Source organism: Perognathus longimembris, chromosome 7 (assembly GCF_023159225.1).
Source record: "Perognathus longimembris pacificus isolate PPM17 chromosome 7, ASM2315922v1, whole genome shotgun sequence".
Taxonomy (NCBI): Eukaryota; Metazoa; Chordata; class Mammalia; order Rodentia; family Heteromyidae; genus Perognathus; species Perognathus longimembris.
In genome coordinates, this window is record NC_063167.1 from 67,358,917 (window position 1) to 67,619,690 (window position 260,774).

Consider the following 260,774-nt stretch of genomic DNA (forward strand, 5'->3'; position numbering starts at 1 on the left):
ACGTGAGCCACAGCGCCGCTTCTGGCCGTTTTTTCTGTATATGTGGTGCTGGGGAATCGAACCTAGGGCCTCGTGTATCCGAGGCAGGCACTCTTGCCACTAGGCTATATCCCCAGCCCCAAAATTATTTTTAATCCTCTAGAAAGCTGAGGTCCAGAGAAATAGATGAGCTCAAGGTCATACAGTCATTTAAAGACAGGGCTGGAAGCAGAACACAAGTCCTTTGGCTGTAAGTTTAATGCTTTTCCACACCATTGCTTCAGAGTTAATGTGTGGGAGAAGACCCTTCGAAGATTCCATGCTATAATTACAGACATAGTCTTCTGTAAATGTCAGTACAACTTGAAGTCAACCCTTGGAAAACAACTGACTATACTCAAGTATACATTATACTTTGGAAGTCACTAGTCCTTTGATAGAACCACCTATGGACTATTAATTCTGTCAGAAAAACATAAACAAGGATCAAGTTTTTTTAAGTCTTCTCTTCACAAAGAAGACTAGGACAATATTTCAAAGGGCATCTTTCCTTTTGATTCTTACTACACTGTGATGGTGGTAGGTCGTCTGGATCCTTGACCCAGAGAAAAGAAACAGACACAAAGAAGCTGAATGACTCGTCCAAGTTCACACAGCAAGTCAGTGGCAGAAATATTCAGTCCAGGATTTAGACATGGTGTGCTGGCAATATTCTTCTACATCATGCTCCATTACGCGGAAGCTTGCTTTTATTTTTAAAGCCTGGATTTCAAGGGTGGTGATTAGCAGGAAACACTCCACTCAGAACCCACCCTGAAGAATCAGGCCTTCCAGAAGCAAACCGTACTATTTCTCCCTCGTCCCCTATTTTCCTAACTAGTATCAAGCTCAGGATTAACTGTACAGAACCCCTTTTAAAAGATCAGTAAGTATTCCCAAGAACGGCTGAACATATTACAGTCACAGAATTGGAACAGAAATTAAAGCAGGCACTTAATGATAACTCATGACTGACAAGAAGTCAGCATGTGGATACACTGAGGACTTGTTTTGTTTTGTTTTTGTCATTTCCCTGTTAGAATACGAGTAGGGACAGTGTACACAGAGGCATTATACCTAGATCATTTGGGGCCTCTTTTTATTTGGGTTTCCAGAGTGGGAGGGTTGTAGATTGAAATCGAACTAACCCTAGATCTGAGGTTATTAACAGATTCTAGTTTTTCTGGCTCCAATTACTAGGTAACCATAAGACAGAGAGGGATCCCAAAGCTGCTTAGTTTAAGGCAATATTGGCTTCCCTGATCTAGTAGTTGATATGGTAACTATGATTACAAAACTTAAGAAACCTTTATTTTCCCTCTGATTTCTTAATGATTTCTCATTATTTGCAATTCTCATTATTGATAGTGGCTGAAGAAAAACTATCATGACTGCTAACACTTGGGAGCCCAAATAGCATCATAAAGAGCATCACTGAAGCCAAGAAAAAGTGGCTAGCAGAAAAATGAAACAAGCTTTTTAAAGGGGTTCCTTACAAGTCTTGTTTTCTATTCAGGATGTTCTATGTTTTCTCATCAAATGTGGGAGCAACATTTCTTAGCAGGTTACTTCAACTACACTGGCTAATGTCATTCTAACCAGTGTAGAGCACTGACCCACGTCCTGGGGTACTCCTTGGACCAATGAACTATTTTACAAACCGGGAGGTGGGAGGGATGGTATATTTTTTATAATCAGACATTCCAATGTGTTTTCCTTAGAGGCCTCTCCCATTAATGTTATCATGTAAAACATCGTGTTCTTTTCTATTTTCGTATAGTAAGTGGGCTTTACTTACCAACATCATAATGGCAAAGAAGAAATATACTGTACAAAACTACAGGAAGATAAACATGTGAAGACTTTTTATGGGGGAAAAAACTTAGTTTCTTGTCGTCTTCTTTTGAAACCGTAGTGCATATGTTAAGACATGTATATCATTTACAGTACTGAGTCGTGTGCCACTGCTGTACCTGATGTATCCAATCTGGATTAAACAATGTGCCACAAACCCTAAAATGACTATGGTTTTTCTTTATGCCAATTCTCCTTCTCTTCCATATACCAGAACACTTTTTACCTAGAGAAGGCTCAGAAAGGTGTGACAGCCTCACCTAACCTCAAAGCAGTGACTCTATGATTTCCTGAGAGTTCTTACCTGCTTTGTGCAGTTACAGTCACAAACCACAAATGTTTAACATGTAAATCACTGGATTAAATTTGCCAAAAGCTCTCTTTTAAAAAGTTCAACATTTGTGTGTGTGTGTGTGTGTGTGTGTGTGTGCGTGCACGCGTGCGCACCTCTGTATATGTTGGTACATGAGCTTGAACTCGGGGTGTAGGCACTGCCCATAAGTTTTTTCACTCAAGGCTAGCCCTCTACCACTTGTGCCAAACCTCCACTTCTGGCTCTTTTGGTGGTTAACTGAAGGTTAACCAAAGCCAGGGCAGGCTTTGAACTGTGATCCTCAGATCTCAGCCTCTTGAGTAGTTAGGATTGTTGGCATAAGCCATTAGCAACTGGCTCAACCTTGTATTATTGCAAGAAAAATCTTTTATTTACCAATACTGCTCCATCTAAACCAAGGTCTCAAAAAGGACACTCAAATGCTGTGCAGGGCAGAGTAGAAAGCTTGTAACTGGGTGAGAGGATGAGACTTAGGTTCTACCACTTATATGACTTCACATCAGTCACTTTCCCCTTCCTGGTTTTTCTTTATACGAGTACGGGAACTGGATTTAGATACCTTGAAGATCTACTCTAACCATTAACAACACTAATTTAGGTGGTAAGATAAGTAGGCATTTTCATGTCTCAATATGAGCAAAGATGCGAATGTTTTGATCTCTCCACCACCAGTCAATGGAAATGGTTAATAGAAATAGAACATTAAGGAAAATGCCCTAAGCTCCTAGAAGTTGGCTGAGGTTTATTTTATAAACATTGATGCCCACATCCTTAAGCAGCCACTAGGTGTCACCACAGATCCATAACTCAACTGAACCCTAGCTGAGCACTGGGCAATTCCTTTTTCATTAAAAAGCACTAAATGAACAGCAATGCTTACACTATATGCTGTAAACTAATCGTAAAACTCATGGAGAAGGGGAGGAGAAAAATGGGGAGGAGGGAATGTGGGAGAAAAATGAGGGAGGAGGTAACAAGTTGCATTAAAAGATGTTCTCACTGCCTTATGTATGAAACTGTAACCCCTCTGTATATCACTTTGACAATAAATAACTTAAAAAAAAAAAAAAAGCACTAAATGAAAAACCCAGGTGCTGGTGGCTCATGCCTGTAGTCCTAAGCAGAAATTCACAAGGCCCCTTCCTTGGCTGGGCCAAGAGGTATGCACCTGTCAGCATAACTACATCAGAAGCAGAGATAAGAGGCCAGTCTAGGTAGAAATGTTCACAAAATACCATCTTAATGGAAGAAGCTAAGCATGGTGGTACACAGCTGTCATTCACGCTACAATGGGAAAGCTAAAATAGGCAGGAACATGGTCCAGGAGTGCTCCCAGGTACAAAGTGACTCTATCTCAAGAGTAACAAGCACAAAAGAAAGCCTGCAGATGTGAATCAGCCCTTACCCAGCAAGTTCAGGGCCGAGTTCAATCTCCAATTTCAAGGAGAGAAAAAACAAAACTAAATGGCATATATGTGCTTGTTCAGAGGCACAAAATATTTAGTAATACCATCAAAACAAGAAAATAACTTGTAATGATTTCACTGGCTATCAAAAATATAATTCTATATTTGAAGTTTAACATACTTTTAAATTTAGGGAGAAAAAAATAGTTAAAGTACTCCCTTATTTCATACATACTTGCCTACAAAAACTATAACTCATGTTCAATTATCTTTAGTATTCAAGAGCCAAAATTACTTATAAACCATATTTTTAAAAGCTCAGTAAATTTAGAAAATACCTTTTAATTACTTAAAAGGATAATTTGTATTCTAAGAATAACCCAAAGATGTGGATTTCTCAAGAATCTGTTAATAATGAAGGCCTAATTCAAGTTAAACATGAAGAAAGTATACTGATTGAACAGTACTTGAAAATTTAGGCATTTAACCAATTTATAATCAGCTCTCACCCAAATAATTTGGGTTTATAAAAGCATTCTATATTCATAAATTTGATCCTTTTTACTAATTACCAAGTATTTTCTCTGGCCAGGCATAGCAGTGAATACCTATAGTCCCAGCACTCAGGAAGCCAGTTTGAGACTAGCCTGGGACAGACAGTAAAACCCTGTTTCAAAAGCAAAAGCTGGTACAGGGGCTCCAGCCTGTAACCTAGCTAATGAAGAGGCAGAGATTCAGAAAAATCTCACTTTTGAGACCAGCCTGGGCAAAGAATTTATTGAGATTCCCTCATTTCAAATCAATAGGCCAGGGTGGAGGACCACAGTTAGGATCACTGTGGTCTGAAGCTAGCCCCAGACAAAAACACAGACCCTATCTGAAAAATAACTAAAGCAAAAAGGGTTAGAGATATGTAGCTCAAGTGATAGATCATCTACCTAGAAAGCCTGAGGCCTTCAGTTTAAACCCCAGCACATACATAGGAAAGTATTTTCTCTTCAATAGAACACTGTAACAGAACTAGAAAGAACCCAAAAATCTAGTCCAGGGCATTTTTACAACAAAACTGGACCCTGAGAGGTCAAATGACTGGTGTAAGATTTAAAAATAAATAAGAACCTAACTACAAGTTTAGGTTTTCATGACATAACGAAGATCTCAAATGAAACAACCCTGTGATTCCTAACAGACTATGTGAACATGCACCAAGATTGACAATTCCAAACAGAAAAGTTTTCCACTTCAAGACAGGTCATGTACAAGTAAGTGACAGATGCTTTCTACTTCCAGATGGGTTGGGAGAGGCATTAGTGGAAACTTAACTTGGACTCCAGCTTGTCAGCCAAGGGCTCTACCACTTGAACCATGCCCCAAGTTGTTCTGCTTTTAATTTTTCAGATTAAAATCTCACATTTGCTTAGGCCTGCTTTGAACTACCTCCCGAGTAAGGGGAATTACAGGCATGAATCCCTGTACCTAGCCCTGTAGCTACCTCTTATTTAAGGTTACAGCTGAAACTTTCCTGGTAAATAACTATGAAGATCAAAGTAACTGCATTTTATTTATACCATATGCTCACCTCTAACTTATTTTTCTACAGAAAAAAAAGCAAACACAAAATAAGACAAATCTAAAGAAAGAAGCCAATTAATTTCTAGACTAATGGGTAACTTCATCTGTAATTAAGATGTTGCAGTTTCCTAATTAAAATCTCCTAGCAAGGACAAACTGTAAACTTTGCAGTATTGTAGGGGAAAGGGCAAAGAGGTAAGTTCAATTACATACCAATGACAGGTTCTTAAATGTGTAATTAAAATCCCAACTTAATGACATACCAGACCCAATTATGAATTTGTTGTCTACAGTTGTTACTTCATTCTAACTTAGCAATTCATGCCCAGTACTGATACAATACATAGACAATTCAAAATGAGAGAAATCGAAGTATAAACATTGCATGCTAGTGGGGTCCAAGTAGCTTATGCCTGTAATCTTAGCTACTCAGGAGGCTGAGATCTGAGGATTGCGGTTCAAAGACAGCCCAGGCAGGAAAGGCCATGAGACTCTTCTAATTAGCCACCAGAAAACTGGAAGTGGCATGTGATTCAAAGTGGTAGAATGCTAGCCTTGGGCAAAAGAGTTCAGGGACAATGCCCAGGCCCTGAGTTCAAGCCCCACGACTGACGCCCCCCGCCCCCCCCAGAAAGAAGAGAATTGTACACTAGAGATGTTCAGTAAATGACAATAGTTGTTTGCTGACAAAGAGTGTTGTCCATGGAGAAAGTGTTTATATTGTCTAGACAAGTATACAGAAAAGTTTTCCTTTTATAAAGTGAATAAGGAGTTCTCTTACACAAAACCTAGTTTACAGAAAGCTCTGGGATCTAAAGCTTAGTGATAAAAAGGATTGGCAGAGGAAAAAAAAATTTTCAAATACATCTTTCTAAATCATGATTTATAAGTGCACTATCTCACAAAAAGGATGGCTCTTTTTTTTTTTTTTTTGGCCAGTCCTAGGCTGTGAACTCAGGGCCTGAGCACTGTCCCTGGCTTCTTTTTTGCTCAAGGCTAGCACTCTGCCACTTGAGCCACAGCGCCACTTCTGGCCATTTTCTGTATATGTGGTGCTGAGGAATCGAACCCAGGGCCTCATGTATACGAGGCAAGCACTTTTGCCACTAGGCCATATTCCCAGCCCCATGATGGCTCTTTCTTGATCATAACATTAAAGGTTAAAAACTGAAGAAAACTTTCTAGAACACACATTAGGATATACTGTGTGAAGAGTGAGCAGAATGAAATCTAGCTTCCAAAAATACTGCCTATTATCTGCTAGAACTCCACCTGCTTACCAACAGAGGGTCAACTCATTCCACAGGTGGACTTCAGAGGGTCTACGAACTCTTTCAAATTCCAAGCACAGTTATGTGTTTATAGAATGAGAAATTCTCTGGAGTCAACCTATAACCTTCACCACAATCATAAAAAAGAATCCAAGAACCAAGCTGGAGGCATGACTAAAGTAGAGTACTTGCTTGCAAAGTCCAAACTCCAGCAGCACCAGGAAAAAAGAAAATCCAAGAACCAAATAAAGAGCTGTTCCTCTAGTGAGCATGACCTATACCTATTTAATACACAGTAAGAACATGTGATGAGTGAAAATCACAAAAATAAAAACATTTAAAATGTGAACAATAAATGTGACCATATTCGGCTACATTTGTTGTATATATATTATACACACATATGTATGTATATATATACATACACACACATATATATTTTTTTTTTGGAAGCAGTAAGATCAAATCAAGTCCCTCTGGGAAAATCTAAAGCTATCTTTAAATATTCCTCACTAGCTAAACCTAAAAGATCTACCATGATACAAACCTCTACAAGAATGTACCAATATGGAAAAAAAACAGCCCCAACCCTTTTGTAAAGAATTCTACAGTGTGCATCAACATTACTTTCAAATCTTAGCTGTTTTATTTAAGTAAGCAGTGGTATATATGTCATCTTTTTAAATGTTTCTTTTGGGAACAGCTTCCAGAAAATGCACCTTTGGGACCTTTTGTTGTTTGTCCCCAAAACTGTCTGAGAATTTGATGAAGTTTCTTTCAAAAGAGAGGTAACATGCCTGGAGTAAGTCAAAATAATCTGAAAAATAGATGTTTCCCAGTGGAAAGCCTTGAGTCTTTTCAAGTTCCTCAAATATGCCACTATATGCTACTCTGCTCCAGATGAAGAATAGATATCCAACTATCAACTGTGTGTTCCTCTCACCAAGTAAATCCTAGAATCACTGGTTACCATGCATCATTTCTTGCAGATAAACAGTATTCATATGATAAGCAGCCATCCAACTGGGATGTCTCTGGGCATTCCAATAGTATGACTGAGATGCAGCAGCATAATATTCTTGCCATGCCCTGTAGTAAGCTCTCCAGTACTCCTCATAATCCTGGTAGGTATCAGAAAAACTTGGATGTGTTTCTCTATGACAGTCATACCAACCATCTTCCTGGGGTTCTGTCTGTAATCGATAGGAAGAACGCCTGGGTAAGTTTCTCCGGCTTTGCTTAGATCTCTGGTTAGACCCTTCTTTATGCCTTGCCTTTATCTGGATTTCAGGTAACTCTCCTGGAGTAGGAGTGTCATTGCCGTTCAAAGGTTGTTCCAAAGAGGTATTGCCATCCACAGGAGTAGATTCAGAGTCTTTCAACTGAGTATCAGAAGAGCCTTCTAAGTAGGACTTGTTTCCTTTGCTCTGGGAAGATGTCCTGGAGCTGTAGGAATCACTGTCACTCTCTGAGTCTCCAGATTGGCTACTACTTGCCAACATCTGTACTCTATCTTCAGAAACTCTATTTCTCACAAAACCATTTTGAGGATTCACAGTCTGATCCCCAGGGCCTGTGTAGTGCCTGATAATTTCCACAGGTTTCTCCAACCCCTCTTTAATATAGTGCTCATAATCTTCTACCAGTTCTGCAAAAGTCAAAGTACAAGGCTGTTGGATCTTAAAGGATGACAAACAAGGAATTTTGGGGAGTGACCCAGGTAAAGCTTCTTTGTCCTGATGCTGACTACTGGTGGAGTTTTCAATAGGAGTCTGAACAGAATTCTTCATTTGTTCTTCTAATTGTATGCCATGCCCTGGTTCTTTTGGTGACACTGCCTTTTCTATGATTCCACACTCTGAGTGGCTTTTCACAGGAAGTTTCTGTTTGGTATTTTTTGATTTGACTGATAGTGTAGATATAGAAGTATGCCTAGAGGAAGTCATGTGGTTACCATGAGCTTTTGGAGTTTGAAAGGTCCTCTCTACTCTTTGAGTTTGCTTTTTGGGTGATTGATTTGGTACACTTGCTAAACCATACGTATGCATAGCAGCTTTCACCTCCACATCCCAATCCAAACATTCTTCCATCAGACCAGGAGGAATGGGATCTACATAAAAGGAAGAACAAGGATTAAAATTCTCAAGCTACTTTTCACCTGTCACATATCTTCTACCTTTCCTCAAGAAGCTTACTATAAGAGTGAAATACAAGTCCATGCAGGAACTCTCAACTTTTCTGCCTCCTCTCCAGCCCCTCAACAAGGTATTCAAAAATCAACTGTGGGGCTAGGAACGTGGCTTAGCGGTAGAGTGCTTGCCTAGCATGCATGAAGCCCTGGGTTCAATTCCTCAGCACTACATAAAACAGAAAAAGCCGGAAGTGGTGCTGTGGCTCAAGTGGTAGAGTGCGAGCTTTGAGCAAAAAAAAGCCAGGGACAGTGCTCAGGCCCTGAGTTCAAGCCCAAGGACTGGCCAAAAAAAAAAAAAATTTATATGTGCCCCCCTGAATATATCAACTTGAAAATGTTACAACTCTGCATCCAACTAAATTTGCCACTTTATATTCTCACACACACAAAAACAATCAATGCCCAGTGGAGAGAAAACCTCTACAGGTGGGGGGGGGGGGGGGGAACCAAGGCTATACAAGACTATGAAACGACCTATAAGTACCAATGAATATTCTAATTTTTGTGTGAGAGCCAGTACTGGGTCTTGAACTCAGGACCTGAGCACTACTGCTTAGCTATTTTGTTCAAAGCTGACACTCTACCACTTGAGCCACAGTTATATTTCCAGCTTTTTGGTGGTTAATTGAAAGTAAGAGTCTCATGGACTTTCCTGCTGGACTAGCTTCAGTCCCCTGACCAGTTGGGATTATAGGCATGAGCCACGAGAACCTAGTTTTCTTTTCTTTCCTTTCTTCCTCTCTTTCCTTTCTCATTCTCTTTTTTTCTTTTTAAATTTGCTCTCTAAATGTCCTCTTCCAATCAGATATGACTATTTCTTCTGGAGATGCAACCTTTCCAAAGTACAAATGCTTTTCATCTTAGGAAGACAAGATATACGGAGCCACAGGTTTATAAGCTCTTGCTTGTTGTTGCTGTTTTGGTTCCATGGGTGTTTAACCACTGAAATGTGATTCCTACACCTCTCATATAAGCCAACTCTCCTCCTAGTGCTGCCCCTAAAATTCACCTAACAGGCTGCTGTTAAAACAAGTTATATTACAGGTTATAACACCATTACTATCATCCTCTCATGATTTCAGGGCTCTGTTAACATTACATAAAGATCCAAATATAGCATTGTCCAATATCCAAAAGCAAATCTTATTTTTATCACTAGATGCTACATACCGAATCCTTAACCCTTTTCTACCAATGTCTAACTTATTCCTCATATCAGATCACCAACTGACATGTAGAAAGAAATGAGAGTTCTAGAACTGACACAGAACCTAAACACCATCTACTCTGAAGCATCCTGCAAATCAGGACATTAAGTTTATGGAAACTTTTTTTTTTTTGCCAGTCCTGGACCTTGGACTCCGGGCCTGAGCACTGTCCCTGGCTTCAAGGCTAACACTCTGCCACTTGAGCCACAGCGCCACCTCTGGCCGTTTTTTTTTATATATGTGGTGCTGGGGAATCGAACCCAGGGCTTCATGTATACGAGTCAGGCACTCTTGCCACTAGGCCATATTCCCAGCCCCATGGAAACTTTTTTTAAAATTGTAAAAAATCATAAAATTACCAAGCCAGAACTGACTAGAATCCACCACACTCCCAAATTTGTGCTTAGTAACACTTGTAATGTTTGTAAAAACAAGAGAAATTAAATAAAAAATTGGTAAGAAATATTCAGATTATTCAATAACTACATACCCATATTCTACAAAATCATGTACATACTATGTATAATATATACATTTCTCAATGTACACATATTATTCCAAGTATATATATATATATATACACACATATCTCACATATATATCAAGTCCAGAGTTTTTAGGATTTATTTTGGTTTTTAAGAGGTCATTAAGTTTAAAATATGCACTCTTTCCAAGAAGGCACTTTAAAAACAGCATTACAAATGAGTCATTAAAATCAAAAGAAAAACACTTCAGTCAAATTTTCCACAGTTGTGCTCAAATTAAAAATGCTTTCCCATAGTGACAAAGATATGGCAAGAATTACCTTCACAGCAACTTAAAAGAGGTAAAATATCCTCCCTTATATCAAAGAAAGAAAATCAAACTGCAATGCCATTAATTTTTTAAATGCAGTTAATATGTAGTAATAGGATATTTTCTATGTTTTACATGCCAGTAGCTTGCAATCTGTCCTATGACTTATCAGCTCTGACACCTTTCATTAGCCTATTTATGCCTACAAATGACATAGATAACAATGGTACATATCTCAGAGAACTGCCACGAGAATTAAATCAGTTAATATATATTATATATATAATAACTAACATATCATAAGCACGATATGTTCAGTTATTTTTATTTTGCCCATCACTCCAATTGTTATGTAGCAAAAATGTACCTGGTAAAGGAAGAAGGTTGATATTACATTTCTGGGCAATTTTCATCATCATATTTTCTTCCTCTCCCCGGCAACAGTAGGTCACTGTCAGTCCCAATGTACCTAACACAGAGGGAATACCAAATAGTAAATCATTTTCACTTAAGTTACATTCCAAATCTACCTTTCATCACATAGATCATTCCCTGTAATGAAAATAATCAAAACAAAAAAAAAACAACTTCTATTACCAAAACGACCAGCTCTACCAATCCGATGCATGTATGTCTCCCAGTCCAATGGTACATCCAGATTGACAACCAGATTCACCTTCTCAGCATCAATGCCACGGGAAGTCTTGAATTGAGGAAGATACTAATTACTTGTTTGCATTAATGATAGCAAGGCTACCAAAGCTCAGTGGATACTTCTCATATAACCAAGAGCCAAATTAAGAACAGGAGAATATTTAGGAGCAGACACAAAGAAAAGTCATTATTAATAACTGATTTAATGTATTAACAACATTCATAAGATTCCTCCCAGATTTGAAAAGATAATTATCTTTTTCAGTATTCTTATAAGGTACACCCTAGATGAAATCTATACATCAATAATACTGCATGTATCAAGATAGTCACCCATATCGTATAGGAAAATTACCAAATCTGTAGAAATGAGGACTCTGCAGTGAAACTGCTTCAGCTTTGCCATGGCATCAAGACGCTGATTCTGATTCATGTTGCCTAAAAAGACCCAAGAAGAAAACCATAAAAACAACTAGCTAATACATATTTATCAGGTCCACAAAAAGCAGGAATGATAAGTACCAGTCTTAACACTTTAAATACACCAGGCACAGTTAATTCTATCCTGTGCAAATCTGGGATCTAAAGTAAGAACTTTCAAAACATAGAATGCAGGCAATTTAAAGTTTAAAATTAATAAAGTTTTAAATGGTAACCAGATTATGCCTGAAGATTTTAACATATCAAGCACAGCAAACAATTCTTAACTGTTTATAAACTTGGTGTTGAAATGTGATCCAATCAAAATACTTGCCCAGTAAAGTCTCCCCAGTTATCTCATACTAAACTAAACAAGCTCAAGCTAAAAGGTTAAAAACAAGATGAGACGCAAAAAAAAATAAAAAAGATTTCACTGATCAAGTCTTGTATGCCCATTAGGCCAGCTGTAATAAATTTTGCGGCAAAGATTGAGTCACTTTTTTTTTCTACATGAACATAAAATAGTCAAATTCAAAGGCTAAAAGCATAACTCAGTGACAGAGCATTTGGCTAGCATGCACAAGGCATTGAGTTTTAATTCCAGCACCACAAGAACCAATTAAGTTAGCAATTGTCAGCTTGATTTTGTTTGAGGATTTCATTTTTTGTGGCACTTCTGAGACTTGAACTCTGGGCCTGGGCAATACTGTACCTTAGCCTCTTGGCTCAAGGCTAGTGTTCTACCACTTGAGCCACAACTCCATTTCCAGCTTTTTTCCTGGTTAACTGGTGATAAAAGCCCCAAGGATTTTTCCTACTCAGGATGATTTCAAACAGATCTTCAAATTTAAATCTAAGCCTCCTGTATAGCTAAAATTACAGGCATAAGCCACCAGTGCCTTGCTGGTTTGGGTTTTTGAAAACAAAGTTTTGTTATGTAGTTCAGGTGAGCTCAAACAAAGGCTTTCCTGTCTCAGCTTACAGAGTGCTGAGATTACATTGTGTGTGCTACCATACCCAGCTTAATTCTCAGCATTTTAACAAAGAGTACATCAAGAAACAAAGTATCTCAAGACAAAATTTGTTTTATAGAATTCCTTGTAGATAAAACTCAAAGAGATTCTAATAAAAACTTAAGTCTTTTTGGCTATTAATTATTCTTTTCAAAAAAAAAAAACAATTTAAAAGAACAGAATATAGACATACCAAATTCCAATGAAACTTCAGCCCAAAATTTCCTTTACTCTGAAAACTCAAGGCATCCTCACATTCACAACACAATGTATGTAGTGATCTTTCTTCCTCATAACTCAAGAGGTCTTAAATCAGTGTATTAAACAAATATTAAAGCAATAAACTTGCCTGATATGCATTCAGCAGGAAAGCCTTTAGAAGAAAGAATATCAGCCAAATGTTGAGCTCTAAAAAAATAAGAAAGGTTTACCACTTATTAGTATTGCTTATCTTATTTCAAAAGTTCCCCAGATGACCTTATCAAGTTTTATTACCTGCTGTGCAAATTAGAAAAGACTAAAGCTTGATTAAATGGAATTCTGCTGAACAGTTCCTGTAAATGAAGAGCCTTTTCTTCAAAAATTTTATGGGCTAAAGGGTATGAACTGACAACTTTGTAATACTGCTTCAGACCTACAAACAAATAGGCATCAGTTAAAACAAATATATGTTAATACTCTAACAGCAACTAAAAACAGCAATAGTTAAAAAGGCAAGTAAAAATTCCAGAATGCCAAGAACAAACCAACAGTATAAGTACTCAAAATCTGTACCAACCTATGAGACTTGGATTATTGGAATTCAATCTTACAAAAGTAGGATCTCTCATATATCTTGTCAAAGCATTAGCCAAAAACTCAGGGTAAGTAGCTGATACCGCCAACATCTGTTTACTGGCAGGTAAGGAAGAAAAAATCCAACTGCAAAACAGAAAAAAAAAAGTACCAATAACTCAGATAGTAATCACTAACTGGAATAGGGAAAGACATATGCATTTGAACACTGGTTTTATAGTCAAGTTATTTTTCTTACTTTATTTGTTCCTGGAAGCTGCCTTCTTCTAAAAGCTTATCAGCTTCATCAAGAATAAAGAGACGAATACTGCCTGGATTCAAATAGTCAAGTTCTATGAGCTGTTTAATTCTGCCTAAATTCCAAGAAAAGACAAACAAAAAACACTGAAATATTTATGACAGCAAATCTGTACAAATCTTAAACAATGTTTTACTCTATTCACAAGTTGCATTGCTGAATTTCCTGAGTCAATTTTCATGTCTTTGTACACTAAATTATGAAATCTGAAATTCTTAAGCTCATGACTTGTTCATTCAGTTTTCATCATCCCCCATCAAAAGTTTTTGAGTGTTAAGAAACTGAATGGAGGCTGGGAATGTGGCATAGCGGCAGAGTGCTTGTCTAGCATGCATGAAGCCCTGGGTTCAATTCCTCAGCATCATATAAACAGAAAAAGCTGGAAGTGTTGTTGTGACTCAAGTGGTAGAGTGTGCTAGCCTTGAGCAAAAGGAAGCCAGGGACAGTGCTCAGGCCCTGAGTTCAAGCCCCAAGACTGGCAAAAAAATAAATAAAAAATAAGGAAATTGAATGATAGATTCTGATTCAGAAAAATCTCAAGCCATGGCTTAGGCGGCTTCCTAAAAGTTGTATCATTTCTGCTGTTCTCAATCTCAATGCCTTTCCATGCGTTTTCTTAAATATCCTCATGGATAAAGATTAATAAATTCTGTTGTAATCCAGTTATATATGTCATTGTTCTACTGTTCTTTTTTTCTGCTACACTGAGGATTGAAGTTAGGGCTAGACAACTGATCTATACCACTTGAATCATATCCCCATCTCTTTTCTACCCCCATCTGTGCTTTTGCTCAGGCTAGCCTCACACTTTAGTCCTCTTATCTTCCCTCCTACCTCCCAAGCAGCTGGAACCAAAGGCATGTGCCACCACCTCTGACTACTGTCCTTCATTTTTACTCAGAATAATTATCACTGTCATCAAAAATTCCTCCATCCCCATTGTCATATTGAAAGTGTTGTTATCCAGGCACCTGTGGCTCATGCCTGTAATCCTAGCTATTAGGAAGCTGTAAGCCAGAGATGGTGGCTCAAAGCTAGTCCAAGTAGAAAAGTCCAGGATTGTTTATCTCCAGAGAACCAGCAAAAAGACATACTGAAGGAGTGAGTGGTAGAGTGCTAGCCCAGCAAACAAGCCAAGCCAAGTACAATGCCTTGAGTTCAAATCCCAATACCTGCAAAAAAATGGTATTCTGTTTCTTAAAAGTTAGTTCCCAAGAGGTACTGATATCTTACCAGGAGAGCCAACAGCAATATGACACTTTTTAAGTCTAGCTTTGTCTTGTGATAATGGAGTCCCTCCAATAAAGACATGACACTCTAAACCTTCCATTTTTATTCCAATGGATGTGATAACAGAATGTATCTGTACAGCAATTTCTCTTGTAGGAGCCAAAATCAAAATCTATATAAATAGAAAATATACAGTTAACAAGCTAAAGGAATGGCACATTCACACAGATATAAATCACAATTAATTTAAATGATATACTATTTTTCATTTAAACAATCATTTAAAATGTCAAGGTTTTTTTTTAATCATTTAAAATGTTATGGTTGTTGTTTTTGTCGGTCGTGGAGCTTGAACTCAGGGCCTGAGTGCTTTTTGCTAAAGGAAAACATTCTACTACTTTAAGCCACAGTGCCACTTCTGGCTTTCTGCTGGTTAACTGGAGATAAGAGTCTCAGAGGGGCTGGGAATATGGCCTAGTGGCAAGAGTCCTTGCCTCATATACATGAAAGTCCTAGGTTCGATTCCTTAGCACCACATATATAGAAAAGGCCAGAAGTGGCACTGTGGCTCAAGTGGTAGAGTGCTAGCCTTGAGCAAAAAGAAGCCAGGGACAGTGCTTAGGCCCTGAGTCCAAGCCCCAGGACTGGCCAAAAAAAAAAAAAAAAAAAGAGTCTCAGAATTTCCTGCCTGGGCCAGCTAAAATGTCAAGTTTTTATTGCCAGAGAAAATATCTGATTGTGTACGGCAACATACAAGCTGCTAGAGGTCAACAGTTAATAACACAAAGTTCTTATCTTCTGGGCACTTCCATTCCGGGGCTTATAAGATAAACAATAAACATATATGGAATAAAAAGTATGAAGAGGGCTGAGAATATAGCCTAGTGGTAGAGTGCTTGCCTCACATACATGAAGTCCTGGGTTCGATTCCCCAGCACCACATATATAGAAAAAGGCAGAAGTGGCACTGTGGCTTAAGTGCTAGAATGCTAGCCTTGAGCAAAAAGAAACCAAGGACAGTGCTCTGGCCCTGAGTCCCAAGCCGCAGGACTGGTTAAAAAAAAAAAAAAAAGCCAAAAGTATGAAGAAAATCTAGTAGGTAATGAAGTGACAAAGGGATCATTTTAAACAGAGTAATCAAGAAAGCACCTCTAAGGAAGGAAGTAACATTTGAGGAGACCTAAATAAATGTACAGCATGGCTAGCTGTGTGAACACCTGGGGAATTGCTTCAGGAAAAGAAAACAAAAAATGCAGAGGCCTTAAGACAGTAGTTTTTTGGTGAACAGCAAAGGCCTATTTAATTAGACAGATTTTATGAGCAAAATAAAGAAGGCTGAGGACTAACTCTTACGGGCTATATTACAAAAGGCCTTAAAAACCATGTGCAAACTTTATAATTGCTAGAAGAGAAAATAAAACTACAGGTTCTCGGGCTGGGATGTAGCTCGCCTAGCAAGTGCAACGTCCTGAGTTCAATTCCCAGTACCAAAAAAAAAGAAAAAAAAAGGCAAAACTACAGGTTCTCAACCATAAGAACACCCTGCTTTAAAAAAGTCAGATTGAGAGAGAGAGAGAGAGAGAGAGAGAGAGAGAGAGAGAGAGAGAGAAAATGCACGCCAGGTGCCAGTGGCTCATGTCTGTAATCCTAGCTACACAGGAGGCTCAGATCTGAGATCAAGGTTTGAAGCCAGTCCTGGCAGGAAAGTCCGTGCAACTCATATCTCCAATTAACCACCAGAAAACCGGAAGTGACATAGTGGCTCAAAGTGGTAGAGTGCTAGCCTTGAGAGCAAAAGCTCGAGGACAGTGACCAGGCCCTGAGTTCAAGCCCCATGACTGACTTTTTTTTTTTTAAACCAAGATTGACAAAACATCTCTGAGTAACTGAGATTTTGTTTTCTAGTACTTCCTCTTATTCTTATGAATTTTCCCAATTTTTAAAGGTTAGATAAAATACACATACACAAAGAAAAATGGGTATAACTCCAATATTACAAAGACCTTAAAAACATGAATTTATTTAAGGAACTCTTTTAGAGCATTTGACCTACTGCCAAAATTATCACAAGCCAAAAATCTCAAATATATACTAATCTATGAGGAGCCTGTCATCTGCAAGATTTCTTATGAACTTATCACTTGAGGTTTGTTAAATATAAAGACTGAAAAGATTTTCTAGATATGGGTATCCAAGATTAAAAGCCACATTCAAGATGCATCATAAGAAATACATGACTTATACTGGGCACCAGGGGCTCACTGAGATCGAAGGATTGTGTTTAGAAGCCCAACTAGGGCAGAAAATTCCCCATAAGACTTTCATCTCCAACTAACCACTCAAAAACCAAAGTAGCACTGTGGCTCAAGTGGGAGAGAAAGAGAGGAAAAGAAAGAATGAGAGAAAAAAAAGACAATCAGACACGAATGAGAACGTCAAATAAAGTCTTCCATAACTACTAAACTCCAGAATTAAAACTATGAGTCATATCTAATTTATCCTTCAAGCTCCACTATTTGTTACAATGATTTATGCAGTACTATTTCAATAAATCTTTGTTATAGAAATAATCCCCAAACTCAAATCTCCTACTAATTTAGAAATAATCTAAGACAACCTAGGAAATAAGAGATCAATATGATGCATTCACAGACCTTTAAGAAACCACCTGCTGGGGCTGGCAATACAGCCTAGTGGCAAGAGTGCTTGCCTCCTATACATGAAACCCTGGGTTCAATTCCCCAGCACCACATATATAGAAAATGGCCAGAAGTGGCGCTGTGGCTCAAGTGGCAGAGTGCTAGCCTTGAGCAAAAAGAAGCCAGGGGGCTGGGGATATAGCCTAGTGGCAAGAGTGCCTGCCTCGGATACACGAGGCCCTAGGTTCGATTCCCCAGCACCACATATACAGAAAACGGCCAGAAGCGGCGCTGTGGCTCAAGTGGCAGAGTGCTAGCCTTGAGCGGGAAGAAGCCAGGGACAGTGCTCAGGCCCTGAGTCCAAGGCCCAGGACTGGCCAAAAAAAAAAAAAAAAAAAAAAAAAGAAGCCAGGTACAGTGCTCAGGCCTACGACTGGCAAAAAAAAACACCAAACACACACACACACACACACACACACACAAACCTGCAATTAGTTTATCTTCCACATCAAAACACATTACCATGAATCAAGACAAATACTAAGTCTGACTGAACTCTAGTCAGTGCATAAAAGAATCCTTAAAAATGGATACTGATGAGGCTGAATACTATCAAAATAGATTACTTGCACCTATGAAAATGGGATAATTTTTTGGTGGGAAGGAGGACAAGGAGGAGTGACTGAGGGAATGAGACTGGAATATAGTATAGAATGTGTGTGGAAGTGTAACAATGAAATAAAATACCCAAACAATGAAATCTCCCTTACATAATTAGATGTTACTAATTAGATTGCTAGTAATCCCTCCCCTAATATATAACTATACATATATAACTAATATAAACGAAATGATTTTTTAGAGAGTAATGGTTTTTACAAACTGCATAAACGGTAGATGCATATCTAAGATTCAGTAATAGAAAATTCCAAGCTTAAAACACTAATAATAGGGGCTGGGGATATAGCCTAGTGGCAAGAGTGCCTGCCTCAGATACACGAGGCCCTAGGTTCGATTCCTCAGCACCACATATACAGAAAAAACGGCCAGAAGCGGCGCTGTGGCTCAAGTGGCAGAGTGCTAGCCTTGAGCGGGAAGAAGCCAGGGACAGTGCTCAGGCCCTGAGTCCAAGGCCCAGGACTGGCAAAAAAAAAAAAAAAAAAAAAAAACACTAATAATAAAGTCCTTGGGTCACTCTTCATACTACCAACGGTCCAAGACGTTAATGTCTACTTTCATCATTTTATTTTTATTAGTGCATTACTTTTCTAATTTTCATACAATTTTGCTGCATTCAGAAAATTCACTTCCATCTGAAGAGCTATGGCGAAGTCCACATAACACCTTTTCCCCAAGGATCCTCTGCGCACTCACCTGAGTACTGTAATTTTCAAGAATAAGAGAGTCTAAAGCAATGGTGGAGAATACACAGGTTTTCCCAGTGCCAGACTTAGCTTGAACAATTAAATCTGAAGAAGAAGAAAAAAAAAATACATCACTGGCCAATACTTGTAAACAGACAACTACCAAAGTAGTTGGCACATTCAAGGCAGACTCTCAAACACACAAAAAGCTATACTGAGAAGGGTATTTGGCCTCTGGATCTCGGTCGCTGATCTCCAACTTGTCAGTGCTAGGAAGGATCTTATCGATCTTTAAATCCACAGTGTCCGGGCCCAGCCCGCAAACTTGGCGCACACGGTGGCTGTCTTGGGCCATTCCGCGGCCACCCCTCCCCCGGTCCCCTTCTCCACGGCCTGCCAGACTCAGCGGGGACCCCAGCCACACCGAACCCGCTATCTCAGCCTCTCTGGGGGTTCGCCTCACCGAGGCCGCCCTCCCAGCCATTCCCAGCTCCTCCGGGAGCCCCGGCCTCACCGAGCCCGCAACGCCCCAGCGGGATGGCCTTGAGCTGCACCGGCGACGGCCTCTCGAAGCCCGCCGCCCGCAGCCCCTCCAGCACCGGCCGCGACAACAGCAGCGACTCGAAGTCTGCCGGCTCTGCCAGCAGCACGTCCCCCGTGCGGGTCCGCGGCCCGCCGATGTCGTGAGCGGTCCTCAGGCTCCGCACTGACCCGAGGGTCGGCTCGGGGGTCTCGGCTACACGCTCCGCAGCCATCGCGGTCTCCACGGTCGCTGAGGCCGCGGGAGCTTCAAACGCCGCCGCCATGGTAGCCGTGCCGTCAGATCTCGCGATACTTGGGGCGAGGCGGGCCTGCTGGGAGCGAGAAGAGGAAAAACTTTATTGGCAGTCTTCCCAAAAAGGCACCGACACGCCGAGCCTAGGAGTGGAGGGAAGGGGCGGAAGTCGGAGGTAGGGACTCGGAGGTAGCACACTGACACAAAAGCTTGATCTGAAAGGGACAGGATGGGAATACCGGTGTGCCAACGCCCGCGGCCTGCAGAGGGCGCCGCGTGCGCGCGGTGGGCGCAGCCCGCCTCCCCGACCTCCCGGGCCGGTATTGCCTCCAGGCTCCCCGCGCCGCCGCGCCCGCCCGTCGCGCGCTCTCTGTGACGCGGTCCGCACGTCGCTCGCGGCTCCTTACGCCGGGCTCTGCAGCTGCCTGGCCGCACAAACCCTGTGCCGCACCCTCGGTGGGCGTGGAGCGGGCCCCCAAAGCGGGGACCCCGCTGCGAGCTCAGCCGCCCGCGCAGGCCGGGGCGCTCGGAGCGCTGGTGGATGCAGGTGGAAGCCTACCGAGGACCGGACTGCAGCTCCCGAGGCAGCCTCCTCCTCCTCCCTCCACACTGGCTGCCGCGTGCTTCCTGCCTGCTCCCCTCCCGCCCTGCATCTCCGAAACGGACCATCTTAGGCAAAGATGCCTTTCTTGACATTTGAAACCTAACCTGCTTGCTCCCTGACCTTCCGATCACCCTCTGGCCCCTTGTTCTTTTTCTTATTATTTATGTATTTATTTTTTTTGGGGGGGGGGGGATCTGTGGAGCATGAACTCAGGGCCTGGGCGCTGTCCCTGAGCTCTTGAGCCAGAGTTCCACTAATTGGAGATTAGAGTCTCATAGACTTTCCTGTCTGAGCTGGCTTTGAACCGTGATTGTAGATCTCAGTCTCCTGAATAGCTGGGATTACAAGCGTAAACCACCAGCGACCGGCTACTGATTTACTTACTTATTTAGAAATAAGATTTTACTATGTAGCCCAGGCTGGCCTCTCAACTTGCAATCTCCCTGCCTTGCCTCTCAAATGCTGGGATTACAGATGTGCAACCACACCCTGCCTCTTCATTTTTCTTCAAGATACTTAGGACTACCTATTATTACAGGTGTTTGTTGTCTGTGTCCATTGCTCACTGAGGACAGGGTCTTACTCCCAGTCACGCTCTGTGTCCTTGGGGACAGATAGGGAGAGGGGAACACATTCTGACACAATAAATTATCAGTATTTGATGAATGAGCCCCTATCACGAAGTCTTGATAGAAATTCCAAATTAAAGACATTCAACCCCAAATTTGTCCTTAAATTATAACTGACATTTTGTTTCCCACCCCCACACATACTAATTGCCTGCATTCCAGCTAGTGGAAAGGAGCCTTTGCATAGTAATCCCATTGGAAGGAGACGCTATAAAGATAAATACCGTTTGCTTAGAAATCTATAAGATATTGAGAAAAATGTCCACTGTTCTTATGAAGAAAGAGAATCTAATGGGAAATAAACAACACTAAAGGTCCTCCCTGAGTTCCTCTTAGTACCCAAACTTTCATCTACCAAAGTCCACAAGTCACAAATCTGGAACTTATCTGCCTTTCCCTTTCTAGCAATTTATTGGGCAAATAATTTTGCCTACAAATGCTTCATCTATTCCTTTTCAGTCTCTACACCATCCGCTCTATTTTAGGCCCTGTGGTGATCTTCCTGCCAAGAGTTTCTTCTCTGTTCTGACTATGTACCCCACTGATGCTGGCATTTTTCTCCCTGTGGTCATGGGAATTGAACCTGGAGCTTTGTTCCTGTTAAGCACATGCTCTGCCACTGAGCCACATCCCCAGCCAGAGTTTTTGTGCAGACACTGGGCCTTGAACTCAGGGCATCATGCTCTCCTGCTCAAAGCTGTCATTCTACCACTTGAGCCACACATCCACTTCTGGCTTTCTGCTGGTTCATAGGAGGTAAGAGTTTTTCAGATTTGTTTGTTTGAGCTGGCTTTGAACCACAATCCTCAGATCTCAGCCTCCTTAATAGCTAGAGTTACAAGTAGGAGCCACCAGTTCTCTGCTGAGAGTGACTTCTAAAGTGGATGCCTTGGTTTACTAGGGTCAGGCTCCAGATTCTGCACTTTTTGATGCCTTTTTTGATTCTTCACCCCTGTCTCCCACTTCACACTGCATGACCCATCCTCTAGCCCAGGATCAGGAATTTAGTAGACTTAACCAACACTCCATAGCATCAGTGGTCCTCCACACACACAGTGGTTCCATTAAGCTCATTGTCAAAGAGACTGACTCTCATCCCAAGAGACCACATTTTTTAAAAAAGAAAAAGAACATTTACAGCTGTATATCCTATTAAAGCATTTTGTTGCTTATGATGTTGTACAGATACAAATATTGCAGTAATGTATAGTATTAATCAAGCTAAAACAGATCAATAGAAAGTTTCCTCAGGAGTTAAAAATTGTGGGCTGGGAATATGGCCTAGTGGCAAGAGTGCTTGCCTCCTACACATGAAGCTCTCTGTTCGATTCCCCAGCACCATATATATGGAAAACGGCCAGAAGGGGCGCTGTGGCTCAGGTGGCAGAGTGCTAGCCTTGAGCGGGAAGACGCCCAGGGGGTGCTCAGGCCCTGAGTCCAAGGCCCAGGACTGGCAAAAAAAAAAAAAAAAAGTTAAAAATTGTAACAATTTATTGATCATAAATTTTAGTGCTGTAAAGATAAAACACAAAAGCAAAAGATCATCTTATAGCTAGGTAAAATGGGAGAGATACACATGTATCAGCTGACAGGATTACATCTCCCTGGCCTCCCTCAGTCTCTTCTCCATCATAAAAGCCTACCAACCTCCTCTTGCCAGACCAAAGTGGACCAAAGTCCTTTATATCCATAACCTGAAACACCCCAGTAGCTTTGTTTATATTGCTCTGTCTACCTGGACAGAAGAGGGAAATATTTCTGTGAACTGAAGAAATAGACGATTTGTACTCACAATGGATGCTAGAATTCACAATAGTCCTGTTATTTTCCAGTGGAAACTTCTAAGCCCAGAGGAAAGGATGCAATGTAAATGAAGGCCTGGTGTCAGGTGGCACACTGGATATGTGAGAACCAGTCGGGGAATGTAGAAAGAAGGGAAGCAAGCTAAGATTTTGGAGCCACTTTTTCTCATTTGACCCTTGAAGCAACAAAAGCTAGGTAATGCTATTTGCATTCAATCTACAAACATATTCATTTTTCCCTAAAAATCTCAATACTTACTATAAACTGGCCAAGTGCTGGAGATACTAAAATAGAACAAAATAAACAGAGGCTCTCACTTCAAGGTGAAAGATGAACAGGAACAGGTGGTCTCCTTCTATGTAGAGCACAATGTGTTATAAATGCCCTGAAGTAAGAGCTAATGCAGGTGTTGGGAGCCAAGAAAGACTTGGGTACCAAGATTAAGTATGATTGTAAACAAGACTTCAAGACAGAAGCTTACTTCTCCAGGATAGAAGCTAATCTTGCACTTTGGAGACGTATAGAAGTAGGGCTGACATAATACCTCCGGCCTCAAAAGTTCCCAGGCATCCAAGCTTCTGTCTTGCAAATCAAATAGGTGCTCAAACTCTAGCCATTGTGAATTTATCCCAGCTGGCAGGAAGGACAAGTAAAAGTAGAAAGTAAAAAAGATAGAACTAATTATACTAGAAATTAAAAAAAAATGTTCTCACGGCCTAGTGCTTGTGGTTTATATCTGTAATCCTAACTACTCAGGAGAATACAGTATCTGAGAATACAGTTCCAAGCCAGCCTAGGCAAAAAAATCTTTAAGACTTATCTGTGGTTAACCAGCAAAAAGCCAGAAGTGGAGGTGTGGCTCAAGAGATAAAGTGCTAGCCTTGAGAGAAAATGCCAGGCAAGAGCACGAGGCCCTAAGTTCAAGTCCTAGTAACAGCACACACACAAAATGTTCCTAGCCTAGCACTAGTGTCTCACACCTGTAATCCTAGCTACTGAGGAGGCTGAGATCTGAGGATCACAATTCGAAGCCAGCCTGAGCAACAGCAGAATCCATGATACTCTTATCTCCAATAAACAACCCACAAAAAGCCAGAAGTAGAGTTCTGGCTCAAATAGTAATGCTCTAGCCTAGAGTAAAAGAAGGTCAGGACAGCAACTAGGCCCTGAGTTCAAGCCCCTGGATAGGCAGAAAAGGAAAAAAACACAACAAAAAAAACTGTCCCCAAAGCTTCCACATTCCTACATGATATTTTGTTGATCAGAACTCAATCATACGTTCTTACCTATTTGCAAGAAAATCTGGTAAGTATACTTATTTTTAAACAATCATATGCCCAAATGAGCACTGGTCAAAAAGGAACTCTATTACTATAGACCAAGAGGGAACAGACATTAAAGACAACTAAAAGTCTGCCCAAGTTCCCAGAGTTAAGAGCTAAGATAAGATTTAAAAAATAAATAGAAGTCATTGGCCTTTACACAGGGAAGGAGAAAACAAGAGTGTGGAAAGCAGGAATCATTGTACATTCTAAAGGAGCTTAGGGTGCAAATGGGGAATGAGCTTAGAGGAAGCAGGAGAGATGAGTTGAAGGCTAGACTCAAGTTTGTATTTTATTCTAAGAGCCTCTGTGTCATGCTGAAGGAGTTCCTGCCCTCAGGTAATTCTGCAAAGCAAGAATAAGGAGTCTGCTCAGAGTTGCTAAGCTCATAAAGTGAGTTGGACCTTGGATCTGCCTAACAGCCTAGCCTCTTTTATCCCCTTATCCTAAAAGAGTTGGCAACCCAGCTGGGGAAATGATCAGGCATGAGATATGCAAGTAGCACAAGCTGGTATAAAATTATATGCAGTCCTAAAATTCTTCAGGGCCTTCATTGCTCAAAGTGTGGCTGTCATGTGGGAGAGAGTGAGAACAACTGAGAAATTGAGGGAAATAGCTTTCTTCTCTACATCCCTTCCATTCTTCACTCTAGATCAAAATGGTTTGCTTAAAGTGTGCATGGAGTTCTGAGAGTAAATTCCATGTACACGATCATTCTCGACCCACTGCCTGGAGTCCAGCACTCTGGCCAAGGTGGCAGTACCCAGTGAGAAAACCCAAGTCTCAGAGAGAGAAGGGCGCTGATGCTCTGAGCTTTTTCTGCAGGACTGAACAAGGAGCACCTCAGGCAGTGGGGGTGTCAGGAGTCAGCAGGCAGACAAGGCTCAGAAAACTATTCTTAGTGAAGGAACAGTTTGTGTAGAGGCGTGGAAGCATAAAAATCCATAACAGCTTAAAGAAGGTAAGTTCTGTGGGAACGGGGGCCAGCATGGCAGCAGTTACCAGGAAATGAGGCTGCAGGGATATATTGGCTCCACATGATGGTATGCCTTGTTTGCCACCAGAAGGACTAGCAAATGAGTGTGTTATGCTCTTCCAAAGAGGATGGTGTTATGTAACAGTGAAGAGAAACACAGTTGGGATTGGAGAGTGGAGCCTGATTCATGGCAAAGCTGAGGAGTTCAGATCTTAACTTGCAAATCTGGGCTAGTCACTAAGTCTGGGATCTGATTTACAGCAGGTAATGACAAGTTCCACTTTACATACTGCCTTTTTGTTTGTTTATTTGATGGGTTGGGCGTGTGGGGGGGTGTATACTGATAATGGAGCTTGAACTCAGGGCCTAGGCACTTTCCCTTAGTTCTTCCACTTACAGCTGGTGCTCTACCTCTTGAGCTACAGCTCCACTTCCAGCCTTTTGGTAGTTAATTACAGATAAGAGTCTCATGAACTTTGCTGGCTGGGCTGACTTCAAACCATGATCCTCAGATATCAGCCTCCTGAGTAACTGGGATTATAGGTTTGAGCCACCAATGCCCAGTTTATACACTGTTCTTACACCTGACAGCTCCTGGGTCTTGCTGAGTGCTAGCCCTACCCACATGCTGCTTACCCAGCAAGCCCTAGCTGAAGTCATGCTTCCTAGATCCTTTCCCAGATTTATAAAATCTGACTAGGTTCTGGCAGCTCACATCTGTAATGTTTGCTACTCAGGAGGCTGAAATCTGAGGATATTGGTTTAAAGACAGCCTAGGCAGAAAACTCTGAGACTCTTATCTGCAATTAACCACCAAAAAGCCAGAAATGGAGGTGTGATTCAAGTGGCAGAGCACCAACTTTGATAAAAAAAAAAAAAGCCAAGCAAGAGTGTGAAGCCTTTAGTGAGAGCCCCAGTACTGGCACATGCATACATGCATGCACGCATACACACACACGCATGCACACACACAATCTGCTCTTTGAGCTGAGAATTGTTTCAGGAACCTGCTCAATACTAGATGGCACTTCTCAACATGAAGACTACTACCTTTACATGTGCCCCTGGGGCATGGCAAAGGTTTCTTCAGTGCCTTTAAAGATGGGTATTAGGAGAGGGTAAGATGTTTCAGAAACCCAAGCCCTTGAATTCTATGCAGCCACCTCTGACTATGGTGATTTTCCTATCTGCTTTAGGGAGCAGAATCCCACACAATCTCCTACCCTCCTACATCAGATTTCCCTGTGCCCAAGGTCTAAGTTGATTGATTACCCCATTTAATACCATGCCTCAATCTTTAGGGAGGAAGGCTGCACATTTGCTCTTCTCCTTGTGAGAAAGAGGCCTGATTCATTCTTATCCAAGCAGCATAATAAATAACCTGCCCTTTTTGGCAGGGAGTTTATTAGAGACTGATGGGACATTTAACAATAACTGAGGGCCTATGATTTATTAGGTAGGAAGGCTCATGGTGGCTCTGAAGACAGGGAATGTGGAATTTAATTGATAAAGCGGCCTGTCAGCTGTGATGAGATACACTCAATAGAATATGCATTTAGAGGATTCTCTTTGGAACTGTCAGGATGGGTTTCAGCTAATCAGATTCGCCTTCTGTGAATGGTGGGGTCTGCTGGCTATCTGGGTGAGTTGACAAATGGCAGTGGGGAGACTTTAGAAGGGGCCCAGCGAGGGGTACACCTGTCAGTTGCCAGGCCATGGAAGAATATGACACACATGGACAAAAAGAAAGGATTTCAACATGGTAACTGCCTACTCATCATCAAAAAGTATCTGTCATTTTTCTCCAAACTGTTCAAGAGACAAAAGGTGCTGAGCACCCATTTCCCAGAAAGGGGGAGGGAGAATCAGTGAGTTAGGTGGCAAAAAAACAAAAAAGGACATTTTGCTGGAATTTTATACTTTCTACACTAGAGAACTCTCCTGCAGCCATACACACACACACACACACACACACACACACACACACACACACACACACACACACACCCTTATCAATTACAGAGCCACTGACAGGTGAATGTATGCTTACCTTGTATTCTTGTCTCTCAGGTCCAAAGACTTCCATCCCCCACCCCCAATCCAGGCTATGAATATAGAAAGAAATGTTTGTGATTTGGGACATATGTAGAGCATGTAGCTACTTCACCTACTTCTCCACCCCAGTTCCCCACAAGAAAGAAGAGTAGTCTTAATCTCTGAAGGCCATCAACGAACAGCTCTCTGCAAGACAGAGCTTTGTCCTCAGGGAGCCTTGAGCTTTGGGAAGGCTGCTCTGCTCACGTTTTCTTCTGCCCCCACCCTTTGGGCTGTGGCTCTGCCTTAAACAAGGCCATGTAAGGCTTGGAGAGGGGCTTTCTGGGGCTGAGCCTGTTTTCTTCTTTTGATCCTCCCCCATCTATTCTTAGGTCCCAGGAGATTGGTCTGCCTCCTTGTTCCCTCCAGGGAGAGAAAGGGAGGGGAGGACAGGGAAGAAGTAATTGTCGCTGTCTAATCTGAGCCACTGTGGTGACACTGAGGGACCTCAGAACGAGATGGCTACAGCAAATGCTCCTGCAACCTTGTTAAATCAAACTGACAGGCCCAGAGCAGAGGAGGGAGGGCAGTGAGATCACTGTTTGGGGTGGGTGTTTAGAGGAGCAAGGGTAGTATGAGATGATCAGATGGAAGCAGAGTACCAGCCTGCCCTTTGCCTTATTTGCTGACTATAGATAGGCAGTGGGATTTATGAATGTGAGATGCTTAAGGACTCTGAGCACATGGCAGTAGAAACTGACACAGAGGCAGACTGCCACCTCCTAGGAGGTTTAGCAAATCCCCCTGGCAGTCGGGCATTAAATTTAGAAGATTGCTCTTGACATTTCAAAGGGCCTTTACATACTTTCACTTCAAGACAAGCATGCATCCTGGGCTTATTTGTCCTGTTCTGCAACTACAGAAACTGAGGCAGAAGAGATTACAGGCAGGCCCCATTTAAAGTCCATCTAAGAACCTAGGTCTCTTGCCTTCCAGTCTTGGCACATCTTGCCATCATCCTTATGCCATATGGTAGAATTTCCTAAAATTTAGTCTCTGAAGTGCCATCTCTTTTTTCACCCACTAGAAAGGAAGCCACACAGCTTGCGTCATGGACCATCAAAAAAAAAAAAAGTCAATTTCCAACTGGCTTGCTATAATCCTACCTACAGAACACACGCACAAGCCTACCTACAAGACCACAGAACTGTTCTAACATCCTCACCCACATGTTCAAGCCCTTTCGAGTCATTTACACTCTACCTAATTGCCATTCAGAGGAGGGGGGGCGCGGGGGCTATTGTTAGCAACACCAGCAAACAGCAGTAGCAGCAGGATGACACCAATACCCTGCTGGCTTCCTCACCTGTCACCCAGTTCCTCACCTGCCAAAACTAATTTTCCACTCACCAGTGGGTGAGAGCTCATTTCAGAGTGTCTGAGCCACACACCCTCGCATGTAGCACATATGGACCCTCAGCACGATCATGAATAGAGCAGCGCCTCATCCAGAAGGCCCTTGTTGTCACCTCAGGTGCATTGGGTGATGTGTTTATTGACACAACAATCCCTTTCCTATCTCTTCTTCAGTAGGGAGGACAGTGGGATGAGGATTCTGATGAAGTAGTCTCCAAACGAGTCCCCAGAACAAGGTGGGGATCTTATCATACTCTACCTTCTCTTGGACACATTCTAATTTATTTTAGTTTTGTTTAATTTGTTTTAGTTTCATGAGGCTTGAACTTGGCACCTGAGGGCTATCCCTGAGTTCTTTGGCTCAAGGCTAGTATTCTACCACTTTGAGCCACAGCTCCACTTCCAGTTTTCTGGTGATTAATTGAGGTAAGAGTCTCAAAGACGTTCCTGCCCAGGCTGGTTTTGAACTACAACTACGATTCTCAGATCTCAGCCTCCTGAGTAGCTAGGATTACAGGTGTGAGCCACCAGTGCCCGGCATGGGCACATTCTTTATACCTGAGCTGCAAACCAGTTGATGATCAGGACTCCTGGACTAAGGGAGTAAGGGACAGGGAAGGAGACCAGAGCAGACTTGCCACCACTAACAGACACCAAGAAGGAAGCTGAGCAAAAGATCTGGCCCAGATGGTAAAATTATAGGGGGTACCAGGAGTACCCCCTATAATCACCCCCAGAGAGATCACACATGTGATATACCAGGCTGGCCTGTGCTTGTGATCTGAAAAAGATAAAAAGCAGACACATAAGTTGGAGGTACTTAGAGAAACAAGTATGCTTCTAAACTTGTCGTAGATCTGCCATAGCCAAGGCCACGATCTCCAGCATATCTGAAAACATCAAACAGGTCTCCCTTAGGCAAGGATTTGATTCTACCATTAGCCACCTGATGACCTAGCTCACATCATTAACACCTCTATGCTGCTTTCTTAGCCTGCAAAATTACTGGTTACTCAGGGAATATATTGTTGTAAAAAAAAAATATATATATATACTGTTGTAAAATATATATAATTATATACTATCTATATAATAATGTATATACATTTATATAATAGTTTATAAATAAATAATAAGTAAATTTATATATTATGTAATAATTTATTATACATACGTGTGTGTGTGTGTGTGTGTGTGTGTGTGTGTGTGTGTATGAAAGCTGTATGCCAGTGGCTGAGGCCTGTAATTCTAGCTACTCAGGAGACTCAGATCTGAAGACCACAGTTAAAGCCATCCTGGGAAAGATAGTCCATGAAACTCTTACCTTCAGTAAACCAGCAAAGCACCAGAAGTGAAGGTGTGGCTCAAGTGGTACAGCAACCAGTCTTAAGGGGAAAAGTAGTAGAACAAAAAAAATTCTTTCAACTGAGATCAAAAAGAAGAAAACAGATCTGAAAAAAATTAAATTATTGTTCAGAGCCGCAGATAAGGAATGGAATGGCTGAGATGGCGTGAGTTCTGGAACCAGATCCAGGTCCTCTTGATGGCTGCAGCACACCACTGGAGTGCTGGAGTAGTACTGTAGTGACCTGGATCAAGTCACCATCTCCTCATCTCCCCTCGCTCATCTACAGAACAAGACATGAGTGCCTGACACAAGGAAGAGCTTCCATATATTCCAGGTCAGGTGTTTCTCTGCTCTGTATGGGATATTCAAACCCATATATGCACTTTCATTCTTTCCTTCCTTATCCAGCAGGTCCTTCCCCCCCCCACCCCCACTGCTTTTTAATTCTATGGTTCTAAGTCAGAGAGATTAAAATGCAAGTTATTTCCAAAACCCTCCCAGCAGAGACACAAAAGACCATGTGGAGGCTTCATTATTCACTCCCCATTGCCTCTGTCACTTTGTATGGATGATGATTCATGGGGAATAATCACAGCAAAGAAAACCTGCCCAATATTGGAGGAAAAGGGGGGCTTAGGAAAACCCATGCTCCTTTGCATGCTCAGCTTCCATTCTTTGATGTGCATCTTCATTTGTTAAGTTCTGACGTTGGTTCTTGGCCTCACTGCCTTTCCTGTCTGGGAACTTGATGCTTTTCCTCAGAACCAACAACTGCTGAGGATATTTACTGCTAACCACCCCCACACCCCCGGGAGAGTATTGCATCCACCCTGCAATCCTGAAATCCTGAGAGGTGCTAGTTCCATTCAGGCCTCCAAACAGAGAAATACATCTCCATGATGTATTTTTAGTTATATATGTTAATCTTAAAAATATTATATTTCACATGTTTTCTCTCATGCTGAAGCTAGATCTAAAATACCCTGGGATATGATAAATTATATAGGTCTCAAGGCATTCACACACAGTGAGACCAAAGGAGGATACTCTTAGGAGGAACACAAAGGTGCAATGTCTATGTGCCTCTGATCATACAAAATAGTATTTATCAAAATGAACTCCAGGAAATAGAAGCAAGGGTTTTTTACTTTATTGTTTTGTTTTCTTTTATTTTTGCCTTATTTGTTCATTTATCTGTCTTTGGGAGGGTAAAAGGGGGCACACAAATTGAGGGCCATAGCTGAACAAATACAGCAGAGGTACATTATGTTGAGCAGTAGACATTATGTTGTCAAAATGACTATACAACTTGTGGGTGGAATGAAAGGAAAAAAACTAAGGGAGAACAAGGGAAAGGGTGACATTGTCTAAAAATAAATGTATTCATTACTTGACATATAACTATCCCCTCATAATAACAATAAGAAAAAATTGGGGGGCTGGGAATATGGCCTAGTGGCAAGAGTGCTTGCCTCACATACATGAAGCCCTGGGTTTGATTCCTAGCACCACGTATATAGAAAACGGCCAGAAGTGGCACTGTGGCTCAAGTGGCAGAGTGCTAGCCTTGAGCAAAAAGAAGCTAGGAACAGTGCTCAGGCCCTGAGTCCAAGCCCCAGGACTGGCCAAAAGAACAAATTTTAAGTTATCTTTTATTACTTGTATTAAGAAACATCTCTCTTTCTTTCTTGGACACTCTACCACTTGAACCACACCTCTATTTCTAGGTTTTTGCTGGTTAATTGGAGATTAGAGTCGCAGAACTTTCCTGACTGGGCTGGCTTTGTACAGTGATCCTCAGATCTCAGTCTTTTGAGTAGATAGAAGTACAGGCATGACTCACCAGCACCTGACTTACAAAGGAGTTTTAATTCAACATGTCAATTTAAAGTACAATGCATCTTGACCAATGTCACCCCTTCCAACATTCTTCCCCATCTTTCTCCAATTCACCCATCCTCTGGTTCCATTTTCACACATGTATGTTGAATGTTAGACTATATTTGCCCACTCTCCATTCATCTTTCCCCTCTTAGCTTCAGCTTACTGTTTCAGCTTATTGGTATTCATTTTGTTAAACTTGTGTAAGTTAGTTATACAAAGGATAAAAGCACCATCGTATTCAGACTGACATCCTATTGGCAATTGTGCTGTTCTCTTGTCCCACAAGATACCAGAAGAGGCTTAGGAGCTAGCTTGGTTGAAAGTAAGTACATGGCGAGCTGACCCTGAGCGGGGACCTCTACTTCTCCTCACTGCCTGGTTTCAGGAGGAGAAGCATGTAGCCTTTCCTCTCATGTTGCTAGCAAGTTGTACTCTGGTAGGCTGTCAGTCTCTCAGTAGTCAGGGCCAGTAGTGTAGTAAAATGAGCTTTTGCTCTGAGATACAGATGTAGTAAGATGACAGGAAGTCCAGTGCTGGGCCTCTAGAGAGTTAGGCATTGCAGAATGCCCCCAGGAAGTTTTTTAACATAAGTCAGTACAATTTGCATCTCCTGATAGTAGTTTGCACAAATACTATCTATATTTCTCTTAGCTGTACCCTGACATATTTCAAGTATTTTATGTATGCATTTGGGCATATATGTATATATCTAATGGTAGTGGGATTTGAATTCAGGGCTTTATGCTTATTAGGCAGGTGCCCTAATATTTGAGTCCTCTGCCAACCTCTTTTATTTTTGAGATAGGGTCTCTATGCCTGGGCTGGCTTGCATTGTAATCCTCTTTTTGTGCTTTCCTGTGTCACTAGGATGCTGGGCACATGTCACCATACTCAGTCACTAGTTGAGATGGAGTCTGTGAACTTTTGCCAGGATTGGTCTCAAACTGTTATCTCCACCCCTGACCTCTACCTTCCAAATAGCTGAGATTATGGATTTGAACCACCACACTTGTCTTCTCAAGCATTCTTCATAATTGAAAAATGTTTGCTTTTCCAACAAACATTGACAAAGTAGAAATGTATTTGCTCCACAAGTAATGATGACACCATTTTTTAGGCACCATAAGCATCAAGACCATGGCTGCAAACATTTCCCTATAAAGGTGAGTATCAGCCCAGTGAGTTAATGTTCATTATTTAACTAATCTATCAATATTCCCACTGGACTGTTTAGATGAGATATCCACTCACATGCATTCACTAAAAAATACTATTCTGCTGTTTCTTCCTCCAACACCCTCTTCTGTCCCTCTCCATAAAGTGTTAGCCCCTGCATGGCTAACAGCCTCATCTTGGTGACTCTGGGAAGAAGATAAGGCTGTGAGAGTGGTAACGTGTGTCAGCACAGTGGGTGGAAGTGATGGCAGCTCTGTGGATGTGCACCTGCACCACCTTCAGAGGCACTTGTTCATTTCAATGACAGGTACCTCAGGGCACATCCCCCCTGCCTTCTACACAGCACAGTAGTGCAAAGAGTGCCAGAAACACTCCTGGAAAGCAGGCTACTCTAGTTCATCTCCACATAGAGCAACTTCCGCGGGCCTCAGATACTCTGTCTACAAATTGGGACAAAGACACCTTTTGTTTAAAGATACCCAAAGCTTGTTGGGGCTTTATGACTACAGCCTCTTTATCCACTTCTAAGGAATTAGAAAGAAAATGAAGGCCAGGTGCTGGTGACTTATGCCTGTAATCCTAGCTACTCAAGAGGCTAGATCTGGTGCTTATGGTTCGAAGTCAGTCCCTGCAGGAAAGTGTGTAAGACTTTTATCTGCAATAAATAAACTACTCAGAAAAAGCCAGAGTAGTGCTGTAGCTCAAGAGGTAGAGCACCAGCCTTGAGCAAAAGGAAACTCAGGGATAGTGCCCAAGCCCTGAGCTCAAGCCTAAGGACTATTGCATGTGCGTGCGTGCACACATACATGCACACACATACACACACACACACACACACACACACAGAGAGAGAGAGAGAAAGGAAAGAAAGAAAATGAAAACACATAGGAAGAAATAAAGAAAAGAAAGATAATTAAAACACACAGCCAGGTGAAGGTGGCTCATACATATAATTAGCTACTCAGAAAGCTGAGATCTGAGGATCACAGCTCAAAGCAAGCCCAAGTAGAAAAGCCTGTGATGTCCAGTTAACCAGCAAAAAAACTAAAAGTGGAAGGATGACTCAAGTGTTTGCGTGAATAAGCTAAGGGAGAGAACTCTGGCCCTGAGTTCAAGTCCCAACACACATACACACACACACACACACACACACACACACACACACACACAATAAATAAGTAAACAAGACCATCTATTAGATCTGAATGGCTTCTCCAACATAGGGCTCACATCCACTCTGCTGCCCACCTGGCTAGTGTTGGGATGATAAAGGGCAGAGAAGCCCATCCCTTGCCTCAGATGGGCAGAGGAAGACATCATGAAAGCCAGGAGTTAGACTTTTCTAGTGAGGTCTCAGTGCAGTTCCTCTCTCCTGCCTGCCCCATTTGTCCAAACACTACACAATGTTTGGAACACCTCTAGGCAGCTTGTCAGACAAATCTTCTCCCTGGAGAGGTGCAGTTGCAGTTCTGCAGGGCTTTCTGAACACATTCCAACAGTACATGTTTATCTCAAGGGTCAGCCTTTCCTGTTGATGCTCAGGAGACATGGGGGAGGGGCAAGAGGATGGAGATAATGGTCTCTGGCAGGCACCAGAGGTGAGGAATGAGGGCAATGGGAACCTGGGCCCCACCCTTGGGTGGGTGCTAATTATTACGCTGAATTTTCTGTAATGTGTGGAGCCATGCATCTTCCAGCAATTCTGTCACTAGAGAAGATGAAAAGTTGGATTCCCACCTCACCTATAGAATCAAAAGCCAAGAGAATGTCAGAGTTTCCACTGTTTAGTGCAAGAGCTGATCTCTGTCTGGGCACAATTGGATCTGCCTCTTTGAGCTGATCCAGAGGTGCCAAGACCTTTAGGCTCTGGCAGTGGGAAAAAGAGGGCCACTCTTCTGACTAGACTGGGTGCAAGTAGTGTTTGACAATCGTGGACATGCCTCAAGGAGCAACACCTCCTTTTTTGGAAAAAGTACCCACCGTGCACGTGTCCCCACTAGCTGAAGGTGAAGGATCAGGTGTCTTCAGCTCTGGATGGCTTTGAGAAATGTGTTTGCAGCCACTCTCAAGGTCCCTGGTTTCTTTATAACTTACTGTCAAGTGAGATAATCTCATTCCCCTGAAGGCTGAGTTTCGGGGGACGGGAGGCTGAGCCATATGATTCCTCTTCAGCAAAAATGAATCATGTCATCCACCCCCCCCCATCTTCAGGCCAGGAATATTTACCCATGTTTATATAACCATGGTAACAGATTTTATTCTCTATCACTTAAACCCTTAGAAGAAGAAGAAATAGCAAACGGCAGCTCTTTGTCTACTCTTGTCTCCTTCCCTGCTCCAAAAAGACATACAGCCTCAGAAACAAAAGAGACACATGTATGCACATGCTACATGTGCACACTCCTGCCTGCGTGCTCTCTCTCTCTCTCTCTCTCTCTCTCTCTCTCTCTCTCACACACACACACACACACACACACACACACACACAGAGGAAGACATTGGCTTTCTCTGGGTTTGTAATGCCCACTATTGTAGCAGCATGGCAGGACTTCTTCTGTACTAGTTACTTTTATATTGCTGTGACTGAATACTTAACCAAAACAACTTAAGGGGGGAGTTATTTTGGCTTATGGTTTCAAAGGATTCTGTCCATGGTCACTTGGCTCTGTGCTTGTGGACCCAATATGAGGACAGAAAATCATGGCAGCAAGAGAATATGGCAGAGAAGTTTCTTCACCTCATTTTAGACAGGAAGCAGAGATGACAGGTAGGACCAGAAAAAATATGCCCCAAGGTGAAACCCATAGTGACTTACTGTCTCCATCTCAACTCTATATCTTACCTTTTACCATCTCCTACTAATGCAGTCATATTATGAGTCTATCAAGGGATCAATCTGTTCATTAGGTTTGGGCTGGAAATGCCCTCAAATGCAATGTAGAGGTGTGCTTCATTACTCTCCTAGGAATTTCCCAATCTGATCAAATTGATGTCTACAGATTGGAAACCATACAGTAATATAGGCCCCTCTGACTTGTCTAGGATTCCCCTACTGAACACTGAAATTATGATTGTCAATTTCCTTTCTTGCTATCTTCTCTACGTTAAAAGTGGATGGAGGGACTGGGAATGTGGCTCAAGTGGTTCAGCACCTGCCTACCAAAGAGAAGAACCAGAGTTCAAATCTCAGTACTGCAGGATAAAAAAGTAGATGGAATGTGAGCTGCTGTTGCTAACAATGTATTCTTCATTTGTAAGATGATGAATGTTTTCATGTCATGACTACTTCACAGATGGTCACCAGATAGTTTTTTTAGCTGGGCATAGTGGTGCATGCCTGTACAGTGCTGGGGAAGCTGAGGTAGAGGTTCACAAGTTCAAAGCCAATTTGAACTATATAATGAGGCACTGGCCTGTTATAACAGAATAACAGAGGGGAGAGAAGGAGAGAGGAGAGAGGAATAAGAAGAAAGGGAGGAGAAGGAGAAACAAAGAGGGGGGAGAAAGAGGAGGAGAAAGAGAAGGAGGACATTTTGGAAGAAGTATGAAGTATAGACTTACATATATATGCAAGAGAAAATGAGGCCCAGTGAAAGGAAAGAACGGAGTCAGGCATGGTACTGTATGGCTATAATCTCCAGTTAAGTGGGAGGCAGAGATGAGAGGATCAACATCAGAAGCCACCAAGAGCAAAACTGAGATCCTACCTGAAAGACCCTGCCAAAATAAGCTAAAAGAGCTTGGCTTTGTGGCTCAAGTGGTAGAGTCTTCTTAACACACTTCAGCCGGGAATTCAAACCCAATACTGTAAAGAAGAAGAAGAGGAGGAGGAATAGAAGGAGGAGGAGGAGGAATACATTTGTGCAAGGTACAGAAGAGAAGACTAATCACCCAGTGCTAGGCTCTTGCTTGTTTTCTCTTAAGAATTTTTTCTTTTGCTTGTTTTCTCTTAAGAATTTTTTCTTTCTGGGGCTTGGACTCAGGTCCTGAGCACTGTCCCTGGCTTCTTTTTGCTCAAGACTAGCACTCTACCTCTTGAGCCACAGCGCCACTTCCGGCTTTTTCTGTTGTACTGAGGAACAGAACCCAGGGCTTTGTGCATGCTAGGCAAGCACACCTCCGCGAAGCCACATTCCCAGCTCTTCTCTTGAGAATTTTAATGATAGCCAGCCAGCCCATGATGTTTCAAGAATGGAGGAAATCAGAGCTTAAACTTGACTTCTGTGGCTCATGCCTGTAAGCCTAGCTCCTCAGGGAGCTGAGACCCTAGGACAGTGGTTCTAGAGGCCAGCTGAGGCAGAAGAGCCCACTAGACTCCATCTCCAAAATAACAAGCAACAAAGTCAGGCCGGGGTGCTGGGGATATGGCCTAGTGGCAAGAGTGCTTGCCTTGTATGCATGAGGCCCTGGGTTCGATTCCCCAGCACCACATATACAGAAAACGGCCAGAAGTGACACTGTGGCTCAAGTGGCAGAGTGCTAGGCTTGAGCAAAAAGAAGCCAGGGACAGTGCTCAGGCCCTGAGTTCAAGGCCCAGGACTGGCCACTAAAAAAAAGAAAGAAAAAGTCAGGCTGGATGCTTACTCTACTTGAGAAAGCAGAGGAGGAAACAGAGAAGGAAAAGGAAGAGGAGGAGGAAGAAGAGAATGGGAGAATGGGAAGAAATGGAGAAGGAGTGGGGAGAGTTAGACAAAGGGAGACCCTGAGTTCAAAACTTGACTGAAAAGTCTATTTCAAGTACAAGCCCCACAAATGTTTGCTCGGAGTCCCTTACAGCGTCTGCTGTGCTGGAGGCTAGAGAGCTGAGGGAGCAAAGAGCCAGTCCCGGTTGGGGGGCCCTGTTGTGTTTCTCTCTGTGTGGGGTCCCTTGGTGAACTGTGCGCCAATGACCAGGTCCTGCTTTCTGTCCACGGGGCTGGAAACCTCTGTCCTTGAGTGGCTTCCACTCTTGAATGCTCTGAAGGTCCCACGGAAATGGACCTTTTGTGAAGTATTCCCTCAGGATCACCAGGCAGCCAGAGACGGAAGCTGCTGGGATCTGCGGGGTAGGCTCATGTCCTGCACACGGAAACTTGAGTTTCGCTTTCCGAGAGGGCCCTGGACACGCGCGCAGACTCGCGGCTCTAGTCTCCTGCGGGGCCCCACGGATGGACACAGCACCCTGAGCAACAACCCAGAAAGGAGAGGGACGAGCGCGGGCTCGGAGACGCCGGCTTCGCGCTGGGCTGTGCCCGCCCTCCTCTCCTCCCCACCCCCACCCCACCCCTTTTTTAGAAGTTCTGGGAGCTAACCCAGAGCCTATGAGCTCAAGGCTCATCGTGTTCTCTCTGGGCTGCGCCCCTTGCCTCCTTAGGCCTCGGTCCCACGCACAGTTCTAAAATCCTGTCTGAGGGCAAACTTTCGCTCGTTAATTACCTTGAAACAAAACATAGCTAAATGCCCTAATTACTCTCGGACCTGGCCACGTCGCCCTTGGCAGGCCAGGTGGCGTGCGGTCCCGGCACGGGGAAGAACTGTAGTCTGGGCGGCTGGGGAGCTAGGCAAGGACCTGCGTCCCCCCTCCTCACCCGCGAGGGTCAGGTCGGAGCCCCCCAGATGCCTGGCCAGTACCCTTGGAGGAGAATCCCAGCATCCTCGAGTCCTCCCTTCCTCAGTTACAAAACGTAGCTCTGGGGAGCCTTGTGCCCTGCTACCCACTCCCTAACCATCATGGAAAACAGCCCCCACCCATCCCATTAACTCCTTTCAGGTTTTCATCAAAAATAATTTTCTGATATGGTCCAAGTACTCTATTTGCATATAGGACGTTTTAAGAAAGGGAGATGTAGTAAGGGAGAGTGCTAGAGGGGATGAGGTTGATCTGGACATATTCTACCCACCTATGTAAATGTCAAAATGAAACCCCTCTTTTTCCTCCCCTCCTCTCCCCTCCTCTCCCCTCCTCTCCCTCTTTCTCCCTCTTCCTCCCTCCCTCCCTTCCCACCCCTGTACTGGGGCTTGGACTCAAGGCCTGGTGTTCTCTCTTAGCTTTTTCGCTTAAGGCTGGCACGCTTAACATTTGAGCCACACCACCACCTTTCGATGGTTTGTTTTTGTTGTTTTTGGCAATATGATTTTTTTTTTCGGGTTTGTCTGCCTGGGCTGGCTTTGAACCGCCGTCCTCAGATCTCAGCCTCCTAAGTAGCAAGGATTACAGGAGTGAATCATCGGCGCTGGGCACTGAAACCTCTCTTGTACAACTAATGTATGCTAGTAAAAATTGTTTTAAAAACATTTTCTGAAATCACGCTGGTCATTTATACCTGTCTGTCCCATCTCCCTTCTCCCCCCATGGTAAGTTCTTGAGAGCAGAGACCTTGCTTGTCATATTGTACTGACACTTGCCAGGCGCTCAGCAGACCCTCCATGGTTTGCTATTAAATAAGTGAACTGACGGATCCCTGCTACCCCCTGCACTAGGAGTCACACTCTGAGACCGTTCGGAAAGAAAAGGGCTTCTGGGAGGAGGAGGGTCTCTGATCAGAATTTGAGGAATAATTTGTGTCTGGAACTTATACCTGAGACCTCTCCTCAGTCCTCACCCAGAAAACTACGCTTGCCTTTAAAACCAAATAGGTCACTTGGTTTTATTGAGTGTGTTGGCACAACTTTATGGTCATGATGCTCTTCGCTGACCAGGACCAGGGACCCCCACCCTACCCCAGCCGCCAGTCTCCCAGTGGCATTTGACTGCCGCAAACTCCGGTTGCCAGCGCCCCCCACCCCCACCCCAGGGTTTCTGAGCCCCGACCCCCGGGCCGCTCTTCTCATTGGCTGAAGACATCTCCCCTGACTTCTTATTGGAGGTTGCACTTTTTTCTCCGCCCCCCGCACGGACCGCGCGTCGCAGCAGCCTGGACCGCGGCTCTAAGTCCCGCGGTGGCGCAAAGGCAGAACAAGCGCGCTCCGGGAGCAGCTAAAACCCCGCCGGGCACGCATTTTTCAGTGAAGTCGGTGATCCCGCCTGGGGAGCCTCTGGTAGAGCGGAGCCTTGCAAATGGGCGCATGAAGAAAGAAAGACAGCAGAGAAATGGACTGCTATCTGCGACGCCTCAAACAAGAGCTGGTAAGAGCCGAGCTAGCGCGGGGAGCCCGGGAGGGCTACTGAGCCCCGACAGGTATCTGATCTCAACTCTGGGCTCCACGGAGCCTAGACGAGCACTGGGCACAGAAAGATCGGGAAAGGGTGGAGAGGACGCGTACGGACAGGCGAAGACAGGGCCTGCGCTCAGAGGAAGGGGCCATGCGGAAACTTCGGGTAAAGATGTGTGATGAGAGCGGGACAAGTGACAGGCCGGCGGATTTACCAAGCCGACTAAACGTGACCGAGCAACTGGGAGAGAAAAGAAAGCGACTCCAGAAAGGCAGGCGCGCTGTCAAATAGGGCCCAGACACCAGGATACCCTAGGCGCGGCAATGACAGGCCAGTGGACGCCTGTCCCGGGGCACTGTGCTTGCGCTGGGCTTCTGGAGCGCGCGGGCAAATGGAGCCCGGAGGGTGCGCGGGCCAGATCCCTGCCTGGGGCCGGAGGTCACTGGGGACCGCTCCCTGGAGAGGAGCTGGCTCCGCCCCTGGCCCCCAGCTCTCCCGGCTTGGCAGAGCTGGCGCGGCTGCGGGGGCAGGCTTGGCCGGCTGTCTGCCTGGGCTTGTCTGCCAGCAGGGAGGGGGCTGGCAGCTGTAATGACGGGGGAGGCGGGGTGCCGCCAGGCAGATCGCGAGAGGGAGTTGCGGAGGTCCAACCAGATGTCAGGTCTGGGCTTGGGGAAGAGCACGCAGGGAGCGGGAGCGTGCGGAGGCCCGGGGTGCTGGCAGGGTGGGGGGGCGGGGGGGGGGGGGAAGAAGTAGCTTAGTCTGGCGAGGTGGGAGAGTGAATCACCGAAGTGAAATGGCAGAGTAGTGACTGCTAAAGCTATATTAGGTTGGCCAGGTTGATTGATTTCCTACTTCATCCGCCCCCAACCCCACCCTCATTTTCTACCTTTAGTATTCCTTCAACCACAATAATTCAGCCCGATTTCAGATATAGGTACCCTACGTCTCTGCTCTGTTTCCCTTGCTTCCCGCTTTTAGCTGTCTCTTTTAGTTTGTCTTTCCTGGAGACGGCCTCTTCCATTTTTCTTTGCTCTCCTCTTCTTCTCAGAGCTAGTGGCATTCAAGCACACAACACCAGACCTGGATCCAGAAAGTTTCAGCTGATGACTCTCCAGATTCCATGACAGCCTCCCCCACTTCTGTCTGCAGAGGTTACACTCTTACTGCTTGGGAGGGAACTCCCAGTGTGTTAGGGACCACCTTGGGGGGACAGGAGAAGGGCCTGGTGGAAGAGAACCGGCCTGGAGAGGCAGGTGTTCTCCTAGACACTTCTAGAACAAATCATCCTGACACTCTTCCTTATTGTCCAACTCCATGGTTTACCTGCCCAGGTTTGGGATCACATCTTTTGCCCTTCCTCCTAGAGCCCTGTCAGTATTGACATGTCAAAGTTACTGGCCCAGGTAACTTTCCTATACTCATTTTTCACGTGCTTCTCATGCCAATTTATTGTGGTGGCCTCAGCCCCCACAAATAACTCTCATTTTTTCCATTCATGTGTCCAAAGGTCAGAATCATCACAAAAAATGTCTGAGGTCCAAGGCCCATGCTGAGAAAGAAATCTAATAGAATCCTCCTCTTTGTGCTTGGAATAGGGGACCGCACCACCCACATCAGGATCTGCCTTAATGGAGGGTTTGTGGGTGTTCCTGGCATGGGCTCGAATTTTAAAAATTCTACTGATTTGCATTTTTTACAGCACCTTAGGTGGGAGGTGGTGAGGGGAGGAAGACAGGCTGTGGATGCCAGGAGAATTAAAAAGGCAAATAGGAATCTGCACCAAGCTGATCTCTAGATCTTGATTTGTACCCTCTCCTGCCAAAAGGTCTTGAGGAAGGGGAGAGGCTGAAGTCACCCAACTCCCCATCAGCTTTCATTTGGCCCTTTGTCGGAGCAGCTTGAGCCTTTGACTCTCTTGGAGAGGAAGCCAAATGCTTGGCCTCAGGCCCAGAATGGCACTCAGATGGAAGAGCTCAGCACCCTCGCTCATGGTGCTCCACCCCCTCCCCAATGCCAGCTCACTCAGAGAGGAGACAGAGCAGAGTGACAGAGTTATCTGAGTCTCTCTCCTTCCTTGACACCTCAGCCCAGTGCTTACATAGTAGGACCATATCTCAGCACCTTAGTATCCAATGAAAGTAAAGGGGACCATGCCTGAGTTAGTCCATGGTCAGTGCTTTGGCTGTCTTTTTTTCTTTTTAAGAATATATGTGTTGAAACTGGGCACTGGTGGCTCTTGCCTGTACTCTTAGCTACTCAGGAGGCTAAGACGTGAGGATCCCAGTGGGTAGCAAACCCAAGAAGGAAAGTTTCTGAAACTCATCTCCAATTAACCACCAAAAAGCCAGAAGTGGAGGAGTTGGTCAAATGATAGAGCACCAGCCTTGAGCAAAAAAGCTAAGGGACAATATCTAGGCCTTGAGTTTGTTCACCAGTACTGGCGTGCATGCATGCGTGTGCACAAACACGCACAGACGTTAGGGGCTAAGTTTCAGAGTAGCTTGACTATGGCTGAATAAAGGAGTACTGACATGTTTATACCTAGGGCTTCAAAAAGATGGGAAATACATGCGGTTGGTTTAAGTCAGAGCTGGGGGACGGCATGGGGGGTGGGGCTGTCATCTCTGACAGGATCCTAAGTATCAGGAGGATTGTATAGTGACTTGTTCTGACCTAAGTTGGTTCATGCCCAGGAATGGTCTCATGTAACACTGGTCAAGTTCTACATTCGTTTATTTCATTAAATCCCCTTCAAGAAGCATCCATCCTTCAGACACTCTAAGACAGACTTGCTGCAAAAGGCAACAAATATTAACGGGTTGTGAAAATATCTTTCTTCAGGGTGTTCTGTACTTTCCTCCTTCATCCTGGCTCTAGGGTTGACCCAGAAAATTGAGAAAAGAAGAGTCTGTTTCTGGAAATCAAAAGTAGCAAGAGTTTTCCAACTTCCTGATGCAGAAAATTTGCATTGTAACAGGGAGCACTGGGGGCAGGCTGAGAGTCCAGGGACCCTGGCTCAATTAAGCTGATGGCTGGAGTGCTGGCCTTGTCTCCCCGCCTGCAGGAGTCAGGTTTCCTGGGTACAAAGTAGCTAGAGAAGGAGCAGCAGCTGACACACTTCTTCATTAAGATGAGGGAATAGGGCTACATCAACTCAGCAGGGAGCGCACATCTTTCCCATCCAGCCACCAAAGTGAGGTCCTGCTTGAACACAGGCCTTGGGAACAGCTGTTCCTAACACACCTCTCCCTTGTGGGCTTCCAACCAATGGGGGGTAGCCACAGACACACTGGAGGAGCAGATGTAAGATGTTCACAAGGCATTCATTATGAGTTCAGGACAATGTAGAACAAATAGAATGCATAAAAGCTGAGTGATCAGGGCTCATGAAGTTCAGCAAGGAAGGCTTCCTGGAAGGGGGCGGGGAGGTTGGAGAAGACTGCCTTCTGGAAAATCCATCCTGGCTGAGCCATGGAGAAGCAACTTCCTTTAGGTCCTGCTAAGGCAGCCTACTGTCCCCAGAAGGTAGTTCTTCAGTTTCTAGTAGCTACAAAATTCAGAAAGACCTGGCACTCGGGCAAAGAATAGGGCCTAAATGCAAAGTGAGAAGTAAATAAGTTACAGTAGGAACAGCTTTCAATTTTTAGGAAATAGCTGAACATTTCTTGAGGCAGGAGAAAAAGGCTTTTTCTCCAGAGGATTTCCTTATGAATCTCCATTCATGTTTAAAATCAGGGAAGTAGGGTTTGGGGCCAGGACTAGGGTCAGTTAGAAAAATGTGGTGGCTCATGCCTATAATCCCATCTGAGGATCATGCTTCAAGCAGAAATGTTCATGAAGTTCTTATCTCCAATTAGCCAGCAAAAACCTGAAAGTGAAGGTGTAGCTCGGTGGTAGAGCACCAGCCTTGAATGAAAAGACCAAGTGGCAAGCATGAGGCCCTGAGTTCAAATCCTTGTACTAGCATACACACACAGAAAAACAAGTGTGGATTTAGGAACAAGCAAAAGGGAGCTCAAATTTCTGCTCAGTGTAACCTTGTTACAACTTAACATGTGCCATCGTTTTCCTATGTATAAAAATTGGTTTTAAAAACACCTGTTTCATACAGCTAGTAAATGGCAACCTAAGTGAAGTGTTTCCCTGTCCTGGGGCTTAAACTCAGAGCCGGGGCATTGTCCCTGAGCTTTTGTGCTCAAGGCTAGCACTCTATTACTTGAGCCACAACTCTACTCCAGCTTTTACTTTTTTTGTAGTTAATTGTAGATGAATCTCAAAGACTTTCTTTCTTGGAACCATGATCCTCATATCTCAGCCTCCTGAGTAACAAGTAACTAATTACTGGCAATGAGCCACCAGCTTTGGTAAATTCTTGATGTTAGATTGATCAGACTTGTTTGAGTAAGTCATTCATTCCCAGAACATGTTTACAGAGTTCATTCTGTGCTTAAGACACTAAGCAGACAATGGAGTTGTAGATACAAATAAAAACAACCAAATTCTGTCTTCAGGAAACCTTTAATTTAATAAAAAATTTACATGTCGATATTAGCATTAATGTGCAAGACATGCCATTCATTTGTCTAATCAACACTAAGAAATTGTACTTTCACAGTTCCATTAAAAAATGAGGGATTACTTTTTTTTTCCCATTCCTGGGGCTTGAAATCAGGGCCTGTGCACTGTCCCTGGCTTCTCTTTGCTCAAGGCTAGCACTCTACCACTTGAGCCACCATGCCACTTCTGGCTTTTTCTGTATATGTGATGCTGAGGAATCGAACCCAGGGCTTCATGTATACAAGGCAAGCATTCTTGCCACTAGGCCATATTCCCAGCCCTATTTTTTTATTTTTATTTTTTTTGCTGGTTCTGGGGCTTAAACTCAGGGCCTGGGCTCTGTCCCTAAGCCTGAGTGCTCAAAGCTAGAACTCTACCACTTGAACCACAGCACCACTTCCAGCTTTTTCTGTTTATGTAATACTGAGGAACCAAACCTAGGGCTTCATGCATGCTAGCAAGCACTCTACCACTAAGCCACATTCCCAGTCCCATGAAGGGTTAATTGAAGTCACAAAGCTAATTATGGGTCAGGGTTGGGTTCAAACGAAGCTAGTTGGAACAACAGCTTCTGGTTCTAATCAATGCAGAATATATCTAGAAACCTCTAGAATAGAGATAGAGGATACATGCTGGATAAGAAGCATCGTTTCAGTGCTTTGAGAAGGGATAGGTAGACCAACAGAAAGGGCCAGGAAAGCTTCCTGTCATGAAAGAGTTGGCCTGTGGGCAAGACCTTGAGGGATAAAAAGGGACATGCATAGGAGAAGGACAGCATTGCACACAGATACTGAAACACAGCAGAAGGCACAGAGTTCAGAAGTAGGGCGATGTCTGAAAACCATCTTGAGTTTGGCTACAATCTAAGAAGAAGGCTGTGGAGAATTGCTGTGGAGAAAATCCTCAGTGTCTTGAATGTTGCACTAAATTTTGATCCTTTCTCGGTACACTGGAGAGTGGCACCATTGGAAATACTCTGCATTAAAGGGCGAACAAGTGTAGCAGTGGCACTCACTGGACACTATGTTGAAAATGAACTAGACAACTTATGGGTGGGGACAGGAGGGGAAAACTGGGAGAGAGTGAGGAAAGGAGTGACACTATTCAAAAAGAAATGTACTCAATGCCTAACTTATGTAACTGTAACCCCTCTGTTCATCACCTTTAAGATAACCACATAGGGTCTGGGGATATAGCCTAGTGGCAAGAGTGCCTGCCTCGGATACACGAGGCCCTAGGTTCGATTCCCCAGCACCACATATACAGAAAACGGCCAGAAGCGGCGCTGTGGCTCAAGTGGCAGAGTGCTAGCCTTGAGCGGGAAGAAGCCAGGGACAGTGCTCAGGCCCCGAGTCCAAGGCCCAGGACTGGCCAGAAAAAAAAAACAAACAAACAAACAAAAAAAAGATAACCACATAGATATAATGTGTATTTAAAAAATAATACTCTGCAACCTAGCAAGTGATATAGAGTAGATGTGGAGGGAGGGAGGAAACTGAGGCAGAAGCATGAATTAGAAGGTGATTTGAAGAATCCAAGCTGTGACAAATGACAAAGTGCTCACTCACCTAACAATTCATCAGCTCGGAGTTCAAATCTCAGTATTGCAAAACAAGCTGGGCACTGGTGGCTCAGCACCCACCCTCCCCCCTAGGGAAGAAAAGAGATTCCTTTTTTTTTTTTTTTTTTTTTTTTTGCCAGTCCTGGGCCTTGGACTCAGGGCCTGAGCACTGTCCCTGGCTTCTTCCCGCTCAAGGCTAGCACTCTGCCACTTGAGCCACAGCGCCACTTCTGGCAGTTTTCTGTATATGTGGTGCTGGGGAATTGAACCCAGGGCTTCATGTATGTGAGGCAAGCACTCTTGCCACTAGGCCATATCCCCAGCCTAGAAAAGAGATTCCTATCTCCAATTAACCTGCAAAAAGCCAGAACTAAAGGTTTGGCTCAAGTCGTAGAGCACCAGGTTTGGGCTTAGCAAAAATGCTAATTGAATACATTAAGTCCTGAATTCAAAGCCCAGTACAGGTGCACACTGACATCACACATGCACACACACACACACATACACGCACGCATGCATACACACACATCTATCTATATTGATATCGATATTGATATAATTGATATCTATATCTATTTATCTACATTGATATCAATACCAGCAAAACACAAATATGAAGTGTCAATCAGAAAAAACAAAAGGAAGTAACTTTTTGAGATCCCTTGGTTCCCAGAAGAGGCAGAGCAGTGAGCCCCTGGGAGGAAGTAACTCTGGGCCCTTCTCTCCATCTGTCTGCCTCTTGCCTGAGCTTGTGGCCCCCAGTAGATGGTTCAGTTGGGAAAGTAGGCTCACATCGCTCACTTCCTCCTTTCTTTATCCTCCTCCCTCCTGCAGCTCTTGGCCCTGTTTCCATGTTACCTTCCTGTTGAAAGTTCCAGCCAAGAGCCAAAAAGGTCCCTATTCACTCAACTGGAGAATGGGCCACTTGGCAAATGTGAGGCTTTTCCCATTTCCGGCCTTGAGCGCCTGCTCCTAGCTTCCCCAAGGGCTGAAAGAAACTGTGTGGGGATCCTGTGAGTAATGGGGGTGGGGTGGGGAAATGAGGCAGGGCACACTGCCAAGACCATGGGCAAAGCTGAGTTTGTGTCAAAGGATTCCGGCTGCGCTGGGAGAGGGCGTGAGATGGATAGATGGAGGGCACAGCTGCAGGATCAGTCAGGGGCCCAGGGCAGGGCTTGGGAAGGGAGCCGAGGATGCTGGCATCCTTTTCCATCCTCACTCCTCCCACACCACAAAGGGTCCGGCAAGTGCCAGAGAGGAGTGCTGACCCCAGACCACTCCCTCCAGAACTTGGGGTGATGAGATCTGTTTCCCAAGGGCTTCTTTTCCTTCTGCCCCAGGCAGGGAGTTCCTTTTTCATAGTAGTAGTCTTTGCAAGAAAGACACTTGAATCAGGTCTCAGAGGCCCTCAGGCAATGTTTTCCTGCCTTCCTCCCCATCTGTTGGTAATTGCCCTTTGTACTTCCTGCTGACCTGTCTGGTTTCATCTCACAATGCTCCTTGAGGCTGAGTGGTCAAGGATTGTGATAGCATGGAAAGCTATTGGTCCAGAGGAAAGGGCCAACCTCGGAAGTTCTCCCACTCAGAAGGCTCAGGACCATAAGCCACAGAGTAGTGATTCCTTTGGGGGTCATCAAGATAGCATGCACACTTATGGATACCATCTGCTGATGGTGAGTCCTACACTTTCATACAAGTTCCTTTATAAAACACATTTATTTGCACAGATGGTAGATTTAAATAAAATATTAAATACAAGTGTAAACTGGGCACTGGTGGCTCATGCCTATAATCCTAGCTATTCAGGAGGCTGAGATCTGAGGATCACAGTTGGGAGCCAACCTGGGCAGGAAAGTCTATGAAACTCTTATCCCCAATAAACTACTCAGAAAAATTCAGAAGTGGCACTGTGGCTCAAGTGGTAGAGTGCTAGCCTTGAGCACACAGAGGCCCAGGAACAGTGCCCAGCTCTGAGTTCAAGCCCCAAGACTAGCCAAAAAAATATTTAATATATATATGTGTGTCTCTGTGTGTGTGTGTGTGTGTGTGTGTGTATCACATGTAGATAGATATAGGGAACATAATAACAGAATTATGAGAAGAATGTTTGGGCAGCACTGAGGGAGAAGATGATTCAAGAAGAAGAAGAAGATGATCTTAGATCTGAGAGCACCTCTAGCTTCCTAACTAATCCAGCAAGGCTCCTGCACTTGCCTAGCCAGCCTTCCAGAGCAGAGGCTGGGCCCTGCAATGCAGAGGACCTGGACTGTGCTGCACACGGTAGGAGGGGCTTGCATTTCACCAAAGTTGATGGATTAGTCCAATGGCAAATAGCTGAGTTCATCATCTGGGACTGCTTCTAGACTACAGTGTGGAGGCTTCCTTCCCCCAACCAGGAGGGCACTGGCAGCCATGAGTTGGTGCAAATCACACTGGAGAGATTAAAGTGCTCTGGATGAAACTGTGTCTCCAAAGGTACTGGAGCGGGATATGACAGGGAAGTGAGGCAGCAAGAAGGAGGTGAGAAGACCTTTCAGGGCCTTTCTCAAAAAAAAAATTCCTACAGCCTTCACTGGGATATGCTCATCGTTTGATGCTGGATAGCTCTGTGTGTGTCTGTACACACACACACACACACACACACACACACACACACACACACACACAGAGTCTCTAAATTAGGGGTAGAGAGATGGTTGTTAGATCCATTTCCATTTCCACTTGATTGAATGTAGACCAGTCAGACCCTGTTATGACTTCCCTGACTACTCCTGAGAACAAGTTAGATAAGGGAGAACAAAAGGCTCTGAAAAACTAGAGGCCAGAGAAGGACTCAGCAGCCTCCAGCCTGGAGATTTGGGCTCAGTCTTCAGGAGATTCAGTGACTGAGCTCCTCATTTCAGTCTATGTCTTCTTATCTTCCACCACTGCTTCCTCTGCTCCCTTTTTGGTCCTAAGACAAGCCCAGGGATCTGAGAGGGTTCCACGCTCCGAGTGAAGCAGCAGTTGACCTCTGGCTTTTTCTCTGTGGGTGACATCATCCCCTTGGGGTTGGTGGGAAAAGCTGTCCTGCTGGCTCCCCTCATAGTCAAGAGTCAGTGGATGCTCCAATTCCCACTGCCTCTGGCCATCTGGATTTCCCAACTCAGATCCCTTCTTCTATCTTTATCCTTTTCACAACTGCTTTTTCCTTCAGTGCCAGCCCCCTGTCCAGGCTGGGCTCACTAAGGCCCTTGTAAGAGTGGACGAAAGGATGAAGAAGTTGCTCCTTCCACTCCTATCCTTCCCCTAAGTGCGGGGTCCCCTTGGCTAGACCAGATAATGATGCTTGGGATACTATCATTCCTATGTATTAAGTTTCCCTGAAGAAGAAATGTCCTCAAATTACCTAGAAAGTTTCAACAATGTTTCTGGCAACTTCTGGCTCATTGGCTCATGGTGTTCTTGGTGCCACATAAATACACTTTAACTCATGCAAGCTGCACAACAACTGTATGAGGCTGGAAATACAATTTCCATTTTCAAGAGTGGAGAAGTTGAGTCGAATGTGGTGGCCTGTAATCCCAGCACTTAGGAGGCTAAAGCTGGAAGATATTGGGTTTGAGGACAGCCTGGGCTACATAGAAAGATCCTGTCTCAGAGATGGAATTTGAACTCTGTTTGTTTTGTCTCTAGAACCCAAATTCTTAACCAGTACCAAATAGTATTATTAATATGTGTACAATTTCAACCCATGTTTGCTTAAACGGAGCCTCTGTTTTGTAGATAGCCCTGAACTCATGCATACCCACACATCCATTCTCACTGGAAAACTGTACAAAATGTCAGCATTGTATCTTAGGGATTTTTCCACACTGGAAGAGACTGAATGGGGTCATTTTATTCCTCCCACTGCCTCTGACCTAGACCACGTTTCACTTTCTGGAAGGAAGTCTGCCAGGTCAGATTCCTTGCCCCTCAGTGTTATGAATTATGAAGCCTTGGGAAATGGCTCTGACCATCCTGCTGTAGCAAGTGACTAAGGTCACCAGCAGTGCGCAATGTTGAGCCAAAGGGGCAATGGTATTCATATATATAGCTTTTGGTTACATCGTAAGGGCAAGGTGCTAGCAAGGGTCTGGGGTGATGTAATAATTGTAGATGATCTCACTCTCTGTCCTCAAGTAGTAGATGCTCAGTTAACATTTCATGTGGGTTTGTGAGCACTTAAACTAATGGATGACATGGGCCAAGTGCATAAGTATCAGGACTTCAGGATGCACATTTTAAGGAATGGAGACAGGCCCTATGAGGAGTATGGCAGGCAAGTGGGAAGACCAGGGATCTGCTGGGGACTGAACACCTGTCGTGGGTTTTGACTGCAAGACCAAGTTCTTTGGATTTGAGTCTCTAACAATAAAGAGCTACTGAGTGAGGAGATAGGGTGGAGGTATGTGTTGGGATGATTGGCCACAGCACTCACATGCTGATGGCCACAGGCCTTCTCTGAGCTTCTGTAGCTGGGGAAGGAAGGAAGATGCAAACTTCTGCAGAACAGGACTCCCACGTAGCACAGGATTAACTCAGGCAGAGCAGAGATGATTGAATTGAGAAGCTGAAAATGACTCCTCGGAGGTTCCAGGCCCAGGAGCAGGAAAGAGAGCTGGAGAATGCACAGGAATAGGGAAATCAGAGGAAGAAGCCAGGAAGGAACTGGGATTCACAGCTGCTGCTGAGCGCCCCTGAAAGGAAGAGGTCAGGAAGACAGAAACAAAGAGGACAGGGCAAGAGCTCTACCAGCTGCCCCATGGGCTCTGTGTCTCTCAGCCCCAGTAAAGGCCTCCTTGCCCTCAGAGGCAGCCTGTTCCCTCCTGTCCTTTGGTGCTTCTAGCTCATTGAGATTCTGGCTCAGATTCTCCGCTTCTCGCCAGAGCCAGGGTTGACAAGAGATTTGATCCAGAGGCCTGAGAGGGTCAGCTGCTAACCCACTTCTCCCTCGCAGTGCCTCTCTGTCCCCTCCCACACCAGTTCCCCCACGGGCTGGGCTTAGCTCTGGGCATTAAGACAAGCCTGGGAGGTAAGATGATCCCCCTGGTCTCTGAGGGGCTTAAGAAACAGATGGTCTCCGCACAGGAGGCTTGCCGTGAGTAACTTGATCAGGAGCTGGGAAGGGAGCTGGCAGCACCAAGGCAGCTTGGGCCCAGGAACTGGGGAACCTTGTGAATGTTATCAGACAGAAACTCTCCTCCCCAGTCTCCAAATGGGGCCCTCACCCAAGCCAGTCTCTCAGACCCCTCCAGATGGCACCTGAGACTTGGGCCTCAGACACTCCCACAAAGGAGTAGAGAGGACTGGCTCCAACATCCCCATTCTGACATGGCCAGGGCAACAGAGCCAGTTGGGCTGAGAGGGCAGGAAGAACACTGGAGCCAATTCTGAGGGCAGCTGAGGGAGACAGGTGTTTGGGAAGAACAGACGGGCTAGGAAGGGCCAGGGAAGGGCTCATAGCAAATACGAGTTGCCTGGTCTCCTTTTGGCTTCCTGGTCGATATAAAGAGGAATTAGAGACTCAGACCTACTCTTTCTCTTTAATAACCCCTTCAGCTCTTCTCCAGTGCCCTGTAGAGGGAAGTGTAGACTTCCAATCCAGCCCCACCATCTAGCCAGCTGCAGACAGTGTTTGCTGCTTAGGACTATAGCATTTAGAATGACACAGTCACAGATGGAGCCCCAGCGATATGAGCTGTGTTCACCTCCATGACAATTTATCATTTGTTAAAGTGAGAATACTAACAACCTCCCCATGTTTATATAATGACACGATACACATAGAATTTCTAGTTACATATTAAACGCACTGTTTGCGATTGCCACCAGCATCTCCATATCCATCAGAGAGGGAGGACACAGACACAGAAAAGGACAGGGATGGCTGCCACAACTTTATGGATTCTCAAACTGATCTCTGTTCTGCCTTTTATTCTCTAATCTTGGGCAATTTATATACCTTGGATTCCTTCTCTGTCAACTGGAGACACTAATAGTCATTACCTCATAAGGAGAGGTTAAATGTAGGTTAATGTATGTATATATAAATTATTTTTGCACATACACAGAGATATGCCTCAACTTAATGATGTTTGGACTTCACCATGGTATGAAATATATCCATAAAGCCGAGTGCTGGTGGCTCGTGCCTGTAATCCTAGCTACTTGGGAGGCTGAAATCTGAAGAACAAAACTTGAAGTCAGCCTAGGCAGATGAATCCCAGACTCTTATCTCCAATTAGCCAGCAAAAAGATGGAAGTGGAGGTATGGCTCAAGTGGTTGAGCACCAGCCATGAGCAAAAACGTCTGGCAAGAGCCTAAGGCTCTGAGTTCAAGCCCCAGTACTGGCAGCCCCCCTCTCACCCACCCTCACCAAAATGCCATAAAACCATTCTGTTTATTGAATTATTATACCCCTAAGTTAAATCTCCCAGTCATTTTGCATATACATCTATCCTAAAAGACGAATTAAGGCCCTAACACTAGACGTAAGATATAATATACAGTCATCCTTAAATTTAACTATAAAACTTGACAACCTATACATGATGTTTTCCAGGAAGCAGTCATCTCTTTATTGTTCTACTCTCTTCATCGATTAAATGCCCATGCATTTATCAATACTGAAAATTGGTTTAAAAAAGGAAACATGGTCCCCAGTTTCAGTATCCCTTTTGTATGCCACTGTATATAGATACACACTCTACATTCAAGCTAGTTGAAGTCCCTTGATTTCGTGATGATATGCCAACCCTTCCTCCTGGACACTAAGCAGTTATCAGCACAAGCCCCATCGTTTAGACCACAGAATGGAGCACTTGTACAGTACTTCATTCGTGTTATAGAGAACTCAGTCATGCCTATGATTGAAAATGATTGATGGCCCCTCTGTACATAACCTTGACAATAAAATTAATTTTAAAAAAGAAGAAAAAAACAATGTTTTTCACATTCAGTACAATACTCAACACATGAGATACAATGAACACTTTCTTACAAAATAGACTTTGTGTTAGATGATTTTGCCCAACTATATAGTGTGTTCAGAGCACATTTAAGGGAAAGTAGACAAAGTTGTGATGAATGGGTTTGGGAAGTTGAGCTGCTCCACAAGTGGAAGAGTGGAAGCTTTGAGTAAAAAAGCCAAGTGAGAGCACAAGACTCTGAGCTCAAGTTCTGCTACCAGCACCAAAAATAAATAGAAGTTATGTTTAGCCTGGTCACAACCCCATCATAAATGGAGGAGCATCTATATAACTAAGGCCATGCCTTGCTCAGTTTGCTGTCATGTTATTTCCTTTGCTGAGCCTGAATCTAAGCAGAACGGAGTTGTAGAGAAATGGGTTAGTGGCAGGCAAGGGATGACCAGGGCATGTGTGTTTGGAGGGTTGTGGGGCTTAGGTCTAAGGCTGTGAGGGGCAGGACTTCCTGCCACCCCTGTGCTCACTGGCCCTGTGCCTCCTCTGCCCTTGCAGATGTCCATGAAGGAGGTGGGTGATGGCTTGCAGGACCAGATGAACTGCATGATGGGTGCACTTCAAGAACTGAAGCTCCTGCAGGTGCAGACGGCATTGGAACAGCTGGAGATCTCTGGAGGAGGTTCTGTCCCCAGCTGCCCTGAAAGTCCACAGACACAGCCTGGGCACCCTTGCTGGGAGGGTGGCAGCCACCCTGCCAGGCACACAGCCTGTTCCTCCTCCAGCAATCCTTCTTTTGGCAGCAGCACCACGTTTCCATGCCATAGGAGTGACTGTGAGAGTGATCTCGGCCCCCTGCCCAGGACACAGCTGCCTGAGCACCAAAGCTGTGCTCAGCAGGGGTCAGAGAAAGTGGAACCCGATGACTGGACCTCCACATTGATGTCTCGGGGCAGGAATCGGCAGCCTCTGGTATTAGGGGACAATGTCTTTGCGGACCTGGTGGGCAACTGGCTAGACTTGCCAGAAGTGGAGAAAGGTGGGGAGAAAGCCGAGACTGGGGGGGCAGGTGAGCCTAAAGCAGCAAAAGGCCAGTCCAGGGAGCTGGGCCGCAAGTTTGCCCTGACAGCAAACATCTTTAGGAAGTTCTTGCGTAGTGTGAGGCCTGATCGAGACCGGCTGCTCAAGGAGAAGCCAGGCTGGGTGACACCCATGATCTCTGAGCCCCGAGCTGGACGCTCCCAGAAGGTCAAGAAGCGGAACCACTCCAAGGGTTCTGGACGGTTCCCCTTCCCAAGCACTGGGGAGCCCAGACAAGGGGAAACCCCTTCAAGTAGCTCCAAGGCCATGGAACTCTCACAAGCCGGCTTTGACATTAACACAGCTGTTTGGGTCTAAATTCTGATGTTGGCTGGGAGGTGGGAGGGTAGGTGGTATGGCCTTCAGAGCCCGAGTCCATGTTCCTTTCTCCTAGAAAGGAGGGAGAAGTCAGAGTTCAGGCAGGGCTGACCAGAACACACAAGACTGGTGAGCGGAGGAGGTAAGAGCCCCTGGAGGAAGGATGTGTGCGAGAGGACACAACTGTGTGTGTGTGTGTGTGTGTATGTGTCAGCAAATGCCTCTGACATTCCTCTGTTGCCCTCAAAGACCTCAGTGAACATACGGTGTGGAAAAGGGCACTGGGAACTCAGAGAGCGCTCCAATAACAGCTAGCCTCCTCTAATGGACCCATCTTATCCTTGGCAAGATCAAGACTAGAGGCTCCAGGATTGAAGCCCCACCCTTCTGGGTGGGTGGAGCAATAGGAGGAAATCCCTTCCATAGCCTTTCCTCTGGTCCTGAAGATTCCAGACCTTTCCTGGATCCTGGAAAATGGGCTGGTCTAGGAGGACCATGAGGAAGCCCTGAGTCGTCCCAAAAGTATAGGGGAGGGGCGATGCACAGTGATGTGCACCTCTAAATGCCTCTTCACATTCATACTGGCTTGGGAAGGGGTACAGTGGGCATGATCTAGTTCTCAGCCTGGACTTGCTGACTGCCCAAGCACACACCTTGGCAGGAAGTGGGACAGGCCCTACAGACTGCTGGATAGTCAGCGCACTCCATCCTCCAGAAGCTCTGAAAGCACCGTATCCAAACACCCTGACTCCAGCACTTCACTCTCCAAGGCCATTAGGTGTGTGTGTGTGTGTGTGTGTGTGTGTGTGTGTGTGTGTGTGTGAGTGTCCTGGGGCTTGGACTCAGGGCCTGAGCCCTGTCCCTGGTTTCTTTTTGCTTAAGGCTAGCACTGTACCACTTGAGCCACAGCCACTTAATGGCTTTTCTATATATGTGGTGCTGAGGAATCAAACCCAGGGCTTCATGTATAAGAAGCGAGCACTTTACCACTAGGCCATATTCCCAGCTCCAGGGCATTAGATTTAAACTTCCCAGGGAGGCAAGGGCCAGTGCAGAAGAAATACACCTTCATTAAAAATAATAATAATAATAATAATAATCCTGAACTGGGCTTTGGTGGCTCACTCCTGCAATCCTAGTTTTTTGGGGAGGCTGCGAACTAAGGATTGAGGTTCGAAGTCAGCCGAGGCAGGAAGTCCATGAGACTCTTACCTTCAATTAACCACCAAAAAGCCAGAAGTGGAGCGGTGGCTCCAGTGTTAGAGAGCTAGCCCTGAGCGAAAAAACTCAGGCACAGCGCCTGAGCCCTGAGTTCAAGCCCCTCAAAAAAAGAGAGTAGCCTGGTTCGGCTGCCCCTTGGCTCTGGGCTGGCCCGCGGTTGGTAGGGGAGCGAGGGGCGGCCCAGGAACCGCGCCCGGCACGTGGCTACAGCAAGAGGCTCAGAAGCGCGCGGGCCCCGGCTGCCTGGGCCCCGGGGAGGCTCCACCGCCTGCCAGCCTCGGGAGGGAACGCCTGCTGGCCAGGAAAGGACAATGTGGGTCCCTGTTCAGAACAAGCCCGCCCTGGAAGGCACCCTCCCTTCCCGCTCCCGCCTCGGGAGGACAGCCGCTCTGCCTGATGGGGTGTGACAGCTGCAATTAGAGGCAAGACGCCTTCCCGCCCCCCGGGGCATTAGGAGCAAATTGGAGAAGAAAAATAACAAGACAGGCTCTCCTGCCTGCAAGCCTGGATCCCCCCCTACCCCTGGGGGTGCAGGAGGAGGGGGAGGGGGCTTCGAGCTCTGGTTGGGGGTGGGGATGAGACCTTCTTAGGCAGTCAACCAAGGGATAGCTAGTTGGGGAGGGGGACGGAGAAGGGGGTTTAGCTTCATTCTATGCTTGGCAAAGCATGACTGAGGTCCTTCTTTTAAACTAAGAATGAGCCTAGAAGAAAAATTTTTTTTCCAGACACATCAATGGACGCTCTTAGGGGTTCAAGGGTCAAGCAAAATGCACAGATCATACATGTAGCATGCACACTGTTTCCTGAGAGGAGGGACCAGCGTGTGGGCAAATCACCCAAAGAGATAGCAGCAGGGTTTGGAATGATTCTATAGGAAATCAAGTCACCTCCTCACCATTCACCTAACAGCTCGTCTGTTTTGTGGACTGGTAGATCAAGTGAACTCCCCCCAGGGCCAAGCATTGTGGCAGGCACTAAGTAAGAGCAGCAGAGTGGAAAAGGACCTAGCTGTTAGTTAACTTTACGAGCTGCAGTGGAAAAGAACTAAGCAGATTCTTGGTCATCATCTGCCCACAAGAGTCCCAAAAGTGAAGATTCATCTTAACTTGGGCCAGAATAAAACAACTAGAAAGTGATATCTGCTGCCAACATAAGTCACAGGTACCGGGCTCCTTCAAGCTTTGGTTTCTTATTTCCTTTGTACTATATCCTAGAAGCTGTCGCTGCTACTCTTACTTTACATAGATCAGGCCAGAGGAGTTAAGCAACTCGTCTGTGGTCACACAGTACTGGACTGAGATGGATACAAGTGCTATCAATTTCTAATTTTGTATTTCTCACATTCTCTGGCAAGTTACATTTGTACCACAGTCACCTGAAGAACAAAACCTGTTCTGCTCATTTAACACACACCTGCATGGATACAGTGAAATGCTGAATGTTCAGTGAAGGAACTTTTGCCTACACTCAAGGTTGGCATTCTACTACTTGAGCCATAGCTCCACTCTGCTCAGATCTTGAAGGGGTTTATGTAATATCTTACCAATTACACTCGACTGATCCAAGATTATGATAATTCATTTCTCCTCCTATAATATTTACTTTCCTGCCCCCTTCTGAGCTCTGGACAAGGACGGAGGCTCTTTGTTTGGCTGATCAGAGTGAAGATGAATGGGATTTCCAGCTACCTAAGCATACAGGGCACCGGAAACCATGTATGTTGGGGAGGGGAGGGAATGAAAGTGAGCAGAGAGAAACTGACAGCTTAATTCTGCTTCTGGGGCTTATTTTATGGTTAATTAGGACATGCAAATGAGTTGGAAGCTAATTTTCTATATTCCCTTGCATGCAGGCCCACCCTACACCTGGCCCACTTCCCTGGCAGGTACAGGGGACTCCTAATTGGCCCAGGCACCCGCGCAGGGTTCCACCTGCCTCTGTGGCCCCAAAGATAGTCTGTGGATGCTCCCAGCCCTAGTTGGACCTTTCAGAATGCCAGACAAGCATAACTGGTGGTGCCTGCCTAGTCTCTCTTCTTCCTTTCAAGTCTTTTCGATCTAGGGTCTCTTTTTCCTTTCTACACTCAGCCCCTCAAGGTATACGTTGAGCACAAACTTGTCCTGAGGATGGTAACCTGGTTTAGCTGTGCTCTGCCTTCAACCTGCTCCCAAAAGCCCGAGGTGAAGGACTCCTGTCTTTCCTGTCACATAGGGTCTGGATAAAAGTCGGAGCCCAGCTTTACTTCCCCTCTCAAGAGGTACAAGCACTGGATGTGGAGTCAAATGATAGACTTTGCTACTGTGTAAGCCTACAAATGTGGCTTGACCTCTCTGAGTCTTGTTTTCTCAACTCTGAAGGGATACTGCAGGGTGGCTGTGAGGTCAAGGACACAGTGTACCCAATGGCCAGACATACTGCCCAGAACACAGGACAGCGGCACACACTAACACTCACCTCCAGCTGGCCCTGGGCACACTGAGAAAACCAACCAACCAGATGAATAAATGCTTTTTCTAAGCCTTGAGTCTCCTCTTCTGTGAAATCGAATGAGCCAAGTCCTGGAGGGTTTGAAAAGAATCCTCCTTCAATCTGCTTTCGGCTTCTTGCCTTGGGTGTTGGAGTCCTGGGCTGGCCACATCTCCCCCCACCCCCACCCCAGGCAGCAGAGCTCAGTGACTGTCCTCCTTTGTGAGACCTGCTCTTGGGACTGGGCCCAGAACTCAGACTGGCACTGCCTGGGGAGGGCCGATGGTCTAGAAAAGCCTCAGGCCACAGCCTCACACTGCTACCACTCCCTTAGGACCACTGCCCAGACTGTTCCTCGTTTTCCCCTTCCTCTGCCAATACATAAACAAGAGTATGGGGAAGCCCTTCCCAAGTCCCCTCTAAATTTGACAAGACCTGCTTCCTGTCTCTCCATTTGCCTCTGTCCAGTTAGTCCTGACAAATCCCCCCATCTGCCACCTGAGAGCCAACACCACCCAACATGGATATGCACACCACCTTATGACAAAGTCAGTGCTGCCAGCGGCCTGCTAGAAAGTCCTCATACTTTCTTGTCCCCCACTGGAGTCCTCTTTCTCCCCTTCAGCTCTGCCAGGACTTCCCACAAGCACCTCTATTCTCCTAACAAGAGGCCTCTGATGGCAACCCAGGAAACAATCTAAGGGCAGACCCTGACGATCACTTCATGCTTTCCTTTTTCCTGCAACTTAGTCAAGCCTGGATAGAGGGGGCAGGGCCACTAACTGCTGGATGCTACCCACTTCACTCTCCCATCACCTCTGTGCTCTGTACCTCTGCTATTTGTGTCCCATCTGTCCTAACCACCAGCCAACTAAATGCCCCTACCACGGGCCAAGCCTGCTGGTTCAGGCACCCCATCAGAGGCTGCTGGTGGGTGATTGGTGCTGGTTTGCAAGGAATCTGAGTTCATTCGAGGAAAGAATTGGGGTTTTGCTTGCTTGTCCTTCCCCCCACCTGCCCACCTGCTGCTGGAACCCTCTTTCCTGCCTTCCTCCTGTTCAGCTCTATTCCTCACCTACTCCTGACAGGAGGCAGTAGCCTACAGCTGCCAGGAAATATGGCTCAGGTTTGCAAGGACACAAAGCACAAAGGGATGAAGGATCTGTCAGCTCCTGTGACTTCATCCTCAACTCTTCCTGTCTGCTTCAGTGCTGCACAAGTAGATCCCCCACTGACCTGCTGTGGCCTTGTTTCTGGACACTTCTTACCCTCTTGATCCCAAAAGGAGTTGGGTTATGAAAGCACCAAGCTTGTGTTTGTCATGGTCTGGTGCTATTTCCTGAGTAATGCAGTTCCCTACTCCCTCAGACTGGCTGTAGAAACCCTTCACAACAGCTTGTGAAGACCTCCCTAGAGGCCTGATCTCTGGCCACACTTCATTCAGTTCAAGCTGCTCTGGACCTCACTTCTCTTCCCTTTCTAGACAGGGAGCAAATGAGCTTTCTTGCTTTTGTGTGTCTAGCATGACACTGAGCACAGGGTCCCCAATGTGCACACCACACCTCTGGGTGAGTGCTGAGCTGACCCATCTCTTGCTTCTGCTTTAGGGGAGATCAGCAGGCAAAGCCCCTTAACTGCATTGTAAGGCCAACTTTCCACCCCACTCGGCCCATTTCCTAGGAAGTGAGCTTGAGGCCACAGCCACTTTTCAGAACACGGAGCACCTGTACCCCCATCCCCTCTCCACTTGGGAATGTGGTCCCCAGACCCTGGCTTGCTTCTTGGGTTTCCTAGGCCAACTCTATGTGAATGCAGGCTGTCTGCAGAGCCTCAGTCCTCTCTCCTGTCAGTTCCAACTTCATTGTCATGAGACATTGGGCTGCTCTGGCTCTTCAGGTGACTACAGCCCCTGCCTACCCCACTTATTCCTAGTGCCACCCCAGAGCTTATTGCCTTTACGCCAGCCCCCAGACTTTCTTCTTTTCCTGCTTGGTCTGTTCCACCAGGCTTCCTGACCTGGCTTGTCTTCATGTCCTTTTTCCCCATCTGGTCCCACATGAACCCTACTCTAGGATTTTTTTTCTAACTAGATCTGCTGACAGCCCCACCTCTGCCGGGGACACTGAGTCTGCCAGCTTCTCCTCTCCCATTGTGACTGTGGCTAGGGGTGGAGGAGGGCAGGGTAATGGGGGAAGGAAGTTAAGAGTTGGGTGTTGAGTACTTTTTCTACCTCCAGCCCCACTTCTGGCCTCACTCCAGGCATTGTCTCCCTGTCAGGCACAGAGTGGCCCGTGTGACAGGCGTGGCAGCATGTGGATGTGGACATTTGTGTAAAAGCACTGAAACCTCTGTGTAAGCTCAGCTCCAGGAATGGAGGTGCCCCTCCCAGATCATCTCCATGTACAACTCCCACACTCATGACTGGCCTAAGGAGTCTGTTTGCCATCATAGGGCACTGGGATAAGATTGGAGCAGCTGGTGGAGTTCCTAGCCTGAGGATCCAAGTTAACTCCTAGCCCAGGATGTAAGCAGCAAACGTCACACCAGAGGTTCCAAGAGTCTACAGAAGTCCTGATGTGAACTTCTGGAACCCTGATGGGCAAGGATATGGGACCAAATATCATTAAATGTCCCCCCAAGTGCTGGTAGCTCATGCTTGTAATCTTAGCTACTCAGGAGGCTGAAGTCTGAGGATTGCAGTTCAAAGCCAGCCCAGGCAGGAAGGTCTGTGAGACTCTTATCTCCAATTAACCACCAGAAAACCAGAAGTGGCACTGTGGCTCAAGGGGTAGAGGGCTAGCCTTGAACTGAAGAGCTCAGGGACAGTGCCCAGGCCCAGAGTTCAAGCCCCATGGCTGACCAAAAAATATTTTTCCCCCCAATTAAGTGCATCTCTGTCCCAAGGAAGACAGGTAGGGCCCATCCTTCTCTGTTCTCTATTCTCATTATCCCTAAGTCCTATTTTCCATACTGGAAAGAGTGCCTGGCTCCTTCAAATTCTCAGCCATCCTGGAGGGGAAGCCCCATCTGTGATGGCTGGGTCAGGATGGACAAAGGGTGTGTGAGGAGCCTGGCTTCTACTCTTCTTGATCACAACAGATGATGGGTCTTGATGGGAAAGTTGGTACTACCAGAGAGACATGGGTTAAGGACCAGTCCTCTCACTAAGCATGTGGACTATGACGCAGATCCCCATTATCTCTCAGAAAGCGTGGAGGGCTGCTGTCTCATTTGTGAAGAATAGGTGGCAACTTGGAAGGAGCAGGGATGGAAACTATTTATCTCATATTCATTAAGGGGAGCAGAACCATGTCAGACAAAGCCAGAGTAAGAACAAGAAAAGGAGGTTCCTCTCTAAACCCCTTCAACAACTCTGAGTGCCAGTGTTAGTGTTGGTGTCTTTGTAAACTGACCACTAGTCTAAGGCTGGTCTTGAGTAGGTGCTTCAGTGATGATCCTTGTTAGAGAAAGGAGGGTGGTTGTGGTGACAGGAAGAGTGGGAAGACTATTAGAGAGATTGAGAGAAGTCAGCTCTGAAATTCCCCTGGTCTGCCCTCACCAAGCTCTACCTAGACTGACTTCTCGTGTAAAGGCCACCATGCTACTTCCTCTACATTGCCTAATCCCAACTGAAACTATATAATCGTGTTCAGGTCTGTTTTCTTCTCTCTCTCTGAGCTGAGGACTGAACTTGCCTGGCAAGTGCTCTTCCACTGAGCAAAATCCCCAGTCTTCCCCTCTGCCCCACGCCCCTTATTTTTTAACACCTGAAATCTGCCTATAACATTTTATCCTAGCTAGCCCAGGGAAAAAAATCTCATTTCTTAAAGCACTGGATCAAAAAGCATTTCAAACCTTCTGGAACAGGAAGAAAGCGTCTCTCCTGTCTGAATCAGTTTCTTTTTATGCTGGTACTGGGACTTGAACTCAGGGACATGTACTCTTCTTGCTTGGCTTTTTTGTTCAAAGCTGGTGCTTTACCACTTGAACTATGCCTCCAGCCCTGCTTTTTGCTTGTCAACTTGAGATGTCTTTTCTACCCGTTGACTTGGAACTGAGTTCTTCCAGGTCTTAGCATCCTGAGTAGCGAGGATGGCAAAAGTGATCCACCAGCGCCCAGCTTCACATTTTTGGCTGAAAACTTCACAGGATTTTATTAGTCCTTTGTGAATGGTCACTTTGCTATGTCTGTAGACTGTCTTCCCTCATGCTCCAGACCGCTCCAGGGTTAGATTCTTTACTTTCAAAGATTCCATTCATTGACTACTCAGTTCTGCTTCCCAAATGATCATCCCCATTAACACACACAGCGTTCATGCATCTTTACATGTAGGTGGCAACTGATGTGTAATCTTTCTTCCTTTTCTAGACCTGATATCTAGACCCTGATACTCCATAAGGGTCACCAGTAACTTCCATGTTTTCCTTTCCTAATTCCCCTTCATCTTCCAACAGTCTTTACACGTAACACTCTTGTGCAGCCTCACATCGTGCTTCAGTGTTAAATGTACATCTCCTACTCAGACCTTTTCCCCTGAACTTCCTACTGGAATTCTCTAGAATTAGACATACTTCTTAACTGAACTCCTGACTTGGACCTCACTCTCCTTCCAACTTTCTTCTGTCACAGTCTTTATAGTCTTCCTATCTATAGCTTGATTACTGGCCCTCTGTTGGAGTCAACCACGATCACTTTATATCACATTCTTGTCAAAATGTACCTAAAATATAAACACACCACTACCATCATTTCCCACTGACAGACTTGTAATGGTTCTGCTTCCGGGTCTGCTCCTTTCCAGGCAACTGAAGTGGATGATACACCTCATTCAGTAAGATCATGTTAGACTTTTTTTTTTTTTTGCTGAAATTCCTCCCATGGACTTCCCTGAGCAGATGCTGAAGGAATTGTCTCTCTAGTGAACTTCTGTCATCTGTCTATTCTTCCCCTGCTCACTCTGCTCTGGCCACACAGATCTCTTTGCTAGTCTTCTAATACTCCAGACACATATCCACTTAAGGCATTCACTGACCTTTCCAATGCATGGAAGGCCCTTCCTTGCCCCAGGCAAGTACCTAGGCATACACTTCCAGTACTCCAAATAACCATCTGAAAGACATAATCTTTCAAACCCACTCTTACCTCATTCCCTTTCCCTGGCACTCTGCTCCTTTGCACTGCAAAATCTCTCTTATAACATTCATCATTACAAATGTGCAGGGACATGAGTGTCATCTGCCACTTTTTTTTTTTTTTTTTTTGCCAGTCCTGGGCCTTGGACTCAGGGCCTGAGCACTGTCCCTGGCTTCCTTTTTGCTCAAGGCTAGCACTCTGCCACTTGAGCCACAGCACCACTTCTGGCCGTTTTCTGTATATGTGGTGCTGGGGAATCGAACCCAGGGCCTCATGTATACGAGGCAAGCTCTCTCGCCACTAGGCCATATCCCCAGCATCATCTGCCATTTTCTAAGATTAAAAGTACAGGGGAAAGATTTTGGTCTGTATTGCTCAGTGTCTCTTTCCTACCATACAGACCAGCATCCGATACACAGTAAACTAATAAACATACTGATAGTCTCATAGGATTGTGTTTTTTTTTTTTTTTTTTGGCTAGTCCTGGGCCTTGGACTCAGGGCCTGAGCACTGTCCCTGGCTTCTTTTTGCTCAAGGCTAGCACTCTGCCACTTGTGCCACAGCGCCACTTCTGGCCATTTTCTGTATATGTGGTGCTGGGGAATCGAACCCAGGGATTCATGTATACGAGGCAAGCACTCTAGCCACTAGGCCATATCCCCAGCCCCGGATTGTGTTGTTTTTGTAGGTCCTACAATATTTATTACAAGAACTTAGACACAGTTAACCTTTAAAAAATAGAGTCACACTACTATTCAAAATGGAAAGGTTTACTGAAGGGTTTTTATTTTTCTCAAAAGAAACAGCCAATCTCTTGCTTCTTAAAAGAATGAGCAGGAAATGTATAACATACCTTGGTCCAGAACTAGAGAGGACAGTTCTTAACAAACCCAAAGAATGTGTGTTCCCATCTCCCATATCCGTTTAAAGCTGTTAATGTCTGCAGCAAAATTCATGTCCTCCCAAGAAAACAGAACTAGGCACCCAATTTAAAGTCTCTATCTGTTCTCAACAAGATTATTTATGCAAGTCAGGGCACTAAGCAAGCTGCACACTCAACAACTCCAAGGTGAAACTGTAGTCAAGAGAAATTTACAATCAATGTATTATCTGTACTACATTTTTAGACAATATAAATGTTAATAGCAGGGTGGTTAGACTGCCTCAAAGCTCACATTCATTTCCTACTCTGCAAGACTGGCCTTTTCCAGCTCCTGGAAAAACACTGAATAACTCTGCCCTTTTAAGTTTGTAGATGATGTGTGTGTGTGTGTGTGTGTGTGTGAGAGAGAGAGAGAGAGAGAGAGAGAGAGAGAGAGAGAGAGGGGAAGAGAGGGGGAGAGAGAGAGAGAGAGAGAGAGAGAGCGAGCACAGTATTGGGGCCTGAACTCAAGGCCTTGTACATTTCAATTAGTATTTTCGTACAGCCAGCACTTTACCATTTGAATCCTATCTCCACTTCTGGCTTTTTGTTGGTTAATTGGGTGAAAAGATCTCTTGGATTTATATGCCTAGGCTGGCTTTGAACCACAACCTTCAGATCTCAGCCTTCTGAGTAGCTAGAATTACAGGTATAAATTTCAGGCAACTCTCCAGCTAAGTGGGAATACTTTTTAAAACATGCATTTAGCACATTAGATACATGACCCAAACAAAAGTCTTCAAACTTGTATTAAATGTACATAAGACCATGTTGGTTGAACTCACGATCTCACACTTAATAGGCAGACACTCTACCACTAGAGCCATTCTGCAGCCTCTCAAGATCAGGTTTTATGTCTTTTTGTTTTGTTGATCACGGGGCTTGAACTCAGGACCTGGGCTCTGTCCTTGAGTACTTCTGCTCAAAGATAGTGCTCTTACAACTTTGAACCACAGCTCCACTTCTGGTTTTCTGGTGGTTAACTGAAGATATGATTCTTAGGGACTTCTCTGCCCTGACTGGTTCTGAACCCAATCCTTAGACCTCAGCCTCTTGAGTAGCATGAAGCACCAGCACCTGGCTTAATTTAAAAATTTTTTAACATTATCTTATGAGGACTGCTCAGAAATACCAGGGTAGCCCTTAATCTTAATTGTTTTGTTCCTTCCCCATAGTCCATAAAATAAAAGCATGTAAACTGACAAAGGTAAGTGTACCTATCAGGATAAAGAGGTAAAGTATTAGCCGGGTGCTGGTGGCCCACATCTGTAATCCTAGCTATTAAGAAGGCTGAGATCTGAGGATCACAGTTCAAAGACAGCTGGGGCTCTCCAATTAACCCCTAGAAAACCAGAAGTGGCACTGTGGCTCAAAGTGAGCAAAAGAGCCCAGGCCCTGAATTCAAGCTCCACACACACACACACAAAAGAAAATGAGGTGAAGTATTTGAAATTAGATATAAAAAATTCAAGAATGTATTACTGCTATTCATATGTAGAAAAAGGCCACTCCGGGGCTGGGAATATGGTCTAGTGGCAAGAGCGCTTGCCTCCTACACATGAAGCTCTCGGTTTGATTCCCCAGCACCACATATATGGAAAACGGGTAGAAGGGGCGCTGTGGTTCAGGTGGCAGAGTGCTAGCCTTGAGCGGGAAGAAACCAGGGAAGGTGCTCAGGCCCTGAGTCCAAGGCCCAGGACTGGCGAAAAAAAAAGAAAAAGGCACTCCAAAATCATGTCACTTGCATTAAGGAAATTGGTAACAAATATAAAGGTCAGTCTCTTTCCTAAGTATTAACTTTCCCAAGTGCATTGTAACTTCAGAGAAAGTGGGCTGTTTCACTGAGTAAAGTATAGCCATTGATGATGGCAGATCAAGGTACCAAAGAGAGATGAGTTCAGAGTTGGAGGTAGAAAGGAGGAAGACACTAACTTCTGTATTTCTCTATTCTCAAGAAAATTAGTAAGGAAACTGTTCACGTGGTCAGAGTTCACTCAGTAAGTTAGAGTTAACCATACCCTTGATGAATTTTACTTGTACATCTTTCCTGATCATTAGATAGTAAACTAGTGCATATAGAAGAGATAGGCTTGAATACTTAGAATGCAATGCTTGTAGAAGCATTAATTGATACTGAAGTGCCCCCTGCTGGAGGAAAAGATTATAGCTAGAGTTCATGTATTTCATGTTAATTCTACAATGGACTGAAAAAAAAAAAAAAACCTTTCAATTGTGGCATCAAAATTTCTTTAAATGATATGCCACTCATACAGCCATAAATATTAATAGAGCATTAGTCCCTAGATGTTTATCATGTGATTCATATAATATCCTAAAGACTTGGTTTTTTGGCGATAAGAATACATCCTGTTTTCAGGAACCCTTTCTACACTGGGTAAGGAGTTTACACCAGGACAATTTAAGAACAAAATTTCTGGAGGAGGCAACAAGTTTGATAAGAAATGTACTCATTGCCTTACATATAAAACTTTAACCCCTCTGTACATCACTTTGATAACAATAATTTTAGAAAAGGAACAAACCTTTTCTCTTTCACATTCTAAGAGGATACCTTTCTGGCTTATTCAGCAACCACATTTCCTTGATAGCAATGAGTAGCTCTGATTTCAGATGGTCCTGATGTGTGCCCAAAAGGCCTTTTTCTCTTGGTAGTTCCAGCATTAACCCAAGTAGATGGTGAAAGATGTAGCAAAGAGACCCAATAAAAATCATCTTTCTCCACAATATTCTAAAATAAAAGACACTGAGTTTATGCTTCCTCTCAAGGAGGCTGAAACTATAAGTTAGTCTATTTAATGCTCCAAGTAACTCCATAACCTAGGCATATAGTAGTATTTAGAAATTCCATTAGTTTGTGAGATCTTTGTCTATGTTGTTCTAAGTCTAAAGAAATGTTTAAGATGTAAACATAACTTCAGAGGACCTTAAAATAAAGTACTCATTTTAGATGGGCATAGTGGCATATGCCTGTAGTCATATCTACTTGAGAGGCTGGTCAGGAGGCTTGCTTGAACTAAGAAGCTTGGAGTCAGCATGGGCATATAGCCAGATCCCACTAAAACACAAACAACAACAAACCTTTTTGACCTAAACAATTTGGCCCTGGTATTTTAAGCACTTTTGAAATTTATTGTATTTCTTGCCCCTCAATCACAGACATCCATAACTGACTGGGTCAGGAAAAAGGAAATGTTAGGTAACTAAGTTTATTAGAAACTGAAGAGAATACAATTTCCAATTTTTTGAACAATAGTTTTAACATCTTTTTTTTTTTAATTCAAGCTGCTCAGAGCTTACATTTGAATGCTGACATTAACTTATGGGCTGACCACACTCCTGAAAATTCAGCAATGAACACATCTTCACACCTAGTTGCAACCTGACAGTAGCTAGATCCCTGAGCAATGACTTAGACTTTCTAGGACTGGTCTCCTTGATATTCGGGGACAAGGCACGGGTTTCCTAAGCCTGCTTGTTTCCTTCTCCAGCACTAAACTGGTTAACAAGCTGTTTGCTCTACCCCTCTCTTTAGGGAGAACACATTATCACTCAGGGTCCATGTCCTAATTATGCTCTATCTCTTGTAAAAATGCATATAACTGGGAGGAAAATGCAAAGCACCACTATATAGCCAGCTAAAATTCTAATTTAACATTTTTTCATATTAATATACTACTTCATATATGGTTGAAGCAAAAGTAACTAACACATTCCTTTTGTATATTTTAACTTTCACTCACTTCTCTCAAGTTCTGAGATCTAGTTATAAAGCAAGTTTGGAAAATTTCACACCATACTTCATTGGTGGAGTCATACCCAACAAGTTAACATGGCAAGAGGATTCCCTTAATGAAATTACAAGCTGTGGAAGATTTAAAAATAGTAAAAGTTAAACCCTGATACAATATTAAACTTATCTCTTTTACATATAAAAATAATACATAGTGGGGTATTTCACTCAATAAGATACAATCTTTAAGATCAGAGAGAATATACAAAACTATTCCATGTTGTCTGATGTTCTTTACTGTCGAGTAGGAATAGATATTTCTAGAACAGAAAGTGCAAGGTCTGTTCTTCAGAGAGAGATCACCACCTAATGTAGTTTAAAGTCAAATGTTCTGCAGATTCTAGGCAGAAGAGGGGCTACTGTTGAATTTTAAACAATGTGGTCATTATAAAATAAATGCTTTAAATCTATAAACAATGACAAAAACACACAAAGCAAATGAAAATGTACTAAAATTTAATCATCCATAAAAGCTGTAATTTAATCTGACATAAAACACAAGAAGCAATATTAGAGTTGGTTTAGTATATTATATATTTTAGCTTTGAAAGCCATAGAAATCAGTTATCCCAGTTTTTTTCCCTATAAAAGACCCATTTTTTCCAAAGCATTACACACAAACAATTTTAATTAGAATATAATGACAGATGATACTTCATAATTTTTAAATATAAAATGAAGTCAATGACTTGAAAAAGTTATTTGCTGCAATGAGTTTGAGGGGAAATTTTATAATCTATACCATTACAGATACAAAGTATAATGGTTCAACTTTTTAGTGCTTGACAGGGAGGAATCATGATAAAAAGGTCAATATGAAATCATTTGATTATAGTAGCAATATCTAACATTTGAAATGCATCCATGCTCTTTTGTATAATTGTATTAGAGTCAAGTATACTTATTTTCACATCTGTTATAACTGCTATTGCAAAGGAGAAATACTATTGTCTTATTTTCCAAGAGATTTATACACAGAGCGATTTTTTTTTTCTCCAGGGAACTTGTGCAAACCATATAAGATCTAAATTCTTCACATAATATATAAAACAGGAGAAGCCTCTTCGGATTTAGTTTTTTGAAGTCTGGAATGCTGGCACTTTCCAATTAGGCAACAGTTCTTCATTCCTGTAATCTAGAACATTAACAGATTTAGTTATACTTACAAACATATCTCTTGATGTTGATGCTAGTAAACAAGCAGATATTCAATAACATGCAAACACTGATATCCACTGATCATTAATACAGAATTAAATTATATTAAATACCTATGTAAAAGGGCTATTTGAAATTTCCTTTAAATGGTTTAAAAATGATTAAATGTAAGAGACTGTGTTCATAGACAAGAATGGTATTACTGATCAACTTTAGCTTATCATCAGTTTTACTGTTCTTCTGTTTGCAAGTATCACTGTTTGAAAAGTGGTATTTTGTTTCTATCACAGTGCATCATCATCATCATCATCATCATCATCATCATCATCATTATATTATTATTAAGCTGTACAGAGGGGTTACACTTCCATAAGTCAGGTTATGTTTCTTGGGCAATGTCACCTGTTTGTGATCCCCCATTCCCTAGCCTCAAGTCACATAGTTCAGTTTTTACATAATATACCCTGAATAAAATGACTACATTTGCTCACTCTTCTTCCCTCCGTTCCTGTGACCCGCTTTTTCTACCCTCCAAAAAATGTTTTCACTTTCAGCATTCATTTTTATAAAAAGCACATTAGGTCTTCACGGGGGTTGCATCTTTGGATTCCACCTCAAGTGTACCCTCCTTTAGTCTGTCGGTTTGTGTGTAAATGCACTGAACCCTGTGTACATTATAATGCATAGTTGTATTTTAGATCTAGCTTTGACAAATGAGAGAATATATGCACTGTTTGTGCCACCTTATTTTTAAAGTTTCCTCTCCACTAAGGAAATGACACTTACTACTGTATAGGTGTCATTTCATAGGGAATTCTTGATTGGATCATTGTGATTGTGTATGTTAGGATTACTAGTTCTAATACAGGCTAAGGCAAGAGATGATACAGATAGAGCTCATATTCATGGACAGAAAAATCTCAGCAAGTTATTGCTCAGCAGAAGCAACTTACGTTAAAGGATAAATGTATTTCAGAGGTTTTAAAAATGGGACATAAGAAATTAACATGTTTTATTACAAATTTTCCTTAGAGGCTACAGAAGACAAATGGTGCTCAAGATTCATGACCTCTTACTAATCTGCTTTTAGTTGCATGTTACTATGTTGCCCAGGCTGGCCTTAAATTCTTGGGGCTTGGGTATTCCTCCTGCTTTAGCCTCTCCAGTAGCTGGAAAAACAGACATGTAATGTAATACCTAGACTCAGTTCTTTTAAAAGTATGGGAATAAACATGGCATTTCAGGTCTACAACACAATAAAATGTACTGCAAAGCATTCTGACTGGTAAGTCATCTATTATTTGGCATTATCAAACATTCAGAGATCTCAGGTGACTATATTATAGTTGAATTAAATATCAGAGTCTATAAATTGGTGCAACCAGGATAATCTAGAGCTAGGCTAAGATCCCTCTCCTCTAAGATAAAACTCATGTGTGGCTGTTTGTTGTTGTGTTTTTTTTTTTGTTTTTGTTTTTGTTTTGCCAGTCCTGGGCCTTGGTCTCAGGGCCTGAGCACTGTCCCTGGCTTCTTTTTGCTCAAGGCTAGCACTCTGCCACTTGAGCCACAGCGCCACTTCTGGCCATTTTCTGTATATGTGGTGCTGGGGAATTGAACCCAGGGCTTCATGTATATGAGGCAAGCACTCTTTGCCACTAGGCCATATCCCCAGCCCTGTTGTTGTGTTTTTTTAACATTAAAATAGGTTAGGAGATGTCATCTTTTCCTTTAAATATAAGTGAAAAGTATGTTTTCTGAGAATAAGAAATTAAGTCTAAGGTGGGCTTAAGGTAATGGTGTCAAGCCAGCAGAGTAAATAAAATATTTAAAAATTAGAGTCCTCATTTTTCCCTCTATTTGTACCATTCCCTAAACAAACACTAGCAATCATAACACTAATCATTTTTGAGGAACTGATGATTACAGTTATTGAGTCAAAAGCCTAAAAAACAACCAACCAATTAGCTAGAAGCTGTCTTTTCTAACTACAAGACAATTGTCATGTCTTTTCTCTGTTCTGCCTATTCCTCATTTACTTTCACTTAGAAAGGAGGCTACAATAATTCAAATGTTTTAAGACATATTTTTACTTATTCATATCTCCAAAAAAGTATACATCAATTAATCCAGAGTTTGGGAAGAGGCAACTGACCAAACAGATCTAAGTGACTGACAATACTTACTTATCGTGATCAGTTCTCAATTGAGTTATTTTCTTTTAACTCTATTAAGTTTAGTGATAGCTATATACTCAAATTACATCATAAATCCACTTCATGAAAATATTATTTTAAGGTATTATTTATAGTTAGCAAGGAAAAACTTCAGGAGATTCAAACACATAATTAAAGAAAGTAAAGAATGATACCTACAAGGCCTTGTTTCTGACTTGATAAGTTTAAACGCTATCACTAATTTCTCTCCAGTGGGTTCACTTAATAAATCTTAAATGGTACTTGAAGTTAACTAGAGATGAAACATTTATTAAGAGGTCATCAACCTATACCAAGGTACCAAAAATATAATAATGTGCAAATGTAAGTTAAAAAAAGAGATTCAAAGTAGAAAAGACTGATAGTACAAATTTGGGGGATATGAACTCAAACTGTTGGTGTGTGTGGACAATGCTAAAAAGTCTTTTGGAGTGATTGTACCAGTGAGCTGGCCTACACATGTAGCCAAGAGAAATGTATATATGTAAATACAAAGACATGTACAGAATTATATATATATATTGATTTCCCAAAAGAAAGAATATAAATGTCCTTTAATAGTCTCAATAGTGTTACAAAATGATTGGTTGTCAGAATAAAAATGAACTTGTCACATGCAATACTCAATTTGAGTGAAAGAAGCCATAAAATACACTACAGGGATTTGCGTATGTTAAGTTCAAAGAGGAGAGAACTAATTCATGGTATTAGAACATTTAGGGGAGAAATGACCACTACTGATGAGTGCTCACTTTGAGATAATGGATCAAATGTGCACTTACACTTTTTTTCTTTAAAAGGAAGTTCTGTTTTAATTTAGCATTTAGCAATAATCATCTAGGAAGGAGCTCTAATTTATTGTAGCATCCTCTATTTCTTTTGTGGTACTAGGTACTAAACTCAAGGGCCTGCACATGCTAGGTAAGTGCTGTACCAATGACCTACTCCTTTACTCGCTGGCCCTATTTTTTGAATACTCTTTATGTCATAAGTGCTAACACTTTGTGGTATGCAGATCAGATATGGTCCTCATCCTTACAGAGCTTAGAATCCCATGAAGAAGAGGTAAATAATGAAAACAGATGAATGTATCCCTAACAGAGTATTTCTATACAAGTAACAGAAATACCCACAATAAATAAAATGAAGAATAGGAAAAATGAAAAAAAAAAAAAAGATGATGAAAAGGCATTTGTTTGGCCTTTAGTATCTTACCTGGCTCAGAGCTGCTGCTAACTTCAGGTCTAGAGCAGCAGACATGATTTCTTTTTAGGCTTCTTCTTTTCCACTGGTGTTTTCCTATTTATCTGTCTGACCAGGTCATAAAATATCTAAGTAAAAAGAAGAAAAAACACTTATTTAACAAATATCTGAGACCTTGTTTCACAAAACAATTTTGGTTCTATTAAATATTATTATGCTTTGAGGTTTGTGTTTTGCTGCTTTGTTTTGAAGTCAGGTTTTGTAGAAGCCCCTGCTAACTCACAGGGTAAATAAAGCAGGGGTTAACTGACTTATAAAGAAAGAATATGCATGCCTTTAGATATATAAGGTAGACTGAAAACAGAATTGGTAGTGAAAAATGAGGTAGCGAGGGTAGGATGTAGCTCAGTGGCAAAGTGTTTGCCTCATGAATGCAACGTCTTGGGTTTAATTCCCAGTACCAAAAGAGAACAGAAAAAGAAAAAAAAGAGGTAGTGAAAACTTACAAATTAGAGAAAAGTTACAAAAAGTTACAATAGCGCCAGAACTTCTGTATAGTCTTCCTAGACCCACCAATCAGTAATATTTTGCCACATTTACTATTTTGCTCTTATCGTACACATTTATTTTTAGAACTGCTTGAGAGTGGCATATATATATATATATATATATATATATATATATATATATATATATATATATCTCACAGGTTGCTTAATAGTCCAGTGTGTATTTCCAAGAGCCAGGATATTCTCTTATGTGACCTCAGTACAGTTATCTCACTCAAGATATTTAATCACCGATATATTACTTTGTATTATCTACAGTGTAAATTCAGTTTTGCGAACTAACCCCAAACTATGCTAAAAAGTTTGCCTTCCAGGGACAGAACTATCCAGAATCACAATGCACTTTTTTTTTTTTTTTTTTGCCATTCCCGGAGCTTGAACTCAGGGCCTGAGCACTGTCCCTGTTTTTTTTTTGCTCAAGGCTAGCACTCTACTAGTTGAGACACAGTGCCACTTCTGGTCTTTTCTATATATGTGGTGCTGAGGAATCAAACCCAGGGCTTCACATGTATATTAGGCAAGCACTCTACCACTAGGCCATATTCCCAGCCCCTGCATTTTCTTTTTAAAGACTGGTCTTTTTAAAGTAGGCAACAGTTTCTCAGATTATGTCTTTAGGACATTTCCATTTCTGAGAAATAAAGTCTAGCAGAGTTACAGATGTTCCCTTAATTTGAGTTTGTTTCATGTTTAGGGTTCTATGTTTATACATGAAAAAGTATAAAAGAAATAGCATGTCCTTTTAAGTGTCACACAGAGAAAGGCATACGCTATTTTCTCCTTTTTGATTACAATAATTTTGCTTTAAGTAAAATTACTTGTCAATTGAGACAAGTAATATGCTAATAAATCTTGTGGATTCACTTTTGGATGAAAACTACCAAGAACCAAAAACAAAACCACAACTGTACTTGTATCACAAACATGTTTTCTTTTTGTTTGTTTTTGTGTGAGTACTAAGGCTTGAAATGAGGGCCTGAATATTATATTATCTCTTAGTTTTTTTGATCAAGGTTGGCACTCTACCACTTGAGCCACAGCTCTACTTTTGGCTTTTTCGCTAGTTAACTGGAGGTAAGAATCTTAGACTTTTCTGCCCAAGTTGGTTCAAACCATGATCCTCAGATCTCAGCCAGGATTACAGGGGTAAGCCACTAGCCCCTGGCCCCAAAACAGGTTATTTTAATTCTGATGTATTTGTACAGTTTAATACTTCCAAGTATGCCGAAGGGCTAAAATATGAACTAGATAAGATGAATTTGGTTCACTGCTATAAATGAACTCACTCATTCACTAATGATCTAGATTAGAACAATTATTATACAAGTTCTTTATTGCTACTCATGTGGAATAAACAGTACTTTGCAAAGCTGAATTTTTTAAAAGGTGAGTACTATAGGGGCATATTGGCAAATTTTAAATATATACAAATCAAGTCACCTTTCCTAATTTTATTTTTCTGTCATTACTTTGCTATGCTGAGAACTGAACTCAGGATCTCATGTATGTTGGGCAAAGTGAATCAACCAGTGAGCTACACCTTTAGTCCAATTTTCCTGATTTTAATAGTTGTGCTTTTCTTGGGGGGTGTCTTTGTTTCAAGGATACACCTAAATATTAAGGAATAAAGGGATGTGGTTTTTGCAAATATATGGCAAAGTATTAATAACTGATGATTGTGGTTAAAGAGCTAAACAGAAATTATTTATTGTTCTTTTGAATAAATTTAAAACACTACTGGCTTACATTTCTTTGAGACAGTAAATAAATTATACTTAAGATGGTGGTAATTTCTTTATTTTTTAGTGGCCTGAAGAGTTCAAGACTAAATTGTTATAAAGAAAAAAAGAGAACTGATTTATCCTAAAAAGCTCCAAGTAACTCACTCATGATGCCCAATCCTTTCATTCTCATCTTCTTGAAACTACTTAACTCTCTCATCTCATTTCTAAAAGTAACCTGAAAACATAAAATTTAACAAAATGGTAGCTGTTTTAATAACTCAGAAGTTCAAGTTGTGTCACAACTCTGAGCCTTCAAGAACTTAGTTCTGGAGGATCAATGTGTGAGCTACAACATGAAAAATAATAAAAAGGTAAACAGGAGACTTCACTCATCAAGCACATACATACTAATGATTTCAGTTTCTTCATGCCACTTTCCAGTTTTGTGGCACATGTTATACAGGAGGTAACTGATTTTTGTAGCATTCTAAATTATTTCTTTGGAAAACATTGCCTACCTCACAGCAGCAGATGGTTCACTGATGAGGGCAAGTTCGAACTATAATATTTGGTTAGAAATGCTGAAAGTCCCCAGCCTAGGTTCTTCCTCATCTCTCTGAACTATAGAAAAATCTAAAGGGAACACAGAATAGAGTTTCTCAATCCCTCTCCCATTCCTAATTCGGGATGTCTTGATTCCAATTATTATTCCAGCCTCAGTAAAGAACAATTAATTATTGAGTAAGATGGATGTGATTCTTGTACAGCTATATGCTACTTGTAAAACATAGCAAATCATGTATAAGAATTAAAGAAAAAATATAATCAGAGAATTAGAGGACTCTGGACAAGTAGTGTGTCCTTGTCTATTTTCCAATTTGAGGCTGAAAGGTGAATCCAAAGTTGAGAACATAAGACTGAAAGAATTTTCCCACTATCTTTGAGCATTTGCAAAGCACATAAACATTTACAAGCAAGCCAGTTTAAGCTCTCTGAGCAATTGCTATCAAACAAACAATGTAGCTAGATTATTAGGCCATAGGATTTAAAACAACTATAACAGCAGCAAAACAAACAAACAAAAAACCCTTCAAATTACACTCAAGAACTGTTAGCATGAAATAAACGTTTCTCAAAAAAGTAAGAACCATTTGGTGTAAACCAACTGCACAATTCTTGGGGGAGAAGGGAAGGGGGAGGGGGGAGGAAATGAGAGAGGAGGTAACAAGTAGAATAAGAAATGTACTCACTGCCTTTCATATGAATCTGTATCACACTTTGACAATTAAAAAAAAGAAAAAAAGTAAGGAGTGTGTGTGTGTGTGTGTGGGCTTGAACTCGGGGCCTCATGTTCCTACTCAGCTTTTTTACTCATGGATGGTGCTCTACCACTTAAGCCATGCCTCCACTTCTGGCTTTCTGCTAACTAATTGGAGATAAGAGTCTCTTGGATTTGTCTGCCCCATCTGGCTCTGAAACGCATTTCTCAGAGCCCAGCCTTCTGAGTACCTAGGATTAAAAGTGTGAGCCACTGGCATCTGGCTCCAAAAAAGTTAAAGTTCTTAAAATGGCCAATGCCATTTCATGTTGTTATAACCCTCTTACCAAAGGTGGACAGTAACAAGACTGCTGCTAAGAAGTCATCTGCTACACTGGAAACTGCAACCCACAGGAGGTTTCATAGGTTCCCATAAACATGTAATGATAAAGACAAGGAACAGTTCCTCTCCACTGAGCTCTGTCTCAAGTTATAACTTGCTGACCAAATGAACTTGGTGGCAAGGACAGAAACAGTACAGAGCTAGATCCCTAAGGCCAATCATCCTACAGAAAGTGATTGAGCACCACTGTTCTATTAGTCAAGTGCATCCACTAATTAAAAACCTACTAACATAATAGTCACATTTTTCAAAATAACCTTTGGGAAAGGAATTCTTCAATAGAAAAAGTTAAAAGTGGATGAATATGTTTCCTTTCATTTACTTGAAACCGAAATAGGAAATAACTGTTGCAGAAGATGTCAGCAGGACTAGTTCCTCCAATGAGATGTAAACTGAGGAGAGGGAATAATGTCTAGCGGAATGTTACCAGGGCACCTAAAAAGGGGCCAGATGCAGAAGGTACTCAATAAATATTTACTAAATAAATGTAATTTATGGATTTCTTGTTTTTATGTACTTGCTAAAAATGACTTCATCTAAAAAAACCAAAGTTTTGGCATTATTTTCTGCCAGATGTTTAAACTAGTTTACACATTTTAAGGGAGAGATAGAAGATTAATACTTTATAAGTACGTATCAGTCAAGATAAGGTGACTTATAGAATCAGAGGTCAGAGAGAAACCCCAAGCAAAACGACAGGCCTCTGAACACCTAATGTACTTACTCTAAATCTGTGACCTAAATTCCAGGTACTTGTCACAATACAAATGGCAAGCACATAGAAAAGGAAAAGGGGGAGAAAAGCTCACTCTGTTGTTGTTATTATTGTTGTTTTAAAGGCTTCTGATAAAGTTTATAAAAGCCAAGAAATCTCAGGTTTTTGTTGGATTGGGTGGGGCAATTAGGAATTGTACTAAGTTTTTAAGGATCAGTAAACTACTGACCTTTTACATATAGATATGAGACTTATGTAAGCTCTTCAGTCAGGTTCTCAAGACAGAGGAGTGCTTGATTTAGAGCTAAAGAAAAAACAAACCCTGCATACCTGGCTTATCAACCTTAAGGGACTGAGTTTTAACTAAACTTTCCAGCATGCAACAGCAAAAGTGAGACATGACTGAGAATACCGAATTCTGTGATGTTCAAGAAGATACTAACTTCCTCTTACACAACAAAGGTTTATTTTAATAGCAATTTTGATTTTTGTATTTTTGTACTTGATTTTACAACCTATTTATATACATCTGAATAACTGTTACAAGTGTTTTCTTAAAAATTCTGCTGTTAATTCAAAGGAAACCAAAATTGTGTCCCCAGCAGTTGTAGGTTACCTCATTAACATTGATCTTTGACTTTGCAGAAGATTCTAAAAAGGCACAGTTACACCACTGTCTTGCTAAATTTTGGCCCTGTTCTTTGCCAACTACTCGTTCATCTTCCAGATCACATTTATTGCCAACCAAAATCATTGGGACCTGTGGGAAGAAGAGGAAAAAAAACACATAAAATGAACTATAATATACTCAATTACTTAGCCTCATCTTAATAAAGAGAATTACTATTACCAACTGAAATGTATTAGTCACACTATAAGCTTTACCAACACTTAGAAAACAAGGAATGTCTGGGTGTGGAGTTAGAGAAAATATGAAAAAAAAACCCAATATGAAAGAGATCCTACCAGATTCATACGCCGAGTTAGTTTAAGAACATAATCCTAAATTTCTCAGATGGACTACTACAAATAGCCAGTAGATTCCAAGTAGAAAGATCTGAAAGAAAAGGAATCTCCTACAATGTAAAGAAGAATGTACTCAGGAGGACTTCTCACAGGTGTAATAAACACCTCAAGGAACAAGACCAACATAGTATTAGCTCTACTTCTACAGGTGACATCTAAATTTTAAAATTATTTAGGTGAGGGCTGGGAATATGGCTTAGTGGTAGAGTGCTTGCCTCGCATGCATGAAGCCCTGGGTTCGATTCCTCAGCACCACATAAACAGAAAAAGCTCAAGTAGCACTGCGGCTCAAGTGGTAGAGTGCCAGCTTAGAGCAAAAAGAAGCCAGAGACAGTGTTCAGGTCCTGAGTCCAGTCCCCAGGACTGGCAAAAAATAAAATAAAACAAAATTATTTAGGTGAGATAGTAAAAGAAGATTAAAAATAAAAATGAAGCCACAGAACAGCTATATTTTTTCCTTTTCGTCCATATAACAAGTGCTTGGCTGTATCTTGGCTATATACTCCTGACTTCCTATAAAACAGGTAGCTAAGAAACTGTGTTTGGAGAACAAAGTATTTTGTTTGGGAGATGATGGACAATATAAAAAAAAAAGAATTTAAGAGATGGCAGACATTCTACAACAATGTTTTCCATTTATTTGCTTATTTGTTTGTTTGTTCAGTGCTTATCCTAGGGCTTGAACTCAGGGCCTGGGCACTGTCTATTGAGCGTTTCTGCTCAATGCCAGTGTTCTACCATTTAGACCACAGCTCCGTTTCCAGCTTTTGGTGGTTAACTGGAAATAAGAGTCTCATGTACTTTCCTGCCTAGGCTGGTTTTAAACTGTGATCCTTAGATTTCAGCTCCTGAGTAACTCAGATTATAGGCTGGCATCACTAGCACCAGCCTAACTTTTTCCTTTATTACACGGGGTAGAGGGATTAGCATTATCAGGGCTCAGTGATCAGAGTATAATTGCCTAAACAAACAGAATTCTCTTGGAAAAATTAGTCATGAGAAAGAAGAAAACTATTCATTAGGTTATGGGTAGTCTTGAGTCATATGGTACAAATTCTTCCTATATATAATGCTATTAAGGTTAAACTCAGAAACAGATAGTCATGCTCCCCTTAATAATTAGAGAGAACATACAAAAACAGGTAAGTGAAACTGAAAATTTACATACTAATTTATACAACTGAAAAGCCTCAAAGGTAGTATAACATATACATTTTATTTCTACAAAGGTGAGGAAAAAATACAGATCATTACTAAATGCAATTATCAAATAAGATTTCTAAGGCTGTCATGCATCTGTAATCCCTTCACTTGGGAGGTAGTGGCAAGAGAATGGAGAGGCTGATGCCAACCTGGGCTACAAAGCAATATCCTGTTTCACAAAAGCAAACCAAGATAAGTGTCAGTGGCTCATGCCTGTAATCCTAGCTACTCAAGAGGCTGAGATCTGAGGATTTTGATTAGATGCCAGCCCAGTCGCGGAGATGCTTATCTCTAATTAAGCAGCACAGAGCTGAAGTGGAGGTATGACTCAAGTGCTAGAACTCTAGTCTTGAATGAAACACAGCTCCCCTGCCCTAAGTGTAAGTTCCAATACTGGAACCACAACAAAAAATGGCAAGACTTCTAAAGCAAAAAAACAAAACAAGGGCTGGGGATATAGCCTAGTGGCAAGAGTGCCTGCCTCGGATACACGAGGCCCTAGGTTCGATTCCCCAGCACCACATATACAGAAAACGGCCAGAAGCGGCGCTGTGGCTCAAGTGGCAGAGTGTTAGCCTTGAGCGGGAAGAAGCCAGGGAAGGTGCTCGGGCCCTGAGTCCAAGGCCCAGGATGGCCAAAAAAAAAAAAAAAACAAAAAAAAAAACCTAATCCAGTTAATAAAAATCTTTAACATAATGGAAAGGAAAAAAAAAACTGCATGTAAGTGAATGCTAAACCAATAGAATTTTAAAAATAACAGTGTAACATCATGGTTCCTAAATTCTTTGAATACTGTCTCCAGTGTAACATAGCTTAACTAGAGTCCTACTTCTGCAAATAAAGATTCTTGTTCTTTGTCTGCCATATTTTTTACCCACAATGAGTAGTACTCTGTGTCTTCATTTTCTAAACATCTCAGCATATAATTTGTAAGTTAATTTTGAAAGTTAAAATACATTTGTCACATAAGTTCTTTTGGGAATCTAGGAGATACCTTCTTCCATATCCTCTATCGATAGAAAAGCAGACCTTTTTTAAAATTGGGCCACAGAGAGAGGGCATTATGTCTTGGAGAGAGGAAGAAATACTTACATCTTCTGTGTCTTTAACTCGTAAAATCTGTTCCCTTAAGTCCTGTAAGTCATTAAATGTGGACTGAGCTGTAATAGAATATACTAGTGCAAACCCTTGGCCATTCTTCATATACAAATCTCTCATTGCTGTAAATTGCTCCTATAATAAAAAAAGAGGCAATTATAAATATATACATTTTGAATGTATACTGGAATAATTTTCAACAGAATAATCACAAGTGAGGTTCTATACCTTTTTTTAAACATACAATCAGAAAAATGTAAGACATTAATAAAGGTAATTTTTAGAAACTTTCAAGTGAATGTTCATGTTTACATTTGGGTGACTAGAAACCGTGATAACAAACTAGAATTAGAAGGAATACAGACATATCTCAATTTACTTTTGCATATTGATCTCAATGTAACTGTTTTTTTTATGTACAGATCCTAATTGCTTTCTTGGATGATTTATAACTTAAGTGCTGCCACACAGAAACTTTTTGACTCATCCAGCATAGACAGTCTCAAATATCTCTCCTGGAAAATTTAACTATCCTGACTATTATTATTATATGTTGAGGATCAAATTCACCCCTTATACATGCTAGGTAAAGATTTTGCAACAGAGCTTCACTCTCAGGCATACTACAATACTCTTTATAAGAGTTCGTTCATGTATTTTTATCCTCTCATTTCAAACCTTTGGATAAGATATGAGAATTAAACAACTATCATCTCCTCCAATTAGATTCACTAATTGTTAACATTTAGTCACTGTGCTATATATAGTCATACTGCATTAAAATGACTTCTGTTTTGATTTTAAACCCAACTCTTACTTGATGACAATGATAATGTAACTATTGTTAAAACATATAGACATTAATATGCAATAAATTGAATGTTATATGTAGTATTAACAAGGCACATATAGTAAAATATTAAAAACACATGTGTCTTGGTTCTTTTTAATTACACATATTCAATCTTCTCATCTTTGGAAGCATTAAGTATAAAATTTAAGACCAAAAAGCTTAGTGAGGCATTTTTCTTTTTTGGTTTGTTCACTTTCACCTTCACTACCTGTATTTTGTCTGCTACACTTGAAATGTTTCTAATTCTTTCTCCCTGGTCGAGGGACTCAACTTGTATTCCAAGAACAGCTATGCTACCCTTTAACCATCTTCCTAACCTCAAATTCTGGCCTTTGGTGTGCCTAGAACTATAGATGAACTTTCTATGATGCTACCAGGGCATTGTCTGGGAAAAATGTAAAAACGTGTTTCTCTGGATTTTTCATATATAAGCTGCTGGAAATTCTAGGTCTACTACTCTTACTACATTCTCTTGATATCATGGTCTCAGCTACTTATTATCAGAGTAAATACCTATAGCCAATCTGAGTTTGAAAAATCTAATCTAAGAACAGCTATGTCTCCCTTGCCCCGTGGTTGGTATTATCTCCTACTGAGAATCCCAACGTTATTTTCTAAGGACATTCTGCCAGATTCAGTCACTTGGAGATTATTCACAGAGGGGACTCTACTATCCAGATACTGTTGCAGCACTAATGATATGCTGGTAAACGTGAGAAGCTAAAGTTTCTAGATTTGTACAAGACCGACAAAAATAAAAGCATAATGTATGTCAGGTGATAATAAATGTTACAGAGAAAACTAAAGCGGAAGAGGACGGCAAGTTTCTTTTGAGGGCAGAAATTAATATTTTTTAAAGAGGAATGTAGTAAGAAAGGTGAGAAGGTAAGCTCTGTGGGTATGTGGAGGAAAAGTATTGCAGGCAAATGGGAATAGGAAATGCTTGACCCTGTGAGGAAACATCTATAGGAGGCTGGACTCACTGAATCAGTTAACTACTGAGTGAATTAGGCCCAAAGAGAGAAATACTTATCTTAAAATTCTGAATTTAAAATAACTTTTGTCTTAGGCTCCTTCAGTACATTACTTAACTCAATACAAGGAGAAGAAAACCAAAATACAGATTCTGAAGGAAAACTGAGTATACAATTGAATCATGACACATGGGCATTAATTACTCATTTAGAACATTTAAATATGCCTGGTAAATTTAAGAAGCCCTACATGAAAGTAATTTTTAAAACAATATTGGTAAGTATTACAAAGAATTATTCAAATGATCAAACCTGCTTACAAGTTAAAACCTATTAAAAAATGAGACAAAATATCTTACTGTCCCTGCTGTATCCAGGATTTCCAGCATGCACTGTTGGCAATCTACTTCAACTTGCTGAGGGGGTAAAAAAACAAAACAAGAAATTAACACCAACATGGCATTGTTTTCCTTCCTTGTCTTCACCCAAAACAACCATGAAAATTTCTTCAGCTGAAAGCTTGCTGTGTTAATGAAGATTAAACTTGATACTTCAATAAATAACAAGGGTCTTCAAGTACATTTTCCTAAATATTACAGAAGCCAGGAGGGATAATGTTGAATGTAGATATTCTCCTATTTATTCTTATTAGAAGAGAAATTATCGTATTTTAGAATTTAAGAAAAACTGAAAACAGATATGGTTCTAACAAAAGAAAATACAGTATGATACATTATCCCATCTTATTTGTGAGTTCATTACACACAGTTCTGACTAAGTGTAGTAAAATTATTTTTTTCTAATCAAAAGTTTTTCAGGGACAGCACCCAGGCCCTGAGTTCAAGGCCCACAACTGAAAAAAAAAATCCTTAAGAAAAAAGTTCTTCAAAATGAAAAATCTTAAATTCTGAGGCACTCATTACACAGCTCAATTGATGTGGAGAAGCTCTTCATCACATCAATTGAGTTTAAATCACTGTGTGATCTGTGGTCTCTCTGCCCTTAATTTTGAGAAAATCTGCTTCCTCTAAAGCAAATAATGAGTTAGAGATGTGGCTCCAGTGGCAGAGCACTTTGCAGTTCAAAATCTAATACCTACAACAAAAAGAAGAGCAATGTGTTTAGCAGAAATTGGAGAAAGATGTATTAAGCAACCACAGTGCAGTTCTAAATTCTATGCATCTTAAACATGTGTGGTATTTATTAGAGGTCTCTTTGGAACCATGTACCCATGTACACCAAGAGTTTACTGTATTTCTATTAGTTATACAGAAAACAAAGTTCAAAGTATTAAGTGGCTTAAAGTGCATACAAAAATTTTTAGGGAAAAGAAATTTTGCCCATTTATTATATATTGGAAGTTTTACTAATTCAAAAATTTTAGTAAAATATTTTCTAAAATTATTACATCTGGTAAACACAGAAACATTAAAGTAAGTAACACTATACTTCCACATTCCTCAAGACTTTAGAAAAACTGTGTAAAAGGTGAACTTGAATACAATGAATTCCATTTTCCCACTGTTTTATAAAAGAAGAGAAGGCTGGCGTAAAGAATATTAATTATCAACTATGTGGGAAACTTAATAAAGAAGAAATGAAGAAAAGTTGGTCCTTCGACGTTCTATAAAAAGATCTTGCTTTGTGTCTAAAGATTTGATTATTAATTTATTATGAAGAAATTTCAGTAAAATAACACTGTCTTCTAAAAGTAAATGTTTTAACCTTCAAATTGTTACAACTCTGCCTTCCTGTCAGAGAGAGGCTGATAAGCACCTGGTGGTGTTATGAACTCATCAAACCACCAGATGTGGGGCAAGTAATGCAATCTGCAAAACTGTCATTGAGGATGTTCAGGAAATAATGAACTAGATCTGTAGTTTCACATGTATCTAGAGCACAACTATATTTCCATTTTGAATAGCAAACCTGCTCTGGTTGATTTAGGTACTGGAGTTTGAACTTACGACTTTAAAATAGTCAAGGGCTCTACCACTTGAGCCATGCCTCCAGCTCATATCTTTTTTTTTTTTGGCCAGTCCTGGGCCTTGGACTCAGGGCCTGAGCACTGTCCCTGGCTTCTTCCCGCTCAAGGCTAGCACTCTGCTATCTGAGCCACAGGGCCCCTTCTGGCCGTTTTTCCATATATGTGGTGCTGGGGAATCGAACCGAGAGCTTCATGTGTAGGAGACAAGCACTCTTGCCACTAGGCCATATTCCCAGCTCCAGCTCATATCTTGAACTTAATGAAAGTTACACTTCTGAAGATAATTCTAGAGGCAGATTATTTAACAATGTAATCCCTTCCTATCAGTTGAAAGGTAGACCTTTTTTTGTTGGGGGAAGTAGTGGGAAAATGTTGACTGCTAGTCTTTTATAGTGCCCTACTTTCCAAATGTACTTGTTTGTTTGGGGTTTTTTTTTTTTTTTTTGGCCAGTCCTGGGCTTTGGACTCAGGGCCTGAGCACTGTCCCTGGCTTTTTTTTTTTTTTTTTTTTTTGCCAGTCCTGGGCCTTGGACTCAGGGCCTGAGCACTGTCCCTGGCTTCCTTTTGCTCAAGGCTAGAACTCTGCCACTTAAGCCACAGCGACACTTCTGGCCATTTTCTATATATGTGGTGCTGGGGAATTGAACCCAGGGCTTCATGTATATGAGGCAAGCACTCTTGCCACTAGGCCATATTCCCAGCCCCCTGGCTTGTTTTTGCTCAAGGCTAGCATTCTGCCACTTGAGCCACAGCGCCACTTCTGGCCATTTTCTGTATATGTGGTGCTGGGGAATTGAAGCTAGGACCTCCTGTATATGAGGCGAGCACTCTTGCCACTAGGCCATATCTCCAGCCCTCCAAATGTACTTGTAAAGCAAAATAATGAAGAAACATCTAGTCTAGGTTCACTGCAAAACTGATGGGAAGGTCCCAGGACTGACAAGAAAAAAAAATTAATATATACTTTTAAAAATGTACCCATTAAAGAACAAATAATCAATAGAACACAGAGCTCTATATACCTAAGCAGTGGCCTGTGAAACTTCTAAAATTAGATACAAAACCTAGTGGTAGGGTACTTGCCTTGTATATATGAAGCCCTGGGTTCAATTCCTCAGCACCACATATATAGAAAAAGGCAGAAGTGGTGCTGTGGCTCAAGTGGTAGAGTGCTAGCCTTGAGCAAAAAGAAGCCAGAGATAGTGCTCAGGCCCTGAGTTTAAGCCCCAGGACTGCCCTCCCCCCCCCCAATAGATACATACATACATATATATGTATTTTAAATTTATTTATATATATGGCTGGCATATATATAAAACCATAAATAAACAAACATATATACATACATACAGTTGAGCCTGTCCCCTGTCCCTGAACTTCTTTGGCTAAAGGCTAGCCTTTTACCACTTGAGCCACAGCTTCACTTCCAGCTTTTTTGGTAGCTGACTGGAGATAAGAGTGTCATGGATGTTATTGCCTGGGCTGGCTTTGAACTGCAATCCTCAGATCTCAGCATCCTAAGTAGATAGGATTATAGGCATGAGCCACTGGCGCCTGGTTTTCTTAAAATATTTTTAAGAGGGGTTGGGAATGTGGCTTAATGGCAGAGTGCTTGCCTCACATGCATGAAGCCCTGGGTTTGATTCCTTAGTACCATATACATAGAAAAGGTCAGAAGTGGTGCTGTGGTTCAAGTGGTAAAGTGCTAGCCTTGAGCAAAAGAAGTTCAGGGGCAGTGCCCAGGTCCTGAGTTCAAGCCTCAGGACTGGCAAAAAAAAAAAAAAAAGAAAATTTAAGAAGTAATTCTATGCATTAAGTTTTAAAGCTGTAGAGCTGTGGACCAAGTAGTGAGCACTAGCCTTGAGCAGAATTACTCAGGAGCAGTGCCCACACCTCTGAGTTGAAGCCCCAGGTTACACACACACACACACACACACACACACACACACACACACACACACACACGATTTAAGGATTCATCATAGTTTATATTTTACCTTTCTATAGGAATCTTCTATCGTCGGGTCATATTTTTCAACGAAAATTCCCTGAACAAATTGAACTGTCTGGGAGGAAAATAAACAAAATGAAAGAGAGAAAGAGAGATAAGTTAAAGATTTGAAAAAAAAAACCAAACCTTGAATCTTGTCTAACCTCACAAAGTTGTAAAGATTATATAAACAGAAATTACATTAAACTTCTGGTAAACACTACACTGTTAAATAATAATTATTATTATTTTAGCTCTCTATTTATAGTAACTTTATCCTGGCTACCAAAAGAAGAAATAAAGAGGGACTGCAAGTGCAGCTCATATTGTAGAATGCCAGCCAATGAACAACAACAAAAAAAAAGGTTTGAAGTTTTCCATAAGTTTCATGTATTTAGTCCACTATAATCCAAAAATATTAAATGGAAAATTCTAGAAATAATTCCTAAGTTTTACACTTCATTCCATTCTGAGTACCATGATAAAATCTCATGCCAGCGAGCTCTTTTATTTAAAAAATTATTTATTTTCAAAGTAATGTACAGAAGGGTTACAGTTTCATATGTAAAGCAGTGAGTACATTTCTTATCAAACTTGTTACCTCCTCCTTCATTTTTCTCCCATCTGGCTCTTTTCCACACAAGACATGAATCATCCTTTTTGTCCAGTGTATCCTTGCTGTATACACTATCCCTAGCTATTAGTCATTTTGTAGCAACTGTTGAAGCATTACAGTGCTTGTGTTCAAGTAATCCTTACTTAGTAACACCAAAGCTTAAGGGTTATGTGACACTGAAAATTGCTTTTTAAAAAAATAAAAATAAAAAGGTGAAAATTCTTGACACAATGAAAGGAAAAATAATCATATACTTTAGTGAGTCACTATGTTTAATCCTTTATTATGCCCTTAAAAATGAACTCAGGCCCATTAACCTCTATGTTTCTTTCCTCTCTCATATTTAATTTCTAAGAAGTCAAGTAGATATATTCTGTGTATTTAAGCACAGTGTAAGCGTTCTTCTATGATGAGTTCCTGTGTGTGTGCATAACCTGGGGCTTTAACTCAGGCACTGATCCTGAGTAATTCTGCTCACTACTTGGTCCACAGCTTCATGTCTGGCTTTTTGTTGGTTAACTGCAGACAAGAGTCTCATACAGACTTTCCTGTCCAGGCTGGCCTCAAGCTGCAATCCAAATATGTAGTGTTATTCTAGTAGTATACCTTAAGTTCTACGTTCGTATGAAAAGATCAGAGCAGTACCAGAAACTTGTCATTAGAAATTAACACAGACACAGATTGTGATTTACCACTTGTAAAAGCCTCTGGAGCCAAGCATCCTCACCTCAAGCGGAGGAGTTCCAGTGTCTTGAGCTCTGAAACTCATTATTTGAAAACAGAAACCCACCCTCCCAATCTAGACATCAATTCAGCCATCACTCTGTCTTAAAAAAGTGACAAGAAGCCACAAAGTGAAAGTATACGGAGAATCCAAATCCCTGCAAATCCCAGACCTAGTAGATGCTTAAGTCCCAATGAAAGACCATAAAATTTATGAATAAACAAGGCTCCAGTAAAAACCAGTAATGCCACAATGGCAGACTTACATAAGAGTGAAGAGAAAGAAAAAACATAATCAAAAGCTTAGGTAAGAGAACAGAGGAAGTTGAAAACAGGGTATCAGAGAGTGAGGATAAAGCAGAGAAACATAGTAAAAAGGACTTACAAAATCTCTTGGATGCTACCAGGTCATATCCATAAATTATGGGGATAGACAAGGCAGAAGAAATAAAAACTAAAGGCATCAAAACCTACTCAACAAAATAATAGCATAAAACTTCCCCAAACTCCAGTGTTATCAGTTTGATAGCAGCTTACAGAACTCCATAATCAAAGAAACACCCCGAGACACATTATAGTAAAAACACTGAATATGCAGAATAAAGAATATTGAAAGCTACAAGAAAGAGGAGATAAATAACTTACAATGGAAAGCTCATTAGAACAGAGGATTGTTCAAAAGTCTGGTATTTTTAATACCTTCAACAGTGCTCTTTTTACTCTGAACTGCTTTTTCTGTTTGGAGTCTTTTATGCTTCCGTATGAATTTTTAAATTAATTTCTGTAATTCTGTTTATAATGATACTGGAATTTTGATGGTAATGTATTAAATCTGTACATTGCTTTTGGCAGTAGGCCCATGGAACAGTATTTATTCATAGAAAGAACCAAGATTAAAACACAATTCTACAGCCAGCTAGTTTTTGACAAAAGAACAAAAAATACACAAAGGGAAAAAAGAGCCTCTTCAATAAATGGTGCTAGGAAAACAGTATTCACCTATATGAGACTGAAACTGAACTTCTAAACTTATGACCCTACTATACCGTTATTGGGCATATAGCTGAAGGACAGTAAATCAAAATAGTACTAGAAAGTCACCAAGTATTTATGCTAACTGCAGCACTGTCCAAATGGCCAAATCAGCTGAGGTACCTATAGCTGCTGAATGGATGAAGAAAATGTGGTGAACATACAGTACAGTCACAAAAAAAATGAAAATAATATCATTTACATAAAAATGGATGTAAAGGAGGACATGATATTGTATATGCAATGAAGGAGCAAGACACGTCAAGCATAGGAAAATGAAAATAAAAGGGCTGAGAATATGGCCTAGTGGTAAAGTGCTTGCCTCGTATACATGAAGCCCTGGGTTCGATTCCTCAGCACCACATATATATAGAAAAAAGTTGGAAGTAGCGCTGTGGCTCAAGTGGCAGAGTGCTAGCCTTGAGCGGGAAGAAGCCAGGGACAGTGCTCAGGCCCTGAGTCCAAGGCCCAGGACTGGCCAAAAAAAAAAAAAAAAAAAAAAAAAACCAAACAAACAAGAAAATGAAAATAAAAAACAAACATTGTACACTTTGACTAATATGTGGAAGCTAGATGTAAAAGATACATATATACACACATATACATACACATATATATACTCTTAGAAATGTATATGCATACACTCATAATTATGTATTACAAATATAAAAACATATAACATGAATTTAACTAAGGGATTATTAAGAAGAAGGAAAAAGTGTGAATAACTTGGTGCTACACTGCAAGTATCTAGGAAAACAACATTAAGAACTTCAAGGAAAGCTGTTGATTAATTGGAAGATGGGCTGTGGGGTAAAATAGGCTCTGTTGGGAGACTGGAGTGAATTGGGGTAAAAGCAGTATGAAAGAAGTTTGTTTGAGTAGAGTAGAAATAAAGTTTGCAACTACAAAATTAGAACAATGTAACTTCATGAAATGGTTTTGGGAACAGGGAAGGGAGAGTGACAGAGGGATGAGAGTGAGTGGAACACATGGTAAAGAAGTTCAAAAATGTAACAATGAAATATTTCCCTATACAACTAATGCAAGCCAGCTTTTTTGAGCTCAGAGCTTGGGTTCTGTCTTCCAGCTTTTGTACTGAAGGCTAGTGTTCTACCACTGGAGACACATCTCTACTTCCAGCTTTTTGGTGGTTGCTTGGAGCTAAGAGTCTCATGGTCTTTCCTGCCTAGGCTGGCTTCCAACTTTGATTCTCAGACTTCAGCCTCCTGAGTAGTTTAGGATTACGGGTGTGAGCCATCCACTGCCTGGCAGTAGGCTAGTTTTTTAAAAAGTGAAAGAAAGTTTTATGTATTTGAAAAATAGATACTCTCAAACATTGTATATTTGTGATGTAATTATTATGAAATTAAGTCCTATCAATATATTGGTAGCACCTAAAATAATATCGTAAGTCTCTCCTTTAAGTTCTGACCTTGAAGATCCATGTGTTTACTTGATGTATTTACTTCACTATCTCACAAAGTTCGATGTAATTATTCCTTCTTTGCAGGTCCTCATATATCTTCTTTACTGTCAGAGCCCTACTTCCAGAAACAGTAATCTAGGTCATTAGCTTCCAATCCTCCCACTTTCCCCGTCACTCTTCTAAATTACACAAAATGGTCAAAGTGCACTCACTAAAACATATTCATTTTTCCCACTTCCACCCCACTGAACTCTACCCTCAATGTGCTTTTATTGTTATCAGAAATAGCTTTCATGTTCTGATATGGTTGTCATGATGTGGTGCTTACTACTTTGTTCTTTCACTTCCTTCTAATCCTCACTCAGCTTGCTTTGTCTCAGCTATCCTAATCTTTCTTTTCTCTCCGTTGTTCAAAGCTTAGGTCCACTTATCACAGGCTCTCTTTTAACAGTCTGTATTTTTCTTTCAGAGCACCTCACATTTATAACTAAGCAGTTCTTTGATTGTATGTGTCCTACATGCTATCATGTGAATGCCATGAGAGACTGTGACTACTTTTATTTTGTGACACCGGAATCTGGCATAATAGAAGTTTCAAAATTATTTAATAAATCAGCCCCATAAATATAAAAAGTAACTTTCATTCCAGGCAAATTTGTGGTGCAGGAAGGGGGAAAGTGCACTAGAATCTTTAATAACCACTTGCCCCATGAGAATGTGAAATTCCTTAAAAATGAGAACAACCATGCTCCTCTTTGAAATATGAATACTGATGTTTGATAAGGGGCTAATATTCAATAAATAAAGGAATAAGTATATCACAGATATAAAAGTATCGATGTTTACTGAATGACTTAAGTGTCTATATATCAGATATTACATTTACAAAAAAGTGACACATTTTCTTTTCAGTGACAGAAACATGGAAGCAGACAAAAATCAAAATTCTACATATTATATGCTAATGAGTTAGTGGCTAACTTACCAGAGCAGACTTCCCCACGCCTCCTGAGCCGAGGACCACTAGCTTGTACTCACGCATGGTGTGGTTTGTTTAAATTCTGACACTCTGAAAAAAAATTAAAAATAAAATAAAGAATTAACTAGCATACTAGGAACAGTAAAAGAATATACCACTATTACAACAAATATGGGATTTTGTTTTGCTTTTCTTTTTTTCCTCGATACTACCAAAGGAACTAGAGACCATATTGTAAAAATCATGTGTATTTTCACATAGACTTGTAAGACTATTGCCAGACATCCAAACTGGTTGAAGAGCTCTGCGAATCCTTAGCCTGTCCAAGTTACTTCTGAGAGTATTTGATTAACAGACAGGCTGATTTACTCAATTCTTTGAAAAGTCTTAATTTAAACTATTATTATCTTGAACTATTATTATCTTGAACTCATGAGCTTTAATATAAAATACATTGTATTATATTTGCTTATTGTTTTACCTAAACAGTATTATCTAGTAATTCTACACAATTTTGTCCATCACTTTAGCTGAACCATGCAAAACAGTTCACTCTGGAAATTATTAATCATGAACAGGAGACAAATTGCTAACCAGTATTTGCAGGTATTAGTAATATACTTTAAGGTGGGCATGGTACAGCAAATCTATGATTCCATCTACTCAGGAGGCAGAGATTAAGAGGACAGTAGTTTGAAGAGGGACTAGAAGAAAAATGTCAGTAAGATCCAATCTCAATTAACAAACTGGTGTGATGTTTTATGCCTTGTATACCAGCTACGTAGGAGGCATGGGTAAGAAAACTGTGGTCCAATGCTGGACCTGGCAAAAATGGTAGACTACTTGTCTAAATGATACAAGGTCCTGAATATAAACCACCCATGTGTACACACAAGTCTACCCACACACATACACCAACACAAACAATAATATACTAACCAAGTACTAGTTGATCACACCTGTAAGCTCAACTACTGGGTAGGCAGATTAGGAGGATTGTGGTTTGAGGTCAGCCTATCACAACTAAAAGCTGGGCATGGTAGCATGCACCTGTCATCACAGCTAGATGGGAAATATAAATAAAAGGATCACAGTCTAGCTACCAGGCATAAACGTGATTTCCCATCCCAAAAATAACTAAAGCAAAACAGGGCTAGGATTGTAATTCAAGTATATAGTACCTGCCTAGCAAGTACTAAAGTATTAAAGAAAAAAATAGAAGAAAAAACAAGAATATGTTCTATAAGGTCAAATTTTTACAGAGAACAACAAAAGGAATATAAACTTTATTTTTTATCTCCATGTCACAAGGATGGAGAACATTTTTACTGCAAAGAGCCACTTGCATGTTTAAACATCATTTGTGACCACACAAAATTATCAGTACAGGCAGCTGATAAGGACATGAAAAGCATGTATGTCTATGCCATCACGTACCAAATGATTTTGTGCACCTCTACAGCCCTCAGGCTAAGTGTTCCTCATCTCTGTAAGGTAAAAAGCCAGTAAATAAAACAATAAGTTACTGGATTTTTTTTTCTTGTGCTGGTCCTGGGGCTTGAACTCAAGGCATGGGCACTGTCCTTGTGCTCTTTTGCTCAAGGCTAACACTCTACCACCTGAGAAACAGCTTTACTTCTGGCTTCTTGATAATTAATTGGAGATAAGAGTCTTATGGACTTTCCTGCCTGGGCTGGCTTTCTAACTACAATCCTCAGATCTCAGCATCCTGAAAAACTAGGATTACCAGCATGGGCCATCAGCCTGTGGCTAATTAGTGTTGTTTGAAGCCAACAAGATTTGAGAGGGCTAAAAGCAATTCTGTCTTTTCAACAAATTTAGCACTTCAGTTCTTATGTTTGTTCATAACAGCAAAAACCTAGCAACAATCCAAGTATCCAAGAATGGATAAATGATGATATATCCAGATAATGGAATACTATTCAGTAATACAAAGGAATGAAGAGAACATGAATGAATCTCGAAAAACATGCTTGATAAAATGAGCCAGACATGAGCAAATATCTTTAAAGGAAGTACAAAACAAAGCTACCATGTCAGAAGGCCAGTGTAGGTGGTTTAGAGATGATGACTACAAAGATGCACAAGAGTACTTTCTAGATGAAGGAAATAATCTTTACCTTGTTTTTAGAAGTAACTGCATAGGCATATCGATGTATTAAAATTTACAAAAGTGGGGCTGGGAATATGGCCTAGTGGCAAGAGTGCTTGCCTTGTATACATGAAGCCCTAGGTTTGATTCTTCAGCACCACACATATAAAAAAGACCAGAGTGGCGCTATGAATCAAGTGGCAGAGTGCTAGCCATGAGTAAAAGGAAGCCAGAGACAGTGCTCAGGCCCTGAGTTCAAGGCCCAGAACTGGCAAAAAAAACAAAACAAAACAACAAAACAAAAAGGGCTGGGAATATGGCCTAGTGGCAAGAGTGCTTGCCTTGTATACATGAAGCCCTAGGTTCGATTCCTCAGCACCACATATACAGAAAAGGCCAGAAGTGGCGCTGTGGCTCAAGTGGCAGAGTACTGGCCTTGAGCAAAAAGAAGCCAGGGACAGTGTACAAGCCCCAGGACTGGCAAAAATAAACAAAAACAAAAAACAAAAAAACAAACGAAAGTGCACGTTTAAAAAATGTGTGCTGGGGGCTGGGGATATAGCCTAGTGGCAAGAGTGCCTGCCTCGGATACACGAGGCCCTAGGTTCGATTCCCCAGCACCACATATACAGAAAACGGCCAGAAGCGGCGCTGTGGCTCAAGTGGCGGAGTGCTAGCCTTGAGCGGGAAGAAGCCAGGGACAGTGCTCAGGCCCTGAGTCCAAAAAAAAAATGTGTGCTGGGCTGGGAATGTGGCTTAGTGGTAGAGTGCTTGTCTAGCATGCATGAAGCCCTGGGTTCGATTCCTCAGCATCAAATAAACAGAAAAGGCCAGAAGAAGTGCTGTGGCATGTAGAATGCTAGCCTTGAGCAAAAGAAGCTCAGGTACAGTGATCAGGCCCTGAATCCAAGCCCCAGGACTGGAAAAACAAACAAAATATGAGTAATTAATTACATGTACACTATTAACATATTGTTTAACAAAATTGGTTTAAGACTATTCAGTGGGGAATTTTTTTTTTTTTTTTGGCCAGTCCTAGGCTGTGAACTCAGCACTGTCCCTGGCTTCTTTTTTGCTCAAGGCTAGCACTCTGCCACTTGAGCCACAGCGTCACTTCTGGCCATTTTCTGTATATGTGGTGCTGAGGAATCGAACCCAGAGCCTCATGTATATGAGGCAAGCACTCTTGCCACTAGGCCATATTCCCAGCCCCGTGTGGGGAATTTTTGACAGTATCAGTATGTACACAGCAGACATGGATAATTATTCTAATCTAAATCAAACATTTATGAAGTATCTTCTAGGTCTGGAGTTAGAAAAATAGAAGTAAAAATAAAAATTAAAAAAATATATGCTTCCTATCTTCATGAAATTTAGGGAGGAAAACAAAATAATAAAGTATGATATGAATACAGTTAGTACATAGACATAGTTTAGGGAGGGATGAAAGGACAGAGGAGATCCCATTATAGTCTTTCAATTCTGAGAAAATGGCTTAATAAAGTAAAAGCATTATACGCACACAAGTGTGCGTGCATACACACATACACAGGACACAACTTGGGTTAGTGTGGTTGGAACACAGGGTTTATAAAAAAGCTATGGAAGATAGAGCTGGGTGCTGAGACTGACTAATGCTTGTAAAGGCATCTGCCACATTAGTTCACATTTTATTCAGTAAGCAAAGGGGAGAGAGTTCAGTTTTGAAAAATTACTACGGTTATTCTTACATTTTGGAAAGATAATTGGTAACAGTACATAAAATAGAGGGAAGGAGAGACCAAATAGGACACTTCTTAGAAGCCACTGCAATAGTTCAGGTGGGAGATGACATGACTCTACTGTAGCTCTATGGTAAAGAATAGGTAGTGTTTTTCTCAAGGCAAGATTGGCAGGACCCTGTAACTATCCAGAAGTTACTAGAAAGACAAACAGTAAAGGATAATATCTAATTATCTAGTTTGAGCAAACAAATTGCACATAGATCTCCTATTAAAGCAGGGAATACAAGAGAAGGTTTAGAAAGAGAGACTATACTTTCTTGGAGAAATTAAGTCTGCAATTTCTTTCAAAAAAGCACCTACTAGAAACAAAGTCTGGAAGGGCAATAGAAACAAATGAACTATACATATATGCTCACAAGTCACGGTTATGAAAGATGGTCATTATTAAAACCATAGTAGATACTTTAAAAAAGCAAAAAAAGTGGGGTGGAACAAGAGGTGTTGGACACTAGACATCTGATTGCCTACCATATCTGCATTAGTGGTTTTCTCATTTACATAAAAATATTGACAGCTGAATACAGTATGCATACATTTTATGTAGGAAGATCATCCTACTCTTTTTTTTTTTTGCTGTGATGACTCTTTTTTTTTTCCTCAAATTTTTATTATCAAACTGATGTACAGAGAGGTTACAGTATCATACGTTGGGCATTGGATACATTTCTTGTACTGTTTGTTGCCTTGTCCCTCTCATCCTACTCTTAATCTTCTTTCTAGGTCTCTTAAGTCTGGGGACTGCTGTTGCTATAACAGTATGTAAATTCACCATCTCTGTAGTTAAAAAATGTGTAACTTCTAAAACGTAATTCTAAGATACCAAAATTCATTTATATCCCCTAATATCTCCACAGTTTTTCTAGGGTAGCAAGAAATTAGGGAAAGAACTTAGAGATGATCAAATTATTTGGGATAGTCTTCAACAACAAAATATTTGGCCTCTGTTCCTTAACGAAAGTGGCAAGATATTTAAGCTTCAAGGCCATTTTAAAATTCCATAAACAAAATTTCCTTTATACCTAACAAATATCATGGGTTATCACATAAGCATGTTTGTCAATATAATAAAAGCTGCAATATAATAAAAACACACATATAAACTCTGAATAAGAATAACTGGAATTAATATTTTCTTTCTAAAGGGAGTTCTAATTCATTAGTGTCAAAGTTAGAAAACCACTACAGTCTTCCAAGCAAATCCTATGCCTTTTTATGGAAATCTCTTATGCCCTGTACTCCCAAAACAGCACCAGGAAACTTTTTACTCTGGTTAAAATTTCCTGACAAATACAGAGGACAGGAATAAACATTACACTATGTTTAAGCTTTAAGTCAATCTTGAATCCTTAACATTCTGGTCCAAGATTTAATAATCTTTCATCCTTCCTTTGGCAAAACGACTTCTAAAGTAGCTTGACTGTCTATTTGAAGCAAATAACACAAAATACATAAACTAAAGACTTGCAAAACAAACATTTTTCGGGCAGAATTGAACTTAAAATACAAATTCATTAAAATAAAATTAAGTTGTGTTAAGAAACTGTGGAACAAATCTTTCAATTAAGGACTATCAAAGGTACTTTCTTACCAACATTGTTTGTTATCTTTAAAAACATTTACAGATATCATGAATATTTCAAAAGTGGTAAGTGGGGCTAGCAGATTTTGGTGGAAGAGCATTTGTTATCTTTAAGCATTTACAGATATCATGAATATTTCAAAAGTGGCAAGTGGAGCCCCAGAGTTTGTTGGTAGAGCACAAAGCCTAAAGCCCTGGATTGGATTCCTAGTACTGCAAAAGAAAACAGAAGAACACAAAACTCTGACATGTTTGCCACAGCATGGTAGGAATACAGCATTCTAAATTACTGTAGGATTTAACTTTCTAAAAGAAACCACCCCTTCATGGTGTATCATAATGAAAAACAACTTTTTCCCCCCTTTTGTGGTACTATGTTTTAATTCACGGCATGCACTATCCCAGTTAAGCTCATGGTCCCAGCTCTCAAATTTTTGGATAAAGTAAAATCATATCAATATTATTTCATTAAAAAACATTTTGGGGGGAATGCACGGAGAAAGGAAAGGTGAGAAAATGCTGTCATTTATATTCAATGTACATTATATAAAAATAGAATTATAACTTGAGGGTAGGAATGAGAAGGAGAGAATGATCAAAGGAGTGACACTGATTAAGATTCATTGTAATTATAACCTGACTTATGGAACTGTAACCTCTCTGTTCAAACTGCTTAATAAAAACAGTATTTTGAGATATAGGGCTGGAAGTGGCTCTGTGGCTCAAGTGGTAGAATGCTAGCGTTGAGCTGTAGAGCCCAGGGACAGTGCCTAGGCCCAGAGTTCAAGCCCCACGACTGACAAAAAGGGGGGGGTGGGAGGGCTGGGGCTGGGAATGTGACTTAGTAATAGAGTGCTTGCCTGGCATGCCTGAGGTCCTGGATTCAATTCCTCAATACCACATAATCAAAAAATAAATAAAATTAAATTTTTATAAAAGAACTTTAAAAAAGCAGAGATATTAGTTGCTTATAGGGCTTTAAAAATTCTCATTGTACACAGGCTAAAAACAACATCCCCACCTTCATACTCTTAATAGTCCCAATCTTCTAGACTGAACAAAGGCTATATACAAAGAAACTGATGAGACATAATGCAGAGATTGCTTGGTTCCACCCTCTAGTCCCCACATGAACACCAAAACCCACAGATGCTCATCTCTTTTAGAAATAGCATAGAGTTTAAATAAAAACTGTACATTCTCCCATATACTTTCATCTCTACATGATTGACTAACATTTACATTACCCAACAGGTATTATACCTAATACAATGTAAGTGTTACGGGACTAGGAATATGGCCTAATGGCAAGAGTGCTTGCCTCGTATACAATGTAAATGTTACGTGAAGTTAATTAACAGTTATATAAATAGTTGTTACACTGTATATATACTTCATTGTCTAGGGAATTATGACAAGAATAAAGTTTATACATGTTCAGTATAGATTAATTTTCTTTTCTGAATATTTTCAATCCACACAGTTCTTTGAATCTATGGGACATAAAATCTGAGGATATAGAAAGTAAACTGATTTGCATAGCAGTCCATATGTCCTAAAAGCCTAAAATATTTACTGCCTGGCCTCTGAAAGTTTATCAAAGACAGTATTAATTTATCACCAGGAAGACTGGGCAAGAAAAGGCAAAGAATGTTAGAAAAAAACACAAGAAAGGGAAGAAATGAGCTTTAATGATTATTGCTTACTTACTACATGCAAAATACTGTTTTGAGTACTTTTATGTGTATTGACATTTTTAATTCTCACAACATTCTAATGAACTAGGACTTTTATCTTTGTTTTTATAGATGAATCAGAAATTAAAATGGACTAAGCTAAACAAAGATGAAGCACTGACTATCCATGAAAGTGAATTTTATAAATTAGTCTTCACACGTTAAAACCTGGCACTGTGAGCCCAAAAGCACTTTCTACTCATTTCCACAATGAAAGATGATAAGTTCCTATAAGTAGAAGACAATAGAGATTCTCAAAAAGAGGTGACAATCACAGATCTGAGGAAAACAATTTGTCAGATGCAGTAAATTCAACAAGCAGAAGGACAAAATTTTACGAGAGCCAGTAGAAGATTATAAAATAAATAAGATCTACTTAAAAGTCTCTTGAGATTGTCATGTGTAAGATATGCTGCAGACATAAAATGCAACCATCAAAATGAAAGTTCAGTAGACTGCAAACAGAGAAAAAAATTGTAGATGAAGAACCTTGAACCCAGAGGTCATAAAATGACAGGAAGACAATGCTATGACTTACATGTGTCCTCCAAATATTAAATTTGAGAAATTTAATTCTCAAAGTCATATGTGAATGCCATTTGAGAGATGAGAGCTTGAGGAGGGTGACCCAGTCATGAGGGCTATGTAATACACAAATTGAAGAATTTCTGGGTTATATACCACAGGAGTGACTGTTATAAAGTGAGCTCTTTCTGACTCCCTTGTCTTTCCATGTGATAACCTCTGTTGTTATAAAGCCTTCACAAGGAAACTGAGCAGATGCCGGTACCACGTTCCTGAATTTTCCACCCTCTAGAAATGTAAGCAAATATAAACTTCTCTTTGAGTCACCCAGTTTCAGCTATTTTGTTACAGCAATAACAGAAAAGACTAAAACAACAAAGGAAAACCCCCCAAAGTTCCACCAAATACCTAATGAAGTTTAGAAAGAGAACAGAGGAAACAAGAACAGAGGCAAACTAAGAAAGTTTGGAATCTTCAGATGCAAAGCATGAATAATGAATCTCAGAAATTCACACCTGAATATATTGTAGTAAGAATTTCAAACCAAAACAACTATAAACATAAGAACACAAAATCATGGCAAGCAAATCAATTCATAAAAATTATAGTTAACAACTAAATTGTATAGTATAAGGAAAAATCTAGAGGGAAAAAGACCTAATTATTTCAATATGCTGAATTGGGAAAAGGGAAAGGAATATTAGTCTTTTTATTGGGAAATGGATGATACTGAATCTTTCTCTTTCCTGTTTGTCTGTTTGTTTGTTTTTAAGGTGGGGATTTTGTCTTTTTTTTTTTTTTTTGCTGGTATTAAGTTATGAACTCAGAACCATGTACATGCCCAGCTTCCTTGCTTGGCCAAGCTTGAGCCAAGCTTATTGGTGGTTATTTTGGAGATGGTAGCTTTCTTCCCTGACTAAACCTTGTTCCCGTGGGTTTCAGCCTCCTGAGTAGCCAGGATTACAGGCCTGCAAGGCACTTGGCTTGAATATTTCTTTCTACACAGGAGGGGGAAATCTAAGTGTAAACATGTAATAAATGTAATGCCAGAGGCTGGGAATGTGGCTTAGCAGTAGAGTGCTTGCCTAGCATGCATAAAGCTGTGGGTTTAATTCCTCAGTACCAAATAAACAGAAAAGGCTGTAAGTGGCGCTGTGGCTCAAGAGGTAGAGTGGTAGCCTTGCGCAAAAAGAAGCAAGGAACAGTGCTCAGGCCCTTAGTCCAAGCCCCAGGACTGTCAATAAACAAATAAAAATGTAATGTCAACAAACTATATTAATAAAAGGTAAAAAACACCTGGAAAAATAGACAAAGTTAGCCATAGCTGGAAGCTGAAAAATATATAATATGGAAGAGCGGTAAACATAACAGAAGCAAGGCAAAAGAGATCAGTAGTCACAAAATAATAATAATAATAATATCCTCCTAAATCCTAATTTTGGAAACCACAAATGGTAAAAGATGATTTTATGAAAGGTCAATGTTGACAAATATAGTACCTAGAAAACAACACACTTATATGCCATATGAAAATCTTAGACAAATAGGTAAGATTTTGTTTTTTGGATTTTTTCTTTTTTGCTTTAAATATAGAAGTTAATGTAAAATCTCTGAAACACAAAAGAAACTTTCATTTGTAGTATTCCACTCTAAAAACCACATGCAGATACGGTCATGTAGCCCTCTGAACTCTACTTCCACAGAACAGTTCATTCACTGCTGGGTGTCCTAGTAATCAGAAAGTTCTTTTTACACTGCTCTGTGTCTTTGTAGAGGTCACTTGCTGGATTTCAGTTATGCCCACTATTGTAAACTGAATAAAGACAATTCCTCTTCCATTCAATATTCCTTCAAATGAAATTTTACATAGTTATTATTCTGTTCTCCTTTGATAAAGTTTCATTCAGTCTAGCTTAGTCTCTTTAAAGTAGTGTGTGCTTGGGGTGAAGATTAAGCTAAATGGTAGAGCACTTGCATAGAATGTACAAGATTCTGAGTCACTAGCACAACAAAACAACTATTTCATGCTTGATTAGTACTATTAGGAGTATTACTAAAACAGCTTTTAACTGTATCTCCTTAATCTACAATTATTCTAGATTTTCAGTTGCTTCTTTGGGTAGCTCTCTCTGTATTTCTAAATAAGATTTATGCTGGTATCTCTCTATCTTGTGATTATATTGTGATTATAGAAGATGACAATCTTAACTCTGCAAAAACATAGTGAAGTATGTACAAATACATAGTAGTTATGTTAATTCTGGAATGCCAACCTAATGTTCCACTAAAATTTGTCAATCTCCTTCCATTCCTCCCTACTTCTTCCTCCAATTTTTTTTTTTTTTTTACTAGAAGTTACTATATAGCATATAGCTATCAACCCAGGACTTTCCTCTGTATTAGTCTAGAATGGTAGACTTCCAAGTACCTACATATAAATTGCTACAAGTTGAGCATTCTTTATCCAAAACACTTAAGGCTAGAAATACATTAAGACTTTGGATTTTGTTTTGCTTTTAATTTTGAAGTATTTACATACACTTGACTGGTAAAGCATCTCTGATCTAAAATCTGAGCTCCTAAATGCTCAAAAACTCAAAATTATGGGCTGGGAATATGGCCTAGTGGTAGAGTGCTTGCCTCACATACTTCATGAAGCCCTGGGTTCAATTCCTCAGCACCACATATATAGAAAAAGCCAGAAGTGGTGGTGTGGCTCAAGAGGTAGACTGCTAGCTTGAGCAAAAGAAGCCAGGGACAGTGATAAGGCCCTGAGTCCAAGCCCCAGGCCTGGCAAACAAACAAAAAATAAAAACCCCAAACCTCAAAATTAAAATATGCCAAAAGTTTTGGGTTTTAGAATACTCTGGATTTTGACATTGGGGATATTTAATGATATTACTATTTGCTACCATTCTTCCAGAAAATAAAGATGTTGTGAGCACATCTATATCTCCCACAAGCATAATATTTAAAAGAAGTTCAGGGCCAGGCCCTGAGTTCAAGCCCCAGGACTGGCAAAAAACAAAAACAAACAAACAAAAAAAACACAAAAAACAATGGGCTAGGAATGTGGCCTAGTGGTAGAGTGCTTGCCTCAAGATACATTAAGCCCTGGGTTCAATTCCTCAGTACTACATATATAGGAAAAGCCAGAAGCGATGCAGTGGCTCAAGTGGTAGAGTGCTAGCCTTGAGCAAAAGAAGCTCGGGGACAGTGCCCAGGCCTTGAGTTCAAGCCCCAGGAATGGCAAAAAAAACCCAAAAACAAGTTTTTTGGAACTAGAGGCATGGCTCAAGTGGTAAATTGGCAGGTGTGAGCAGAAGAGCCACATGCTCTTACATACAGAGGAAAGGAACACAAATACATATATATGTAACATAGAAATACACTCAATTGTTTTAAATAAACGTATCATTCTTATTCCCAAATAAATCTTTCATCTCTCAAAACTTTTTCAAACTTTATCAAAATCTCTTATAAATCCTTTTCCTAAAAAGGAAAATGTTCGGACAAGATTGACAAGTGGTCTTAAAAGGTTATACTATTAGAAGAATAGATATAATAATCTACTTCCCTGAACAAAATGTTAGTACATATTTATTTTAATAATTAACTATGGGATTAAAGTGCTGCTCAAGTAGAATACTTTTGTAGCAAGAACAAACTAAATTCAAACTCTACTAGTGCCAAAATAATAATAAACAACTTTAAAGTACATTGTTGTATCTCCTTTTTTATGATATGTAATATATTTTTTCTTCAGGTCAATTTTGTCAGGATTTTTAGTTTGTTAATCTTTTTTTCTAAGAAACTATCTGCTTTGTTAATATCTCACTGTTGGCTTCTTTTCTATTTCTCTGCTTTCTGTTTTTATGCTGATTTTCTCCCTTTCTTTAGTTTATTCTGCTTCTTTATTTTCTGGAAATTCCCTTAACAGATGCCCAATACATGGTGAAAATTCCCAGCTGTTATTTGTCTGAAATGTCTTGTTACATTACCTTACACTTCCTTCATTCTTGCGAGATACTCTTGTACCCTTAGTTTCTCTCTTTTTGGTTTCTATTTTCCTTTCAGTAAGTCAGCTACTATTAATATAATGGCAGTTTCTTGTCTTCTTCCTCTGGCTGTTTCTGAGACAGAACTGTCTGAAAATTTAACTGCGAAATGTTTATTGGCTTAGATTTCTATTTATCTTGCTAAGGATTTGACTTTTGGGAGGGAGGGGGTTGCTGGTCCTGGGGCTTGAACTCAGGGCTTGGGCACTGTCCCAGAGCTTCTTTTGCTCAAGGCTAGCACTCTATCACTTGAGCCACAGTGCCACATCAGGCTTTTTCTGTGACTGACTGGAGGTAAGAGTCTCAAGGACTTTCTTCTCTGGGCTTCGAACCACAGTCCTCAGATCTCAGCTTCCTGAATAGCTAGGATTACAAACATAAGCCACCATTCCCATCAGCCACTGGCATCCAGCAACATATGGCTTCTTAAATTTAAATCCTTTTGCAAGCAGTTTGGGGACATTTTTTATTGTAATCGTCTCAAATATGACTTTTCTTCACATCTTGAATTCTGGCTAGACAATAGTAAATCTTCTCATATAATTTAGGGTGTAGACTGAACTGTTACAATGAGATCATAAAATTATTTAAACAAATTCAAGGCCTTTTCTCCCTCACAATATTGGAAGGGATAGTTCAAGGTTTGTTTGGCAGTTTAGTATTCTGGGAGCCAAGTTTTCCCATCCTTTTCTCTGTTATCCTTAAAATACTGCCTTCCATATAGCCAAAAATAGCACACCAACTGTGCTACATGCCAGTCAGTCCATAGGAAGTAAGACAGAGGAAGGAAAGGACATGAAAGGACATACTCCTGCCTAGTTAGGCACAATCTAGAAGTTACGGTTTCCACTTGCATCTTGAATTGCTAAAACCTTGCCGCATATACCTCACTATGGAGAAGGCAGTGAAATAGAAGTTTTATCTGCACAGTATAGGCATTTACCTAACACATCCCTTCATTATTACAGGGAGAAAGTTTGTCAGGGAAAACTGGCTGCTTCTGCCACAATTTTCAAATATTCTTCTCATATATTTTTCCATTTCTGTATTTTTGGTTAATCTATCTTTCTAGTATTACTTACTGCTAACCTATTCACTGACCTTCAAATTATATATATGTACGTATGTGTGTGTATTTCATTTTAGTTCTCTCTCTCTCTCTCTCTCCCTCCCTCCCCTCCCCTCTTTCTTCCTCTTTCTCATATATCTTGGCCACAAATTTCCTTTTTACATTTCCAGTGCAGCTGAGATGACAGTTACGCACCACTGTAACCTGCTTTGTATTTTTTTAAGAAGAGGGTCTATGGCACTTTTTGCAAGTGATCTAGCCAAGTAACTACAATTACAAGTGAAAGCCAAGGTGCCTGGCTCCTTATTTCTTCCTGAACGGTGTATTTTTTTTTTTAATTGTGATATGCATTTGCTTCTGTCAAGCCTAGGGCTACTACTGGGCATTATTAATTTAGGCTGCATTCTTAAAGTAAAATGTCTTGGAGTTAGGTTACAAAGAATAATTTAGAGATGCAAATCTCACATAAAGGCTGAGTTCTGACTAAAGTGTTAGAACAACACCTGTCCCCCAAACCTCTACTATCACTTAAATCCAGTGCCAAAATTTGAGACAGACCATTTTCTTTGTAGTTTGGGGGGAGTGGTAGCACAGAGATACTTAAGGATCGATCTCCTAATAGGCTGACCTTAAGCTCTCTCCTATCCTTTTTGTCTGCCAAGACAGTGAAACCTTAAGCTCATCATTTACCATGTTCAGAAAATGGTCTGAGACAAAAAGAGGCTCTGCATTCTACCTGGCCCTAGCTTTGACTTACTTCTTGCCTTGAGAAGATCTCATAGATAGCTATTCTGGGAATGAGGGTATAGCTCAGTGGTATTATGTTTGCCTAGCTTGAGCAATGGCTCTGAGATCAACCCCTAGCACTAGAGACAAACAATAAAACAAAATGCCTCTCTTTCATCTCTACTTAGTCAATGCCTGTTCTTGTCCTCATATTTCAGTATAAGTATTATTCCCAAAAGTCATACTTTCCTGATCCCTTTGAGTCAAAAACTTCCTATATTCGCATTGTACAGGTACAGGTGTTTTTCCTTACTAATGCTTGTCACTGTTGCAAATGAATACTTTTTATTTGTGTGATTTTTAACTACCAACATTAAACTATCTAATTAGACACAAGAGCTTTCTACAAGATTCTACATTTTCAGAACAACTTACAACTAGGAAAACATTTCCCTCATTAATATCCAAATTCCTTATTAAGAAAATGTAGTTGGGGGGGCTGGGGATATGGCCTAGTGGCAAGAGTGCTTGCCTTGTATACATGAGGCCCTGGGTTCGATTCCCCAGCACCACATATACAGAAAACGGCCAGAAGTGGCGCTGTGGCTCAAGTGGCAGAGTGCTAGCCTTGAGCAAAAAGAAGCCAGGGACAGTGCTCAGGCCCTGAGTCCAAGGCCCATGACTGGCCAAAAAAAAGTAGTTGGGATGAAATATTAATTATTAAATATTAATTAAATATAACATTATCAAATACTAATTAAATAATATAACATCATTTAAGTAAGAAGCTAATACTCTGTGCCAGTTGCTGTGGCTCAAGCTTGTAATCCTAGATACTCAGTAGACTGTGTTCTGAGCATTGCAGTTTTGAAGCCGGCCTGGGCAGCAAAGTCCATGAGACTCTTATCTCCAATACTACAAAGGAAAAACAAACACAAACACAAAAACCATAAATACAGCGGTGGCTTAAGTGGTAGAGTGCCAGCTTTGAGCAAAAAAAGCTCAGGGACAGAACCTAAACCTGAGTTCAAGCTCCCGGACTGGCACAAACATAAATAAATGAATAAATAGAAGCTAAAGCTTTTTCCTTACAACTCCTTAGAGTGAGAGAATCAATATTGTAGCTAATTTTAAAATGTTGTGCTAAGCCAGAAAGACAAGTCCATGGCAGCTATGGTAGTTACAGTTCTGTGCTTTTCATGTTAGCTACCTAGTGCTACTTAATGTATGTTACCAAAAATAAATATATCTACCCTAGACTAGATGTAGGTTTTTTGTATATTTCCTAATACCGATACATGTCATTTATGTAAAAAAAAAAAAGTACTGAATTTTAAGAAAAACAAAACAAACAAAAGTGCACCTGGAAATAAAGTCAGATGGAAAAATTCATTTTTAAACTTCCTGTTTTGTCAATTTTCCTGATAAAATATGGCTATCACTGAAAACAGTCCCTTTCCCACATCTTATTACCTCTTTCTGGAGCAGTCTAAATAATATAGGAATTTGGTTTCACACCTGAGGCCATTAGACACTTGGCATAGCCTTTTTTTTTTGCCAGTACTGGGGCTTGAATTCATGGCCTGAGCACTGTCCCCAACTTCTTTTTGCTCAAGGCACTCTTCCACTTGAGCCACAGCACCACTTCTGGCTTTTTCTATACATGTGGTGCTATGGAATTGAACCCAGGGCCTCATGTATATGAGGCAAGCAGTCTACCACTAGGCCATATTCCCAGCCCCACTTGGCATAGCCTTTTCCACCTTAGTTTTGCTCTAATTTACAGTGTTCGTTTCTGATTGTATCCTGGTTCCCTCCCAGAGGAGCTACCAGTTCTCATGAATAGCACTTGGGTTTTCTTTACTCTCCAGCTGACTAAATTTTTTCTGTATCAGTTAATTTTTATAACTGATAGAATAAAGGCAGTTTTCTTTAAAAGAAAAGTTACATTAGAAAATTACAGTTAAAGGTGGGTACTAGTGGCTCACACCTATAATCCTAGCTACTGAGGAGGCTGAGATCTGAAGATCATGGCAGTGTCTCAAGTGGTAGAGTACCAGCCTTGACTGAAAAAGCTGAGTTCAGCCCCTGAGTTTAAGCCTTAGTATTGAAAGGAAGGGAGGGAGGGAGGAAACCACAATTGAGTCTCTGTTTAAAAGTTGCTTGCTTTAAAACTATCAGCTTGGCCACCAGATTTAAGTTTGAAGCTCTTAGATGTTTATAAATGGCTATCTTGATGAAAGATCACAGTTCCAAACATTTTCTGTGTGGGTGTGTGCATGCATACACACACACAGGTCCTGAGACTTGAATTCAGGGTCTGGGTGCTGTCCCTGAGCTTTTTTGTTCAAGGCTAGCACTGTACTACTTGAGACACAGCTCTATATCCTATCTATCTATCTATCTATCTATCTATCTATCTATCTATCTATCTATCTATCTATCTATCTATTTATTTTAGTTAAATGGAGAAGTCTCATGGGCTTTCTTTCCCAGGCTGGCTTTGAACCACAATTCGCAGATCTCGGCCTCCTGAGTAGCTGGGATTACGGGTATAAATCATGAATGCCCACACAAATATTCTTTTTATATGGCCACCAACTCTAGTGGACTAAGTTACTTGCTATATGCTGACTCCTGAATCTCCCTGTCATACCCAATCCTTTTCCCTCCAGTTTAGGCTCCATAATGAAGCTAGAAAATCTTTATAAAACAAAAAATTTAAAGCTGGGCACCAGTGGCTGTAATCCTACCAATTCAGGAGGCTGAGATCTGAGGATTGCGGTTTGAAGCTAGCCTGGCAGAAAAGTCCCATGAATTTTTTTTTTATCTCTAATAACCACTAAAAAAAACAGAAGTGGATCTGTGGCTCAAAGTGGTAGAGCACTAGCCTTGTGTAAAAGAGCTCAAGGACAGCACTCAGGCACTGAGTCTAAACTGTACAACTGACCCCCCTGACCCCCCAAATGACACTAGTAATCTCCCTATTCCTATAGTCATTTAAGTTTTTTGTTGCTCTTAAGGATAAATACTAAAATATTAACAAATACTAAATATTAACAAAGATAAACACTAAAATACTACAAAGAAGTTTGTGTAGTCTGATCCTTAAATCTCACTCTAGCCTCATCCGACTAGGTATTGCCTTTTTCTCAATGCTCCAGACAAACTGGTTTGTTTGTTTGTTTTCATTGTTTTCCAGTGTGGTCTATGCTTTCTCTTGCTAAAGAGACAAATTAGCTGGAAAAGGATTTTAGAGAGGGTTTGAGGATGTAGCTCACTGGTAGAACTACTGGCTAGCATACTCAAATCCCTTAATCTTAGCATTGAAAAATTACACCAAAACCCAAGTGTTTTGGAGAACAATCACGTAGGAGAAAGGAATAGAGAATTCATGTGGCCCGTGGTTTACATTTTTTAATAGTGATATTTGAACAAAGACTTAGAAACAATAGAGTAAAAGAGAAATCTGAGGACAGATGGAAAAGCCTTTAGATACTTGGTGACTTTCTGAACACAAGATGACACTGTAATCTGAGCAATGAAGGGGTGATTAGTAGGAGGTAAGGTAAGACATGGAACAAGGCACTAAACTTAACCTTTAAGGTCAAGGTAAGTACTGGCTTTTATTTAGTATAATAGGATGCCCCTGATGATTTTGAACAGAGGATGACAAGCTTCTACTGAAAAATTTAAAACTCTGGCTATGACAGAAGAGCTCAAGAGCAGAGGCAGGAAGGAAAATTTGGAGACAACTGCAATAACCAAAGGCAACATGGACCAGAGCAGCTGCAGCGGAGGTGGTAAGAATTAGTTAGCTGCCACATAAATTTCTATGATAGGGTCAAAAGGAGAGAGGAGCTAAAGATGGGGAAGCAATACTATGGAACAACAACAAAAAAGGTTAAATACCAAACCACGTACTCAAGAAGTTCAGAGAACATTAATAAATACTAAAACAGCACATATACCTAGCCACACATTTAAACTACAGAAAATGAAAGACATAAAGAAAATGTTGAAAAAAGCCACAGGAAAAGAGGAACAAGGATAAGAATTAGGGCTGGGGATATGGCCTAGTGGCAAGAGTGCTTGCCTCGTATACATAAGGCCCTGGGTTCAATTCCCCAGCCCCACATATACAGAAAATGGCCAGAAGTGGCGCTGTGGCTCAAGAGGCAGATTGCTAGCCTTGAGCAAAAAGAAGCCAGGGACAGTGCTCAGGCCCTGAGTCCAAGCCCCAGGACTGGCAAAAAAAAAAAAAAAAAAAAAGGATGAAAGCAAGTAAGCCAGAATGTGAAATGAAATGTTTTAACTGTTAAAACGCCTGCCAAACTATAACTCTTTTTCCAGGTCAATTTTCCTGCAAATGGAAGGAGAAACCCATACTGATTTAACAAAAACTGAAGGAATTTTTCTGCCTTGCAAGAATATGTGAAGATAAGTTCTTCAGAAAGAAAAATGGGTGCCAGGGGCTCATGCCTGTAATCCTAGCTACTTGGGAGGTGGAGATCTGAGGATTGAGGTTCAAAGCCAGCTGAGGCAAGAAAAAATAGATGAGCCTATTTTATAGTTGGAGATTCAACACTCTGTCAATAAATCACAGATGCAGCATGCAGAAAAATCAATAAGGATATAGTTGAACCAAATATCACCAATCAATTCGATCTGATTGACCTTTACAGAATATTTCACACAGCAATAAAAAAGAAAGACATTATTTTTAAAAGCACATGGAAAGGGTAAACAAATGCATCAGTGGTACTCACTCATCAGATACTATGTTGAAAATGAACTATAAAACTTGTGGGTGGGGATGGAAGGGAAAAACTGGGAGAGAAAGAGGGAAGGGGTGATATTGTTGAAATATACTCATTACTTGACTTATATAACTGTAACCCCTCTATACATTACCTTTATAGTAACAATTTTTAAAAAGCACTTGGAACATTTACCAACATAGGTAATATTCTATATTATAAAATAAGCCTCAATAAATTTAAAAGAATTTAAATCACTGAAAATGTTTTCTGACTAAGAATTTAACTTAGAATCAGTAACAGGTATAAAAATTTCCGAATACTTGGAAAATAAAAGTTTTAATAATCCATGGTTTAAAGTTTGTTTTGGAACAAAATCTAAATGAATACACACTATACCAAGATCTTTAGAACAGAGAACATAGAAATAAATTCTAACATGCTGAAACAATATTTGAAGAGGACCAATACCACTCAATCTGAAAAGGAGAATCTTTCTAAATAAATGGTGCTGGGAAATTAAATATCCAAATGCAAAAGAATGAGGTTGGGCCCTCACCACATAGCATATATAAAAATTGACTCAAAATGGATCAAAGACAAGCAAAACTATAGAATGATATTAAATAAGGGATGGGGGAATGCTCTATGACATTAGCTACCAAAAATCTTTTGGTATGATACTAAAATTGTAAGAAAAAAGCTGGATAGCATCCAATTTTAAAACTTCTATATATCAAAGAACATATCAGCACAGTGGAATTGAAATTCATGGAATGAGAGGTATGTGCAAATTATCTGATAAAAATTAGTAGCAAGAATATAGAAACTCCTACAATTCAAAACTAAAAACCAACCCAATTAAAAAATAGGCAGAGGGACAAAATAGTCAGACTATTCCATGTATGTACATGGAGTACATTTTCACATAGGTGAAAATGGAGTAGACATGTGTGGGCATGGCATAAATGGGGGTATAATGATGGAAAGGATGACACTGATCAAGATGTATTGTACAGACACATTAAACTGAAACTCTTTTGTATTACTATTTGAGGATAATAAAATATTTTTAAAAAGAAAAAACATAGGCAGAGGATATGAATGACATTTCTCAAAAAAAAAAAGAGGAGGGGAAAGAAGAAGGAAGGAGGAGGAGGAAGAAGGAAAAAAAAGAGGAAGAGGAGGACAAAGAAGAGGAGACAGTGGCCACCAATAAGCTGTTCAGGAAAAGATGTTTGGCATCACTAGAAAGGAGAGTTTGGATTTAAACTCTAATAATGAGATACTACCTCATATACATCAATCAGTGTGGCTATTGTAAAAACAATGAACAGAAAATAACTAAGATTAATGAAGATCTAAAAAAGCTGGAAGTCCGGTGCAATGTTGGTAGGAATATAAAAATAGTGTAGCTACTTTGGAAAACAGAATGATTTCTGAAAAAATTACAGATCAGAAAGGAAAGGAACTGAAAGCAGCGATTCCAACAATATTTGTATACCCATGTTTAACAACCTCCTTCACAACAGGGTAAAGGTGAGAGCAACTCAGATGTCCAGCCATCAATGAGAGGATAATTAAAAATGTATCTGGCCGTGGTCACACACATCTATAATCCCAGCACTCAGAAGGCTAAAGCAAGAAGATTTCAAGTTGAAGGCCAGCTTGGGCTACACAGACAGTTCAAGGCCACCCTGGCTACATAGTGAGACTCTGCCTTCAGGAGAAAAAATGGGGAGGAAAAAGAAAGAAACCGTGATATATGGTATCTCCAATATGGGCAAATCTTGAAGACATACTGAATGAAACAGGCCAGTCACAAAAGGTCACATATATGATGATTTCACCTAGTTAAGGTATCTAGAGTAGTCAAATTCATAGGAACACAAAGTAGAATGATGGTTGCTAAGAAATGGGAAGGGGAGAGAACTTCTTAGATGTACGGGAGGGGATATACTGGCCCATGGGGCAATCATTTGGTCTGGCCCTGCCAAAGCAACTATGGCTGAGACTCAAAATTCAGTAAAACTAGCTTTTTTCATACTAACCTTTCTCTTAAGATAATAATAATAATAATGATGATGATGTAACTTTTGAGGGACAAGCAGGGATGCTCATTACAAGATAGACAGGAGACACGACTACAGAACAGGACAGTCGTACATTTCTTGCCAGCAGTCTGCAGTCCGTCTGTCTGTATTGTGGTGACTCAGAGGACGGTCAGTACCATGCAGGCTGTGAGTGTGCACACCAAAGAAGTGTGAACATACTATGGCTAAACTACAGGGATGTGGTGATAATGAGATGTAATGAGATAATCTTCACATAAGAAGGTTAATGAAGGTACAGTACACAGAAAAGACCTCAAAAATTGATTATATAAATGTTGGACATCTGTAAAATTCAAGATGAATTATCAAACTTCAATCAAAGCAAAATAATTGAGTTGCTGGCAACACAGACAGTTATTAAAACTTACATGGTACGCTGGTATGTAGCTCAGATGCAAAATGCTTACCTAGAAAGTGCAACGTCCTGGGTTGGATCCCCAGTACCAAAAAGACAAGAAAAAACAAAAGCCTTTATATGGTGTAACATCTTACAAATGGCGACTACAAAGAAAAGAAGTTGATGCAGTGTTGATCTAAGAGAAATGGACAAAAGGTGAAGGCTTGAGAGAATTTGTTTTAAGAATGAAAAGACTTGCATTACCATATGAAAAGTAGCCTTACTAGAGATGGAGCTCCAGCCAGGTTGACTTGAAGTAAGGGTTAAATGCATTTATCAACAAAGAATTGAATTGCTGGGGACTGATGTTCACACCTGTGATGGTGTGATGAGACCTGGAAGTAGATAAGACAGGGAGGACTGAGGTCGGAAGCCAGCCAGGACAGAAAAGTACTGCACGGCTCCATCTCTAACCAGCAAAACGGTATGCTGGAAGCACGGCTTAGAAAAAGGCTTGAGTGATAGAATGGCAGCTATGAGAAAGTGGACCAAGAGTGCAAGGCACTGAGTTCAGGTCAAAACCTAGTAACAGAAATAAAAAGTCCTGTATCATTTGTCTTGATCCAAGTGATTTAATTATATGTCCCTGAATGGCACACCAAGAAAGTCTCTGCATAGTCCTTGTGGATCAAAAATGTGGAATCAATAGTAGCATCAATTTTGTTAACAACTGTTAGTTTAGGGTATTAGTAAATGATTTTGATTCCATATGGTAATCTTATTACTGTGACGAGTGGTGGCTAAGACTTGGTAATATGTTCATGAGATTTTATGAACTGTGAGATAAAGCCAAGCAGTTAGTTCATGGGGATGAAGGGAAAAAAGCATATTAAAAAAAAAAAAAACACCTCACTGTGGCTGTATGATTTATGCAGATGTTATCAAGTTCCTCTGAGAACTGAACTTCAAGCAAGACCCCAATTGGCTTCTCAGCTCCCTGCTTTCAAAGGTGAAAGCTCTGAAGCTAAATTAAGGCTGTGGAAGATACAACTGGAAAAGAATAGCATGGGATATTTCCCTATTCTGGAAAAATAAAAGCCTTCTATGATTCTTGAATGAACTGAGGCATTTAATGAAAGATTCAAGGGCAGGACAAGTAAACAAACGGAACGCAATATCTTTGCTACAGTATTCAAATGTGGACCATACAATATGCCTGATAACCTATAACATGAAATCAGGTTAGACATAATTTTATTATTAATGCTGCAATAAATCCCCATTCATATATATTTAAATGTTTTCTTGAGCCAGGCAGCCCAGCACAGTCTGGAACTCTGGTCCTCCTGCCTCAGCCTCCAGAGTGATGTGTTCAGTTTCCACCCCCCCCCCCCCACACACACAGTTTTATTCCTTTAGGTTACATTCTCAGATGGAACATACTCTTCATGCAGAGTAATAGCTTTTACCAATTCACTGTCCCATCAGGAATATATGAGCCCCATTTTACCATCTCCCTAATAGCACAGAACTTCACCATCTATAGACTAGTATCTCCAATTAACCACCAAAGAGCCAAAGTGGACAGGTAGCTCTGGTCTTGAGTGAAAAAGCTAAAGCAAAACCATGAAGCCCTGAATTCAAGTCTCAGTACTAGGGGGGAGAAAGGAGTGCTATCCAACTTAATTTTCTCTAATTAACAAGATTAAAGCAATTATAAAATATCTATCCATTTCAAGTATTGTTTTTATGCGTTATTTCCTCATTTATCTTTGGAAAAAATGGTTTTCCTATGAACTATAGTCTATTCTGGCTCCTAATCACTCTAATGTGCTCTTTTTTCATCTTTAAAATAAGACATAAATGATCAAATAAGATAATACTCATGAAGGAACTTTATAAAGAGTGAAGTTTAAAAAACAATTTAAGGGATTTTATTTTCAATAACAATAAACAGATTGTAGGATTTAAATGCATTGAAATGACATGCATTAAAATTCCTCAAAACATATGCTACTAAGATCTTTTATACAGGCTGAGTACCTTTTATCCAAAATACTTGAAATCAAAATGTGTTAGATTTCAAGTTGTTCTTTTTTTTTTTTCCAATCCTGAAATATTAGGTGCAATGAGTTATCTTAGGGGTGACTCTAGTCTAAATAAAACTCACTTATGTACAAAATTTATAAACAGAATAAAGATATTTTTACACAATATTCTTAGTGCTCCTGTATTTTGGCTGTGACTTGTTACATAAGGCCAAGTGATTCCATGTGTGGTGTCACTCAGTATTCAATGTTTCCAAACTTTGAAACACTTGAACTTTTAAGATTAGAAATGTTCACCCTGTAGTCAACCTGTTAAAAGTACCACAATAGACAGCCATACTAATAGCTCATAATAAAAAAAAATTAGAAAGAAAAACAATTCTTGCCTCAGGATAAAATGATGTATCATTTATTCCATGAAAGCAGTAATACTAAAGTAGTCAAGTCAGTTAATATGCCAGTTTAGTTCTGTTTTCTCCCTCTTGCATCTTGCCACATCTCTTTTTGGCTTACAGGACCTGAAATGTTGTAGCCACATCATTTATCTATACAAATCTTTCATACCCTTTCCAAGCTCTAATTTCAAAGTAGAATCTATCAACTCATGCTGAAATATAGTCTTCTTTATCTAAGCTCTTATTACTTCCTTTTTACTATTGAATCTCTGGTTACATTTTCTTTTTGAAGAATGAATTCACATACCATAAAATTTACCATTTTAAAGTATACTATTCACAAATGCAGCAATGGTACTCACTGGACATTATGTTGAAAATGAACTATACAACTTGTGGGTGGGGAGTGGATGGGGAGTAGATGGGGAGTGGGTGGGAAGTGGGAGGGAAAAATTAGGAAAGAGCAAGGAAAAGGGTGACACTGTCCAAAAAGAAATGTACACTTTACCTGACATCACCTTTATAATAACAAAAAAATTTAAAAATAAAGTATACTAGTCAGTGATGTTTAAAATTTTATTAACAGGGCTGGGTATAACACAGTATTATTCTGACTACTTAGAAGTGGAAGAGTGATTATAGCCCTAGGCCAACCAGGACTGAGAAATAAGCTGAGAGCAAGGGTTCACACCTATAATCCTAGCTACATGGGAGGTAGAAATTTGGGAGGACCTAGATTTAAAGACAGCTGGGACAGAAAGTTTGTAGTGATACACACCTGTCATCACACCTACAGTAGAAGCATATATGTGAGGATTATGGTCCAGGAAAGCCCAGACAAAAAGTGAGACCTTATCTCAAAAATAACAAGAGCAAAATGGTCCAGAGGCATGGCTCAAGTGGAGGACCTGCCTAATAAGCATGAAGTCGAGTTCAAGCCCCAGTACCATTAAAAAAAAAAAGTAAATACATAAACAAAAGCAAAAAGGTCTTGGACCATGGCTCAAGTAATCTAGTACTTGACTAACAAGAGCAAAATGCTGAATTCAAACCCCAATACTGCCAAAAATATAAAAATAGGAGCTGGGAATATGGCCTAGTGGTAAACTGCTTGCTTCTCATACAAGAAGTCTTGGGTTCAATTCTTCAAGATCACATACATAAAAAAAAAAAGCCAGAAGTGGTGCTGTGGCTCAAGTGGTAGAGTGCTAGCTTTGAGCAAAAAGAAACCAGGGACAATGCTCAGGCCCCGAGTTCCAGCCCCAGAACCAGCAAATAAATAAATAAATTTTAAAAACCAAATTATATTTACAACTATCGCTACTTCATAATTGCAATGCTATTTTTAAAATAATCCTAAAAAGGGCTGGGGATATGGCCTAGTGGCAAGAGTGCTTGCCTTGTATACATGAGGCCCTGGGTTCAATTCCCCAGCACCACATATACAGAAAACGGCCAGAAGTGGCGCTGTGGCTCAAGTGGCAGAGTGCTAGCCTTGAGCAAGAAGAAGCCAGGGACAGTGCTCAGGCCCTGAGTCCGAGGCCCAGGACTGGCCAAAAAAAAAAAAATAATAATAATAATCCTAAAAAGAAATGTCTTTATTCTAGCAGATACTCCACATTTCCTCTCCCAGTTGTCCCTGGCAAACTAAACTGCTTTGTGTTTTTATAGATTTGGCTATAAATCTATCTCTAGATTAACATGGACATATCAGGGAAACATACAGTTTATATGGCCTTTCATGTGTCTGGCTTCTCTTATTTAGTATAATGTTTTCAAGGTTTATCCACACTGTAATTTTATGTTAATACGTCATTCCTACCTATGGCCAGATAATAACACCACATTTTGCTCACCGTTTCATCAGCTACTGATGGGTTGTTTCTCTTTTTTTCTTTTTCGGCAGTAGTTAAGTTTGAACTCAGGGACTCATACTTTCTAGACTTTTGCTTTTACCAATGGGCCACATCTCCATCTCTTTATTGTTATAAACATTTCAACACAAGTTTTTTTGTGTGAACATGTTTCCAATTCTCTTGGTAGTTCACATAAGGAAGAAAGTGTTGGGTTATATGGCAACTTTACCTAACTTTCTAAGAAACCGCCACACTGTTTTCCAAAGACAGCTGTACCACTTAACATTCTCACTAGCAATGAATGCATACATGTTATATCTTTTCACTGCCAACATTTGTTGCTTTTTACTATCAACCCCCCCCCCCAGAGTCATTCTAGTGTGTGTGTAAAGTTGTATGTCACTGTGGTTGTGATTTGCAGTTATCTAACTTCTTATTTTATGTGACATATATTTCTTATAACAACCTTCTGTCCAAGACAGGTGGCAAAGATTTTATGCTTTGTAAACTACATAAAAATCTAAGCAACATATTATTCATTGCTCTTTAACCCTACAAGAACTATATGGTACTGTCACCTTTGGGGCCATCCAAAACAAGTCTTAGGGCTATTTGGTGACCTGCTCTCTACTGTTTCATAATTAGCCTTGCCTTTTCTATCAGTATCAAACTTTGTTGGAAATAAGGAAAAGACTTCCTTGTATTCCTTTTTACATAGGGCTGATAAATGTAAGCCCAGGTTCTAAACTTACCTGAACTGAATTTCTTACAAAGAATGCTCTTAAAATATGTGTATGTCCCTGCCAGCACTGTATAATGTAATGAATACTGTTTCTTAAATGATTTCCTTTCCACCCTCCCCACCCCTCTTTTCTCTCGCACTAAGGTTTAAACTCAGAGGATTGATCTTACTTACTAGGCTAGAACTCTTTTAAAGGATTTCTAAAAGTATAAAATCACTTTTGTTTTTGGAATTGGGCAGCTTAGCTGGGTGTGGTAGTGCACACCTGTAATTTCAACCCTTGGGAGGGTGAAGAAGGAAAATTAAATTAGAAGTCAGTTGGGGTTACACAGTGATACTGTATCTCAAAAAAAAAAAATCCCCTAGGGGAGGAAAGATGGCTTGTAGCTTGTCTAAGAATAATGTAAGAACCAGAGAATCATATTTCACTAAATCAAAATTATATTTAGAATCACTTAACTTTCTAGCATCAGATGTAATTTAAGAACCTTTTTCCAAATCAAGTATTTCTAAAGCCCAACGCTGCAATAAATAAGATGAAAATTATAGCAAGGCACTGCAACAGAATTTGTCATATGTTCCTCTTACTTGGTAAATAAACAGAAAGGTGGGAACACAAAAGGGTTTTAGAGTAAAACTACTCTATGAAGCCCCTCTATGTCCCAGCAATCCCATTCCTGGGCACTTACCCAAATGACCACAAACAAGGCCATACTAAAGCTACCAGCACAACCATTTTCACTGCAGCATTATTCACAGCTAAGATATGGAACCAACCCAGATGCCCCTCAGTAGATGAATGGATCAATAAGATGAAGTTTACACGCACAATGGAGTTCTATGTTTCCATTAGAAAAAAATGGTATTTCCCCGTAAATGGGGAAATGGAAAAGACTGGGGAAAAAACAAACTGTATTAAGCAAAATAAGCCAAGCCCAAAGAAAAGTAGGTTGCATGGTTTCCCTCATTTATAATAACTAGGATATGTCTATGATATTCTAACAGGGGATCTCAACAGCCAATTGCTGAGTGCATAGGGCCATATATAATGAAGCATATCAACATGAATTCCAAGAATTGGAAACAAGAGGTTCTTATTATGTCCTGTGTACATTCTCTCTCTCTCTCTCTCTCTCTCTCTCTCTCTCTCTTCTGTTTTAGTTTTCTGTACCCTTTGTCTTGTACATTTATCCAAACTATGGAAGGGAAAGGGAATCAGAGAAACAGCAAGACAAAGGATGAACTAACATAACAATGATACCCACTTGACACTATGTTAGAAATGAACTATACCACTTGGGGAAGTGGGGAGTAGGAATAAGTGAAAGAAAATGAGGGTGAGGGTAAACAGTGCTTAAAAAGAAATGTACTCATTACCTTACTTATGCAATATAACCTCTCTGTTCATCAGCCTTACAGCAAAAAAAACAACTACTCTATGATATGATTATGTGCAAGTTACATATTTATTCAAACCCATAAATGGTACCAAGAACAAATCTTAATGTAGACCGTAACTCAGTGATGGTATACCACTGTAACAAATGGACCACTTTCATGGGAAAGTGCTAGTTAGTATATAGGTCATCTCTATCTTCTACACATTTTGCTACAAACATAAATCTGCTCTAAGAAAATTAAACTAGTTAACAACACACACACACACACACACACAGACTCACACACATTTCTAGAAAATCTGAAAGAGCCAAAAATTTAGCAGTTTGACTTTTACCTTCTGGAAAATACAAGTCAAGTATAAAGCAGAAATTAATTCTACTCAGCTCTCTGACATAGCAAAATGAAAACTCATGTAAGAGACCATAGACCTTAACTAGCTATTTATCTCTAAGGAAATTACTGAACTTCTTCAAAGTATTCTCAACTTTAAGAGTAGGAGTGATGACATTTGTCTTACCATTTTTACAGAACTATGAAGATCAAGTGAGACAAAGCTTGTAAAAAGCACTCTACAAATACTGTTGTTACTCATATATACTGTTAAAATTCTAAACCCAAACCAAGTTTTTTCAATTAAAATAAGTATAAACAAAAGAGTACTACTCTGAGTCTTCAAAGTTAAAATAAGTGTTTTTCATAATAGTCCTAATAGCCTCAATGAAAGTTTAGTGGTTCTTTTAAAGTCTTTCTAATAAAGAAATGAAAATCAGCAAAAGTGATGTCTTGTTCTGAGTGTCATAAAGGTTAACAAAGTGCATAAAAGCACTCAATCCTTCTCCAATTTTTTAGGAATCTAAAGCACTATTCATTTTTTTCACTTTTAGCTTATTCTCTGTGTAAGAAATAATGCATTAAAGACTCTTTGTAAACATTAAGCTATCAACTGAATTTTTTATGGGAACCAGTCAATAACTTTGAAAATGAAATCAGAATCAGTGATACTTATAATCATCAATAGCAGGAGAGAGGGATATATAATATTGAATAATAAGTACTTGACTACAGTATTTGTATAGACTATCAAAATGTAGGGAGTAATTTATCATTCATATCATTGCCTTAAAAAATGATACATTAAACTGGGGTACCACATGATATATTCTCTATGTAGTATTCAAATCAGGGTAAACATACTTCTCAAAACACTTATCTCTTTATCGTGAGAACGTCCTTTCTTCTAGCTTTAATAATACATAAAACATATATACATAGTATATTACTGATAGTTACCTTACTGTGCAATAGAACACCAGAACTTCTTATTTCTAACTATAACTTTATACCCACTGATCAACCTTACCCTATCTTTCTCTTACTTTCCACAGTAACCATCACTTTCTACTCTCAACTTTTGTAAGATCAACTTGGTTATATTCCATGTATAAATGTGACTAGTTTATTTCATTTAATATAATCATCTCCAGTTCTATCAGTTGGAAATTATAGGATATATTCGTTTTTATGGCTTCTATTATGCTTTATAGCTAAAGAAGGTAAAGCCAAGAAAAAGGATCTTACCAAAGAAATGGTAATTTGTGGAGCTAAAGATCAGAACCCAGTAACAAGACTCTGGTGCTTGTACTCTTAAACTCTATGCTATCTTTCCTATATAATGACTAAATTGTGTATTTATTGGATCTTGCTTTCTTCAGTAAGAGCAAGAACAAGAACCAAGGGGGGAAAAGTCAGATGTCTGTTTCTATCTTTTCATATCCAACTTGTATGGAAAGGGTTACCTCATTCTACATATACATACTTTAATAACCACTTCTAATATTTTATAGTTTAAAATTAAACTGTTTTAGGAGGTTTCTTTCCTTTCAATGATTGAACTCATTTAATAAAGCCCAACCATTCTAAGTCTGCAATCACTGTGGTTGAAAATTAAAACTCTTAAATTGTCAAAAATAAATACTTCCACAATAAGTGATAAAAATTTTAAGCAAACACAATCCCTACAAATATAAACCATATCAGTTAAGTGACGATTTTGCAATGCATGCCTGAAAATATAATTATAGAAGAATTAATACAGATAATTAATTCTGAAATATATGTTATTCTCACTAAAGAGCAGGATTCCTAGCACAACACCTATTAGAAAGACCACTATTATCTACAACAGCTAAGTACATTCACATTGATAAGGAAAAACTTCTCAGCATCTACACTTATCATCACCCTTGGGCATATACACAAGTATCAGAACAAAAGCACAATGAAAATATGCGGTTTGAAAGATACTACATACAAATAAATGGTGAAATGACTAGCACTTAATGCTGTGCTTGAATCTTAATGCCTTTAGACTAACATAATTCCTAAGATAACTCAAAAATTAGTCAATACAATCTTCTTGTTATTTTTACTATAATTTTATTGTTACTATGAAGGTGTTATACAGATGGGTTACCATTTCATACATCAGGTAATAAGTACAATTCTTTTTGAACAATGTCACCTCTTTCTTCTCTTTGCCCCAGTTTCTCCTGTCCCTACCCACAAGCTGCATAGTTTGTGGGGTGCCTGGCCCCACATAGTTCATTTCCAGACACTGTATACTGAATACCATAATTGCAAAACTTCCCTTCCTTCCCTTCTGTTCCCTTTGGCTCCCTAAAAAGACAAAAATTTTAAAAAAAGAAAAGTGTAAACACTACCACTACCAAAAACCCACATTTCTATTTCCTGGAATTTGTTTTGATAAACAGTATTTTACGTGGTCAGATGAGTTCTCCCTTTGGGTTCCTCCCCTAAGAGTATCTTCCTTTAGACTGACTGTATATGAATTTCTAGAGTCCTGTAAAAGTTATCATGTCCAGTTGTATTTTAGATCTAGTTTCCACATACAAGAAAAAAAAAAAAACCCAAGCCATTTGTCTCTCTAAGCTTGGCTTACCTCATTTAACATGATTTGTTCTAGGTCCAGACACTTCCCTGCAAATGACATTCTAATAGGTGAGTTAAATTCTATTGTAAAGTACTACTTTTTTTATATATACACTCATCTGCTGTAGGGCATTTGGGCTGTTCGCATAACTTGGTTATTGTGAATAGTGTAGAACTGAACATGGATGTATAAGTGTCTTTACAGTATCCTGGCTTGTGATGTTCTGGGTAAATGCACAAGAATGGTAGGGCTGGGTCATAAGGAAGTTCTATGTTTAGAACTCAAACCACCAGAGTGGTTGCACTAGTTTACATTCCCACCAACAGTGCAACAGGATTTTTCCCCTACCCCCCATTCCTGCCAGCATTTGTTGTAACAACAACACATTCTAGATGTTGGCCAATTTATCTGGGGGTGAGATGGCATCTCAACGTTGTTTTGATTTTCATTTCCTTTATGGCCAGGGATGTTGAGTATTTCAACTTTTGACTATTACATTGCTGCTGCCTAAATTCCTTAATAGTAATTCATTGCCCTTTCCCTATCTTAGTTTTTTGATCCAAAAAATTAAAATTTTCAAAGCTGTCTACAAAGGTTCAATTCCAATTTCACATGGGTCTGGCCCTGACCTATGTCTTTATCAGCTGTCTCTCAATGTGGGCATCTATGACTGGGTATTTGCTATTTTTGCATGTCATTCTCTTTTGATAACTGAGGTAATCTTCACTCTGTTAGGCAACAATCCTTGTATGCAGTTTTGGTGGAAAGGTTAATCAACATGTTCCATTCTCACACAAAGTGAGTCAACGAGACTCAAGTTCGGCCAATCAAGCTGATTCTGAGGAAGGTGAATCTTAAGCAAAGAGGACTTTGACACACTAATGACACTTTGTTCCATATTGCTACGAAGGCACCATCTCTGCAAACTGTTCCAGTTCTTCTCAGGGTTTCCTGAGATCTAGCTTCTTGTTTTTTAATATTGATTCTGTAGATACCTGACTCCATGACTAATGTAAGCATTACTATCTACACAGTTGCTGAGGACCAGCAACAGTGAACAAGAAAACTTAGTGGTACTGAGTGTTTCTGTTGACTGCTTCCAAATAACCCTAATATAATTATATATGCCACTGTTTGAGGAGGACAAAGTACAAACTTTTGCTGTTTCACTTTTGCTATGCTAATAAGCAGTTTAAATATAAAGCTGTGATTATATGTTTTAACTTTTAGGGCCCAAGTGAAGGTGGCATATGCCTATAATTCTAGCTACTCAGAAAGCAGGAAGACACAGTTAAATGCTCATCAAATATTTAGCAAGACTCCACATTAACAAAACAAGCCAGCTATGATGGTGTACCCTATAATCTCAGTTATATAGGGCACAGGTAGGAAGAACATAGGCCAAAACTAACTCCAGGCATAAAGCACAAGTCCTATAAAAAATAATAATAAAGTGAAAAAAGACAAAGGTATGGCTCAAGTGGTAAGTGTGCTTGCTTCCATGAGGCCCTGAGTTCAAATCACCTAAATTTAAAAAGGAATTTTAAAATTCTAAATCTCATGTAAAAAGTATATTTTCCTACTGTACCAAGTACAAATACCAAGAAAAAAATATTTTTAAAAGATAAAGTGTCTAAAACAATTGTCAGAATGTGAAGGCTTTTTTTTTTTTTTTGCACTAGTCCTGGGCCTTGAACTCAGGGCCTGAGCACTGTCCCTGGCTTCCTTTTGCTCAAGGCTAACACTCTGCCACTTGAGCCACAGTGCCACTCTGGCCGTTTTCTATATATGTGGTGCTGGGAAAATCAAACCCAGGGCTTCATGTATATGAGGCAAGCACTCTTGCCACTAGGCCATATTTCCAGCCCAATGTGAAGGTTTTTTAATTCAAATATCAGCAAACTTTACTCATAGACCAAGTCCAGTTTCACTTATTTTTGTGGTGCATATGAACTAAGAATGGTTTTATATTCTTACATTTTTTCCTTAAGTTTAGAATTGCGGCTGGGAATATGGCCTAGTGGTAAAGTGCTCGCCTCGTATACATGAAGCCCTGGGCTTGAGTCCTCAGCACCACATATACAGAAAAAAGCTGGAAGTAGCGCTGTGGCTCAAGTGGGAGTGCTAGCCTTGAGGAAAAAGAATCCAGGGACAGTGCTCAGGCCTTGAGTTCAAGCCCCAAGACTGGAAAAAAAAAGTTTAAAATTACAATGACATGTAAAAAAATACACAAGTTCTTATTTCTGTGTTCATAAGTAGTAAAAGCAGTGAAACTCATTTGGTCTATGGGTACTCTTTCACTCTCTAACAGCAGAGCTGGGCACAACTGTTCCTTGGTTGTTCCCAGTGACTGGCTACAAGGAGCAACTGTGCCCAACTCAAGTCCCTTACATAAAATGGCACAGTAGCCACATAAAATCTATATATTATATTTTAAGTAATCCCTATATTACTTGTATTATTCAAAATACTGAAAAAGCTTTGAAAATGACTGTTATACTTTCTTGCTTAGAAAATAACAAGAAAAATGTCTGTACATGTTCAAAAAATATAATTTTTTTCCTATTTTTTTTTAATCTGCAGAATCTGTAGAATCCACAGATACAACATGAAGATCATGGTGAGCCAATGTATTTGCAATAGCAACCATATGGTCCTAAACACTCGAAATGTTTAGAAAGAGGCTTAAAAAAAACAAAAGGAATAAAGTCAGGAGTGGTGGCATAAGTCTCTAATCCAGCATATGGTAGGCCAAGACAGGAAGATCATAAATTCAAGGCTAGACACGACATACACCAACTCCAAAAGCATTTTTGTAGCTATTATTTTTCTTACTTACCCTGTATGAAATATTGTTCAAATACTTTACAGACGTGATATTTCCAGTTCTCAAAATGTTTCTATGAGTTGAAACCACTGTTTGTCTAAATTCAGTAGAAGTAAATAACAGAGCCAGGATTACAATCCAGGGCTCTCCTATCTGTGCAACTAACCACACTACAATACTGTTTTATCAGTTATCTTCTTGTCTGCTTAAGCTGCAGTGCCCAAATGATGCAGTTTTTCCTTAACATATAGTCATGATCACTTTATCTTCTGAGAAATTAGTCACTGGGCTTTCATTGTCATGCAAGCATCATACAGTACACTGAAAGCCTACTCTGTACACTGGCTATATGGCATATATGTGTATATAAATTTATACATTAATGTATATACACATATATTCACATATACATGTATATGCATGTATATATATATATGTTTTATAGTAAAATGTATTGCTCCTGAGGCTATAATGAACAATATAACACAAGATTAAACCAGGTACATAATGACTCAATGAAAAGCTGCGGTTAACATGAGATATATGAGGCTGCTGCCATATAAAATAGCAAATTATTTTAAAATAAACATAGTTTTTAAGGTAGAAAAAGGCAAGGGCAAATACAGGGGAAACTCAACAAAATGTCTTTGAAGATGCAATTTTATTTACTAGTATGTCAGTATAGAATATTTCTATAGAACATTTCTTCACATCTTACCTTTAAGATCACAGTGAAACAGATACATAAAACAGAAATAATCATTTATTATCAGTTAACATTTTCATATTATTACACTTTTTTTTTTTTGCCAGTCCTAGGCCTTGGACTCAGGGCCTGAGCACTGTCCCTGGCTGCTTTTTGCTCAAGGCTAGCACTCTGCCATTTGAGCCACAGCACCACTTCTGGCCATTTTCTATATATGTGGTGCTGGGGAATCAAACCCAGGGCTTCATGTCAAGCACTCTTGCCACTAAGGCCATATTCCCAGCCCTATACTTTTATAAGACTGCAATGTAGATTAAAGTTTGTTTAAAACAGCATCACTACAAAAATGAATTAGGAGTTGAGCTACAATATTATGAGGCAAGATCATCACTTGAAGATAGGAATTTTTCATCTCTATTGTATTCTAATGAGACCAATGTTGAATATGTGAACCATCACTGAACAAAAACATCATTATACAGTGCATACGATACAAACTATTGTTACAAACTATTGCTGAGCCAATAGAGTAAACCCTTGATACAGTTACAAGATCACCATGAAGGAAAAGCTATGCATGCTCAGAGTTCAGTACTATAAAGCAAACACTTGATTCATTTTTCCTGTAAAGCTTACCAACTTTCACCCAAAAAGATACGCAGCCTTTCAACAAATCTAAAATTTTCACTTTGCCATTTCAACTGCATTTACTTTTATCTTGCCTTTTGGACATTCTTTGTTTTTAGGGAATCTGATTTTTCACAAAATCAAGGGCAGAGAAACATTCAGCAGATGTCATGACAATTTAAATACAAGTGATACAAGGATGACTAAGATGTGTGAAACACACACACACTGAATTCAAGGTGTTCTGTTTTTGAAAAAATTTTTAACTTATTTTCACTGAGCACGGTCAAAATCACATTAATAAATTTGCAAATAAAGTGGGCTTACTGTACTGAAAATAAATGAGAAAGTTTGTGGCAGAGATTTTGAAGAAATTACAAAGACCAACCTTTGACTACCTACATCTATACATTTGCCTTTGAAAATCTGGCAAAGATGGTACCTTGGATTCAACCTTTGCCCTTCCCTAGACCATATATGAACTTAGAAGCTCAATAAAGCATGTTAGCTAAGAAGATACTCTGAGCTTGCAAGTCCCATAGCAGCACAAGAAAGAAAGTAACTATATGCATATAGCCTGGTTTGGTGGTGCATGCCGGTAATCTCAGCACTAATAGTCTGAGGCAAGGAGACAGTTAACTCAAGGCTAGCCTAAGCTATATAAGGAGACCCTGTCTCAAAAAATCAAAGGCTGGGGATGTAGCTCAGTGCTAGAACACTTGCCTGTATGCACAAGAACCTAAATCCCAGCACCATGAGAGGGAGTAAGAGAAAATGTAGTGAGGGGGAGCCTAACAGAACTTTTCTTTGAAAAAGGAGTTTTATTTACTAGGATACCATAATAGAATATTTGTAATCTTCATGTCTCATCTCTGTATTTGATGACTTTATATTTTATAGGAAATTCCTGTAAGAATATATAGCAAGCTGATAATTATTTTTGTATTATTTGTACTTTTTTCTTCATTTGCCTATTTTGCATTATCTGTATTTATTCCTTTTACAACATATTACCTAATTAAAAATAAACTCTCCAAAAATTATGACTAAAGAAACTTCCAAAGATTGCATCATAATACTTTGTATAGGAAAATTACCATAAAAAGGTTATGATAAAAGGAAATTAAAAAGGAGTGTGGCTCAAGTGATAGTGCACTTGCCTAGCAAATATAAGACCTTGAGTTTAAACCGTAGAAAAGGGAGGAGTAGGGGAGGGAGAAGAAGAAGAAGTGAGGAGAGATGGAGGGAGGGTGAAGGGAAAATTTAGAAAGGGTTAAATTACTTAATACTTTCTTAAAAGGCAGCTTACTTTTAGTCAGAGCCCCAAATAGGAAAATCTACCAACTTCTATATGCAGTGAAATGTACTGCTAACAAACCCACTCAAGAATCCTTACCACCAAATGGCAAGTACTAATTCAAAGTCCTACTGGTACTAATTTATTGTAAAAATTGGTTAAGAAGAAATTACGGTAAATAATGGGACATAAGAAAATGAAAAGTTTCAAGTTTTAAGCTTAATTTGAGGTTTTTACATGCCTTCAGTACTGAAATACAAAGTGGACAATTAGCATAGTAAGGGCCATATCTAATCTACCACACAGGGTTACCTAAAGGTTTAACTATAAAGTTAACTGTAATATATTAATTCTCAGGCATGAGCTGTTGTTTGTGACTGGAACTCTAAGGTAAAAAGACCAGTTTCATGAACATATTCAAAAAGCACCAACATAATTTTTTTTGCACCATAGAATAAGACTTTTAACTTACTTAAATGGTAAACCTCAAGAGATAAAATAAAAAAATTGAGACATATATTTTTAGTAAACATGCTGATGAAAAAAATTCCACTAACTGAATGGAATGAATGGTGGGCATGGAATTGCAACTACTCTGGAGGCTGAGGCAGGAGGATCAAAAATTGCAAAAACAAAACAACAACAACAAATAAAACCCCAAACCCAAAACTATGAGGGTTTTTCTACAGGTCTTTTTTTTTTTTTTAGGGAAAAGTAGAATATAGGGGTTTAAATTCAGAGCTTTGCACTTGAACCAATCTCCTAAGCCCTTTTGCTTTAGTTATTTTTGTGATAGGGCTTTTTGAGCAGGTTGGCCTAGAACAATGATTCTTCTATCTATACCTTCCATACAAGCAGGATTTCATGAACAAATCATCATGTCCATGCTGCTTGTTTAGACAAATCTGACCCTCCTGGATCTCTACCTTCTGAATTGCTAGGATTATAGGTATGAGCCACCACATCCTACTGGCTTAACTTTGACATATCCCAATCAAGATTATCCTGTCTGTAATAACTCTAGCCTAACTGATGTGTGACAACAATTTGATTCCAAGAAAGTCATCTTAAAAACAATCTTGTAAAAAAATAGAAAAACAATCTTTTCTGAGTTGCCAGGATACTAAATATTATTTACCACAATTATCCTTCATCTAAATGGCAAATATTCCAAAACACTGAGATCATTTGAAAACCTCACTTAATTTCCTTTTTTTTTTCCTTTTTGAGACAGGTTCTTAAAACTCACAATTCTCCTGCTTTGCCCCTCAAATGCTGGGATTACAGTGGAATAGTTGATGTGCTCCAATGAGCACGGCTGAAAAATCTACCTTGAAAGTATTCTCTTTAAAAAAAAATTCAGCTGGGTGCTAGTGGAAGCTAGAATTTCAGGATCACTGTTCAAAGCCAGTCTAGGCAGAAAAGTTCTTGAGACTCTTATCTCCAATTAACCACTAAAAAGCTACGTGGAGCTGTAGCTCAAGTGGTAGAGCACTGGTCTGGAACAAAAAAACTTAGGATAGCCCCAAGGTTCTGAGTTCAATCTCTAAGACTAGCATATGTGTGCACATGCATGCACACACACACAGTTCATGTGTAGCAGTTACTTACTGTATTATAATTGATATTTAAAGATTTTAATAATAGCATGTGTGGCTAAATTTATAACTAAAACAGTCTGCTTCACTAAAAATTTAGTGCTTTTTAAAACTAAAACAATTTACTTACTTAGCAATACTTACTGGTATCTCATAAAGAAACATGTTTGAGTCCAGCAAAAGCACTAGATTACAAACTATAAAAAAGTAAATGTGGATTTGCCAAAGCATTATCTAACAATTAATTCTGTTATATTTTGAAATTTATTAGCTTCTAAGTTTCAGGAATATACACAAATAAAGATATTACATCAGTAAAAACAACCCCATAAAAATAATCAAAAGCTGGGTGCAAGTGGCTCAAACCTGTAATCCTAGCTACTCAAGAAGCTAAGATCTGCAGACAGTGGTTCAAAGCCAGCTCTGACAGGGAAAATCTGTGATACTTATTTCCAATTAACTACCAAAAAGCAGAAGTGAAGCTGTAGCTCAAAATGGCAGAGAACTAGTGTTGAGCACAAAAGCTCAGGGACAGTTCCCAGATCCTGAGTGCAAGCTCTAAAACTGTCATGCATGCGTGCGTGAGCGCGCGCACACGCACACACGCACACACACACACACACACACACACACACACCCGTAGTATGAGGCACCTAAAATTAAGTACATTAACAGCCAGACACTGGTTTCTCATGCCTGTAATCCTAGCTGCTCAGGAGCTGCTCAGATCTGAGTATTGAGGTTTGTAACTCAGCCTGGAGAGAAGTGGAGGAGTCTCTTGAGCGAGGAGAGCACAAGGCTTTCAATCCCCAGTACAGGCACACAAAAAAGAAAGTTTATTAACTGATATGTTAAAAAAAAAAAAGTAAAACTTTTCCATTTAAAAAAAGTTCCATAACAGTGAAAATAAGTCTAAAATACTTTAACCAATAAAGCAAAGTTTCAAAGGTACATGAGACAGGGGGCTGGGGATATGGCCTAGTGGCAAGAGTGCTTGCCTGAAAGGTACATGAGACAAATATACTGTGGTTCCAGATATTTCTCATCTTGTTGGCTCCCTATGCTTTATTTAGAGGTGCTCAAGCACAGGGCACAAGCTCAGATAAGTTTTAGAGTTCTGAAATACTGCCAGGCACTAAAGTTCTCAAATACACCTATTATTGTAGTTTAGTTGAAACACACTGTATTTGTATATATGTGTGTGTTTGTGTGTGGGTATATGTGTGTTTGTGTTTATCTCTCTATATATATTCTTGCCTTTTAAAAATAACTTAAGCTAGGTGCTGGTAGCTCAAACCTGTAATCTTAGCTACTACTTAGGAGACTGAGATCTGAGGATTGTAGTTTGAAGCCAGCACAGGCAGGAAAAGTCTACGAGACTCCTTTATCTCCAGTTAACCACCAAAAAGCTGGAAGTAGAGCTGTGATTCACGTGGTAAAGCACTAGCCCTCAGCAAAAAAGCTCAGGGATAGAGCCTAGGCTGAAATCAGGACACACACACACACACACACACACACACACACACACACACACACACGGGCACCAGTTGGTCATGCTTATAATCCTAGGTACTAAAGAGACAAAGACCTGGAGGATCTCAGATGAAAGCCAGCCAGGACAGAAATGTACAGGAGACTCCAATTAATCAGCAAAATCCCAGAGTGAAGGCATGATTCAAGTGGTAGAGTACCAGCCAGAAGACAAGAAAGTTGAGTGAAAGCACAAGGTCCTGAATTCAAAAACTGGTATTGGCAAGAAAATAATTGAAAAGAATACAACCAGGAAAAGACTGGATATTTATTTAAATGGTATTTGTTAGGAAAAGGACAACTTCTTATATTCTAAGTTATACAGATTGAAAATGTTCAGAAAAAATAAATCTACTTTTTAGAATTTATTCAGAGGATATCATTAAGGATGCAAGAAAATTTTCAATTATGATGGTATGCACAGCATAATTTTTGTGTGATAAAATTAAAAAAAACTGGAATATGGGGAATCTTTTAAATAAATGATGGCAAATTTACTTCACAGAATAAAAATGTATCTGTATTATTTACCCATTAAATGATACTGTTAAGGGGAACATGAAATATTATGTGTTTGATTTTAATTTTTGTGAAAAAGGCACATATACACCTGTTTTTTTTTTTTTCCAAGAAAGCCATGCATCAAAATGGTAACTTTTAGAAAGTGAATAAAATCAAAGACAGAAGCCCCTGCTCTTCCTCTCCCTGTAAGCAGCCTGAGGGGACTTGTGGAAATGGCTTGCTACTCTCTTGACCTAGAAAACCCCACAAAATCATTCAAGTCAAGAGGTCCAAATCTTCGCATTAACTTTAAGAACACCACAGAAACAATCCAGGCCATCAAAGGTATGCATATCTGAAATCTACCAAGTATCTGAAAGATGTCCCTTTAAAGAAGCAATGTGTGCCATTCCGGCATTACAATGGTGGAGTTGGTGGATGTGCCCAGACCAAAATGGGGCTGGACACGGGGTTAGTGGCCCAAAAAGAGTGCTGAATTTCTGCTGCACATGCTTAACAATGCAGAGACTAATGCTGACCTGAAGGGTTTAGACTAGACTTTCTGGTCAGGTGAACAAAGCACCCAAGATGTACCAAGGAATTTACAGAACACATGCCTGGATTAACCCATACATGAGCTCACCCTGCCACAGTGAGATGATCTTTACTGAAAAGGAGCAAGTTGTTCCTAAACCAAAAGAGGAGGTTGCACAAAAGAAAAGGTATCCCCGAAGAAATTGAAGAAACAAAAACTTATGGCTGGGAAATAAATTTAGCATAAAATAAATGCAAATAAAGAAAAGTTGGTTATCACTTTTTTCTTTCTTTCTTTTTTTTTGGTTGTTGCTGGTCATAGGGCTTGAACTCTGGGCCTGGGCGCTGTTCCCAAGCCCTTCAGCTTAAAGCTAGCACTCTATAACTTGAGCCACAGGGCCACTTCTGGTTTTCTGGAGATAAGAGTCTCATTGACTTTCCTGCCCGGGCAGGCTTTGAACCTTCATCCTCAGATCTCAGCCTCCTGAGTAGCTAGGACTACAGCTATGAGCCACTAGCGCCTGGCTCATTATCTTTTTTTTTTTTTTTAATTCAAGAACATTTCTCTTTTAGCTTATTATCCTAGAGGTGAAAATTAGTTCTTGAGGGGCAAAAGAAAAGAAAGGAAGAGGAGGGAGAAAACATGGAAAGGAGGAAGTCAAGGGAAGAGAGAGAAAGAAAGAAAACAGAAAGCTCTCTTTTTTTTTTTTTTTAGCATATAAAGTACCAAATCAATATACAAGGGCGTAGGCCACGTGGCTACTGTATATGTTCTTGGTACATTGTGTATTGTATGTATGTCTACCTGACCTAGGAAAGGGAAAGAAAAACAGGGTGTAAGATATCACAAGAAATGTACACACTGCCCTACTATGTAACTGTACCCTTTTTGCACAACACCTTGTCAAAATTTTTTTGTTTAATTAATAAATAAATTACAAAAAAAAGTTTAAAAAAATCAATACACAAGAACTGTCCAGGCCAGGTACCAAGGGCTCATCCCTATAATCCTAGGTACTCAGGAGGCTCCTGAGATCTGAGAATTCTGGTTGAGGCAGACAAATCTGCAAGACTCTTTTCTTGAACTAACCAGCAAAAAGCCAGAAGTAGAGCTGTGGCTCAAGTGGTAAAGCGCCAGCTATGTGCAGAAAAATGAGAGACCTTGAGTTCAAGGTCTGGAGTTCAAGCCATGGTACCAGCACAAAAATTGTTCAGATTGTGTTTCATTGTTACTTTCTGTTATTTTCTCTTCTTCCTTCATTTACTCTTTTCTGCTTCCCTGCCTCCTTCCCTCCCTCTTCCTTCCTGTCACTAGGCAAAATGCGCCTCATTGAGCTACAGACCCAGCCTTCTTTTCTCCACAATGAATTTGTTATTACTTAGTTTGCTTATGTAATCTATGCACACCTATTTTAAAAGGCAAAAATCAGCAAACAAAAACTTGACATCATTAATTTTCATTATTAAATATAAAATATTTCCTTTATACAACTCTGAAAACAAAATGCAAATCACTTAACCACTTTTCTTTAATGAACTATGATCCTATTTTCACAATCTTTTCTTGACAAAAGATATTATGAAGAACACAAAAGAAAAATGCAACGTTCATGTTTCCACTAAAGACAATTTATTTCATAGTCATCATTGTAGAAAAGCAAGAATTTACCCAAACCTGCGAAAGCTAGCATTAACCAATGGCTTTCTTTGGGCATCATTATACAAAAAGATAAAAGAGGTTGGGAATGTTGCTTAGTGGTAGAAAGCTTGCCTTACATGCATGAAGCTCTGGGTTCAATTCCATAGTACCACATACGTACAAAAACCCAGAAGTGGTGCTGTGGCTCAAGTGGTAAGAGTACTAGCCTTGAGCAAAAGAAGCTCAGGGACAGTGCCTAGGCTCTGAGTACAAACCCAAAGGACTAGTTGTTTTGGTTTGTTTTTTTTTTAAAGTCACTGTTGGGAAATAAAATCTGGGATGCCATTACTTAATACTCTAGTTAATAAACTTGGTTGATACATCAACCTGAAAAAAATACAAGACTAAGCCAGGTGCTGGTGGCTCATACCTATAATCCTAGCTACCCAAGAGGCTGAGATCTGAGGATCATGGTTCAAAACCAGCCCATGCAAACAAGTTCATGAGACTCTAATCTCCAATTAACTACCAAAAAAGTCAAAGTGAGCCTGTGATTCAAGTAGTAGAGCACTAGCCTTGAGCAGAAATGCTCAGGAACTGTGGTAGGCCTTGAGTTCAAGCCGTGGGACTGGCACCACCCCATCTAGGAAAAAAAAAAGGATAAAAAAGTCTGCCTATTTTAGAAATTTCCCATGTAAAATAATTTTGTCCTAAAATGTGAAGATACAGATGCCGATGATTTATTTTACATATTAAGTAATAAATCAATTTATGTGTACACCTAACTGCCTCACTCAAGTAATGAAAAATACACAATATCAATCGTAAAGGGGATATAAAGCATAAGATATTTTCCCAATCTTTACAGCTCTTTCCTCCAGTGTTCAAGAGGCATCATTGCCACCTTTCTGGTAATAATAATAGCAGCAATAAAACTTAAGTGTTGGGCTGGAGATATAGCCTAGTGGCAAGAGTGCCTGCCTCGGATACACGAGAGGCCCTAGGTTCGATTCCCCAGCACCACATATACAGAAAACGTCCAGAAGCGGCGCTGTGGCTCAAGTGGCAGAGTGCTAGCCTTGAGCGGGAAGAAGCCAGGGACAGTAGGCCCTGAGTCCAAGGCCCAGGACTGGCCAAAAAAAAAAAAAAAAAACTTAAGTGTTTTTTATTTGCCAAGTATACTTATTTACTTTTTAAACATGCCTAAGAAATAGGTACTATTGATTTTTCTTCATTTTACAAATGAGGTAAAAAAGAAATCAAGAGGTTAAAAAATAGTTGTACTACATGCAAAATTTTTTCCAAATACTTTTTTCTAGTGATCACAAATACAGTATCAAATGACCAAACATTAAAAGTGATATAGCATACCACTTACATGAGTAAAGGTAAACTCTATAATGGAATAGTTATCTATAAAACAATAAGTATAACCAAGGCAAACTGCAGATTAGAAAGGTTTCCAAGGCATGATAACAATATATAACTTTTCCCATTTCATTCCCCACATTCGTAAATTGGAAACTCAATTTTGCTTAAGTTTTAGTTTTAACATAAATAAATGCATTTCAGAAATTCTATTTAGGAGATGTAAAAAGCCTTTCACTCATTTTATCTAAGAATTTTCATCCTTAAGGTCCTATTAAATTTAATTTCATATTTAATACCTAATTCACTTGAGAACTTTTCTTTTCTTTTGCCAGTCCTGGGCCTTGCTTTTTTGCTCAAGGCTAGCACTCTGCCACTTGAGCCACAGCGCCACTTCTGGCCGTTTTCTATATATGTGGTGCTGGGGAATTGAACCCAGGGATTCATGTATAAGAGGTAAGCTCTCTTGCCACTAGGCCATATCCCCAACCCCAGAACTTTTATTTTCTAAAATACATGAACAATAAGGTATAAGGTTCACAAAATAAAAGGTCTTTAAAAGAGGGGAAAATATGTCAAGTGTGACAGTGCGTATCTGTAATCTCAACAGTGGGGAGTAAAGGGGACTCTGATGCAGAAAGATCTAGAATCTAAAGCCAATTTGAGCTACATAGCAAGACCTTATCTGAAAGGAAAGAAGCAAGGGAGGGAAGAATAAGAGGAGAAAGGAAGGAGAGATTGAAGGAAAAAGGGAAGGAATTTGCCTGTATGTAGTCTAGTAAATTATACTTGCTAAAACTAAACACGGGTAATCTGTCTTTCCCCCTTTAACAGCAGAATACTTGCATGATTGATTTTCTACAATACACTTTGGCCTATAAAAGAAATACACACACACACACACACACACACACACACAGCCAGTCCTGGTGCTTGAACTCAGGGACTGGGCACTGTCCCTGAGCTTCTTTGTGCTCAAAACTAGCACTCTGCCACTTGAGCCACATTGACACTTCTGGCTTTTTCTAAGTAGTTTATTGTAGGTAAAAGTCTTATGGACTTTGCTGCCTGGGCTGGCTTCGAATCATGATTCTCAGATCTCAGCCCCCAGTAGCTAGGATTCTAGATGTGAGTCATTGGCTCTGGGCTTAAGAAAATAATTTTTACTGTGAAAATTAACCATATTTTGGGAGAGGGGGTATGATTTTTTTTTATAAAAACTCTTTATGGGTATTAGATTTTTAATTATTTTTTTCTGACTAAGTAGACACTTTTCTTGTACTGTCAAAATTTTTCACATCAATACATAAGAGACATTAAACGTCTGGTTAAAGAAGTATTATGGTTAAAAGAGATCAAAACTGAGAATTCACTGTAAATCTCAAATTCAGCCTGACACATGTGAACTTAAGTAGAGTCAGCTAAGAAAACCTCAAAGCAATGATTCTTTATAGCCATTTTCTAAGACCTACTATTATATCCACATATAAGCAGATGGTACTGAGTGGTGACATGATCCAAGCTTATTCTATTGATGACAGTAGTCCGGTTCTAAATAAAGCATACTGAGAATAATAAGATGACTACACTGTCTAAAACCTTCCTTACTTGTAGCTTCAATTAAAGACTTTGGGTGATTCTGAATTATAATGCTGTCATATTCCGATGCAAAAATTTTATCTGAGTGAGATACCAGTCAGAAATTACTAAAAATTTATTTATAATTCAAAGGGATGTTTTACAGCTCAAGTTTGCCCTAAGTGAAACTCAGTATTCAATAGACACAGGAACAACAACAACTTCTTCTTCTTCTTCTTCTTCTTCTTCTCCTTCTTCTTCTTCTTCTTCTTCTTTTTTTTTTTTTTTTTTTTTTTTTGCCAGTCCTGGGGCTTGAACTAAGGGCCTGAGCACAGCCCTTGGCTTCTTTTTGCTCAAAGCTAGCACTCTACCACTTAAGCCACAGCGTCACTTCCAGCTTTTTCTGTTTCTCTGGTGCTGAGGAATCGAACCCAGGGCTTCATGCTTGCTAGGCAAGCACTCTACCAATTAGCCACATTCCCAGCCCCAAGACACAGGAACTTTTTGAAACAGAGAGTATTCTTGTTTGAGTTACTGAAGCCCCAGACTTCCCATGTGAATGTAATATAGCCTAATATGTGGAAATCTAAATATGCAAATAAAAGCAATTCTTATTATTACAAGTTTCATCTTCCCAAATCACTAGCTAGAGGTTTATGTTAATCTGTTTTCATATAATTAAATTTATGAAAGTCTTACATTAAAAAAGATAAACATTTATATGGCAAACTGACACTTTTACTTCAAATACAAACCACTTTTCTGAATCACAAAAATTTATCAGATGGTTATGTCATTATTAAACTGATCTCATAATTACAATGCAAAAGCAGCGTACAACAGGAGAGCAGTCTAGAGCTGTATACAGAAATCTAGCAAGGAAAAAAAGTTTGACAATATCAAGAACGAAAATACCCTACAAAGTTATTTTTACAGACCTGTAAAATTATAACTTTAGCCTCAGACAACTCAAAATGCAATTTAAAATATGTTCCATTTTCACAAAACAACCCTCTTCATTCTATCTAGGTTTATTATACTTCCAACTCAAACCAACGAGACAGATTACACACTTTAAGAAACAGTGATCATTATACTGCTTCAAATAGTGATAGACACATCATATTCATATTATCTCTGAAAATTTTAGTAAGCTACAGTATCTCATCCAAAGTATTCTACCTCCTTCTACATTAATGCAACCTCTTTTAGCTTTCATTTCTCCTGTTTTTGAAAATAGATCTTATTCAACCTAGTCTAGTATCCTATGATAAATTCTGTATCACAGTCCCTTACCTTTCTCAACCGTATTCTAACACAATTTGTTTTAATTACTAGACAGGTATCTACTCATATATTCATTTAAAATATAACTATTCAATTATATTTAATTTTAAAAAATAGGTTAAATAACTGTAAATTTAAATTTACTAAGGGCATAAAAATGGGGTTTAGAGATCTCATACTACTATTCTCCCTGGTTAAACATGATTTCATATGGTAAGAGATTTGTTATACACATATTTTAAAACCCTAATAATCAGTTCATATTTCCAAACAAACTACACAATTTGATATACTAAGAGAAAACAGAAAGGACATGTAACTCCACTACACACATACAACATGGTAATGGTGAGACAACTACTGTCAGCTGAGGAACTGTTATTCTATCACCTCAATTCAGAATACCAAAATAAATTTTAAATAATTAGAAAGTTACAATTTCTAGGTGTCTTTTATTTCCTTCTTTTTACATTTTTAGTGTAATTTATCAATAATTTAGTAGAGAAAAAAGCTGGAGCCACTTATTTATGAAGAAACTTTCTAGACTCATCTAAGAAGAAAATGGCGTAATGTATGGAAGAAGAAATTATTGCAACAGTAGTGGTTTCCTGTCATTCAGTCAGTTATTCACCCATTCATTCATGTTTTATGTAAGAAGGACAGAAATGTTTATTGATTTTCCAACTTGCACTGCAGCTAACCCTTCTGTAAGTTGGGCATCAGCATGGTTCTCTATATAACCAGAGAAATATGAATTTTCATAAAAGAAACAATTACTAAGTTTCACTACTGTAAAAAGAGGGCAATACCAATATACTTCATAGATTTACTGTGCACTTAAAATGGGATGCCAAAGGTCTACTCTCCCCCTCTCTCCTAGGTTCCTCTAGAGACCATTACACTTATCAGTGGTTTCTAACCTGTATGAAAAAATCCTTTATTCTCGGGCTGGGGATATAGCCTAGTGGCAAGAGTGCCTGCCTCGGATACACGAGGCCCTAGGTTCGATTCCCCAGCACCACATATACAGAAAAAACGGCCAGAAGCGGCGCTGTGGCTCAAGAGGCAGAGTGCTAGCCTTGAGCGGGAAGAAGCCAGGGACAGTGCTCAGGCCCTGAGTCCAAGGCCCAGGACTGGCCAAAAAAAAAAAAATCCTTTATTCTCCAAGGATTCTGTATCTTCAAAGAGCTTTTCCTACAAATTACATTGATATTTTATTAGACAGATGAGTAAAGAAAGGCGAATTAGAACTCTGAAACTCAGGTCTTCTACCATTTCACACCCTCACCCTTTCAGTGCTAGGGATAGAATACAGGGCCTTTAACATCCTACACAAGCACTCTACCACCAAGCTATATCCCCCCTAGGTTCTTAAGCAGGACACAATATTTTTCATTACCAACCTGCAAATCATCACAATGTTTACTAATGTGTAACCCAAAGCCTTGAGTCTACATAATCTTTGGTTGAAAAAAAATCTTGTCTAAATCTTGAGAACATATATACAAGTTTACTACACATTTTGCAATACTAAAAATAATTCATTCTTATCTCCACAGACCCTGGGAAAAAATAAATAATAAGTAACTGTCTAAACACACTAAGCCTTTTATATGTATGTCTAACTAAACTTCCAGTTACCCTATAGATTTGTTTTCAGCCATTATCAGTTATACCACCTTCAAACTTAGAAGTTATACATTTATTCACAAAGAAATGCTATCCACCTTTTTATATTTATCACAACAAAATCACACCCATTTCCCAAGGATCTCAGTAATTAATTTTTCCCCATACCAATCTAATTTACCAGTATATTTCCAGTCTTTTTGTTATTCCTCAAATATATGACTATCTGCTTCCCACTTCAGGGCCTTTCTTCCAAATGGGCCCTTTGCCTGGTTCACTCTTCTTGCACACTACATGTGTAGCATTTTGTCATTCAGATTCTACATTAAACATCACCATCTCAAGGAGCTTTCCCTCAAACCTCAATCCAAACTTTTCAATCCTTCTCTCTAACTTCACATTGCTCTACTTTCTGACATTTACTGCTTTGAACATTGAGATTACAGTAGTAATGAAGTACCACTTAGTTGACCAAACTTGGATTTTTGCAATTTCACATGACCAAAAGAGAACACTTTTCAAGAGTCACATACATATACAACTCCTAACACTGCACTACATTTTCTCATGGTATTTTTTTAATTGTAAGATTACCTTTGAAAGGTGGAGATCTGAGCAAAAACAGTGAGCTGGGATGTATCTCAGTGATAAAGTACTTGCCTAGCAGTCATCAAGCCCTGAGTTTTGATTCTCAATATGGGAGAAAAAACAACAACAATGTAATAATAAAGACATAATTTCTAAATTTAGACAATATATCAAACTAAAAGGAATTATACAATTTGTTGCTTTTAAAAATGCAAACGTCAATATACCCAAGGCCTAATGTATGAAACTGTAACCTCTCTGTACATCACTTTGAAAATAAATAAGAAAAAAAATGCAAATGTCTGGGAAGGATCCCAGCCTTCTTTTCTTGAATGGACAATACCAAGTAGACATTCACCATTCATGTGAATTTACTTATCAGTAAAAAAGAAATATTATCATCGCTTCCAGGTCAATTCACTTATATATTTAGTCAGCCATTGTAAAGTATACTAAAACCTAGAATTAGGTATTAGAATGAGTTAAAATGGCACTTGCCAACTCATATACACTTTTTTAAAACTGGGAAAATTAAATGAGGAGGGGAGAAAAGGAATAACTAAAAGCAACAGTAAAGAATATATACTCAGTTCCTAATTTTTGCTCAGTTCCTATTTTTTACTACAAATTTCAATATGCTTCTTAACTTTCTGAAGTGCTTAACAAAGTCACTGTTCATTTAACTGATGTGTTCAGTCCACCAGCACTTGTGAATGTGGCAAAAACAACTTGCCAAAAATACTTACTATGTGCCCAATATTCCTACATACGGTTTTTAATCCTCTCAACAATCTTGTGAATCATTATTCTTCCTTTAAAGATAAGAAAGCCAAGGTTTAGACCAGGTGCAGAGGCTACTCAGGAGGCAGGTATCAGAAGGATTGCCATTTAAGGTGACGCTGGCCCTGATGACAAGTTAGAAAGACTCCACTCCACTTCAACGAAACAGCCAAGTGCCTGTTATCCCAGCTAGACAGGAAGTCACAGGTAGGAGGATCAGGTTCAGGGCTGACCCCAGGCAAAAAGTGAGAGATTCTATCTGAAGAATAAACTAAAAGGCTGGACATGTCATTCAAGTAACACCAACTATCCCATCATCTCAAGGCCATTGAGCTCAAACACCAGTACCACCACCCAAAAAAGGGGAGGGGGTAGATAGGTCAAAGTTTAGAAATATCAAAATACATAGTAGTCTATAAGTTATCTCAAAGCATGCACTTAGTAAGTAGTCAAGGAAAGATTTGCCTATTTCCAAAGTCATCTCTAAATACTGTTTTATAAAATTAGTACCATGTGACTACTGCCTCTCATGTACCTGAAATAATTTTGTCATCCATAATACACTATAAAAAAAGCTTTCTCATGTTTGCTATTTTAATGAGAGAACATCAAAATCCTATTTCTCTCTGAAAAAGAATGTTCAATTTCAATTTTAGAGATTGCTTTTCATTAATGAGGAAACTAATTCCACATATAATTTTTAAAATCCATTCCAGCCAACCTCTTAGAAGATAACTACAAATCACTACTTATATACTATAATGGCTTTAAAAATTATTAATGAGGGTTTTGTGATGATCACCCATGAATATAACAGATATTTATCAAATTGACAAAGACTGTAAAAACTGACCTATTCAATGGCATGAAGGTGCAGTGAGACACACACTCTTATACAGGATAACCACCCCTCTGATCCAGTTATCCCACTTCGGGAAATCTATCCTAAAGGGGAAAGAAAAAACAGATGCAATCATATACAAATGGATAAAAAAAAAGTTCATCTCAGTATTACTTAAAATAGTAATACCATAAAGAATCAACCTTAAAGCCTCATACTAGGAGACCAATATCCAGATGCGGGGCTGGGGGGGGGGATAGTGTAAGTTACAGTCCTAATTTTTGTAAAAATTTAAAAACATTATACATTCAAAAATAGAGCTGGAGGGGCTGGAAATATGGCCTAATGGTAAAGTGTTTGCCTCGTATACATGAAGCCCTGGGTTCGATTTCTCAGCACCACAGAGACAGAAAAAGGCAGAAGTGGCACTGTGGCTCAAGTGGCAGAGTGCTAGCCTTGAGCAAAAAGAAAACAGGGACAATGCTCAGGTCCTGAGTTCAAGCCTCAGGACTGGCAAAAAAAAAACAAAACCAAACAAAAATTAGAGCTGGAAATGTATATACTTCAACAGCAACAGTAACTTTCTCTGTATAACAGAATCAAGGGTGATAGTCAACTCCTTCTGTATACTAATGTTCCTTTCAAAATTTGCCACAGTGTAACATGGCTTTCTTTAAACAGAAAAAAAAACACTGAAAATGATCCTGATCCTAACAAAGGCATGACTTAGAATAGGAACTACATTTCCCAGGACAAAGAAAATATCATACTTGCTTTGTTTCCAACTTCTATTATGTTCATGTTTACTTTTAGATTGTATAAAGGATATCATACAAATCGCAATAGTATTTATAAAACAGTACAAGGCCTACTGTCTAAAAGTCAACCAATATACTAAAAGAAAGCATCACAGTTAAATGGGTTATTTTATTGTGTTTGTCTACTGAGAGTAAGAAACATTCAACAAATCCTAACTCAAAACATACAAAAAGGAAAGACCAGAAAAACTACTCTCATTTTACAAACTAAATATACTATTATTGCCTTATAAGCACATCACAGTTAAGTGAGGGAGAGGGGTAAGGAGAGCTTGAAATAAAGCTGGCAAACTACTAACTGATACATATTATATATTCACATATTTCTGCCCTAGTACATGGGTAACTTTAGTTATACAAGATGGTTTTAATCAGTGTTGAAGAAAATATTAACAAGCTGTTCTACAAAAAATATCTTCCAACATTAAACATAAACTAAAATCGACAAAAAAATAACTTCCCTACTCGATGTGTGCAAGTGTGTACAAAAGCTACTTACATATACCTTTGACTAACGTAAACCAGCAGCAGAGTAATTATTCTTTATTTTATTTTATTGTGAATCCACAACCTTACACATGCTAAACATAGACTTTACCACTGAGGTATTCCCAACCTACGATTCTTATTTTGCTATATTTTAAACAACTGGAGAACTGATTTTTCTCTAGCACTAAAAAGTTAGGGGAAAAAAAGTCCAGGAAGCACAGCTATGGCTCACAAAAAATAGCTCAAGGACAGGGTCCAGGTCTTGAGTTCAAGCCCCAGGACCTACATAAACCAGAAAATAGGTCCATACAAATAGTGGTTTACAAACAAGAGAAAATCTCAAAGTCATTTTACTTAGAAAATGGAGATTATTCTAGTTTCTACCATAAAAATACATTTATTTATAAATACGTTCAGCATTATCAAACACAAAATAAACCACTGGACTACTATAAATTCATCAAAGTAGAACTACACATTGATATCTTTTTAGCCATCAAAGAGCCTAATTTTGGATCAAACATGTATTCAATAATTTAATCTGAAATCCCCTAATAAAATTTTACAACATTTTCACATTAAAAAGTATCAGTATATCAACAGATTTGGGCTAACATGTAAACTACATAAGATTCAAAGGTTAGTGTTAAATTTCAATGCTTTAAGAATTAACTTACTGGTTGCTTTTTAAATGTTTTATAATATAGTAACTTGTCTAGAACAGAATGGTTGTATTTATAAACCAAGTTTAAAATATCACTAAAAACACAGTGAATGAATTTACTCTCTGGGTTACATATTTGACAGATCTGAAATGTTCAGCTTGTCGTAAGACTTTCCACTACTACTTATACTATTACAATCTTTATTTGGGAGTAGTACAAATGGAATTTGGATGTAGTTCTCTTTAAAATTTTTTATAGCTAAACTACAACCTATCATGAACAACAACAAAACAAGGTTTTACCCCAGAATAAGGGTATATAGATAGCAGAGCTTTGCAAAAACTGTTTCATTATATATATATTTATATATAATAAAATATGCTTAATTTAAATATATTCTGAAACTAAACACAGGATTACATATGTAATTTCAGATTTAGTTAATTTTACCATCCCACACTTGGATGATTCAATCATCTCCAGCAATTTGTGAACTAAATAAGCAAAAGACACGAGACTGGGAATATTAGAGAGGGGCATAATGAAAAATTTTCAGACTCAGCTACCATAAATTTACATAACCTAAATAAATGCTTTTAAGAAAGTAATTTTCTTGTCCAATAAATTCAGTTTATTTCATAAAAAATTAATCATCCATGTGTATGCCATATACTTTAAAAATTATATTAAAAGGACTATTTTTATTTATTTATTTTTTTGACCAGTCCTGGGCCTGAGCACCTTCCCTGGCTTCTTCCCGCTCAAGGCTAGCACTCTGCCACCTGAGCCACAGCGCCCCTTCTGGCCGTTTTCCATATATGTAGTGCTAGGGAATCGAACTGAGAGCTTCATGTGTAGGAGGCAAGCACTCTTGCCACTAGGCCATATTCCCAGCCCAAAAGGACTATTTTTAGACATTATAAAAAGCATACAGTTTTAAACACTATCTTAATAATCACACACAATTTTTTAAAACAGTGTGTGTGTACACAGGTACACACATGTGCATGTTTATACCTTCTCTGAAAAGCCTATTTTCAAGAGGAAATGAGAGCATGGCACAGTTCTCTAGTGAACTGCTTTGTTGATCAGAACATCATGATAATGAACAAAGCTAAGCTTATAGGTTCAATACTTATCTGGGTCATTTCACTTTGAAACAAACTGCTCTCTTAAAACGGTCCTCTCAAATAACAAAGAATTCAAAACGTGACATTCTATGTAAGAAGGCCAAAAAAAAAAAATCTACTACTTGTAATCACCCCCCACACAAAAATGGATGATCACCTGTCTCAGGAACATATAAAAGCTTAAATATTGTTGTTCAGTGCTAATATCATGACATGAATTTGATATTAAGTTATATAGCAATTATATGACATCAGAATAAACCTATAATACTTGGAAATATGCCATAACTCTTTACAAATGGTTAGTTTAATTTGAAAAATAAACATTAGGAGGAAGTAAGTTTATCTTCACTTTTTTAGGATATCACAGTATTAAGATATAAAATTCCTTATTCGTGTTATTTTTATTGAATATATAAAATAAGAGATTTTTGAAATGAAGAGCTGAGAAATAATCTGAGGTGGGTTTCTAACAAATGTCAGATGCTTTCTGGTAACTCAAGTTAGTTCAACTCCCTTTACAGGCATCAAATCATGCTCAGGCCAAAATCAAGCTATCTAGATTTCAGAACCAGGAATACCAAGTAAAGCCTTTAAGTGGTTTAATTTCTCTCAAAACTACTATCATCCATTTCTATAAACTAAGAAAAATTGCAGAGATGTTAAGCTGACTCTACATAACAAAGCCAAGTCTTTTTAATTAAAAAATTGCAAGGGGTGAGATTGTCCAAAAAATGAACTTTTACCCATCTTATGTAACTGTGACCCCTCTGTATATCACCTGTATAATAACAATTTAAAAATTAAAAAATCTAAAAATTAGACTTAACAAAGTATTCATCACCTAATTCATTGCAAAGAACAAAACATGAGAAAAAACCTGTAAGATTCTAAACAAAATCTGTAAGACTCTTTAAACATCAGATAAGATACAAAGATTATTAGAAATCCCTTTGCAAGAAAAAAGTAATTTACCAATACAAAAAGCTGGATGCCTATCTGGAATGCCTATTTTATATAGAGATCATCAACAACACATTAATAAAGTTGCTGAGTAAAAGGAAAACAGTAGCAATAACTGGAGTGGTTATATTACAAATTAGAACCCAATGTAAAAACTTCCTGATAGCAGAGACTCTAATTCATCTGTGTAGCCCAAAAATCAGCACTCTGTGGCTCCGTGCTTAAATGTTGAATGCAGGCGAGTTAAATTCAACTGAACCTAGACGCTCTCATTCTTATGTCTAAAACTACTGGGGTGTGTGTATGTACATGCACACACATGCATGTGAATGCACACCAGTACCATTTGCATTCAGGGCGTAGATGCTTTTTTCAGTACTTTACTGCTCTACCACTTGAGCCACAGTTCCACTTCCAGCCTTTTTCTACTTAGAGATTAAGAGATTCTCAGACTTGTCTGCACTGGCTGGCTTCAAAAAGGGATCTGTGCATCTCAGCCTCTTGAGTAGCTGGGAATACAGGCATCCACTCCCAGCTAAAACTATTAAGTGTTAATAATAAACAAAGAAAATGAAACTGCCCTGAAACTTATGCTCAACAACTGTGAGTGAAAAAACTAGGACACCAACTTTTAAGGCAATTTTGACACATAGCAGACTAATATATTCACATACTTTAATCCTCTTAGAAATAAATCCCAAGAAACTGTGTCAAAAGAAATGCTACCTACACAAAAGTCAATTTCATTGTTATTTTCATGGGGAGGGAAACAGGAACTACCTGTATGTGCAAGAGCAGGAAGATGAGCTATTTTACAATCACTTTAAAAAGTTAAAAATGAAGACACTGGGAGGAACACTGGGAGGAAATAAAAAGATTTATCTTCTGGATTCTAGTCCTCTCCCTAGGCCCCAACTCAAGTTATTTCCAGAGCAGTCAGAATGATGTTCACAAACTTAAGTCAGAACAGGTCTGTCTTTTATTAAAAACAACAACAACAACAACAACAACAACAAAAACCACAACACACCTCTCCAACAGTTTCCATATCATTCAAAGCAAAATCCAAAGTGCCTACTATGGCCTATGAGGTCTTACAGTTGTCCTAGCTACTTCTCTCATCTCATCTCAAGCCACCTCACTTTCCATCCTGCTTACATTGTCTTCCAGTCACACTGGCCAGACTAGCCATTCTCAAAAGGCCCACATACACACAAGGGTCTTTGCACTCCCCCCAGAGAACACACATCCCTTACTTCTTTCAGGTTTCAGATCCAGTCTTCTCTACCCAATGTTCTTGCCTTACCCCTAACATTTTGTTACTCTTCTACATAGCTCTAACCCTGCTATTTATTTAGTTATGGCTTTTCCCTCCAGGCTAGGATATAAGTTCTGTAACAGTAAGGACTTTTATCTACATATCAGTCATTCAATAAAGTACTGAAGAGAATACTGAATACTGATGTAATTATTAACTACAAGAAAAACTATACATATGAACAAAGTTGTAGGGAAATAGAATCGTTTGTGAACATTTGATGATCATATTGCCAAAAAGTAGTTTATGCAAATAAGAAACATGTCACTCAAGACTATGATATTATGCTGCCAAAAAAGACTAGAACAAAATTACTTCCTTTGAAGGCTGGGAATATGGCCTAGTGGTAAAGTGCTCACCACGTATACATGAATCCCTGGGTTTGATTTTTCAGCACCACATATACAGAAAAAGCTGGAGGTGGTGCTGGGGCTCAAGTGGTGGAGTGCTAGCCTTGAGCAAAAAGAGGCCAGGGACAGTGCTCAGGCCCTGAGTTCAAAGCCCAGGAAAGGCACAAAAAAAAATTACTTCTTTAGAATCCATGGTACCCTGGTTTAAAAATGACTGGTCATATTAACTTTTCTCCAAAAAAATGTCACTAACACTCACTCAAAAGCCTTATTCCCAAAGATACAAAATCGGGGCTGGGAATATGGCCTAGTGGTAAAGTGCTAGTCTCATATACATGAAGCCTTGGTTCAATTTCTCAGCACCACATATACAGAAAAAAGCTAGAAGTGGCACTGTGGCTCAAGTCGCAGAGCACTAGCCTTGAGCAAAAAGAAGCCTGGGACAGTGCTCAGGCCCTGAGTTCAAGCCCTAGGACTGGCAAAAGACCAAAAAAAACCCCAAAGATCCAAAATTTAGTCTATTAAAGTCCAAATGCTTTCATTGCTGAAGCAACACAAAGTGAACAAAGACTTGAGCAGCTTTTAAAGTAAACTGAAATGACATTAATTCCATTTCACTTGCAAACCAATGTCTATGATTGGTTTCAGAGCTTTGAAACTGTAAAGTTTTGTGCAAAAACACGAGTTACTTATTTTATTTTTGCTGAAGAAACAAGCCATATACTTCATCATTTTCCCAGATATGCCAATGGCCTAGAAAAGATTAAAAATGACCATTTTTATATACTGGAATTGAAATTAAGTATTTTATATATTTTTATATTTTGAAATATTTCTCAAAATGACAACACTCCTTCATAATCACTAATTCGCGCAACAAATATCAAGCATGTATTATCCTCCATACTTTACACCTAACCATATTTGAAGTAGAACTTAAATTAAAATGGTAAGAAAGCAAGATTAAAGTCAAAGTCATACTAAAAAAGAATACTAACCAAGAGAAATACAACTTCAAAACTGAAAGTGTTATAGAAAAACAGTAAAAGAAAGGAAAGGAGTCTGGGGCCTAATATAGTGCTTTATTGTGTCAAAGTATTGCAGAAATCAATTACATCAAAAGAACAGGAAAACTAACCGAAGGCATGCCCACCCCCAGACATTCTGACAGGAAACCCAAAGAAAGTTTCCAAATCCTGTTTCCAGCAGCACCTCTTGAGAGACTGCCCTTTTACACGCTTTTGAAGGTAAGCTCCCCAAGAACTGACACTTCCTTCTTACTGTGGTGAGAAAAAATAAATAAAAATGCAGAAAGAATCACCTGCCACCTAGGCAGCAGAACACAGTAACGCTGTGGCCCATTAACCTCCTGTCCCGTTATTCCACTCCTCACACACTCCTCCCTTGAAAGAAATGACACAAAGATTTTTCCCCTTCAAAAGGGAATACACTGCTCCTCAAAACTAGTTCTTTTTTTCCCCCAAGAGGTCAAAGGTCCCTTAAACTTTTGATTTTTCAGTTTACGTGGTTGGTTAGACTCCTCCTCCCTCCTCTTCTCACAGCAGTAAATTACACAATTCTGCAGAAGACACTGTCCTTAACTTCCTGCTTGGGGGGGAGGGGGGGCCACAATCCCACCAATGCGACACTCCTATCAAAATCCCTAATGGGACGGAAACAAGAGTCACACCGCGACCTCTTTCCTAACAAAATTTAGGTAAGAGGCAGACATGGGGGGGGGGGGGTAAAAAAGCAACGCTGAAAAATCGAACACATGGCTAGCTACAGAAGACAAGGGGCAAAGAGGGCGGGAAAGGGGCTGGAGGTGGCGTGCGCCGTGGGGATGTCAGCTCTCCCCGCGGGAAGGGATAAAGGCGGGCGAGGAGGTTCCTGACCCCTGGACAGAAGTGCACACAGACAGGGCAAAGCTTCCAGCCACCCGCACGCGCACGGAGAGCAGAACATTCACCCCAACACCACAAGCCCCTCCCTCGCGTGCCCCCCAAAGGGCAAGCTGGGTTTGCGGGAAGCGCTGACCCAGGCGGGGGCCGCTCCAAAAAGACAGCGAGGTCTAATCGGCCTCAGTGGCCGCCGGGGTCGGGGCCGGGACGCCGCGTCCGAAGACCGGGCGAGGGAGCCGGGCTGCACCGTGACACCGCGGAGAGTTGGAGGGTGGGGGGGACACAATGTCCTCTTTCTCTCCCACACCCGGCCCGGCCCCTCCCGGCCGACTCCCGCAGGCCCGGCCACGGCAGACCGGCTCGGTCCCGCGGACGTGGTTGGCTCCCGCGCTGACGACGCGGCCGGGCCTCCCGAGCTCCGGCCCCTCCCGCCCGGCGGGCCCCTGGGCCGCCGCCCCGGACACCGTGGAAAGCAAACGCGGAGGAGGAAGGGGGAGCCAGAGGACTGACCGGCGACACGAGCCGCCTCAGCCCCGACTCGGCCGACCCGAGCCCCCCGCTCACTCCGGGCCCGGCTGGGGCTCCCCGCCCCTCACTCACCCCCCCGGTCCAGCGCCTCCTCCACCACCTCCTCCTCCTCCTCCTCCTCCTCCTCCTCCTCCTCCTCCTCCCTCCTCACAGCCGTGGCTCCGGCTCAGGATCCGGCTCTGCGCGGCGACGGCGGCAGCGGCGGCAGCCTCGGGAGCGGCGGCGGCGGCGCCTCGGGAACGCGCACGCACGCCAGCACGCAGGCCCCGCCCCCGGATCCGCCCCGCCCCTCCGAGTTTGCGTCAGCGGAATTTCGGCCCCACCCCTCGCTGGCGTTCTGGAGTTGGCTTAAAGGAGCCGCTGGCGAAGGTGTGGGAGTTGCTGAGAACTACTACTGGGCTGCGAGCGTGGAAACTTCGGCTTGGGGGCGGGGACGGGAGGGAAGGCGGGGGAGAAGGGGAGAAGGGGTTAGGGTAAAACCAAAAATGAAATGAGGAGGGTCAGAGGTCCTGGGAGTATAGAATTTGGAAGAAGCTGAACCCTTTGACTAGTATTAATTGAGCACCCAAGGAGGTGCTCTGCACTGTTCTGGGCACAGAGGATGTATAAATAACACAGACAAGTACAGGGCCCTGGGAGCTTGCGTTCTCATGGAGAGGGAGAGGGAACAGAGACAATAAACAAAAGTGGTAGACAGCGGTAAGTGGTGTGAGAAAAACAAAGTAACTTTATGACTGCCCAGATACTGCCTCTCAAAAAGTAGACTCTTAGCCGGGCACCTGTGGCTAACGCCTGTAATTCTAGCTTAGCTACTCAGGGGCCTGATATCTGAGGACAAGGTTAGAAGCCACCAAGTGCCAATCTTGGGTGAAAAATGGTAAGGGACAGCATTCACGCCCTGAGTTCAAACCCCAGTACTGGTGCTTGCGCGCGCACTCCCCCACCCCCAAATTGTGCACATGCACACATGATATGAAGGAATTAGCTTAGCAAATTCTTTCCAGACTGAGAGAAAATCAGCCATGTATCCATAGGTGGGTTCCATGTTGCAGACAAGCAAAAGGCAGAGTGGAATCAATGGGGCCAGACAGAGGACAGACAGGTGGGTATGGTACCAGACCCTGTAGTCTACAGGCCATTATAAGAACAACAGGAAGTCCTAAGAGGAGAGTGAGCCCAGAAATGACTATCTGAATCACATTTTTACGTTAGCCTTGCTGTGTGTGTGAAATGCACACTAAGAATGCAGCAACTAACACCCACAGAGAAACTAGTTATTATGAGGCTGTTCATGTTAGCTTGGACAAGGATGGCAGCAAAAGGCAAAAATGAAAAAAATATTTTATTTTGTTTTATACCTTAGTTTTAGTTATATATTAACTGGATATATATGTATATATATGGAGAGAGACAGAGACAGAGAGACAGAGAGAGTAACTGGAATGGATTTGAACCTGGGTGACACTGTGTGGGAAAACAAGAGGTCTTTTGGTGATTCCTAGTTTCAGGCTTAATGACCATGTTAATGGTTGTGCTGTTTGTGAATTGGAGTAGAGGAAATCAAGAATTGTTTCATATTTGTCACCTTTAAAACAATTTGCCTAGCCAGGGTGCCAGTGGCTCATGCCTGTAATCGTAGCTACTCAGAAGGCCAAGATCTGAGGATTGTAGTTCAAAGCTAGCCCAGGCAGGAAAGTCAGTGAGAGTTAACCACCAAGAAGCTGAAAAGAGAGCTGTGACTCAAGAGATAGAGCACAAGCCTTAAGCTTAAGAGCTAAGGGATGCACCTAGGTCCTGAGTTCAAGCTCCAGTACTATCACACACTAAATTCATACATACATACATACATACATACATACATACATATCATAAAACAATTTGTCTGTTTTGCACTCAAGTGGAGATATTGAGTTGGATGTGTCAATATGGAAAAATAATGGGATTCACATAAATGCCTTTAAGCCAGGGCTGTGCACAAAATCCCTTAGGGAGGAGGAGTAGCTTAGAGAATAAGGAGAAAAAACAAGAAGAATAGGAGAGGTACAATTTTGGAAGATAAAACAATTGTTTCAGGAAAGAGAAAATGATCTGCCTTGCCTTATCAAACAACTACCAAAATAATTAAGATAAGAGTATTAAAGGGTTTTGTTTTTGTTTTCCAGTGCTAGGGATTGAACCCCCCCCCCCAAATCAGGGGGTAGTATTTTAAAATTAAGTCACATCTTCAGCAGAGGGTTGTGAGTAAAAACATGGAATTTGACCTGCTGAAGGTTGCTTGTAACTTCGATTAATAACCTTTCAGTAGAGCCTTGGGGAAGAAAATTTGGTTAGGGCATGTTAAAAGAATGAGAGGTGAAAAGAAAAACCTCTTGAAGAGCTTAGTTGAGAATAGCAACTGAGCAGTATGAGGATTGTGGAAGGGTATTTTAAGATGGAGATACTTCCTCATATTAGTATACTAGAATAATATCTAGAGAGGTAAAGTTGACCATGCAAAGAGGAGACACCTGGAGAAAGATTGTGTGTAGGTGAGAAGCAATGGGACATAGCACAGTGGTGACAGGGTTGTACTTGAATAAGAACAAGGACAATGCATTCACAGACACAGAGGCACAGTACATGAGCATAGATGGAGCCAGATCAGGTGGTACATTTAGTGGTGGCAGAGCAGAAAGGGCAAGTCAGAGCTGTAATCCAGATTTTGTTTTGTCCACCAGGCTTGTGGGATCACTTCAGCCTGGGAGAAGGAAGACTTTTCTAATTGTTCTACTTGAGGGCCGATGATACCGTTTAGCAGTCTTACACACACACACACACACACACACACACACACACACACACACACACACACTGAATACATTTTCTCAGTTTTCTCTAGGTGCTGACTAGTGCCCAAAGGATTGGTGAAGGAAAATCTAACCTGTACTTTCTTTACTCCCACTCTTGAATTTAGAGTCACACTACCCAGCATTGTATGAATCTCACTGGGCCTCATTCTTATGCTTGGGGCTTAGAGGCTAGTTGGATCTGATCAGGGCAGGATTTGGCTGATGAAATTCGATGGAGGGGGAAAGGCACTGCGCAAGGGAAAGGTTATAGTGGTAGACCTTGGAGTGAATCTAAGCTGGGAAAAATGAAAGATTGGGTGGAGACATGGCCCCTGGGGGAAGGAATAGTTCCAGAGGAAGCAATCAAGTACGTGTGGATGGGGGACTTTCCAAGGATCAAGCATGAGGAAGTGAGGCCAACAAGGAAGAGGAAGTATGACAGATGTGACAAAAAAAAAAAAGGCTAAGGGTTAGGCCCCTGTTTTCCTGACAGTATCAGAGCCATTGGTCTGGAAGAAGCTGAGGAGTGGACCACCTATTCCTTATCTTCAGGATGCTGCACAGACTGAACACAGTAAAAACTGAGCACAGGAGGGAATAAGCCAATTAGGTAGTGCCTCAACTCCTCACAAGCTCTGGACTACACAAAGCTTGGGTGGCCGCATAAAGTGCTTTACAAAGCACTGGTCACATTGCTTTCCTCACGTCGTGGGCATACAATCATTTGTGGAAACAATTATTCTTGCCTGATATTTGAAATAGCCAAAAGGTATCTTTCTTCCTAAATCCAGATCCTACTTCTCCCGACTTCCTCCTAGCTGCTGTTTCATGGCATCTGCTTTGTCAGTCACCAAGCCATCACCAAACCTGTGTCCTTTAATCCTTTTTCCTCATCCCTCTGCCCAGTTAACTCATGAAGTGTACCAATATGCATTGTCCAATAAAATATTCTTCTATGACAGCATTATCCTCTATCTGTACAGTCCTCATAGGGCTACTGAACACTTGCAACTGAGGGATTAAATTTTACATTTTATTTAATTTCGATTTTAAACAGGTAACAGGCTAGTGGCTGCCTTATTTAGCTTAGCATAGGTGTAGTTACTTCCTACCCAAAAGCTCACTCATCCTCTGATTTAACTTCATTGCCACTATGTTAGGTCAAATATTAATAATCCCTAGACATTTATTCTTTGTTTGTCTGTGTTATACCAGGACTGGGCCTTAAACTCAAGGTCTTGCTCTCACTTGGCTTTTTTCTCTCAAGCCTAGCACTCTACCACCTCCACTTCTGGCTTTTTGCTGGTTAATTGGAGATTCAAATCTCATGGACTTTCCTGCTCAGACTGGCTTCAAACCAGCATCCTCAGAGCTCAGCCTTCTGGGTAGTTAGGATTACTGGTGTGAGCCATCAGTGCCCAGCAAGTTACTTTCCTTTTAAATCCATCGTATGCCATAACCACTCCCCTACACAGTGGTTAAATCATGACTCTGTCCTATCAATACTTTTCCACCAGATTAAGTACCATCTACTCAGTCTGACACTTGCCCCCAATTTTGTATTCCCAGCCTTACTTCTCACTGCATCCTTACATGTATACCCAACTACATGTTGTAATTCCTGCCAAACTGTCCCAATTCTGTCTCTCTGCCTATCACAAATGCTGTCCACTGCCTACCCCCACCAACACAACCATCTGCTGAATTCCTTGAAGGCCTGTCTCTCAAGGACAGCTTCTTACCTGGAGAATTTTCTCCTCCTCTGAAATCCCACACTTTGATGCTACCTCACCAATGACTCTTACAAGCTACCTTGTATATTTTACATAGACCTTTTCATTCTACATTCTTCATTTCTTTTTCCTTAAAAAAAGTATTGTACTAGTACTGGGGTTTGAAATCAGAGCCTAGATGCTGTCACTTAGCTTTTCCACTCATGGCTGACCAACTACCACTTGAACTACACCTCTACTTCTGGCCTTTTGGTGGTTAACTGAAGATGAGTAGCACAGAATTTTCTGTCCAAAGCTGGTTTTGAACCATGATCTGTAGATCTAAGCCTCGGATGTGAGCCACTAGCACCCATCTTCTTTTCATTCTTCTTGCAAAATACCACTTTTTGCAGATTACTGCATTCTCATCACGTTAATTCCCCCTGCAGTGTTGGTCTTGCAGCACCTCAATTAGCCATTGAATGGGTCCTATGCTTTTATGAAATTTGAGAATTTAGAACTTGTCTAATGCTGATAATAATATTACTACCTCTCAAGGAGAATATTGTTATGCTCCCTGGATGAAATTGTTTCTTTTGTAGAATGACTGGCTGGGGACCTTTTTAAAATGCCTCCCACACTTAGGATACTTTAAACAATTCAGCTATAGCCTGTAACCCTCAAGAGTGCAGTGATGTTCAGACCTGGCAGGGTCAGGAGAGCTACTTTCAGGACCAATTTAGGGAAAGGTCTTTAAGAAGCATTCAGATTGTGACACTAATCAACAGAAAAAGAGCCTACCACTTTAGAAAATGTATTTTTAGGGCTCGGACTCTTAAAATCTTGTAACCTGTGAGTAAATTGCATAGGCTATGCCCTTTAAAGCCTAATGTGTTTTGTCTTGTTTTAGTGGGTTTTATGAAATTGAAAATTATTTACCTATTTTTTTTTCCTTAGTGCTGGTGGTCAAATACAAGGTTGCATGCACACCAGCCACCTGCTGGACTAGTAGAGTCACACCCTTACCCCCAGAGATAACCTTTTCAATGAAATACTTACCTCATACATATAACACCTTATGATCATTTAAATAGCAGACTTGAACTGAAGCTTAACACTTGCCAAGAACTCATGCAGTAGGCTGAGGGTGTACATAGGAAAAATACAGCTTGTCTTCTAGGGTGTAAAAGTATGATTGGTATTGATTAGTCATGTTATAGTTTTTAAAATTATTCCACAATAACTAGTTTAATCCTATCAATAAACAGTATTAAATTAGGTACTATCAGCCTCATTTTGCAGAGAAGCACAGAGCTAGAAATTGGAAAGGCACCTGACTCTGAGCATCAACACATTGGTTGTAGGGTCTGTATATAGAAATACACACCTGTAGTCTCAGCTAATCAGGAGAGGGAAATAGGAAGATCATAGTCTTGTTGTTGTTGTTGGTTGTAGGGCTTGAACTCCGGGCTTGGGCACTGTCCTTGAGCTTCTTTGTGCTCAAGACTAGTGTTCTACCACTTTAAGCCACAACGACACTTCCTTAATGTGATTTTTTAAAGAATTGCTTCTTCATGGAAGCCTTATCTATTGATCCTGTGATGTATAGGTATTGTTTTGTAGTAATAAGGTATACGGTGCTTGGAGTGAGATGATACACGTTAAAGTATAGGTTCTGCTTACCAGCTGTGTGACCTTGGGCAAATTGCTTAATTTCTTGCAGTCCCAGTTTTCTTATCTGTAATATGTACGTAAAAAAAAAAAAAGTAGGGCTGGAGGTGTGGCTCAAATGGTGCTGTTTACCTAGCAAGATCAAGACCCTAAGTTCAAGCCTCAGTAGTACAAATAAACAAATAAATAAAGTATGATTAGAAACTAAGATAGCTAGTGAATGTATTCATTAAAAACTGGTACATTATGACAAAAATGTTATTTTAATGTTATGGTTAACATTATTCTAGGATAATAAAAATACAAGATATTTGACAAAATTTTACGAGGAAAACACTCTTGCCACTAGGCCATATTCCCAGCCCTTGACAAAATTTTAAACCTTTCACTACAGAGATAATTGTAGAAATACCTAGGCTTGTATATAGACAGTTAGACAAAGAAGGTCAGCTACTCTCAGGGAACTTTGTATTTGTTTTCCAGTACATTCTGCAATCTGAAGAACAATGCATTTAGCTTCAAGGTAGCCATTAGAGACAGTTTCTGAACAGGGAATGGTGGTGGTTCACACCTATAATACCAACACTCAGGAGGTTGAGGCAGGAGGATTGTGAGTTCAAGATCTGCCTGGGACCCTATCTTTAAAAACCCCACAAAGAACAAAAAACAGAGAAAGAGCCACTGACAGAGAGACAGAAGGGAAGGAAGAATGAAGAAAAAAAGGGAAGAAGGGAAGGAAAAAGGGAGGAAGAAGGGAAGAAAGGAGGAGAGGTGAGAGGAAGGAACTCTATTTCTCATATGAGGTTATGGGTGGTAAAAGAAAGCAAGCAGGCAAGTGCTTGGTGTACATTGCATGAGAGCTACATAGAGTGAAGAAAACACACAGTCAAGATTAACTTGTTGAGCTGGAAATGTAGCTCAGTGGTGGAATACATGCTTACTATGAGCAAGGCCCTAAGTCCAATTTTTTAAAAAAGAAATGAAAACAAAGGCATAATGCCTATGTAGTTCTGATAATATAAAATAATATTTATCAAAATGAACTCCAGGAAATGGAAACAAGAAAGTTTTACTCTTTGCTGTTGTTTTTGTTTTCTTTCTGTCTTGTTTGTTCCTTTATCTATCTTTGGAAAGGCAGAGGTGGGAAGCACAGAAATGGAAGGACAAAGCATGAACAAATGTAGCAGTGGAACTCACTAGACACTATGTGGAAAATGGTTAGGGACAGGAAGAACAACTGGGAGAGACTGAGGGAAGGGGTAACATTTTCCCAAAAGCAATGTACTTTTAGCTGGGCACTGGGGCTCACACCTATAATCCTAGATACTCAGGAGGCTGAGATCTGAGGATTATGGTTCGAAGCCTGCGGGGCAGGAAAGTCTGTGAGATACTTATACCTCAAATTAAATCACAGAAAAAGCCAGAAAGTGGAGCTGTGGCTCAAGTGGTAGAGTGTTAGCATTGAGCAAAAGGAGCTCAGGAACAGTGCCCAGGCCCAGAGTTCAAATCTCACTACCAGCAAAAAAAGAAAAGAAAGAAAGAAAAATGTACTCTTTACATGACATATAACTGTAACCCCTCTGTATATCATCTTTATAATAACAATAAAATACTTTTGGATAAAAAGGAAGTTATTTGGCAATACATATGTCACCAATTTATATATTTTATACAACTGACTTTATACATAAGGTCTCTTTTTGCTAAGCTCTAGCCTGCTCATTCTTTCCCACTAGCTCCTATGAACCCTGTTATCGGGAAGGAAGCAGCTACTAACTCAGGAATCAAAGACTCTTGCAGTAAAGAAATTTAATGATGATAGGTGCCAGCAGGCTGGACACAGCTGGACACAGAAGAGAAAGCCCAAAGGTGGGCACCAATGGCTCATACCTGTAATCCTAGCTACTCTGAAGATCTGATGAGCATAGTTCGAATTAATCCTACAGGAAAGCTGGCAAGACTCTTATTTCCATTTAACCATCAAAAAGCTGGAAGTGGATCTGTGACTCAAGTGGCAGAGTGCTACCTTTCAGCCCCAAAAGCTAAGGGACAGTAAGTGCTCAGGCCTTGAGTTCAAGACCCAGTACCAACATCAACAAAAAGGAGGAAGTGAGAAGAGACCAACTTAGGCACGGTTCAAGGGTGTCAAGAGTAAGCCAAGTCTTTCTTACTGGGCAAAACAAGCTTGCTGTGTCAGGAGAAGGTGATCACTAGGACACATGGAGGATTTTATAGAGGTGCACTGACATTTTTCCTGTAGCAAAACTCAAGTGTAAGCAAACTTAAGCTACATCAATATATGGACATCTGAATTTACAGAGTACAACATACTGTATTTAGGGTTGCTTGATTTAGCAAATAAAAATACAGGATGCCTAGATAAATTTTAATTTCAAATAAAAGACAAATGCATTTTTCCACAAATACATTTCAAGTAATATTGACTTAGAATTTATTTATCTGAAATTCAAATGTAACTAACTACATATCCTGTATTTCACCTGAAAAACTTAAAAGTGGTTAAATACATAAGCATAAATTCTAAAAAGGGCAATTTTGCTGGAGTGCCAGTAGCTCAGGCCTGTAATCCTAGCTACTCAGGAGGCTGAGATCTAAGGAGTGCTGTTTGAAGGCAGCCTAGGCAAGAAAAATTTGTGAGCCTCTTATCTTCAATTCATCACCAAAAAGCCAGAACTGGAGCTGTGGCTCAAATGATGAAGTGCCTGCCGTGAGAGATAAAGCTAAGAAATAGTGCCCTAGATGCCAAGTTCAATTCCCATTACTGGCACACAAAAATAAATGAAAATAAAAATATAAATAGAAGTTCAACTTGCTCCTGCTATTTATCAGCTGTGTGACTTTGGCAAATTGCTTTACCTGTTGAACCTCAATTTTCTTTATTATTGTTATTATTACTATTATTATTTACTTTATTGTTATTATAAAGGTGTTGTACAGAGCAATTACAATTACATGAATCAGGTAATTTAATAATATAAAATTTAGATAACATTTACCCTGTTTTTTTGTTTTTGTTTATTTTTGCCAGACTTGAGGCTTAAATTCAGGGCCTGGGTACTGTCCTTGAGCTCCTTTTGCTGAAGGCTAACACTCTACCACTGGAGCCACAGTGCCACTTCTGGCATTTTCCAGTGATTTAACTGGAGATAAGCATCTCAGAGACTTTTCTACCTGGGCTGCTTTCCAACTGTGATCCTCAGATCTCAACCTCCTGAGTAGCCAGGATAACAGGCCTGAGACACCAGCACCCAGCCTACCTTGTTGTTAAATTAAATAATACTCATAATCCTAGATTCAGATATCAGTTTGTTTTTTGTTTTGTTTTGTTTGTCAGTCCTGGGCCTTGGACTCAGGGCCTGAGCACTGTCCCTGGCTTCTTTTTGCTCAAGGCTAGCACTCTGCCACTTGAGCCACAGTGCCACTTCTGGCTTTTTCCTTTTTATGTGGTGGTTGGGAATCGAACCCAGGGCTTCATGTATACGAGACAAGCACTCTTGCCACTAGGCCATATTCCCAGCCCAGATATCAGTTTGAAGCCAGCCTAAGCAAATAAGTCAGAGTGGTAAAGTTGATAGTCGCCTGAGGCCCTGAGTTCAAATTCCTATTTTTCAAGGGCAAAAAATAGATGATAACTGATACATAGTAAGTGCCAAAAATTACCTTTTTTAAAAATAGAAAATACAAATGGCTATTCACTAACCAAATTACTCTTTAAAAACTGACATGATGTGTTTTTTTAAAGCTCTAAGTAGAGTTTTATTTTTTCTTTCATTTCTATGGTACTTACGATTTGGTTTGCAATAAACTGAAGTAGCATCACTTTTAGATTCACTGTCTTTGGCCAAAAGGAATAACAACTAACATTTTACTATTAGCAAATTTCCTAACATTCTTCATTTGATATGTAACAACTGAACCTACTGTGTATGTGTGTGTTTGTGTGTGTGTGTGAGAGAGAGAGACAGAGAGAGACAGAGAGAGAGACAGAGATGAGACGGAGATACAGAGAGAGACAGAGAGACAGAGACAGAGAGAGATTCAGTACTGGGCCTTGAACTTGGGGCCTGGGAGCACCATCCTTTAGCTTTTTACCCAAGGCTGGTGTTCTACCACGTGAGCTACAGCTCCACTTCTGGAGCTTTGTTGGCTAATTGGATGGACATAAGGGTCTTGTGGTTGTGTCTATATGCAGGTTGGTTTCTAACTGTGATTCTCAGGTCTCAGCCTCTTGAGGAGCTAGGATTAAAGGCATGAGCTACATGTACCCAGCTTTGAATCTACTTTTGAAAGTGTCCGCAGCTTCAAGTTTGCAATGAGAACTTTGTATAAATGTTCATAAAGGATCTTTGAGGGCTGGGAATATGGCAAGAGTGGCAAGAGTGCTTGACTTGTATACATGAAGACCTGGGTTCGATTCCCTAGCACCACGTATATAGAAAACGCCAGAAATGCCAGAAGTGGCATTGTGGCTCAAGTGTCAGAGTGCTAGCCTTGAGCCAAAAGAATCCAGGGACAGTGCTCAGGTCCTGAGTCCAAGGCCCAGGACTGGCCAAAAAAAAAAGGATCTTTGAGTATTTATTGGGTAAAATCAATAACCAGGGGGCTGGGAATATGGCTTAGTGGTAGAGTGCTCGCCTTGCATGCATGAAGCCCTGGGTTCAATTCCTCAGCACCACATAAAAAGGAAAAAGCCAGAAGTGGCGCTCTGGCTCAAGTGGCAGAATGCTAGCCTTGAGCAAAAAGAAGCCAGGGACAGTGCTCAGGCTCTGAGTCCAAGCCTCAGGACTAGCAAAACAAACAAACAAACAAAAGAACAGAAATAAATAAATAATTTTAAAAAATCAATAACCAGTGACAGCTCCTGAAAGAGTTCGTTAAAGTAATATTTGGTATTCTAGGATTTCTGTGCGACATATTATTCTTAAAAACACATATAATTCTGATTCTTGTATATAAAGTGGTATTAGCACAAAGTTAAACACAGATAAGAAAAAAGGATATAGTTAGTTACTAGCTGAGACTAGATCTGAGGATCAAGGTTTGAAGTGAACTCTGTGTAGAAAGGTTCATGACTCTTTTATCTCCAATTACCCAGCAAAAAGCTGGAAGTAGAGTAGGGCTCAAAGGGTAGAGCTCTAGCTTTGAGCAAAAAAAGCCAAGCAAGTTTGGGACAGGCTTGAACGCAGCCTTCTGAGTAGCTAGGATAATGAGTGTGAATGCAGGCACCTAGCTGTACACTGTTGGTTAAAACCACACGCCACTCTACAGTAAACGATGAATGTAGGATGGGCCTGTTTTAGGCTTGATCCTTAATTAGTATCTCCTTTCTAGGCTCCATCCGAATAATCAAAGGATTAAAGACATCTCACTTTCTTCCATCTCATCAATTATGACCTAAGAACACTGTGTGTTCATACTGAATTTAAGTAGTTATTAAAACAATCACGGTTATTCTTCCCCCCCGCTTTTTTTAAACAACATATTTAAGATTAAACATAAGTGGAATTGCAAAAAAAAAAAAAAAAGCCAAGCAAGAGTACAAAGCCAAAACAAAACAAAAACCCACAATGAAAATGTTCAAGGTCCTGAGTTCAAGCACCAATATTTGCATGCAAGCGTGCGCACACATACACAGAAATTGTGGGCTTAAAATCCAAAACATCTGGTTCTCTCAGTACAAGTCCCCTAATATTTCTAAGTATTTGTTTCCTCATGTATAAGTACAGAATATCTTAAAGAGCAAGAATTAAGTTAAATGACAAACTATGAGGAACAAAACAGTACAGAGTAATCATTCAATAAATGTCCCCTACAATGTATCTGTTGATTAATTAGAAAGAACACCATAAGCCAGAGACCTTTATGCAAGATTGCAGAATGAGGCTAGAGCTGAGGTAGAATTTCTTGCTCTGTACTTATCTGTTTCTAGATGAGAACCAGTATGTTCCAAACAGTGATACAACCTAAGGGGAATGCAAGGGCAGACTCCATTCATCTCCCATCATCTTCAGTGCTCTGTGTGTGTGTGTGTGTGTGTGTGTGTGTGTGTGTGTTGTGGTGTGGGCAGTAGTGGGGTAGAGTTAAGCCCCTCAGCCAAAGAGTTGTGAATTTACCTTATTAAGTCAGCTACCAAAAAATGACCAATTTGAGTTCAAAAAGTGGAAAATACACTTCCAGTACATTTATAATATCAATTTTGAGCCAAGGGAGTATATTGCAAATTCAAACCAGATTCAGAAATTATGACCTCAGTCTTTCTAGTGTTTGATTGATTAAGTTGTTGTAGATTAAATAGAGGTAGAGTAGATTAGCGGGGAATAAGAGAAAAACTGAACTTGTGAAAATATTTAAAGTCAGAGAATCACATTCCCTGCATCAAAGTTAGCAACAAGCATTTGTGCTGACAATGAGACTCCAGCAAAGGAGTGTTACTTTCCAAGGAGGTATGGGGGAGGGGCTGTGGGAGGGTTTTACCAAGGGGATTACCAAGAGAGTTTGCCATTTGGAACTGTAAATTCATAAGGAATGCATTGTTTTTCAGGGCAGTACGAGGATGATAGTACACCAGGGAAATAATAGCTAGGGATAGAATGAGCAGGAGGAGGGTGGGTGTGGTGATGCCTGCCTATAATATCAGCTGCTTTGGAGATGGGTTTGGGGAGGATCAAAGTTCAAGGCCATCTGAGGCTAAATAAATAAATACATTTTGAAAAATGTAAGAGACTCAAACAGCAAGCTGGTTGTGGGGTCTACCTATCTGTTATCCTAGCTCTGTAGGAAGCATAGATAGGAGAAAGGAAGTCTGAGGCCAGCCCTAGGCAAGCCTACAAGACCATCTGAAAAACAACTAAAAGCAAAAAGGGTTGTAGGTGTGGTTGAAGTAGTAGAGTGCCTGTCTAGGAAGTGAAAGACCCTAAATTCAAACCTCAGAACTGAGTCTGGTGCTGGTGGCTCATGTCTATAATCCTAGCTACTCAAGAGGCTGAGATTAGAGGAATGTAGTTTGAAGCCAACCTACGCGGATAAACCTAAGAAATTCTAATCTCCAATTAACCAGCAAAAAGCTAGAAGTAGAAGTGTGCATCAAGTGGTAGAATGTCAGTCTTGAGCAGAAGAACTAAGGAAGAATATAAGACCCTGAATTCAAGTCCCAGTACTAGCACAAATACAGCAAACAAAACCTAGTTCTGAGCCAAAACAACATCTGTAAGACTAATTTGAAAGCTAATGAATCAACATGTATACATGGAATATCAGCTCTGTGTTGAATAGCTTAACATTGTAGGGTCCACCCCAGGGAGGGCTCCATGCAAATGCTCCCCACCTATTTAAGTCTGTGCCCCAGTACCTGAGTTACCTAGGTAACTGGCACACCTGGAAGCAGTTACCTCTTCCTTCTCTGAGGTCACATCCAACCCGCATGGCTATATCTCCCACCTTTTCCTATATAATCTGGCTTGACACAGTCCCCACTCTCTTTCCTTTTCTCTCTTACTCTCTCTTGCTCTTTCTCTCTTTTTCCCTTCTTCCTTCCCCTCTCACTACCCATGCCTACATCTTGTGTGGGCTGGCAATTTGCTTCCTCCCACCTCCCCACCCCAGTAAACTCCTTTCTGCCTGAACCACGTGGTGGGTTTCCTTTCCGGCCAACCTTACAAATATGTTCAGAGACTGCTATAATATATAAAGGACAGTTCTAGCACTCTGGAGAAAAGAAACATAGAATTGGGGTAACAATAGCAGAAAAAAGATAGAAAAAAGACTCTAAAACCAAAGCCTAAGAATTTTATTTTATTTTTTTGCAAGGGGGCAGGTAGTAGGACTTAAACTCAGAATCTGCCATTTCATTCAGAGGCTGGCAGTGTATGACACGAATGATATCTCCAGCCCATTAGGAAATCTTGAGTGACGGGGCTGGGATGTAGCTTAGTGGCAAAGTGCTTACCTAGCAAGTACAATGTCCTGAGTTAGATCCCTAGTACCAAAAAAAAATCATAAGAAATCTCGAGTGACTAATATTTAGTATATTGGAGTTCTAAAACAGAGAAATACAGTTTGCTACCAACAAGGAGGGCTCTTGACAAATAAATAATAATGAATGAGGTGTCAGTTATGTAAGGGATGTGATTATAGGTCTTGTTTGGGCTTTAAACATGTTCAAGGGCAGAGGGGAAGTATGTCTCAAGTCTTTCCCTTGCCTCCTACACCCAGGATGTATGGTGTGAAGGAAAGAATGCCAGGCACAGGCTCTCTTGACAGACATCTGAACCAGAGTGTGATCTTCCTGTGGTCTGGAGGAATTCTCAGTGCCCCTGTGTGCCCTCTGAACTGTAATCACCAAAACAGACAGATGATTATAATTTCAGCCTATGCAAGTATCTCACTAATGGTCATTTGTTGAGTTTAATGAGTTCCAGACCAATTTATGATCTTCAGTCAGCTCATGTTTGTCAGGGAAAGAATGAGTGTGATAGGGCAGATCAGCTCCACAAACCGCATCACTGAGATATTGATAAGAAAATGAATTCAAGTGAATTCTGTGGGTAGGGTCAGACCTTGAAGTTATCTAATGCCATGAAGCACAAAAATATAAGGTGTTTCTGCCAGGCACTGGTGGCTCATGCCTATAATTCTAGCTACTTAAGAAGCTGAGATCTGAGGATTATAGTTTGAAGCCAATAAGAAAAGTCTGTGAAACTTACCTCTAACCACCAAAAAGCCAGAAGTGGAGCAATGGCTCAAGTAGTAGAGCATCATTTTGGGGAGGAAAAGTTAAGGGACAGTGCCCAAGCCCTGAGTTCAAGCCCCAGTACAGATACACACACACACACACACACACACACACACACACACCCCTACACACATCAAGTTAGTTATTGGATGTCTTGATGAGCTGAAGGACAGTGTAATAGTTGCCGTGCAAACTATACTCAGGTATCCTTTTATTCTCTCTTCAAATTTCACAGCTTCCTCTACTCTGCCTAAAAAGGAAAACTCACATCTTGGAGTTGTTACAATAAAACTATTGGCAGCCCTTAAAGTGAGAACAGAGCCTTGCCTTAATTTATTACACATCAGGGCAATAATAACAACACCACCACTGGCAGCCTTATAATCTCCACTGTGTTCCAGTGGGAGTGTGGTGGAGGGAGTAGAGAGGGCCCACAGATTCCCCATGTGGGGCTAAGTGCTGCCAGGCACACTTTTGGCTCAAAACCACAAGATGAGCTGGTATGACTGGGTGGTGCAGTGCCAAGATATGATACAGAATGGTTGACATGTCATCTTTCAACAGAAAACATTGGCAGCCATTTATCAGCTCTGTGAGAGGAGGTGCTTATTGCCAGGAAAATAAGCACCCCTATCTATCATAAAGAGTCCCTCTATTTGGAAGAGGATGAGAACTTTGCTTTAGAATCATAGAGCTGACAGAGTCCTTAAAAAGACCTTACTTAAAAAAAAAAATCTAGGGGCAGCTGGGTGCTGGTAGCTCACATTTGTAATCCTAGCTACTCAGTATGCTGAGATTTGATGATCAAGGTTTGAAGCCAGCCCCGTCTGTGAGACTGTTATCTCCAATAAACACTACTCAGAAAAAGCCGGAAGTGATGCTGTTGCTCAAGCGGTGGAACGCTAGCCTTGAGTACAAAGAAGCTCTAGGACAGTGCCCAAGCCTCAGGATTGGGAAAAAACAAATCTGGAAGCATGCTGGGCACTGGTGACTCATGCCTGTCATTCTAGCTACTCAGGAGGTAAGATCTGAGAACCAAGGCTCAAAGTTAGCCTGAGTAGAAAAGTCTGTCAGACTCTTATTGGCAACTAATCAGTAAAATGTGAGTGGAGATTTGGCTCAAGGGGTAAAATGCCAACCTTGAGTGAAAAAGCTAAAGGGTAGCACCCAGGCCTTGAGTTCAAGCCCCAGTACTGGCACACAGAAAAAAATAACTAAGAAGGTAAATAAATAGAATGTAAGAACGTTAAAAAGTTAAATCTATCCAGAAACAGAGCCAAGGAATCCAGATGTAAGGAATATCTAACAAAAGTCATAAAGAAGTGATCCTTCAGGTCAATGGTCTCTTTCAGTGGCCTCATTTCTGGGCTACTTCTCTGTTTCTGCATCATGGATTCTGAGTCTTGGGGTGTCTGATCAGCTTGGGCTGCTTCCAGGGAAACTGTTGTCAAGCCCTCAGCATTCAACGTGCCCATAGCGATGACAGTGACATCTTCACAGAGGGCAGCGTCCTTCAGAGGCCCCCTCCTGCTGCTCCACTTGCTCTGGAAGCCTTTCATTAGAGTTTCTAAATTTTAAGATAATGGGAACTTAATGGGGATTATTTTGATTTCCTCTCACCAGCAGACACTTCTGTGTCTAAAACCTGCTGCACCAGCTGCGTGGCCTAAACCAACGGTATCCTGAGCAAGCAGAAGCATGGCTCTGCAATCTGTCATCTTGATCTCAGAAGGCATGGGCATTGCTGTGGCCCAGTTTTCTTGGCTCTGAAGCCAAAAGTTCGACCTGTAATGTATTTGGACATCTGGTAATTTTGGTTGTCATGTTGGATCCTCCTTTTTTCACCCAATATGTGTTGAGTTTGTTTATTTCTGCATTGGCAAACATTTTGCATTGTAGTTTGGAGGGTAAGATTAGCAACTGAAGATTTCTTTTGTGTGCATGCTGGTAGTGTAGCTTGAACTCAGGGCCTCGAGCTCTTGTTTGTTTTTGGCTCAAGGCTAGCAGTCTACTGCTTGAGCCACATCTCCACTTCCAGCTTTTTGGTAGTTACTTGGAAATAAGAATGTCACTAATTTGTCTGCTCATGTTGGCTTTGAATCTCAATCTTAGCCTCCTGAGCAGCTAGTATTATTGGTATAGGTGTGAGCTACTAGCACCTGGCTACGATTGGGGAATTTAGTATGTGAGTGTGTGTGTGTGTGTGTGTGTGTGTGTGTGTGTATTGGTGCTGGGGCTTGAATTCAGGGCCTAGGTACTGTCACTTAGCTTTTTCACTGAAGGATAGTGCTCTACCACTTGAGCCACAGATCCACTTCTGGCTTTTTAGTGGTTAATTGGAGATAAGAGTCTCATGGACTGGCTTCAAACCTTGATACTAAGATCACATCCTCTTGAGCAGCTGGATTAAAGGCTTAAGCCATCAACACCAACACCTGGCTTGGAGTTGGGAGTTTTTAACTTGTCAAAATGATTGGCAAAACACAACCCTGTGAAAACCAACAGCCATGCTAGATAAATGACTCCCAACAGCTCATGGGATAGCCTGTGTTTGTGTTTCCCCTTCTTTTGTTGGCTGTGAGCTATGAGGACTACTTAGGCAGATCTTTAAATCATCCAATCTGGTGGCCACTGAATGCTCTTCAGCAAGAAACCATGTCAGTTGTTTGTCTTGTGTTTAATGGAGATTTATCACTATTAACTTGAACTTGTGGCGTGCTTGTGGATACTTCAAAACACATTGCCCATCAGATTCAATGCAGGGCTGTTGTGCCAAGTTGCAAGACCACCCCCAAGAAGACCACCGAGATTCAGAAACTCCGAAATGCAAAAGCAAGGCAAGGCTTTATTTAACGAGCTGCCAACTCGGGCCTCGTCCTACCCACCGACCCAGCGGAGGTTAGGAGGGAGCCCCGAGCTGTGATTACACAGGGCTTATAAAGGCAAAGAACAAGGTTACAACCATCAGCTGTGCAAGCAAGATTAGAACACAGGTACAAATCTGATTGGCTCGGGGTTCGATTCTAAAATGGGGTTCACGTGGTGGGGCCTGACTTCAAGGTCTGGCACCTCATTTCCCCCTTTTTCTTTTTGGTACCTTGGGAGCCAATCATGGCTCCATTCTGTCCATTTCAATGGCTTGCATGTCTAGGGGATGATATAGAGGTAAGGCATGGGCCAGTAGGGCCCAATGTAGTAATCAAAGGGCCTGTCACCATTTCTTACAAGAATATTCTCTGTACCTCTGTTCTGCATGTCTCTAGTTTATCCTGCCTCATCTTCCCAAAAACAACTCTGGTCCCTTGATTTTAAAGGGGGGCTGATGGGTGAAGATCATCCATCTTCTGTAATTTCTTCAGGCTGACTCAGGGGCGTTGACCTTACCTAGCCAGGAACCTATAACCTTAGTCTACTTTACCAAGGGACTGCAGGATTCACCTCACTTTGGAGTGAGCTGCCAAAATAACATCAACACTAGCCAGGGTAGTAAGGAAAGAAGGCAAAAAGAAAATTATAACAATATTCAGTCTAACTTTCTTTTCTTGAGGCGAAGGCGAAGCGGCCCAGCTGGGTGCTTGGAGACCTCCCATGTTCCATCACGGTAGTTGTCATCCAGGGCAAAGGGGTCAGCTGGCCTGGCGTGGAAGCAATGAACCCAAGTGGCGATGCCGTCCAGGGTCCCCTCCACCGTGGTTAATCTGTTGATTGGGGGCATTGGCAAGCTGACAGGCTTTTAACAGATCTCAATAAGGACACAACACAATCTCAGGTCTACAAGCTTTCTTTCCTAAACAGATGTATCAACTTAAAATTCTTACTGCCAGTCAGGGCTTTGAGTAAATGCGGGGGGTGAGATTTTAATCTATCCTCTTTTAACAAACTTACCCTTACCAACCACTATCACAGATGACTGGCAAGTTCCTGCCCAGTAGACAGACATGGGCATTGGAAAGGCATGCTTATGAACTATTCTTCTAGGACTTCCCGGCTTTAACTTTAGAAAGGCCAACAGTAGTGACTCTAGGATCTGACACCATCTCTGCCATCCAAGCAGTGGCTTACTGCCTCTGGATGCTCCATCACTTTTGTCCCAGGAGGAGTGACTTTCGACTTGGACTCAGGGCCTGAGTGCTGTCCCTCAGCTCTCCAGCTCAAGACTAGCACCGTACCACTTTTGAGCTCCACACTACTCCGTTCCCAGCACTCTGCTGGCTGATTAGAGACAAGTCTCTCACAGGGACCTTTCTTTGCCTGGGCTGGCTTCGAACCGCAGATTCAGATCAATGAGTCTTATAAGGGGCCACTTTACTCCAATTATAAGCAACAAGGTGGTCCACACAGAAGTAGTTTTTAAGCATGCTCTCTTACCTGGAACTTATTAAGGGTCAGTATTAGATCTTGACAAACTTGTAGGAATCACCTGTGCTTTTCTGTGGGCCTGCTGGAAACTGTTACAAAAAACCTACAAAGAAGCTGGAATGGCAATTAAACATTTTGGTAGCCATAATTCTCCTTTTCTCACTTTGCAATAATTATTTAGGACAATTTTACTTCCAAATTTCTTATCTAGAAATGTATTCTTGATTTCCAAAGCCTTTTTAACACTAACACTTTAGCTTTTATCTGCATCGGAAAAACTGAAGCTCACAGGCAATCTGAAACCAGGTGCCGCCCTTTGCTTACGGGCTGGCTTGTTTCAAAAGAGCCTTTTTTTTTTTTTCTTCAGTCCCAGTTACTGCATGGCATGAAGACCTTTGAATTTAAACTTAGTTTTGCATCATACTGCAGTCTTGAACATGTTCACACTCACACATGCACACACACATTTTCAAAAGATCTTAAAGCACGCCGAATAAGCATCGGCCGTACATTTTAAGACAAAAACCTTTAACAAATGATTTTAGCATTCTCCAGCCTCATTTTCCAGGGCTTGATAGTTTTAGTAAAACATTTTTAGTCTTAGTAAAACATTTTAGCGCACCAAACAATTTTCTGCTTAAGAAGGCTGGGTGGGGGTCCCCCTAGAGTTCTTTCTGTGGACACTCACACTCTGATTGTGAACCATCGCCTGTACATCTTTCCAATGAGCTATGCAGGTTTGACACAAAAGAGACTGTTAGACTTACAAACAACACAGAGATGACAACGCAGCATGGTGAGGTCACTCCCTGCCACCTGTGGGTAGCTTGTGCTGGCCCTACATCCACCCCGTCGGCGGCTGCGGGTCAGGACTTGGACTTGGGGCTGATGCGTCTGTGTCCTGGGCTGTCGGCAACGGCGAGTTGACTGGGCAGGACCCTCCGGAGCGGAGGGCACAGCTGAAACATTTTCCTCAGAGTCCTCCTCTTGTAGAGTTAACTGGGGTGGGGAGTATGGAGCGGGAAACATTTCCTCCTCTGTGCTTCCTCCCTATGTCAAAGCTCCCTCAATTTCCTCAAAGGTGGACCATTCTGACTTGCACAGGGTGATCCACTTTTCCTTCTTAAGGGCCACACCTTGGTTCTGAGCTATCTCCTTCTCCCTCCAGTGAGCTAGGATCAAGTCTAGGGGGCTCGATGGAGGTCCTCAAGATAATACAAAAGGAGGAAAACACACAGGCCTAAGAAAAGCTACGAGTTGGAGATCTCCCAAGCTGGCCCACAACCTCCTACAAGGGTGCAGAAGGAATGGACCCGAGTTGGCCCACAACCTCCTGCAAGAAGGAGTGGACCCGAGTTGGCCCACAACCTCCTGCAAGGGTGCAGAAGGAGTGGACCCGAGTTACGAGTTGGAGATCTCCCAAGTTGGCCCACAACCTCCTGCCAGGGTATGGGAGGAGTGGACCCAAGTTGGCCCACAACCTCCTGCCAGATAAGCAGAAGGAGCAGACCCAAGTACAAGGTGGGCGGGTTGAGTCTCGTTTAGGAGGTCCTCCTGGTCAGTTCCGGCCAGAAACCAAACTGACTCGCGCCCTACAAGCAAAAGCAAAACAGACAAATTACAGGACAAGACAAATGAACAGTGCTGTTTTCTTACCTTCGGAGTCTGGGATCTCGGGGTCTCTGGGGCTATCCCGGACGAAACCCCAAATGTTGTGCCAAGTTGCAAGACCACCCCCAAGAAGACCACCGAGATTCAGAAACTCCGAAATGCAAAAGCAAGGCAAGGCTTTATTTAACGAGCTGCCAACTCGGGCCTCGTCCTACCCACCGACCCAGCGGAGGTTAGGAGGGAGCCCCGAGCTGTGATTACACAGGGCTTATAAAGGCAAAGAACAAGGTTACAACCATCAGCTGTGCAAGCAAGATTAGAACACAGGTACAAATCTGATTGGCTCGGGGTTCGATTCTAAAATGGGGTTCACGTGGTGGGGCCTGACTTCAAGGTCTGGCACCTCAGGGCCTAAGACTTCCTTAATTCAATAACTGTTTTGAGGACAAAATTATAAGACAATGAATTTTTCTCTCCAACTATTTGGTAGAATAGTTGTCAATAGACTGGCACCAAAGAAAGAATAAGGAAAAGGATACCAAAGCATTCCAAAGAAATAAAAAACTACAAGTGTCATAAATGGCTTTATTGAATTATTTATTATTTTATTTTTATATTATTTTTGTTTGTTTGGTTTTCTTTTTTTCTTCTTTCTTCTTTCTGTCTGTCTTTCTGTGTTCCTTCCTTCCTTCCTTCCTTTTTTCTTCCTTCCTTCCTTTTTTGCCAGTCCAGGGGCTTGAACTCAGGGCCTAGGCACCGTCTTTGAGCTTCTTTTGCTCAAGCTAGCACTCTGCCACTTGAGCCACAGTGCCACTTCTGGCTTTTTCTGTTTATGTGGAACTGAGAAATGGAACCCCGGGCTTCATGGATGCTAGCATTAAGCTACATTCCCAGCCCTATATTATTATTATTTTTTTATTGGAGAGGACATTGACTATTTTTGCAAGTGTGTGTGGTTGTTTTTTTTTTTTAAGAGTACACTCCTAACTACGGCCTTTGGGAATTAGTTTTGAGTAGCCTCAGGTATAATAGGAACTTCTCAGGAAAAAAGAATTTGGATGGAAGCCTGGCAGTGAGGGACAACACTGAGAAGGTGTGAATGAGGCAGAGGCTGTAACTTGACAAGAAACAGGCACCCAACTTCAAAGCAGGCAGTGTGACTGACAGCTTGAGTGAGGATTAGCAGACAGGGTGCAGGGACTTGGCTCCTCAGACCTCCTGATGTTCACAGATAGGGCAGCTTCAACACAGGTCCTTTGCTGCCTTCAGCAGTTTGTAGATGCTGACGGTGACAGCACTGGCATTGGCAGAGTCACCCTGCAGACCTGGGCCCCTCCTAGACTTCCCACTTCTTTCTGTACTCACTGCTTCTCATCAGAGCAGCCCTAGCTGCTCCAGCCCACTTCATATCTTTTATCAGCAGAGGATGGAGATGGCAGATTGCAAATGATTGTTGCAAATTTTTCTATGGGTACTCTTAAGTTTGATCAGACAGGCAAAGAATAAGTGGCCCAGGAGCAAAAAGATACCTACATTTCTAAAATGATTCTAAATGAATTTTACTTAGAGACAAAGACAACTTTCAGAGTTCAAGTTAAACAGGATCTCATGAAAATACAATCCTGCAGATTATTTATTTATTGGTGTGTGTGTGTGTGTGTGTGTGTGTGTGTGTGTGTGTGTGAGAAGAGGTGGGAAACCAGGCTTTAGTGGTTCACATATGTAATCCTAGCTACTTAAATGGCTGAGATCTGAGGATCATGGTTCTAAGCCAGCCTAGGTAGAAAGTCTGTGAGACTCATCTCCAATTAACCACCAATTAATGCCAAAAGTGGAGGTTTGGTGTAAGTGGTAGGACACCAGCCTTGAGCAGAAAAGCTGAAAGACAGCACCTAGGACCTGAGTTCAAGTCCCAGTAAAGTCTACATCACAATCCTGATCTTAAATCATAATTCTGAGTATTTCAATGGAGAGTAGTGGAGTTTGCATTCTAATATGTCAGTTTGTCCCCCAAAGTTGAAAAGGAACAGGAAAAAGTACTTTATGAATGAAAAAAGTAAAATAACTATGCCCCAACATTTTCTGCTTGGACAAGAATGAAAGGTCCATTTACAAGCTTAAAGGAATATTCTGTTAATATTAAGTATCCCTCCAAAACCTCCTATCAATTGTCTAAGCTCTACTTCATTTGGGCACCTTTGTTTCCTCTTACAGTACATAATAAATAGTAATTAATTTCCATAGCATTGCAAACTTGGTCAAGTCACTCAAACATTGTGATGACAGGTTGTTCAGTAAGTTGCAATTTATCTTTGCTATCATTATGCTTCCCATATGCTGGGAAACTGAGGCATAGGACAGGGGTGAGATGTTGACTTTAAGGATCTTGCCCAAATTAGTGGTGTTTCAGAAAGCAAATGTTGATCATTGCTGTCATCTCTAGGAAGTGGCTTTTTGGTTCAGTAACGGTACTTTCCAGTGTCAGCACTTGTGAATGTCAGCAGCTCAGACTCTCTTCCCAAGGGCCCCACGTCCTCAGCCTCTGCTGTATCTGGGGAATCTCTCTGATTGTAAGAACATGAAGTCAGTGGGGAAGTAGGACAAAGTCTCAGTGAGTTTGAAGGTTGGATGCTTTAACAGAAATGTAGGAGGGAAGTATAAAGCTCTGTGACTGAAGTAGTATAATGAAAGATGATTGGACAGAAGACAGCTTTGTCTTCATTTGTCAGGACCTAATAGGGTCCTGGCAAAGCTTACATGCCAAGCTCCCTCAGAAAGGAGACATCAAAGTGCCTTGACTAAACTGGATACCACCTACCCTTCATGTATCCTGCTCTGGTATGTTGGCCACATTCTCCACTTTAGAAGGGGACTGTATTGGGTAGATTTTCTTGTGTCTATTTCTTTTCTATCTTCCATAGAGATAACAGTACGATGTCTCCTACATTTACATAGTAGAGAAATAATTCATAACTACTTGGACTTGGATCGTGTATGTGTGTGTGTGTGTGTGTGTGTGTGTGTGTGTGTGTGTGTGTATGTATGTATTAGAGTTTGAACACAGGGCCTTGTACTCTTGTTGAGCACTTTTTCTTTGCTCAAAGCTTGGGCTCTATTACTTGAGCCATAGCTCTACTTCTACCTTTTTAGTGGTTAAATGGAGATAAGAGTCCTGAGGATTTTTCTACCTCGGTTGGCTTTGAATCATCCATGAGATCTACTTAGATCTCAGTCTGGTGAGTAGCTAGGATTACAAGTGTGAGCCATTGGTGCCCAACTTGGATCATTTTTTAAGTAGGAGAGGATAGGCAATATTCACTAGGTAGAAAAGTTTGGACCAGTAGGTAGCTTCATGCCTCCCTTCCTCTTCATGAACTCTTTTCTTAATATAGTAGGAGGAAAATGAACTGACATACCATTATCCCTTCCTCCTCTCCCTCAATCTAGTCCAACTTAGTATCTCAGCAGGAAAGTGGAGAAGAGGAAAAGGGACTTGACATTTACTAAGCACCAACTAAACTTCCTTAAACAATTGTACTTCATATAAACAATTGCATTGAGTCCTCCAAAACAAGACCCTACTGTTCTGGTGTTACTATCTTCATTTTTAAAAGATAATGCTATTGGGGTTTGGAATATGGCCTAGTGGTAAAGTGCTCACCTCGTATACATGAAGCCCTGGGTTTGATTTCTCAGCACCACATATATAGAAAAAGCCAGAAGTGGCACTATGGCTTAAGTGGTAGAGTGCTAGCCTTGAGCAAAAAGAAGCCAGGGACAGTGCTCAGGCCCTGAGTTCAGGCCCCAGGACTTGCAATAAAACAAAACAAAACAAAAAGATAATGCTATTAGTATCATACAGCTAGGATGATGTAAAGTCAAGATTCAAAATGCAAGGCTTCCTGACTCCAAAGTCTATTTCTTTTCCTGTTACTTTGTTAAAGTGCCTGTTCTGAATGATGAAGGACTTAATCCTGAATTAATCTTCTTAGGAGAAACAAGACAGCAGTTTGGTACTGTCTTCTTTATTAGTATTTATCAGAGCATCCTAACAATAGATAGAAAGGGCCTAAATGATGAATGGTTGTTTCAAAACTCTGGTTGGCTGAAGGATCTGCTTATTTAAATGAACAAATTTCTTTGCAGGGTGTGGAACATGGATCCTGGCAAAAGATGAGGCACTATGGAGGGAGATATGCTATGACTTGTTTGCTGAAAATTCAGTGCAAGCTTCTCCTTACTCATTTGTCAAAAAATGTAGAGTGTCCCAAGCCACAGTGACCTTGAAAAATATACTCTTCTTATTATAAAAAGAATAATACTAGTTAAATTTATTAAGAGTTTACTATGTGCCTAGCTCTCTCCTCTGCCTGCTCTTTTTCCTCTTCTTCCTCCTCCTCCAGGAACTCACAATCCTTTTGCCTCTTCCCAGAAGTTGGGATAATAGGTGTGTGCCATCATGCCTGACTTAAAGGTTTTTCAGATCTATTTTTATGTTTTTGGAATATAATAACTTTTTTCCCCAGATTCTTCCATTTTCATGCTTCTATTTTTCTAAACGGTACCTTGTTGCTACCTGGCTTCAAGGAGATTGTCCAGGTATAGGAGAGGATGGTTTTATACTTGAAAAGCAAGCTTTTCTCATATTCTATTTCTAGGAGAATGGCAACCATTTGCAACATTGAACACAGACATGTTAACTTGCAATGTAAGTCTACCTACTTTAACTCCTCACTCCAGCTTTCTTTCTCTCTTCCCCTCCTGAGTCTTCACTGTCTTGCTCTCATGTTGGGAATGAGGGCTGTCTGTGGATGAGAGTTTCCTTTTGCATGGGGCACCCTCTAGTGTGGTCACTGTCCTGAGTACCCATAGGCACTAGAGAGGCTGAAGCTCCATCCCTTGGAAGTGGAGGCTTCACTGTCACGTGATCCTCACCCGGGAGGGGCAGGTGGTTTATAGCATTGAGCAGTGTGGCTAGGGTTGATGATCATGTTCTTATATTGCCTAAAAATAAGTATGTGGACCTCACTTGAGGGAGGACCAAGCCGTTAAAAAAAAAAACAAAGAAAAAACAAAACACCTCAGGATTCCACCCTCTGCTGTTCTGGAGAGGGAGGGTGAAAGACTGTGGCAGGCTCAGGTGGCTGAAACTCACATCTGTGCAGCCTTCCTGTGGAAACTAGGCTTGCAGTATTACTCATTTCACTCAGATGGGTAAAAGAAAATGCAATTTCTTTTTTTTTTTTTCTCGAAATCACTGTGCTACCTCTTAGGTCCCTGTAATCCCTCATCTGCTGAGTAGCAAGAGAGAAAAATTAATTTTAGTACCATAGGTTTAAAAATAGTCTGATTTAGCTGTAATCCTAGCCAATCAGGAGACTGAGGTCTGAGGATCGTGGTTCAAAGCCAGCCCAGGCAGTAAAGTCCACAAGACTCTTATCTCCAATTAACCACCAGAAAACTGGAAGTGGAACTATGGCTCAAAGTGGTAGAACTCTAGTCTTGAACAAAAGAGCTCAAGGACAGAGCCAAGGCCCCGAGTTCAAGCCCCAAGACTGCAAAAAATAAAAAATAAGGTCTGATTCAACTATTTAAGCAGTTTTCCTTTCTCCCCTCCCTTTCTCTCTCCATTCTTCCCTCCCCCTCCCTCTCTTCTCTCCTCTCCCTTCCTCTTTCTTTCTTTCTTTCTTTCTTTCTTTCTTTCTTTCTTTCTTTCTTTCTTTCTTTCTTTCTTTCTTTCTTTCTTTCTTTCTTTCTGATAAAATCTTGTCATATAGCCCTGGCTGGCCTAGAACTGGTGATCCTTCTGCCTCAGCCTCCAAAGTGCCAAGGTTACAGGTATGAACCATCATTCCCAACTATAAAGAATTTCTTTAGACTTACTTCTGTGTCTTTGGGATAAGTTGAAGTCTTGCAATTTTTTTCCATTCTTCTGCTTGATTCTCCCCAAATGGCACCCATTGTTCTGAGACCAAGTCAACTGGCCATGTCATCCATGGCTCTGCCCTTTTAAACATGGTGGTATGGGGTCATCAACATGTCTGCCTTCAAGAGGACTGGGGCAAGAGCTTTCTGACCTTGATTTTTCTCTAATTTATTTCATCTTGTGGCAGAAACTTGAAAGGAGGAGGCCAGGAGCGAATAAAGGATTCTCTTAATGGCACTTAACTGTCCTCTACTTCTGTTCCTAGCAGCAAGTGGAAGAGAGGTTTCTTCTTCAACATTCTCTTGAAACTAATGGGAAACTCTAAAAGCAGAAGCTTGGCTCTTGAGCTTGAGCAAAGTGTGGACTATCTGGTTTATATTCAGTGCCAGTCTCCTCTATCAACATCTTTGTGCTGGAGAGAACACACATACATACATAAGGCTATTCTTGCCAAGCAAGTGCTCTGCCACTTAAGCCATTTCCCTTTTCCTTTGGAACTTAGTTCATTTTTCAGATGAAGTCTTGTGTGCTTTTACCCAGGCTGACCTTGGATCATGATCCCAGGCTCCTGAGTAGCTGGAACTACAGCTAGGTTGCTACCTATACCTGGCTTGTTTTTGCAAAAGGTTTTCACTGACTTTGGCCCAGGCCAGCCTTAAATTGGGATACCTCCTCTTTGTTTCCCTCAGAAACAGCACTGATAAAATGAAGTGTTAAGCTTCCAGGTATGGCTCCAGGGACTTGAACTAGAAAATGAGGGATTAGAGAAATTGAAATACAGTATATATTGCATGTTGTCTTGATATACTATTGAGACAGGATTGGGATGGTTGTCTCAACATGCTCCTCAAGGAGAAAACTAGGAGTGTGGTATGTAAAGACATGGGCTCTGCTATTTCCTCCTGACCTGGACAATTTTACTTTTATGCAAAGTCAGTTTCCTTATTCGTAGAATGGGATAATAGTAGTATCTACCTGATGGGAGTAGTTACAAAGCTTAAATCTCTGTCTATCTCAAACTAAGTCCTCAACAAATGTTAGCCATTTAGATTCCAAAATTAAATATAATTGCATTCTAAGCCTTAGAAACTTCTTAAGTATGCATCAGGAGAAATCATGAGTTTTCAAAATAACCTTTTAGCTGGGCAGGCACTGGTGGCTCATATCTATAATTGTAGCTACTCAAAAGGCAGAGATCTAAGGATTGCAGTTCAAAGCCAATATGGACAAGAAAGTCCTTGAGATTCTTTAATTACCAAAAAGCCAGAAGTGGGGCTGTGTCTCAAGTGGTAGAATGCTAGCCTTGCATGAAAAAGCTAAGCGACAGCTCCCAGACCCTGAATTCAAATCCCAGGAAACCCCTCCAACTGTTATATACTGTTAAGCAAGTTGTATGTCCATTGTGAGTCTTGATATGAAAAATGGGTGCCAGTGGCTCATGCCTGTAATCTTAGCTACTCGGGAGGCTAAGATTTAAGTATCTTGGTTAAAAGCCAGTACAGACTGCCGGGCTTGGGTCGCCTCCCCTGGCACGGGGGGTCAGGCTCTACTCTATTCTAATCGCTCCCTTTCTCACCCTGTCCCCTGGTCACCCGACCCACAGGTAAGGCCAGAGTGGAGTGGGGGGCTCAGGAAAGACCTCAGGTGCACGCGGCCGTACGAGATCGCTTTACCTCCCTCCTTACCCTTGAAGAAAGCCAGGCGTACACGGATCTCGGAGACGCTTCAAGAGCAAATCTGATTTAATAAGGGAGTGGCTAGCAGTTGATATAGTAGGGGGTGACGAGAAAAGGGGTGATCGACCAAAGAGCTGGCGATAGGCTGGCGAGCTTGTCATAGGACCCCCTCATGAGCTAACATCACTTGGATAGCACCACCCCAGGGGTAAAAGCCCACGAGAATGGGGAGCACATGGGCTGGCGAGAAAGTTGGGGGGCTGGTCGCAAAGCCAGTTCTTCTAGTTCTGGACCCAAAGAATTGTGGCCTGCTTCCGCATTCCCCCAGGGCTGGGGGGAAGGGCGGCATCTCAGGAGCACTCTCATCTGCCCTTCCCCCTCAAGGCCAAAGCTGAACCCCAACAACAGACATTGAAATTCTTATTGCTATCAAAAGGCCAGAAGTGGAGGCATGGGTCAAATGCTACAGTATCAGCTTTGAGAGGAAAAAAAAAAGGTGAGCAAGAGCTTGAAGCCCAGAGTTCAAGTCTCAACACTGGCATTAAAAAAATGAGAATAGTCTGGGAATGTGGCTTAGTAGTAGAGTGCTTGCCAAGCATGCATGAAACCCTGAGTTCATTTCCTCAGCACCACATAAACAGAAAAAGCCAGAAGTGGCACTGTGGCTCAAGTGGTAGAGCACTAGCCTTGAGCAAAAGAAGCTCAGGAACAGTGCCCAGGCCCCAAGTTCAAGCCCCAGGACTGGCAAACAAACAAACAAAGCAAGGATAAAATATCATAGGATAGATGTGAGACCTAAAAGAAATAAGTATGAGAAACATTTAGCAAAGAGTGACACCTAACAGAGGCTCACTGCCTTTCTCCTTATGTCAATAACTGCTGTCTTTTTATTATTTGCTGTTATTAGGCAGGGATTTAAGCTTTTATCATTGCCACGTTGGCTTAGCACACAGAAGCAGCTCAACGAAGACACTTTCAACCATGGACTTCTCTCTTATCAAGTGTTGCTGGTCAGAGGACAGTTCCTGACCCTCCATCAACAATTTCAGATGTCCCAGGCTTTACATTTCTTTTTTACCATTATCTTTATTTAAATTACATTGTGGACTATCAGAAGAGGCATTTGTGTTTGCTTCATTCACATTGCTCAACCCACTCTAGGAGAAAAATGTGTTTGCATAAATACTAGCAGATGAATTTTTTTAATATCATTTTTTTTCTTTCCTGGCACTCTGTGAGGGAAATGAGCAAATATAAACAGAAGAGTATCACTCTAGAAATATAGCAGATGGGTGTCTGCTGGGGATCTGGACTTGACTGGAGTTTATACATTTGGGAGATGTAGGATTAAGACAAAATCCACTTGTAATGTTCTTGCTTTTATTTTTCATGATATTAATTGCTTAAGACTATGCTTAATGCACACTTTCAGCTCAAATTTTCCTTTTGGGAAACACTGTAGGAAGAATTGTCTGACTAAGCCTAGCATAAATCCAGTTTGATTGGGAATTCAAGAAGTGAGAAAAAGAAAGTTGATTTGCAGTCCATGCAACACTGGTGGAGAAAAAGCATGCTCTTCATTTCTCCATTAGATTGCTTCCTATATAAGACCAAGCATTAATAGTGGATGTTAAAATATATTATACAGGCTGCCTGGCTTGTCTTGATTCGGGCCATTTCCATTTAGACATACATTTTGAGAAATACATTTGTGTGTAGGGAATTGTTTATGAGTCATCCTTAACTCCAGGCCACACCTTGGGCTCAGTACATTATTTTCATTCATTCCTCATTCAACAATCCTATTAACTATCTATACTACAGACTGAATGTATAGCCTTCACCTACCCCTCCCACTTCCCTCCAAATTTATTTGTTGACACCTAATTCACAACAATATGGTGTTTGGAGGTGGAGCCTTCAGGCCATGAAACTGGAGCGCATATGATGACTAAGACTATGAATTTTATGACAGCCCCCATACACACAGGCCATTGCTGGCTCTCACCTGTAATCCTACCTACTCAGGGGGTAAGATCTGAAGATTGATGTTTGAAGCCAATCTAAGCAGTAAAGTCCGAGGAGCTCCTCTCCAACTAACCAAACAAAAGCTGGAAGTGGAGATATGGCTCAAGTAGAAGAGTGCCGGCCTTGAGTAGTAAAAGTCAAGCCAGGGGCTATGAGTTTAAGCCCCAGTACCAGTAAAACAACAACAACAAAAATTAATATGTGAAAGTTGAAGCTATAGGCTGTGGTTATTTGGGAGAAGGGGTCTCCTTTTATTTTTACTATAAATATGTATTGTTTAGATAGTTTTAAGACAGCATTTTGAAATGAAGATTTCTCTAGCTAAGAGTATAGACTTCTCCAAGATGATTTTCATGAATTATTTCCAAATAGGATTTTTTAATTATTCAACAGTCACCTCAGCTGCATAAAAGTTAAGATATGCACACTTTGACAATAAATAAGTATTATTCAGTAAATAAAGAAGATACGCAGAGGTAGCACTTTTAGGGTGATTTAATGGTGACTAGGTTTGCCTTGATCAGTTTTGGATCTGGCCTTTCTTCACAGGAGCTATAGCTGTTTTCTTTCTGTCAAAGCCATGCTAGAATTATGTCTTCCCACTTCCTCTGAGAAATAGCTTTGCTCTTTCCAAGTCATGGCATCTGGTTTTATACTTATGCGGGATAGGGGTGGGAAAGCTGTAGGAGATAAACCATAGGCTGACACCAGCCCCCACGGCTGGAACAAACCAAGCGGAACAAGGCTGAAAGCTTAAAAATCCACATCAACCAACTTTGGTTGCCTCTGTTTCTAAGCTCTCAACTTCCTGGTTTTGACCTAAAAGAGAACCAGACCGCTTGTGATCAAATCCTGTCAACCTCATGAGCCTAGAGAGTCTATCTTCAGGGACATGTTGTCACCCCCCCCCCCCAATATATTCTTTATAGTAATACCCATACCATATTAACAGTCCTGTCTGCATCATAGTCCTTGGTGTGTGTGTGTGTGTGTGTGTGTGTGTGTGTGTGTGTGTGTGTTCCTTCTGGCCTCTTATTGGAAAGTTTAAAAGTCTTAGAGAAGGACTCTGGGCTGGTCAGGGGAAAGCTCCATGAAATCAGGCCACTAGATGTGTTCCAAGGGCTCAGCCTACTCTACTTTTTTGTTCTTAGAAACATAAAAGAAGTTAGGATTCACGTTCTAAGCTACCAGGGCAAAGGCCCAGTGGTTTCTAAGTAAAGCTGGTCTTGATTGGGCAGCATCTCAGGATCTCTCAGAAGAATTGCATCAGGTCAACTCCAGTATTACCCAGAGCCTTGACCTTAAGGTGATCATCCCAATTTATATTTCAAATTAAGGTCTTGGAAAACAACAACAACAACAACAAACAAAAAAAAGGTGCATTTAAAAAAAATCACAGCAAACGGATAAAAGTACTAAGAAGAAATTTAAATCCAATCCTGACTCTTGAGTACCCATATGCCATATAACTAGCAAGAGAATGGCCTAGGAGCAGTATTATTTCTGGTCCTTGATCTGTAGCTTTGTAAAAAGAATTTCAAGCTCCAGGACTCAGAGCTTATACACAAAAGATGAGAGCAATGTGATGACTTGTCCAGTTTAGGATTACTAGATAGCCCAGTGTGAGCAGCTCCTCAGGGGCTTGGGTTTAGCTTGAGTCAGCCTGGGTGTGACAAGCCATAGGGCTGACCTCACCTTCGCAAGCCAAAAGAGTTCACTGCCCACTCCACCCCTTCAGCCTCCTGTCAGCCACCTCGGCCAACTTGCTCATTTCGTTTCTATTTTCCTCTCTCTTTTTCTTTCTCTCTCAGCAGCCATATCCTCGGCTTTTTACCCCCCAGCATGTCTGCTGATCATCGGAGCTCTGCTGTGGAACTGTGGTGACTCATTTGTTTCTTAGGTATTTTGGGTTCATTACTCCTCAGCCACTTTACTGAGCAGTCTCTGGCAGTGCCAAAACAGAGAGGAAATGGGGGCGTGCAGATGGGAGGGGGGTGGGGCAGAAATCCAAGAGCTGCTATGGAAAAGTTCAGCAGAGGTGCCCTTGTCAAAGCCAGGACTCCAAAACAAGGCTATTCCAAAAGCAACAACGGAAAAGAAACAAGGCTTTGATTAAAACTTCATTGGGAGACCTGAATACACGGCCCCAAATTCTCCCACAACAGAGATGGTGTCTTCAGGAATTTAAAAAAAAAAAAAATCGTCTTTGCTCTTTGGGAATATTTTTGAGTTAACCACACCCAAAACCATGTTGACCCGGCCAAAAAGTATGGTGGAAAGGGTGCAGTTAGAGGTAAAGCTCAGCTTACAAAACACAATCCAATCTTTCCCCCTGAACTTCTGACCCCTGCTCCCTAATAATATGTGCCTGTGGCTCAACTGTGTAGATTTGCTCCATGAATGAAATCTGGGGCAGAATGGCTGCTGTTCTGAACAGACAGACCCTGCTTATGCTATGAACAATAGAGGGCCCTTGTGATGGGTCCTCCAGACGATTTGTGAATATATACATTTAAGAAGCTTTAGAATGTTATTATTTAGCATTAATTTTCTTTGAATCATTCTGTCCAAGAATGTGCAGTTTATGATGTCTTTGCCTGTACTGTAAGCCTGCCTTGTTGTGGCTCTGATTTCTTCAGAGTATTGAATTACTGTTTGTGACATTTGTCATTCGTTTCTAGTTTGAAGCTTGAAAGATTAGCCTGCTGGGGGTATTCATTCTTTTCTAATTATGCATTCTTTAACCCAACAACTGGGTTGAGTTGGAGCCAGCCCTCCAAGTTCAGCATCCAATAGAACCCACATTTCTGGTGAATAGTTCCAGAATGTGAGTGTGAAATCTGAATTCTGAAAGCTGATGAAAATGATTCCTCATGAATTTTAAGACCATGGGCTTGGGGCTGTTGCTTCCTTCTTAGGCAGCATGATATGTTCAAGCAGTAGGGTGTGGTGAGGTTGACAACTGTACATGTAAACCATCTTCCTGGAAACAGTGAAAAATACCAAGAGATACAGGACAGAAGCTGCGTGTTTGGATGATGAAACACTGAAAAGGAGGATCTACATTTCCTGTGGCATCATGTTACCATCTCAGACCTGGAAGCAAGAAGTCACTCTTACATAGTTCACATCCTCTGGTCAATAAGAAAATAAGAAAAGCGCCATGTTAGGAAATTTAAAAACAACTCCTAAATATTGTCAGGAATAAGTTATGAGCTGCAGTTGTAGCTTTGAGAAAGAGCATTTCCCTAGCATGCATGAGGCTCTGGGTTCAACATTCAGCACCAACAAGCAAAAGCCAAGCAATGAAAACAAAACAATCTTGCTTTGAAAAAAATTTCTTCCATTAACTTTAGACTTTTAAGTAGCTTTAGGGGAAAAGAAGTCATAACTGATAGGTCAAAAAATTACAATGAGAAAATATAGAGTGGTAAATAACAAGATACATTTCAAAATTTGCAGAGATTTTTAAATGCCTACTTAGTAAAGATCTAGAAATCTACACTATCTCTGTAATCTTATGTGAGTATATTGGAAACCGTGTATACTGGTATTAGAATTAGGAAATTGAAAGGGAATACCAAAATTGAGAGACAAAGGGTAAAATAAGAGAAACAACAACAAAAGCAATACTTGCAAAACTGTTTGGTGTAAGTGAACTGAACACCTCAGGGGGGGAAAGGGGGAGGGGGGAGGGGGGTATGAGGGACAAGGTAACAAACAGTACAAGAAATGTATCCAATGCCTAACGTATGAAACTGTAACCTCTCTGTACATCACTTTTATAATAAAAACTTAAAAAAAAAACAAAAAAAACCTCTTAACAAAAGAAAAAAATAGATCTAGAAATCAACAAACCAAGTGTTCAAGATACTGAATAAAGGAGTAATAGCTCATATAAAAGAAAGCAGAGGAAAGGAAACAATAAAAAGTAGAAATTAATACAATTAAAGTGAAGTATAATAGAAATAACAACACAGAAAAGCAATACTTTGAAAAGACTAATAAAATTGATAGAAATTAAAAAGGAAAGTTACTACATATTTAAATGTTTGTTTTAATAAGGAATTTATGGACTATAGTTGTGGTTCAAGCAATAGACCACTTGCCTAACAAGTGCAAGACCCTAAGTTCAAACCTCAGTTCTGCCAAAAATATAAGAGGATGTTGGAAACACTATATAACTAAATTTGAAAACTTGTATGAAATAGTTCTCTAGAAAACTGAAACTTACAAAAGTGGTTGAAGAAGAAATAGAAAATCTAACTTGAGATTTATACCTATTTTTATAAAGTCAAAGAACAAAATAAAACAGATGAGAGCTAGAGGTTCATAAGTAAGTTTTGCCAAATACCTAAAAAAAAAAGAGAATCATAATCTTGTACAACTCATTCCAGAAAATAGAAAAAAAGAGAATAAAAAGAGAAACAAAGATAAAGAATTTGGATTGATCACAACTTATTTTATGATGTTGGCAGAATTTTGATGCTAAAATCAGACAAAGAATAAATGGGAAAGGAAAATTTCTCTTGATCTCTTATGTCTTTTTGTAAAGGACCTAAATAAATAATGGAAAATTAAATACAACAATGCATTAGAATTAATATTTGTTTAGACTTAGCTCAGAATGCAATAGCAGAGCAGTAATACATAAATTAATATAATTTACTGTATTAATACATTAAATGAGGAAAAATCAAATAATTATTTGTATGGTTGGATAAGAAAAATTTTCTAAAATGTAATTCACAATTCAATATTCTTAGCAAATTATTTTAGAAGGAACTTTTTTTTTTTTATTAATTGGACATAAATTTTTTTACAAGGTGTTGTGCAAAGAGGGTGCAGTTACATAGTAGGGCAGTGTGTACATTTCTTATGATATCTTACGACCTGTTTTTCTATCCCTTGTCTAGGTCAGGTTGACATATATGCAATATACAATGTATCAAGAACATATACAGTATTCACAGACTTGGTCTCTACTGTCTCTCCATCTCCCTTTGTTAACAGTCATATATCAGGGAGATCATGCCCCTTTGTTTTCTGTGTTCTAGGCTTATCTCACTCAACATTATTTGTTCAAGTTCTGACCATTTCCCTGCGAATAACAGTATTTCACCATTCCTAATCGCTATGTAGTATTCCATTGTGTATAAGTACCATATTTTTTGGATCCATTCGTCTGTGGAGGGGCATCTGGGTTGTTTCCATATTTTAGCTATTGTGAATTGTGCCGCGATAAACATGGAAGTACAAATGCCTTTTTGATATCTTGGATTTTGCTGTTTAGGATAGATGCCTAGGAGTGGTATGGCTGGGTCATAGGGTAGGTCTATATTGAGCTTTTTGAGAAACCTCCATACTGTTCTCCAAAGTGGTTGTACTAATTTGCACTCCCACCAACAATGGAGAAGGGTTCCTCTTTCCCCACAGCCCCTCCAGCATTTGTTGTTTCCTGAGTTCAGAGTATAGGCCATTCTAACTGGGGTGAGGTGGTATCTCAGGGTTGTTTTTATTTGCATTTCCTTTACTAGCAGGGATGTTGAGCATTTCCTCATATGTTTCTTTGCCATTTTTATATCTTCTCTTGTGAAGTCTCTCTTTAGCTCTTTTGCCCATTTCCTAATAGGTTTATTGGGCTTGGAGGGGCTTAGTTTTTTGAGTTCTCTGTAGATGACAGATATCAGGCCTTTGTCTGTTGCTGTGCTGGTAAATATCCTTTCCCATATCGTTGGCTGTCTTTCTATTTTGGTGGCTATGTCCTTAGCTGTGCAGAAACTTTTTAATTTGTAGTAGTCCCATTTGTCGAGTCTTTCCCCTATTTGTTGTGCCCCTGGGACTCTATTCAGGAAGTTCTAGAAGGAACTTTTTAAACTTGATGAAGGTATATACCTCAAATCTACAGCAAATAATTGACAATATATTTAGCAATAATTTAAATTTTCTTAGAAGCATTAAGAATAAGACAAAGATGTCTACCATCACTGTACTGCTATGTGATATAGTACTGTAGACCCTAAATAGATCATATGATAAAATAAATATGTAAGGATTTCAAAAGACAGAACTATTGTATCCATACTTAATATAATTATGTACAGGAAAAGAAAATCTACACACCTAGAGTTCAGAAAACTTCATAGAATCACAATTATAATGTAAACATCAATTGCATTTCCAAATAGAAGAAACAAATAATTAGAGAACATCTAATGGAAAAATGTTTCCAGAGAGGCATGGTGGCACACACCTGTAATGTCAGCACACTTGAGGCTGAGGTAGGAGGATCTTGAATTTGATGACAGCCAAGAACTTGTCTCATCCCTCCCATCACAAAAAAGGGTACCAAAATTGATGAGTAAACATTAGAAAAAATTGCCTAATGTATTACTAATCATATATATACAAATTAAAATAACTAAATATCATTTTATATCTGTCATACTAGTAAATCTAGGGAAAATGTCTGGGTGTTGGTGAGGATATGGGAGCTCAGCTACAGTTTGTTATTTGCACCCCTCCTTTACCATGTCTGGAATGTACAGTCCATCACAACAGGGATTTCCTTTTGCCCACAGGACTAATACTCAATGTTTAGAATAGTGCCTGCTACTGAGGGAGATGTAAGAAGTAGTAAAGATTCAAATAATCTCATAGTCCATTAATAAGAATATTATTCTCCAGAAAAACATGCTAGAAGGTCTGTTTCACACATGCACAGGAAATCATGTCCAAATATGGTATTTATTTTATTATCTTTAAATAGCTATACAAAGGGGTTTCAGTTTGTTGGTACAATGCATCTTGATCTATGCCACCCCTTCCATCATTCTCCTCAATCTTTTCCAACCCTGCATATCCCCGAATTTATCTGATTTCATTTTTACACATGTCCATTGAATATTATGACTTAATTTGCCCATCCTTTCTCTCTTCATTCATCTACCACCCTCCTCTGACATTCTTCTAATGACCTATGTTCCAGATGTATTTTGTTAAATTTTAAGTTAGTTGCTCAAAGAAGTTATACCGTTGGAATCTTGTCTATAACATACTTCAGTGAATATGTTTGTATACATATGACTGTATGTATTTTTAATTTTGATCTAACTTCCACATAATTGTACAAAGGTCTTCATATGTTTTAAGCAACTTTTACTTCTCATCCTGAGAAATCTCTGTTTAGCTCCTTTTCTGATTTACTATTTGGGTATTGATGCTTAGATGGTTTAGTTCTGGATATTAGGCCCTATATGCGAAGTATGTAGCTGGCAAAGATCTCCTATTCTGTAGGCTGTCCTTTGCTATGCAGAAACTTTTGTTTAATGGAATCACACCTGTAAGTCCTTTCTTATATTTGCTGAGCCCCTAGAATTCAACTCAGGAAGTTACTAGCAATGCCAATAATGTTTCTAATGTTTCTTCCTCTTTCCTATAGTAGTTTTAAGGTTTCAGGCCTTACATTGAGGTTCTTTATTTATTTTGAATGGAGGTGACAGAGATCCAGTTTCAGTCTTCTGCATATGTATATCCAGTTTTCCCAGTGCCATTTGCTGAAGAGGCTGTCTTTGTTCCAACATATATTTTTGGCTGTAGATACATGGGTTTATTTCTGGGTCTACTAGCTTGGTCCATTGGTTCAAATACGCTTATTGTATCAAAACAGCAACACATTGGAAGTAGGATATTGGCTAGATTGTAGGGTATTCAAATAATGCAACAGTATATGTCAGTTAAAGTGAATGATTTAGAATGAAAGGTAAAAAAAGAATACTGTTTCCTACCTTCCAAGTGTTTTCTTCAAAGAGTTACATACTGCTGGGTGCCATGGCTCATGCCTGTACTCCTAGCTGCAGGAGAATGAGATCTGTGGATGGCAGTTCAAAGCCAGCTGGGGCAGGAAAGTCTGTGAGACCCTTGACTTTTATCTCTAATCAACCACCAGAAAACTGGAACTGGCAGGTCATATGTAGAAGAAAAGTAGTGTCGTTGATTGAAGACCATTCAATAGAGCTCATAAGTAGACTGGGAAGAAGAAAAAATTGAAACCAGAGACATCTTCTATCTTATCAAAGACTAAACCCCGGAAGAAAGGAAAAAAGAAGGAGAAAGCAGATTACAAAAACCAAAAGGGAAAAGCACTGAGGAGTGAGTGTTTCATGATATTTAATACCATAGGGAGATCATGTCAGGGAAGCCTGGCATGTGGAGAGAATTAGGCACAAGAACAACCTTACTGGCATATTAGTGAGCAGTGAATGGCAGGTGATGGGGGAGGAGATTTTTTTTAATTGCTTCAATGAACAAAAGACTAGATCTAGGAGAGTGGAAGTCTGTAAGTTTTTGTTTTGTGCTGGTACTAGGGTTTGGACTCAGGGCCTGAGCACTCTATATTGTTTTTTTTACTTAAGGCTGTCAATCTACCACTTGAACCACAGCTCCACTTCTAGCTTTTTGCTGGTTAATTGGGGATAACAATCTTACAGAGTTTCCTGCCAGGGCTGGCTTCAGAATCTCCATCTTCAGATCGCAGTCTCTTGTGTAGCTATGATTACAGGGGTGGGCCACCACTGGCTTGCAAGTTGTTCTTGAGTACACATGGGAATATTTATCTGCTGTCAGGAACTTTCAAGTAAAGGGAAGTTAAGAGCAAAAGGAATAGAGGGAGAATTAAATAGAGTATTAGTTTCCTGAGCTGTGGGTGAGACCAGATGGGAGATTAGCCTTGAGCTGAAGAAGACAGAGAGAAAAAGTTATCCTACAACAAAAGAGAAAGAAAAGGATAAAATTAGGTAGAGTTTTTAGGAGGCAGCAAGGGAAACCAGGACTCAAGAAATTCCAACTTGATGGTTCTAATTTTCTCATGAATTAAGAAGATAACTTGCTGGACTTGAAGGGGATATGATGAGGGTTTTAAGAAAAGAGAGGATTGATAAAACTGCCAACAGAAAAAAAGAAACTGGTGGAAGAAATAAGTTCGCAGTGGCCACAGAGCACTTGAAACAGCCTGTGAACCCACATGGCTGGGGATCACCTGGGCTCAGAAGTGCAGATGCAAGTAGTCAATGAGCAAGGATAGGACATCTTAGAATGGTTGAAAAAAACAAGGAGGACAAGGGCTTGGAGAGATTACAGAGAGGATAAGTCAAGGCTACTGGTGGAAACATTAAGATCTTGTATTATACTAAGCCTTGTACATAGACTGAAATTTCACAGTCTCTTCCAGACATAAAATGTCAGGGGAAGAAAACAACTGTGAAGCAGATGCTCAAGCCTAGGTGAAGGTTGGAGGACTCATGATCTCATCCAGCTCAGATGGGCAATCTGCCATCAAATAAGAAAATACCTCAAAGAAAGTAGTGTGGTACTTCTTGGCATTCCCAATTAGGTACTTTTTTTTTTAATTCAGCATTTCATCCTTCCATCTGACCCTTCAAATACTCCAAAATAATTATCAAATACTTATATACTAAGATACTATCAGAGGTGAACAAGACATTTTTGTTGGTTAGTTCTAAAACATCTGGCCAGGCTCACATTTGTAATCCTAGCTACTCAGGAGGCTGAGATCTGAGGATCATGGTTTAAAGCCAATCTGGCAGACAAATTTGTGACACTCTTTATCTCTAAGTAACTAGAAAAAAGGGGGAAGTGGAGGTGTGGTTCAAGTGGCAGAGTGCCAGCCAGGCAAGAGCACAAGGCTCTGAGTTCAAGACTCGGTACCAGCACAACAAACAAACAAACAAAATATATCTATATCCATCCTGAAACTCTCTGTCCTGTATTTTTAATATATCTGAAATCAATATGGCTTACACTAACGTCAGTCAGACTGTAGTCATCATGTATTTGTCATGATCTGCCCAGGCTCAAACTTAGTCATATCCTTTCATATTATCATGACTTCATGTGAGTTAAGTACATTGTTGTTACAAACATGTTGAGCTTAGTTGCCATTTAAATTACAAAAAGTTCACTGTGATTTGCCATGCAAAGTTACTGTATGTGCTGAACACAGGGAAAGAGTGGGATATTACTAAATAGTTATCACTGAAATGATTTTAATTCTATATATCATTACAAAAACCAAAACAACCCATGAGAGTCAAGGGCCTTATGAGAACTGAGAAAGAAAGACACAAAACTTGTATTTTTTTGAGATATATACAAATATAAAAGAATCTCCTAAAAATAAGCCAAGTAATACATAGAAGGTGGAAGGAATTTGCTTCATTTTTCAAAGCATAGATTGTGCAACTGATTCCTGGATTTCTGTATCATAGTTTAGTTGGTGGGGTTTCCTCTTTGTTATTGGTACATAAAATAATGGTGTTCTTGAGAATTGAACATGTCTTAGATTAGATGGTAGATACTAACCTCTTAGAACTGTTTAAACATTTCTTTTAGAGAAACACAGATTATTTGAACTGAGAGAACAAGTTTTCTTTTAAGCAAATGAGAAACTGAGTCCCAAGAGGTGGACACTTAGATCAGGATTATATCCCACAGCTTGTAAAGGCAGCGGAAATTTATTTACTTCAGAGAAAATTGTTTTGCCCTCTGGAAAAAGTGCAAAAATAGATAAAAAATTACATAATGTCTGAGGAGGTAACAAGTTTGACTACCTTAAATATGTAATTGTAACCCTTCTGTACCTTGACAACAAAAAAAATTTTTAAAGCATTATAAAACTATTTGAACATAAAAAAATTTCCATGATTTCTTGATGACCTAGTACTTCATTAAAAATTCTATGATTGCTTCCCCTCCTCCATTAGAAGGACAATAAACAGCTTTATAACTATTAATCTTTGACAATATGTTTCTGATTAATTCGCATCATCTCTATTTAACCTCCTAACTCACTGGCCTTGCTTGTTTTATAGTTTAAGTAGTTCATAAAGCACAGTCTTTCAGTGTCCCTTTTTTGTTTTCCCCATGACATTTTAAAAATCACATGTAAGCAGTTTAAAAATAGATATGGATAATAATTTATTATTTGATGTAACTTTCCCCACCAATATCTAAAAAAAAAAAAAAAAAGAAGAAGAAGTTTCCACACTGTCTATCCTCCCCTGCAGTGCAGATAGTTAAAGAAAGCTGGTGTCCAAAATTGAAAGAGGAAGATTAAACCAAGAACAGAGGCTGTACCGTCCAATGGATACAACCACCAGGGACCAAGCAGAGACAGACTAATCTCTTTACTACCCTTGCCTTCTGATCCATGTTGGCAGATAAATAATCTCTACCTCCCACAGTTTCTAATATTAGTACAAAAATACAGTAGAAGGTGTGAAAGTAAACATCATAGTTTTTCAGTAGTAGGCTGCCAATTCTTATAGGGAGATTTTTTTTTTTTTGTGGTTTCAGGATTAACAGCTAGAGTTCATGCATCAGGTTCAGTATTTTGACTGAATAAAACACAAATTCCTTCCTTTCACATGTATCTTGGTTATTACAATTGGGCACATGTGTGCATGCATGTGTGTGCACGCGCACACGCTAGTACTGAGGCTTGAAATCAGGGCCTCCTGATTATGTTTTTCACTCAAGACTAGTGCTGTACCACTTGAGCCAAGCTCTCCTTCTGGCTTTTTGCTAACTAAGAGTCTCTTGTATTTGCCTGCCTGGATTGACTTTGAATGGCTATCCTCAGATCTCAGCCTTCTGAATATATAACTATGTTTCCTACTCTAACTCAAGAATTATGTTCTGAGCACTGACCACAACAGTCACCTTGAAATCATTCCCTTCTTCTGAATGAATTGTTCCAGGAATATTAGAAAGATGGGAAAGACATTGCGGGAGGTCCCATTCCTCTCTTGGGTCCCACTGATCTTGAAAGCATTTCCAATATAGGTAAATTTAGCTGTGGATGAATGTTGGTGTCCGGCACCAAATTCATAAATTAGAACCTAGTACCTAATATGATAGCATTAGATGGAGATTTTGGGAAGTAAGTAATGAGGACTCCCCATTAGGAATGCAATCAATGCCTTTTTTTTTTTTTTAAAGGCTTAGGAGTTTCCCTCTCCCTCTGCCCTGTGAGGACACACAGAGGGCATCTGTGGGAGGCACATGCCCTTGCCAGATGCCAAACCTACAGGCATCCTGATCATGGACTTTGCAGCCTCCAGATCTGTGAGCAATAACATCCTGTTCCCTCCCTCCTTCCCTCCCTCTCTTCTCTCTCTCTCTCTCTCTCTCTCTCTCTCTCTCCCTCTCCCTCTCTTCCCCCCCCCCTCTCCCTCTCTTCCCCCCCCCCTGTCTATTCAGAGGCTTGAACTCTGGGCCTTAGTGCCTTCTTCTCGGCTGGCACCATACCACATAAACCATGCTTCCACTTCTGGCTTTTTGTTGGTTAATTGGAGATGCAAGTCTCACAGATTTTTTTACTTGGGTTTACTGAACATTGATTCTCAGATCTCAGCCTCCTGAGTAGTGAGGACTTCAGGCGTGAGCCACCAGCACCTGACCATACCTTATGAAAGGCAGGAAGGAAGGAAGGAAGGAAGGAAGGAAGGAAGGAAGGAAGGAAGGAAGGAAGGAAGGAAGGAAGGAAGGAAGGAAGGAAGGAAGGAAGGAAGGAAGGGAAGGAAGAAAGAATCAGCCTGGGATTGGTGGCTCATGCTTGCCATCCTACCTACTTAGGAGGTTGAGATCTGAGAATCACGGATCAAAGGCAGCCTAGGCAGAAAAATACCTGAAACTATTATTTTATTATTTGCAACTAATTACCAAAAAGCAGGTGGTAGAGTGCTAGCCTTGAGCAGAAAAGCTTGGGGACAGCACCTAGGCTCTGAGTTCAAGCCTCAGAAAGGGAGGGTGGTGGAGAAATATAAGATATTTTGTTATATCAGCTCAAGCAGACTAAGATATATCTAGCCTTTTCTGACAGTAAAATTAGATCTTAGCCTCCTGAGTAGGTAAGATTGCAGGCATGATTATCAGCACCTGACTTTCACTTGACCTTTTTGCTCAAGGCTGGCACTCTACTACTTGAGCCACATGGCCAGTTTCAGCTTCTTTCTCTAACCTCCTCTATTTACTGGTTAATTGGAGATAAGAGTCTCACCAACCTTTCTGCCTAGCCTGCCTTCAAACCTCAATCCTCAGATCTCAGCCTTCTGTATAGCTCTAATTGCAGGTGTGAACTACTAGTGCCCACCAAATAAATAAATTAATTAAATTAAATAAACCTAAACACTTGCCCATCACTGTTACAGAGGTGAACTTTTTGTCCCACAAAATAATTAGGCCTTTGCCCAGAGCTTGGGGAGCATCCGGCCACCTTGTACTTTTTCAGAACAGAGGAAGTCCTCGAGGGTGGGAGACAGCAGAAGAGTTGAGAGTTCAGCATTGAGCTCTGCTTCTCAGCCCCTGGTCTGTTACCAGGAAGTATGGAAATGCCTGCAAAATGGTATGTAAAAATCATTCTTTCCTGCCTTTACATGCCATGTTACATCAGGTAGATTGATTGGCCTTGAGACTTCCATGTGTCCTTTGTTTTCTTACAATTATCACAGGACTGCAAATTTATATAGATAAGAGCTGGGGACCCAGTATAGCCAGAAGCCCAGGCTCCAGCTTGGGTAGGAGTAATCCTCCAACTTGGCACCCAAGAGCTTCAAAGGACAAACTAGAGCTTTTGATCCAAAAGCTTATAAGTCACAATTTCTAACACAGCTGTTAGAACACATACACTATAAACAGGAAATGTCTTAGGAAATATAGCCGAGTACCTGTTATTTTTATTTGTAAAGAACTATTAAAAAGCGTGAGCAGAGGATGACATTTAACTGGCATTATGGTTAACAAGCTAGATATTCTCCCTTAATGGTTTTAGTTTTATGTTCTGGGCAATTTGTATCTTCACTGTTGCTTAACAGGAGTTTAAATATTCCCAAATGAATCTATAACTCATTTACCTTGTAATCTGAGTGATTCAGTCAGGGGAGTTGTAAGTTATATAGCTTGTTTTTGCTGTCACAAACAGAAAAAGATTTACCAAACATTAAACCAATATTTAGAGATCTCATTACTTAAAATACTTGGGAAAAGGAAAACTATTTGAAACAGGCCACAGAGGAGGCTCCAGTTGGCTTGACAGTATCACCAAGATGAATTGCTGATAAGAAGCCAGGTACCAGAGGCTCAAGCCTGTAATCCTAGCTACTCAAGATGCTGAGATCTGAGTATGGAAATTCTTATTTGAAGCCAGCAGGGGCAGAAAATAAAGTCTGTGAGATTCTTGTTTCCAATAAACTACTCACAAAAAGCAGGAAATAGTGCTGTTGTCCAAGTGGTGGAGTGCTAGCCTTGAGCGAAAGAAACTTGGAGTCAGAGATCTAGCCTCAGGACTAGCAAAACTGATGATAAGAATTGCTGACTTTGGCTGGGGATGTGGCTTAGTGTTAGAGTGCTTACCTAGTATGCATGAAGCCCTGGGTTCAATTTTTCAGTACCACGCAAGCAGAAAAAGCCCGAAGTGGCTCTGTGGCTCAAGTGGTAGAGTACTTGTGTTGAGCAAAAGAAGCTCAAGGACAGTGCCCAAGTTCTGAGTTCAAACCCAAGGACTGGCAAAAAGACAACAACAAAAAAAACCTCCAAACCCAGAAAGAATTTCTTGACCTAACCTTGTTGTGCTGGTGGCTCATGCCTATAATCTTAGCTACTCAGCAGTCTGATATTTGAGATTCATGGTTTAAAGCCAGGCAAGGCAGACAAATCTGAGAGACTCATCTCTAGTTAGCCAGCATGAAGCTAGAACTGGAGATGTGGCTCAAGTGGTAGAGTTCCAGCCTTGAATGGAAAATAGTAAGGGAGAGTTTGAGGCCCTTCAAGAACACACACACACACACACACACACACACACACACACACACAGAGCAAAACAGTCTTATTTTTGAGTCTATAGTATTCGGATTCTTCATTGCCGTACTTAGGTTGCAGTTTCCAGACAGAAAGAGATGGCATGGAATTATTAATTTGTTTACCGATTCAATAAGTGTTTACTAATTATATGAGATAGCAAGTAGTTTTGTCCATTTCTGTGTGTGTGTGTGTGTGTGTGTGTGTGTGTGTGTGTGTGTGTGTGTGTATATTCCTTGTTCTTGTGCTTGGGATCAGATCCTGGGTCTTGTCCATGCAAGGCAAATGCTCTATCACTGAGCTACACCCACACCCCTCACTTTTGTGTTTTTAGTTCATGGGGTTTGAACTCAGGGCCTGGATGCTGCCCCTGAACTCTACCACTTTGAGCCACAGCTCCACTTCCTCACTGTGTCCTTGATCTAATTGTTCCTTCTTTAGAATAGAATTTCTTGATCTCAATATTATTGCCATTGGAGTAGATCACTCTATCTGAGCATTGTAGGGTATTTAGGAGTATCCTAATCTCTATTCCTTAGATATTAGAAACAACTCCTGTCCCAGTTGACCTAGAGACCCCAAAAGGTCTCTAGATGTTGACTCCTTTGGTTAAAGAAAACACTTCTAGTACTCTCCTTCAGCCTCATCTTTTTTTGCTCCTTTCACTTATTAAAAATATGTTATTTTCTCTAGTGTTTAAAAATATAACAAATCAATCAACCACAAAGCCATCTTTCTTCATAAAATTATGCCCAAACAATGATAACTTCCATTAACTATCATTTTCCATCCATCTCTCTTCTTGTGTAGGCAGGCTCCTCCCAGCTATCCATGAGATGCTCTGGCATGGTCTCTACTGATAAACATGTCCTCTCTGCACTGCTCCCTGATTGACCTCTGACCTTTAACACTTGGCAAATTCCAGGGTATTTTCCTTTTTCTTTTCTTTTGTCTTTCTTTGTTTCTCTCTCTTTCTCTTCCTTCCTCCCTCCCTCCCTCCCTCCCTCCCTTCCTTCCTTCCTTCCTTCCTTCCTTCCTTCCTTCCTTCCTTCCTTCTTCCTTCCCTGTCTCCTTCCTCCCTCCCTTTCTTCCTCCCTCCCTCCCTCCCTCCCTCCCTCCCTCCCTCCCTCCCTCCCTCCCTCCCTCCCTCCCTCCCTCCCTTCTTTCCTTCCTTCTTTCTTTTTGCCAATCCTGGGGGTTGAACTCAGGAACTGGGCACTGTCCCTGAGCTTCTTTTGCTTAAGTCTAGTGTTCTATCAGTTGAGCCACAGCACCACTTCTGGCCTTTTCTGTGTATGTGGTACTAAGCAATCAAACCCAGGGCTTCATGCATGCTAGGCAAGCACTCTACCACTAAGCCACATTCTCAACCCAGGATATTTTTCTTTCATGTTTCTTCTTTGACTTTTCCTTATAGACTTTAGCAAGCATACCTTTTGCTCTGCTTTTCAAATTTTGACATCCTCAAAAGCTATATTCTTGGTCTTTTTTCTCTCTTCTTGATCTTTTTTCTCTTCTTGGGGTACATTATCAATTCTTTTTTCAAGTGTGTTGGTTTTGGGGCTTAAACTCAGGGCCTGGGTGCTGTCCCCTAGCTTGTGCTCCATTTGAGGTGCAGCTTCACTTCTAGCTTTTTGGTGGTCAATTGGAGATAAGTCTTGGATATTCCCACCTGGGCTGGTACTGAACTGCAATCCTCAGACTTTAGCCTCCTGAGTTGCTAGGATTAGAGATGTAGGACTTCTGTGCCTGGTAAAGCATTACTTCTAAAGTTTCTAGTTCAAGAGACCTGTGCATCTACTTGTATATGTCATGAATGTAAGATCAAACCCCCCCCCCTCAGGAGGGCTCCATGTAGATGCCCCCCACCTGTTTAAGTCTTCGCCCAGTACCTGCATTACCTAGGTAACTGGCATACCTGGAGACAGTTATCTCCCCCTTCTCTGAGATCACATTCAATCCATTTGACCATACCTCCCGCCTTTCCCTATATAATCAGGCTCAACACAAGTCCCCACGCTCTTTCCTTTTTTTTCTTGCTCTCTTTCTGTCTTTTTCTCTTCTTCCTTCTCCTCTGTCTTCCCACACCTCCATCTTGTGTGTGCAGGCCAGCAGTTTGCTCTCCCTCCAATAAACTCCTTTCTGCATGAATCATGTGGCAGGTTTCCTTCCTGGCTAACCTTACAATGAACATCTCAAAGAAAACTTACTATCTTGATTTCTTTGCAAAGTTGCTTCTCTTCCCACCTTCCCATGCTCTATCTCATCAACCCATTGGGGGAAAATGAGAGCATTAGATCCTGGTAGGACACATTCCTGGCACATTAGTTTATATATTCATTTCAGGTTACTTAGTAATACAACGCTAAGTTTGCTTTTCCTCCTCCATGGGCCCTATTTTTAAGCCAGTGTCTTGGACACATGTTTAGCAGCAAACTTTATGTTTCATTAAATAACATGCACTTTGCATGAAGTATGTGCTCATTCGCACCCTTTTCTGCATAGTTGATGTGAAGCATGTGTGGTTTTTTTGTTCCTGATTCCTATCATGGAGTTCCTCAAACCTCTAAATGATAGGTGTCACAGAATTATATGAAGTGTACAAGTCCCTGAGTTCAAACCCAAAAAGACAGAAGGGGAATGGGATGTGAAATATAGACTAATCTAGAGACATTGTTCCTAACTACTAGACATATTACCCTGTGGATATACAGGAAAAAAAGGCAACAACAGCAAAAAGTAGGCACACTCATAATGAGTCCCCTTAATGACACCTGAGTTTATGCTGGTGAGACAATATATGTTCGGGCCCCTAGACAACCTCAGGATGAGGCCAGTCATCAAAAAGACCACATGATTACAGGATTAGGGGTTTGGAATTTTCACTTCCACCTACTCTCTGGGAGAGGAGTTCAGGGCTTGAGATCAAGCTTTATTAAAAACTTGTGAACTTCCTAGTGACAGAACAGGTGGGGTACTTGGGAGTGCTCAGAGAAACTGTGCACTCCCCACCTCCCTGACACTAACTGTGTCTTCATCTGGCTGAGACTTGAACTCATAAGGCTAGTGCTCTGTCACTTAAGACACAGATCCACTTCGGGCCTTTTGCTGGTTAATTGGAGATGAGGGTCCCATGAACTTTCCTACTTGGACTGGCTTCAAATGGCAATCCACAGATGTCAACCTCCTGCATCACTATTCTTGATTTGCATCCTTTATAATAAACTGGTAAAGCAAGAGTTTGCTTGAGTTCTCTGAGACATTCTAACAAAATAGAAAACGCAAGGAAATTCTCAGTCTATATAGCTAGTTGGTAAGAAATATGGGAGGCTCTGATTTGATATTGGAATTGGAAGAAGAGAAGTTGTATAAAAATGAGCCCCCAAATTGTGGGATCTGACATTCCTCCAGATAGTCTCAGAATGGAGTTATTAGACACTAGTCAGTGTCTGCTGGTGAATAGCTTGCTGTTATGGGGAAAACCACCCACCCATCTGACCACAGAAGTGCTATGTTGACTAAGAGCGGAGAGAATTAACGTTTGCTTTTTTCTTTTGATACACATTCCAGTTGTGTATGGGCAGTGTTTGTAAGTGATCTTTTTCTCTTGCATTCTCTAATCTTTCTTTCCATTGAAAAGATACTAGTTTTGCAACTAGAGAAAATAATTTTGTCAAAACCCTGTTACCTACACATCTGATCATGCCACTGTCCTCTTTCGGCAGACTATTCACTTCTTAGTCAAGTGCAAACTTCTAAGTATGGCTTCTAAAATCTTCTGTGAGTGAGCTGTAGTCTAATTTCGAAACTTTATTACTTGCCCGTCTGCCTCCCCATACATATCCCACACTGGCAACTCTCAGAGCTAGTCACATGCTGTCTGTGCCTACAGAGCTCTCTGTCTCTTTGTCTCTCTCTCAATTTGGAGACCTTTCTTTCCCCTCCCATCCACATTCAGGATACCTGGAAAACTATGAACTATTGTTTCTCAAAACTTAGTCTTAGCTGGGTGCTGGTGACTCATGCTTGTAATCCCAGCTACGCAGAAGACTGAAATCTGAGGATGGCAGTTTGAAACCAACCCAGGCAGGAAAGTCTGTGAGACTCTTATCTCCAATAAACACTACTCAGAAAAAAGGAGAAGTGGTGCTGTGGTTCAAGTGGTAGAGTATTAGCTTTGAGCACAACGAGGCTCAGGAGACAGTGCCCAGGCACTCACTGAGTTCAAGCCCCAGGATAGCAAAAAACAAAAAACTTAGTCTTCCCCCAATCTTTGTAAGTATTTGAACTAAAAGTAAATGTGCTCTGCTTTGTCACCTCTTATCCATTTAGACATTTGTCACTCTGGGCACTTGTATTTATTTGACTAATCTTATCTGCAAGAGGCTATGAACTTAAGAGTAAGGACTAGGCTTTTGCTTTGCTTATAGGAGATGCTCAATTAAATTTTAACTGTAGGCTGAGGCTGTAGTTCAGTGGAAGAGTGATTGTCTAGCATGCCCAAGGCTTTAAGTTCAAACTCCAGACTTGTGAAACAAACAAAGATAAATAAATAGCAAATACTATAGTAGACTTCGTGACTTCCTGATGGAAAGAAGGGAAGGAAATAAGCTGTTGACCTCCACCCCTAACAATAACAAAAAAGGGCCAGGTGCCATTGGCTCACATGTATAATCCTAGATACTCAGGAGCCTGATATCTGAGGCTCAAGGTTCAAAGCCAGCCTGGGCAAGAAAGTCCATGAGACTCTTATCTGCAATTAACTACCAAAATGTTGTGGATCTGTGTGTGGCTCAAATGGTAAGAACCAACCTGACCCAAAATGCCAAAGGCCAGGGCTGGGAATATGGCCTAGTGGCAAGAGTGCTTGCCTCCTACACATGAAGCTCTGGGTTTGATTCCCCAGCACCACATATATGGAAAATGGCCAGAAGGGGCGCTGTGGCTCAGGTGGCAGAGTGCTAGCTAGCCTTGAGCGGGAAGAAGCCAGGGACAGTGCTCAGGCCCTGAGTCCAAGGCCCAGGACTGGCCAAAAAAAAATGCCAAAGGCCAACACCCAGGCCCTGAGTTCGAGTCCCAGTACCAGAAAGAAGAATAACAAATGTGGGCTAGAGAAAGAAGAAATTGTAATAGTAAAATAAAATTAATAATAAGATAATCAAATTATAAAATAATAAAAAGAAAAAACTGTAACAATAAAAACCAAACATTTTATATACTTTGATCTTTAATTTGTGATTTACTTTATGAAATAACTAACATTATTTTAAAATATGGGATACCGCAGGTTAAGGTGATTTGCCTAAGGTGGAATAGCCAATGAGCTTCCTGAGTTCAGGCTTCAAATCTACAATAATGGATATGATCCCATTGTTCAAATGAAATAATCAAAAATCTATTTAGAAAAATGGAAATAAGAGGTTTCTTCTTTGTTGCTGTTAAAAAAAAATCTATTTAAAGAGAAATTACCAGCAGGGACCATTATGCACTTAACACACAAGAAAACTTGGGTCCCTAAGAACAGACACTCAAAGCAAAGACTGGGATTTTATTCAAATTAGATTGCAGATGATTTATCCCAGTTTTTAGGTGCTAAGATTTCAGCTATTTATTCGGGATCCATCCTCTCATTTCCAATTCTAAAAACAAAACAAAAACTAACTGAACTAAGCTTTCTCAAGTGGCTGGACCCACATCTAATCACCCTGAAGAAAATCTGTATGGTCAGGTGCTAGAAGGGACCCTTACTTAGAGTAAGAGTGAGAACCCTGGTGGTATAGAGCTGTGGGGGCTCACTGGTGGCTCATACCTGTAATTCTAATTGTTCATGTAGCTGAGATCTAAGAATTGTGGTTCAAAATCAGCCTGGGCAGGAAAGTCCCTGAGAATCCTATGCCTAATCAACTACTCAGAAAAAGCCAGAAGTGGCATGTGACTCAAGTAGTAAAGGGCTAGCCTTGAGAAAAAGAATCTCAGGGACGGTGCCTGGACACACACACACACACACACACACACACACACACACACACACACGATGTTCATCACAGGTAACCCGAAGTGAAATCTGTTTGGGGGCTGGCTATCCCCTCTTCCCTCTAAGCTCTGAGGGTAGAATCTGTGGGGCCTATCAGTGGGTAACTTCCTTAGAGACTCTGGAGTCTGATTGGGATTCTGTGGCCTCCAAGCTGGCACCAACAGTGATAACAGTCTGCAAAGATAAGGAAACCAAACATTAGCAAGAATGTAAACAGTGTCATAAACACGCCCACACCTTCTTCCTCCCTGGAAGGAGCAGCAACCTGCCACTCCAGTCCACATTTGGGTAAGGAAATAAGGAACTGAGTGCAACATGGGGACACAACCTGGAGATTTGGAGACTTCCGGTTGCTCTTGCCCAGAGAGGTTTTCCTGCAGAGAATGCTTTCTTCACTTTTGCCTGCTGAATGGAGTGCCACTTTTCTTCCTTAAGGATTTCTCCATGTAACCTCACCTGATCATGGCCTTTAAATACATGTATCATACAATACATCATACAACACACACATACACATGTACATTTTACTTGATGTTTTTCACGTAGAGTCTCATTTTTGCCCGAGGCCAGCTTGGGACAGGTGTTCTTCTATCTCTGCCTCCTAAGTAGCAAGTAGCTGGAATTACAGGTATGAGCCACCACACCCAGCTCAGCCCAGATGGATTGGTTCTGTGTCTTGTGTATCAAATTAGAAGTCCCCTTCAGGACTTAGTAGTCTATATCTTCTGTGCTGCCTGGTGTGGTCCACCATCTGAGTCCAGCGGAGTGGAATTGTTTAGCCTTGAGCAAAAAATGTTAAGTAACTGCACTCTGGTCCCAAGTTCAAGCCCCAGTACAAACACATAAACACACACACACACACACACACACACACACACACACACACACGTCAATTCTCTTAAGGAGTAAGATCCTCAGGCCCTATCCTAGACCCAAGGGGTTAATATGCATGTTAACAAAACCTAAGATGATTTAGAGTTGAAGGTGCCTTGGACTAGAATGTCATTTACCCGTCCACAGGCTCTTCTGAAATCTCTGTGAGGGATCTGGCCTCCAAGGCCCTCAGGTATAGATAGTCATTCTACTGATCTCTTTTGTGTGCTTTTAGATCTCATATATTTTTGCTGCCCAGTTCACATAGTTCTATGATTACTAATAGTAATAAGTACAATAAATATTACTGAGCACTTGTGCTAGGTAATTTGTGTGTGCTATTTCTTTGAAACCTATTGTCTTAGTGTTTGGTTGGGGTGCCACTAGTAAATACCACAGACAGGGTGGTTGGAACAAGTTTCCCCATAGTTGTAGAAGCTGCCAGTCTGAGATCGTGTTGGCAGATGTGATTCCCACTGAGGCCTCTCTCTTAACTCGCTGATGATGGTCACCTTCTTACTGTGTTCTCACAGCCTTATCACTCTGCGCAGCAGTGTCTGGAGTGCCTGTGTTTTGGAATGGCCAATTGATTAACATCTACAATAGCTATTTAGGAGGCTGAGATCTGGGAATTAGGTTCAGTGGCAGCCCAGACAGAGAAGTTGGTGAGACTCTTATCTCCAAATAACCACCAAAAAAGCCAGAAGGGGAGCTGTGGCTCAAATGTCAATTAATTGGAGACAAGAGTCTCATGAACTTTCTTCCTACCTGAGCTGATTTTGAACTGTGATCCTTAGATCTTAGCCTCTTGAGTAGCTAGGATTATAGGCATGAGCCACTATTGCCTCACCAGACATTTTGTTTTAAATGTTAGTACTGGGGCTTGAATTATGGGACTGGGCACTGTCCCTTAGTTTTTGTTTGTTGTTGTTGTTGTTGTTGTTGTTGTTGTTTGCTCAGCTGAGGCTCTACCACTTGAACTACAGCTCCACTTCTGGCTTTTTAGTGGTTAATTGGAGATAAGAGTTTATGGATTTTTCTGTGTGTCTGCCTTTGAAACTGTGATCCTCAGATCTCAGCTTCCTGAATAGCTAGGATTACAGATGTGAGCCACCAGCAGATTTTGGAGTCTATCTACCAATCTTCTCTCCTACTATAAAGTCTCATTTTTGGGCATAGCAGCCATTTATTTTTCAATCTGAATCTGGCTTCATACAAACATCTCTGGGGCTGTATTTGTTTCAGGCTGTTCCAGCTATTTCCTGGTGGGACTGGCAATCAGTTCTATGGAGAGCAATTCATCCTCATTTGTTTAGGCCTTCCCCAGTTTTAGCCTGAAAGCTAAGTTCCTGGCAAACCAGGACAGTTAGTCATTCTATTTCCTGACTTGAGTCTTGATGGAACAGAAGAGGAAGGAGCAGATGACATATTGATAGAATCAGGGTGGATTGATGGGTGATAAAACTTCAGCTTCATCCATGATTCTCTGTACTGCTAAAGCAGAAATAATTTGATTTGCTCTATGGCCTCCAGAGATGGAAAGCAAATCAAAGAATAAACAGAACATTTCAGTGCTGTCTATGCTCAATATAAGCATCAGTGAGAAATTTCTGAGTTCCAAATACCTGGCTATTCTCAATTTCAATGGCCATACTAATAGTGGAAAGCTGTGAGATGGTGCCATGTTGATATCTTGAGGAAGACAGAGAGCCTTGACTGTGTTCCTTAAATCAGAGCTTGTGGTCTTTGCATTGTTTTGCCTCTCTTGTTGGGCCTAGTAGGTAAATATTCTTACAATAAAAAAACCAAATTACTATAACTAGCCTATTCTTGTACTAGCTATTCCCTACAAGGGACACCATAGCCAGATGACAGTGGCTCACCCCTGTAATCCTAACTACTCAGGAGGCTGAGATTTGAGAATGCAAGGCTTTGGTTCAAGCCATAGTGCACATAGTGCACATAGTGCACACAGGAGGGGGGGTTGGGGGAGAGAGAAACTCATATATAGAATGGGTCTGTAAATTCTCTTAGCAGAAATCAAGAATCTCTCACAAAATCAAGGATCTTTAATCTTTCTGATTTCAGAGAAAAGGTGATTCCTTGCCTATACTTAGTTAACTATCATATTTCCTGTGTTCTAAGTTTGTCAAAGAATTAATTGGTACAAGTTTAAGAATATACTATGATCTAGGTGATGGAACACACCTATAATCCTAGGTACTTGAGAGGTGAGATCTGAAGATTATGGTAAAGCCAGCCTAGGCAGTAAAGTCCATAAGATTGTTATCTTTAATCACACACACACACACACACACACACACACACACACACACACACACACACACACACACACCAGAAATGGAGCCGTGGCTCAAGGGATATAATGCAAGTCTCTAGCTTGAATGTAAAAGCTCAGGGACAGTGCCCAGGCCCTAAGTTTGAGCTCCAGGACTGGCACACATGCACAACAAGAATGTACTTTGTGAGCTGGTAGCACATACTTGTAATCATAGCTACTCAAGAGGCTGCAATCTGAGGATTGTGGTTCAATGCCAGCCTAAGCAGAAAAAGTCCATGAGACCCTTGTATTCAACTAGCCACTTAACTGTTCAGATGCAGAGCTGTGGCTCAGTTGATAGAGTGCCAGCCTTGAGTATAAAAAGCTAAGGACAATGGCCAGACCCCGAGTTCAAGCTCCTGTAGGCTGGCACACACACACATACACATACACACACTACTATTGTAGTCCAATAAAAAAAAATAAATTTGCCAAGTACAGTGTTGGTCAACATGTATTTCCAGTTACTAAGATGCTAAGGCAGGATCACTTGAATTCAGGACTTCACGGCTAAGGAGAACACACACAAAAAAAAGCAATGAAGGAATAAGAAGTAAGAGGAGAGGAGTGAATGAATAAGAAAAGAGAAGAGTGAAGGAATAAGAAGAGAATAGAGAAGGGAAAGAAAAGGAAGAAAGAAGGAGAAAGAAAAAGAAGAAAAAAGTGACCCTGAAGTTTTCCTGATAGGAGTGGCTTGCATTACTAATAAGGACTCTATACTACAAGGGAGTTTTTACTGATAATGGGACACAAGTTAGTTCCTGGATAGTTTTAGAATGGAGGCTGATTTTCAGAGACTAAAACTTCCTACGCATAAGGTTCACCGGAAAGGAAACCTGCCACATGGTTCAGGCAGAAAATATTTTTTTGGGGGGGTGGGGAGCAAACTGCCAGCCCACACAAGATGGAGGTATGGGGAGACAGATGCGAAGGAAGAAAGGAAGAAGAAAAAAAAGAGACTGAGAAGGAAAGATAGTAAGAGAGAAAAGGAAAGATAACTGGGACTTGTGTCGAGCCGGATTATATAGGGAAAGGTGGGAGGTATGGCCAGGTTGATTGGATTTGCCCTCAGAGAAGGAGGAGGTAATTGCCTCCAGGTGTGCCAGCTACCTAGGTAATGCAGGTACTGGGTCCAGACTTAATCAGGTGTGTGTGGGGGGGGGTCATTTGCATGGAGCCCTCCTCGGGGGTGAACCTTATACTATGCCCCTGCTAACCTCCAGGGAGGAGGGTGGAGATCTTTTATAAAGATTTGGACACTGGTAAATCCAGTGATGTGCTAGGAGGGAGGTTACCAGGAGCAACCATGGAAGCTCCATATTCTTCCTCATACCTGACCCTGAGCATTTCCTCCATTTCACTATTCCTGAGTCATATATACACACATACATACATGCACATGTATACATACACACATATGTGTGCGTATGTATCTATATATGTATGTAAATGAACTGTGATTCTCAGATCTCAGCCTCCTGAGTAGCTAGGTAGGATTACAGATGTGAGCCACCAAGGGCCCATTCTGCTTGTTTTAAGGACACCAGTCCTATTGGATCCCACCTTTATGATATCATTTAACCTTAACTAATTCTTTACAGATCCTGTTGCAGAGTACAGTCCTGTTGAGAGTTAAGACTTCAACATATGAATTTAAGTGGGGCAGAGTTCAGCCATGACAGGTTGTCCTTTTACTCTGGTGAGACTCTCAGACTATTAGTAAGCTGTTCATGTTGACAGTGATGAGACTTAATAAAAACTAGGTTTGCCATTCAACTCCCTTCTCATTTTCAGGTTGTAAAGTTCCTAGCTTCATGAGATAGAAATATTACCCAGAAGTGAATAATGAGGGTTTAAGCCACCCTTATTCTCAGGTGATGATTTGAGTACCTGTCTTCTCTGCACCCATAACCCTGTGTCTCAAACTTGTGCAATCATGATGTAGTTAGCTCTGCACTGGTCTACATATCTACGTCTTCTACATGGTAGATTGCTTGAGGGAAAGGCCTGTTTCTGGTGTCAATCATGTTTATATTCCAAGTAGTCTGCTTAGTGCATGAAACTCACTAGATATCTGATACATGATGATGCCCAGGGGAGAAGTGACCTTCTAAAACTATATTGAACCTAGGGCTTCATGTATATGAGGCAAGCACTCATGTCACTAGGCCTTATTCCCTGCCCCTAAAACTATATTGCTATGGAGGCAGGTACACTATGAGGCCAATGAAGCTAAATTGTTAGGACACCTGATTTGCAGAAGGACCTACTTAATAACTTTTAAAAATTAGCTGACATTAATTACATGGATCTTGGAGGGATTTTACCATTATATTTCTACATGATTAGAGTGTAGTCTAATCAATTTCTCCCCTCTGTCATTCTTCCTTCTCTCCTTCCTTATCTAGTGGCTTTGTATTTATAATTTCCAAAACAACATGCATACTCATATTCTTTTCTCTTTTCCCTTCTTCCCTCCCTCTTTCCTTTCCTCCCTCCCTCCCTCCCTTCCTTCTTCCCTCCCTAGTGGCTTTGAATTTATAATTTCCAAAACATACATATGCATATTCTTTTCTCTTTTCCCTCTCTCCCTCCCTCCCTCTCCCCCTCTCTCTTTCCCTTTCTCCTCTCCTTCTTGTCTGCCTGCCTACCTGCCTTCCTCTCTTTATTTTTCTTTTTTCTTGATGTTGACCCTGAGGCTTGGACTCAGAGCCTGGGTGCTGTCCCTGAGCTTTTATGCTCAAGGCTGGTACTCTACCACTTAAACTGTACCTCCACTTCTTTCTTTTTCCTGGTTAGAGATGAGTCACCTGTGCTTTTCTTCTTGGGCTGGCTTTGAATCATGGCCCTCAGATCTCAGCCTCCTGAGTAGCTAGGATTACAAGTATGAGCCACTGGCTCCCGGCCACACTTATACTCTAATACATTGGAGATGGAGGGAGCGGGATCTTAATCTGAACTATATGGAAACTTTAGAGGCCAGCCAGGGCTATATAGCATGACTGTCTCAAATAAAAAAAAATAAAATAAAAAAAGAAGGGCTGGGAATATGGCCTAGTGGTAGAGTGCTTGCTGCATATACACGAAGCCCTGGGTTTGATTCCTCAGCACCACATATATAGAAAAAGCCTGAAGTGGCACTGTGGCTCAAGTGCTAGCCTTGAGCAAAAAGAAGCCAGGACAGTGCTCAGGCTCTGAGTTCAAGCCCCAGGATTGGCAAAAAAGAAAAAAGAAAAGATGGAAGGAAGAAAGAGGGGAAAGAGGAAAGGAGGGAGGAAAGGAAATACCCCTATCTCCTCAAAATACAAAAAATAAAAATAAATAAGCCCCCAAAAGAACTCTCAATACAGGCAACAATGACAAAAGCTTTAAAACTTGGTGGTGTGCCTGGGTTGCTGAGATAAGGTGTGGTTCTCTGTTGTGTTGCATATTCCTTTCTTGTTTGCCACCAGAGGTGGGAGTGCATCTCTTTTATTTCTCCTTCTCTAGACTCTCCCTACCCTCCTTTTTTTTGTGTGTGTGAGAGATACAATCTGCTACTCCTCAACCTTTGATCAAAGGAAATGAAAAGGCCAGAGCTGTGCGCCTGGCAGCAGGCAATACACTGACTTCCAAATATATTAATTAAAGACAGCAAGGTGTTCGAGTGTGATTCCAGAAAGGTTTGCTTTCCATCAGTGACTGACAAGGAGAATCTTCAAGAAGAAAGGGAGTGTGACTACAGAGGTTGGCCTTGATTTCCTGTGTTGGGCCTTGATATCCTAAGTTCCTTTAAACTCAGTTATTTGTCTGGACTCTTGGACTGGAGAGTCATTTGCTCCTCAAAGCCTGTGGTATTCAGAATTAATCGTTAAGTCATTATATCCCTCCCCCACTCAACATGCTCTTCATAATTCTTCAAAGGCAGGTTTATCCAGCTTGATCTCTCTAGCCCACTTCCATCCTCTCCACCATCACTGTCCTGGAGTCTTGCCTCATTTTCGTAGCCAGGTTTTCTTCCTTCGGTTCTTGCATGTCTTCTCTTCTTGCTCCCACATGGTGGTTACTGTCTTGTGTGTCTTCTCTTCTTGCTCCCACATGGTGGTCACTGTGAGCTTTTCTACAGTTCCTGCTGATCAGGTAGCTACCACGATTGACTCAAATCCCTTGGTAGCTAGCTCCTTATGACACTAAGGTAAAACTCAGACTCTGCTGTTTACCACTACTTTCTCATCTTCTCTTCCTCATTGTACTCAGGACATAGTATGCTGAGTCCTTGTCATTTCTTAAAGGTGTCATGTCTCCCTGTCCTCTGAGCTTTGGTACTGGTAGTCCCCTCAGCCTTCGGCCCCTCTTTCCTGGTCCTCAATTATACTTTCAGTTTAGGTTAGTGCTGTATGATAGCAATATTATATGAACCACATATTTGCCTAACTGTACATTTTCTAGTAGCCTTTTTGTTTGTTTGGTTTTGGTTTTCTCTGCCAGTTCTAGGGCTTGAACTCAGGGCATGGGAACTGTCCCCAAGCTTCTTTTTCCTCAAAGCTAACTACCACTTGAGCCACAGTTTTTCTGTTGATGTGGTACTGAGGAATCGAACCCAGGGCTTCAGGCATACTAGGCAAACACTCTACCACTAAGCCACATTCTCAGCCCCTTTTTAAAATTTATGCTGGTACTGGGACTTGAAATATGAGCATTGAGCTCTTGCTTGGCTTTTCCATACAAGGCTGGTGCTTTACCACTGGGACCATACCCACACTTCCCTTTTTCAGATGGCTAATTGGAGATAGTCTTATGAATTTTTCTGCCCAGGCTGACTCCATTGATCCTCAGATCTCAGCTACCTGAGTAGCTAGGATTACAGGTATTAGCCACTGGCTCTCAGCTTGCTTATTTATTAGTGGTACAAGAGTTTGAACTCAGGGGGTGCACTTGCTAAGCAGGGACTCTACCACTTAAGCCATACCTCTAACTCAAGGAGACACATTTTAATAAGTATGAAATGCATGTGCACTGCACACCAACATTAAAATGTTACATGATGCAATGTGAACGCAGATGTATGTGGTCCTGTTTCAATTGTAAAATTGCGATTAGTGGAATCTACTTCTACATATCTTCTGTTTAATATTTAAATTAAGGAATAATAGAAATTCACTTCCTCAGTTATACTAGTCACATTTTGTGTCCTTATTAATTTTATTGGGCTATGGACACTTTATTGAGTAACACATGTTTAGATAGTCCTAAAGATGCTTAGATGCCCTTGCCAATGTTCTGTTCTTAATTCCATCCCAGTTTATAATCTTTTAACATAGTTGCCTGATTATTTGTCTTTCTTTTCCACTAAATTCTGAGTTTCTTGATAATGAAGACTTTGTCTAATTAGTTTCTACACTGTCAGCACCCAACAATCCTGGACTATAATTGTTTGGTTTGTCTGAATGAGGTTGAATGTCTGAACAATAATAATCTACTATGAGCCTACAAGGCACTACAAAATTGGGCCTCTCACTCATCTTGACCTCATCTCCCACCTCTTGGCCCTTTGTCCATGTACTCCAAACACATTGTCCTCTTCCTTGCCTCTGTGTGTGTGTGTGTGTGTGTGTGTGAGAGAGAGAGAGAGAGAGAGAGAGAGAGAGAGAGAGAGAGAGAGAGAGAGAGAGAGGTGGGGGGAGGGGAGTGCAGAAGAGAAGCGAAGAGAAGAGAGGAGAAGAGTACTGGGGCTTGAAATCAAGGACTCATGTTCTCCCTTAGATTTTTTTTTTTTTCAAGACTGGCACTCTCCCACTTCTGGCTTTTTACTGGTTAGCTGGAGATGAGGATTTTGTGAACTTTCCTGTTCAGTCTGGCTTTGAAGCCTCATCCTTAGATCTCAGCCTCACAAGTAGCTAGGATTTAAGTGTGGGCCATTGGGGCCCACCCTATTCTTTGAATAAGTTGAATGTGAGCAAACCTTGGGGTCTTTGCACTAATATACCTTGTGCTAGGAAGTTCTTCCTATGAGGGCCATGTGCCTTTGTCTGCCCCCTTGTTGCCTTTAGGTACCTCATTGAAGTTGCTACTCCTAAACTAAATTCCATCACACAGGTCATTTTCTAATTCTGTGTCTTTATTTTTAATTGGAGCGCCCATAACCATTTGGCCTGTTATTTGTTTAGTTGATCTGGCTTTCCCTGTGAGAAGACAAGTTTTCTAACAACAACCACTTTTTCTGTGATATTCAGTCATATTGTCTGCAAACTTAAAATAATACCTATTATGTACTCAATAAATATTTGAGTGTAATAAAGACTACTTTTCACTGGGGAGTACAGGGGAAGGGAAACAAGATATCCAGAGTCAGTGTTCTAGAAATGTCAGTATTCCTCCTTTTTTTCTTTTTTTAGGTTGTTGTTGGTCTTGGGGCATTTTCTTGGGGCCTGGGCTTTGTCCCTGGGCTTTTGTTGCTCAAGGATTGAACTCTACCACTTTCAGCCACAGCTCCACTTCTAGTTTTCTGGTGGTTAATTGGAGATAGGAGTCTCATGGACTTTCCTCCCTGGGCTGGTTTTGAGCAGTGATCCTCAGATTTCAGCCTCCTGAGTAGCTAGGATTATAGGTGCAAGTCACCTGTGCCCAACTTCCCTTTTGAGTTTCACAATGTCCAGGTGCTCAAGCAGTCACTCAATAAGCAGTTTTTCCTTAATATACAGCCCACATGTTGCTACAGAATGAAAAAGACAATCTTGTGCTATGCACTTGTGGCTCACAGCTATAATTGTAGTTACTCAAGAGGCTGAGATAGGAGGATCACAGTTTAAAACTAGCTTGAGCAAGAAAATCCATGAAACTCTTATCTCCAACTAACTAGCAAAAGTCAGAAGTGGAGCTATAACTCAAGTTGTAGAGCACAAGCCTTGATCAAAAAGCTAAGGGACAGAGCCCAGGCCCTGAGTTTAAGCTCCAGCATGTGTACGCGCACTCACGCACACACACACACGACAATCATGAGTTTTAACAGCTTGAAGGCTTCCTGAGTATGTCTGATTGTCAGCCCTTGCAATAAGGGCACCCCTGATTCTTAGACGCAGAAGGGTTGAAGGGACAGAATGTGGCCATGGGAAGCTTCTATGGCAGTTGGAAAAGACTACCAGGATTACTGATGGGAAAGACTCCAGCAGGACCCACTGAGCCAGAGGGAGCCAGGTAGGAAAGCTCTCATAAAGAGCAGCCAGATGGGATGCTGGTCTGCTTCAGTCTTGAGTGCCCTTGAGATGTAGCAGGACATGAAGGAGCAGGAGGTGACGGTCTGCATGCTGACCAATTGTTGATGTGGGGCAAGCGACTCATGCTTGGTCCTGATTTGTAAACTAGACCTAACTTGTAGGACACAGTGTTGTTGGGGAAGATGGCTTGAGTGATATGTGGGCGAGTGGTCTGTAAACGGGAACGTGTTTGATCAGCACAGGTTTATACTCTCTGAGGCATTTACCCATGATCTCTCTTGTCTACCCATACTACACCTTCAATGGTTGAGTTGATTGATTGTATACAACTCAGGGCTCTTGCCAACTTTTATTGTGTTATAAAACGCAGGCTTTTTTTTTTTTCCTTCTGAAAAAAGGCTCCTAAAATTAAATCTCAATCTGGCCTAAGGGAACTGTCATCAATTGTGATTTAAGGAAGCCATCTTGGCATTTCAATAAATATTGTTTTCCAATTATTTCTTATGTGAACAGCTTACCTCCCCAGACATAGACAGCAAGCTGCTCATTAAAGGAGAACAGATTTCTGAGTCATTCGGTATTAAAACTTAGCTTTGCTTTTTCCTAGTGGTAGAGGGCTTTGAGTAGGTTACTTAATGTCTTTAAGTATTAGTCTTATTGTAAGAGTGACACAATAATAATATCCTTTGCGGAAGGTAACTGTGAGAATTAAAAGAGATAATGCATCTTTTAACCAAGTATATAAAATATAAATGAACTGGGAATATGGCCTAGTGGCAAGTGTGCTTGCCTTGTGATCCTTCTATAATGTTGATCTAAAAAAAATATATAGAGAAAGGGAATAGCCAAACATACCCTATTTACATGGGCTAACAGTATATACTAAGGCTGATTTTTTTTTCCCCAAAATACTTGATTGAGAATTGGTTTGTTATTGTGTCAGTACTGGGGAATGAATTTAGAGCCTTGTACTTTCAATTAGCTTTTCCACTCAAGGCAAATCAAATGCTCTACCACTTGAATCACACCTCCATTTTTGGCCTCTTGCTGATTAGTTAGATGTAAGGGTCTCATGGTTTGTCTACCCTGGACTGGCTTCAAACCTTGATCTTCAGCTCTCAACCTCCTGAGTAGCTAGGATTATAGGCATGAGCCACCAGTGCCTGCCTCATGATTGAGCACTTTGAATAAAGCAACAAAAACAGAATAATTCCAAGCTAAACTTGCCAGCCTGAAAATAGAAACTGAAAGGCTTCTCTGGCTTTCTGACCCAGGCCGAGATTTAGCAATTAAAAACAGATAGATCGGAAACGATTGTTATTTCACAGTTGTGACTACTTTCAACGTCCCATGTGTATCTGTAGCTTGAATTATTGATGATGTTCTTGTATCACCTTCCAGTGGTTGTACCTACACTATCTCTGTAATCTTAGTATATTGGAAACCGTGTATACTGGTATTGGAAGTAAGAAATTGAAAGGGAATACCAAAATTGAGAGACACAGGGTAAAAAAAGACAAACAACTACAAAAGCAATACTTGCAAAACTGTTTGGTAAAAGTGAACTGAACACCTCAGGGGGCGAAAGGGAAAGGGGTGGAGGGAGGGGGGTATGAGGGACAAGGTAACAAACAGTACAAGAAATGTATCCAATGCCTAACGTATGAAACTGTAACCTCTCTGTACATCAGTTTGATAATAAAAATTTGAAAAAAAAAGAAAGGGAAAATTGAAGGAGTCAAAGGCAGGTTATGAAAGTATATGATTTTAAGGTTTTATTGAACACATTTGTTATATGATATTTAAAAATATCATAAAAAAGTGACTTATTATCTCCATTAGTAAAATATGTAAAACTGAAAAAAAAAACAAAAACAGATCTCACATAGAACATAGTGGTGGGTTAGGTAGACTGTAAATAACTGCCAGCATCAGTCCTAAAGTATTTCTGAGGTAGTTGTGGACATGTGGGCATGAGGCAGCCCTAACACGTATTTTCTAGAACAGTTCCCAATTTCAAATCATTTGCCCCATTTTCAGAACATATTCTTTGATTTTTGTTCAGAAAATTTGATGGCCATAAATATAGATGTATTATGATCATCAAAATACTATATTTATTTGGTTATTTGTTTAATATAGCCACATAATCAAGAGTTTATTTTTAACTCCCAGTAAGCTGTATGCTAGGTTCTAGGGCTCAAAGAGGCACAATTGTGAATCTTCACTTTCTTTCTCTCTCTCTCTCTCTCTCTCTCTCTCTTTTTGAGACAAAAAATCTTGAAATTACAGGTCTGTCCTTCACAATTTTTGACCATATTTTTCCTCATTTTCTCATTTTTGATGTATATTTTCTTTCTTTTTTTTTCTGCTAGTCCTGTGGCTTGAACTCAGGGCCTGAGCACTGTTCCTGGCTTCTTTTTGCTCAAGGCTAGCACTCTACCACTTGAGCCACAGTGCCACTTCAGGCATTTTCTATACATGTGGTGCTGAGGAATTGAACTCAGGGCTTCATGTATATAAGGCAAGCATTGTACCACTAAGCCATATTCCCAGCCCTACATTTTCTTTTCTTTCAAATTTCACTGTGCTATAAATGGAACCCAAGATATCACATATTTCAGACTACATCCCCAGCCAACATTTTAAGTTAAAATTTTTTTCAATTTGTTATTATAAAGGTGATGTACAACAGGGTTACAGTTACATAAGTCAAGTAAAGAGTATGTTTCTTTTTGGACAATGTCATCTTTTTGGTGTATCTTTTCTCATCTGTGATACTAAGGTTTGAATTTAGGGCTTCATGCTGACTAAACAGGTGCTCTACCACTTGAAGCATACCCTCAACCCTTTTTTAGTTTATTTTTCAGATAAGTTTTCATTTTTGGGGTTTTTTGTTGTTGTTGTTTGTTTGTTTGTTTTTGACAGCCCTGGGGCTTGGACTCAGGGCCTGAGCACTATCCCTGGCTTCTGTTTGCTCAAGGCTAACACTCTGCCACTTGAGCCACAGCGCCACTTCTGGCCGTTTTCTACATATGTGGTGCTGGGGAATTGAACCCAGGGCTTCATGTATACAAGTCAAGCACTCTTGCCACTAAGCCATATTCCCATCCAAGGTTTCATTTTTTAAGATTGTTATTAAGTAGTTATACAAATTGGTTATAATTCTGTAAGTCAGGTTATGAGTATAATGCTTCTTGGACAATGTCACACCTTGTTTATGGTTGTCCCCCAACCTCCCTATCCCCAGTCTCTACCCATAATTACATAGTTTATTTTTTATAGAATACAATGAGTTCATTTGCTCACCTTTTCTTTTCCATTCCTGCCTCCTCCTTTTGCCCCCTCCCTGCAAAGGCAAACATTTTTCCATTTCCTGGTATTCATTTTGAGGGTTTCACTTTTTTTTCTTTTTGTCTAGGGTCCCTATAGACTTTGATCCCCTTTCCTTTGGCCTCTTGCATGGCTTATATCTTAAGCACACGCTACTAAGTTTATTGGTTGAGATGGAGGTCATGCTAACTTTTTCTGGACATTCCTTGAACCTCAATCCTATAAATCTCTGTTTCCCAAAGAGCAGGATTACAGGTAAGCCACTATGCCTAGCTTGTCCTCATGCTTTGATTGGGGAGAAACAACTTAATTAGACAGCCAAATGCACTATTTAAGGGCACTATACAAGGCTCATATAGGTAATGGTGGACTTGGAGAGTTGCTAAGATTTTGCCACACTGTCCATAGGACAAGATCCTTTCATGGGGATGAATAGGCAGAATCAAAGACCTGAAAGTACAGGTGGATACATACTGGCCACAGATGTTGTGTTGTCAAGGGAAGAAAACTGAGAAGCTAATTTGGGTTCACAATGTGGAGGATCTTGACTTCTATCTTGTGCAGAATTTCTCTAAGAAGTCAACATGGGTCTGTTGAAGGATTTTTATTCAAAGATTCTAGGTACAATTGGTAGCAGGGGGAGGATAAATGGAGTAGAGAAATGCTAGGAGGAGAAAGGACACTGAGAAGAATATGAAGTATGTCTAGGCTAAGGATGATTGGTCTCGAGTTAAAATTGTGGTTACGGGAATAGAGAGAGGACAATCTCAGAAACATTTCTGATATAATTGACTTGATTTAGAGGCCTTTATATGAGAAGGAAACTCCATTTCCTATGTATGTATTTGTGTGTGTATGTATGTGTGTGTGTGTATGTATATCTTTTAGGTCTAGTTTCAGCAAATTCACAAAAATATGGGATACTTCAGGGTTGTTGTTTTTTTTAGTTTGGCTTATTTTTCTCAACATGATGATCTCCATGGATGTGAGTGTGTGTGTGCACGCACATGCATGTGCCAGTCCTCAGGATTGAACTTCGGGTGTGGACACTTTCCCAGAGCTTTCTTTGTTCACGGCTAACATTTCACCACTTGAGTCACAACTCCATTTCTGGCCTTTTGGTGGTCAATAGAAGATAGTCTCACAGATTTTCCTCACTGAACTGGCTTTGAACCATAGTCCTGAGATTTCAGCCTCTTGAGTAGCTAGAATTATAGACATGCTTTACCAGCACTCAGATCAAATGAGGAGAAAGCACATGCACGTGCACGCACGCACACACACACACACACACACATTCTATGTTAACTGGGCACTGGTGGCTCATACCTATAACCCTAGCTACTCGAGAGGCTGAGATCTGAACATCATGGTTTGAAGCCAGCCCACGGAGAAAAGTCCATGATACATTTCTGACTCTTATTTCCAATTAACCACCAAATAGCTGGAAGTGGAGCAGTGATTCAAGGGCTAGAGAACACTAGCCTTGAGCAAAAAAGCTCAGGAATAATATCCAGGCCTCGAGTTCAAGCCTCAGGACTGGCAAAAAAGAAAAATCGACAGTAGTGAGCAGAGGAGAAAATAGCAGGTGTTATGATTGAACATCTGTTGTGTCTGACCTAAACATATGGCCTTGATGTGAACAAAGCCTACACTTCTGTGCCACCCACCCTCCATCCTTCCCCCCAACACACCGTCTGCTTCCCTGATAGATAAGAAGTTAGTAATTGTGACCAGCAGGTCCTCAGATCATTCCGCTAAAATTAACCAAACTCCTGTGATTTTCTCCTTTGAGGCTTGGGTTGTTCGAGTCAGCCTTAGTCACTGGACATATGACAAAGCTCAGTTTCGTATGGGATGAGTGCTCACTGGTGATAGGGCTTTCACCTGCCTCTGGACTAGCTAGAGATCCAGTGTGGTACTCACAGGAGGAAAGAAAAGATGGAGCTGATTGGGCCAGGTGTCCTGAGGTAGGAGAGAGAAGCCTGGCAAGGGTTTGGAAGGGTTTGGAAGAGAGGGAGGGGAGATATGATCCATATAATCCATCTAGTTCAGTCTCCAAAGGGGCTAAGAATTTACCAGGTAAGATGTGTCTGATGCTCAGGACTTCTGTACTGTACTACAAATATATGTACACACACACACACACACACACACACACACACACACACATCTATCAAATACATGGTAGGTTTTAGGAACCTACTGAGCACCCCAGCCGTAAGTAATAATAAATGAAAGCTGAACCTTGGCTTTGGCCCTCATTCTCTTTGTTAATTTAATGTAGTAGGACATGGTTGGGTCTGGGTGGGAGTGGGGGTGCTATCTAGGATGATTCTCATGTGGTTGTGTTGAGAGAATGCTAGGCCATTTTTTCAACTTCATCCACTAACTTGTAATCTCTGAATTCCAGGACCAAGTCTTTGTCTAGAACCCAAGAAATGCCCAGTAAAAGAGTGTGGAATAAAATACTAGTGTGTTTGGAGATGCCATTTGTAACTCAGTGTTGGATATGGCAAGAATCTTTGATCTTAAAGTGATGGACAGGGGCTGGGAATATGGCCTAGTGGTAAAGGGCTTGCCTCGTATACATGAAGCCCTGGGTTCAATTCCTCAGCACCACATATATAGAAAAAAGCTGGAAGTGGCACTGTGGCTTAAGAGGTATAGTGCTAGCCTTGAGCAAAAAGAAGCCAGGGACAGCGCTCAGGCCTTGAGTTCCAAGCCCTCAAGACTGGCAAAAACAAAACAAAACAAAACAAAACAAAAATGCCTGTCATACTGACTTCTATGTGTATTTGCTGCTAGGGCTTTATGCATACCAGTCAAACGCTCTACCACTGAGCTACACTTACTACCCAAGATCAATATGGATTGTTTTTGTTTAGTAGTTCTGTTGTTTGTTTTTTTAAAGCAATGCCTCACTATGTGGGTCAGGTTTCCATGGAGCCTTGTGTTCCTCCTGCCTCAGGCTCCCAAGTTGCTGGGATTCCATGTGTTTCTTACCATACCGGCTCCCAGGTTGACTTTAGCCTGAAGAGTTTAGTATGTTTCTTGCAATTGTAGTAATATTTATATTCGATTCTAGTCTCTGAATTTGGATTTTCCTTCTTTCTTTTTTTGTTGGTCATGGGTCTTGAACTCAAGACCTGGGCACTGTCCCTGAGCTTCTTTTTGCTCAAGGCTAGCACTCTACCACTTGAGCCACAATGCCACTTCCAACTTTTTCTGCTCATGTGGTACTGAGAAATCAAACCCAGGGCTTCATGCATGTGAGGCAAGCACTTTACCACTAAGCTACCTTCTTAGCCCCATGAATTTGGATGTCCTATTTGTACTATTTACTGTTTCCTTATCCTTATTCTTTCGTCTTGGGATTTTATCCTTTATTCCATTTCCTCCCCTTTAGTAGATGTTCTTTTCTGTAAAAATTATCTTAAAAATTATTCCAGAAACCTTAGCAGACTAATTGATAGATTTCTCCTTTCTTTCTTCCTCCTTTTCCTTTCTTTCCTTTTTTCTTCCCTCTCTTGTCCCTCCTTCTTTTCTTCCTTCCTTCCTTCCTCCTTTCCTTCTTTCCTTTCTCTCCCTCCTTTCCTCTCTTCCTTCCTTCTCTCTTTCCTTCCTTCCTTCTCTCTTTCCTTCCTTCCTTTCTTTTTTCTTTCTTCCTTCCTTTCTTCTTTCTCTTTCTCTCTCTCTTTCTTTCTCCCTCTTTCTCTTTCTTTCTTTCTTTCTTTCTTTCTTTCTTTCTTTCTTTCTTTCTTTCTTCCTGTGTGCCCATGCATGTGCCCACACACGTATGCATGCAAATACTGGGGCTTGAACTCAGGGCCTCATGCTCTTGCTTGGCTTTATTGTTCAAGGTTGGAACTCTACTACTTGAACCACAGCTCTACTTCCAGCATTTTTGTGGTTAATTGGAGATAAGAGCTTTAGCGAGGGGCTGTGGATGTGGCCTAGTGGCAAGGGTACTTGCCTTTTATACATGAAGTTCGATTCCTCAGCACCACATATATAATATAGAAAACGGCCAGAGGCGCTGTGGCTCAAGTGGCAGAGTGCTAGCCTTGAGCAAAAAGAAGCCAGGGACAGTGACAGGCCCTGAGTCCGAGGCCCAGGACTGGCAGAAAAAAAAAAAAGCCTCAGAGAGATTTTTTATTTATTGTCAAAGTGAAGTACAGAGAGGTTACAATTTCGTATGTAAGGCAGTGAGTACATTTCTTATTCAACTTGTTACCTCCTCCCTCATTTTTCCCCTGCCTCCCTACCATCTCCCTCTCCCCACACAAGTTACACAGTTGGTTTAGACCAAATGGTTTTGTAAGTATTGCTTTTGGAATCATTTGTCTTTTTATCATTTGTCTCTTGATTCTAGCTTCAAATTGTGATCATCAGATCTCAGCATCCTGAGTAGCTAGGATGGTAGGCCGGAGCTTCTCTTTCCTTCTGGTAGGACAAGAAAGCTTAGAGTGTTATTAGTCAGATCAGTCTCCCTTAGCTCATGTAATATCACTATTTAAAACGGTTATATATAAAACTAGTCATTAATTTATTTATAAATTTGATTCATGAGTTGGTACCATTAGTATCTCAAGGCACAATGCACAATTTAGGGTTAAGTTCATCATTGTTTCCATATTTCACATAATCTGGTCGATATTTTTACTTTATTTTTGTTGGTTGTAGGGCTTGAACCTAGGACCTGGGTGCTTGGCCCTGAGCTCCTTTTGCTCAAGGCTAGTGCTCTACCATGTTGAGCCACACCTCCATTTCCAGTTTTCTGGTGGTTAATTGGAGATAAGAGTTTCATGGATTTCCCTGTCCAGAAACCATGAATCTCAGATCTCAGCTTCCTGAGTAGCTAGGATTACAGGAATGAGCCTGATACCTGGATTATTTGACATTTTTAGTTGACTAGCCAGATCTCATTAGGCCATGTTTTATGTTGTCCGATGGCCATAATGAAGAACACTCCAGCTAAATTATTCATGTTTTAATATCCCGTTTTAATTTCCCTCAAGAATCTTTTTTTTATAGCTGTGTTAGCATACATTAGTTGTATAAGGAGGTTTCAAACATGCACACATTATACCCCTCTGTCACTCTTCCTTTATATACCCCTCTCCTCCTCTTTTGATAATTTAATTTCAACAGGTCTTATTCTATTTTTATATATGCATATAAAGTCTTTTGGCAATATTTGTCCTAATTTACCCAATCCAAATATTCACGCTACCCTCCATTGACTATTTTATTTCTTAGTTTCTCTCATTATTGTTTTTATACACTCAATTTTTTAAGATCACTAACATACTTTCCATACTATTTGCTTTTTGTTTTATTCTGCTATTTTAAATCTTTTTCTGATATCATTCTACTACTTAAATTAAATCCTCTAGAAATTCATTTGTTTCATTTACTAAGTTCTAGTTGTTAATTATCTGTAGTTTTTTCCTCCCTATCAGATTTAAATTATGCCAGGTGCCAGGTGCTAATGGCTCACACTTGGAATCCTAATTACTCAGGAGGCTAAGATCTGTGAATCACAGTTTGAAACCAGCCCAAGCAGACAGATCCCAGACTTATCTCTAACTAACCAGCAATAAATTGAAAATAGAGATGTGCTTCAAATGGTAGACTGTCAGTCTTGAGCCAAAAAGCCAAGTAAGAGCATAAGGCCCAAGCTCCAGAAGCAGAAAAAAAAGTGGTATGTTAATTTTTTTTACAAGTTTCCATTGTTAGGTAGACTTATTTTTCATTTCAGTCTTTTGAAGAATTTACAATTCTCTGCTTTCTGTGGTGTTGAGAAACGGTCTAATTATCTACCACTGCAAAAATCCATAAACCTTAAGCTGGGTATGGTGGCTCAAGTCTGTACTTCTAGCTACTTGGGATGCAGAAAGCAAGTCTGGGTATAAACGTTTGGGAGTCTTAATCTCACTCGATGGCTGGGTGTAGCAGCATTTGACAGTTACTAGAGTTACAGGGGAAGCATGATGGCTGGGTGCAGTGGTGTGCACCTGTCATTCTCGTCATTTTCAATGATATGAGGAGTAGTACCTGTGTCTGGGCTTTGAGGTCCAGGCTCACCTGGCACAAAGTGAGACCCTACTGAAAATAACCTAGGCGAAAAGGAACTGAAGATAAGGGCCTGCCTTGCAAGTATGATACCCTAAATTTAACCCTCAATACTGCAAATGCAAAAATCACGTTTTAAAAAAAGGTTTTCTATCAAGTTCAACTGTTTTCCTTGACTATGTGCACATTTCAAACATGGGTGATTGAAAATTAGCTAAATTAAAGAAGCTAAGTATGAGTTTTCATACTTTATTATTGTTAGGACAATGGAGAAGAAAGGAAGGACATGGGCTGGACTCGATCTTCCACAGGTGAGGACTGTTTATTAAGCGACAGCAGCAAGGGACACAGCCTTCCCACAGGCTTGGAGACTGTGTGTAGAGCTGGGAAAGGAGCTGGGTTTTTATGAGGTCTGAGCAAGAAGGCAGAGGTTAATGAAAGAGCCATAGGGCAAAGGGGGGGGGCTTTTCGGTTGGGCACATGATGGAATGTTTACAGCCCAGGGTGCACATATCTTTGGTGGCTTGTCTGGTATCTATATGCACCTGGGACAACAAGGCGGGGGTCAGTCCTTTATGTTCCATTTTGGAGTACATAGAAAGAATGGGCCTAGAGGGGAGAAGCAAGTCCTTCACATAGGATCTTTGGATACATAAAAAGAATGGGCTGAAAAGGGAGCAACATGGAGTTATGAGAATAAAGCAGATTCCCATCAGTTGTTCTGCTTATAGAGATGCCCAAAGTAATCAATTCTATATAGATTGAAAGTAAATCACAATGCTAGAAATGAGTGAGGAAGACATTGAGAAGTATGAGGTTGCTTCCTGAGAATCCAGAGATATCCTAAAATCGAATTGTGAAGATAGCTATACAACAATTTGAACATGGTTCAGGGGTAGAGTACCTGCCTAGCATTATCTGGTTCTGGGAAGGCTGAGTTAAATCCCAGGTCTTTGTTTTTGTTTGTTTGCTTGCTTATTTGTTTGTTTTTAAATTAAAAGGCCTAAGCATGGCTGGCTCATGCTTGTTCAGGAGGCTGAGATCTGAGGATCACAATTTGAAGCTAGCCCAGGCAGGAAGGTCCATGAGACTCCTATTTCCCATTAACTAGTAAAAAGCTGGAAGTGAAGGTATGGCTCAAGTGGTAGAATGCTAGCCTTGAGTGAGAAAGCCAAGCAAGAGCCAGATGTCCTGAGTTCAAGCCCTAGTACCTGCACAACAAACAAACAAAAAAAACCCACTGTGAATATACTAAGAAATACAGAATTGTACACTTTACAAGTTGGTCAAGTTGTGATTTTTATGTTACATGGATTTCCACACAGGAAGCTGAGTGTAGTGGTGGCAACATTTGGAAGGCAGAGGCAGGAAGGTCTAAAGTGCAAGACTAGCCTGAGCTCCACATTGAGACCCAACCTCAAACAATGGAGGGGGAGGGGTAGGAGGCAATGAATCTAAGGTGAGTTAATTAACACCAGGCTTCCAGCAGGGTTAATTTTGAAAAATCCTGTCTTATTGACAGAGATGAGTAAATTCAGATCTTGACTTCTAAGGACAAATGGCACAATTGACTTTGAACATGTTGACTTCAAATTGAAGATGACATATGGTGGGTAATTGTGACTTCTACTAAATGTCTACTGAGAATTCAGGCTGGAAATACAATTTGGGCTTCTTTCTGCTCCTTCTTCATAAGGCTGTGTCCAGTCATCTCATTAGAAACGCCACTCTTCATTTTCCTGAAGCAGTAAGACATCAGGAAACAATGTGGCTAATATTGAGGTGAACATTCTTCACCAGGGACTGTAAGCAGAGGAAAAATGTGGCCTGATTATGTTTCTAAGCGACTATACTGGCTGCATGGAAAATAGACTGGAGGATAGCCTGTTGTTGACAACAGACGGAGTTTTTGGTTTTGGTGCCAGCACTGGGGCTTGAACTCAGGCCCTCCCACTCTCACCTGGCATCTTTATTCAAGGCTGGCACTCTATCACTTGAGCATCTCCACTTCTGGCTTTTTGGTGGTTACATGAAGATGAAAGAGTCCTAGGGATTCTCCTGCTAGAATACAAGCTACAATCCTCAGATCTCAACCTCCTGAGTAGCTAGGATTACAGATGTGAGTCACAGATGCCTAGCTTGTTTGTTCGTTTTTGAGACATCAATGACCTCAGAGTCTACCTTAGCCCACTTCTCTTCTCCCTCTCTCCTTTCCCTGGTTCCTTCTTTGTCTCGCGATAGGGATTATTATGTACACGTGTATGGTTTGCAAATGAACTATTCTCCCAGAACTTTGAGACCACGTACCCTACTGCCTACTAAATAAGCATCTCTACCTGGCTACCCCAACTCAAAACAACTCAAGTTGTCTCCACTAGCAGTGTATCACTCCTGTTTCAAATCATGCACTGATTTGGGTCCCCTCTATATCAGGTATCTGAGGTCATCCCTAGAAGAGTTCAGACTCCTTATATGGATGGACCTTGATCTAAGAATATAAAATTCTGAGCTGCTCATTTTCTTGCCACAAGTTATCCAACACCCTAAGCAGCCATGAATCAATCCCATTATAGTTCATATTTTCACTAAAATATTGTATGGCAGCACGTACTTATTCTTCTAAAGCTTTACCTTCTATGGTAGAATTCAGCAAGCTATGTCCCACTGGCCAAGTCTAGCTGGCTGGTTTCATTTTTGTAAATAAAACTGCAGTGGAACCCAGCCATTTCCATTCATATATGCATTGTCTGCTTTTATGGTACAATCACATAATTATGTAGTTATAACAGAGACCATGAGACTCACCTAACCTAATTTTTTAAATTATCTCTCTCTTTTTAGAAAAACATTGCTGATATTATTCTGTAGAAACTTGACAAAGGGCGTCTATATGTGATAGGTATGCTTGATTTATCACTGTGTTCTGTATAATACTTGTGGCCTTTACTCATTTGGGACAGACACCTTTAGATCTAGTATACTCAGAAAATAAATTCCAAATAACCAAAACCTGTTCAGAGAGCTTGCTCATCCTGAAGATTTTATACCCAAATGGGTGCCAGGGGCTCATGCCTGTAATTCTAACTATTCAAAGGCTGAGATCTGAAGATCTCAGCTTGAAACCAGCTCAAGAAGAAAAATCGTGAGATTCTAATCTGCATTTAATCACCAAACAACTGTAAGTGGAGCTGTGGCTCAAGTGGAGCTGTGGCTCATGTAGAGCTGGCACTCTAGTGCCAGCCTTGAAAGAGCTAAGGGGCAATGGCCCTAAGTTCAAATGTGGAGGAGGGGAAGGGGAAGAAAAGAAAAGGTTCTATGCCTTTGAAATCTTTACCAGTATGAAATTCCTATCAGAGTTCAATGAAAGAAGCAAAACCATTAGAAATGTAACTCAACATAATTTTGAGGTACCCTTACCAGCCTCTGTGAAGCCTCTTTGTATCTGACGCTGGAACACAGAGTTAGCAGGGCAGGCAATTAGGAAGGGGAGAGAGCTGTAAAGCAGGGTAGAGTTCAGAAATGAGCTGGATCTCAGGAGCACCAGCTGGACTGCAGGAAGATGGATGGAGCCTGTGTCAGGCTTGTCTCCCACTATTTGGATGCGATGTCCACAGGAGAGGTGGGCACATTTGTCTTGTAGCTAAGTGCTTGCTTGGATCTGGAGTTAGAACAGCTCCAGGAGGAGACAGGGCAGCTGCGGGGCTGACTGCCACCCCTGCTAAGGAGATGACCACAAGCACAGACCACATCAAGGCCTGCTACTCCTTCACTAGCCTTCTCAACAAACCCCATGGTTGCTGCTTTGCTTCTAACCTCCAAGTTCATGAAAATTGTCTCCTAACCATACAAGATAGGGAATTCTGAGAGACTTTTTTTTGTGTGTATGTATGTGTAGGAGATAGGTGGGCCTTGAGCTTAGAGCCTCATGCTTTTGTTTGCCTTTTATACTCAAGGCTGGCACTCTACCAGGGCACTCTACTCCTCCATATCTGACTTTTTGCTGGGATAAGAGTACAGACTTTCTTGTCCAGGCTGGCTCAAACTCTGAGAATCTGAGGTTCTCAGATCACAGCCTCAAGAGTAGATAGGATTACAAGCATCTTCGTCCAGAGAATTAGTCATTTTGACTATGGTAATAAACAGCAAACTGCCACAAGCATGTTCTTTTTCTGTTTTTTGTTTATTTATTTTCCAAGAGCTCATGTTTATTGGCGTTCTACCCATGGGCAAGCATATAGCCAGCCCTTCAACAAGTAGAAAAAACAGTATCTCCCTTCAACTCAGTCTATGAGAATCCATCAACCCAAGCCCTCCTACTCTACCAGTAGTTCATGGCCCAAGAACAGGCAGGATCTGCTATTCTTTTAACAGTCTCAGAGTTGAAGAACAGAGATTTTGAAGTTCTGCCTATTCAGATTCCATAACAAAAGCAAAGCAGAAGCAGAAGGTGGATAGCAAAGGCACGGGAAGTCCTGCATCTTGCTAGGTCTTTATAGCAGTGTCTCTGGATTTGTAGGCCACTCCTCAACTTTTTAGCTCCCATACAATTCCTTAGGGCAGGTGGCCACAGACTGACACAGCATACACACTGGGCTTAAACTTACTGACTCACTGGCACTTGGAGACCCAGTCGTCCTCTGGACTCATCATTGCAATGATTCCATCAAAGGAAAAGCTGGTGCAGTCACATACCATTTCTCTGTTACCCTTCATTTGTAGATATGCATCACAAATATCACATCCATCATATTCAAACTGGTCTATAGTCTTGACCAGCGAACACAGCAGACATGCCCGCAGTTGCCGCAGGTTCTTCTGTACCATCTCCAGGGCCATCTTCAGTGAAGGGAGAAACCCCCAAGCACATTTTTAATTTTTAACTAAATGATTCTACAGGTAAATTAAAAGATTTAAAATGTCAAGTTAGACCTTCCTTCCTTTCTTTCTTTCTTTCTTTCTTTCTTTCTTTCTTTCTTTCTTTCTTTCTTTCTTTCTTTCTTTCTTTCTGTCTTTCTTTCACCAGTCCTGGGGCTTGAACTCAGGGCCTGAACACTGTCCCTGGCTTCCTTTTGCTCAAGGCTAGCACTCTACCACTTGAGCCACAGCGCCACTTCTAGCTTTTTCTGTTTATGTGGTGCTGAGGAATCAAACTTAGGGCTTCATGCTTGCTAGGCAAACAGTCTACCGCTAAGCCACATTCCCACAGTGGTACTGTGCTTTAACTGATGGTCTCATGTCAGGCTTTCTAGACTCATCATAAGGCTGCTTCTCAGGAAAGCTTATTTAATTTGTTACTAAATTTTAATTTGGGGTATCATCTCAGGTTTGCTAGGCTGAGGCTCCACCCATTATTCAATATACCCCAATCTCAATTGCAATAGAGTGTTTTTATTGTTGTTGTTCTGACTACATGTGGACAAAAACAGTTGTGTTAACTTGCTGAAAGAGCTGAGTTAGTAGCTTGCTCCCACCCCTGATCCCATCAGAAGTCTGACTGTCCTCAGGTCAGGCAAGCACTCTGTTCCTGGGGAATCAGAGGTGTTTCTCCCCCCACCCCCAGCTTTTCTATTTTTATTTTATTTTATTTTATTTTTTTTTGTCCAGTCCTGGGTCTTGGACTCAGGGCCTGAGCAGTGTCCCTGGACTCTTCTAGCTCAAGGCTAGCTCTCTGCCACTTGAGCCACAGTGCCACTTCTGGCCGTTTTCTGTATATGTGGTGCTGGGGAATCGAACCCAGGGCCTCATGTATACAAGGCAAGCACTCTTGCCACTAGGCCATATCACCAGCGGGCCCCCCCCCCCAGCTTTTCTAAATTACACTCGAGGGAAGTGCTCATCTTCCCTCTGTCTTTACAAATTGGATGCCTTTGACTTTGTCTGATCCTTGGGTGGGAAAATGTCTGCCCTTTAGGGTCTTCTCCAGACAGTTGCCTCCTGCCAGGGAGTTCCTGCTACCTAGAGTTGTCAGAGGTCTCTCCATGACCCCCTTGTGACACAGCTGCAGATGAGTAGGGGCGTGGGGATCCCGTCTCCCACCCCGTCCCAACAAACTCCCTGGCTCTTCTCCTAGGCTTAAGTTAGAACTATGATTTTGTCCGTTCATTTGTCTGTAATGGTATCCACTTGCTCAAGGGGGAGGAGATCTACTCAAGGATTGCTCAGCAGCCTCTGGACTTCCCTTCATCATTCTTTCTATATCTGGAGAAAACCAGCTCACACACAAATTGAGCCCTTTCTTGTATCCTACCATTTACTACTGCAGAAGTTTCTGCTTGGTAGCAGAGACTGGGAGTAGGGAATTATTATATAAACTGTATTGAACTGAGTGCCTTGTACTCTCACTTGGCTGTTTTTCTTAAGGCTTGGCACTCTATTACTTGAGCCACACTTCTACTTCTGGCTTTTTGCGGATTTTACAGATAAAATTCTCATGGATTTTTTTTTATTTTTAATTTTTTTGGACAGTCCTGGGCCTTGAACTCAGGGCCTGAGCACTGTCCCTGGCTTCTTTTTGCTCAAGGCTAGCACTCTGCCACTTGAGCCACAGCACCACTTCCGGCCATTTTCCATATATGTGGTGCTGGGGAATCAAACCCAGGGCTTCATGTATATGAGGCAAGCGCTCTTGCCACTAGGCCATATTCCCAGCCCCTCTCATGGATTTTTATTAAACCTGGGATAGTTATGAACTTTGATCCTTAGATCTCAGATCTTCATTATCTGATACTGACCATTTTAGACATTGTTAAATGTTCAGTTTAGGCATTGGTCATGTACATAATATCATGAAATTATTACTATCATCACCTTCAGATCTTTCCTTATCAATACAAACTGAAACTGTTTCTATTCAACAATAAATCCCCATTCTCTTTCTCTCTCAGATTCTGGTCTCCACTATTCTCCATTTTGTTCCAATGAGTTTGTTGATTGCAGGTGATCCCTATAAGTAGAAATATACCATATTTCTCCCTTGGGGGACTAGCTTATTTTACATAACAAAGGTTCTCCAAGTTTGTCCATAATATACTATATGCTAGAATTGCATTCTTACTGAAAGTGGAGTGATATTCTATTAGATACAGATCACATCTTGTTTATTCACTCAGCTTCTACCTTTTTGTTGTTGTTAGCTTTTTTTGTACTGGTCCTGGGGCTTGAACATAGGGTCTGGGTATTGTCCCTGAGCTTTTTTGCTCAGGGGTAGCACTCTACCACTTGTGCCACAGTTCCACCTGATTTTTTTTGTGATAAATTGGAGATAAGAGTCTCACAGGGTTGGGAATATGGACTAGTGGTAGAGTGCTTGCCTCATGTACATGAAGCCCTTGGTTTGATTCCTCAGCACCACATATATAGAAAAAGCCAGAAGGGGTGCTGTGGCTCCAGTGGTAGAGTTTGAGCAAAAAGAAGCCAGGGACAGTGCTCAGACCCTGAGTTCAAGCCCCAGGACTGGCAAAAAAAGAAAAAGTAAAGAAAAAAGAATCTCACGAACTTTCTTGCCCAGGATGACTTTGAACCAATACTCAAATCTCAGCCTCCTGAATAGCTAGGATTACAGGCATGAGCCACTAGTGCTCAGCCTTCAGCTTCTACCTTTTAGCTGTTATAAATGATAACTACTACAAATAAGGATGTACAATACCTGTTTGAATCTCTACTTTGAATTGTTTTAACTATAAAACTGAAAGTGGAATTTTGGATCATATGGCAATTCTATTCTTAGGATTTTGAAGAACCTCCATACTGTTTTATGTGGTCTATAACATCACATAGTCTTAGCAATAGTGTACACTGGTTCTGATTTCTCCACATTTTAGCCCACATGTTTTATTTCTTTTCTATTTTTATCATAGCTGTTATATTGAGTGTTGAGTGATAACTCATTGTGACTTTGAGTTACAATTCTTTAATCATTCATGATGTTGAGCATCTTTTCATGTGTTTACCAGCCATTGTTGCTCTTTGGAGAAATGACTATTGAAGTCTTTTGCTCATTTTTAAATTGCATTTATTGTTATGTTGTTAAAGTTCTTTATACATTTCAAATATCCTTTATTAGACCCTTACCCAATACTGTGTCCATAACTGTATGCACATGGGTGCATAAGTATACATGTATGTGTGCCCTACTACTGGGACTTGAACTCAGGACCCTGAAGTTTTATAAAGCTTGGCTTTTTCACTCAAGGATAGCATTGAACCACTTGACCTATACCTCTACTTCTGGCTTTTTTCTGATCAACTAGAAATAAGAATCTCATGGACTTTTCATCCCCAGTGGCTTCAAATTGCAATCCTCAGATCTCAGTCTTCTAAGTAACTACAAGTAAAAACGTGAGGCACCAGTTTCTGACCACTATTACAATTTGCAAATAGTTTCTCCTATTCCACAAGTTGCCTTCTTACACAGTGTCTTTTGATGCATAAAAGCTTAAAATTCTGCTGTTTGCCATTGTCTTTGCTGCCTAGGACTTTGCTGTCATAACTAAGAAGTCATTGCCAAACACAACACCATAAGACTTTACACTCTGTTCTCATCTAAGAAGTTTTATGCTTGTTTTAAACCTTTGATTCATTTGAGGTAATTTGTGTATATGATATAGGCAAGGTTCCAACTTTACATTTTTTGTGTGAACATTCAGTTTTCTAACACCATTTATTGAAAACTAATCTTTTTTTTTCCATTAAATAATCTTGGAACTCTTGTTGAAATAATCTGACCAGGCCAGGTGTGGGTGGCTTACTTCTGTAATCCTAGCTACTCAGGAGACTGAGGTATCTGAGGTTGTAGTTCAGGGCCAGCTGGGGAATAAAAGTCTGTGTGACTCTTCTCTTCAATTAACCAGAAAACAATTTTGAAAAGGCTAGAAGTGGAGCTCATGTGGTAGAATGCCAGCCTTGAGTGAAGAAACCAAATGAGAACATGAAGCCTCAGTACCAGCAAATTTAAAAATAGGGAGGAAGGAAAGAAGGCAGGAGAAGAAGGAAGGAAGGAAGGAAGGAGAGAGAAAGGAAGAAAGCAAGAAAGAAAGAGAAAGAAAGAAAGGAAGGAAGAAAGAAAGAGTCAGATCATGTATGTGATAATTTATTTCCGGCTCTCCATTCCAGCCCATTGGTCTGATGCCATACCAAAACGCTTTTGATTATTGTGGTTTGTAGTCGTTTTGAAATTGGGATGTGAAAGCTTCTTTCTCAAGCTTATTTTAGCTATTCAGAATTGCTATTCCTCAAGGTTTCTTTGTGATTTAAATTTTTTTGTGATTTAAATTTTTTAAAATAAAATGAACGTTTATTTTATTGGTAACAAATCATTAAAAGACAAATTCTGTAGAATGCAGCATAGCCAAACATTTCCCTACATAAGCAAATCACAAGTCTCCGAGCCCACCATATACTGAGTAATGCCTACATTCTTTTACCTGTCAGTCAAGGTTCTCCAGGTTTATTCTCACTGCTGCCCTTGTTCTCTGTCTGGCCTTTTCCTCTGATTTCTTCATTGATGCCTAACTACTTGTACTTATTTGTGTATGTATGTATTTGAATTTAGGACCTCACACTCTTGCTTGCTTGGCTTTTTCACTCAAGGCTGCACTTGAACCACACCACTACTTCTGATGTTTTGCTGGTTAACTAGAAATAAGAGTCTTTTGGATTTGTCTGTTTGGGCTGTTTTTGAGTTTTGATGGTCATATTTCAGCCTTCTGAATAGCTAGAATTACACTCATGAGCCATGGGGCACTCAGCTGTAATTGTAATTGTACTTCTTACGACAGTCCATTCTCATTATGCTGCTGAGCCTTTGTTTACTCCATTCTCTCTGCCAAGAACACCCTTACCACTTGTTTTGAGATTAATTCCTTCAATTTCTTCCTTTAGGAATTAGATGATATGGCATTTTTGTTCAAGAATCGTTCCCTAAACATCCAGGTAGAATTAAGAGCTGTCTTTTCTTTTTCCAGGTTACCATTCAATGTGTCAGTTTGTGAGTACAATGCATCTTGATCAATATCACTCTTTAACCATTCTCCTTCATCCCACCCAACCCTACCTATCCCTTTAATTTTCCCAGTTTCATAGGAATATTGAATATTCATTTTCATTGAATATTATGGTTGTGTTCTTCCCCCACCCTCCCTCACTTCATTTATTTATTCATGTTTTTTTCTCATATCTGGAACTTAGATCTAATTTATACATATACAAGTAAACACGTGGTGTTGTAACTGAAGTATGGTATATTCAGGGGAGAATTCAAATGGTATAACTTGTTAGAAAAAGTTACAGGGTAACGAGTGAATACCAGGAAATTGTTATTTGATATGTATGTGGGGGAGGTCCTAGAGAAGGGGCTAGATAAATAAAGACCCTGGTTCATGCTGTTTGGTTAAGTTACATTGCTTAGTAATTTTCTATAAGCTCTTCACACTTTGGAATTTTGTCTTTTTTCAAACACAGTTTAGGGGCTGGGGATATGGCCTAGTGGCAAGAGTGCTTGCCTCGTATAGATGAGGCCCTGGGTTCAATTCCCCAGCACCAGATATACAGATATACAGAAAAAGGCCAGAAGTGGCGCTGTGGCTCAAGTGGCAGAGTGCTAGCCTTGAGCAAAAAGAAGCCAGGGACAGTGCTCAGGCCCTGAGTTCAAGGCCCAGGACTGGCCAAAAAAAAAAAATCAAACACAGTTTAGAATATGTAGATAATATCTGTTGAAATTAGCAGACCTGAAAGGAATTCAGTGTCTTCCAGATGAGGGCCTGCTTGCAAGCTAAGGATGGCAAAAAGAAGTTTAAATGGAAGATCCTCTAGTTTTGGTTCTTGGGATCAGACTCATGGGATATGGAATATAGGAACATTTACAGAGAAATCTAAGTATCAGATGACTTCCATGGAAGAGATTTGGAAAATTTCCCTGCTGCCAGGTCACTACACAGGGCTTCTATTCAAAAAAGTATGTAAAGTTCAAGTCATTCCAAAGGCCACCAGGCAAAAGTCCAATTCCTCTGTGGAGTAGTTGCCCTCTCCTGGAGGAATGCCAGAGGCCCTGGGGACCTTTGTATTCTCCAATGCATTTAGATGGAAACGTGTTTTATGCAACTTTAGTTCTTGAGAATATTTCTTCAAATGTCTTGTATGAGTGTAGATATTCTAATTGTTTTATGGCAGCAGACTTGGTTCCTGAGCCATCCAATATGAACAAATGAACATGGAAAAGAATGTGTGGTGGTAGACACCTACCACAAAGGCCAGAGAAAGGGAACAGGCTGTAGCCAGGACAAAAGACGACTTTCTTACCAGAAACCTGTCAGTCATAAACTAACATATTGGTATGTCCAAGCAAGGAGTAGACACATGAAAGGACTGAATGACAAACATTCAAGTCCCCCTTTCACATATGGTAAATTTGAGAGTAAGAATTTCGTCAGGGGATTGGAGGTATGGCTCAGTTGATAAAACACTAGCCAACCAGTGAAAGCATTAGGTACTGAATTGGAGTCCTGGATTTGGACCAAAAAAAAAAATCCCTTAGTACTACTTGCTTCGTCCTCATGTATATTTGATACATGTTTGGCTGGCCTGCCTGCCTACCTGCATTCCTTCCTTCCTTCCTTCTCCCCTTCCTTCCCTCTATCCTCTCTCCCTCTCCTCTTTCCCTCCTCTCTGCTATCTTGTTTCATCTTACCATCCCTCCCTCCCTCCCTTTCTACTTTCTTTCATTCTCTCTCTCCTCCCTTCTCTATTCTTTCTTTCCTCCCCCCCCCCATTACTTCTTCCCTTTCTCCCTCCCTTTCACTTTCGGAAGCATATTCTTAATGGTTTGTACTATCTTTATATACTTAGTTGTTGGATCCAATCATTCTCTTTTGGGGGATGAGGCTTGATCTCAGGATCTCATGCTTAGCTTTTATCAACTCAAAGCTAACACTCTATGGCTTGAACCATGCATCCAGTTCTAGATTTTTCTAGTTAATTGGATATGAGTCTTGTGAATTTGTTTGCCACTGGCTTTGGACTGCTATCCTCAGATTTCAGCTTCCTGAGTAGATAAGACTATAAATATGAGCCACCAGTACTTCCCAATCATTCTTGAAAAACAAAAAACAAACAGGCTGCAGTGCTAAGAGTCCGGTGGCCAGAAACACCCTTTCCACTTTGAGGGGAGCCATGAGCTGTTTCCTGAATGTGTTACGAGGCTGGCTGGTCATAGTATCCATCATAGCCATGGGGAACACACTTCAGAGCTCCCGAGATCATACCTTTCTCTACGAAAAGCTGTATACTGGGCAAGCCAAACTCCTGAATGTCCTGCAAGCCTGGACCTTTGGGATCTGGACACTGCTCTCCTCAGTGATTCGCTGCCTCTGCGCCATTGACATTGACAAGATGCTCTACCATATCATGCTGTGGACCTTCCTGTTTGCTCTGGGGCAATTCCTGTCTGAGTTGTTTGTATTCAGAAACGTAGCCCCCACAATTGGCATCCTGGCACCTCTGATGGTGGTTTCTCAATCCTGGGAATGCTGGTTGGGCTCCAGTACCTAGAACGAGAACCAGTATCCAGACAGAAGAAGAGGAATTGAGTCCAGTTTGCATGACCGCCTCCAAAGTTCCACCTTCCCCCTTGCTGTCTCTGTCTTCATCTTCTCCACCCGCTTAGTTTTTTTTTTTTTTGTTTTTTTTTTTAGCCAGTCCTGGGCCTTGGACTCAGGGCCTGAGCACTGTCCCTGGCTTCCTTTTGCTCAAGGCTAGCACTCTGCCACTTGAGCCACAGCGCCGCTTCTGGCCGTTTTCTGTATATGTGGTGCTGGGGAATCGAACCTAGGGCCTCGTGTATCCGAGGCAGGCACTCTTGCCACTAGGCTATATCCCCAGTCCCACCCGCTTAGTTTTTGGCTCCCTCCTCAGCCCATTTAGTTGTGTTTGGGGTTTGTTTTGGAATGGATATATATATATATATATATATATATATATATATTTCTAAGATAAATTGTATGCATGTAACACATCCATACAATATACAGTGATTTTCAAGTGTGTACCCTACCCATCCAAGTCAAGAAACTCTAGAACATTAGAAGGCCCTTCCCTGTTTTTTGTCGTTGTTCTCTCCCTTTTCTTTCTACCCCTTGATTTGACTTCTGTGGTGGGCACATAGGACTGTGAAACTCCAAGCTGCTGATTCCCCCCCCCCCCCCATCTCTGCCAGCAGTGGGACCAAGGGCTCCTTCACTACCAGGCTGCTCCCACCTAGGCTCCTCTATGCTGTGGGACCCAACAGTCAGCCATCCACAGACACACAGCGCGTCCCATGCAGGCTCCCCTCTGTGAGCAGACTGTTGGCTCTCTTATCTAGAGGTCAATGAAGAATAAAAGGGTTTGGGCTGGTTTTAGAGCTTGTGGTCACCTGTATTTGTGAAACCAATTTTGTAATAAATAGAAAAACCCTCAAAAAACAAGCAAACAAGAACATTGTAGAAATGTCATATAAACTAACTAAAAAGCAAATGTGTGCTTTAGAATGTTAAATGCATAGGGATTTAAGGTAAATAAGTAGTAAGAAGACAGTTGGTTGCACAGGTACAGATAAACTGATTACAGTAGTCCAGTAGAAAATGATCAGAATATTTTCACCTTGGTCATTACAAACCCAATATGTCTCACATCATAATGATGCTGGGTTTTTTTCGTCTTAAAAACCTAGACTGCTTATTTTTCTAGTAGACACGGTAAGGTTGTTTCTTTGGAAACACGGTGTTCTTAGCAAGTGTGAGTCCAGTGTTTTTTTCTTTTGAATTCTTTTAAAATAATCTTCCAAAAAAAGAGGAAAGTCTGGTTTCCTCTGGTACCCTGAGACCTTTATCTCTCTCTCTTTCTCTCTCTCTGTCTCTCTCTTCAGTCATGGGGCTTGAACTCAGGGTGCTGTCCTTGAGCTCTTTATCACAAGGCTAGTGCTCTACCACTTTGAGCCACAGAGCCACTTCTGGTTTTCTGGGGGTTAATTGGAGATAGGCGTCTCATGGCCTTTCCTCCCTGGACTGACTTTAAACCACAATCCACAGATTTCAGCCTTCAGAGTAGCTAGGATTACAGGTATGAACCACCAGGGCCCAGTGAGAGTTTTCTCTTAAGACAATGTTATAAGGCAGTTATAATGTTATAAGGCATGCAGTGTTCAAAGGGTTGCTTTGACTTTTGGCTTCTATGGCCAATGAGAAATTTCCCCTTTAAAACAAAACAATGCTCTATGACCATATTTTTGTGTCATAATTGCTGCTTACATACATGTCTGCATCACAGGATGAGGCTTTGATGTCAGGTACTCAGCAAATGTTGGTCAAGCATCAGTAGAAAACTCAGTTCTGTGCTAGGAGCTGGCAAATCCAATGGAAGACACTCATGGAGTGCCTGCACTCTGCTGGGAGAGTATGGTCCCTCTATTCAAAAAGCTTCTATTCCAGGTAAGCCTAGGGACAAGCAGTATGCAACAGATTTAGTAGTCTTAAACTAGGATTCAGGCAGAAGCTAGAGGAGTCCTGCTCTACAGTTGGGGAATGTCTTGACAAGAGGTGATACATGATTCCAAGTCTTGAACGATGAGTACAAATGTGTGTGTGTGTGTGTGTGTGTGTGTGTGTGTGTGTGTGTGTGTGTGTGTCATGAGCCTTGAACTCAGGGCCTGGGCACTGCCCCTGAGCTTTTTCACTTGGGTGGTGCTCTACCACTTTGAGCCACAGCTTCACTTCTGGTTTTCTGATGGTTAATTGGAGATAAGAATCTTTTCTGCCCAAGTTGGTTTCGAACGCAATTCTCAGGTCTCAGCCCCCTGAGTAGCTAAGGTTACAGGCATGAGCTACCAGTGTCTGGTGATGAGTGTTTTATCAGTTAAAAAATTAGTTTAGAGCTGGCTGTGGTGGTCCATACCTATAATCCCAGCACTCAAAAACTTGAGACAGAACTGGGAGAAAGCAAAGAAAGAGGTGACATCATTCAAAAAAGAAATGTACTCAGTTCCTGACTTAGGAAATGGTAGCCCCTCTGTACAACACCTTAGTAATAAATAGCTTATTATTGCACTGACAGAGCTGAAAGATAGAACAAATGAGGTGGACTGTCACTGTCAACTCCCACAGGGCAAGGTTTTGCTCCTCCTAAGTAGAGGGCTTAACATACTGAAATTCAGTAGTTCACACCTATAATCCTAGCTACTCAGGAGGCTGAAGTGTACGGGTTGTGGTTTGAAGCTAGACTTAATAGGAAAGTTGGTGAGACTCTTATCTCCAATGGATTAGCAAAAAGTCCAAAGTAGAGGTATGGTTCAAGTGGTAGCATGAGTAAAAAAACTAAGGGACAGGAGTCTGGTCCTGAGTTCAAGCCCTAGTACCAGCTATATAACTAATAGTGACATTAACTAGAGGCAGGAGGGCCTGGCTTTCAACTTGAAATGGTTTATGTGAGGGAAACTTCTCAGAGTGCTGTTTGGGTTTTTTTTTTTTTTTTGGCCAGTCCTGGGCCTTGGACTCAGGGCCTGAGCACTGTCCCTGGCTTCTTCCCGCTCAAGGCTAGCACTCTGCCACTTGAGCCACAGCGCCGCTTCTGGCCATTTCCTGTATATGTGGTGCTGGGGAATCGAACCTAGGGCCTCGTGTATCCGAGGCAGGCACTCTTGCCACTAGGCTATATCCCCAGCCCCTCTGTTTGGGTTTTTAGATGGAGAAGGTCAATATGGCCAGCGGTATCCTTGTAATGTTAGTAATGGTGACAGTTCTTTTGCTGATATTGATGTTCCTTCTCACGAACAACTTACAAAATACCCCCAAGTCTTCAGTCACACCCTTTCCCTCCAATTTGAGCAAACAGACAAATGGATGAGGCCCAGTGATCTGGAGGGCTTGTGAGCTGGAGGGTAATGCCTCTCAGCTCTGGAGCACCCCGTGGCCATAAATGGAAGTGGTGTTTCCAGTGTTGTTTTTGCCCTGTCTCCTGGACTTAAATGGAACTAAATTCTCTTGCAAAGATTGAGAGGAGAGGAAAGGAGAAGATAGGGCTCCTCGGGCCAGGAGCTGGCTACTAGTCTGTACACGAGAGGTCCAAGTTCAAATATGCTTGCAAAGAAAGCTTCAGTTCCATTTTCTGTCCTCACACAATGAAGCTGTTGTGTGTGCGGAGGCTGGGAGCCGGCAGCTGCATTTCTAGAGCTCTGTGGCCAATATCTGTTTGATTCCTTTTTTATTCTCTCTGTTGGAGACCTGCCCTACAGGACACACATATTTCTAGTTGCTCATGCTGTAAAGTCAAGGAAACAGAATGCTCTGAGCAGGAGTTATCAGCCCTTGTTAGCCTATGGCCGTAGTGAGTCATGAAGCAATACAAGACCAAAGACTTTGAGTAAGACAAGGAGTCATTAATCACATTCTCCTCCCTTTAAATCGTTGCCCTGCTGCTGCTGACCATTTTAGGTGGGTGAGTTTCTGGACTACTTGCTTGGTCCTTTTGCTCTGTTAGTTTAATTTTGTAAACTACCCCCTACAGGAATGTGTTGAATAAATGCCCATCTGATTTCCAAAGTCCAGAGGGATTTCAGTGCCTGCTGCTTATGGGATTTAATCAGATGATTCCTGAATTGGCTCTGACCCTCTCTTTGGGAACAATTCCTAGCGTAATAAATTTTTCTCCCACTAAGCCTCGGTGGTAGTTTTTTTTTTTTTTTTAACAGATTAAAGATTAAGCATGTTGACACAAAAGAAAACTGAGGCTTAGAGGTGGGGATGGGTAAATGCATTTAGATAGCAAGATAGTAAATTTAACATTTGATTGACACTGTGTACAGTGTCTATAGAGGTCCTTTTTTAAATGGAATGTGTTTAATCCTCAGTGTGACTCTATATTACCTTTGTTACCTTAAATGTGGGGAAACTGAGGCACAGAGAGGCTACAACATGAACTAGATTCCAAAATTGGATATATGCGTGTGTGTGTGTGTGTGTGTGTGTGTGTGTGTGTGTGTGTCTGTATACTGAGGTTTGAACTCAGGGACTCATGCACATTTGTTTGTTTTTTTTCTCTCAGGAATGTCTACTTCTGGACTTTTGCTGTGTAATTGGAGATAAGAGTCTCGTGGACTATCCTGCCAAGGCTGGCTTTGAACTTCAGTCCTCCAATTTCAGCCCTGAGTAGTTAGCATTATAGGTGTGAGCCATTAGCATCTTCCCTGATTTTGATACTTATAGTACCCAGATATCATACCCACTTCTTGTGAGCAGGGTGTTGCCTAACTTGTGTGCCTCTTAATTTCCCAGTGAACTATGTGTACTTTGGTTCTGAATATAGTTCTTAATCATTCACTGGTTTCATGCTGCTGTCCAGGCATTGGTAAGAAGTAATGGGAAAGTAAACAAGATGGAGAGTAAAGGGTAAAGTCATGGCACTGAGTGTGCATGCACACACCCAAACACCATTCCACAATCTGGCCCCTTGATTTCATATTCATAACCTCCCTGTGCTCTCACAGGCTCCTCCCCTGCCAGGTTATACATAGACCTTCCCTGAGGGATCAGTTCTTCCCACTCTAGGTCGTGGGAAGAGGCAGGAAGGAGAAGATTTCCTTTCCAAGAGCCTGGCAGAAAACCATGTTTAGAGAGGAATACATAAAAGCTGACCAACAAGGCCAGGCACTGAAGGCTCATGCCTATAATTCTAGTTACTCAGGAAGCTGAGATCTGAGGATTGTGGTTCAAAGCCAGGTTAGGAAGAAAAGTTTGTGAGACTCTCATGTTCAATAACCAGTCAAATGAATTAATCCAGTGTATCCTATTATCTTGATATGCTTGGCCCATCCTGGAGCTAAGAATTCTATTTTGAAGGGGAGGTTACTGTTTTGAAGCAACAGCAGGCTTTCTGGCTCTGAAAAAGGAAGATACAGATCCATTCTCCTCTACTGAGCATTAGGGATAAACAGGGCTGCCCACAGCCATGGTGGCCTGCAAGGATGAGAGTCATGCCTCAGCTGTTGCGATAGATACCTTGCTGGCTTGCTATCAGGCCTCTCTGAATTGGTTGGCTCCATTGAAGCCCATCCTATTAGCTCCTTTACTAGGTCTGCTATCAGCTCATCTACCTTACCTTTGAACTAGGCTGAGACTCTGGAGGCTGTTCCTTTTCTATCAAGGTCTTCTTGGTATACACAGTGATCAGGAAGTACAAAGGGACCTTCATCCTTTCTACAAGGGTCATGTAGGAGGCACAGCTATAGGAGAAGAAGCAGACTTTGCTGAGTGCAAGTGGCTCATGCCTATAATCCTAGATAGGAGACTGAGATCTGAGGAACATGGTTTAAAGCAAGCCAAGCCAGGAAAGTTGGTGTGATTATCTCCAATTAATCAGCAAAAAGTCACAAGTGGAGCTGGGCCTCAAGTGGTAGAGTACCAGCCTTGAACAAAAAACTATGAGACAGTGCCCAGACCTGAGTATAAAAAAAAAGTGGACTTTGAAGAATTGGCATCCAGGTCAAGATCAGCCATCTTCACTTAGATTAATTGTGATTGTTTTGGTTTTTGAGGTATAAATATGATTCTCTTAGTTTTATTAGGTTTGGATAGACTTCAGTTTAGAAAATAAAGTTTATTTAGAATGGCAAGTTTTCATTTTGACAATTGAAGATTTTCTGTCTGTGGCCACTTATTTCTTCCCCATGCAGCTACCAGAACACTGTTCATAGCTATGCTTTCTGAGTGAATGCTATGTGCTAGTATCTTGTTGAACCTTTCTCCCACCAAATGCTATAGTAGGGTTTAGCACCATCTGGTGAATGCACAAGACTGAGAGTCAGAGTGGTTAAGAGTCTTTCCCAAGGATACTCATTGTGGCAGAAATGAGATTTGAATCCCAGACATAAAATTTGACTCCAGACATAAAATTATGCTAGGTTGACCCTTCATCTGAAAGTGTGGTTTGTTTTCTCTCTCTCTTTCCCCTTCTTTCCTTCCTTCCTTCCTTCCTCCCCCTCCCTCCCCCCTCCCTTTCTTCCTCCCTTTCTTCCTCCCTTCCTCCCTTCCTCCCTCCCTCCCTCCCTTCCTCCCTCCCTCCCTCCCTCCCTTCCTTCCTTCCTTCCTTCCTTCCTTCCTTCCTTCCTTCCTTCCTTCCTTCCTTCCTTCCTTCCTTCCTTCCTTCCTTCCTTCCTTCCTTCCTTCCTTCCTTCCCCAGTACTGGGGTTTGAACTCAGGGTCCTGCACTTTTACTTGGCCTTTTTGTTCTAGGCTGATTCTCTATCACCTGATCCATAGAGCTACACCTTGCTTTTTGTTGGTTACTTGGAGATAAGAGTCTTACAAGACTTTCCTTCCTGGATACTGTATATACTGGTATTAGAACTAGGGAAGGGAAAAGGGATATATCAAAATAGAGAGACAAAAGATAAAAAGACAACTCCAAAAGCAGTATTTACAAAACCATTTGGTATAAACCAACTGAACAACTTATGGGGGGAGAGGGGAAGGGGGAGGGGAGGGGGGAAATTAGGGAGGAGATAACAAATTGTACAAGAAATGTACCCACAGCCTTACATATGAAACTGTAATCCCTCTGTACATCACTTTGACAATAAATAATTATTTTTTAAAAAAAGACTTTCCTTCCTGGACTAGCTTCAAACCATGATCCTCATATTTCTGTTTCCTGACTTGCTAGGATTACAGATGTGAGCCATCGGCACCCAGCTGGCAACAATTGTCTAATCAAACACTTCCCTAATATATATGTGAACAGAGCCATGGAATAAAGAGTTTTACTTTGTAAAACCTAATGCCTTAGTTTTTCATCTTACACTTGTATTTGTGTCTTTAGAAGATGAATTTACTCAGCTACTAAATATCAAGAACTCCCAGAGGTTCCTCATTAATGCCTAGGATGTAGCTCAATCGGGAAAGAGGATTTCTTTGATTGCATTGAAAGATCTGTAGAATAAGCCAAGCAAATCTGTCCCCCTATTCCCTTATGAGCCCAGGAGGAAGGTAGGAAAAAACTGTCCCATGCTTTCAATTCAATTCTTGGAAAAAAGAATCATTGACTGTCATTCAGGGTTGATTGGCATTTGAGAATTGCTTCTCTGCTGATGGTATCTTTGCACAGTAAAACTGATCTGGGCAGTTAGGCTTAGTTTCTCTTTGTCTTTTGTATTTGATGTTAATTATTTAAGCAATTTGAATTCAAGCTCTATCTTGATATGTTACTGCATCCCTCAAAAAGACAAGTTAGGAGAACTGTCAGGGTGGTGGTTTTCCAAAACAGGTTGAGTATTTTTTTTTTTTTATGAAGGGTAACCACATTACTCATGGAAATGTACTATTTATTTTTATTGTGTTGGTACGGGGGCTTGAAGTGCTGTTACTGGGACTTGAACTTAGGGGCTTGTGCTCTCATTTGGCTTTTTCATTCAAGGCTGTTGTGCTTATCACTTGAGCCACAACTTTGCTTCAAGCTATTTTGGTACTCTTGAGTAAATCGGATTACAAACATAGGACACTGGTATCTGTCTTAAAGTGTGTGTGTGTGTATGTGTGTGTGTACACATATATATGCTGTAAAGTATTGCATAGAGAGGAAGGAATGAAAGAAAGGAATAACATGGAGCAAGTAAAAATCAGCTGGCAAGGTGGTAGGTGTAAGCCCAAATGTATCAATTAATTACATTAAATATTAAATAAAATGTGGAGATTGTCAGGTTAGACAAAAATCAAGAATCATTTATATATTGCCTCCAAACAAATCTACTTCAGTTTAAAAGAAATATGGTCAAGTTCACATAAACTCCTCCAGAAAACTTAGAAAAATAGAATTCCAAGCTTACTCTGTGGAAGCAACCTTTCTTTGATATACAAATCAGATATAGTACAAGAAAAAATATAGACCAATATTGTTCATTAAACAAATACAAAATAATTCTTTAATACTTCACCAAATTGAATCTAACAATATGTAGAAAGGAAAACATATAATGCTCATGTGGGGTTTATCCGAGAAGTGGGAAATCAGCTTTCCATTCAGAATCTAACTTATCTATGTATTAGCCATCCTAACACATATTATATCAATACACGAAGAAACATTAACAAACTAATGAATAAGCTCAGTAAAATAAGAGTTGAAAGAAACAGCCTCAACTGGACTGAATAAAAGGCATTGATAAAAACAGCCTGGCACCAGTGGCTCACACCTGTATTTCCAGGTTATCAGGAGGCGGAGGACTGAGGATCAAGGTTTGAAGCCAGCCAGGCAGCAAAGCCCATGAGACTGTTAACTCCAGTTAACTACCATATAAGCTGGTATGGAGTTATGGCTCAAGTGGTAGAGCACCTTGAGCAAGAAAGCTCAGAGACAGTGCCGAGGCCTTGAGTTCAAGCCCCAGTATTGGCATAACAACAATGACGAAAGCCTACAGCAAGCATTATATTTGTTGGTGAAAGACTAAATATTTTCTTTACCTAAGATTAGCATTTCTATTCAACATGGCCTCTTAATTCTAGAATTAAGAAAACAAATGCAGTCTAACTGGAAGAAGAGAAGGGAAACTTCCTCTTTTGCTGATTATATAGGAAATCTTACAAAACTTTATATACATAATATACATCTTCATTCTAGTAATGAACAATCAAAATGAAAATATAAAAACAAGATAGTAACAAAAACAAATATTTAAATAAATTGAATAAAATTATGTAAACTTTAAGCACTGAAAACTGTAAAATATTGCTGAAATTAAGTTCTAAGAAATGAAGACATAACTGCGAGGCACTGGTGGCTCACATCTATAATCCTAGCTACTCAGGAGGCTGAGATCTGAGCTAGACTAGGCAAGAAAGTCCATGAGACTCTTTTCTCCAATTAAACACCAGAAAACCAGAAGTGGCGCTATGACTCATGTGATAGAGTAGTCACTAGCCTTGAGCTGAAGAGCTCAAGAACAGTGCCCAGACCCAGAGTTCAAGCCCCACAACCGATTAAAAAAAAAGACATAAAATATGTTTGTACTGTAAGATGATGATCATTAAATTGATATTTCTCAAACCAATTTGTTGAATTAATATAATTCAAACAAATTTCTAAAAGAAAATGAAAGGATAATTTTAAAATGTATATGAAAATCCAAAGACCAAGAACATTTAAAACTTAAAACCAGGATGGAAGTACTAACACTTTTTGATTTCTCTACTTATTATAAAACTATAGCAAACAAGGTACTGTGGTATTGATGTCAAAATACACAAAAAGGGAGATGGGATGGAACAAAAATAGAAATAGACCCTCACATACAGCGAATTTATTTTCAAGAAATGTGCTAAAGCTGCTGAATGGGCAGAAAATCTTTCTACAAATGGTACTGGCACTTTTGGGTAACTATTTGCACCAAAATGAAATTCAATCCTTACCTCATACCATATACAAAGACTAACTTGAACCATGGACTTGGGTGTAAGTCTGAACAGAAGACTAGTTTTAAAGTTAAAACTGAGAGATTTATAGAGGAAAACACAGGGAATAGCTTTAGCTTTAGGTTTAGCAAAAGTATAAATAAACAAAAAGAAACAACCAAATGAAACCTGCTTAATTATAGACTGGGAGAAATATTTGCAATGATACATCTGACCAAGGATTTGTAACTAAACTCTTAAATCCATTTAAAAGACGAATTATCCTATTCTTAAAATAAGTAAACTTTATTTGTTTTGGTTTAGGGGCTTGAATTTAGAGCCTGGGCACTGTCCTTGAGCTCTTCTGCTAAAGGCCAGCTCTACTTCTGGTTTTCTGGTGGTTATTTGGAGATAAAAGTCTTACAGACTTTCCTGCCTGGACTGGCTTCAAACTGCGATCCTCAGATCTCAATCTCCTGAGTAGTTAAGAGTTTTGCAGGGGGGAGCCACCAGTTCCTAGCTCAGTAAACAATAGTCACTTCACCAAGAAAACTATAAAAACATTAGATAAGCGAGGTACCAGTGGCTCATGCTTGTAATCCTAGCTACTTAGGAGGCTGAGATCTGAGGATCACAGTTCAAAGCCCACAGGCAAGAAAGTTTGTGAGACTCTTATCTCCAATTAACCACCAGAAAACCAGAAGTGGCACTGTGGTTCAAGTGGTAGAGCACTAGCCTAGAGCCGAAGAACTTAGGGACAGTGCCCAGGCCCAGAGTTCAAGCCCCATGAACTGACAAACAACAACAGCAAACATTAGATAAGAACATTAAAAAAAAAAACCCACACACCTGGATGGTTAATAAATATCACCATACAGATGATATTTTGGTCAATGGTGGGCTGCATATATAATAATCTCATAAGATTGTAACAAAGCTGGCATGAACTGGAGTTAATAGCTCCGTGGTAGAATATATGGTTAGCATACACAAGTTGTCAGGTTCAACATCCATCTAACCCCATTTAAAAAGGAAAATTATATCCCTCGATATGGGTGGCTCAAATCTGCAATACCAATCCTAGCTACTCTGGAAGCTAAGATCTGAGAACTGTGATTCAAAGCCAACCCAGACAGGAAAGTGTATGAGACTCTTAACTTCACCAAAACGCCAGAGGTGAAGCTGTGGTTCAAGTGGTCGAGTGCCAGCCTTAAGCAAAAATGCTAAGGGACAGTGCTCAGGCCCTGAGTTCAAGCCTTAGTACCAGTGCACACACGCAAGCACCCATGCACACACACACAGGCAGACAGACAGAAGCTTAAAAGTCCTATCACTTGAGGTTGGAGGATCACTCTGTTGGTAAAGTGCCAGCCAATGATCAAAAGCAATAGTTTCTGAGTGCAAGTCCACCTTGGGCCAAAAAAGAAAGAGGGAGAGAGAAGGAGGGAAGGAGGGAGGGAGGGCAGGCAGAAAGAAAAAAAAGAAGGAAGGAAAGAAGAAAGGAAGAATAAAAGAAAGATTGTTATCATTTAGTGATGTTAAAATTCTCTTATTGTCATAGTTAAACTTACTACGTTTGTTATAATACTAAGGCAAACCTATTGCTGTCTACAGTATGTAAGTATATCACATAATGCAATGCATAGTGCCTGCCAGTGGTAATAAAATTATGCATTTATTATTTATACATGTTGTCATGCTAGCATGTACTTCTGTCTATAAAGAGAAGTGTATTAAAGCCAGGCTCTGGTGGCTCACGCCTATATCCTAGCCACACAGGAGGCTGAGATATGGGGACTGCAGTTTGAAATCAGCCCAGGCAGGAAAGTTTGTGAGACTCTCACCATCAATAAACAACTCAGAAAAGGCTGGGAGTGGTACTGTGGCTCAAGTGGTACAGTGCTAGCTTTGAGCAAAATAAGCTCAGGGACACACACAAAGATAGATAGTTGGATGGATGGATAGATAGATAGATAGATAGATAGATAGATAGATGATAGATAGGTAGATAGGCAGTGGTTTATTATAAAGCTGTTTGCCATGTTGAACTGACAGGAGACTGAGATCTGAGAATCATGGTTTAAAGCCAGCTCCGGCAGACAAGACTAAAATTCTTACTTCTTATCAGCAAAAAGTCAGAAGTAGAGGTATGGCTCAAGTAGTACAGGGTCAGCCTTGAGTAGTAAAGCTAAGATGAACTCTAGGCTCTGAGTAAACCCCAGTATGAGCAAACCTTCAAAACTATCCCAATCTTTTCAATTCATACATTGGATATTGACACTTACACACACTCCTATCTCACATCTACCTTACTGACTTCTTTGGACGAATTCTGATTTGTGTGTATATATGTGTGTGCATGTGCATGTGCCTGTCCTGGGGCTTGAACTCAAGGCCAGAGAGCTGTCCTTGAGCATTTTTGTTCAAGGCTAGCACTCTATCACTTGAGCTATAGCTTTCTTTGAATAGTTAATTAAAGATAAGAGTCTCACAAACTTTCCTGCCTGGACTGGCTTTGAGCCATGATCCTCATATCTCAGCCTCCTAGCTTGGTTTTATGATTTCATATGGAAAATCCCTCTCTGATAACCATAGTCAGGAGAAATTCTATGAGGGACATTGGGGAACAGTGAGATAGCAGCTCCCTGACTGCTGACTGCACAGGAACTAAGGGCAGCCAAGGCCTTTGGACTCAACTAACATGGGAGCAGCAGCTATTAGCTTCCATTTCCCCCATAAAAGGAAGCTCTGTCAGCAAACATTTCTCAGCAATAACTTAGTAGTTTCCTAGAGAACTGACCTTCTAGCTTTGTTCATATGTTGAAGTACATGTGGGAAGGAGATGCTATTTGCTAATGTACAGCTGTGCTGATTATACCCGTGTACAACAGGCCCCAAGAAAAAGAGAAGGAAATCATGCAGTTATTGGAAGGAAGCAGAGAACAAGAAAAATGATGAAGGATGCCTTGGCTTGGAAGACTCTCAATTCTGCAGTGAATTAGTGTTCCTGAATGCAAGTTGATAATTATGTGCCTGGTGGTTTCTCCAATTAGACATCACTCCATGTCACAGGAAGTGGTATAATTTGCAGATTAGGTCCATTTTAATGGCCATAAAGATTTGCATAAACCTGGAACCAAAAGAAGATGAAAGTCAGGCAGGATTTGAGTTGTGCTTCTGGCCTTTGCTCTATGTGAATGGTGGCTGAAGATAAGAAACTGAATAGTTGGGGTTGTTTCCCAATACCTTGGCCTTCCCAGTTGTTCCAGTTAAAAGTAACACAGAGCATGCTCAAACCCTACCTTGCCATACTCTCTTATAACACAGGGTTGTAAATGAAACCTTAAATTATTAGCCTAGGCAAGGAGGCCTAGCTCATAATTGATTCAGCTCCAAAAGTCTTATGCCTAGTTTGTGCTCTGGTAAGTAGCACCCAGAGGCTGTAAATCCAGAATCTGAATAAGGGGGAGGGAAATCTGGGTGTATTGATACAGGCCCTGGTGGCTCATGCCTGTCATCCTAGCTACTCAGAAGGCTGAGATCTGAGGATCACAGTTCCGAGCCAGTCCAGGCCGAAAAGTCTATGAGACTCTCGTCCCTAATTAATCCAGTAAAAAGCTAGAAGTGGAGCTGTGGCTGAAGAAATAGAGTGCTAGCTTTCATGAAGAAAACAAAAAAGTCCCTCACACCAAAGAATTATCCAATTTAAAATGTCAGTGAAGCCAAAGTTGAGGAATCCTGATGCATAGATAATATATGCAGATTTTGCCTGGTATTACACACCTAGAATCCTAGTACACATGATATGGAGTTAGGAGAATCACAGACTGAAGCTAACTTGACCATAGCAAACCACACTGGTGGCATGGCTCAAATGATAAATCACCTGCATAATAATGGCTTAAGTTCAAACCCCAGCAGCACATAAGGGAAAAAAAGGACTTGAACATGGATCAAGTGGTAGAACACTTGTCTAACAAGAATGAGGCCCTGAGTTCAATCCCCAGGACTTCAAAATAATAACAATGAACTAGAGTTATGAAATTTTATAGCATAAACTACATGTGTTCTAAGTCACATGACCCCTGAATGGCAGAGCTGGGTTTTTGAGTCCTGCTGTGATTCATCTGTGATTTCTCGGTCTGAAATTCAGAAAGATCCTACTCAGGTCAGATTCCCAAAATAGAACATTAGTTGGAAAATGTCTGTGTTCTTAATGTAAGGAGGATGACTGGGGTACTTTTGAGTTGCTTTCATTTGCTTTATTTGTTTTGTGCTGGTGCTGGGGCTTGAACTCTAGGCCGGGGCGCTGTCCCTGAGAGTTGTTTTTGCTCAAGGCTAGTACTCTACCATTTGAACTAACAGCTCCACTTTCAGTTTTGCAGTAGTTAATTGTGGATGAGTCTCATAGACTTGAATGTCATCCTTAGATCCCAGCCTCCTGAGTAGGTGTGAGCCACCAGCGCCCAGCAGGAAGATAATTGTAAAGCAGTCTTTGTCCCCTGGCTGGCACATGAACACACACACACACACACACACACACACACACACACACACACACTGCTTTCTTCCAGTGATGGCTGCTGGATCCAGAGAAGTCACCCTGCAGTGCCATGCAGCACAGGACCAGGCATGGAGGCCATTTCCTGGGAATGTTTGAGGCCTGACACCTGACCCTGATGTGGGCTTTTAGGTTACTTAGTAATGGTACTTCCCACCACGAGGAGAGGCTTTCCGAGTCAGTCCACCTCTCCTCAAGTGTTAAATGTACATGTATCAGCATCTATTGAGATGGAATCACAATAGCCTAGCATGGAGGAGGTCCTAGAATCAGAATTGGCTCTAGATAGATAGCGAAAGGAATGGTGCCTGAAACAAACAGTAGGCCTAACTGTATCCCAGGCCTCGCCGTGCAAGGAGGCGGCTCCAGTGCTGCCACATACATCTCTGATATCCTGTGTTGGAAGATGTTCCATGCTATAAGATCTGGGTGGACTTTGCAGCTGCCCACCCTCCTGCCTCAACCTCGAGGCCATGCAGACTTTGCTTGGGTGCTTCCTGCATTGATAATGGGTCTTAAGGTCTTGTCAGGACACCCCCCCCCCCTGCACACACACACACACGACCCCCACTAACCCAGAAGTTGAGCAGAAGCACCAAATGGGCTAAAAGGCAGGAGGCTCTCTGCTCCTGCCAGGCAGAAAGGCTCTCGAGAGTTCACTAACCTGGTTGTTTAAATATAGGAGCGGAAACAGATGCTGGCTGAGGCGGAAGTCTCTGAGGAGAGCAGGGCTTTGGGTAGTGGTTTGCCAAGGCTGATAAGAGCATAGGATGGGCTCCAAGCTCAGTCTCTATAGATCTGCTTCGGAGCCTTGCTGACGTCCCCTTGAACCCTCACCAGCTCCTCTGCATGCTTCTCCTTACAACTGAGACAAAAGGGGTTATTTTTAAGCAGGTCTTTGTGACTCCTTTTGGCTTGTGTCCTGCTCCCATTCCTCAAATGCCCTGAGAGCAGCTTCTTGCCTAGGCCACATCTGCAGAGGTGCAGGCTTCTAGGCCCTGTGTGGTGAGGACCAGATGCATATAGATAGTGGCGTGGCTGAGTGCAGGGGTGAGGGTATGAGGGTTCAGAGGCATGGTCTAAGCAGGCAGCGCACACACCCTGTTGGTCTTTTGTGCAGAGAACTCCCAGCCTCAGGCCCAGGTCCTGGCCTCAGAGGAAGCAGGCAGATGCGTCACTCAGGAATCCTGTGGCCCAATCAACACCTTCTAGATAAATATAGGAATGCCGCGCCGAGGTGTCTCCCAGACAGTAGTCCAGGGAGCTCCCCTTTCTGGCTTGGGGTGTTCTGACCTCTGTGGTCTGTGGGGACATTCCTTCCTCCTGTGTCCCTCTGCTCAGGGAGTGCTTGGGGGACCATGTCCGGCTGGGTGCTCCACCGGCATCCTCAAATTGTGTCTAGGATGACTCACAGTGACCGCCTCTCTCCTCCTCCACCCAGTACAGTAGAGCACGGGAGATGAGCTGCCGTCATTGAGACTTCTGGGGGACTGTCCCAGACACAGGCCCCATACACAGGTCTCCTCAGAGCTCCCACGGTCGCTTCTGGCTTCCTTTGGTCCCTAGCCCACAGGGAATGGCCCCAAGTGGATCTAAGCTCGGGCTTGTGATGCAAAGGACAGTTGGCTCCTGGCAGGGACTTCCTTCTCTGTCATCTGCTGGAAGGAGATGACCAGGGTCCTCGGGTCCTGTCTCAGAACAGGAAGGCCCCGTCCTCTCCCACTCTCTTAAGTCTCTTTCAGGGGTCTGAGGCCTGGCAGAGTACAATTTAAACAACTGGTACTTGTTTTCCAAGGTACAGAGCATCTGGCTCTGTTCTCTGCAGGTCCTGTTCTCTCCTGGTCAAGTGGCCTCTATGAAATCAGGCAGGAGTAGCTATAACCACTGTATTGAGGTCTCCCCCAAGGGTGGGAACCACAATGTAATGGGGTCTGAGGAGGGGTGGATCCCCCATCCCTCCAAGAGTCCACCACTCAGAGACAGTCTCAGTAAAAAGATGGATTTATTGGGGAAGTAAAAAGTATACTGACCAGCCAGGATCATGGCCCAGACTTGGGAGCTGGAACTGCAACTGTAGCAGGTGGCCAATGAGGTTACAACACTTACAGAGCATGCCAGGTCACATGCAGGTGGCCAATGGAGTTACAATCTGCCTCATAGCAACTGTGTGAACCAACCTATCACTTTAGTTAGGCTTGGCGCATGGATGTGGTGGGGCTCACATGATGCAGGCGGATATGCCTACTCACGGGAGGGCACAGGTTTAACCTTGAGCTTTCCACTACTCAGATGGTCAAGCAGTTTACACAAACTTATCACAGCAAAAGGGAACTTCTCTGGATAGGGCGGGGGAGATCTTAGTGAAGATGGAATCAGCTTCTGCTCTCTTTAACTAATCTGAGATGGAGTCAATCTGACACCCCTCAACAGCCAATGATGGCACTGGCCACATCTGACCTCCATATTCCCAATAACCCAAATCACCACATTGGTGATGCTAGGATTAGACCCTTCTCTGAAGCTGACTGTTGAGCTGGCTTTCTGTTGCGTTTAAGACTCTAAGCTCTTGACTTGGGATTCTCATCTGTAGGAATGAAGATTACTCAGTTCTCAAAGTTACAGTTGGATGAAATGAGCTGCTCTAGGCTGCGAAGCACAGTGGCTGGGGCTGTGATTGCCCTATGCTCAGGCTGGTTCCACATTGAGGCTCGCTATATAACCTTGCTTAATGTCAGTTTCCTTGACTGCAAAAGTAGTAGATGTGGCAATAACAACAAGCTCTACCATTGGGCTGCATCAAGAAATAAGGGAAAGGCTGTGAAGGTCGTTCCAAGGTTATGAGTAGATGGCATGCCAGCATTGTGCCTGAGGGCTATGATCATCCCATCACCACAGAAGTATGTCCTCAGAAAGGCCCCTGGCTCTAGGAGAGATATGACTCTCTGATGTGCTATAATACAACTTTAAGGAAGGCAGTACTGTGTGTGTGTGTGTGTGTGTGTGTGTGTGTGTGTGTCCATTCTGCAAGCACATCTACTTGCGTTGGGGGTAGGGCAGGTACTGGGTTCTACCTTAGACTCTTCTCTCCCTTTCTTTTTTTATTCTGGTCCTGAAGCTTGGATTTGGGGCCAGGGCACTGTCCTTGAGCTTTTGTGCTAAAAGCTAGTGTTCTACCACTTGGCTACTACTCTACTTCTGGATTTTTGGTGGTTAATTGGAGGGAAGATTCTCATAGATTTCTCTGCCCTGGCTGGCTTTGAACCAAGATCCTCAAATATCAGCCTCTTGAATAGCTAGGATTACAGGTGCAAGTCACTGGCACCTGGCTAGACTGTGTGTGGTGTGTGGTGTGGTGTGATGTGTGTGTGTGTGTGTGTGTGTGTGTGTGTGTGTGCTAGTTCTGGGGCTTGAACTCAGTGCCTAGGTACTGTCCCTGAGCTTCTTTTGCTCAAAGCTAGCATTCTACCACTTGAGCCACAGCACCACTTCTAGTTTTTCCTGAGTAGTTTATTGGAAATAAGAATCTCATGGAGGACTGGGAATATGGCCTAGTGGCAAGAGTGTTTGCCTCATATACATGAAGCCCTGGGTTCAATTCCTCAGCACCACATATATAGAAAAGGCCAGAAGTGGCTCTGTGGCTTAAGTGGCAGAGTACTAGCCTTGAGCAAAAAGAAGCCAGGGACAGTGCTCAGGCCCTGAGTTCATGGCCCAGAACTGGCCAAAAAAAGAATCTCATAGACTTTTCTTCCAGGCTAGCTGTGAATCTAGATTCTCAGATCATAGCCTCCGGAGTAGCTAGGATTACAGGTGTGAGCCACCAGCACCTGGCTAGGTTTATTTTTTAATCCCTTCATATACTTGCTTTAGGTCTTTGTTAGGTGTTTGTTATCTTCTGTGAAATAAGGAGTTAGTCCCTCTCTCCCTTCTTCCCTCTCTCCCTTCTTCCCTCCCTCTCTCCATCCCCTCGGCCCCCCATGCCAATACTGGAGCTTGAACGCAGGGCTTTGTGCTCTTGCTTAGCTTTTTTCAATTAAAGCTGGCACTCTACCACTTAAGAATCACCTCCACCTCTAACTTCTTAGTGTTTAATTGAGGTAAGAGTATCACAGACTCCTGGGCTGTGTTTTTTTTTTGCCAGTCCTGGGCCTTGGACTCAAGGCCTGAGCACTGTCCCTGGCTTCTTTTTGCTCAAGGCTAGCACTCTGCCACTTGAGCCACAGAGCCACTTCTGGCCTTTTCTATATATGTGGTGCTGAGGAATTGAACCCAGGGCTTCATGTATACAAGGCAAGCACTCTTGCCACTAGGCCATCTCCCCAGCCCCTCCTGGGCTGTGTTTAAACTGCAACCCTTATATCTCAGCCTCCTGAGTAGCTAGGATTGACAGGTATGAGCCACCAGTGCCCAGTAAGACTGGGCAAATTTTAGTGTCTAATGTGATATTTAACTCCTTTCCTTTAGTCAACTCAGGGAGAAGTTCCCCTCCCACCAGCAAAAGGAGAGGAGCGTTGGAAGGCCCAGGATGGTCTTAGGACCCACATATGTCCTGTAGTGTGCCTGGTAGCAGCTTTCTGTAGTGCCTTCACCCTATGCTCACCTCCCATAGCCCCTACCAGTAGCTACCCTCTAGCAGCCTGGCCCCCTTCTCCTCACCCCCTCCCATCCCAAGTCAGCAGCTGCCCCTGCCTCCCTGCAGATGTTTCCAGTTGCAGATTGCATAGAGTTCATGCTGGTCATTTTTTCCATCTGCTCAGAAACAACAGCATGCATTATTGGCAGGAAACAGTGAGTGCCAAGTCCAGGACAACACAAAAAGACCTAGTCATGGGCACTGGGTCAGGGCAGAGTTGGGGACAGGGAAGGAGCCAAGGTTGAACCATCTGTGTGGATCCAAACTTCTTTTGCCACCCGCCCCCCTCCCCAAGTCATGGTCACTGAGACAGTGTCTAGGAATGAGCAAAACAGGCCAGTTGACTCTGTGAGGGAGAGACAAGGTTAGAACAGGGTTCTCTGGGAGGCCTGGGTGTGGCTAGAGAGCCTGGCTTCTGGAGCACAAGACCACCCTCTCGAGCTAGAGAAACTCTACCACTTCACCCATGTGAAATCAGGAATGGTTCTGGGGTTAATAAGTGATTAGGGGATCTCTGGTATTTAAGGTCAAGAGCAGATATGAGTTAAACTATGGCCTGTGTGTTCCCCATGCTTGTAACACAGCTGTTTTGGCAGGAGTTGACAGTATAGCCTCAGTGGCTGTTATTTGGCAATCTTCACACCCTGCCCATGAGGTGGCCCCTTCCCGGCAGTGAGGAACGCTGAGTGACCCCGGGGGAAGCCATGCAGAATGACTGAAGCGTGAGACACACAAACTATAATTATTGCTCTGAATAGTCAGACTCTTGAGATCCCACCCTCGCTTGAGGGCCTCACTTGTAGCAACTGAGGGATTCCATGCCACTCTTAGGAGCTTGTGGCCAAGTAGCTTACATGCCTTGAGACTGCCAAGGGTTAGACTTGAGGCTCACAAAGAAGGGAGGGTGGCGTTGGGGAACTAGGCCTGCAGGCTCCTCCTGCTCAGCAGCCTCTCCCAGTCAAGTGTGGATGAAGGAGAGGAAGACTTCATTTCCTTTTGTCTTTGTGGCATGTGTCCAGTTTCTGAAGCCAAGAGCACTGTTGGGAAATAGAGACCAATAACAAGTTCTTCCAGTGGGTGCTGGTGGCTCACACCTGTCATCCTAGTCGCTCGGGAGGTTGAGATCTGAGGATCAAGGTTCAAAGCCAGCCTAGACAGGAAAATCTGTAAGACTTATCTCCAATAAATGACCCCAAACTGAAAGTGGAGCTGGGGCTCAAGTGGTGGATTGCTAGCCCTGAGGAAAAGAAAGCTCAGAGATAGTATCCAGGCCATGAGTTCAAGCCCCAAACTGGCACAGATACACACATACAGAGAGAGAGAGAGAGAGAGAGAGAGAGAGAGAGAGAGAGAGAGAGAGAAGAGAGAGAGAGAGAGAAGAAGAAGGAAGGAGGAGGAGGAGGAGGAGGAGGAAGAGGAGGATGGAGGGAAAGAAGGAAGGAAGGAAGGAATCAAGCAAGGAAGGAAGGCAGAAAGAAGGAAGGAAGGAAGGAAGGAAGGAAGGAGGAAAGAAAGAAAGAGAGAGAGAGAGAAAAGGAAATAAGGGAAGACAGAAGGAAGAAAGAAAGGAATGGACAGTTATACAGAAAGAAGAAAGAAAGGAAAGGAAGGAAGAAAGGGAGAAAAAAGAAAAGAAAATGAAAGAAAAGATCTCTTCCAGCAGAGGGCTGGAGATCTACCCAAAGGACAGGGTTCAGGGTGGTAGGTTTGGTGAGATTTTGAGTTCAGCCTATATGAAAGCACCCTCTTGGTGGCTATCCTTGGGAGAGTCCTTGTAGGTGAAATGTGGCCTCTCTCCTTGTAACTACCCATGGGGAGACAGGATTCCACACCAGCTGTGGGCCTGGGCTGCTTCACTCAGTCCTCAGAGAACTATCCTGAAGATACTTAGAAATTGAACAACATGGCCAAGGTTATCCATTTGGAAATAAGAGTTAAAAGCAAGAGCCACAGCTGGTTCTGGGATACCTGGCTGTGGACAGAGGGATAGGGACTTGGCGTCTGGAATGCATCCTGGCGAGTGCAGAGCGAGATCCACCTGACACTGGAGGGAGAGGCACCAGTGTGCTCACAGGGGTGGCAAGAATCTCACTGTAGTTGTGCACAGATGGCCACAGCATTGGATGCTGTCAATCTGGGAAGGTCCTACCAGTGTGGAGTGACCTGACTACTGGTATTATTTGCATAGACAGACCAATTGGCCACAGAGAAAGTGTGATTGTGCAGAAAGAAGTGCTCACCAACTGCATTCTTGGTTGGAGACCTCAGGCTATTCAGCTGGGGTTCTGAACTGAGGGGGACCAGAAATAGAAATGAGCCAGGGAAGGAGTCTGTCAGCCAGGAAACCTGGCTGCTGTTCTAGTTTTGACCTTAAACTAGCTGCAGGGGCATCCATTTCCTCTGGCACTCTCTCTTTCTCCAAATCCACTGTGTTCTGAGAAACCCCACCTGAACACGAGTCAGGGACAACATGTTAAGCTAAGCAGCCAGCCAGGGCCAAGGCTCGTTCCAGGTCCTGCAGCTAGAGCATGAAGACAACAAGGAAGGAAAATAAGGATCAGATAAAAAGTAAATGAGTTCTGATTGTAAAGTGTTTAACACAGAAATAAGCAGAGCAAGACAACGGCACGTGTGTGTGCCTGCATGTGTGAGAAGGCATTTTTGATTGCATCTTTTTATTTATCTTATTTTTTTGTGCTTATACTGGAGCGTGAACTCAGGTCCTTGAACTCATGCTTAGCTTTGCTGCTCAAGGCTGGTACTCTACCACTAGAACTCTACTTCCCCCAGCACTTTTGGCTCATGAATTGGAGATTAAAGTCTCATGGGCTTGTCTCCTGGGGCTGGCTTTGAGCCTTGCGCCTCATATCTCAGCCTCCTGAGTAGCTATAGGTGTGAGCCATTGGTGGCTGGCAAGGCATCATTTAAAATCACAGAGATGAGAGGTGAAATGAGCAACACTAGGTAACAATGCAGAAGTCACCGAATGCCATGTGAAAGCGGGATATTCTCTCCAAGGATCTGTTTAGCCAGACTCAAATAGATCCCATGGTATTTCTTCCCTGTGCTGGTTTAGGATGGAAATGACAAGATGTAAAACCTATATTTGTTGCGGAAGAAGTCTTCTAGATCTCTCCTGATTCCTCACTGAACAGAGATGGTTGCCATTCTTGCAAGTGGAAAAAAGACTGAACTGGGAATAGTGCATTACACATTTGCACCTAGAGTTTATCATAGGTCTCCTATGTGCTAAAGTGATATTTTAAGCTCTAGGTGTTTGGGGGAGAAATGGGAGTGGGAGGGAGAGACAAAGATAAGCAATGTATACTTTGTTTAAGGTGTTTACTGGCTACTGAGAGAAGCAGTCATGGAAGTAAATAATACTGAAATGTGTACAAAAGTTCAAATAGTGTAATTTATAAGCCTATGCTCAAAGGATGTAGTTGTTTGCATCCTTCATGGAAATGGGTGCAAATAAATGACAAGGAAGGCTACCTGGGGATTATAGATGGTGCCATTCCCAAGGGAGCACTCTTCCATGTGGCTAGACTTAGTTGCTCTAAGGACTGTTTCGAGAGATTTTCCCCAAAGACTGACTTCAAATGAGAGAGTATTTTCAGTTTCAACATTAGTTTTCCTCTGCCAAACTGATCATCTAAAATATGAATCTAAAGTTGTGGGCTACTTATAGGAAATAAACACAACAGATAAAACAGCACCCTCATCTTTAAGTCATGAGGAGCCTGGAAAGAATCCGTGTATAACAGACTGGAATAATCAACCACCAGAAATGTGTTGAGAGAAAAAAAAGAACACTAAAGCTCCTTCTGATGTCAGCCTCTCTTTCTCTCTCTTTCTCCCCCCCCCCCCCACTTGAGCCATAGTTGCACTTCCTGCTTTTTAAAAAAATTAATTGGCGATAATAGCCTCTTGGATTTGTTTACCCAAAAAGGCCAGGGAAATAATGGCCATCAAAGGGGAGGATGAGTGAGGGACTGGCAAATGTCAAGGAAGAGACCAACAAAGCACATGGCAGGTTGCTAAATGACCTTTCTTGAGTCTTCTCTAAAAGTCTTCCCCAAAAGTCCAAGAGTTCAGGGCTGGGGCTTCCATGGTAGAGCTGATTCTCATCAGCAACTTAATCCTGAGCAAATTGCTCAGTCACTGACTCAATTTCATTCTCTGTGAGTTGCAAATATGTGGACACACCTCATAGGGATGGTTGTGTGAATTTAACAAGCAAGGATGAAAAGAGTTCTGCACACCATAAAGCAAAAGAACAAATCCTGTCTGTATTGGCACCTGCTTGGTTTGAAGGGAGAAGCTGTTCCCTGATCTCTTGAGTACATAGGATTAGATTTGGTACTGCCCAGGATTAGACTACTGGATTAGACTGAGTATAGGCACATGCTGTCCATTCTTATCTCCCTTCCCTTTCCTTAGCTCTCGATTCTCTCCTTGTTGGCACTGTCTGTATCAGACAGCTGGATGAAGCCCACTCTCTTAAATAATTGTCATTGTCTTTCTTTGTGACCGGCTGAGTTTATTGTGGAAGTAGAAATGTGCTGCCATCTAGTGGTCACTGCTGAGCAAAGCACCTCAGCAAGGACAGAAAAGTCAAGTCCTTGAAGCTCCAGTCTCCAAGACGCAGACTCATCACTTCTTGAGTAACTAGAGCCTGGATGATAGTTAGCATTAGCTCCACTTCCTCCTTGATTCTCCACTTGAGTCCAGAGATCTGACATATCCGCTGTGGGTCTGGTAGGAGAGATAGGGGCACTTGGAATAATAGTTCCTTTTCCCCAGGCAAGACTTCGTGTAACTCAGGGCAAAGGAGCCTTGCCCTAGCACCCCAGGTCTCAGTTCACCATCCTCCTCCCCTTGACACTACGTAAACCTCCATTTACAGGAGCTCTTGGCCCCAGCTGCAGCCTAAGGCAGAGAGAAGATAGTGGTAAGGGAGGGGCCCAAAAACCAGCTCCCTTCAGGGCAACTCTGCACCTAGTTCCTCTTAAGTCTCCGTTGTTGGTTAGCAGCCCTAAAGGTCTATAAAAATACAAAGCTTTGGGGAAGTGGAGATGAGGCTAAGAGGAAGTGAGCAAGACTGCTTTTGTGCAAGTCTTCGAGCAGCAGTAAACTCAGTGAGAGCCCTGGGTGGCAGCTACCAACTTCTGGCTGTGTGACATCCTGCCTTAGGAGCTGCCTGGATGAGTTCTGGTCTGCTAACATTGCAACTTGCTAATATTGGAGGCTGGCAGCTGAGGTTTTCTAGGCTTTTCTGAGAAGCTGCAAAAGATCCAATGAATGGTGTCTCCGAATATGAGACAGCATGTCCTGGGCGGCAGCCCATGGCTGAAATATACAGTTGCATCAGGCCCAAGGAGGTGCTAGGCCAGGGTGTGGCTCAGGCAAAGCCTTTCCCAAGACTGCAGTCACTTTTCCTAAAATTCAGGATGGTGAGTCCTCCCAGACTCTTGCCTCTCCCCATGGAGTTCACATTCTTTTACAAGAATTGAAAACAGTTCTGGCTTTCCTTTGCCAGGATGGTAGGGAGGGACGGAATGGGGGAGGGACATCTCCTGAACCACAGTTGACTTATAATTTATTTCACTATTGAAAACAACTCTTTGCTATACCCTGGCCCCATACATGGTTTCCTTTCGAGCTCAGAGTTCCCAGCTCTGAGTCTAACCCTAGCAGCATCCTGCTTAGGCAGTCCTCTCTCTAGCTCTGCCATCTTGTCTAAACTCTGAGCTGCCGCTGAGTCTATCCTACACTCACACTTTGTTTCCATAATCTTGTCAGTCACGTTTCTTTTCCAGATCTTAAAATATTGATCCCCTACTAGCATTGGTAATATGACAACATCACACTCAGGGGTTCTTGGTACTTGTGAAAATGTAGTATGGTTGTTCTTTTGCTCATCCACCTAAAAAAAATCAACATTCAGAACCTGGGGCTCTGAAGTCATGAGTCTGAAGTGTGTGTGTGTGTGTGTGTGTGTGCGCGCGCGCGCGCACGTGCTTGTGTGTATGTGTGATGTATGTGTGTTTATGTATACTGGGGCTTGAATGTTTTTTTGCTTAGTTTTTTTCACTCAAGGTGGCACTCTACCACTTGAATAGGAGTCTTTCCCATTTGTTTGGGCTAGCTTTGAATCATGATCTGTAGATCCCAGCCTCCTGAGTAGCTAGGTATGAGCCTCTGGTGCCTGGCTAGGAGTCTGGATGTGAATGCCAGCTAGCTACGTACCCCTCTTTTTTTGTTGTTGTTATTGTTGTTGTCGGTCCTGAGGCTTGAACTCTGGGCCTGGGTGCTGTCCTTGAGTTCTTCAGCTCAAGGATAGTGCTCTACCACTTGAGCCACAGCACCACTTCCAGTTTTCTGGTGGTTAATTGGAGATAAGAGTCTCACAGACTTTCCTGCTCAGGCTGGCTTTGAACTGCGATCTTCAGATCTCAGCCTCCTAAGTAGCTAGGATGACAGGCGTGAGCCACCAGTGCCCTGCCAGCCACTTTCCCATTAGGCAACCTTGGGCACATTACTTCACTCTTCTAATGCTCAGATAATGCAACAGTACTGACAGTGTCTTTTGCACCAGAGAACATCAGAGCGCTGGCATCATGGACCTTAACGGGTCCCAGCTGCCTTACTGTGGCCATTATATACCCAGGGGAAAGTTTATGCCACCTGCTTTCTTAGGGATTCTGTGGAAGAGGCAGGTAGTCTGAAGAGTCTGAATGACTCCACCACACTGGGGTGCCCCCATTTCAAAGAGCCTGTACTTGACTATCAAGGACTTAGACTAACCAGTTTTTAGGAAGGCTGCAGGCAGTCCTGCTTAAGCAGAGGTTGCCTTTCAGCAAGAAAGCCCCAGGGCATGGGCTAGGAAATTGTGGCACAGATGGATGGAGAAGATGGGAGGAGGCAAGTCAAGTTGAGCAAGTGGGACTGAGGCACAGATGTGAGAATAGGTAAATGATGTGACCCTCTACCCTGTCTTCTTCCTCAGATCCTTTTGGGTTTCAGGGTTTTGTTTTGTATGTGTATGTGTGGTACTGGGATTTGAACTCAGGAATTCATGCTTGCTACACAGGTGTTCTATCATTTGAGTCATGCCCCTAGCCTTCTTGCTTCGGTTATTTTGAGGATAGAATCTTGTAGTTCTTTTCCTGGGATATCCTTAACCTCCACTTGACGACTTACATCTCTGGTAGCTGGGATGACAGGTGCACACTGCCATACCCAGTTTATCAATTGAGACGAGGCTCTCACTCCCCTGGGCTGGCCTGGAACTGAGATCCTCCCAATTTCCACTCCCACGTAGCTAGGATTTTAAGCATGAGATGATTAAATTTTTATCTGACTAAACAGAACACGAGGCCCATTTGTAGGCCCAATATGGTGACTGGGAAAGACTTTCCCCTCCTCATCTCATTCCAGCAGTGACAGTTCTGTTTATCTAGAAATTGAGAAGGAAAGGTTTCTGCTGTTTGCAGAAAAGAAACCTCCAAGGGATTCGTGGGACTTCCAGAAGTGGAATTCCCAGGGCGGAAGAGGTGATGTGGTTGGTGGCGTGTGTCCCCTGCTTACCTGCTGTTATCCTACAATTGTGTAGAGATGGAGCCTGATCCTTGGTGTCTTTCACTTAGCTGAGATAAGAGAGTGACAACTCACCAAAGTTGTAAAGGAGAACAGCAGAAAAAGGAATCTGAATGCACAATCCATGAGTTAGACATATTCCTAAGGACGCAAAGCTGCTTCTGGCAGGCTGGACCCATTGTTCCTGGCCTGTGCCCACAGCCTCCCTATCTTTAGCTTTTGGGCCAAAGCTACACATGGGCTGCCATCCTTTTCTTTCTCCATGTAGGAGTTTTCCTTGCCTGTGCAGCACTCCTTAAACAGAGAGCAAAGCCTGTCCTCCCTGACACCAGGCCACTGGTCCATCTGTGGCTCATTAGGCTGGACTGTTAGGCAGGTGTGTACATGTCAAACTCCTCCACAAAGTGCCCTTTACCTGTGATCATTATCACACCTAAGCAGCCAGACTCATCTTCACCCAGAGCGGTCTTTCTCTTACCTAAAAGGTTATTTGGAGATACTGGGTGGCTAGGGGGGAAATGGAATTACTTTTCTTCCCCTCCACCTTTTTTTTTTTTCTTACTAGTGCTGGGTTTGAATTCAGGGTCTGGGAGCAGTTCTTTAGCTTTGCCTGCTCAAGGCTGGCTCTCTTCTATGAACCACATCTTCACTTCTGGCCTTTTCCCTGGTGCTTGAACTCAAGGGCTGGGCACTGTTTCTGAGCTTCTTTTGCTCTAGGCTAGCACTCTACCTCTTGAGCCACAGCACCACTTCCAGGTTTTTCTGTTTATGTGATACTGAGGAATTGAGCCTAGGGCATGCTAGGCAAGCACTCTACCACTAAGCCACATTCCCAGCCCATGCTTCTGGATTTTTGGTAGTTAACTGGAGATAAGAGTCTTCAGGGCTGGGAATATGGCCTAGTGGCATGAAGCCCTGGGTTCGATTCCCCAGTACCACATATATAGAAAGTGGCCAGAAGTGGTGCTGTGGCTCAAGTGGCAGAGTACTAGCCTTGAGCAAAAAGAAGCCAGAGACAGTGCTCAGGCCCGGAGTCCAAGCCCAGGACTGGAAAAAAAAAAAAAACAAAAATAACCTCTTGAGTAGCTAGGATTACAAGTGTAAACCTCACCTGTGTGAAGAATTTCTTATCAGATTGTGTTTTGGTAGGAAAGGCTTTTTTCATGCAGTGTGGTAGAAATTATATTCTGAGCCTAGCTACTCAGGAGGCTGATATCTGAGAACTGTAGTTTAAAGCCAGCTCAGGCTGGAAAGTCTGTGACTCTTAACTCC

General features: G+C 41.1%; 4 protein-coding genes, 2 long non-coding RNA genes and 1 pseudogene across 9 annotated transcripts; 3 read left to right on the forward strand and 4 right to left on the reverse strand.

Moving 5' to 3' along the window:
- Positions 1–7,078: 7,078 nt before the first annotated feature.
- Ddx20 (DEAD-box helicase 20) lies at positions 7,079–20,187 on the reverse strand. The gene is made up of 11 exons (XM_048351744.1): positions 19,577–20,187; positions 19,073–19,167; positions 15,063–15,231; positions 13,770–13,884; positions 13,515–13,657; positions 13,232–13,370; positions 13,086–13,144; positions 11,659–11,741; positions 11,247–11,352; positions 11,017–11,118; positions 7,079–8,565 (listed from the first exon to the last, which is right to left on the reverse strand). Exons 1-11 carry the CDS (start codon positions 19,866–19,868, stop codon positions 7,415–7,417), a joined length of 2,454 nt encoding a protein of 817 aa, XP_048207701.1. The 5' UTR covers positions 19,869–20,187; the 3' UTR covers positions 7,079–7,414.
- Positions 20,188–39,936: 19,749 nt separating this feature from the next.
- On the forward strand, positions 39,937–55,226 carry Inka2 (inka box actin regulator 2). Its single transcript, XM_048351746.1, has 2 exons — positions 39,937–40,134; positions 53,783–55,226. Exons 1-2 carry the CDS (start codon positions 40,099–40,101, stop codon positions 54,620–54,622), a joined length of 876 nt encoding a protein of 291 aa, XP_048207703.1. The 5' UTR covers positions 39,937–40,098; the 3' UTR covers positions 54,623–55,226.
- Positions 55,227–68,615: 13,389 nt separating this feature from the next.
- Positions 68,616–141,057, reverse strand: Rap1a (RAP1A, member of RAS oncogene family). Of its 4 annotated transcripts, none has more exons than XM_048351748.1 (8): positions 140,865–141,057; positions 91,336–91,419; positions 86,558–86,626; positions 82,933–82,989; positions 80,741–80,881; positions 78,036–78,179; positions 72,763–72,878; positions 68,616–69,311 (listed from the first exon to the last, which is right to left on the reverse strand). In XM_048351748.1, the coding sequence occupies exons 2-7, from the start codon at positions 91,390–91,392 to the stop codon at positions 72,792–72,794; spliced, it is 555 nt and encodes a 184-aa protein (XP_048207705.1). In that variant the 5' UTR covers positions 91,393–91,419; positions 140,865–141,057; the 3' UTR covers positions 68,616–69,311; positions 72,763–72,791. The 4 variants fall into 4 exon arrangements, with proteins under 4 accessions (XP_048207705.1, XP_048207704.1, XP_048207706.1 ...); XM_048351747.1 differs by lacking the exon at positions 140,865–141,057 and adding an exon at positions 96,914–96,957; XM_048351749.1 differs by lacking the exon at positions 140,865–141,057 and adding an exon at positions 96,831–96,851.
- On the forward strand, positions 109,777–129,568 carry LOC125355401. Its single transcript, XR_007211656.1, has 4 exons — positions 109,777–110,611; positions 114,037–114,040; positions 114,995–115,001; positions 129,539–129,568. It is a non-coding gene; the product is annotated as an uncharacterized LOC125355401 (long non-coding RNA).
- Positions 141,058–143,508: 2,451 nt separating the features above from the next.
- LOC125355400 lies at positions 143,509–162,697 on the reverse strand. The gene is made up of 3 exons (XR_007211655.1): positions 162,525–162,697; positions 155,238–155,240; positions 143,509–143,519 (listed from the first exon to the last, which is right to left on the reverse strand). It is a non-coding gene; the product is annotated as an uncharacterized LOC125355400 (long non-coding RNA).
- A 61,968-nt stretch (positions 162,698–224,665) lies between these two features.
- Positions 224,666–225,139, reverse strand: LOC125354359 (annotated as a pseudogene).
- Positions 225,140–232,468: 7,329 nt separating this feature from the next.
- LOC125354360 (ergosterol biosynthetic protein 28 homolog) lies at positions 232,469–233,542 on the forward strand. Its single transcript, XM_048349959.1, has 2 exons — positions 232,469–232,910; positions 233,511–233,542. The coding sequence occupies exon 1, from the start codon at positions 232,469–232,471 to the stop codon at positions 232,844–232,846; it is 378 nt and encodes a 125-aa protein (XP_048205916.1). The 3' UTR covers positions 232,847–232,910; positions 233,511–233,542.
- Positions 233,543–260,774: the final 27,232 nt, after the last annotated feature.

Excerpts from the sequence above, each read along its gene's own strand:
- Ddx20 (XM_048351744.1), bottom strand. The coding sequence starts at position 19,868 with ATGGCGGCGGCGTTTGAAGCTCCCGCGGCCTCAGCGACCGTGGAGACC. Across the intron at positions 13,885-15,062 it reads TATTGCTGTTGGCTCTCCTG|GCAGAATTAAACAGCTCATA; the intron begins GTAAGATATCAG and ends CTTGGAATTTAG. Across the intron at positions 13,658-13,769 it reads AGCTTCCAGGAACAAATAAA|TTGGATTTTTTCTTCCTTAC; the intron begins GTAAGAAAAATA and ends TCTGTTTTGCAG.
- Rap1a (XM_048351748.1), bottom strand. The coding sequence starts at position 91,392 with ATGCGTGAGTACAAGCTAGTGGTCCTCGGCTCAGGAGGCGTGGGGAAG. Across the intron at positions 78,180-80,740 it reads GAGTTAAAGACACAGAAGAT|GTCCCAATGATTTTGGTTGG; the intron begins GTAAGTATTTCT and ends TTCTTCCCACAG. Across the intron at positions 72,879-78,035 it reads CAAAGATCAATGTTAATGAG|ATATTTTATGACCTGGTCAG; the intron begins GTAACCTACAAC and ends CTTTTTACTTAG.
- LOC125354360 (XM_048349959.1), top strand. The coding sequence starts at position 232,469 with ATGAGCTGTTTCCTGAATGTGTTACGAGGCTGGCTGGTCATAGTATCC.
- Inka2 (XM_048351746.1), top strand. The coding sequence starts at position 40,099 with ATGGACTGCTATCTGCGACGCCTCAAACAAGAGCTG. Across the intron at positions 40,135-53,782 it reads GACGCCTCAAACAAGAGCTG|ATGTCCATGAAGGAGGTGGG; the intron begins GTAAGAGCCGAG and ends CTGCCCTTGCAG.